The sequence below is a fragment of the Tinamus guttatus genome, unplaced genomic scaffold (genome assembly GCF_059628265.1).
Source record: "Tinamus guttatus ecotype Peru unplaced genomic scaffold, ASM5962826v1 Tinamus_guttatus_pri_ptg001272l, whole genome shotgun sequence".
NCBI lineage: Eukaryota > Metazoa > Chordata > Aves > Tinamiformes > Tinamidae > Tinamus > Tinamus guttatus.
The window spans coordinates 723,122-1,006,496 of NW_028289806.1; the positions used below are offsets into that span (position 1 = coordinate 723,122).

Below are 283,375 nucleotides of genomic sequence, written 5' to 3' on the forward strand. Positions count from 1 at the left end.
TTTACGTACGTTTTCTTTTCTACAGCTTCTTGCCATTAAAAGCCTGTAATTAAGATAATTAGAACAAAGACATTTGCCTTGTAATCAGCATACATTTCAATAAGATACTTCAATTTACAGGCAAAAGTCGTTAACTTATTATTTAAATAATGTTATACACATTGACAGTGTGCTAGCAGTACCAGGGAAGCATTTACACAGCCTGTTCATGTAGGATATTTACGATGTTCATCCCTTTTTTTAGTCCCTTTCCGTTTGATGATCAGGCACGACACCTCGGGGACAGGGTGCGCAGAGCTGGGGCGGCCGGCGCCGGGGGCCGCGCGCGGTGCCGGGCTGCGGAAGATGCACCGGGGAGCTGCAGCGCGCGGAGACGCCCGTGCACAGATCCCAGCGGCCTCAAATCTCTCCAAATCCTGGCCATGGAAACACTGCTCTGGAAGTTTGATTTCCTCTTTCCCCATGTTGGAGGCTGTTTCAAATAGCTGCTTTTGGCAGCTAATTTGTGCCGGCACTTGTGTGACGTGGACAGGGAGGCAAAGGGGCCTGGAGCCGCCGGTGCCCGTCTGCGCTTCCCGTCCTGCTCCGGGGATCCCAGCGGCCTCCGGCTCCGTTTGTCCTGGACAGCATCTTGGTGAGGCTGTTTGCGGCCCCGTTGTCCCGGGAGCTGTCACGCGCTGTCACCTTAGCGGAGGGCTCCTGGCCGGGAGCCCTGGTTGCGGCACGGGCGCGATGGCCGTCACAGCCATCCCTGTGCCGCCAGCGGGCCTGGGGTCCGCTCCTGTTCACCTGGCAGCGGGAGCGCCGGCCCCGAGGGCGCTCTGCAGCCGGCAGCCCTTGGTTTCCCAGGTTTAAAATAGTTGCAGGCATTATAAACAGCCTTGCACAGAACATGCCCTAAAATTGTTTTCCTTCCTCTCCGTGCAGCTCGTGAGCTCAAATGCTCCCTTCTCTCTCCATGTGTGGTTTGCTGTGCGGCCGCGGCAGGAACAGGAACGACAGGGCACATCAGCCATGCGACGAGGTGATTATTTATTTACTTCTACCTCTGCGGTGCTCCCCGTTCTTTGGGACTTCACAATGAGGTAGCTCAGCAGTCACCAGGGAGCAACTCGGAGCCGCTCACCTGCCGGGCAAGAGCCTGCAAAAAATCTGCTTACAGAGGAGAGATCTTGGCTCTTTCTCAAAAGCCCTTTCCAAATGCAAGGTCTTTTTGACAGTCACCACATTAATGAGCACTTGCATATTAGCAGTTGTGAAGTTTTTATCTGCTGCTCAAGCTGCATGAATTATGCAGCAGGGAAGTACGCGAGTCAGTGGCGTGCAAAGTGCTCGGAGCCAAGGGGGCTGGGTCGCGGGCCAGTGCGCGGTGCAGCGCGGCGAGGGGACACCCACGTCCCCTCCGGTGACCCGCTCCCTGCTCACGGTGCTGCCTCTGCGCCCCGCTGCTGCTTGCGGTGACTCCGTGTGGCCGCTGACGGGCTCTTCCCCGGGACAGGTCAGCGTTGGAAAGAGGCCGAGGAAACGGTGCTCCCGCACAGCTGCCCTCGCTGCTGCCTGCGAGCTGGAGCACAGCGTTATAAATGAGCAGCAAGTTTTACATGGCAAGCAGTTTTACACGGTTTTATTTTCCTCTAGTGCTGCCATGATCTATGAGCCGTCACGGACACGTCGTTCCACAGCAGCTCTAATAAATCATAAATATCGATGGTGCCTGGTGAGGAGGCGGCAGCAGCGCAGGACTCGCCCGAGCAGGCGGCCGAGTGGCGATTGCTCCGTGCGGGGCATCCCGGGCATCCTGGTGGGCCCAGCACTCCCATGTCCTTAAGGAGCGTCCCCTGTCCCGGGGCTGACCCTGCACCCATGGCCCAGCAGGAAAACGCCACCCATTTGTCCCCTGCGAGCCGCTCCTCTGAACCTGATTCATGGCGCCAGGCAGCAGTTGACGTGAACCAGCAGTTAATTACATGTTCTTGCTAAAAATAATTGAGTAGCCTGAATTGTGATCACTGTAATTGCATCCTAATGAATTTGCGTCTCAACTCGTTATGTGCGACTCCGGGTCCTACTGTAAACATCAAATTAAGTTCATGGATGAGTCTGCGGGTGCACGAAGCGCAGGGACTTCGTAGCGCTCGGCAGCAAGGAGGCGGATCCGGCAGCAGGCCCGGCTGGACACGCTCTGCGCCTGTCCCCAACGCTGAGAGCCACCGGCCACCGCAGAGCGCAGTGCGACCCAGCCGGCTGCAGAGAAGCAGGAGTGGAGCTGGAGAGCAGGAGGGTCATCCCGTTGCCTTAGGGAACGTGCGAGCAAGGAGCGCTGCTCGTTAAGTGCCCTTATTGGGGGAGGAGACCCCTGCCTGCTCTGCAGAAAGAGAAGCTTCTGCAGAGGTTTCTGAAGCTACTGCCTTCTCTCTCTTTGCAGCACGTTGCTTATTGTCATTGTTTTTCATGTTCTCCACCAAAATACCACCTACAGCTCTCCTACAAAGCCGTGCATGTTAGTTAACCTCATTAAATCCTAAAGGATTAGTCAGCTGTTCCTCAACCACGGAATTGTTAGGAAACATCTAAAGCTCAAAGTTATGTGGCTTGGAAAGTGATTTTCTAATACCCAAACTTCAAAGGATCTCTGAAATCCTGCAGCGTAAGGGAGACAGACTAGCGCTAATCCACCCGAGTGCTGCTTAATGGCCTGCTTAATTTTTGTCTTGATCGCTCTTTAATCAGCAGCTGAGCATGAAGTCTGCCTCCGATAAGCCCTGCTCCCGCGTTGCCTCCGCGCGCGCCTGCGGCAGGGACCGCGTCCCCCCGGCGCGGCCACCTCTGCGCGTGCCGAGCCGCGTCCGCAGCAGGAGGGGCTTCTATCCCGTGGCCTCCGCACGTCCTGCAGCCAAGCGGGTCCTGCAGAGCAGCCCTCCAGCCTTGGCTTTGGTGACAACAGTGCTGAAAAATCTTCTGCAGCCCGTCCACTGACCGGTCACTCTCTTCTCCTTTTTTTTCTTAGCAAAGCTGATGTTAAAAGCCTGAAAAACAGAGAGCCGCCTACTGCACGCACTGTCCTGCACAGCAAGGTCGAGCAGAGGAGCTGAGAACTGACACCTGTAAAACAGAATCTGGAGGGCACCGAGAAAGAAGAGAGTCCCTGCTTTTCCAAAAGGGAGATCAATTTTGATATCTCAGTTATAAGTCAGAGGAAAGGTTGGTGCTGGAGTAGTGATCTTTGAAGATTATTATTATATTGTCATTATTTATTAATGACTACAAAAGCAATGAGCTCTAAATGGAAATGGTAAATCATAATTGCAGACCTGAAGCTGCTATTATATCCCATTTATTCCAAAAGAGTTCTTTACTATTAACTTGATAACAAAAACAGCAGTACCAATAGAGCTTTAGTCTACCACACCAAGTATTGCTATATAAATACTGCCAGGGAAAAAAAAGAATATAGAAAAAATCTGCTTCATTATATTTTAGGCAACAATTGCTTTTAAAACTGCATTAAAATAGCACTTCGTAATTGCAGATGAGCTGAACGCATCTGGCCAGCTGAGCTGCTCCAGGGCCCTGCTCTCTCCCTGCAGCTGCCTCCTTTGCAGCTGAGACCCTTCAATGTCACCAGAAGCCGCCGCGGCTGCTCTGCGAGTCGCGTTGCTTGAGCTGCACGAGGCCTCCTGGGCCTCTCGCAACGCGAAGAGCGTCTGTGCAAGCAGAGCCAGGCCTGATGAGCCCTGCTTTATTCCTCCGCACGAGCTCATCCATCAGCTTCGACTCAAGCCATCACGTTGTATCAGTGAAAGTAATTGAGGAGGAGATGGAGAAGCTCGAGCAGAGAATCGAACGAGGTGCAACACGAAGGTCACAACTTATTTCTTGGTTAATGGATTGTGCCATTACATCTCACAGCAAGATTGCCTTGGTGGTCGTGGAAAATAAGGAGAGATTTCCTTTCTTAAGTGCTGCTGAGGGTCCCTTTCCCATGCTTTCCCACCTCCCACCATGGGAGGTGAAACAGAGATGCTGAAATCTTTTTGCAGGCCTCTTCTGTGTCCTGTGCATGTTCTTGCCAAGCTGCTCATCTGCAGCAGGACCTGGCTGACCCCTCCCCGAGGTGAAGTCTGTTCTGTCAGGCTGCGTATTTGATTGCTTGCGCTGAAATGTAAATTAGCTTAAACTCACCGTAAGAAGCTTATTTCAATATGAGCTGTAATTAATACTAGGGCTGTAAAAAAGCTTTCTTTAAAAGTTTTATCAAAGTTATTTTGTGTTATTATTGCTTTCTGTGATGTGTCTGGCTTTACCAAACAGCAAGTAATTCTGCACTTACCTTGGTTCCTTTGATAATATTATTTTATGGCAGATCTACTGAGACGCTACATTATTAATATTAAAATAAAAGGAAGAACAGCGACAATCTTTTCTAAATAAGTCTGTAAAAAAGCCTTGCATGCTATTGCTGCTGCAATACTAATCATGGAAAGACAAGAGATGTATTAACCACGTGGCTTTGTGCTGGTTAAGGTGGAGAGAGCAGAGATGGAGGTGAGCGGAGCGTCGGAGCCCCATGGGGAAGCGTCCCGGGACCCGGCCTGGGAAGGGCGCTGGAACTACATGGATCAGGCAGGGGCTGGCATTGGCTTTTGGGCCGTGTAGCCCAAATCCCCGTGAATGCAACCGCAAACCTTGACAAGGCTGCTGGAGAGTCTGCAGATCCCATTAAAGATGTAAAGCCGGCGGTGGAGCTGAACCGCTTGCAGAAGCGGGCGCCGGGAGAAGGTTCCAGCAGGGGATTTTCAGTGATGATCCAAACGCCAGCGACGGCAGGTGGGATGGAGGCCCTGTCCCCGCACCGTGAGGGCCCAGGAGGCCGTAGGAGCGGCCGCCGGCGCGACCCCCGTGGAGCCCTCGGCGGCCCCGTTGTCCCCGTGTCCCGCACGTTGTGCCCGTGTTCCCTGCAGTCCTGCGGAGCAGCCCGCGGCTCTTCCGCAGCGCCGGGCACCAAGCTCTGTGCCCGGGCTTAAACGCTCCGCTATGACTTTTGGCTGTAAACCCAAGCAGAATTCAAGCCCCTGCGTAGCCACCAGCTGCCTCGGTTCATCGTTTGCCAGGGCCTTTATCCGCACCCTGTGCTCGTCGGCACCCGCGGCGTTCGCTGCTGAAGACCTTTAATGTGCGTCCCGCAAGGAGCAGCTGAGGGGTATTTGTGCAGGCTGCCGCTTTATTCACTTTAAGAGGTCTTCTGAGTCCATCTCTAACTCGTTGCTCGTCGCCGCCCTGCCAGCCCGCGCACACGGAGCCGTCTCTGCAGCCACCCTCCCTGCTCTGCTTTTGAAGCCCCAGCTCTTTGGGAAAGCCGCCTGGGTCAGCACCACGGCACAAATACTGTTGGACGTGAACTTGGGATGTGGAGAAATGTAGAGGATCTGACTCAAATCAATTTACTGTAAAACCTCGTCCAAAATATAGTAAATTCCCAGATTGCTCTTTGAAAAGTTTACATGATTATTTATGGGAGGCATCTGAATGCCTATGGTATGTAATAACCATTAATTAATATTTGCAGTGCTTAAGGGTATTTTCTTTTTATTTGCGGAGAGGAGGCAGAGAGGCAAGGGACACGGTGCTGTGTGAATCCTCCTCTTGCGGGTGCTGCTGGTTTTCGCAGGCTGTGCTGTGGTGAGTACTAAATATGCATAGACTTATGGAGCAGCTTTGCATCAGTGAAGCATTTTTTGATGCTGATCTACGCCTGTTGGGGCTGATGCACTTTCCGTTCCCAGGTGAGGATCCAGGCAACAAGGTTTAGTCAACCCAAGTTGACATAGATCTCTATTAAGTCTTGGGTTTATTCTCTAAGCTTTTCTGGAGCTTGATGAAATCCCCTGGTAAGACCTGCTTGCTGGCAGCTCCTGCTCCAGTATGAGCTAATTTATGATGTGTTTCGAAGTTTGCTGTCAGATAAGTGTATCCTGGGGTCACGCAGTTCTTGAATAGGCAGTTCTGGATGTGCCAGGCTGGTGGCCGTGCCCTGCGTCCCGCGGTGTGAGTGGCTGCAGGGAAAGGAGGAAACAGAGCCAGCGCTGCATAAATCAGGGTTAAAACTGCGGGTTCCAGAGCCGTTTGTTCATGTTTCAAAGTTCAACTCTACTTGTTTAATGAACAATTCAGGAAGCAAATGTCACACGCGCAATTCATAAAACAGAGGCCATTGTGGAAAGGGGTTTGTTGAGACTGTTCATCTTTGTTAATATTCTTGAAGCTGTCTTTAGTGATACCTGTGAGGAGAATAAAGCTTAATAACAATTTAACTCACTGAATGTTTTCGCCTTTCACAAAGGTGTTAGTTTCTGCTAGGGCCCTGTTTCCTGAACACCCTCCATGGCAGATTTCTGCAGATGGCAAACACCGACCCGAAGCAACATTGCCGATTCCCGAGCAGCCCGTGTGCTCCGCACCCTGGACCGCACGCCAGGCTTTGCGGGCACCAGGGTTGGTTTGACCTCCTGCAGGGGGATGAGGAAGAGGAATCTGCAGGAACTGGAAGATGTAGCAGAGAGCGCTGCTGCCGGCTCCAGGCCGGTTCCTCGGCCACGTCGTGCAGCAAACACACGGGCTGCACAGTGACCTTCCGCACGCTGCTCCGCTGGCGCCGTGCGCGGGCCGAGGTGCAGCACAGCGAGGGGCGCAGGGGCAGCACCGGCCACCCTTGCTTTGTAACAGCAGCTGAAGCCGGTGTCCGGCACGTGTGCGGGCGGCCAGGCCTCGGCCTGCCGGGCTCCGCAGCACCCCAGCGCAACAGGGGATGCTCCTAAGGACACCTGTAGCCGGTGGCACCGGTTCCGAGCTGACAGCCCGCGGCCCGGTTCCTCTCGTTATCGGGGCACTCACTGATCAGCTGCGCTCTGCCCCAAACGCGTGTTTTGGGAACGAGCGCCTGCAACGGGCCCGGGCCGGACCGGGACCGGGCCCCGACAGCCCCCTCCACCCGGGACAGAGCGCGGCCCCGCCCCCGCCTCAGGCCCCGCCCCCGCCCCAGGGGCGTGGCGCATCTGGGGGCGTGTTCGCGTGGGCGGGGCGTGCCGGCGTGGGCGGGGCATGCCGGCGTGGGCGGGGCATGCCGGCGTGGGCGGGGCGTGCCGGCGTGGGCGGGGCGCGCCGCGGCGCCGGGCGGCAGTCGGGCGGCAGCCGCGGCCGGTGCGGGAGCGGCGGCGCGGGCCGCGCCCCGGGCCGGCATGTCCAAGACGCTGCGGAAGAAGCGGCACTGGCTGAGCAAGGTGCAGGAGTGCGTGGTGTCCTGGGGCGGCGCGGGGGGCCCCGACCCCGAGCTGCTGCGCGGCGGCGCCGAGCGCGGCGAGTTCCCCTACCTGGCGGGGCGCCTGGCGCTCGGCGGCGAGGGCGCGCCGGGCCCCGCGCTGCTCTCGGGCAAGGCGCCGGCGCCGGGCGACGTCCTGCTGGAGGTGAACGGCACCCCGGTGAGCGGCCTCACGCACCGCGACGCGCTCGCCGTCATCCGCCACTTCAGGGAGCCCGTGCGCCTCAAGACCGTGCGCCCAGGTGAGCCGCCCCGCCGCGCAGGCCGCTCCGCCGCGCCCGCTCCGCCGCGCCGCGCTAGGCCTGGCCGCGCGGGCCCTGCGGGAGGGCCGCGCCGCGCGGCGGGAAGTTACCTCAGGGCGGGCGCGCGGCGGCTGTTGCGGGCGGCCAGAGCCCCCGCCCCGGTAACGGTCGTCGCCGTGCGGGCAGCGCCGCCGCCCGCGGGGTCCCGGCGCCGGTAGCGGCGCCGCGAGGCGCTCGTGGGGCTGCTGCGGGGCCGGGGACTCGTGAGTGGCCGGGGCGAAGGGAGGGTTTTGTGGGAGCGTGTGGGAAAAATGAGGGAGCTCTCAGGAAGTGGAGCAGGAGCCCGCGACGGCCGCGGCTTCGTGCAGGGCTCTGGGCCGGCGCTGGGGGCCCCTCGTGAACTGGCGGTGTCGGCGGGTGGAGGTGACCGAGGCTCCCCGCGGAGCGCGGCCCGGCCCCTGGCAGAGCCTCCCCGGCCGCGGGGCTCTCCCGCACCAGCTCCGCGCGCCCCAAGGCTGCTCCTCGGCGCCCGCCCTTCCCTGAGTCCTGAGCTGCTATCGCTGCTCTGCCGACCGGCATCTCTGCTGTTTCTTGCACGTCTTCCTTGCTTAACACCTCTCTTCCTTGCACTTTCCTAAGTGCTGGGCTGACCTACCTGACTTTAGTTAGTATGTGTCGAAATTATGGCAGGTTTTCCTCCTTTGGCCACTGATGACAAAACTCTGTGTAGAGGCTGAGCACTCTCAGTCCTGATGGGTCTCACCTGTGGAAATCACCCTCAGTGCAGAGCTGCCACTCACAGTCCTGACTGGCATCACCTGTGAAAACCACTTAACAGCATCTGCAGGAGCCTTTGGGAGATGATTTTACTTCCAATATTGGAAATCTTGTCCAAACGAGGAAAATGAAAAAGAACAAACTGTTTAAAAAAAAAAAAAAAAAAAAGGAGAGAGAAGTTAAGAAAAAAGAAAAGGCACTGTTTAAGATTTAAAACAATAATAGAAACTTTCTGAGAAAGGGAAAACTCAAAGAAAATGAAACTGTATTAAGAAAACCAAATCAACTTTCTGCATTTAGTTGGGAGGGGAATAGAGATATTCCTGTACTGGACTTCCTGTAACAGAGGGAGGGCTCAAAATTTCACATTGAAACTGGCAGAAAAGATTTTAGAACTAACCCATATGATGAGTAGTAGCAGATTGCTGCATGCAGGTGGCTGGTGTTATTGGGAATTGTAGAGACTCAAATATGAGGTGCTAAAGTGTTCTAACTGCAATACATAGTCTGTTCCTTAAATCCGTTGTTCTCGGGGAGGAAAGCCTGGGATGAGTGTTCGCCAGTTGCTTTCATCAACCCCATGTCACTTGGTGCATCTACAAATGGACTTTCCACCGGGTACCAATAGAATTTGAGTAGGGAGTTTCACCAAATGCTCTGGTGACTGTGTAGCTGCCTGAAGGTAAGAGGTGAATTTTCCTGTGGTTTAGTGACTGGCTGAAGGTTATGAACAGTTCCCTCAACAGAAGGAAGCTACTGTTCAAATCTTAGACCTGTGTTGTTTAACATAGTCATGCTGTGTTTATGTAAGGGCTTATAAACCAAACATTGGCGTGTTACTTTCTCTTGGTGATAAAACAAAATATCTAAGGCCTTGGAAACCAAACTAACAGCAAATTATTATGGGATGGTCTCTGAATGCAAAGAGGCGGAGAAGGACAGTCAAATAGAGAACGTTGCTGTTGGCGGAAGAGGTTAATAGTTTGCAGCTCTTAGGTTTGAGAAATAAACAGTGAAGATATGGGCTGGGGGAACGAGATGGAGGGCTAAAGGACTTGAGAAGGGAGTGAATAGACAGTAATTACTGATTCTTTCTGTACCAGGCGGGTGCTGCTTCGTGAAATTATCAGGCTGCACATTTAAAATATACTTTGTAGAGGTTGCTGTGAGAAGTGTAAATGTCCCCATTAATGGGGGGTACATTCACTGGGTTTGCAGCAAACCTACCTTTTCAAAAAACTTTTTTTTTTTTCCTCTCTGAAAGCTGGGAAGCAGAACTGAACAGAGTGGAGGGGGGTGTCTGTCATGATCACAGCACTGCTGAAGCCTTCATTTTTGGAAAGTCAAAATCTTTTGTCCATGCTGAGTTTTCACCAGTTTCTTTATTCTTTTCTAGTATTTCCATTTCAGTGTGTGTGTGTGTGTATGTATATATATATTTCCTCGATCAGTGTCATGAGAAAATGTTGGGCTGTTTTGCTGCTGGGTGGGAAGATTGTTTTTCTCTTGCAGTTAGGATGCTTCTCAGCTCATGCTTAATGCCTTGTTTTGCTAAAGGTGTGAACTGACAATGGCAAAACTTGCCTGTGGCAATGAACATCAGCTAGTTCAATTGTACTCTGAGGTGTAAAAAGAACTAGCATTTTATGCTGATTTCATAACCTTTGGAACATACCAGATTCAAGCTTCAGTTTGGGTTGTGTTCCCATACTAAAAAAAAGTCAGATGACTTTTACAGTAACTGTCTGTGTTAGGTTATAGTGTGCTTAAATACAGTGTTTTAAATCTTTTTTGCATTAGTGGTATAGTTGCTGTCAGTGGAAGTGTTTCAACTTGAATATCCATAATTAGGAAAGCTGTTGACAAGGCATTCTCTGTCAAGAAGCGGGACTTGGACCTTGGCCTCTGTCCCTGGTGATCCGGAATGCTCCAGAGCTGCTGCCTGCTGGAAGCAGCCCTGCAGATCCGTGTGCTGGTGTTCCCCATGGAACGAGTGGGGGCCGCGGAGCTGGGCTGCAGCACCCTTGGATGTGGCTGAATTCTCCAAGCCTCCTCCTGTGTTGGTGGCTGAGCTTTTTAATGTGCAGTTTCGTGTCGCGTTGTTCCCCAGTCATGCAAACACAGGAACAAGGCTGCCGTCCTTCAGGCCAGCCGGTGTGTTAAAAGGAAGAGGGCGGCTTTGTCAGCAGGCCTCTGTTGGCCTCTGCGTTTGGGCGCTCTTAGGACAGAAAGCGAAGGGGCTTTCTGCACTGCAGGGCTCCGCGCCGTGCCCTGCCGCTCTCCAGCGGCAGCGAGGGCTCGCGCCTCGGCTCGGGGTGCAGACAGGGCCTGGGCGCTCGCGGCCGCCCGCGTGACCGAGGCGGCGCAGCGTCGGTGTCCGAGCTGGTGGCCTCTCTGGGGTGAAGTCCCTGCGGGCGCCCCGGTGGCTTCAGCGGCGTGTCGCTGCGCTGGGCTTGCTTCGTGTTGAGTAGTGATGCCCTTCCTTAGGGATGCAGCTTTACTTGACAGCAATCACATGTCTGCGATACTTCTGACAAGCTCGTAGTGAATTTAAAATGGAAATTTCAAGATGCTGTTTAGGCTTGTTTGGTAAGACACTTGAAAGATATGAATGCTAATTTGGATGCCATCTGTTAACTGCACATCACACAAATCATGGGCCATTTGTGCTCTCCTCTCTCTGCTCCCGCTTGCCACAGGCTCGGGGTGGTGCCTGGCAGCGCTGGGTCTCGCTGCCACGGCCGGTCCTGCTGCCAGGAGCAGCCTGGCTCTGACAGGGCCGAGGAAGGGGGATTTCATCCCGGGTTGTCAATGTCTGTGCTCAGCTCTGCCAACCGCCTGCACTGATGTTGGCATCTGAGCTAAGCCACATGTCTCTAGATTACTGTCTCAAAGTTATTAAGGTTATAACCTTCATTTTTGTGTAGTTCATCATCTTGGTTGGGTGAGAAAGAGCAATGCGGAGAAAAAGAGATTTTGTTTACGGTAAGTCAAGCTGCTGGCTTTCTGGGCACTAAGTTTGTGCTGTAAAAGTATCTGCTGGTCACACGTGGCATTCAAATTTTTCACTAAGTCTTTTAATCTTCTTGAGACCTGAGATTTTTGAAAATAGTAGGGCTGTATCTTACCAATTTTCTCTGAAGATAAAAAAAAAAAAAAAAAATCTAATGCCAATTTATCCAAAGAGCATGTGAAAATTTGAAGTTATTGCTGGATACGTTTTCTCTGTCACTATGAAATTGCATAGTAGTAACTAACCTGTAAAGTGCCCGTTACCAAAAGGAGTTAAAGGGTATGTTTAAGAGCCATAGCTTGTGTATGGGGGGTCCTCTGTCTGCAGGAGGGTGAATGAAAGCAGTGGTGACAAGTGCAGTGACTCAGGCCAAGATGAGCATTTGAGCTGCACATCCACGATTCCCTGACGTCTCCTTTTGCGCTTGAGCTAGGTCCAAGGCCTCTGTGTGGGTAAAGACTTGCATGCCTGGAAGTGAAGCCAGAGAGGAGGGCCCACAGCACTCGGGGGTAGGCAAAGTCGTGCTAATTCTAGGTGTGCTGTGTTAAAACAGATCCGACTGCTGCTGCCTGTTAGGTGATGGGCCCCGGGGTGCCCCCGTCAGAAACCGCCTTCCCCTTTGGGAATGCCCTGGCTGCTAAGCCAGCTTGAATCGAAACACGGAGCTCTTGATTTGCTTCATCATGCTAGGAGAACAAGAGGCATTGAAGGTTGTTTCCATTCATAAATCTGTAAGCTATCCCACGTTAATGAAAGTGGACAGAAGGCGGATGAGTACTAAAAAGAATAATGATCAGGAAATGCTTTTTGCTGTTTGCTTTCCTTTCTTCAGAGCACACGTAATGGCAGTCATAGCAGTTATGTCACATAGCAGTTCGTTAGCAAAGTCTGTAAAAGAAGTGGTGAGATTGCATCTCAGATGTGTGCGTACAGAGGACTATCAAGCGCTTGCCAAAGGATGGAGTCTTAGCATGTGTCTGCAATTTGTCATCTTGTCTCTCATATTAATCTCTCCATAAGCATATTATTCTTGGCATGGGACATATTGTCATTCCCTTTCAGATACTCCTTTGTTTAAATTTTACTCAGTGAGTATTGTGTATGTGATTTCACCATAAATGCTCTTTAATTATTCCATTCTTTCATAGCAGCAACTGGTTTCAAAATGATAACAAGTGATCACGCACCTTCTGCTACTGTGCTGCTCAACTCGATGGCTTTAATTTGTAGTTGTTTGTTCACTTTGGGGGAGACGTTCTCTTCCCTGTACCATTCACTGATGACATGTCTCAGGAGAGACCGAGGAGAATAGCAGAGCATGAGACCTGGCAGTTATTTAGCGCTGGCAGCAGACCATGCTGTACAGTGTTCTGCTGGCTGGCCAGCATCCAAACCCGCCTCCTCGGTGTCCCTATCTTCTGTTTTAGGTGGGTGAAATTTCAGTAGTACCGAACAATCAAACGCTTGAGTACAACCGTGAGTGTTACAGGTATTCCCGGAAGGAAAATTCCCCATTCAGGTAGACTTTTAATTGAAAGGCTTACCTATATGCTTATATTGCTTGCAATAAGGCAGTGGTTTACCTGCCATCAAGAAGCTTTAAAATCTGAAAGCTGTGTCAATTTTGCCACTACTCTACAGAGGGAGGAGACTTGCCTTTCCATGTGAATGAAGTCAAGAATGAAATAAAACATGAATCCTTATTAGCAACAGTGACTTCAGCGGCAGATTTCTTCATAAACTTTGCCCAAATAGTGCCCTGGTGTTTTGTTAAAGCCAGCCAAGAACATCACTTGTAGAAAATGACTTTATTATTGTTATATTGTGCTTTTAGAAAAGAGTTTAGTTTTAAAGTAAACTCTTTCTAGAAGAGTCTTGAAATAAACTGTGCTTGTACAATTTGCTTTATACTGTGTTGCTTTATAACTGTAGTACCTGCTCCAATATATTTTTATTATATCAAAATCTTAAAGCAGAACGAGAGTTTTGCACTCAAATTGACAGCTGGCAGCTGTCCTAGTTCTAATTTTTACTTTCTTTAAGGTCTTTAAATTTGTTCTTTTTTAATTAATGATGTCCTTTTTTAAGAAATCTCACAGTCATGGACTGTTACTTAAACACATTCTGTTCCCTGGGTACAAACAATTTTCTTTAAAGCAATCACAGTCTTAAGACTACCAGGTTTGGATTTAAAAAAATGTATGAGCTCTTCATTTGTATTTGAGAGCTGAACAGAAAGCGAGGATAAAATGCAGCAGGAAGATTGCAGACTGGTATTGAACTCTTCTGCCAGTCACAGAAACCAGAATCCTGAGTAAATCATTTTCTCAGTTGCTAATTGGCTTTTGAATCTATATTGAATTTATCTTTTTTTCAGACTCAGAGGCTCACAGTGGGAACAGGAGCTGCTCTCTGGTGATGAACTAGCAGTAGCTGGATAGTCTGGGGTGCCTTCCGGACCCCTATCACTTAAGAGCAAACTCCTCGAGTGGAAGGGGGAGTAACCCAGAGAAGGTGTTTGTCCATGTGATAACAGCAGTTATTATATAGGAGACTGTTTAGGCGTTACTGGAGGAAATTACTACTTTGGGTGCGGCAGGTCCAAGGACACTGTGAGCTTTATGTTGTTGTTTTCCATATTGGGTACTAAAATCCCTGTATGAGCCGTTGCTCCGTGCTGCCGTTTGAGATGCAAATATTGATGATTGCATGCGACCATGTTCTGTGATTCGTCCAGTTTTGGTATGAAATAAAGACATGGTAGTTTTCTGTTCAAACTCACATTTTGTCATATACAAATGCAATGTATGGAAGCAATAATCTTATGTAGAAATGCAGTTTAACTTTCGTCTGCAAAGCGCACTGGGGTTGCCAGATGCAGCTCTGGACTTTTTATGACAGGACTTAAGCTTGTTCTTGTAGCTACCTGCAAAAATGCTCCTAAAAGTACTTTTCAAGATATATTTTGTTTTGCAAAATAATTCTTCATGAACTGGTGGCCGCTTTCTAATGCGTGTAGCTCTTTCAAACTGAAAATCCTCAAGTTTACTGTTAGTTCTGTGTTGCTTTCACTGCTGAAGAGCTGTCTGACTGGTAAGGGTTGCTCCACTGTATTTTAGTGAAGTGTATAAATAGAACAGTTAATTCCTCTAAGAGCTGGATTGTTGTATCTTTTGATCATCTGTAGCAAATTGACATTAATTGTAAAATATGAATTGTGGCTCTTTGGGATCACGATACATTGGAATGCTGATTCTTTCGCATTGTGTTCTAGTTCAGTGCGGTTTCATTACTGACTTGGTAATGAATACAATCAGATTGTAACAGCTGGTGTCTTATGAATATGGATTGTAGATGCTACATAAATATTGAAAGTACTGTATTCTATTTTTTGCTGTACATCTGTCTAGAAATGAATTATTTCCATCTGCATGATAATATTCTTTCATAAAGGTGGTAAAGACAATCAACAAGGTTAATGTGATCTTTATGCAAGTTATCTACTACTGAAGTTCCCTCTTAAATCTGCCCTGTTTGGAAATGGGGAAGATGCTGTATTGCAAATGCAAGGTGCTATTCTAGCATGAAAACCAAAACCTTAATACAATAATTGCATTGCACTTGTGCAAAAATAGATTTATTCAGTAAGACTGGGACCCATTTAATACCCTTTCTCTAGCACCTGCTACCTCTAAATCCTTTAGAAGAAGCCATCAGAAATAACCTTTTCTATGCTGGAAAACTCATATATAAACCTCAGGAGTTAATTATTGTAAGTGTTATCCATGTTGCAGCCTAATTATGCTGCAAGTGCAAAATTAACATTTGCAGGGCAGGCTGCGTCCAGTAGGGAGCAAGGAAGATGCACGTAGCAAGCTAGTATCAGTATCATTTGCTATTCTGCAAATGATATTACACAATAGGGTAAGAGATAACTACTACTCTCAGATAGTAGAGAAGCAAAGGAGCTACAAAGAAAGTGACCTACAGCCTGGAGAAGCTCTTATTTCATGAGATAGAAAGTTGGAGTTGCTTAGATTGCCAAGGAAACAAGTGAAAAGAACAAAATATGCAATAATTGTATAGAAAGTGATGATGAGGAATTCTTATCTTGCATCATGAAAGTATAAGAAATTAGATGACAGTAGATAATGGGAAATGTTTTTTCAGGCATGGGTAATGTGGCAAGAAAAGACACCGAAATTAAGAGTTCAGCAAAATTCAGTAATTGGACTTTGCAACATTCACTGCTTCATTGACATGTGCTTGCTAATTAAATTGTGTAGTGAAAAACAGATTAAAAAGATTTATATGTATCTTGTGACATGTTTACTCTCCCAAGTGGGGACATTGGGACGCTTCCCTCGGGCCGTGTTATTGACCCCAGCAGGCCGGGTGGCCGCCCCGGCGCACACAGATCTGTGGGGTGAAGGGCTGGTGCTGAAGTGCATTTGGTGGAGGTCGGAGCATGGACAGGAGTGAGGGAGCAGTCTGCTATTTCTTCTGCGTAAATGTTTAAAAAATTGATTTCCCCAAATCTCAGGGTCCTCTAGAAATTTCTACTAAAGCACTACATAGAATACTGCAGCCTTGAACGTGTATACGCTACTGCATTTCACTTGCGGTGCGGAGCTGGAAGTCCTTCTCTATTTCCTTCGTGGGACTGTACATCTCTGCCAGGGCTGAGAGCCTGGGCGTCTTGGGCGGCGTGAGGACACACGTGCCTGGGAAGTATTTCAAGTAAATCCCTAGGGTATCGGCAGCCTCTTCCTGCCTCCGTGCCCGGCACGGAGCAGGTGGCCGGGGGAAGCCCAGGCGGGATGTGCTGGCCTCCTGTGAGGCCCAGAACGTTTGCCCCTCAGAGCAAGTCTTCTTTTATTTCTGTTCTGACATGCCTGCTAGCAGCTGTTCAAGGGTGACACTTGACACAGGTGTGACAAATGTATTTCTGAATATGTGCATCCAATTCAGTATTGGAAAAAGCACTGCATCTTCCCACACGAGCTGATAATAGGTGGTAGCTGGGTGCTAGAGCAGGTGAGAACCCTGTTCAAAGACCATCGCAGCTGCTGCTGCGAGGAAGCTAACTGCACAAGAGGAGACGAGATCAGTATGAACTTAAGGAAATAATATTTCTAAAGATGGTTTTTTTCTTTGAAAATTATCACTAAGCAAAATGCATGTCACTTAAAAATGCACTTGGTAAGTGTGCCAGTATGCTTCCAGAAGTCTTCATCTTAAGATGCATCATAGACACTGTGTTATAGACATTTGGAAGAATAATCAACCTGCCACCCCCTCCCTCCAGAAAAACCCAACCACCCTTTTTAAAGCCTGAGCGTTAGACCTATTATTTCTTTCTAGTAAAGGTATGAATAAACATTGTGTTTATTAGAAATAAAAATGAATGGTTGGAGTGTTCTGGTCTTGTTTACATTCTCGTAACCAAAGGCAGTTTGAGGTATCCAAAAATCTGCCAGCTTCTGTGAGCTTTGAAGGGCACTTAGGGCAGTCTTGAATTTTAATGTATAAATCAGGAAGTCTGTGCAGTCATTTTCCAGAACTGGTACTGGAAAGTCGCCACGACTACTTGGGGGTATGGCCTGTAGGTGCCAGCTTTGAGTGTAGAAATGTAAGCCATGCATTGAGTGCCTTTGCCCAAAGATTTTGTCAAAATGTTATGGCAGAAACTCATTTCTTTTGCACTGGAGTTGTTTAATAGTTGGATTTTGCCAGTGTTTTAGCAATTGCTGTTAGGTGTTGGGGTTCAGAGCGAGTCCCTTCTCTGGAGGACCACGTTAGGCTGCAGCAGAGACTCAGCCGATGGTTTCAGGCCGTCCTGCCAGGCCGGGCCCCAAAGACATGTGAGGAGCAGCCCTGTGACCCCAGGGCAGCTCCCCATGCGCCAGGCGAGCGCTGGCACATGCGGGCGCTGGCAAAGCTCCCTCCGCAGGTGCCCTTGTGGAGGTGGGAGTGGCGCCCAGGAAAACATGCAGCAGTTTTGTGCTTAGCTAGAAGAAACATGTTTAAAAAAAGTCTTTCATGTTGATTAAAGAACAGATGAGACAACAAAAATTCCATCTGAAGTAGCTGCCTAATTACTGCTTGATATGGTGATGTAGTTTTTCAAATTAAGCTGTTAGTAGAAATGACGTTGGGTAGAAAGTGCTTTTTGCTCTAAAGCACTTTCAGCTTGTTTGTGTATGCAGGTTCTTAGTTGTTTTCCAGTGTCACGTAAAGCAAAGTTAAGCCATTTTTAAAAACTGCCTGCTTTCCTTAAATGTGTTTTCTGAACACCATCGAGGTCAGTGAGGGGTTCTTGGTTTTCCCTGACCACAGATTGGGTACTTGTCCTCCACGGTGTCTGTAGAGAGGCTGCCCAGCCTATAAGATCTGACCGGTAGGATTTTGGTGAGGAAGGTTAAAATAATGGGCTAAAATATTTAAACCTGCATCAGTACAAATAAATAGGTCTTATAGGTAAGTGCAAGTATCTCTTCCTTATGATACCTTCTGAAATCAAGCTACTGCATTAAACCAAATAGCTAAACCAGTTTTAGTTCCTTGTATCCTAAGGAAAAAAAAAAGTGACTTAGTATAAAGCTCAGCTTTAGAGAAAGGGTTTTACGAAGTGTTTTGCACAAGCATTTTGGATTCAGAAAGAAGAGCATAGCAGCTGAGTAATGTCCAGTGTAAAACTTCAATGAATCTGAATAAGAAAATCTCTTCCTCAAAAAAAACAAATCAAAACCAAAAATCTATGCTTCAGTATCAATTCTTCCTATTTCCTATGAGCCTCTTTAAAAGATCACAGCAAAAACCTGATTGAATCGGGGCCATTTTATTGTTTGGCACGTTTCTTATGTTTGCACAGCTGATAGACTATCAGCTTCATCCTGCTGCTGAATAGGAGCTGTATGTATATATGTTTGTTATTTTTTCTGTTCCTAACATTATTCAAAAATAATAAGAAGAATTTGAAGTTGGTGTAGCTTGATTTAAATGCCAGTCATTTCCCTCCCATGTTAAGTGACTTGTATTTAAAAAAAAAAAAAAAAAAGGACAAGGACATAGGTGAAATGTTAAATCATTTTGACACAATCTTTGCTTAAGCAACAAGCAACAAAAAACATCCAACCCAAAACTTTAAAGCCTTCCCCTTTAAGATTTCTTTGCCAGTATATGGAACTTTGTTTTGGTTATGTGCCAAGTTTACAGTGACCTTCTTCCAAGTTGAAGGTTTGCTAGTAAACAGAAACAGAGCTTGCTGGTACTACTCATTAAATCTGAGAGGATTAACATGCAGTTATTTCCTCTGAAACCATAGAACTATCAGGAAATAACTAAACCCTGAAGTTTTAGGTCTGTAGTGATGATTTCCTCCTAATGCATGTACTTCAGAGGAATTTCAAAATCCTGTTATGTAAGAGACCAACAGAGTTCTCTATTAATCCTGTGGAATGATGCTTAATGGCTTGTTTCATCCTTTATTGATCTAAAGAATTCCTCAGAAATCAGCTGACCAGAAGTGCCAGGGAAGTATTTTTACCTCTGTTGCTGAAACTATTATCGCTCAGTAATTTCACTAATCTTCTTTGCAGTGCGATTAGATTGCAAATGCTTTGGTGCAGGGAGGGCTGTGTTTGTGCAATCTGCTTAGCACCGTGGACGCTATCAAATAGTGATGACGTATCAATAAGTGAGAAGTTGCGGTGCTCCATTGCCAAGTAACGCTTAGAAATATTTTTTGCTTTGTCTTTGCTTCAAATTCTGCAGTGTTTCTTTGGAAGATAACTATTTTAATGCAGACTTTAATGCATTGTCTGGTGAATGATGAAAAATTTTAATGACATAAGTTTGAAAAAAAATGCTGTGAATTTTTTCTTTCATATTGGAAATTGATCCCTTTTTGTATAAAAAAGTTACCTGTGAATAAGTAAGTAATGTCAATTATTCTAATGTCTTGGGATCTTTAGATGTTGCTTAGAGCTATGCTTCTTGCTTGAAAAGGCTTGTGATAGAAGCATTAATGTGCCATATTTATAAATAAAAAATCATTTATTTTAAAAATATATTAGCTGTCAAGTGTGAAATGTTGACAGACATATGTAACTGGTGGTTGAAGTATGCAGAAAATGTCTAACAGCTTACCTGTGCTGTGTGCCTCTCTGAACCTTAGAAAGACGTATACCCTCCACAGACCTAGACACAGGTATATTAATAAAATCTAGTTTGTAGCTTATTTAAGAGCAGCAGGAAAACCTTTTTTTTTTTTTTTTTCCTTTTTTTTTTCTTTTCCCCCCGCCCTCAGTGCAGTGTTTATAGTATTGCTTGCGTAGTGGAATTAAGAACTCTAGTAACTTGCCTCGGAATTGCAGGCTTTCCTCTCTGTCCTACTTACTCAATATAAAAATACCTAATCCCATGGATTTTGTTTCCCTCTCTGTAGGACAGTGGTGAGTAATTACTTTTCTCTAGTGAGGTGGAGCTGCTGGAAAAGTTTAATTAATACCATTAGCAGATGCTGCTAGTAGTTAAAAGAATTAGTTAAAAGGGCAGGGTGCTTAAAATTAACGGTGATCAAAACAGCACATGATTGCAGTGGACTGTATGTTGTTTGGAACTTACTGTGTGTTATGTCTTTTCATTCTGCTCTGTGCAAAATATTTTGAAGTATGGGTGTCTTGCTGAGCTAATGAAATCTCTTCTAACTTGTGTGTAAAGTATGTATATTGAGAATGAGTCTGGAGTTTAGATTATAAATCTCTGTCTACTTTGTCATCATGGTGTATTGAGTGGCATAAGTGGCAGAAGATGGGTTTTTCTATTCAGCCTTAGTGTCCTGTTCCTCAAAATGTTTCCCTAAGCTTTGGTAGCTGAGGAGCCCTTATTAATCTGAATCTTTCATGCTGATCTTTCTACCTCAGTAAGTATGGTGCAAAGGGCAGCAGAACACAATTTGTCTCCTACTTGGTGGCCACTGTGTTCCTTGTGCAAATGCAATTTTAGGTGAAGCTACAGTCCGTTAATATAAATGCAGATAACGTTAATATAAATGTAGATAACTTTGGGGTTGTCCTTTGGTGTGCAGGCATATGGTGATGGGGGTGTTTTCACACTTGCATTTTTTTACGCTTGTGTTTCCCAGCATACAGTACTTCCTACTATCCCATTGCTTAATTTGGACTGAAAATGGTTTGTGTGAGTTTTCAGGTTTTCCCAGTATCTTTTATTTTGAAAAGAATAAATTTCTATCTTCATCTTCTTCATCTAACTTCATTTAACTTCGTTTTTGGGGGAAAAAAAAAGTTTCAGATTTTGCAAGTGACCCCTGTCAGCCATGGTGGAGCAGGACTGATGCGGATGGCAGCTCTTGTCTGCGCGTGTGACGAGGCCTCAGGGAGCCTCTCTGGGCCAGCAGTAGCCCTGAGCTTCTGGGTCGTGGGTTTTTCATTAACCTTTTTGTCTGTCTGTATTCTTACACAAGTGCACTTAATATTTCCACAGGGAAGTTTTAAAGCATTCTGAAATTACCAACAGTTCCCTGCTTTCTTCTCTCAAATTAGAAGTCTACTAAAAATAGACTATTCTTCCATTCAGTTATCAAGCCCTGGTGTGTAATGTGAAGTGTCATCCTGGAGGAAGGGTAAAGAGCTTTCACTTGAGGAAGTTCTTTCTGTTGACCATGTTTTGTTGTTTTTTTTTTTTCTTATATTGAGTGAAATGCAGCAGAGAGAAAAAGGTTTTAAATCAATTTCTGCTTTGTTGAATCACCTTGAGGGGCATGAAATTTATTTTCCAAAATCCTCAGTTATTGAAGCGGCCTCTTGGCAAATGCATCTGGGTTTTTGGTTTGATTTTTTTTTTCTTTAACTGCGTTGTTAAGAGCATTCAAAATCTAGGTCTGAGGTTTTTTTCTTGTTGTTGTTTTTCAATCTTTTTATCTTGAGTTCATTTGTGTTAAATGTATAGAGAAAGTAGGTGTGCAAGTACCTAGCACACACTCTTGAGTGAGGAGGCATTTTGATAAAAAGTAGCCATGCAGGTAACAGGAGATCTGCTCTGTGAAACGCTGCGTTCTAGGAGCACTAAGCCATTTCCAGAAGATTACTCCAGAATCTATTAGGTCAGAAAATGATGACAGAAAAGGGAATGATGCAATAAATAGAGGAAAAAACTATTGTGCGGTCGTATTTGGTTTTCCTGCTGGCTGTGTGTGCATAGCTGCCTTCTGATTGATTGTGAGTTGAGCACAGAAATTCGATTTGGCTTCGCCTTCAAAGCTGTCTCTTTATTTGAAATGCTTTCTTATGAGACTTCCATTTCTGTGTCAGTCTTGAATTTACTGAGCTCTTTAAGCTGGTCTAAATGAGCGCAGCCTTTGGAGGCAGTGGCAGGGTTGATGGTTGGCAAGCTTCCCAGCACCGCAATCCAAGAGTTAAGTGCTCCAAATGGGGAGCTTCCTTATTGGCACCGAACAGCCCTTTCTCTCTATACAAATGTTGTTGTTTTGCTTTACACATCTCCCTACCTTGGGGAGAACTTTAGAAAGCTTGAAGTTGAGAACAATTGGTGACACTCACATAACAATTAAGCACTGAACATAAGGGATTGTCATCCACACAGTCGGGGTGGAGTCTTCTGGAGGGCAGTTGTTTTTTTCCCTTCTTCAGGGATCAGTTCTTGGTGACCACTGATGCATCAGTTTTGTGGTCCTTTATTGTGCTTAGAGAAGAGAGAGTAGGTAGCTTGGAAGGTGACCAGAAGTGATGCAGTTAGCTGCCTTTTGTGTCAGATTTGGTCGTGGATGATGAGGACCTTTCAAAATTAGGTTGGTTAATCTCCGTGTGGTTGTGCGTGACTGACATAGCCTCGTTTTTTGTGACTGTCTGCAGAAAGTGAAAATGTGAAGGACAAGCAGCTGTGAAGACGCACTCTTGCTTTTCCTCTTGGCTTCAACTAGTTCTAGTTTCTAAAGTGTTTTAAAGCTATGAAAGAAATTTAATTCCATCATAACTGAGAACTTGCCCATCCTCTTCCCCATGCAGACAGGCACCTTTGGCCCGTTTTGATCATCTCCCTCTGGGAATGGAGCCCAGGGCCGGTCTGCACGGAAGGAGCCGCATGGAGGAACCTCAGATGAGGCTTCCCTAGCACGTGAACCTGTCACAGGGAGAGTCAGTCTGGGAGAAAGTTACTCCAAATAACATATTATTTCAAGCAAAGGCATTATCTTCCTAAGTTGAAATGATCCTTAGTAAGTGTCTTCTGCTACAGGTAGATCAGAAAAGAAGAAATATTGAGGAGCAGATGTTGTAGGACCAAGTACCCAGCTGTGTACAAAGAAAACAAATCTCATAGTGATTAGTTAACAATTCCTTGGCAGAGGCATGTGTAAAACAGTAAACACAGCATGGAGAAATAAGAATGATAAAAAAGCATTTTCTAAACTTCAAATACTGGCAAAATCAAGTGCACCATCTGTGTTACTGAAGAGCTCACTCTTGTAAGTCACCCCAAGGTCAGCTGAGCTGACACAGAAGTCCTTAACCCTTTTGTAGTAAAAACATACCATTTCTTTCATCTGAGCTGTGAACATTTGAACCATGAACTGTCAGTAAAGAAAAATAATTTAGGACTGTATTTTTTTTACCCGCTACAAAGACGTTTAGTCTAAACTAGTAAAGCAAAGAACTGTAATTGCAGGCAGCCATTTAAAGTTCAAATTATTGCAATGGAGTTGCTGTTTTGTGTCTTTAGGTGTAAAGGAGAAACATTGAGATGGTTATCACCTGCTGGCTCTATAGTTTAGTAAATTTGTGGCTATTGTTATAAAATTTTGTTCTCTGAAATAGGGTTTTTTGTTCTTTCTCAGTGGCTTTATTTTCTCATTAGAGAAATGCATGGGTATGTGCAGGACTGTGAGTATCATCCTCCCTTCCTCCCTCGCTAGATTTTGAACTTAAATGCTGAAATTAACCCATGTTTTGACAGTGCAGCTTTGTGGATTGCACATATTGAGTACCTTGTGCTCTGCATGGTCGACCTGGAAGTTTCCGTAGGTGCAGATTTAAGCTGAATCAGACTTGGTGCTCAAAGGTCTGAGATGGTCCTAAAAAGGAAAAGCTGTTGAGTGGAGGATGTGCTTGGTTGATTTTTTTTGCTTGTATGTTTGTTTAATGGTTCTTTTCTGAAAATAAGTTATTCATCAGATAAAATTGTTTAGCTCTTTTTTATGCAGTTTATTTAAGCTCTGTCAACAGGCTGTGCAATTATTTTTCTACTGCCTGTACTATTTCTTACTGTGTTGTATTTTTGCGTTATTTCTTATATTTCAAGAAAATATGAGATTATCAAATAATGAGGTTACATTATGTTTCAACCTAAAAATGTTTCCATAAGCCTGGCAATAATTTCCTTGAAGAACCTGAATCCAGGACTTTGGCGTTTATGTAGACAGCAAGTTTGTGCCCACGGAAATGGTCTAAATTAATTGTATTCTGAGACGCTTTATCATTTCCTGTGAAATCCTGTTCCTTGTCAGATGGCAGAAACATTTACATGTTGTACAACATCCGGAAAACAACGAAGTGGGATTGTACTGGTTACCAAGCGTACTTCAAAGGAATTACTGTCTGGAAAATGGAGATGCATCTCCTGATTAATTAGCCCATAATTACTTGTTTCCAGGAAGTTCTATGGCACGAAACACATCTGGGGGAATCTGGTTATTCCTATAACAGTAGAATTTTACTCTAGCAACCTTGCAATGACCACCGTTGTTACAGGGCAGGCTTTGCCCTGGTCTTTAAAGGCCTCTCTCCACATATCACAGAATCCCGGGATGGCTGAGGTTGGAAGGGACCTCTAGAGATCATCCGGTCCAACCCCCTGCTCCAGCACACGGCATAGGGTCACGGATATCCTTTAAATTGCTAAGTCTATCGTTCCCTTTGCGTTTCCGTTTTCTGCGTGTGTTTGCTGGCCTTGCAGAAGGCTGATGCTGGTGGAGGCGTCTAGCTGGTGGGAGGAGGAGGGTTTTAGCAGGACGAGCTTCATCCCCGGCTTCCGCACTGCGGCGGCCAGAGCCGGCAGCCAAGGGGCTCTGGTTCGTAATTAAGGCTCAGGATGGCTCTTAACCACCCATGTGTTTGCTTCCTTCTTATTTGTTTGGCTTTTATCGCACTTGCACTTAAACCGTGTTAGTACCGTAAACATCCAAATAACAAGATCCTGTATAATGATAGATTGGGCTCATTCAATTTTATTTCTATTATGATGAATTCAGAGACATAACCTCCTTCCTATATTGTATCAACTCTCTAGATTAGTTTTTGTACTTTAATACTCAGTTCAGATTGGGAATCTTGATTTCCTACTTCATGAAGATTCCTACTTCATGTTACAGATACTCTGCTTGCATCACTGTAGAAATAAATTCTGAGAAATTGCTTATAATAGGAAGTGTAACCATTTGAAGCCTAATGAAGCCTACACATCAGTGCAGACTCATCTGCTAAAATATTAGATTGCCTGAATGTCTGCTGCAAACGGGTAGCTTTGTAATTGCATTTTAAGTTAGGTTGATGATATCTTGTTAAAACCCCCTGTCACTGAACATTTTGCTATATAGACCTGTTGCTGCACAAAGCAGCACAGAAGCCGGGAAGCTCTTTTTGTGAACATTGAATTCTTCTGGGAAAATGTATACATGAACCCTCTGTGAAAACATCCCGTGTCCATACCTGTCAGGCTAATTTGTGGAGCCTTACGCTGTTAGTCTATTCTTGTCAAGTGCTTTTAAATCAAAGATGCATCATCTGTTATAAATTATTGAGCCAGCTGAAATGAGCTCATCCCGTTCTTCCCATCCTTGCTGCTTGGAGTGGCTGCGGTTTCAGGGCCGCTGGCGGGTGCCGAGCTCGGCCGCGGTGCGTTGCTTCACCCCGATGCTTGGGTTTGTCCCTGCGTGGCTTTTGCCGCCATTGAAACTAGCAGAATAGGGGTAGTAATAACGTGTTAGACTCAGTTGGTACTTTTAAAGATTTATGTTCCTTTCTTAAAGGGACTTTTTATGTAATATTGCAAACATAACATTTTTTAAGCACGAGCAAGAGTTTTGTTTCAGGAAAGACTGTTTTAAATACTGCCAAATACCTCCTTATTGCTACCTTCTGTGTCTGTGCAGTGGCTCTCAAGGGCTCCAGCTAGAGGTATAAAAACTCACACTGGACTTGCAGAAGCTGCCTGCGTTCCCTGGAGATTCAGAGGAGCAGCAGATGGGATCTTGCAGCACCAGCTGCAGCAGTTCCTGACGCCCAGGCTCTGTCCCACCTTGCCTCCCCCGTGGCGTAAGGAGCCCTAAGGAGTGTCTGCCTCGGCTGCCTTCCCTTAGCAGGGATGGTTTAACAGGCCCAACGCGGAGGGGCGCGGGCAGCCGCTGCCGCGCGCTCTCGCGACCAGCCACAGCTTCCCGCAGGAAGAGGCAGGCGGCAGCAGTGATTTACTGCTTGCTCCGCTGTGCCGGAAGCAGCACCCTCCGCATGGTGACGCCGGGGCAGCTGCCGTGCCCGCGCCGTGCTCTGCAGTGGGGTTTCCTCAGCCCAGGCTGGCAGCGTGTCCTTCGTTGGTTTGCTCCGTGCTTCGCTACAAGGTGATAGGATCTAAAAAGCCAAGCAGCTGCTTTCTGCTCTGCCTTGCTCTTCATACTTACTCTTCTGGGAAAAAAACAATATTTCCTGTTTAACTGAAAATCCTAGGTGCCATAACAGAAAGTAAATCTTATTAAATGAATAGCGATGGAACAGCAGGGTATGCTGTGCAAGAGAAAACAGTAATTCCTTTGTTTTTTCATGTTACGTGGTGACAAATGTAACACATAAGGAAATTTAACATCATAAATACAGCCTGATACAACTTCAGCAATCCTGAAAGCTGCCGTGCCGTTTATACCAGACCTCCAAAACATCAGCATTTTCACTTTTCTGCAACAAACTTGCCTTTGTTGAATGTGTTGAATGCAGTTGAAAGGATGTTGGAAAAACCTATGAGAAACATAAACTTGGCTCCTTTCACTGATGTCCACATAAAAGGGGAGAGGGGCAACACTGATTATACAAGCTGTGAGAAATACTTTGCAGCGCTCTCGTTACCTGTGCATTTCTCATATACTGTCCTCTGGAGTTTTTCTCAGTGAAGGAGCTTTTTTCAGTAGAAACTCTCCATTTCTTACCTGAAGAATTGCAGTGCTTGCCCACATATTTTTTCACTTTTGTGTGCCCTCGATTCTTAGCTATCGCAGCAGACTAGAGAATGCTTCTCTCAGTTCAGAAATGCCATGTGAAATCTGAGAGTCATGCATTAATATTAGTCATGGCCAATGCACATGTGGAGTTACAGGGATTTTGCTGAGTGTACATATTGCAGAAGGAGCTTTAGAGCTTTTGGTGGGTTTTGTTGTTGCTTTATTTTTTTGTTTCATTTTTTAATTAAATGTTCAGACTTTTGGTCTCTAATCAGTATACCTGGACCCTTGCATGTTTGTTCATTTAGTGCAGAGGAGTGCTGACGTAGAACTCTGATTTTGATACTTGAACTTCCTGGGAATCCTCGAGAACAAGGTGAAACACAGCTATGCTTTCTGAAAGTTGGATTTATTACTGAGCTGCCTCTCTGGGATAGCATGATTTATCTTCAGGGAATGTCACAGCTTGTGGCTTTGCAGTGTTGGGATTTCCTGAATTCCTTGAGGAGCCTGTTTGGAAAGCTTCAATTATTTAATAAAAATTATCGAATGACTCTTCCTTGGGGCAGAAATGGTTTCTTTCTGAATTAGTGATGGGGTCCCTGTCATAACTGGGAGCTCGGGGGTGTACTGCAGAGAAGCCAGGAGTCCAGGACATCTTCACTTAAAGCAGTCTAAAGCAATAATTGAAGTTTGTTGCTCAGTGCTATGGTATTTGGGTAGAAGACTATATGCCGTAAAAATGGGTTAGAGTTTAGAACAAAGGAAAACCCGGAATCAAGTGAATAGAAAATAAAGTGACCGCTCTCTCTGGCCTTTTGAAAGGTATGTAAAAATGGTTCTGCTCCACTATGGTGAGTGAGCACTGGGCAGCGAGTGGAAATGGGAGGCAGAGGAATCTGAGCAAGATGAATGTCTGCGTTTGGCTGCAGTCCCTGATGGCTCCTTCGTTTTTCCTGGTCAATGTAATCCCAGTGTACAAAGCCGAACTGTGCGTGTAGGCTTTTTGTGGTAAAAGAGCAAATCTGTAGCCCAACCGTTTGCCCAAAAAAGCATACAGATTGCATTTCAGCATTAGCTAACATTTGGAACTGAACTTCTTTGAAGAAAATTGCTATATTTTAAAACATTGTGTGATGCTGAGATGTTTGAAATGGATCTGACATTAGAACATTTGCTGTTGTGTCTTTGAAAACCTATATTTAGGGATTTGGTAATGAAAGACCTTGGACTTCCACTCATGAGCTTAGCTAGATGACTTTAAGCTTTTTCTCTTGCCCATGTTGGTTAGTAACTGAAGACGTTCGATTTGTGTTCATGAGAATAGGAATGCAGTTGTCTAACTCAAGGCTGAAATGGGCTAGTGGGCCTAGAAATTATACACGATGTGATTGCAGGTCTTGATTCCTATGAAAAGTAGGCTAAAAATAAGCCTGTATAGTATTTGAATAAGTTCTAGTCTAGGCTAATGCATCTAGGAACATTAAAAGACCCAGTCTTGGCTTGGGAACATGTACCCTTCTGCCTGAAAATAATGTCATGATCCAAGCAGATTAAGATGTTTATCTAACTGGGAGAACAGCTGCAAGGGCATTTCTCTGGGAATATGACTGAAATGTGTCACTTGATCGAGCTTCCTGCGGCTTAAGCAACGGGGAGTGCTGCGTTACGTGCACATCAGCGTGCAAACCTGGTGCTGTGTTCCTGCAACATGAAGATGGACAGCTCTGCCATGCAGGAAAATAGGTGAACGTGTAAATGTGCCCTCTGCAGTCCCTTACTGGGATGGGCTGTTTCACCGGCGCTCGCTGAGCGTGGCGATGCCGCGGGGAAGCAGCAAAGGCCTCAATGTTAGGGCAGAGGTTGGAGCGCTGAGTGTGTTCCGTTCGGTTCTGCCATGCTAACTGTGCCTTGCGGAGCGCTGCGGTTGCCCTGCCGGCTCCGCAGAGCGTTGTCAGGGAGTGAGTGTAGCGGTGCCCGCAAGCTGGAGGGAAGGGAGGGAGGTTTGCTGGAAAACAGGCCGTGGTGGCACTGACGAAAACCAGTGCTGCCTGGTGTGTCTCAGTACCCTCTTCTGGGGTCAAACGGGCAAATGTAAGAAGGAAAACTTTGTTCTAGCTCCTAGAAAAATAGATCAAGAGAAATGCAATGCCTTTAAGTGTATTTTAATATTGAGCTGTGTAAATCTATAGCCTTTGTGTTGTGTGTTTTCTGGTGTGATAAGCTAAATATTTACACTAGCTGAACAGTGAATTACTAGTTTTTGTGTGTGTGCCTGCAGCTCCTGGTTCAGTTTTTCAACTAGCTTTGCAATTGCTGCAGATACTTTTTCACTAAAAAGAGTCATTAAAAATAAAGTTTTCATAGAGACTTTTGAAGTTTTACATTTAGCACAAGTGTTGCTTCTCTTTGACTTGCAGTGTTCTGGTCCGCATTCTGCTCAGTTAAGAGCAGGCTAAATGCATTATAGAATCATAGAATCATAGAATGCTTAGGGTTGGAAGGGACCTCTAGAGATCATCTAGTCCAACCCCCTACACACGCAGGGTCACCTGGAGCACGTGGCACAGGGCTGCATCCAAGCGGGTTTTGAAGATCTCCAGAGAAGGAGACTCCACAACCTCTCTGGGCAGCCTGTTCCAGTGCTCTGGCACCCTCACTGTTAAGAAATTTTTCCTTAAGTTCCTATGGAATTTTTGATGTTTTATTCTAACCTGTAGCAGCTATGGAGAATTCTGATTTCATAGCTCCATGTCTGTATTTGACTTTTCAGCATGAGTGTAATAACCGTAAGGATTGCTCATGTCAGAGAGCCTCTGTAGGTATAGCCAATTACACACTGATTAAAACTCAGCAAGAGACTGAGTGCGTAATTAGGAAGCCTTAATAAAATATTGTCAACAATACTATCGAAAGAGCCTTGTATTATTACATTTTAGAGCATGTTTGCAGGCTGCACACACAGATTTTTATAAGCACACACTTTTAACATCAGCTTGTTTGGAGCGTATCTGTAATGTCACAGGCTTCATAATCTAGGATGATAGTTCTGAGTAATTCATCTTCTATGCTGATAATTATTATGCTTTATGCGTAGGCACTGTTCATCATCATTGTGTTAGGTTTTTTTTTTCTTAAGAAAAAAGGAAAAAAGTCTCCATATGCAATATAAAAGGTCATGCTGTTCTTTTGTGGAAAGCTGTGCTGCACTTTCATTCCCTGTTGTTAAGTTGAAGGAAATTGTTATGTTTGTGTTCTATTTGAATCCCATTCATTATCTTAATAATTCGAGTTCTACTCATATGTCCTTCAGTGTCTGATCTTATATCAGAAACAGCTGTATAGTTCTTTGTGCTTTGCCATTATTCTATTAAATAATGGCTGTTGCCAAATACTTGGCATTGTTAGAAAAAAAAATCCTACTCATTCATAACTTTCCTGACTATGGTTGATGTTCTTTTGTGTGTGTGTAATATGTTATTATATCCGAGGTGAGTGTACTTGAAACTGACAGCTAGAAGAAGCCTGAACTGCTTCATTCAGATGATTTTCATTTTAAAAATCCTTGAGGTTGGAGGCAGCTAAGATATTAGGCCATGCAGGCTCTCTTGCTATCAATGCATTACGTAAAGCAACCTGAAAAAGATGCCTGCTGTCGTTGCACAGAAGCTGCGCGCAGCCTGAGTCTCCCTTGGCTTTAGTGCGGTACAGGAGCGATGGGCATCAGCAAAACGAGTGGGCTGCCCCGTCCGTGCCGTGTGCTCGTAGCGCCCGGCTGCTCCGTGGGGAGCGCGCGGTGCTCCCAGGGCTCTGCTTCCTTTGAGAGCCCGGCCACTTGCATTTCTTAATAGTCCTCATTTAATAATCATTCTGGCTTCTTGTTTAGCGCATCGAGCCTTTGAACAAGCATGGCGCACTCAGCTTTGCAGGTTGAGCCCCTCGCTGCAGTTTGTTGTACGTCCCCAGGATGTTTCTGTAGAATTCGTCCAATTCCTGGCAAGAACAGACAAAGAAGAGGCCAAGAGAGTCACTCGGGCAGCAGCCCCAGGGGAATGTGTCCCAGCACTCCAGTTTACAAAATCTGACAAAAAAGTCTCATTCATGCTTTTTCCTTCCTTTCCAGCTCTGTGCAGCTGCCTAACTCCAAGGCAGCCTGTAACTGCCAGATAGTTTAGCTGCTTATTTGCTTTGGTGAACTGAACATGGTGATTTTCCTAGTTTTGTCTCGTAAAAAGCAGTGCTGTGCTGTGCTGGCAGTGAATTTGGCTGCACCTTTAAGCACTTGTGAATAAAACAGGCCAAATAAAACTTGGATTGGAGATCAGCTTGTACCCAGGCCAGGGTGTGCTTTCCACGCCAGTTCCCAAATCAATCTCCGTACCAAGTTCTGGCTATCAACACGTGCGAAGGTTGCAAATATGCAGCACTGATGCATGCACAGTGTAAAATGCTGCAGTCCCATCTCTGCGCTTCTTTTTGCAGGACGGAATAGATCCTTTCCCGCAGTAACGTGTCTATCGTTCTGCCCCGCAGTCACCTGCTGCCTGGGTCAGGCCGTTCTCGGAATTCTGCCTTCTGCTTCTTGCATAATTGAAGTAATTTTAACCTCCCACATGTTTCTTGTTGTACTGGAAATGTAACTGTATGTTTGCTAGATGTGTGACATTGTTGTATAAATACCAGAGGCTGCTGCTACAGTTTTGCTTTCCATACCAAACAAAAAATGAGTTTTTTTTTTTTTTTTGGGGGGGGGAACAGTGTGATTCTTTTGCCAGTTTTTGTAGGAAAGATTTATTTTACTAAGTGAGTGCATATATTCAATTCTGCAACTCATGTTAAATTATAATCTGGGAGTAATTGCTGATGAATATTGTGAAGTTAATGCCTTGCATGCTAATTATAACTTTGGTCTCTTACTGAAATATATCTGTTTTGTGTAGCTGGATGTTTCTTTAGATGGCTTTGCGTAGTTAAGTCACAGCTAATCTTGCTTCATGTATAATAACCCACTTTTAATTAAATAGGAAATGTTTTCTACTTGATTGACCTAGATAATTCCTATTTTCATTCACTGCTTTTAAGCAAAGTCATTTAGCTGTTGTCCTAGCCCTCAATGTGTGTTCGATGCCCTGGCACAGCTAAACTGGGATTAGAGCTTCGATGTACCTCAACATTTGTCTATAAACCACTGTATTTTTTTACTCGGATTCATTCTGTGTCTGGAGTTGTAACGAATTCGTTGGTGCTCAGTTTTATCACCACTCACTGCTGTAAATAGAGCAAGGGATGTTTCTCTGGATGTGACATTGTGTAATCTGTCTCCTTTGCAGAAATTCACTACCTCCAGCAGCAAATCAAAGCAGAAAGACAGTGCCGCGTGTGTTCTGTCGTTATTATTATTATTGCGCCTGCCTTTGAAGGCAGGGAGGCAGATGGCAGAGCTGGAGGCGGCGGCTGCCCCAGGAGGTGGCAGTAGGACACAGCCGAGCAGGCCCTGCCACGCGGCGCCTCCTCGCGCAGGGCGTGAGGCCTGCGGGGCCGTGCGGGGCCGTGCGGAGCCTTGCGGGGCCGTGCGGGGCCGTGCATGTCCGTGCGTGAGCTTTGCGTTCCAAGGAGGAGAGGCGCCGGCCTGGCAGGCCTTTCCCGCCGTGTGAAGGGCGCTCGAGCCCCGCGGGAGGTCGCAGTACCCGGGTGCGCAGGAGCGGCCGCGGGCAGGGCCCGGCCTCCTGCCCTCCGCGTGGGCAGGGCCGCCCAGGATGGCTCCTTCTGCCAGGCCTCTCCCTGCCCTTCCTCCCGCTCTCCTCCTCCTCCCTCGCCCCACCTCCCCATGGAGCACGCGCTTCCTTCATCCCAGGCCAGGCCTCCGGCGCGAGCAGAGCACTGGGACGGGGACTGCCCACATGGAGAAGGGTGAGGACGGCCGGGTGCTGGTGCTTGGGGACAGCGCTGGGCTCTGGTTCCGCCTGGGTTGGAGCAGGGTGAGCGGAGCCCGGGGTTTTTCCAGCCCCAGGCTGCGGCGCTGCTGCCCGGTGCGAGGCAATGATCCCCTTGGCTTTTCACAAAGCATTTTCCACACATCGTCAGGCTGACGCTCCTCATTTGGTCGTGTCAGTAAAAATGCCTGCTTCAGCCCGACATTCGCAGATCAGCTTTTGTGCCCTCCTAGCACTTGTGGTGTGGTAACACTGCTCCCAGGGAGCAAGCTGCTCCCAAGTTGTGCTGAAACTATGGCGTGCAAAAGTATGCATTAACTTTGAATCAGAACTGAAGATGTTACTAGGGCCCACCTGATAAAATGGAATGAGATGGCAAGTCTTGTAAGAGCTTGGAATAATTTCAGTATCTTTCCCTGGTTGGAGTATTCCTGCTGTTGCTGGAAGAAGTTCCCCTTCTATATTTAGAATAATGGAGGTGTCAGTGAGACAATGTGTTGTGTTTCCAGAGATACCTGATTTTCCACAAACTGAAAACATTTGCAATATCTGATACTCAGCCATAACCTGCAACTAGTATTTTAATGACGTGCCACTGTCTCTAAATCTGAAACGGGCAGTTCTCGGCTCTTCAGCAGACGTGCCTTCAATACGGAAGGCACCATTCTCCTTATCTGTGCCACCACGTGTGTTCAGGGGAGGGAAGACTTGTGTTTTCCCTTTAGTAGGATTAGATTTGCCGGAGAACATGACTTCTGTATGGATCTCTCTGGAAGTACCAGCCTACTGGCCTGCTGCTGTCCGAGCAAACACAGCAGCTGCCATTAGCCTAGAAATGTCATTTCTAGGGGCTGCTGACATGCAAGCTTTGGAGCATCATTCCTTTAGAGGGTTGTCACCTGGGTCTGTCTGTAGGGAAATGTGGGTCAAAATCAGAGGGAGAGTCTAAAGACCATATAAATATGGTCTTCAAAGTGATTTGGGAGGAAATATCTATCAAATGCTTAATGGCTCAGCAGCATTGCCATCAAGGGCTTGTGAAAGTCTTTGCTATGACACTGTTTGGCAGTAAAATAAAATCTTTTACAGGTTGAATAAGTCTCTTAAAATGTATTTGCATGCTTGCATGACACACCTCAAATTGCTGAACTTGCAATTGCCATTTTGCCAACATTGCTGTTTAGAAACAGACTTTTTCATGTTGAAGTATAGTTATAGACTCAGGCAACTGACACACCTAAAATTTAAAAGGAAATAAGTGCTTTGGCACCTGTTTACTCGCATTTTGATCAAACTTGTAGCTGCGCCTCACAGTAATTTATTTTGCTGTAGGCTCAAGTCCCAAAAGACTTGTCTCAAAAGACTCGGGTCTTAGCTCTCCTTACTGAGCTGCAGTGTGTGTGCGTATCCTCATTTAGATAGTGCTTTTGTGGCCAATTTAAAGTAAATCAGGAAACAAGAGACTTGTGCCTATTTGTCTTGGAGAATCTGCATGCTATAAAGTGCATTACTCATCTCAAATGGTTCCTGAGCTTCGTGCATCGTCCTTAAGGGACAGTTCAACAAGAGAACAAACAGGATTCTAAATGTTTTGGGGTGTTTCAGAGCTTGATACATGAGGTCTTCATTAAAACCTATGTAAAAGAGATGCTGTAAAGAAGCATGTTCAGTTTGGAAAGGGAGGAATAAGGGTTTTTTTTTTTTTTGGTGTGTAAGAGTAAGCTCTAGACATTGCCTAAAGCATCTTAACTATTACTTTATTTTTCTGCTTTCTAATTCATGCTGTTCTCTAGGTGGCCTTCCATCTTATTTCTCTTTCTAGCATTTTGTTTTGACTTTCTTCAGCTTTCCCTGGGCAGTCCTTTCAATTTTCAATTTAGTGTCTATGGTCTTAGAAGGCAGATCAATCTTTAAGGTTTTTAGTGGTAAGATTAGTCCTTTAATGTCAGCATATTCTTATCAACAGTTTTGTGTTTACTTTTTTGACTGAATTGGTATTTGTTGAAAGTGTTTTTTTATAATAGCATTGTATTTGTTGCAACAAGATTGTCTTTGTGAACTTTTAAGTTTTATAGCATGAATAGAGGAAAGTCAGTGAATATGTGGATCTCTAACTCTGTTTATTACAGTTTTTTACCTCTTGCCAAAGTTTTCCTACATTTAGCAATACAAACTTAGTTGAACAGTCATTCATCTGCCTAAGTGAAATATGCTTGTGTTGTTAAAGTGAAATGGTATAGATCTGGTTTTGACAGGGAGATGGATGGACCGTTTGAGTGGTAAAACGTTTTTTTAATATTGAGAAACCACCTTGCCTACAAGCAATAAGGTAATTTTTAGTAACAAATGGCAAATATTTTTCTTGCTAGAGATTCCACCATTTGTTTTCGTGCTGCGTGCCGTGTTCTGCTCGTGATGCTGCAGGAAGCAAACGCAGGGCTGTGGAAGAGCCGCTCGCGACGGCCGCAGCGGGAACGCGCAGCGCGGGGAGCCGCGTGGCCGGGGGACGCGCCGCTCACCCACCCGCGTAAGGGCAGTTACTTAATCACTTATAGAACTGCTGAGGGTTAAAATTCAGCACCTTCCTGACCCTGGAGAATCCTTTAATTAAACCATTAATAGATGGCAGCACGAAATGAAGGTGGAGAATGGACTGCGTTCAGAGAAGACTAGTGTTCAGCACTGGACGCGTGATCCTTGTTCCTGGGGCTGGTGGGGCTTGGGGCAGGGGTGGGCGGCTGGTTTTTGCTTTGGGTCAGTGCATACCTATGTAAAGAGATAATCTCGCCTGGTTTCACTCTTGAATATGTTCCAACATTCCAGCATTTCAATTGGCTGAAAGAGAGTGATAATTGGAAGGTGGTTGACCGTTAATGAACAATGCTAAGTAAGACCTTGGTTGAGAGATGCAGTTAAGGTGGCTGTCTACCCTGAAAGGGGTAGTTATTTTAAGACCTACACAGTTGTCAGTGTCTTAGTAGTATTTGTGAGTACATAAAAAAGGGAAATGGAACAGGAAAATGCTGAAGATTTTTAAGACAGAATTGTTCAAATTTGCAAGTTTGGTTTTCAATTCTTTAGGGAAGTTATTTTTTTGAATGGATAGGTGTGTGAATATTGCATTTTTCCCTATACTTTAGATGTATTTTCCAATATGCGTTCATGATTAATGTTGCAAAGCCAGTTATAGCTTTTCTATAATTATCTTTTTCATATTTTTCATCCTTTTCTTTGAAGGTCAGCAACATAAATACACACATAAATATGCACATTATATAAAATAATAAAACACCTGTGCTACCGCCACTGGTTAATAGTGGTGGAAAGGATATTATTTTTTACAGATTCAACATTTCATAATAGTGCAGTTACCTTGGTTTTAAGGTGCAGATGACCTTCGTATTAAGACTGATTTTGTTCCCTAGGGTGCTCTGAGGGTCTTGGTGAGTCCTGTGAGAATCACTCCGGCGACGGTTTCGTTAAATTTCCTTTCTGAACTGATTTCTGAACTGATTTCCTTTCTGAACTGAGAGTCTTTCTCCCTTTCTCCCTGTGTGTTCTGCTCGAGGAGGAAACTCCAGTGCATCGGGGTCGCTGAACGCTGTTTAATGCCCCATCTGGGGGGACGGCAGGGCATCAACGACTGTTTGTACCCTCTGTCAGAAGGATGAAGGACTCGAGCTCAGTTATTTGTGTGCTGACGGGGCAATGGATGTCTAGTGATGTGACAGATTTGCTAATGATACCTGACAGAAGTATCACACAGGAATAATTGTAGAGAGCTCCTCTCTAATGCGGGTTTTTGCAAAGAAAATGTTTTCGTTTTATAAGATCTAGACAGCAGACTGCAGTGTTACAAAAGATTGAGTTCAGGTGCCTATTTGAAGTTCTGTTCCTAGGATGGAATAGAGAGTATTACTGCATGTCATTATAGTTTGAAGCAATGTTATGTCTTTCAAGACATTTAATTTGCTAATAGATTTTGTATTTTAACTCTTCGCTTCAAAACACTTCAGGAATATTTTCACAATTCATCTTAGAAGATATTGAGATTAGTTGTTAGTTATGCATAAAAATCACTTTATTGCTCTGCTCACCCAACTATAGCTATCTATACAAAACAATCTGTGTAAATGATTTTGGGGTTTTAGCACATCTTAGCACTACATATGTTGATATTTATTTTTTCTTTTTTTTCATTAACCACTGAGGACATCTTTATAAAAAAGATCCTATGGAAAAAGGATTGGCTTAATTAAATTCTAAGCATAATTAATGACTTGGCTTGCTTTATTGCAAAAGCATTGCTATGTGGGTGCAAAAACAATCTATTTTCAAAATATCCCTTTATATAAGAGGTTTTACCTTGTTTTCTTGCCTGCAGCTGTTCGAACATATGCATGTTTTCTGCTAGTGGTAACTCTCATATTTAGTTTTCCAGCTGGTGTGTAGCGTTGAGCTACTTGTGTCACATGAGGAAGGCTTTGCAAACAATATTTTATTTTCTACAAGCCTAGGTATAGTTCACGTAAGGAATTTCATCCGTTTCCAGATAGTTTACAACAGATTAACTATTTCCATAAGAAATCCTTTACAGGGCACAGCTTATGGAGTATTGTTATAATATTGCTGTGTTTTTCTTGGTGATCAGTTATGGGCATTTAATGAACAAGACCACAGATAGGAGGAACACAAATGGCTGTGAAATTTCCTAATAGATGCCTAAAAGTCTTGTGAAACATTCACTGAACGCTATCAAAATTGGCTCACTCGCATTTTAGTGGTCTGTGCAATAGTGCTGCACATTTGCTTGGGGTTGCTGTATGTGCTGGGAGTTACATAAGCCCCATCTCGCTCAGGACAGAGCTCTGGGGACAGGCAACGATTTAGCTTCTACTGCAGGAAAAACAATCTATAAACCTGGGGAACAAGGAAAATGCACAGATCCAGATTTGGACCTGCAGTTAAATGTTACGCATCCAGGGTAACATCCAGTGCACCCTGCACGTGCAAACTGAACATTTAGAAATTAGGAGCACAAAAGCTTGCATAGCAAAGCGCTAAATAGGGAAAAAAGATCTAAACAGAATTTGGAACAAGATGTCTGGATTTAATAGTTAAGCGAAAAGTACCAATTTCTTAAATGGTGAACATGTAAGTAAATGAGCATCTCTGTAGTCAGATATCAAAATATTAAGAGATTTTCTTTGCAGCCCACATATGAAACAGTTACAAAGCCGGTAGCATAAATTTATACTCTGTAACACAGTTCAGTTTTGCTGCCTGTGTTTGCTTACTAGACCATGCACTGTATTGTTGTTCAGTCTTGTGCTGTTAACACTGATTTTTGTCCTATATCATCAATTTTCACAAAGAGAGTTGAGAGCTGCTAATACTCTGCAAGTAGCAGCTCTCTGTAATGTACTAACTCCATCTGTTTTTTCATTATTATGGCAGGAAACTTGACGAATGTCAAAATGTTTTCCCTTGCCTTAACTAGATTTTAACATATAAATGTAAGGTGGTTAGAAATCCTTTTGCCTCCATATTGCTATTTTTAAGTATTAAAATTTTACTATTAGAATGAAATAATTTATATATATACACACACACACACACACACATATATATATATATATATATATATATATATACACACATTTAGCACAAGAATTGCATCTGCACAGCATTTCTTTTATTCGTGTGTGTGTGTTTTCTTTTTTTTAGGAAAAGTCATCAACAAAGATTTGCGTCACTACTTGAGCCTGCAGTTCCAGAAAGGCTCAGTAGACCATAAACTGCAGCAAGTGATCAGAGACAATCTCTATTTGAGAACCATTCCATGTAAGTATGTAAAGGTCAGCCTGCTTGTGCTGAACATAATTTAAGAGCTTTAAGTTCTTTCTTTCTTAATCAGGTTTATATTTTTACCTTTTCAGTAGAAATTTCTGTAAACAGCTTTGTCGGAATAATCTTTTATTGTAAGTTGCAGTCAAAAGTTACTACCAACATGGTCTGACAAAACGGCAGAAGTTTCAGAATTCAAAGCTCAGAGTATTTTGGTACTTTCCCAAAATTGGAGTCTGTCTAATTGAAAGTTTGCAATTTATTATGGATGTTGGAGTATCCGTAGCCGCCATGGAAAATAAATCATCCTCAGCATGATTAAGCAGAGTGAGTGCATCGTGATTTTGGTCAATGTATTGTTTTTTGCACAAAGAGGAGATTAAGATCCCCAGGCTGTCACGTAGAGCTAGACAGAGGAGCGCAGCTGGAAGGAGGCGGTGCAGGAGGGATTATATAGAGAAAGGAGCCCCCACTGCTGCAATTCCAGAAGACAGAGGGGAAAGGCTGCTGGTTAATCCTGGAAAAAAGTAGGAGGTGGCAGCAGCAAGAGGGAGACTGAATCTGTGGCCTGGAGGAGGAGGAAGGAACAGGGTATGGACAAATGTAAGTGGCACAACAGGAATTAGCTAGTCAATCTCTGGATGCGCCGGTCTCTGCTGCCAGGCCCTTCTGCTCTGAGCGTGTGTTAGCGTCCCCCAGCCTGGCCCAGACAGGTGCTAACTCACCTTAACTCGGGACCTAAAGGCTGCTGCTTCTGAGAATGGAAAATCATTTTGTCTTTTTTTTCCAGTCACTGATCGGCCTCAAAGGTGCTTAGGCCCTCTCGCCCTGGGTGCCTGTCAGGCTCAGACTCTAGTGGATTTTAGACTTTGTTCTCTGAACTGCTCATTGGAGCAGGTTGCTTAAGATCACTCTTCTATTTAATTATCAGATACCCTTAAAGATTTCTCTGTACTTCCCATGTGAAAAAATTTACTGTCAACTTCAGAGACAGAGTAAATGGAATATTCCAGGGAAGGAATAACCTTCAGGTGATGGGGAATCTTGTGGGTGGATTGTAGATGGTGCTTCCTGAGTGACTGAGACACAATGTTTAAAATACTCCCACAGTTTTTCTTAATTAAATATGAAATTAGATGGCAGTTTCCATTGCTATGTGTGTACAGTAAAAGGGGATTTGCTTACTCTGCAGAGGGGTTGGGCTGTTCTGGGAGGGTAATTGTAGCTTCTAAAAACACTTCTAACTGTTTCGTTTGATAAAAACATTTGTAGAAAGCCCCTTTCAGTGTAACAGATGCTGACAACTACCAAACTGTCTTTGCTTTTTGCCCTTCCGTGCAGTTTCTTTTCTAAATTATCCTAAAATCATCCTTTACTTGTCTCAGAGGTTTACTGTTTAAAAAAGGCTTATTACCTGCTGTGCTTAAATATTCATTGCACAAGAAATTTAGAACAGCTTGTCAGCTAACGTTTTTGTAACTACAGGAATTTCATCCTCAATTTAACATCATTATAATATTGATCATGCTCAGGAGCTTTTGGTTTTCTTAAAAGATGATAATATTGAAATGCAGTTTACTTACAGCTTAATAAACTAGTAAAGTCCTTTCTAGGAGAGTGTTAATTAAGCTATTTTAAGTACAGGAAATCCTATTGCTAGATTGAACACTCAAGAACTTCTGCACTGACACAGCCGTTTACTGGTTACTTTGAAGTTTTGCTTTATGACAGCTGATGTTTTTCCTTCCTTCAGGGAAAAAAAAAAAAAAAAAAACCCTGTCTATAGGCAGGGTTTGGATTATAGGTGAATTGAACTCAGACCTGTGAGGTTAAGGAAAAGTCTCTGTGCTCGTTATGGATTTGGTGACCCAAAACTCAAGAGAGTGCTGTCATGCTGACTTCAATGCAAACTGAACTGGTAGGGGCACTCGAAAAATAGGAGAAAGATAAAGTATCCACACAAGTGTGTTAAAATACTATAGCTGTTAAGCAGTTCTTCAAAATCATGAACTAATATTGCCTTCTCCACCACCAACTACCATTCAATATGTTTTTGGTTGACAAAATATATAAAAAAAGCTCTCTTCTTGCCACCTCATCCTGCTTTTGCCCTCTCCCCTTGATATCATAACTGTCATTCTTACATAATTTATTGCCCTAGTTTTTATAAGTTACAGTTTGCTTGCTTGCGAGTGTCTCTTATCTTCCCGAAATGACCATCATCATATAAAGCTTCAAACAACTACTGTTTTGACTGAAGTTTACAGGCAACATTTTATAAACAAGCAGCATTTAGGCATCTTACAAGTGTGTTTTCTCTGTCTTTTCAGGCACTACAAGGGCTCCCAGGGATGGGGAGGTCCCTGGGGTGGACTATAATTTTATTCCTGTTGAACAATTCAAAGCACTGGAAGAAAGTGGAGCCTTGCTGGAAAGTGGAACATATGATGGTATGGTGATCCCATTTATCAGACCAGGAATATATCCAGGACTCATGACCACTATCTTTATCTCCCTAATAAAAATCATGTGAACAGTCAGAGGGGTAGTCATTTGCCCAAATTATTTTCCAGAAAGCAACAGATGCTTCCCAATCTTTGTGATTTAGATGAAAATATTGGTTTACAAATGTGTTCTTTTTCTCAGGTAGAAATCATTTTGAGATGAAATGATATCAAGAGCTTTCCTGCTGATAAGGCAGGGCTGTAGTTTTTAAATCAATTATTTTTAGTTGTGTTTGTGTAAATAGATGGTATATGTTTCTGCACAAAATCAATTTGCTTTTTGGCTTTAGTGTGTTTCTATTGCTGCATGTTATTCCAGATAATCAGTACATGTTTTACAAGAGAATAGGAGCAATTGATTTTCACTGTTTGCTTCTCTCAGACTGTTCTCTTAAGTCTCTTTCTGGAGCATTAGTAAATACAAGTCAAAATAACAAATCGGACATTTTCTTTGGAAGCCTGTAGCAGGTTGTAAGTTTTGAATCTAGACTTTTGTTTCTGATGTACAATGGCAACATTAGAAAAAAAAAACCATATTGTTATGTGTTTTTAATCAATAATTCATGAGTGTTGATTGTTTTTGATGGTGCTGATGCTTTCGAAAAGTTAAATTACATTTCTGGTATTTCACCAACACCTTGTATAGACAATAAAATGTTCACTACAACTACCAGTGCTTTCCACGGGTATGCATGCTTTTAATTATGCTGATTTTTATCTCCTGGTCAGGTAATTTCTATGGTACTCCAAAGCCTCCAGCAGAGCCCAGTCCCTTTCAGCCTGATCCAGTGGATCAAGTTCTTTTTGACAATGATTTTGACACTGAATCACAGAGGAAAAGAACCACATCAGTCAGCAAAATGCAAAGGATTGACAGTTCTCTTCCTGAAGAAGAGGAAGAGGAGGAAAAGGAAGCCGTAAATGGCAGTGGAGGGATAGGTTAGTTGACAAGGGGAGAAATTCTGTGAAGTATTTTATGAATGAATAACTAGCATTCGTGCTTGTTTGAACTGCTCCATTTATTATGATGAAGTTTGAAGATGATTTTCTATTCAGATAAGATTTTGAATGTGTTCAAAACTCCATTTTGAAATCATGTTTAAAAGAAACAGCTGTTTTCCCAGCCAGATGTTCAATTGCATCATAAAATGTACTGGTCATTTGAGAACATGTAGTGCCAATTACATGAAGACGAAGGAAAAAATTATCCACTCTGCAAGAGGAATCCCTTTGCAGAGTATAATTCATGTATATTTTATTTAATACAAACAATACAAAGCTAATTCTATTTGGAAAGGGAAAAGCAGAATTCAATGTTCATGTTAGCTTTTAAAAGTTTGTAGTTTAAAAAAAAAGGTGGAAAAATATACTTCAGATAAATGGGTATGTTTAATTTTCACTCATAGCCACAGTAAGAGAGAGGTTCTTAATGAGAAACAACACAAACATCTGATAAATAGTAACACTTTCCCTAAACAACTGCAGAAAACAAAGAAAAACATTCCGATCCTTCTGACTGGATGAAACCTGTGCCCAGTTACAACCAGACAAGCAGCTCCATGGATTTCAGAAACTATTTGTCAAGGGATGAGACCCTGGAACCTCTACCCAAGAACTGGGAAATGGCCTACACAGACACGGGCATGATCTACTTCATAGAGTGAGTAGCCTGACGTGTCCTGGGGCATTACTAGATGATCTCAAGGTCCCTTCCAACCTCAACCATTTGGTGATTCTGTGATTTTATCTGTTCTTCGGTATTTGTAGGAAATTTCATGTATTCCTGCTGCTTTGTTTCTCGTTTCATCTATGACCTAATTTCTGCATAGCAATTATTTTGCTAATATGTCTCCCAGAAGATGGTTAATTTCAGATTTCAAACCTCTTCACTGTATTCTCATCTAAGCAACTGTTACTACTCTTTATTCATGGTTGTCATGTACTGTACAGAGGACTTCAATATTATGTTTTCTTGTGTGCTGTTGTCATCTGTATAATCCATACAATATATTTTTGATGTTTTTTTTCGAAACCATGACACAGGAAAACATGATTCTATGTGCAAAGTCAGTTTGTTTAGAGAGTGTTACAAAATGCAAAGCTGGGTGGATGTTGCTTGGTAAGGTATAGCATCATATAAACTTTAACTGTATGAAATTTCTCAGAAATATGAGAATTTGCTAATTTCTTCTTTTCATGTGCTCTTTGGCTTGGAGTATATGTTTAAAAATATCAACATCACAGTTGAAAGCCCGAGATAGGAAAGCAGTTCATATGTGCAAATGTGAGATAGCCTCTTTTATGAATGCTAAGGCAAAAAACCCCAAATCCTATCGAAGGGCAAGTAGAAGGTGTTTTGCTGTTGGCGTTGGAGTTTCCTTTGAGGTAGAAACAGCTGATATTCCCACAAATGGTTTTGCGTGCAGCAGAGAGCGTTTCTCCTCACGCGTGTGCTGCGGAGTCTCCAGCGTGCTCGTATTTTGAGCACCATGATTGCCTTTTTAGCATTTTGTGACGTAGCTGAGGTGCAAGGAAAGGTTACATTGTCTAAAGGCTACAGTTTGCCTGTGGTAAGAAATACTTAGAAGTTTAGAAGTGCAATAAAGTTTCCTCAGTTGAAGGGAATTCTCTTTTTTCAACGCTCTGTGTTTTGTTCCACAGCCATAACACCAAGACAACTACGTGGCTTGATCCTCGGCTCTGCAAGAAAGCCAAAGCTCCTGAAGACTGTGAAGATGGAGGTGAGATATTCAGAAATCAGTTGTTTCCCTTTAAGTCTCATAAGTGTCTGATTTCATTGCAGTTGGATTAATGCTGAGATGGGAGCTTCTTCCTGAAACACGTGACTCTCTGGAGTGAACAGTGTAGTGCTGAGTGTCCATCATTTAGTGATAATACGAAGTTAGACTGGAAAATACCATAGCATCATTCTCCTGGGGTGGAGGAATTTGATTGAATTGTGGATATATCTACATTGCCGAGAAGAGAATGACTATTTTGTTCTACATTAACACTGCTGAGGAGAAATCTGGATGTATTAGTGAAGATCTCACTGGAAATTGTTGTGAGGATGGGATACAACAGCAGGGAAAAGTCCATAAGTACTGAAATATACAAATAATGAAAGAAAATATGGCATAATACATCTAATAATACATAGTGCATGTGATACAATACATGAATATGTAAGTAAAGAGAGCAATCTGACTCCCTTCAATCTTCATCCCATTACTTACAGGTCAGATTCATAGTCAGTGGGTTTGTGATTGGCTTACAGGCAATTCCAGCAACCATTTTCTACATAGTCATGCAATTTAGTCAGCTAAAAAAAAAAAAAAAGTAAGAAATAACTCCGTCTCCTGCAAACATCTGATATGTTGCAAAAGCTGAGGCTCACTCAAAATAGTCTATCATCTTTCTAAATTGCACAGCCTAACAATCGTGTATTCATAATGAAGCCAGCTGGAGCAACTGCCTCATTCTGCTGCTTATTAAACAGATGTACAGCTCGCCACAGGATAAAAAGGGCACTTTTAGTAGACGAATGCAGGATATCCAAATGAACAACGTTTAAATGAATAGTCTCGCTGGGTCTCTTGTCAAATTATGTGGAATGGTGCTAATATTAATAATTGGTAACATGCTTTTATGTGCTAGGAAATTTGCTCTTGCCTTCAAACTTAGAGCAGCCTCAAACAAGATTATGTAGAAATTTTTGCCTTCCCAATGTCTAGATAGCTAACTTATCTGTTCTAGTATTTAAATTTCCATGGCAAGGTAATAAGAATAGTTATGCTATTGGACCTCTATATAAACCACTTATCACCTTCAGTCAATAATGTGCTCCTGGGCACCATCATACTCGAATGTGAATTCATCACAGAAAGCAGCTCTCTGAACTTTGCAGTCGGTTGAAATGTCTGCAAGTTTTTGTAGCACTGGTTTTATTTTACATAAATCTGTTCTACCTTAGACCCCTAATTTAGGGATGTCTAAAAGAATGAGTACTACTCACTGTAAGCTAGCTTGCTCAGGGCTGCGAGGGCAGTCAAACAGTGACTGCACAGAACTGCATTTAGTCTTCTCAGCAGGACATGCTAGTGCTGAATTTAATGCTGTCAGACCTAAAGAAGTACTAGCTAGTTTGGCTATGTCTGAACTGTATTGTGAATATCAGAACAATCACACAGTAAAAGAGCCTCCCGTGATGGGGACCATCTTCTTATTCATCACTTCTGCCTGTTATACGTCTGACTAACAGCTTTTAGAGTTGACTGAATGCTGGAATGTTGTCAGAATGCAGTGAAATATGCTGGTGTTATTGGGAGAATGAATAAAGGTGGCATTAATCCTGCTGGGTGGTCTTAAATTCAAGCTGAAAAATGAAATGGAGACATATGATGTTTCAAGTTTGGGATGGATGTAGTAAGGTGTTTATAGTCCTTTTTTTGTGCTGTATTTGGGAACACAGGCGTTTTTCCTTCTCCCTTTGTATGTTTTTCATGTCTAAGCAGGTTAGTTTGCACCTTATTTATTATATGTTTAAAGCGGCATAATTTCATTAAATGTAAATTTTCCCCATCCACTAAAACAAGAACAATGAGCTAAAGGTATAGGACTTCAGATTCCCTGCAGCAGGCTAAAAGCTTTTTATTTAGAAAGACCAGCCTCAAACAAATGAAGGAAAGAAAAAAGGCATATGTATTCTCTATTTTTTCCCTTAAGTCTGTAATTTGTGATTCCTTCATAAGAACTCTGATATTTGCAGATGTCTTACCACTATAATGGAGACCTTTTTTTTTCCTGACTGTAGAACTTCCTTATGGATGGGAAAAAATAGAAGACCCTCAATATGGAACATACTATGTTGAGTAAGTAGTAACTGTTGACTTCAGCAGAAAATAAGGAAGCAGTTCATATGCAGTATGTATAGATTGTAATGCAGTATAAGTGCTAAACGTACTCAGTAGAAATAAGCTTTCCTTGTTCACATTAATTACTGTGATTGCTACTTGCTTTTCATCCCCATAAGAGAAATACACTCAAATAACTCAGGTCACAGTAGGGGTATATGAGATAATAAGAAGCAGTATTGGAGGTGTGTTTTTTGTGGTTGTCTTTCCTGTGAAGTAGACTTTCTTACGATGTTGTTCTTTCTTGTATGTTTACAGCCATATTAACCAGAAAACTCAGTTTGAAAACCCAGTGTTGGAAGCCAAAAGAAAAAAACAGCTAGGACAAACTGATGTTGGCCCTTCAAAATCAGGTATCACTTAATATTATGTTCTTTGTTATTGATATCTATAGGTAAACAATGAAAAATAGCCCAGAAATTTAAGATTTTGATGAGTATCAATTTGAGTATCAGTTCAAGTAAGTCTTGCTTTTTTCCCAGTAGTTGTAAATATTCTAGTTAGTGTTTGTTAGTTAGCGATGCTCTGAGGTTTGGTCCTTAGCCTTTCTGGTCCTCCTCTCTCTGATTATCTGTATTCGTGTCTGCAGTCACCACCAGCTGGGGAGTTAATGGCCACCTCCTAGCAGCGTTGTTGATGGTGGGTTGTTTTGAATCTTGCCATGCACAGGAGCAGAGAAGTCTCTCTTCACTAGAGATCCAGCCCAGCTTACTGGAGCCCTCATACGGACATCCCTGAAGAAAAGTACAATGGGATTTGGCTTTACGATCATCGGAGGGGACCGACCTGATGAGTTTCTGCAGGTGAAGAATGTGTTAAAAGATGGTCCTGCTGCACAGGATGGGAAAATTGCCCCAGGTAAAGTGGTATTTCTCTGAACTTTGAGTTGCCTTCTAATTAACAAATGCTGTATGTGCAAAGTGCATAATGAACATTATAATTATGAAATAAGGTTTCAGGATCTGAAACTACTTCCTCTTCATACTGGAAATACATCTTTAACCATGTAGAGTGTCAGTATAGGGACACAGAATATGCGTGGGCATGTCCCAAGTTATAGCCAGTCCCAAAATAATTATAAGAAAAACAAAAAAAATCCGATTTATTCTGGATTGAGTTTAGAAGACAGTGCAATATGAATTAAAGCATAAGACATCTGCTTGCAGTAATGCGCATGCACTGTTTTATCTTTTGTGGCTGCATAGTATCATTTATTAAATCTGCTGCAGATTAAACTTTATATATTTAGCACACTGTGTTCTGGATTGAAATATAATAAACACAAAGAGGAAATCCGTTAGGCTTTTTTTTGGCAAAAGACTGCTAAGAGGTAATAGTACAACCCCCATTCATTATTTTTAAGGATGTACAACAATTTTCTCCAGTTAGGAATTTATTCTAAGCCTCAGAATGTTTCAGAGGTTTGGGTAGCTTTATTTGTGAGTTTGATGCTTTGAATTTCCTTTTGTAACAGGTGATGTAATTGTCGACATAAATGGAAATTGTGTCCTTGGCCATACCCATGCAGATGTTGTCCAGATGTTTCAACTAGTTCCTGTGAACCAATATGCGACCATGACTTTGTGTCGTGGTTACCCTCTTCCTGAGGACAATGAAGACTCTGTTGTAGATATAGTGACAGCTACACCTCTTATCAATGGACCGCCTGTGGCCAAAGGAGATGTTTGCATGCCCAGTCAAGAGTTAATACCAGGCACAGTTGTACTGGACCAGAACGGAAAGCCAGGCCCTATGTTAGTCAACGGTCGTCTGAACGGCCCTTCCGTGGACACAAACGAGCAGAGAGTCTCTGTGGCATCTTCAGGAGGATCTCAAGCAGAGCTGGTCACCATTCCTCTCGTCAAAGGTCCTAAAGGCTTTGGGTTTGCCATTGCAGACAGTCCTACAGGACAGAAGGTGAAAATGATTTTAGACAGCCAGTGGTGCCAAGGCCTTCAGAAAGGAGATGTAATCAAAGAGATTTGTCATCAGAACGTACAGAACTTGACACATCTGCAGGTGGTAGAGGTGCTGAAGCAATTTCCAGTAGGAACAGAGGTGCCACTGCTTATCTTAAGAGGAGGTATGTATGTAACATTTGCATTTCTCGTATGCAGTTCTAAGCTCTTTAAAACACCTCTTGCAGTGTGATGGGTGAATTATGTGCAGCTTCTAAAATTAAATAGCAGCTTATTATGTCTCTAAGCTATCATACTCTAAGTTTAATTTACACCCTTGGGTATTTGGGGTTGAGAACATGAAGCTAGTTTTGTTTTTGCAAAAATGTTTTGAGATGCTTATGCACAGTCTCTTCCAAATCTCTGGGATGAGTTAAAGAAAAAATGCAGTCTCTACTGTAAAGCAAGCAGCCTGGTGGCTGGGGGGTTTGAGGCTTTGCAAATGTATTCCAGGAACCTTGGCTGCAATGGGCAGGTGATCACAAGCAGCAGGACGAAGCATCAGCCTCAGGGTGGAACTGATGACTAGCTTGAGACATTCTCTGAATGATGGTTTTGGTCAACTGGATGTTTGCTTTGCATTTTAGAAGAACAGTGAATGAGCAGTCATCAGTTTCAACCCAAGGGGAGCTGATTATACTGGTTTAACGCTGTTATGGTAGTGATGATCTGGTATTTCAAATTTCATTCTGTTTAACATTTTCTTCTTTTTCCTTTAGGTCCTCCTTCACCTACTAAAACTGCCAAAGTGGTGAGTATTAATGATGCATTTATCTTCCTTTCTGATGGAGGAATTACAAGTTTTTTTGGTTGTAAAACAGACTCAAAAGTATGCTTTGATTAATGTAGAAGTTCTTCTATAGTCATGTGAGGTTTTTTGAATTGTTCAATGGTGATGATGAATTACTCTTTTCTTACTGCTGAGATATGAAAAATGCAGCAAAGGTCTTGATTATACGTGTAGTATTGTTAATTTGCTGTGGTTGTAAGTATGACATTGCTGTGACAATTTTCTCATGATTCCCTTTCTGTCACTGTGCTTGAAATTGCTACTAGTAGAAATATGTGGCTTGATATTTCTCTGTGTGCATACTTTGAATTGCTTTTGTCACCTCATCTCTGGATTTTAGTTCCTGTGATAATCTGCAAGAATAATTTGGCAGAACCATCTCTGTTTAGCTGGCACGAATTAATTGTCTAAGTAATTGCTGTCAGAATACTCATTGAAGAGGAAACAAAATACAGCATCTCATTTTTTGCTTTGCTAATTACCTGTATCCTGTATTAAAGTAAAAATGGAATTTCTAAAGGATGCTTAAGATACTTTGATGTTTCTCAATCCTGACATAAAATTAATGAACTGGTTAGTAGCTCCCTTCTTAAAATGCTTCCTTATTTCTGAATGCATATGTTGAAAAAAATCTCTACATAGTTATATATCTCTTGTTTGATGTTCATTATTCTTGAAAGTCTGATCCATTGGGATATCTTTGATATATATTAGCTCTGTAAAGAGTATTTGGGATTAATAAAACACACAGAGATTTAATAATATTCACAGTAACATATATTTTTGTCATGAACTCTTCTCTTATTAAGTCACTGCCCACCTCAAGAACAGATATGTTTCTTTAAGAATATTTCTTGTACACCAGAAATTATTTAGTTTTAGGAAAGCCCCGTTACCTGCTGCGCAAGTACTAAAGTCCTATCCTGGCAGTCTGAGCACACAAGTTCACTATGCTTAAAACAGACTGCACTCTATAAAATGGGTAGGTTTGGTTCCTTGTGAGAATACAGCGGTCTAAACCAAATAAATCACGGCATAAATCTGTTTAGTTTGAGAACACGAGTGTTGTCAGCAGAGCTCCTACTTCAGTGCACTCTGTGCAGGCATGCTAAAAATACTTATGACTTAGGGTCTCGCATTCTAGCAGACACGTGAGAGCAACTTTCCCACAGAGCACTCAATGTTCAGTGGCATTAAACAGCCTGGCAAACTAACTCAGTCAAAAAGGGCAAGGTCTTATGTTTATAAACATACAAGAAGTGTCAAACTACTAAATGCCTTGGGGGAATTTTCTTCCAGCCTTCTTAAAAGGGCATCTAAGTCTCTTCTAATTGTGTTTTTGTTTAGCATGCACAGACGCATGCAGACTGCCATGCTCCAGTTTTCCAGTTTGGGTTTCAACCCAGAATCAATATTTAAAATTACTTCAGTGCATAAACCATTGGGAATTAGGATGGGAGGCTACAAGGATACTTAGTGTCCTTCTTGAAATAGTATTAGAATGCTGCGGAAACATCATAACAGAAAAATACAAATACCGTTTTTTTTTTTTTTTCCTGATTGCATGTATGCCTAGTAATACTCCATTGTATTCCTCCTGTTCACTACTTTATAATGTTGACCTGATATCGAAGATACCTCATGTTTCTTCTGTTGTTTTGATATAATTCAGCAGCTTGAAATTGGGAGGAGGCAGTTGCATGCTGAGCTGCTAGCACCCTGTAATAAACAGAAATTAATTGCAAGCAAGAGCATGATTCAGCTTGCAATCATGAGGAATCACAGAGGTTTGTCTGTGAGCATCAGTCCCTGGACTAACTTTCTAAGCCCAGACTTCAGTAGAGTTTCAGGACACATCTGGAAGCCTTTATCAGTCTGGTCAGACACCTACTGTGAACACAGCTTATGTATTGGAAAAACTAGGGGAAACGGTGCCCTTATTCTCTTGGTTTGCTGTGCATTTTGACTGATGTTTGTTGCCTTTGCAGGCATGTGTAAACAAGCGCAGTTACTGCTTTTCGTTTAATATGGATCTTGTGGGAATGGGGGGTCTGTTTCAGAAAGATAAACAAGACAATTCAGGGAGTCTAGAAGCTCTCAGCGATCCCATCCCACAGCCTATGCCTTTTCCACCCACTGCTGTAAGATCAGGCTCTCCTAAGCTAGACCCTTCAGAAGTCTACTTGAAGTCTAAGACTATATATGAGGACAAGCGTGAGTATATCAACTTCAACTTAGAATTGTTAAATTATGAAATAATGCTTCCTGTATGTCATAAATGTGGTAAAACTACTGTGCCTTTCATCTTAGCCATTTATTTTGTGTATATACAGCATTTTGAGGAATGTCTAATTCATACAGAAATTTAAAAAAACTGGAACCTCCTAAAGAAAGTTTTGCTTTCCCCTTTAGCCTTGCTAAAATACCTATTTGTTCTTTTCCGGTTACTGCTGCAGGTCTTTAACCTTGTGAATGTTCAAGGCACGCTTGGGAAGAACACTGTATGATGTGGCATATACAGCTGCATTGGAAATTATAGCTCAGCACCTCATTTATAACATTATCTGGTTTTACTAACAAAGATACCCAACCAGTCAGTGAAAACAAGTACCTATTGTGTAAAGCTACTGACTCATTGTATCGGATGTACCGTGGGATAAACAAAAACCTTTTGTTGCGCCAAGGGTGTCAGCCAAACCTGTTCCATAAATATCCTGGAAATGCTGCTGGGAAAGCTACTCCCTGATATGAGTAATCAATAATAGGGGCTACCTCGCTAAAACAGCGGGCTGATGTTACAGCAAGGGAGGTAAAAAGGGACATTGTAATGACTGCTTTGCAAGTTCACTTACACGAGACCCCATCAGCAAATGAGATGTTCCTTCTAAATGTGTGATCATCAGCCAGCGTATCCTCCTGTGCATATTCCAACATATTCCCCAAACATATTTGTGATTAAATGGTTAATTACAGAAATGGGGTAATGTTCTAAGATTGTTTCCTGACCAGAAAGTTCTGAACAGGTTCACTTTGTGGACCTGATAAAAGCAACTTCCTCTTCCAAAACAGATTGTTTGAGAGACATGGACTATTTTAGCATCATCTGTACTTAGGTGAAATTTAAATGATGTCAGTATATCTGAACAGAGCCAGATATTCTCCTGAGTAACATTTATTAGCCAGGAATAAATGTTATAAGAAGTAGAAAATAAAGTCTGTTTTGCTGACATTGACATAGCTGTATTAAAGAATTCCAGTGCTTATATAAGTCCTTTCATAGTGTTGCAAGCACAGGTTTTAGTGATAGGCTAGAAGAGGCTGATGGTGTTTTCTGAAGAACTCTTTGTTAATATTTTAATTGAGTTTTGCTGCAGATAGACTTATGTAAATGGCTCCATAGCAAGACTGTACAGACAGTTTAAAAAATACTGTTTGCAACAAAGTCATTAAGGACTAACATTGGAGATCAGAGAAAAAGAAAACTAAGCAAACTTGACATGTCAAATAATTTGGTATGCCAAAAATCAGTTACTCTAGCTACACTGGAATACAGTAGGGAATTTGTGTGTTGTATTTAGTAAGAGGTCATGAAAAAAGGAAGTTGCACCAATTTGCCACAATATGACAATTCTAATTCTTCAAGCTCTAAGGTGCTCTGATTATCAAATTTCTGAAATAAGCCTCATAATTTCAGTGTTTCTAGAATATAGTTCTGAACCATATTACAGTCTGGATTTTATTCCAAGGCTGCATATGAAAGCAGCTCTGTTTTATCCTGTGGCCTTCGTTAAACTATCCTTTATTTTTTCAGCTTTTTCTTGAAAAAGCTTTTTTCATACTTGTTTTGTTTTAGCTCCAAACACAAGAGATTTGGATGTTTTCCTGCGGAAACAAGAGTCAGGCTTTGGTTTCCGGGTGCTTGGAGGCGATGGCCCAGATCAACCAGTAAGTGAAGTTGTTTACAGTTGCCCACGTATTATCTTACAGTACTCCTCTTAGAATGACCCTGCTCTATCATTCTCATTTCTCTCCCATTCTAACTGATTCAGGAATGTTACTGTCAGAATAATTAATTGTAGTACTTAGTACTTGCTTTTGGTGTTCTTTGCATGCTGTTTTGCTTTAGGCAGCAAAGACCGTTAGCTTCATGTCCAGCATCAAACCTTCTTGGGGGCCAGAAATGGCCCTGCTCATAACCCAAGCACTGCAAAAGGTGATTTTAGTCTCTGTAATCATTTTGAGTGTCTGTGAGAAACCAAGAGTTAAAGAGCTGAAGCGTGGGTTTAGGTTTTGTTATAAGCTGTATGACAGCAGACAAAGGAAATACCTTTAACTAAGCACAGATTTTAAGCTCCTGTCCCATTCAAATGAAAGGAAGAAAATGGCGATGTGGAGAGGGCTGCGCTGCCATTCAGAGGGACCTAGACAAGTTGGAGAGTTGGGCAGAGAGGAACCTCATGAGGTTCAACAAGGACAAGTGCAGGGTCCTGCACCTGAGAGGAATAACCCCAGGCACCAGCACAGATTAGGGGCTGACCTGCTGGAAAGCAGTTGCGTGGAGAGGGATTGGAGAGTCCTAGTTGAAAACAAGTTAGCCATGAGGCAGCAATGTGCCCTCATGGCTAAGAAGGCCAACAGGATCCTGGCTGCAGCAGGAGGAGCATTGCCAGCGGGCCAGGAAGGGGATCCTGCCCCTCTGCTCAGCCCTGGGGAGGCACCTGGAGCATCGGGGGCAGCTCTGGGCTCCCCAGGACAAGAGGGACCTGGAGCTGCTAGAGAGGGGCCAGCGCAGGGCCACGAAGATGATGAAGGGCCTGGAGCAGCCGTCGTGTGAGGAAAGACTGAGCGAGCTGGGCCTGGTTAGCCTGGAGAAGAGAAGATTGAGAGGAGATCTGATCAATATGTATAAATACCTGAGGCGAGAATGCAGGGAGGATGAGGCCAAACTCTTCCTGGTGGTGGCTTGTGAAAGGACAAGGGGTCGTGGGTACAAGTTGAAACCCAGGCAGTTCCACCTCCATATGAGGAAGAACTTCTTTCCTGTGCGGGTGCCAGAGCCCTGGGACAGGCTGCCCAGAGAGGCTGTGGAGGCTCCTGCTCTGGAGATCTTCAAACCCGCCTGGTGCCACCCTGTGCCCCTGCTCTGGGTGTCCCTGCTGGAGCAGAGGTTGGACTGGATGATCTCTAGAGGTCCCTTCCAACCTCAACCATTCTGTGATTCTGTGAAAATGGCTAGTTACCTTTCTTTCCTTTCCTTTTTGTGGTTGACTTCAGTCCAAAACAAAAATGTTCGCTTTCTATTTGTCTAGATTCTATTTTTTTGGCAATAATAATATTCCATGAAGCATGTAATACTGATCTATGTTTCTGTAATTGTTGCTATATCTTGAGAATGATGTGAAGGATAGTGTTGGCACTAAGCCTTTGCATGTTGTACTGCCAGTCCTGTTAGAGTCTTGGCTCAGATGATGTCTCTGCTTGAGATCCTTGTGAAAGAATGTCAAAGATGAGGCAGAATGGTAAATGTTTTGTGGAAAGTCCTGGATAGTCCATTCTTGTTATGGTGGGCTTTAAGAGGAATCCGCTATATTTCATAAAAGGCCAAAAAATTTCCTTGGAAGGAAGTTAAAGATATACTATATCATCAGGGGATATTTCATTAACTATCAAGTTAAGAGGAAAAGCTTTTGGACTAGATATGCTGGTAGATTGTTTTCTGATTACAATTGTAGGAAAATTTATCTTTTCCCATTAGCAGCTGTGATTCAATGCCTGAGTTTTTCAAATATGCAGTTGAATAAAAGGAAGAGCAGCATTTCTCTTGGGGAAGAAAAAGCAGTTTTCCTTACGTTGCACTTTATAGCATTTATTGTCTTTTTGTTTCTATAACAATAGCTGTTACTAGGTGTCAAGCTAATGTCATGAAATTGCTGTGTACAGATGACCTGCTGTCTAATGCTTAACCTCAGACAGCTATTGACAGTAATTGTTTTTAATCTTTCATTTAACCTGAATGTGATCGTAGCATATAAACTAGAGTATGTTATTCTCCTCTGTGTCCCATTTACCTGGCACTTTATGGGATGTGGTAGGCCAAATTGATATAGGGAATGTAACTCTTTGAATTCTTTGCATAGCTCTTGATAGTTAGACACTAAAAAACATAAAGCATGGAGCTGTCTCGGTATCTTTTCACAGGTGAAGCTGGTTTCTATCCAAAGCTTTTGCTTTTGCCCCAGACACTCTGGACTTGTCATGTCTCATAAGATAAGGATGCTTCCAGAATTCATTGAAAAGCTCTGAGTTATTTATTGGATGCTTTGAGCCCCAAATTGTATCCATTCAGCTGGCACAGACTATGCTCACTGGCTATGTTTTTGCTAGAATATGATAAACAGATTCTTTAAAAATATCCTTCCGAAAGCGCTTTTCTATCTGGATTTGTATAGATTGGCAGCATTAAGTATTTTGATATGCTCTTATTTTACAGTTCAAACCCCCCACTGACTGTGCTTTATTGATAGATTTATATTGGAGCCATAATCCCATTGGGAGCAGCAGAAAAAGACGGCAGGCTTCGAGCTGCTGATGAACTGATGTGCATTGATGGAGTGCCTGTTAAAGGGAAATCACACAAACAAGTTTTGGACTTAATGACCAGCGCTGCACGAAATGGTCAAGTGCTGCTCACAGTCCGGAGGAAGATCTTCTTTGGTGGTACGTGTCTGTCAGGAGGGTGCACTGTGAGAAATGGAGCCTGGCTAAAGGAATACCTCCATTTTCGTAATCATTTCAACTAAAACTGCACTGAAACATATCAATTATTGCAGTAGAACAGAATGACTTCTGAGATTAAAGACTGTCATCTGTAATTTTGAGTAAGTGGAGAAAAGCAGAATTTAATAAGCTGATCTTTTTGATGCTTGCTAGCTTGCACTGCTTGCACAAGTAGGACTCTGAAAGTTAGGACGAGGCTGATGTTTTCCTTTTTGCAGATGTTTTAGAACAGCTGCTTGTGCTGTGTAAATGGAGTAATAACACTCATTGTTATTGCCCACTGCTTTCCCAAGCAGGCACTATTTCTTCATCCTGGTGCTAATACTGCTGTGTACAGTTTTGTTGTAGTTGCCTATTAAAACAGCAATATATTTTTTTCTCATTTGTTGTCCTGTAAGGAGAAAAGCAACCAGAGGAGGAAGAGTCACAGTCTATCTCAGGCCAAAATGGGTCTCCCCGACTGAATAGGTTGGAGTTTGCAAGCCAGCAGTCCTCAGAGGTCTATGATGTCCGTCTACAGCGAAAGGAAAATGAAGGATTTGGCTTCGTCATTCTCACCTCAAAAAATAAACCTCCACCTGGCGGTAAGTGCTATATTCAGCCCAGTGTTGTCAGTACCTGGCTTCACTGGTGGCTGGTATTTTTAGCGTGACGCTTCTACCAAAGCTGCTGTTGTCTTTAGCAGGTGGGCTTAGGCATGCTTGTGGGTTCTTCAGTGATCTTCCCTTCCCCAGGCTGTGGTTAGGTTACATATACAGCAGTCTGTGCATGTATGGTCTTGTTTCATTGACAATACTCTCATAATTCAAACAACTGAAGTTTAGTCTGTTTTGTTTCATGTTTATGACCTTTTTTTTTTACCCAACTGTGGCATAAGTGAAGAGCAGGGAGAAAATAAATCATACTCAACCAGTCCATACATGGGAGTGTGAAGCATTTGTGCCAGATTATTCTTCAGGACATGGACAGTTTTCAGGCTGTGCTAATGTGGTAGATTTTGTACACTTCATTAATTCATAGGCATTTTAATGCAAATATAGCTTCAATTTTATTATTGTCAGGAAGACAGGGTGTTTGCCTCAAAATATCCTCAAAGTGAGAGGTATCACAACCTTGTATTACAATTCTTATATATGGATTTGTCTTCAGGCATAGTTGAAAAGATAAACAGCAAAATAACTGAGGTTAAAAGCAAAAATGAAAAGATACGATGTGAGCAGAAACAAATAAGAGAAGCTGCGTGCAGGAAGCCCTGGAATCCAACACAATTAATGGACAGATTCGTGACCCTCTACACGAGCAGTTTTGTTCTGTGTAATCAAATGCATTTTGTATTCTATGTGCTGATAGCTGCTAGTTATATAGCAGTGCCAAGTATAAACTGAACATTTTCTGCATGAGTTGATGAGTAGGATCATCCTGTTGAGATTTGTTCCCTTTGTCCATTGAGTTAGTTATCTGTGTCAGCCCTTAAAATCCAAACCAGCTCAGTGAATTCACCCACAAACTCACTCAGTTCATTGCCATTAAAACATGGGTAGTTCATTTACCCCATTCATATAGTTCGTATAGTTGCTTGGTGTAAATCACCTTTCCGAACCTCCTCAAGTGGTCCATGGTACAATGATGGTTTGTGTGTCTTTTTTTGAACTCGGCCACTTTCTTCTGCTCCTCCATTTCACGCGGAGCTGCTGAGCTTTTCATAAGAGCAGTTCCCATGGTAACAGCTGGGCCTGGCCCTGTCACCCTCTGATGCTGTGAAAATTGTGTCCTGTGTTAGAATCACTGTAGGCTGCTGTTGTGTTGTCTAGGCAGTTGGATATTAATAAAAATAATACAAGCAGAACTGATGTAGACAACATTTTTGTCAGGGAATCTGCGCAAATCTATGTTAGATTGATACTATTATTGGAAATAGTAGAAGTTAATTGAAACCCATTTCAGGACTGAAATATAAGCACTGTGATCCTGGGCTGTTTCTAACACACAGGAATAGCAGACAGGTAAGCTGATGTGCTGGGTGCTGAACTTTTTGTCTCAGTTTAAAATGAAGCGGCTGCGTTCCTGTAAAGCTGGGCTGTTTTAAAGCAAATAATCAGCAGTTGTGAGTCTGCAACCCTGTTTTTCTCTTCACAGTTGGTTCTTAGGTTTAGATTATACTAAAAAAACACTCTTTTAAGGGAAGTGTAATTAAAAATTAAACTCATGGTAAATGCTAGAAGACTTTAATGGCTGTTCTTGTCCAGTAAATGCTCTGTGTGTTGCCTCATTAAAATAAACCTTGATGTTTTTTTCATCTTGGGTGATGATCTCAGCTGATGTCTCTTTCTGAAAGTGCTTCAGATTTGCTGTCATGGTTTTGAAATACCTGCTGATAATCTTGAAAAATGCATAACATTCCTTGTCAATTTGGTCTCTCAAAAGGAGGAAGCATGTTTGGGAGAGCAGGGACTAAAAAAACTTAATAAGCCAGGTACGTGTCAAAACCACTCCAGGCTCAGGCTTTGTTGGATATCCAAACAGGTTTTTACAGGCAGGAACAGGAAGAGCACTCATGAAGAGCACAGAGGGGTGAGTCAAGTGACAGTGCTGCTTGGAAATGGAGTTGCTAAGAAGCCTGCACGGTGGGCAGAAGAGCCCTGGTGAGGTTCTGTAAGGACTGGAACATTTTGCTGTGCTTTAGGGACTCAGATGAGTGAAAGGTTGCTGTAGATGTATAGGAACACAGACTGATGTGCTTTGATTTAGTTCAATGCCTTTAGTATCAGGTGCAAACAGCACAGTGAGCTGCTCTTGCTTTTGCCCTAGGTTGTAGTGTGCTTGTCCCATGGTAACAGCTCCTCTCTGACTGGGGACAGCTCTTGGATCTTCAGACCCAAGCACTGGACAGCTCTTAGCTAGCAGAATGTGGACTCTTCCCTTGGCATCAGGGTTCAGCACCTTTGAACTGGAGCAACATATATAGGAGGGACACTGAGGTGGTTCCACCTTATTATTATCTTCAAGTCACTAATCCTAGGATAAGGTTAACACTACTAACATGTTTAAGAGTCTTCAAAATGCCTAGAGCCATAGGATGGATCAAGTGTCAGGAAGAGGGGGGCACTCCTGGAAGAGCTGACACTGTGTCTCTTCCCTGCAGAGGCCAGGTGAAGTGTATCTTGAGTGTTGAGGGACCTCAGCAGCCTTCTTTGGTTTGTTCCCTTTCTCAGAGATCACCACACAGCCTTTCTGCCAAACTGACACAGAATGACATGGTCCCGTGGGTTCAGCATGCAGACCAAAAAATTACAGGTTAACCATGTATGCTTTACCTTCTTAACCTCTCTGTAGCACTGTGTAGCCCTGCAGATGGGTGACACTGCAGCAGACTGTTCCTGCAGCACCTTTAGGCCCAGCACATCCGCTGCTGAGAAGGTGGAGAGAGGGAGAGAGGCTTCTCTGGGGCAGGGTCAGAAGCTCAGCTTAGGTACCTGCCAGGAGAGCCACTCTATTGATCATACGCATCAGCTTCTGGACTGTTGGTGAACAACCTCTCAATATTTATTTTAAAACGCTACCTTTTGGAGTAGGAACGGTCTGCATGGTGATTATGGTAATTCTGAGTCTGTACAGTGCCTAACTTAAATGAGTATTAACTGTGATTTGAAAAAGCTGACCTGCCTGTTCTTGGTTTCCTAGTGATTCCTCACAAGATTGGCCGTGTTATAGAGGGCAGCCCAGCTGAGCAGTGTGGGAAGCTGAAGGTGGGCGACCGCATCTCGGCAGTGAACGGTCAATCCATCGTCGAGCTCTCACATGACAACATAGTGCAGCTGATCAAAGACGCAGGCAACGTGGTCACTCTGACTGTCGTTGCTGAGGAAGGTGAGGAAGATGCATAACAGTCGGGTGAATGTGTCCTACCAGAAGTGAAGCATTTCAAAAGTGGTGTTTAATACCTTCTGAGGTTAATGCAGAGAGAGGTGTTCGGAATTTAAAGAAAATCTCACATTGAATGTGAAGCTCATTCATTTGCTGTGTAGGACTCTGCACAAAGAGGACAGAATTAGACTGCTGCTGAAGTAGTTATGTTGAAATATAAGATGTATGGAGAACTTGATGCAGAGTAAGAGAAATACTCATGGTTTCTCAAATGAGAGAGAGACTGCTGCTCACGAGAAAGCCTGTGAACACTTGCCTTTTAGATACTTTCCACTCAGGCACTTTGCATCTTTTCTTCCTGCTATGTGAAAATACACAAATTGCCTAGTACTGCATCTGAATACAACAGAAATGTTCCGAAGTTCTTGTGTCTTCTAAAAACACATTTTGAAAAATGGTCGCATCCCATCATAAAAATCCTGTTTAGATCGTTTCCTGGAGAGCCTTCCAGGCTGCTCAGCACGTTCTTCGCACAGAGCAGTCATGTCCCCTAAACAGCAGAATGGATATTTGTGGCTGCAAAGTCACATCTTCAGAGCTCATATTTTTTAATTAAATCTCTCATGCAACATTGCATTTAGCATTGTATTGTTCCTATACAAACATTTCACTATAAATATGTAAAATCCAACCATTTAATGAGAAAAAAATCTATTTTCCAACCCTGCTTACTAATGGCTTTTTCTGGGTTGCTGCTTATGCGTTTAATTAAATCAACTATTGTTATTGTGCCAGAAATTTGGCTTTTCCCACCTTTAAAATAATAAATACCTAAAGCCAGACTGTGAAGAAAGCCCACAGATTGTTCTCTAATTTCATATTCATTGCAAATATTTAACATGCTATCTCAGCCTACAGTATGGAATGCCAAAGACTTACTTTCTCTTTTTGTTAATTCTTGAAGCAGACTGACTTGTATAAATTCAGTTATTTTTCCATGAAGATTTTCTTTTTTTCTTTTTTTCTTTTTTTTTTTTCCAATCTAATTCATTTCAGACTAAATAGATGCACCTCAGAGCAGTTGCCCAGGGCAATGTTCATAATGCAATTGAAGTCTGAGTTGGTTGTGTTAGATCTCTTTCTCTAGGGATCTTAATCAACTTTGTCTTTAGAGGAAACTTTCCTAATATAACCATTTTGTCCTTGATTTATTATGATCCTTCCTAGGCTCCGTATAGGAATTGATCTTCTTCCGTTTCCTCAATCACAGATTTGTAGCCAGAATGTAGAGGTAAATTAACAATTTGAGCTAGAATCAACAATGAGAGAAAAAACTGTCAGTAGCAAAATAGATGAAAAGAGCAGTCAGAAAAACTGTGTGACTTAGAGGAGCCAAAACTGGCAAGCTTCAATATTGAGAACTTGGGGACAGTGGAGGAAAAGCAAGCAGAGCCTCGTGCACAGAAAGGAGAGTGTGTTACTGTTTTAAAATTCTCGTTTGTTTACCTGGAGAAATCCAGTTCAGCTCAATGCAACCTACCATACAAGCCAGATCCCCGAGGGAAGGAAGCTGGAGTGGATGTAAATTAGTCAGGACTTCAATCATTTTCCCCCACTGGGGAGCTGGGGAGAGTTGGGCTTTGCTGAGATTGTTCACAAGATAACACTTAGGAAGAATATAATATGTGTAGCTCGGATGAGAAGAATGCCTGTTTAGCCAGCAGCTCTTCAGCATCACAAAGTGTGACCCTAATGGAGCTCAGTGTCCCCCAGTGCCCCCTCTTTAGTGCTATCCTCAGACTGGCGATGAAAATACTGCCCTGTATCCTTCTGCTTGCGCCTTCCTCCCTCCCAGCTTTCACAGATGTATGATCTTTGCTTTTCATAGGAATAAACGAGTTTCGCTTCATGCTCCAGAAGACATTCTTTAACGTTTTTCACAAAAGCAGGAGCCTGTCAGCTTCTGTCACGTATTAGCTAGAAATATAAGCGAGCAGGCTGAATAGAGGACTGCAGAATTCATACAAACAGATGGCCTTTTCCTTGCTGTGCTTATAAATTAAAATTCTGAGTATAAAGCAGGAGAAAAAGTTGGCATTTTGTCTCTAGAGGCAAAACCTCTCCAAGGCATGTCACAGTAATAGCACCAGGCTGTCCTCTGAAGGACTTCTGAGGTCTGGCACACCTGCAAAATTCAGTCTCATAATGTGCAGCAGACAAAGCAGCGTTATGTTTTCCTTACCTTAAGGTGTATGTGTACTTTGTATGTTTTCCTGGGGTTTGCTTACTTGTCTGTTTATTGAGACTCAAAAGTGGATTATTGTGACACACTTACCAGAAGACTGGAACATACCTAGTTCGTCTCCTCAGGATGTTTAAAAAAAAAAAAAACTAATAAAGGAGGAGTTCGTTAGTTTATAATTGGGTACATAGGTCCATCTTAGGCTACAACTTGCCATTTAAGGTTCTATCTAAGAGGCTGTGTAAAATGTGCTCTTTTAAGTGACTGAGACTCTTTGTACCTGGAAACAAGATTTTCCACAAATGCAGTGGATTTACTGCAAGTGTTCAGTCATTGTATTTTGTGTGGAAGGGAAAAATCACCCTAAGAATTTCTTGACGAGATTTTCTTGAAATGCCATACACTTCAGTTTACACATTGCACATTTTTATTCAGTCTGTGGGAGAAGGCAAAATGCCTAAAATTCCTGTTGATAACATACCAGAAAACAAGTTGCATCAGTTGTCAGAATAGTTCATCATCTTTCCAGTAGCTTTCCTGTGGCAAACTCTGTTGAGGCTTAAATGAACCGACAGTTTCCTCCCCACCGTTAGCACCTTAACCCGTGAATCCTAAGGGCCCCTGCAGATCCTCAGACTTCTCTTACTTTCAGAAAGGGATATGTTCTCAAATAAGTGTTATTTTTCATTTCTTATAAATTTTTATTATGTTAAATATATGTGAACCAATTTTGTGGATCTGACTAGCTCTAATACCTTCCAATCTTTATCTATGTGCAGGCAGTCTAAAATACTTCTGTTCATGTCTGTTTCAGTTAAGACTTTGTTTGACAAAAAAAAAAAAAAGAAATTCAGATAAGAATAAAATTCATAGGAATTACGTTCAGTGGAATCAATGCTCTGCTGCAATTCCTGGCTTATGGCACCAGACCTCGGAAAATCCTCTTCCCCTTTTTAACTACTGGGAGACCTAATCTGACTGAGGTCTTACGATAAATGTCCCCCATACCTCTGTATTTGGGAAGGTCTGACTGTTGATTTTGTTTGAATTCACTAGAACATTGTGGTCCTCCATCAGGAACAAACTCTGCCAAGCAGAGTCCAGCTCCGCAGCACAGACCTCTGGGATCAGCACAGAGCAACCCTCCCGGTGCAGACAGGTACAGAGCTCTTGACAGGGGCAAAAGAGGCTGAGAACAACCAGAAAAGCTTGACCAGTGGGGTGGTTGCAACTTACAAGAATAATCCCATGACATCCATTTTAATTTTTAAAATGGAAGGCTGCCTTTGAGCAGTGTCAGAATGGAGCGGTCATTGACATGAGTCCATGTTTCTGGAAAATCAGTCGTGAGGCTCATTCAGCATTGTGGTGATGACAATGCGTGGGATAAAATTATAAAGGTGAGGTGACTTCCTAGAAATGGAACATTTGAGGCATTATTCAGCAATACTTCATGTTCTGTGGGTGAAGTGGGGATGCACTAAGTCAAGAGGAAGCAGGTCTGTGTGAAAGGATTGTGGAGGAGCTTTCCCAGGAAATGATTGAGGAGCAGCTACAGAGAATAAGCCTGCATTCTCAGCCACTGTGCCAAGAGTTTGGCATTAGGTGACACTAGTGTGCTCCTAGTGATTTTATTTGTAAGCCATAGATGATCAAGAAGCAGCCTTACATGCAGTTATTATGTGTTCAACATGCAAGATGCCTGAACTGTCAGCTGAATTACTGTGTATTGCTTTCCACTGTAAATATGTTATAAAGCTTATGATGAAAATTCTCTAAATGCAAAGTAACATCCATTTTCTTTTACCTCTGAAGGGCCACCACAGAAGGTGAAGCTGGAAAAGAAGTATCAAATACTTACAGGCTTTCATGGCCCGAGCATAAGCACTTGTCACAGTCTGAGGGGGCTGTTGCTTCAACAGCTGGAAGCCGTCACCCCCAGGCACAGGTAACAACCCAAGTTTCAGGGCATGCAAAATACTGCTTCATCATGGCTGAGGACTGAGGCAGTGAAAGGTTTTCCTGCCAGATGTGGACAGAAAGGTTGCTTATAAAAATGAACTTGAAGCATTCCAGAGAATGTTTTGTTAATGTTATAAATTTGATTCTCTCCTTAGTATAAATACTTACTATAAAAGGAACAGCAAATCTTTGGAGCTAGGCCAGTCTGGGCTCTTGGGCAAGATTTCTTAAAGAAATTTCACGTGTGTCTAAAATTTAGACAGAAAAATATTCTGTACATTTTGACTTAGCATAAAACTATTACACCTAATCATACATGAGTTGTGATGAATTCAGGTTAAATAGTGTATTGCACCTTCTTCAAAAAGTTCAAGAATTTTTCTAGAAAAACGAAAGTTTAAATATGCCTACAACTCTTCATCTTTTTTCGTGTCGCTTCCTCCACAGAATCCTGGCTGCTATCCAGTAGAATTGGAAAGAGGTCCTCGAGGGTTTGGGTTCAGCCTTCGTGGAGGAAAGGAGTACAACATGGGCTTATTCATCCTTCGACTTGCTGAAGAGGGGCCAGCAATCAAGGATGGGAGAATACATGTGAGTTTGACTTCTCTGATCAGTTCATTTGCAAACAAGTTGGCCTTTTGAGGTATTTAATTACCTGTAATGGGAACAAACTTATACCTTACACCGACCTTGTAACACTTCATGAGTTCAGGGCCATAGAATCACGGAATGCTGAAGGTTGGCAGGGACCGCTAGAGATCATCCACTCCAACCCCCTGCACATGCAGTGTCACCTGGAGCACATGGCACAGGGCTGTGTCCAAGCAGGTTTGGAAGATCTCCAGAGAAGGAGACTCCACAACCTCTCTGGGCAGCCTGTGCCAGGGCTCTGGCACCCTCACTCTTAAAAAATTTTTCCTTAAGTTCCTGTGGAACTTTTGGTGCTTCGGTTTGTGGCCGTTTCCTCTAGTTCTGTCGGTGGCCACCAGTGAAAAGAGGCCGTCACCATCCTCCTCACTCCCTCCCTTGAGGTATTTATATACACTGATTAGATCCCCTCTCAGCCTTCTCTTCTCCAGCTGAACAGGCCCAGCTCCCTCAGCCTCTCCTCATAGGGCAGATGTTCCAGGCCCCTGATCATCCTTGTGGCCCTGCGCTGGACTCTCTCCAGCAGCTCCACATCCCTCTTGTCCTGTGGAGCCCAGAACTGGACACAATACTCCAGATGTGGCCTCACCAGGGCTGAGCAGAGGGGCAGGATCCCCTCCCTCGACCTGCTGGAGACGCTGTTCCTAACGCACCCCAGGATCCCATTGGCCTCCCAGCGGGCAGAGCAGTATCCGGACAGCTGCCAGTCTCTCAGTTCTTACTGTGCGGTCATAGCAAGTTCTGGCGGGGTAGACCTGGCTTTAAAAGAAGAAATGATCCTGTGGCTGGGGAAGGGGCCAGAAGGGGCTGATGTCCTTCTGGCTGTAGACTATGGGTGACTTGAAATTGTAGGTGGCAGAGATGCAGAGCAAGATTCAACCCCATATGAGCAACAGGCTTGTTTCTTCACTTACTGTTTCCCGGGACCCTACTTTTGAAAAGTGGGTACCCACACTGTAGGATAGAGCAGGATCTAGCTGCAAAACCACGCTGTTCAGATCCAGTAGTGCAGTTGCAGCTGAAAAGTGGAAGAGCAGACACAGCTGCTTGTCCTACCAGCGTTTGAAAGGTCCCACTTGTTTTTCATCCTCATGCACTTTCTAGCGGTGCATCTGTGTGAGTAAAATACTGCCTAATGTAGCTCCGTGAGTGGCAATAGCAGAAGTGTTAGTGTAATGTGAGAGAGCGGGTGAATTGTGCAGCTGTCTGGGTGACTTCACCCGTGGCTGCTGTGGGACACAGAGCAGCAGCCTCTGCTGCCCTGGGCTTTGTGCAGGTCCTTGCTGCAGTGATGGGGGTGGATGTGGCTGCTGCAAGAGCTGCAGAGCAGGTGCCAGGGGCCGTGGTGGTGCAGGAGGGGTCGGGTGCCACATGCCCAGGAGCTCCCGCTGGGGACGCAAGGTCTGTACCTGCCAAACAGGAGGTTACTCACTCTTTCACATTCAGCTTGTCCTTATTCAGCTGTAAAATGCTGTCATTTCATGGCTGTACTTTCAAATAACCAGGAGGAATTTCTCACCCAGCTAATAGCAGCTGAGCACAATGTGGTGCACACAGTGCAGTGTGGGGCTTCCTGTCCCATCAGATGAGTAACCAACTAGTGACTTTCTTTGGCAAAGACATTTTATTTAACAGAACACAGACGGGACTCTTTAAGCAGGTATTTTTATGCACTAGTGACATCCATCGGCTGATCTAAGCATTGCAAAATAGATTCATGAGGCTTTTCACAAGAATTCTATTTCAGACACTTTATGCTAGTCTGCAAAGTTGGCGTGAACTGTAATTAGATGCCAGTTACCTCTTCAAGTTGCTAATTGGCCTCAAACACCTCAGTGCTATTAACTGCATAATGTTGGTGAACTCTTACCTATGAATAATTCTTTTCTTTACATGAAGCCTGTTCTGCCATAACAGTATTGAGCTTTTATGAAATACAGAGCAGTTATTGTGTTACTTCATAAAGGTTAAGCTGGTTGCTATTTTCTTGTCAGGTTGGTGACCAAATTGTTGAAATAAACGGAGAACCCACCCAAGGAATCACTCACACACGAGCCATTGAGCTGATTCAGGCTGGTGGGAATAAAGTTTTGCTGCTGCTGAGACCAGGGACTGGCTTGATTCCAGATCACAGTACGTCATCTAAAATATTAATTCATTTTCAGGTCCAAGGCAATGGCATAGAGTCTAATAAAGATATGCTGTTTCACTGAAGGAGTTGGCAGTTCCTTTTTGATAGCTGTACAAGTTGCTCATACTATTTGCAAATATAAGGAATACTTTTAGTAAAAATTATTGCATGATAAGTGCCTAAGAAGATTAAATCATGTGTGAAATTATTGCATATTTACTTTAGTAATCTCTTTCTCTGCTCCATCGAAACTCATCTTTCTTCTATTCAAATATGACAGTTATCACCGTTTGGCTTTTAATTTTGATTTTATTTAAGATTCTGTGTGATACAGATACGGTTTTTTCCTTACTGGCAGCTACTTAGGGTGGGTGTAGTTTCAGCTGTGGCCGTGTTGAACGTGCCCCAAGGGGACGTGCAAGAGGCGTCTGGAATCGTTGCTGGTCCCTCTTGCCCACTGACAGCAAAGCAGAATTGCAAAGGGTCAGATGGGGTCTCTGGACATCGTTGTCTTCAGCTTTGTCAGAAGCCATGGCTCACATTAGGTTTAGCAGCTTAGAGGAGATCAGCAACTGGGGAGAAGGGGAAGGGCTGCGTTGCCTCCTGTCTTGCTAATTGTACAGTTCTGGTTGAAATCTGGCTTGCTGTACCCTTGTGATTTTGGTATGTAGCTCTGGGCTTTTTCTCTTCCTCCTTCAGGTTTGGCTGCTTCCAGTCTGTGTCCCTACGTGAAACCTGAGCAACACTAAGGGCTTTCAGTGCTTTTCTTGGTTTTTCCTTAAAGACTTGGTAAATCTGCATGTCTTGTGATTCATCTCTTCCTATTATTAAAGTGCAAAGCTACGAATAACCTCAGCTTCTTACTGTTTTCAGTTTTCTTTAGTATAAATCTTAACACTGTAGGTCTAGGAATATTTTATTTTGCAATTCTGCTATGTAGACTCTAACACTATGCTGATACAAGACCCTGTCAGTCCTGCAGAGATCATGCACACCCTGCAGAGCATTTCAAGCATAAGTTTATTTCCAAAATCACATCCTTATGATTGTAGCTTGTAGAACAGTGAAGTAGAGAAAACTGTTAAGTAGACTTTGAGAATACATCACTACATAATCTTATCTAAGTTGAAGATTTCGCATAACATCCTGGAATCTCAGTAGTAAACACACTTCTAAAATATTTAGTATATTGTTTCTGTAAGGTCTTAGTCAAATCTCTCGCTTCTTTCTTTCAGGTGATTGGGATAATTATAATCCATCTTCATCAAATGTAATATATGAAGAACCATCACCAATATCTTCATCTTCACAGTCTGCTTCCCCATCTGAAGTGTGTTATTTACCAACATCAGAAGAAGCTTTAATGAAAGTTCAGCTGTCTGAGAAACTGGAACAAGCCAAGAACACTGTGCTTGAAAAGATAAGCACTTTATCTGAAATCCCGTCTGAGATTAAGCCTATGTCTTCTCCGCAGAGAACAAAGAGCAGATGGGGTCATCCCTCCAGTCCTGGGTTGGAAATGACAAAAAGAGAGACATGTGCAAGTCCAGAAAGGTTCGGGACATCTGAGGGACGACATCAGACTGGATTTCACAGCCCTGGACAGGGTGACCTTGGAAGGCTCCCTGGCAATCCCGCATGGAAATCTGACAGTTCCAGAAGAGGTGAGGGCAAACCCACATGTGCAGGGCTGAACAGCAGCAGCGAGACAGAATATTCCAGAGCAAACCAAGGCAGGGGTGCCAGTCCCCAGAAGTATCTTGGTAAACAAGGAACCACAGAAACGTCAGCAAAGTTGCAAGAGAATCAGGATAGAACAACTGAGGGTGACATTAAGACTGCTGAGCAGTTGAAAAGTGGAAGTGGTAAAATAGGAGTCACAAGGAAAGATGCAAACCAGGAAAGTTCTGGAATGAAGGAAGGATGGCTGCTGGAGAGAAAATACCCAGCATTTGAAAATACTCTTCCATTCAGTAAGGCCAGTGATGCTAGGACAAAATCCTCTGAAGATGAAAAAATAAAGAAGTCAAACTCTGGAGAGCCAAGTTTCAGCAAATTCAAAACTTCAAGTCTTTCCAATATTCCACTGCTTTCCATGGAGAAGCAAAGGTGGCTGGAACCCCCAGAGACTGTTACTTTAAACAGGCAACACAGACACACACACATGGAGCCACTTGATGAAACCAAAGATGATGGAGTCTCGAAATCAGAGAACAGTTCACCAGTTAAGAGAGCACCAATAACACCTGGACCTTGGAAGGTACCAAGTGCATGTAAAGTCACCAAAACAGCAAGCGTGGCTGAAAAACGGGTTTGACTGACACTTTTTTTAAAACATATTTTCATCAACTTCCTAATGACGGTCACTTAAAAGTACTATTTCTTTACATAAAGTCATCATTTTTCAGAAACTGTTTAGAGGCTGGAAAATAATCTGATTTATTCTTAAATTATCTAAGCTGCATGAAGGAACTTTGGATTGCTTAAATGAAACTCCTCCATAAGCTGCTTCCCCCTTGTCCCTTCGGAGGCGGTGTCTGCTGCTCCCAACGTTGCACTGCTACAACATTCCCAGATAGTATTGTGAGGGTCTGAACAAAATTATTTAATGCCTATTTTGCCAGTGTGATCATGACTCACTTGTTCTTGTGCCAAGTTACCTACTGTATCCAGTCAATCTAATCCTTCTCATATGTAATCCAGTCACAGAAAAGACAAGGTTTTATTTAAAATGGATATTTTCTCAAGAGCATGTTGCATGTTTACATAAGGAAATACCCATGTTTTTACTGCTTCTGTAAGAAGATGGGTGGGTTGGTTTTATCAATTCTAGGGCAGCAATGAGCCACTAATGCTGTTCCAAAAGATATGTTTGGTTTTTTTTATTTTATTTTTATACCTAATATAAAATCATGTAGATAAGAATTATGTTTGACATGATGTAATTCTGCTTTTTATGAACACAGCAAAATTGTTTTATTTTCTTGATTCATGAGGATGCTCATATTAACTGTTGGCAAACATCTGTCTAAAAAGAGAGATTTCTGGATTCTGTGAAATAGTACAATTCCTTTGGCTTCCCTTGTGGCAGGATGTCATCCCTAGCATTCTTTGTAAATATATGCAAGTGCATATATTGTAGTGTCATTCTGGTGCTATATATTGAAATTTCCTTCGTTCATTATTTAGCGCTAGTTAAGAATTGGGGTTGTTTTCCTCTGTAAAGATAACAGTTGATCTTTAGGACAGAGCCAAACTCTGTAGCTTCTTGAATGAAGTTAATTCTGCCTGTGCACACTGGAAGTGTCCCCTATCTTATCTGAAATGTGTGATCTAAGAGCGTTAAATAGAATAATAGTAGAGGCAACATGAGATGTAATATCTATTGTTTGGGCTCTAATGTATATTTTAAAATAGTAGGAAGAATGCTACCAACAGGATAATTAGCTGTGAAACAGTGAGCTGAAAAAAATGAAGAGATTTAATTTCTTTGAAGTTTTAGTGATGGCTTCCTTAATGTCTGCAAAAAAGTGGTACAAGAAGCAATTTGGTCCAGTTTGTAGAAGCAGAAGGTAGTACAGAAGGTCAAGCTTTACTTATTCATGTTAAAAATCATACTAATACAACTATCTAATTGAAAGTGATTGAGCAGCATCTTTGGCTTTAAACACTGAATGGTTTTCAAGTTTAATGAAGCACAGTGGATCAGTTCTGAGTACTTCAGAAGTACAGATGACTTAAAACCTAAGGAAGTTTTTAAACACTTTTGGAAAAATAAGTAGACTTTAGGGCAGATCTGAACTGCACATTGCTGTTTCACATTGGACGAATCATTGATTGCTGTAGCATATGTACAAATACTCCCTGTTGTGGAGTATGACTGTGAAAATATTTAATACCTTGAAGTAGCCTACGTAGATATTAACCATGTATTCTTGACAGGAGACTGTTTATGTCGAGTTGTACACACCTGCCCCAAGTTCAGAAGTTTAATATGAAGATGTATTAGCACCACTGAAATGATTTCCCTGTCATAAACTACCCGTTTTTTTCTGTTAATGTGATCTAATTTAGTGTCTGATCTGTCTGTGATTTCTCCTTCCACAGAACTTGTATCTGTATTGACTGTATGAGGTGACTTAGCAATGTGGCCTTGGAATGCTAAGCAATGTATGGATGTACTGGGTGTAAATGTTTATATATTGTACAGCACCTTTATATATACTTCTGAGGTTCTGACTAGAGAAAGACCTGTAAATCGCTCATTATTTTTTATATAGATATTAAAAAGAAACTCCAGTTCATGGTCTGTTGGTTCTGCACTGTATAAAACACATTCATGTTGACTTTGTGGTGTGATACCTGTATTTAACAGTTCAGTATAAGACCCAGGTTTTACCCATAAGCATAAAACTCTTCTGGAAAACAAATGCAATTTATTATTGGAAGTTTAATTGCCTCCTTGTTCAGGTAACATTTGTTCAACAAAGGTACTATAAAAAACATCAAATCAAGTCATATAAATTGTGTATGATGAAATACTGGTACTGTAGGTTTATTTGTACATTTTGATATATAAAACCGTCACTTCCTTTTACATCTTAAAACCTTTCCTTGTACAGAAAATAACTGTAAACAATGTCTACCAAAACCTCCTTTTTCATCTTACCTCCTATGTGAAAGACTGAAGCTTTGAAATGGTCCTCTGTTTTTTCTTTTTTTCAATACTAATATACTAGAAGATAACAGAGTTACCAAACCTGAAGGAAAACATAAGTTTAACATATGTCATTAAAACATTTTGTTTCGCTCCTGTGCCACTTCTACAACAATAATCGGCTTTTGCAGGGAAAAAGTCTTTGTCGTGTCTCTACCCCTGCCCCGATTCTCACACCAGCTGTTTCTCTGGCATTCCAGGGTCAGGCGCTTTGCAGTTAGGCTGGTTGGCAGAAGAGGTTCCAACAGGATGATGCCCTTTGTACCTGCCCCCAAGGGAAAGACCTAGGAAGCACCATCAGCATGAACACAGCAGAGCAGGAGCAGGGAGTGAACACGGCAGGATTCTCTACTTGATAGATGCCTTACTTGTAATCTGTGTTGTAGGCTTGTTTTCATTTAGCTAATGTTTTCCAAAGTGATATCATTTATTTTCAGGAGACCTACCATCAACTGCTGCTGTGCAGCTGCAAACTTAATTGTCAGCATGAAGGAAATGTTTATCCTGTGCAGATTGAATTCCACTGCATCCTTTAGTGGCTCAGGATAAAGATGCAAAGCCTAAAACACACTGAGCTTATTTTAAGTTTAAAAAAAAATCTTCAGCACATTCAAATAAATAGATCAAGTCATACATAGATGTATCTGAAAAGAGCTCTGAAGAAGCCTGCAGAAATTTGAAAAATGTAACAACAATTCCAGAACTCCCTGAAAAAGGATGCTACTAACTGAAACAGCAGTGCTGACTGTTCACTAGCACCTGTAGCAGTTGTCTGTATCCTTCCAGTAACAGCTGTCACGGGGCTTTTAGTGTTCAGTGCCCTGAAGTATGTGCACACAGTTCCTGCAGTTTTCAAATGCAAACTACTGCTATTTGGCCCCATTTATTTTGTTTTAATATAAGTGCACATCATAGGGTGACTTCTCTAGTTATTCTGTATACAGAATATTCTGTATTCTGTGAACAGTAAAACAGAAGTAAAACTATTGATACATACATTGAGAATCTGCTGAAGAAGTCGTAATTACAGATTTCCATAATTTGAGCATATCTGCCTTTTGCCCAAGCAATTGGTTATCCTCTGGTCTTGTCTTTCTGATGCTGATGTTGATCAGTTCATGGTTTAATTTTCCATAACTGAAAAGACAAATTGAGAGGGAGTACTGGGCTGACAGATGCTGATCTTTGGTTATTTTTACCGTTGTAGAAGAAATGTCTAAATCGCCACTTTTCAAACTGGTTTGTCAGTTTAAGCAGTTCTGATATGCCCAGGCATTTGTTTTTTAAAGGACAAACCTGTTTTGGTTTTGAATTATTTTCAATATTGTTCATAATGCTGTACCAAATCCATAACAGTTAAATTCACACTGATGTGGAAGGAGACAAGCGTGTTTGTTGTTTTTTTTTTTTTTTTTTTTTCTCCTGTATTTCAGAAGGCAACCTGAGAATAACAGTAGCAGTCGGTGAAGAGGGTTTTTTCCTGACTCCGTTCTGTGGTTAGAGAGAGAGGGACTAGAAGTGACACTCATGTTCTGAGCACGGGAAAATGTGTGCAGAAGGGAAAAGGTTCTGTATAAGGAAGCGGGGTTGGGACAGTGTGCAGGGAACTTTACAGCTACAGACAAGTTGCTTCTGCACTTAGTGCTCAGTGAGCACCGGTCTAAAAGTGAGACAGCAGGATTGTCTATCCTAAAGGAAGAGAGCTCAGGGATTCCAACCTCTGGCTTTGAGTGGGCACTAAAGACTCTAACAAGGCTGCAGTTTAAGACAGGCCTGTCCCTCCCCAACCACCTGGCTCCTGGAGATGGGGCTTCATCTAGCAGGGCCTGTTCTGCCCTGCAGGGATGGGGGCTAATGCGAGGCTGCTGGCCCTGCCACAAAAGTACAACGTGTTTCTTGTTAGATGAGGTGGCTGTACTTACCCTGATATTGAATCCTAGAAGATCACTTATAACACCTGAGACAGCAGAAAGTATCACAACACGTGTTATGTTGTAGATCAACGGATTCATGGTTAGTCCATACAGCCTGAATGGTGTATCTAATTCCTGAAGTCCATGAGAAGGGGGAATTAAAAAAAAAAAAAAAAAAACAGTTAAAATTAGTCCCTACCAGAAGTGGCTGATGTTCTTCTGGCTTTTAACTTAATACTGTTTATTCTGCCAGATTTTGCTAATCACGGCCTGCAGCTATATCCTGCTTTAAACCTGGGGGGCAGGGAGGGCTGAATCTCCCACTATAATTACCTTGTGTGTTCCAGCTCAAGGATTTCTTTTTTTTTTTTTAACAGCCATCCCAAATTTGAAGTCTATGTTGTAGAAATGGAAGCAGCAAAATATAGGCTTGATATAAAATGCTTGATATAACAAGCTGTATAATTTCCCTATTCTGTTGACCTAGACTATGCTCTTTCTTTTCCAAATACCTACTTGCTACTGTCAATAATGGGTTTCCCCATGGAAAAGTAAATTACTTTCCTCATGGAAAAGTAGTAAGTTCTTACTTCAAGAAATAAGACGTGCGTTGTGCTCTTAATGACCAGTTTCCCAGCTGACCTGAATTCCAGTAGGCTGCTATGAATCAAATGTGCACAGCACCAATTAGCTCACAGGTCATGTGGTGCTAGATGTTAGGCCATGGTTATAGAAACAGTTAAAAATAATAGTAATAATAATAATAAAATAATTTCCTTTGTGAAAACTTACCTACCTAAACAGGAGAGACCAGAACGAGGAAGAGCAAAGCCATATAATAGTAACATTAGTCATTGTTCCCATTAAATTGAGCAACTGTGTGTTTTAAGGAGAGGAACTTACCTTCAGTAGTTTCGTAGATAGTTTTAAGACATTGTTTACTAGTGACAGCTGTTCTTTCTTGTTCGGCTTCTTCTCCATCTTTAGATATAAATTTATCTGCAACAGACAGACGTTACAGTCAATGCTAACAGTCTAGTTTTAGCCCTCTTCTCACCACCCCCAACTCATTTCTAACTGAAGGAAATTACAGCCATTTTTGTACTCAGCTGCCACTCAAGAGATGCATTTACAGACAGAATTGAATAGTGGTCACACATGCTTTTTCCAAATTACACAGATATTCTTAACCTAAAGTCAAAAACATTCTAGAATTTTGGAATTTGAATCTACTCAAGTGTTTAATAACTTCTCTGCTGCTGTAGAGTGTTCCCCTTTAGTACTGCACAGCACAAGTTTATAAATTTTACAATTTGATTCCAGTGTCTTTTAATATGAGTTGAGCAATAATTATATCCAAACAAGCCAAAAAGACAAAGGGGAATGAGCTAAACAGAAATACCTGCTCAGTGAGCAGGATTGAAATATTACTGTATTTCTTGTTGGTTTCAGAGCCCAAGGATGCCAGGCGCAATAGAAAGAGAAGAAGTGCTGCCTCCCAGATCAGGAACTCCCAGTTGTAAGCTGCATTCAGAAATGTCTTGTGACCCTTAAGAACCTGTGTTAAAAAAAGAGCCAATGTCAATAAAGAGTAACATGCTGGTTCTCTGGTGTGAGGCAAAAGCCTCACCCTTATTCTTCTTGCGCACAGATAGCTCTGCTCTACAACTACTGCCTGAGATTCCACCCCCCCCCGCCCCACCCCAGGAGTTGTAATTCATTCTTGGACCTAGGTTAAAATAAAAGGACCTGTTTCTAATCTGCTTTTACCTTGAACTTTGCTTTGCTTTCCCCAGTTGTAGGAAATTTCCTACTTATTTAAAAGAAAAAGAACATGAAAAAGCTTACCTGTGCACAGCATATAAAAGCAATTGAAAGTGCCAGTAAAAAGACTGAGGATACGACAACATCCACAGATCGCTGGGGGCCTCGCCGCTGCAGAAACAGTGATGCTGATTAGATCTAAACTCCATCCTATTACAGCTGCAATGACAATGCTCTCCACAAATCATAGAATCACAGAATCCTTAGGGTTGGAAGGGACCTCTAGAGATCATCTAGTCCAACCCCTGCACATGCAGGGTCACCTAGAGCACGTGGCACAGGACTGCATCCAAGCGGGTTTTGAAGATCTCCAGAGAAGGAGACTCCACAACCTCTCTGGGCAGCCAGTGCTCTGTCACCCTCACTGTTAAGAAATTTTTCCTTAAGTTCCTATGGAATTTTTGGTGTTTCAGTTTCCGGCCATTTCCTCTAGTCCTATCAGTAGCCACCACTGAAAAGAGACCATCCCCGTCCTCTGCACTCCCTCCCTTGAGGTATTTATATACACTGATTAGATCCCCTCTCAGCCTTCTCTTCTCCAGGCTGAATAGGCATGGTCATAATTGTTTAAATATTCAACCACTGATGTCCAAAATGCCAGAAAAATAGTGACTAAAGTGCTAGGGACCTAATTTATATCCACTATAATAAATATACCCGTCTTAGATCAGAACTCACCTTTAGATAAGAACGAAGGGATAACCAGATCTTAATGTTTTCTACCTTCTTGAGTCTGAAATGAGGAATTTCATATTTCCTGGCTTTCCGAGCAGATGTAATATGACTAAAAAGTTTGGCAAACAAAAACCTCTGCAAATTAAAAAAAAATAAATAAATTAGTTTAAAATGTAAAAAAAAAAAAAAAAAAAAAAGGAAAGAAAAAGAAATTTGGGGATAACTGGTAACAATGGCAGAAAATGACACACTGGAAAAACCTATTTGGACCCTTTAGGCACCCCCCCCCCCCCCCCCCCCCCGCCCAGGTGACTAATGGTGCTCAGGTTGTGTGTGGCAGAGATAGACCTGCTGTTGTGGCAGCTGAACCATAACGCTCTCACTAACCCAATAAATGACACCCCCTTCCTAACATGCAATATCCACAGCCACTTCGACAAAGTTATTGCCCACTGAGGGAGATGCGATGTAAACAGCACATTCTCCATCTTTAAATAGGAAACTGTAGGTGTTGTCATCTTCTTGCACCCTGTCACTTCCATGCAGACTGCCACTTCAAGATGTTGTTAATGACAAGGAATCTTAGCAGCCTCACCTACCTAAACTTCTAGCACATTTGCCAGCTGGGGCTTTGGCCTACCAAAGCCTCTACTGAAAGGCAGAAGGATCTCAGCAGGGTTCGGGAAAGGCAACGGTGCAGACATACCTGTTTGTATGTTCTCTCAGCAACACACATCATGAAGAAAAACATCCAGGTTAAGCAAAGTCGCTCAAGGAAGTTGATAGCAGACAAAACAATGACAGGAATGCTAGCAGGTGCACCACAAAAGATGTGCAAAAGCTCCTTTACAGAAATGGAGCACAGCTGCTCCAGGTTATCTGTGCGAAACAGTCTGTAGAGGAATGGTAGGAATGCTAATCCAATGGTGATGATGTTGCCCAGCATTTGGTACCCTGCTCCCTGCTGGTAGGCATTAACCTGATGAGCAGGAACAAATCAACAAAAAAAAAAAAAAAAAAAAAAAAACTGTGTATCAAGGGAAAGGCAGGCTGCTGTGGCAGCATTAAATCACTGCAGCATCAGCCCCTCTAGCACCACCGCCCATGGACACAGCATAAAAAAAAAATCTCTCCTATTGCAGACAACAAACGACCTCACCACCCCGCCAAAAAAAATCAGCACATTGCAGACATACAGCCAACAACACCTGTGCTCTTTAGACTCAGAGCACCTTTGAGAACTTCCCTGTGTTTTGCACATGTAATTACTACGTAAGACTTTCCAAGCCAGGTGCAGTTTTGAGGGACAGGTTGCAACTTTATACTGCACTTCATATTTGCAGGTATAGCTAGTTTCAGTTTGGGGGGAGGAGGGAGGATTGTGCTTTGTTTTGTTTCTAAGTGCGAGAAGGAGAGGTTTGCAGTCCTTACCCTGCTCATGATAATCCCACTGATCTCCAGCACGGACATGTCCACCTTCTTACACTCATTTCCTTCCCAGATCAGTGCACTCACTTTTGCAGATGCTGGACTTGTATTCTGCAGCCAAAACAAATGGTTCTATAAAAGAGAAAAAAAATGCAACAGACATAATGATGTATTGCTGCCCATTTGCCTAGGTCAGGTTGCAAAAGCGATTCCAGATTGAGTGAACTACTTCATTTCAGGATTATCAGTTGTCCAAATACCTGGGTAGTGAGGGTTCATTACTGTTGCTCAGCTCATTCTCCCTCAGCTGACAGAAGGGGGGGTCATCAAGTGCTTGGTAGTTCGCATTACAGCCACATTAGACCAATTTTTCATATTATGTGGGCAGGTACAATACTACACTGGGCGGGGGGGAGGGCAGGGAAAATTAGAGAAGAAAATCTCGGACAGTTTCCTGTGCTACTGTGGATGAGCCAACCTGCTGGAAAACATCTTCCTTCGCGTCCCGCCTCGCCCCTCTCACGGTCACTTCCTCGCTGTCGCTGGTGCAGGAGGAGCGGCACTCGGGCCCGTGCAGCAGGTCGTCCCACAGCATGTCCTCGGTCTCAGAGTCGTGGCGGGTGCTCTCAGAGTCTCTCCGGGTCAGGCTGCAGCTCCGAGATCCTGTACTGATGCAGGACCTTGAGTCCTTGAAGACAGGAAAACATTCCCACAGCCACATCCCATGCCTCCAACCAGCAGCTAAGTTGGCTCACAGCTACCTGATCTAAGCCGATGTGGGCTTTGTTGACAGCAATACCACACAGTGACACTTTTGTAACTAGTAGTTCCATGTAGGAAGTTACACAGAAACAGCAGTTACCCCCATCCCTATTTCCAACTTTGAAAACTAAAAATTGACTTAGTCATTCAGATGCTTTTTACATAAACTTAAAGACTTTACTTACATAAGCTTTTTATGAGTGCATTTTATTGCTATTGGTGTATATTTTATTTTTCAGTGATGGGAGTAGCAGGGGAGGGAGAATAAGGAAAAGGATAAAGTGAAAGCATTTAGGTATCAATAAAAGATTTAGATTCATTTCTTCATTGCAAAACAAAAGGTTAGTATAAAAGCTGCTGTACAGTGCTGCTTCACAAACTATAAACCTTCAACATAAGCAATTACAGGCAACTGGGATCACATTGCTGCTGCTGGTGGAACAATTTTTTGGGGTTAAACAAAATAGATTCACAAAGCTGCAAACAGGCAGGGAGGCAAAGATGCTGAAACGCTGTCATTTAATGGTGTTTATCTTAGCTGGGGGGCTTTTCTGGCACTGCACAGGCTCAGTGACCCCACACCTCTTGCATCAAGCCCATACCTGACTGTATAGGGTGGACTCTAGTTCAGATTCCACGACACTGTCAGAGTCTCTGGCGCCTTTAAGAGCTTGTTTGACCTGCCAAAAAATAAATAAAAATATCAGCTCACTATCCATAGCATGATAGTGGGTGGGAAACTATATTAATTCATCACGAGTACCTGTGAAACAGCCTGGTTCAGCGAAACAACGGGTCTCTTCTTATTATCTTCATAGCTATTGTCACTGGAGGCCCCATCCACACTCTGGTGTAACACACTCCTTTGTGCCATGGCCTCAGCATCCTCCTCACTTGAAAGCTCATCAGAAATACCACCTGCATTGGTGCACTCATTCTGGAAAAACAGCAGCCAAAATACGAGCACGCTGAGCTGCCTGACCGCAGAGGTCCCAGGCCAGCACTGCTGGTACCCTGCTAGGATCCCTGCATCGACAACAGCCTCCAGCTCCCTGTCGGAGCCAGGCGAAGGGGACACTCCACGAGGCACAGAAACGAAGCCAGGTTGGCAGCATGGCAGTGGCACAAAATACAGCGCTCTGTCCCTGCCCCTGCCTTGCTGCAGCAGGAATGGGAGCGGATCTTGGGTTGGGCTTAGGGGACAATGGGCACGAAAGGGTGAGATTGAGGTGGAGGGGACCGCTCTTGGGGCTGTGTCTTACCAGCAGCTCCAAGTCCAAAAGGACTGCCACATCTACAAGTTGTTGCCCAGCAGGCCCTGAATTATGGCACATGTCCCCCTGCACCTCTCTTCTTCCCAAATGCCTAGAAACAGATGAGTTGCAGGGTAGGGCACCCTGCTGCTCAGCACACATCCTCCTCTCAGCTCTTCAGATGGGAGGTGACACCCTCTAACTCCAGAGGAGCCTCAGAAATAACAGCTCCACAAAGCTTAACATTTTCAAGTTTTTGCAGAAGTCACAGTGCTTGAGCTCAGTCCCTCCCTCTCCCTGAGGGGATGCTTCAGTCTTTATCTTCATGCCTGCCCCAGGAACATAAGGGGACTGCTTGCATAAATGCTTTTGAGTATCTGCTTATTTATTTTTTATCATTACCAGCAGTTTTCCTTAACTGAACAGCTTCAGACCTGATGTCTCTACAGCTAAACAAGCTATTCAATATAACAGATATTTAGGATTGCCTATGTTTAATATACTTGACAGTTGTAACACACACACGAAAATGTGTTGAGAGTTCAGCATTAGCACCATGTCAGCTTGAGGAGTAGAAAGGGTTTTTAGGTTTTCTATTTGTAAGCAAAAATATGTAGAGAAAGAAAGTGTCTTGGATGAGATCAATCCAGTAGCAACAAACTTTTCAACACAGAGAGACTATACTGAAATTAGCCATTTGAAGTGGATTTTCCTGCTAGTACCTGATGACTCTCTTCCCCATCTGAAAGTTTATTTTTCTCTTTGAAGGGCAGCAGCCTGTGTTCCGATCTGGCGTGTCTGTGTTTAATGCCATTACTCACAGCACTTGCATCATTTTCTGTCTCAGTCCCCTTTTCAGCTACCAGCTTTACTCTTCTGATTCTGTGAGAGAAAATACAATTACATACTTTAATGGCAGATACAAGATCTTTGGCAATGACACCAGGGTCTCTTTCAGTTGTGATGCAGGTCCTACACTAAGCAATAACTGAGGGACTACTGAATTGTACTTCGCTGTCAGACACTTCGATGTCCCTTTAATAAAAAGGGCCACGATCTGCTTCTCACAAGCTGGTTCCTGTTATTACCCTGCAAGTGCCCTAAAACTGCTAAACGCAGAAGAAAATATTTTCTTATTGTAATTTTGAAAAACTAACAAAAAGCAACTTAAGACGACAGAATGTTTGCATCAAAAGAAAGGTCCTGTCAGTTTAGAATTCGTCAAGAAACTCAACTGAGAAACCAGTGGAATACATTTAAATAATATCACAACTATTTACCCTACTTCTTCCTGAATTACTTTCAGAAAAAAAAAAAAAACATGAGATTTGTTCCAATCTCATATTAACGACAGACTTAAGATTCAGGAGGAAATAGTCTCCTCCCACAGTAACAATACTTTTAGTTTGAAAGAAACTAACTGACAGACTTTAGTGACATTAGTGACAATACACATTTTGTCTGCAGTTTTGAGATATTGTTTGAGATGTTGTTTGCCCACTGACATTACAAACAGACCAAACCCAGTAAAGATCCCAGACCTCCTTCGGAAAAGCATGCCAAATAAATTGTCAAAAGTGGATGCAGATTCTGATTGCTCTTCTTTACTGGCTTTGTCAGGAGAAGACCAACTGTTCCCATCAACACCCACAGATTTGCGCAATTTCCTGATTTAAAAAAAACAAAACAAAACAAACTTTTAGGTCTTTCTTAAAAAATCTGATTCAGATTTAAACAGTCTGTAGATGCTATTTTAAATGAGTCATGCACATAGAAGGCTCATTTCCATACATAATAAAGTAAATTTTACTAGCATTAACCTAAATTATGCATAAACCTACAGGACATCAACATCACTAGTAAATGAATTGAAAAAGGACACAACAGACAAAATCTGAACACTTTCTTTAGCAGAAATCTAACAGAGTCAAGGTCATACCCACACTCGCCATCCTGGGTTCAACACATTATCAGCATCTGCACCGAGTCAGACAACTAAAAGTTAAATATCTAACAGATGAACTGTAACATCTTCCACACGCACAAAAAGAGATGTTCCCAGCAATGAGTCTACCAGCAATGAAGTCATTTCTGTCATCATTTGCCTCTTATCAAAACACGTCAGCAATTTCCAATTCCAATTTGGCAGTCATGCCAAAGCAGAATTCCAATTTGCTTTGCAAAGCAAACTCCTGGAGGATGCCTGACAATGCACAATGCCTTCCTCTGGCCACAAAAGGACCTGGATTGCAAATCTACTTTAGAAGCTACTTTGTCCAAGTGCAAACTAAAGCAGAGCTATAATGGTCTGTAATCAGCAAATTTGCAGCACCTGTCCAGGTTGTGAGCAAGTCAGATCAAAAATGCTCATTTTCACATTTATAGTTAAATAATGTATTTATATAAAAATAGAATACATTCATGCACCATCTTCTATCTGCTACATGCTTTGATGCCAACAAAGGAGCTGGGCAGCACTCCTACCTCCGCCGCCTGCTGAGCCCGTTGGTCCCCACGGGTCTGTTCATCTGTGTGGACACTATCTGGCAGTGAACAGTCCCCATGAGCAGCATAAGGCACATTGGTCCCATGACTTCACTCGCACTCACAACAGGCATCGTGAAATACAGCGCAACTGCTATCACTGAAAAAGAGAAAATTGTATCAAGCACAAAGGTTACATTGGCAGCTCACCTACTTCTTTCTTCTGTCTTCACTGTTTATTTTTACTCTGTTTTATTCTTTCTCCAAATTCTGATACTAAACATCTTGTGAGGCATTTTTGCACAGGAATTGCTTATTCTGTGGAGCGGGCTATAAATTTACCAAAGCACAGGATGCAAAGGCACAAAGAAGAAAATAACATTAAAAAAAAAAAAGCTGCTTTAAATGGTGTTCTGTGATAAAGCAACTCATAACCTTCAGCAGACCAAAATTCCAAATCAGAGAACAATAATGACAGAACCAAGCTGACACACAAGAATCCTGAGCTATAAATTGTCACAATACAGCACATTTGTTCCTGTACACAGCAACAGAAAGCACCTTTGCTAAACAGCCTCCCTTATGCATTAGGGAGGTAGAAAATGTGTCCACAGAATAAACACAGGACTGTGAGACAAAGAAAGCTGAGAGAACACCTCAGAGAAAAGGGGTTTAGTCACGGCATAAAGAATCAGGCATATAATTCTACCAGAACTACAGGGACACATTCTGCAGAGATTTAATTGATAAAAACGTTAAGGTTGAAAAAGAGGCTGCCTAAATCCACATATTTTTAAGACCAGGAAGAAATAAAATTGAATTTTCCAGTCAGTTCTGGAACCACGCCAATCAAAGACTATTCACTTAACTGTTCTACATAAAATCCACCTCAGGAACTCAAGCAAGGCACCTACAGTATGGATGCAGCTGTAGGTACAAACAAGCTGTCTGAAGCAGTCCCAGACCCAGTCCAACAAATGAAAATTGGAAACTTGTTTTATCCAGGTGATTACTCTCTCTTTTCCAGTGCCTTACACACATCAATGAAATATCATCGTAACTTCACAGCGAGACCAACCCTTAGAGCACTCCTGATTACATAGCTGGTTCAAGGTCACACACACAGACAGCATTTGTGAATTAAATGAGATCAAGCCCCATGGACAAGACACCACAGAGCAAACACAGCACAGGAGGCAATGTAATCACCTTAGAAAAGGTGACCGCGGAGCCCACACAAGCACACACAAGCACACAAGGCAAAGCCTTGCCAGCAGCCCATGCTCAGACACGAGCATTTCAGATCAATCCTTATCACACTGCTTAAGGATTTACGTTCCTCACAAAAGAAAGCCTATGGCACAGATGCTCCCTCTCCTTACCTTGCATAAGGTAGAGCACCAGAAGCCACATAAAAATACGCTGGGAGGTAACCTGTATCCACCATTGGCTGAACAATGGAAAAAACACAACTCTCACAATTCCTTTCCTGGTTAGGGATGTCCACGGAATTTCAGGCTTGGCTTTGGCAAACGTGGAGCCTTTGAATTAAAAGCAAACATACGGGTCGTTACTGATGAAGAGCACGAATGTCCTCACCCCTGCCCCCTTCTCTCGTGCCCCCCCAAGCAGGACACGTTTAAGCTCCGCAGAGGAGGAGAGCTCGCGGGCCCGGGCTCCTCGCGCAGCACAGCCCGCGCCCCGCGCCCAGCCTGGGCCGCCCCTCCCCGGCCCGCGGCGCTCCTGCCGAATCGCTTCCCATCCGCCAGGCGCCAGGGCCGCCCCGAGATCCCCGCTCTGCACGGGCGGACCCTGCTCCCGCCCCGGCCCCCTCAGCAGCCGGGCTCGCTCACCTCGAATGAGGTCGACGTCGATGAGGTCGGGCTGGATGTGGCCCTTCTTTTTCGGCTTGCTCTTGAGGCCCTGCGAGGCGGACAAGAAGCGGTAAGGAGCAGGGGGGCGCGGGCCGCGCGCCGCGCACCGCCGTTACCTTCATCTCGGTCTGTTCGAGGGACTTCTCCCATATCTGCTGGTCGTAGGCGCCCACCTGCGGGGAGAGTGGGCAGTGAGCGCGGGGCCGCTGCGGCCGCCGCCACCCCCGGGGCCGCCGCCACTCACCTTCTTCTGGTACCAGGAGATGGCGTCGCTGTCGTGGGAGGCCATGGGGCGCGACAGGCGAGCGCGGCCCCGGCCCCGGCCCCGGCCCCGGCCCCCTCCAGCGCGGCGCGGCGCGGCGCGGCCCGGCGCCCGCTGTTACCCTGGAGACGCCGGGGCGCGGCGCTCGACTGCTCCACCTGACTGGGCCCGTCCCCCTCCCGCCAAGGCAGCGCCAGACGAATGCCGAGCGCGCAGCATCAGAGCAGCGCCGCGCGCGGCGGAACCCAGCGCTGCCCCGGGAGCCCGGCACGCGCAGCGGGACCAGGAGCGGCACCGGGACCCCGGCCTCTTCCCGACAGCAACATCCAGGGCTCAGGTAAAGGACAAAAATCAGACTTTGTTTATTAAAAAAATACTTTACAGGAAAAAATTCTATGCATTCCGTTTGACTATTTTACAAAGAAATAGCTTAACATTTGACACTCTTGTACAGTCAGCTACTGAGAAATGCACTGCGTTAGAGGAGTATTCACAGAGGGGTTGTGGAGCTCCACCTGCTTACACAACTTGTTATAAAACCTCTTAAAACACTTGCTAAATGTCAATAAATATACTAAGGCCGCACAAAGCAAACAGTCTTCCAGGCAATTGTACATGTCCTCTGAGGCAAAGACCTTAGATAAATTAAAACCACAGAAAAATCTTAGCTGCCAATCAAAATCAAATTAAATCACAAAAAACAGCAATACAGAAATCTCTTTACATGTTGTACAAAAATTAGAAGCATATGTATTTCTTTAAACACCATTCAAGAGTGCCAATAAGAGACACCTTCTCAACTACATGTGCTATTGCATTCTAAAAACTACTACGTATATTGGTGGAAGGCCAAAATATTGTTGGGGTTTCTAACTGGACCAACATAAGAATATACAGTACAAGCTTTCGGCTGAGAGAGGTCACTTTGGGGATTAAGGACAAATATTCTTCTTTTTTGCACTCCTCAAGCAAACATATGGCTACAAATGCTTGGCATTTCTAAGGAATTATTATTTGGGGGGGGGGGGGGGGGTTATTACTCAGTTCAGGCCTGTAAACTGGGAGGAGGTGCCCGATGAAGGACTTGAATTCATGTTCACCATAAAAGCTCTGCTGATCGGCATCAGCTCTTCGAGCCAAACTGTAACATGGAGGAAAACTGACAGTACAGTACAGAGCCCTTAGCTGTATGGCAAGGCCTATACCTATGAAGAACAGGAACTATATATCCCCTGAGAACAGTCACTTCACCTTCCTGAAAGAGAATATTGTAATGAGATAGGTGTCCTATTTCAAAAATTACTCTAAGGTTGTCAAATCACTGCAGAAATGAGCAGTAGCTTGTCTAAAGGAGAGAGGAACATGAAGCTCATCTTCCATCTTCAGGCTGCGTTTTGCTAGCATGTCCCTAACACCGCTGATCCTTATCCCAAGTGAAACCTGTTCTCAATACCACCACTATTTCCAAGAGAAGCCAAAGCCTGAGTTCCAGCTCAAAGCTGACCGCTCTTCACAGAAAGAGCGCTACATTCTTGATCAACTAGCAGTTGTCTTCCCTGGGTATCAACTGTAGACGGCAGCTTTTCTTTTCTTTCTAAGACACATCACAGGGCAGATCCTCAAAAGGAGAAAGGACAATTTACAGTAACTGACCAATGCATTGATATTTATAAACTCTTTTGTGACTATCCAGATTAAAAGTGAGCACTGTTAAAACAGCTTAAGGAGTTTGCCAACATTTGATTATCCCTACATGTAAGTTGTTTTAAGAAATATGAGAAATTTATTTAACAACCATCAATTTAATATTTCATAAGTATTTACTTGGACTTACCAAGAGATTTGTTTTGGCTCAGCAAACACTACATGGTTTGAACTTATTTTATTTTAAAATAGCTGTAACTTATGGAATCAGTATGCCACATGTTACTCACAAAAACAATTGAATCTTTCATATCAAGGTGTTCTAATTCTGCTCTGCAAGTTTCAGTGCAGTTACAGGAATTTTTAAGCTCTGGCTAGAGAGTGTGGTTATGAACTTCACAAGCAGTCCCTCCTGTGTTTCATATCCAAATCCCAGGTGGAGTTTAAAAGCAGTATGTCACTTTGCATTATGCATACCTAAGTTGATAAGGTATTTAAGGTCATAGCTTTTTATAAAGTCTGTTCCTCTCTGCCTCAATCTTACAGAAATAGTCTAGAATAGTATGTGTATCATCCTCCAAGTAATTTGAAGATACAAGGTTTCTACATTCAAATCTGACATTAGATATTAAGTTAGTAACTGAAGTGACTATAAGGAGAGCATGATACAAGTGGTCATCTGCTGCCATCCAAAGAGAAGTCAGCATTTTCTGAGTACTTCAGACACTGTAGTCACAGATTTCACTAAAAGATGCTATAGTTTTAAAAGCAGCATGAGCCACTCAAGTCATCTTCCTTTATTCATTTAAAAACATGCTATTATAATATAGTGTACAGCAGTTTCAAATTGATTCTTTTTTCATTCTATTTCAGGTTCTAAAATTCAATTCAGAGAAGTTGGGTGTGTGGTGGCTCTTAATCTCTCTATTCTGCCTTTAAAGAGATGTGGGCAGAACAATTGTAGGATCTGCAGACTTGTCAATTCCTTAGTGATTGTACACAGTGCTGCTATTAAAGAACAGTCACCTTACTGATGTCCCTCTAGTGATACAACCAAAGAATAGCACATGTGAGAAGGGAAACTGGCACTTGGAAGACTAGCAGACTTGTCAAAAGGAAAGAACATATTTGTGTAATATGATCTTTGAATATGAACAATGAACTGAAACCCCTATTGCCTGTGAGGAATTTTACTTTGCACAATCCTTAAAGCTATGAAATTCCTCTCAACATAAAAAGTGGAGGGGCAGGAGGGGAAGAGGGGGAGCGGGGAAACGCCAGAGAACAGATGGCTCATTTCTGAACCAAATCTTGAACATCTAGAATTTCTGCTAAGATTAAATTACACCCCTGCATGAATCACATTACTTTTCATCGTAAAAGCTTTCCATTCTAACACCTTATTTACACAGATTACTAAACAAGTCACTACCACTTCAATCTGTAAATTAGTTTTAAATTGAAATATTTCCTAGTCCTCATTTTTGTACCGAAGACAATACATACATACACATAAGGAGTAATACAGGTTCTAACTAATCATTGCAGTATCTTCTGATGATTATTCTTCTATCAGTTTAAAATAGTGACCTCTACACTGAGGTGCTAATATGTATATAAAAGCCTACACAAACAATATTGCACAAAGTAAGATTTATAATAGAGTAACATATTTTAGAGACCCTTATAAAGAGAAGAGTAATAATTGATATTAAAAAGATGCATCCAGAACTAACACAGCATCTTTGCTTTTGTCTATTCTAACGTAGTGTTTCAAATCTTTCCTACCCCAGTGAGGATTAGAACAAATAAAGTTATCATCTGGAGACAACTTCAGTTGCACCAAAACCCAACTTGTACTCTAAATGTGCAGAGGGTGTTAGAGGTGAAGGGACAGGATAGGATTTTTCCTTTTGATGACTGGAAAGGACAGTTATAAATGGGGTGAGTGAAAGTCAAATACAGATTACACATCAACATTCAGAAATATTGCAAGTTTGTTTTTTTTTGTTTTTTGTTTGTTTGTTTTTTTTTTAAACTGTTGATAGTTGACACTACATATTTAACATGTGCCATTGATTTTCCACAGTACCTGGGCACTCAAAAGCTACACATGGAAACAGCAGTCCAATGCCATAATACTTTATTGTGAAATAGTAACACAGAACTTCCTAAAATAAGGACAATCTTATTGTATAAGTCAGTCACCAACTCAATGCTATTATATTAAGTGCATCAGTACCAGGGAAAGTGTGGTTCCATTGGACATTTACTATGACCTGGTCAAAACAAGCTGTCAAGTTGGTTAGTATTTTAAAGCCTTAAAGTGCTCAAAGATAGTTTCCTCCACAAGACTACCAATAGCTTTTCTAATTTTGCCACTAGAATGAAACATGTTCTGGGAAGATGTGTTTTGGAAGCAAAATCCTCACACCAAACAGTATAAACAGTTCTACAGAAAGTGTTAGGTCACTAAATCACCACCTCAGACACTTTCTTCAGTTAATTTTACAACTCACCTTTATAGGACTGTAAGAAATTGAGATCAACTTCTATAACTAATAACTTTTGTATAAACTAGGTTGTCAAGAACAGACATACCAAAAATATTACAAAGCATTGAAAGTGCTGTGCTTCCTGTTTTTCTTAGCAATTAAGATGAGATGGGAAAGTCACTTTGGAAGTCTTCTGCAAAAACATCACTTTATGGTGAAGATTAGAGATAAAGTAAAAGTAGGGAAATAACACTGACCAATGCAGTTCAATCATTTTATGTTCCTGGAGGAATTTCATTTTGACTTTGGGGTGATATTGAATATCTCTTTACTGAAACAGAAAGAAGTGGTAGACCACTGTTACAGGTTGTACTAAGGGGTTAAAATACAACTTGAATTTTGCATAATCTGTGTAAAAAAGATATGCTTGACATTTTGGAATGTCACCTTTCTTTATAGAATTATAGGCAAGATTTCTCCAATAAAACATAAGCCAGTTATAAAACTATAACTTCACATCAAAATTTTAAAAAGTTGTTAAAAAATGTTTTATTATATACATATCACACAGAAGAGCCTGTATGATCCTGTGGATTGTGTTGCTGATCAGACTCTACTTTAAAACCTGGAAGGGGCCGGGCCACCTGTTCTGGCTGCACAAGTCCCGATATTGAAGAAACAGAGGAGGAGGAGAGCATCCCTGTTGCAAACTGCATTTCTATACCTGGTTCTTCAGATTCTATTTTTATACTCACACATTGGGGTTCATCTTCTGATTCTGTCTTTCCACTATTGTTCAAGCTTGAATTGCCCTCTGTGTTTTCAGAAGTCTCCTCCACAGGGTGATATTGTTTAAGTCTTATGTGCCATGCTAAACTGCAGACTGCTGACACAGTTTTAAATTGATGAATGACATTTCTAGGGATGAAGTAGATGTCATTGTCACACAACTGAATTCTAGCATAGCGAATGCCTTCCCGTCTCATTTGGTTTAGTTTGGCTTCATCCACCCATTGAACACACTGAGAGGAGGAAAGATGATAAAGTTAGTAGTAGAATCTTATATGCAAAATGTATATTTTTGCTAGAAAACATGTTAGTGGTGTATGTATTTCTACAGAACACTTTCTTTGTAATGCCTTTATCGTGAACTCTTTTTTTTCCCCTCTGTCAGGGCCTACTAGTCACAAATTAGTTACGTAGTTATAACTAAATTAACAAAGCTGCAGGCATTGCATTGAACTTAGACTTTGAGAGGAGAATGAAAGTAAGAAAAAACAACTCCCAGCATAAATCCCAGTTTGGTACAAAGAAACATGAGAAAGGCAATTGCTTTACAGAGCTGAGAACTATGGGTTGCTGATGATACAGGGTGGGGTGGGATACACAGTGAACCTGAAAATTATCAGAAATTACTTTCAAAATATTAAGGAAGAGATGTCACCAGGGAAGATTCGATACCTGTGACACTGGAGGTTCATGCAGGTCCAACTGAAGTCTCTGCACAACATCAGTGAAATCTTCAGCATGAAAACAAACCACATCTTTGGTTATACGAGGCTGGTCACTCCTAGAAAGAGATAAGCCCGGGAATTTTTAAAACATTTGAGTTATAGAGTATTACAGCTGTTCCAGAGAAGTATTTCACTGAACAAAGTAGCTAGTTTGATTTGCAATTGGACATGAAGTCTCATCTCTTCTCAATACGCACACATAATTTAGAGAAGGAGGTATAATAGATTTCTGTTTTATTTTGCTTTTTTCCTTAATGCCTATGCACCAGAATTGATTGCTTTGTGCACAAATACAGTAGTATCAGAAAACTGTGTTCAAACTGTTACTCTGCTGAAATTTACCGTTATGACCACAATTTGTCTTAGTTCTTCCATCCTGTAATTGGACCAACGTTCCTACATTAAAGGAAAAAAGTAAAATAAGCACGTGGCACACTGAACCCGAAATGATGAAGAAAATGTTTATCAGGTCTTTGTCCAATGACTGTGAAACATGGCAGAGGAAGTTTTGGCACCTTTTACTCATATTCAAATCTAATGAGATTGCTGATGATATAATCCAATTTTTACTCTAATAGTTAGAAATAACAATGTTGCGAGTCTGTAATTTAGAATTCTTTCTGTGCAAGGTCAAGAGCAATATCATGGGTTATGAAATACAACTGCATCATAGTTTTGAAATTAATCCAGTTAGATGGTCAGTTTACAGTAGTTAGCATTAACATAACTACTCAGGAAAAGAACAATCACAGATGATGCCTAGGTAGGATGTTTTGAGTACCACTTATTTTGTATGCCACTAAAATGCACTGAAAAGTGCTGTTACAACTTCTACAGTGCCTCAAAATAGGAGGGGAAAAAAAAAAAGAATACATAGTTTACATTTTTCAATTTACAGACAACATTTACCAAGGTTTGAATGCTTTCTGTAGTTAGACTTATTTTCCAGTGAGTTTTCCTTTGAGAGAGAAAAGTTTAGAATTTTCCCTTCCTACTAGGATAGTTATTTCGGTTGCACTTACCACTCCCCAAATTGTACAGCCTTCAGAACACCTACAGCAGCTGTACTCTGCCAGTCAAATCCTTGACCCACATGATCAGCGTGAGCTCTTGTTCTGTCTTCAAAGAGAACCTCACGGGGCTCACTGGTCCGAGGTAGGTACTGGAGATTCTTTATTTCGTTCATTGATCTACAGCAGAATCAAAAGGTGTACTGAAATATGTTTCGGAGTACTCAAAAATATGTATTGTTTAAAATAATCTTTTAAAATGTTGTTTCCTGCAGGTTTCAAAATCTATTTCCCTTGATTTATTCCAGGCACCCGGCAATAAAAGACTTAGCAAACTATGTATTATGTACAGCTACAATATGGTATGTACAGCTAGGTTATGCTGTCATAACTGATTCCAGGTTATGACGGCAAACTTTACAGGACAGACAGTCACCAAAAACCAAATTTTGTCCCTTTGAGCTGAAAGAACTTTTATAAATGTAATGACATGTTGAATAGATGTATTTTAACATTTATTGGAGTTATTTGGGAGTACCTTTAGATATTCTGCACAAGTAGCAATTGAAATTTCCAATTCTTTATCTCCTAAAAATTAGCCCTACAGAGCACTCATCTGAGAAATATCAAGTGTTCGTGTGCATAAATATATGTGTATATATGCACATACATGGATGCATGCGCACACATCCCACAGTATTTCCCAGGAAAGCATATAGTATCACAACTATTTATGCACTAACATTAAGATGCAACTTTAATCGTCTTCTCTTCTGTTTTAGATCACGTCACCCACCTCTACCACCTAATTAGTTTCTCACAGAAACTGGATGAATTTAAAAAAATACCGAAAGGTTACAGGAGGTTACAGTGTTAAGAAAGTATTGATCTAGGATGCAGTGCTATAAGAAGCAGTTAAATAATATAACCATCACAAATAACATTTGACTTTAATCACGAATGAAAATGATAAGCTAAATTGTGAAATAGCCTTCTGAAGAACTAATTACATATAAGTGTTTAGTTTTTATTCTCAAATCTGTTGTTTTTCCTTTAATAAGCAAAGGAAACCAAAATGTTACCGTCGCCGTTTGAATGGTGATTTTGGCATATCAGCTGTTGGAATCATCTGTTCTCCTGGTCTCACCCACATTATGGGACCATCATCACTCTGTGACCTGCACTGAAGGCTGAGACTAGAAAGAGTACCCCAGGGCAAAGTCATCTACAATAAATAAATAAATAATGTTAAGCAAAAAATATTGAGTGATATAGGTAAATAATGCCTTTAGGAAAACTGGTTCAAACTCGTTGTCAAAGAATTGCACAGAAATTGATGCAAGTTCCAGGAGGTAAAATATATTATAAGCTAAGCTTTTCAAACTTAGTTTTTAGGAAAGCAGACGGTGCCTAAGTATGTATGTTATGATGAATCAAATTTTAGTTTTGAATAATTTACATAACTATTCCATTAGTTCAGTTTCTTTCATTTGAACAGAGGAAAGGATGCACCACCATCCTTAGTATAGCTTAAATAATGAGTATATCAATGAAGTGGCCTTAAGGTTTCTAATTACCTGGAAATATCTGAAAGTTAGCAACTGACAAAAAATACCAATAGCACTTCAAAGAGAATATCATGAGTTACTGCTTACTCTCAGAAATGGAGATTCTTCTAACATATCTAGAAATTCTGGGAAGTAGTCCCCAACTTCTTCATCTACTGCTCCAACAAGACTAATCTGCCGCATGGGTCCTGCTCTGTAGGTTCCACAGCAGTAGGTTCGATTGACCTGAGGAGCCAGGAGGAAAAAAAATATATATATATATCACCATAGCTTTAGTTCTGTTACAGGAAATTAAAAACTATTATTCACCTGGCCACATCTGAATCTCTGTCCAAGTCCAAGACCCATCTACATAGTTTAAAGAGATTTCTTTGGGAGCATGGGAACTTACCAAAGACCATTCCACAGTTAGCTTTATTTCTCAGTCCCAAGTTGCCTGCTGTATGACATCTCTACCTGCACATGCAGAAGGTTCCACTTACAAGAGCTTGTAGATCTGTAGATCTACACTACTGTAGATCAAGCACCCTACTTTCAAGCCCATCAAAGCTATCATTTGCAGCTCAAGGAACATACACTCCCCTTCTGGTTTTGACAGTACTGATTTTTATGAACTAGGCACTATCCTCACAGACCAAGAGAATTAGCAATCCAAGTAAAAGTCTCCAGATACTAGTAGCACCTTTCAGGCTAAGGTTCTTGTTCTACCTTACTGATATTAACAACTTTACCAGCTACCCTCAGATGAATTTCAGAACAGTAGCATTAAAAGACTGTAGTTTTAGGCTATTGTTTTGCCCTAACAGGAGAACTCAGACTTAGCATAGTAGTTAGAAAGAATTGGATAAAGGTACTATCACCAACTACAAGTTAAATTATAGTTTAAGGCTTCAATTTTCATTGAGGCAATTTATGGCATTTGAATGATGTGCCTTAGGTGTTAATATACTTGAATAACAGCAGAACTAGACAGAATCAGTTTTTCCCTGAAGAAGTGACAGCTTAGGCAGTTGTAGATCACGGAGGTAATTGAGAGCCTACCTCATGAAAGGTCAAGAAAGCCCTGTACCGCTGTGGTAGGAAGAGTGCCCTCAGATGAGGCATAAGCTTGAAACAAATTAAATCTGAGAAATTTCTCTAAACAAAAGCATGAATCAAGGAGTCATAAACATCATAGCAATTATTAGTACATCAGATCAACTATAAGGAAGAAAGAATACATAAAGACTTGCTATTTACAACGTAAGTGAAAGAAATGAGGACAGTGTGACAGACAATTGCAGCAAGGTTCGCATGTTTGTCTACAACAGCTACTTCCGTAAGACCAGATATTGCTTATGTTGCTTTAAGCAATACACCAAAGTAAGTCTGCAGCACAAATACACACATTCTTCATTTTATACTTTGATAGCTTCTGCAAATAAAATTGCCCATCCAGCATAAGAAAGCTTTTGTTCAGAGTTAATGAGGACAGACCACCAAGCTGTGATATGGTTCATTAACCAAAGCTCTCAAGAATATTGATTGTAACTTTATCTGACAACATGCACCAAGAATGGGGGAGCCTATCCTACTATCCTGTTTGCTGCTTCTCCCACTTCCTTCCCAATAGCAGGATCAGTTTACACAAACCTACTTCCCTCAACTCTTTCTTGGCTTGTTCCCAGAACCTATTTAACTGTGACAGTTTAACTGTTTTTTGGGACCATACAGCAAAACAGAATAGGCAGCTGATCAGATTCTTTTTGAGAAGGGGAAAAAAGAGAAGAAAAAAGTAGACTTATTTTTCAACTCTTGATGTATTCCAGTTCACCGGGTAACCCTAGAAGGGACTATATTGAGACAGCTGATAGGGAAACATTTTGTTCAAGACACATGATCAAGAATTTCAAATTAAAGTATACTTATTGTGAAATAAGCTTCAAACAGCTTACAAATTGCTGTTCTCAGTGTTTTGAGTCTTGAAAACTCTCAGTAAAAGTGAATAGCTCCAAACTGAAGCTTATCTTTAGCACTTAAATATAGAACAAACAAGCCAGAACAAGCAAAAAAAAAAAAAAAAAAAAAAAAACCCAGAGAACACTCAAGCTTAGTAAGTATTTTAATGTAGAGCCATACAGAGTAAGATACCTTTATACTATAAAGATACAAGTTGCAGTTACTACTGTATGTAGTATATGTATACCTGTATATACTATATGTACTACTACATGTATATCTGTTACTACTATATGTAGTAACAGATACCCAAGTACTAGTTCATATTAATGTACAGATAGGAAAGACATGTTAAAGGAGTTTACACTGGTCTCATTGCCCTGAGAATGCAAGAATTCACCCTGCAAGTAAGATCATTATTACTAGATTTTGTGAAGTCTTCCAGAATAACATCCTTAATTTAACTGGCAGACACTTACTACTGACACTCAGTTTAATGTGTGTGATCAGGATTCCAAATTTGGCAGCTATGCAAGAAACAACTGAACTTCTGGCTTGTACAACATTCAGTTAACATTCAGACCTGCAGTTTACAAACCAAACTACTCTGATCTTTCAGCACAAACTCTCCAGGACTCAAGAATACACAGCACTTAAATCCTCTTTGGGGGGATTTTGTCATATGAGGAAAGACTAAGCAAGTTGGGCCTGTTTAGTCTGAAGAAAAGAAGGCTGAGAGGAGATTTGATTAACATGTTCAAGTATCTGAGGGGTGATTGTAGGGAGGATGGGGCCAGGCTCTTCTCCATGGTGGCTGGTGACAGGATGAGGGGTAACAGGTACAAGTTGAAACCCAGGCAGTTCCACCTCCATGTGAGGAAGAACTTCTTTCCTGTGAGGGTGTCAGAGCCCCGGCACAGGCTGCCCAGAGAGGCTGTGGAGTCTCCTTCCCTGGAGATCTTCAAACCTGCCTGGATGCCACCCTGTGCCCGTCCTCTGGGTGTCCCTGCTGGAGCAGGAAGATTGGACTAGATGCTCTCTAGAGTTCCCTTCCAACCCTAAGTATTATGCAATTCTGTGATTTTTTTCAGTTTGGTTCAGTAAAGCAAGCATGCAGGTTTGACAAACAGAAACACTTAGCTGAGCACCTGCAATTAAGAAAAAAAAAGTGTTACTGCATACAACATTCCCATAGCATGATTCATCTGCAAAGCTATGGTGTTCTATAGCGTATTTTTTGTTTTCTGCAGTTTCTCATACAGCCAGGTTCAGAAGTTCTGCTAAGCTTAGCCTAGTTGTTCATTCTTCAACAATGCTGCAAAGGAATGACTGTTCTGCAGACCAGTTCCAAGATGAAGAAAGACTTTTTTTTTTTTTTTTTTGAAGTACGAAAGCATAAGCAGGACAGGCCTAGATCTTTATTAGAGCATTTTAGCCTCCTGCTTCAAGATGAGATAGCTTTCAAGACTCCGCTTGAGTTTTAACAAGATACAGGTACTATAGTTGAATTTGCCATCAATTTAAATGAATCTTTAAGCGAGATATTTTAGTGTCATCCATACACTAACATACACTCACATTCCAGCTGTCTTTAACAGCAGAGTTGTCACAGCTGTACGTCCGCACATTTGTTTACTGTGTGAATCACACTGACATACTTCAGCCTTAGGGGAATAATCAGGTCATGCTACAGCGGGATCGAGGGGTGTTCTGGCATAAATGAAACTAGTGTCATGATTCACTCTTGATCAAGTTTAAACAGAACTTAAAAATAATTGAAATACCACAGCAGAATACAACCCAGTGGATCCTATTCATGACCATATATTCTACACATACAAGCTTCCAGCATAAGCTATTCACATTTACAAGACCATTAGCCAGGAAAAACAATTGTTACATAGCTGGATGGTGCTGCTTAGCCATTTCAGACACTGTTACATGTACTCCAAATAAGTTAGAATGTAACCAATATGCCAAAGAGAACATAATATAAATGACTAACAGAAGACTTAAGCCCAACCTCTTGACAAGTTGCATGACTGCAGAGCACAGGCTCAGATGCAAGTTGTGTAAAAGTGTCCTGCTGATAAGGAACTATTTGTATACTCAGACTGTTACTGGATTACTATGCATTCTGATGCATCTCTTCCAGTTCAGAATATTTAACCTATTAAGTAGAAGTTGTTAAAGAGTGCTGTGGCAGCAACCCATTATGGAAGACAAGCTCCCAAACAAAGGTTTACATAATTACTGTTTAAGTGCTGCCTGAAAGAAACTCTGGGAAGCTTTAAAAGCCTCTGCAAGTTATCATACAGTACCTTTCTGTGAAAGAATATCCATTTTCCAGTGCAGATCTTGCTTGTAAGAGAGCTTCACAAACTTTGAGGAGATCCAGACAGCCCATCAGAACTAAAATTTCCAGGATCTGTTGCTAAAGGGCTGCTCCAACAGTATTATGGTAGAGAGGTTTAGATCTTTCTCACAGGTGAATTAATCTTCAAGACCTTAAAAACTTCTTTTAAAAGGCTTAAAGCAAGTAAGCAATGGTTTGGATCTGTTCTTAGACTAGACTGAGCAGGAAGAAGTTTTGTTCCATCTGTAACAAATTTATCTAAACATTTTAAGAACTGGAATGTTGCTGCATGCTCATAGATACTTCCAAGCTTCATGACAAAACATGAAGGAAATTAAAGTTGTTTTTTTTTCCCCCCTCCATATGAGAATCTTGAAATTAACTTGCCTATTAGTGTTGCATCAATTTAAGTCACACAAGTACAGTTTCGAGAACTTGGGAATTTGAATATTGAGAGAATAGTTTTCAACTGAGTTCTTAAACTGAGGATGAAACTGTTTTCCTATGAAGTTTTCAGACTATGTTAAGCCTACCGTGAAAAGTAAAGCAGTTTATAATTGGTTTTGGGAAAGCTTTCGCATAAGAATTCCAACTCTTTCTAAAATTTTAGCTTCAGGTAAACAGCACAGTAGACTAGTGTTTCTAAGTCCCAACATAATTTTTCATCTTAGAGAAAAAGAGAAAACAAAAACAACTTATATCTCAGAAATGCTTCTATACCTCTTTTACACCCCTCTTATGCCCTCACCACTCTGGATTAATGAGATTAATCACATCTAAATACTGCCTACCTTGCATGACTTTAAACATTTCTTACCTGAGAGTGAAAGTTTGAAATTGTTGTTGTTTCAATGTCTTTCTTGCCCAAGATTTCCATTTTCACCGGAGTATTAGGAAAGTTAAAAGCAAAGTAATCCAAGAAGTCTGGTAAATAAGCAGCTGCCCCATGTACTATAGCTAGAGCATAGTAAGCTGCATTTTTATCATTTTCACTGAATGACAAAGCAAGAAACTCTTCTGCAAATCTCTCCATCTCCACTGGAGACAAAAATGAGAGTTCATCCATGTAAGCATGAAGAACCAGAGCGCCACCATTAGACTGATGTTCTTCATGAATGAAGTTGCTAAATTTAGTGCCAGTTTTCAAGAAGCTGCTGCGAACAGAATGCTCCTGGTGAGTCACAAATGGTGTTTGCACTCCCTGGGGTACTCGATACTCCTGCATACCCAAATTCAGTCTGCAGAGCTGCTCATCCTTCAGATACCTGAAGGATTCCTTGTTCACTTCCAAGTTATCACACTGTCCTTGGGTCAGAATTTCTTTGTCAATGCGAGTGAGTCCAGCACACACCGTCTGCACTTCTTTGTTGTACATCTTCAGGCGTTTTCCCCTCACATCTTCCCGGTGTTTCTTTTTCTTTTTTTTCTTTATCTTCTTCATAATAAGACTGTCAGCTCGCTGGGTTTTGCCATTTTCATCTGGAGTTTCTGGCAGCAACAGTAAAGAGAAAATTAGAGTTCCGCAATTACAACACATTCACCCAACAAGAACTGAGACAACCCACTTCCTAAAATTATGTATTCCCACAATATCCTGCTGTCCTTGGAGATTTTACTTATACAACAAGTAGCATATTAGTTATTATGAAAAAAAAAAATCAAATTAAGAAAGTTTCCCAAAACTCAATCTTAATATTCCAATTTAGAAATATTTCCATTTTTTGAGATTAGTATATGTTTAAGAGGCATACTAACAGTTCAAACACTACTAACTTCTGACATTTAAGTCAATGTCGTCCAGGGAAAGAGGATAAACAAGCAAGTACATACAACATTTAAACATTGCTTTCATTTCAGGATACCTGACTAATTTAGGATACAAACCAGAAACAAAGTAGAGCTTGACTGAAGAGGTATAACTGCTATCGACACTTAGAGGAAAGAAGCAAAAAACAAACAAACGAAAAAACACACTGAAGCAATTAAATTTTTGGTAAAAGAAAACAAAACAGGCAAAGAAAACAAAAACCTGCAAGTCTTTAGAAGAAACATAAATGGTCCAACTGGCATTTCCAAAACACTGAGAATACGGTTAAACAAAACTAAGCACATACTTTTTGCAAGTGAAATGTATAAGAAAATCACATTTATAATATGAACAGTCAGCACCAAGTTCACTCACAAAAATCTTATTTTTTGGACATTAAAGATTAGATAGAGTTCAGGTTCTAGAGTAGCCTCAAGACCCTCTTCCTGGCTCCTCTGCCAGTTCCCAGATGGGAGAGAGCACAGTAGAAAGCAACTGGTGAGAGAGCTCATGCTGATCACATGCCTTATAGGTACGAAACTATCAGGTAACAACGTTTTTACTTCTCACTATAAATCAGCTCTGTTAAAATAGTGACAGACCTTGTTGGTCTTTAGAACTACCTCAAGGGACCCAGTCTTCAGGTAGTGGCTTGCTCAAAAACTCAGTATATTCAGAGTGCCAAATAAGTGCTATTTAATACAGACAGAACCCAATACGCTGTTGAACTACATACCGACCTGTGCAAGAAGAAAAAGATCTGAAGCATCGCCTCCTCATTTTTAGCCATCTTTCTAGTTTAATATTGTTTTCTGGTTAGTTATCTAATTCAGACCTAGGCAATAAGATTTTAGTTGATTGGGGTGGCATGAGGGGGGCAGGCAGGCAGTGGATTTTTATTCTTTTTCACAGGTTAATCTTCGAATGGTCTGAAGACTGAAAGGTTTTTAGAGATAAAACAGAAGAACAGTTCGATCAGGCTAAATGCAATATAGTAGCTTATCTTCTAGGATTAAGATGCTGTTCAAATAAAATGTAGCTATTAACAACAGCAGTTCAAAATTTGATTGCCCAGATGTTTAAAAGAGTGCCAAGATACAATTTTAGTCTTCCTGAATTAAAAGACTATTTCATGCCAGTGGTGCATATAAAACACTAAGTGCCATATCATCAGGACGACTAAAGAGAGTTAGCATCTGACTAAAAGTTGCCACAGCTAGAGTGGATTACCCACAACACAGGGCTATGCACTGAATTTACTTTTTTTTTTTTTTTTTTTTTTTTTTTTACTGCCAAGTTATCAGGTTTGTATCCCTTTCTTGTTCTCTTGAGGCACTTGCAGAAAAATATATGTTACTATTGTGATCTACAAGAAAAAATAGTAAATTGACAAAGCTTCAAGTTGTGCAGTTAGAGCACAGTATCTAGCTAAATCTTTAGTAGTTTGTTCCCAGAGCTCTTCAGCAAAAGCAGTGGACCCTCTCGACAGCCTAGCGTAATGAACAGAATTACTCACAAAGCAAAGAAATAGTTGATTGCTTAATACCAACTTTATACAATTGTCTTTCAGGACCTGAAATACGAGTTTTCATGGTATTGTTGTCATGCATAATCTCTACAAATAGCAACTGTCCTTATTATATTACAGACGGGGAAATCAGGAAAGAAAGCATTGTAGCAGTTGTTTTTGATAACACAGCTTATTCACAGAGCTGTTTCAGTTACTAGTGAATCTTAAAAGTCACGCTTGCATAAGCTTACCAGCCACTAAGCTCCGAGTTATAGCTACTGCCTTATTAGTTTCATCAAGCATGCAATTTGCGCAGAAAAGATCTTTATGTTGGTGAGAGAGAGATTCAAATCCAAGCTGGAAATACAAGAGAGTTTTAGACCACCACACAGGTATTACAAATACCTCCTTGTTAGTTCTAAGTTGATTTTTCAATATTATACATGTCTTATTTTAACCATTTCTAATTTTAGATATGATTTAAAAGCCACAGGTATGTACTATGTACAATGCAGAAAACCTTCCTGTTTGGAGATATTCCCTAATACTCCTTATCAGACCTAAGACTTGTACTCTTTATACTGTGGAACCTCAACTCATGGTCTATTTTCATGAGAGAAGCCATCCCAGCTCCCCACCACTGCTGTGCCTAACAGAACAGAGACCCCCCTGCTGCATTCAGAGCAGACTTGGCAGCAAGTGAAGCTACAGAGCAATAGACCTTGACCACCTGGAAGAGACTCTGTAGTAAGTTATTCCTTTAAGTGAATGGATAAGCTTCAGTACTTCAGGGACCATAGTCAGGTCAATCAGCAGACACATTGGTTCTCACAGCAAAACAGAATGAGAGCAGTGCCAGTAACTTCAGCTAGTTTATTAGACACCATGCAGACAAACTTCCTAACATCACTATCACATCAACCAAAGCATCACAAGTGTTCACTGGCACCCGTGGCCTAAACGGGAACATAGCAGACAGAAACGGGCAAATTAGACTACATATGGAAACAGAAACTGATAGTGAGAAGTGGTGGTGGGGGGGGAAAGAAAAAAAGAAAAATAAAGTAGCTTTAAGTAGCTTTCTTTGGCAAATTTGGAATTCTGATGGCAGTTTTAATTGTATTTAAGGCTTAATAAAAAACAAACACACACACACACGCACACAGACAACCTCATTTAGTTACTATTTTAGAGCTGCTACACAGTGGCATTCCCAGTTTAATAATCTCTCCACAACTTCCGTTTCCCCAGAAGCACTGGCTAGCACTTACCCTGCCAACTTAACTTTCACAAGCACACACACAACACCTTCACGCGCACTCTTAAAACATGATCACGATACAGTTTGTCTACTACAGCAGCTTTATGATCGCCTACAATGATTTTCAAAAGCATTTTCACTACCACAAGTGTGTGAGTACTATCAAAAGAGTGATTTAGAACTGTAAGAAATAAAAATAAACAAGCAAACCAGCAAGCTTCGCCACAGAAATTCTGCCCTTCCCTACTGGAAAAGCTTCAAGCGTTTACTGACGCCCGGCCTGCGGTTCCCAGCTCCAGCCGCCACCGACACGAGCGCGACAGGAACAAAGTTTCGCCACTAGCATCTGCGCCGGTGACGGGGGCTGCCCGAGCGCAGCCGGCCCGGCGGGCTCCGCGGCCTCGCGCTCCGCTCCCGCAACGAACGGGGAGCGGCGCCGCTCCGCCGGCCCGCCCGGGAGGCCGAGACGGAGCCGCAGCCTGAGCGCGGCCCAGCCGCAGCATCAGGCCGCCCCGCTCCTCACCTCGCTTGCTGGGCCGCCCGGCCGCGCCGTCGGCGGGGCTGCCCCGCCGCGCCTTCTGCGGCGGCCCGGCGGCGGGGAGGTCGGGCTCGGGGCCGGCGGCGGAGCGGTGCCGGTGGTGGTGGTGTCGGCGCTCGTCCAGCGCGGCGGGCGGCGGCAGGCTAAGCGGCGAGAACGTGAAGAGCCCGGCGGCGGGCAGGCCGGGCAGGGCGGCCGCGGGCAGCGGCTCCGCCGGGCCGGGCCCCGCCAGCAACGGCTGACTTAGCCGGGCCCGCTTGGCGCCCGCCGCCGCCTCGCCCGCCGCACTGCGCCGCCGCCGCCCGCCGCCGCCGCGGGGCCGGCCGGGCCGCTCGCCCGAGGGGAGCGGGGGCGGCTCCTCGGGGGCCCGCGCCACGGCGCGCACCGCAGCGACCTGCGCAGCCATTTCACGGGCTCCCTCACACACATTTAAATGGCCCGAGCGCCAGGCGGCCGCGCGCAGGCGCCGCGCGACGCCTCCTGGGAACTGTAGTCCGCCGCAGCGCGCTGGGAAGCGTAGTCCCGCAACGGGCGCATGCGCGGACGCGCTAACGGCCCGCACGCGGGTCACGTGCCGCCACCGCCCCCCGCGCTAACGGCCGCGGCCGCTCGCGAGGGGGAGCGCGGGAGCCGCCGCCGCGGCCTGCAGCAGCGCCGAGACCCCAGCAGTCCTGCGCCGGCCTATTTCGTTCGCCAGGCCTTTAATATCACGCGTGCCACTAGTGCTAGGAATTCCCTAATCCACTGTCTCGCGCCTGCCACATCAGTAAACCCAAGCACGTGAGCCAGATAAACTTAAAAAAAATTTTTTTTTACAGCTTTTCTCACAGCGGTCATCAAATGCTTCATCGATTAAACATGCACTCATTGAGTTTGGGTACAATGTTTCAAGTCAGTAAAGTAAAATACATTAAATAAAAAACATCTGTCAGTTTTACTCCTTCGCTGCTAATTATGGCTATCCTGAGGGTGGCTCTGGCCCTGCAAGACAGAGCCCAAACGGGCCTCAATAGATTCTCGGGACCACGCTACAGGAAAACAAGCATAGGAAGTGGCTTTCAACATCTTTGCTTCTCCTCACCTCAGATATAAATAGCAGGAAAACAGATTTCAGAGTGGGGCAAGGGGTGTCAGTCTTGAAATCTGTCTACCAAGTTATCTGCCTGGAACAGTGTGTGGCTTTTTTGAAGGATCAAAAATCCTTCAAAAAGTGTATTGCCTTTAAAATACATTTAAATTTTGCTCATTGTACTTTTTTTCAGATGGTGAGGGCAATTAGGCCAGCTAATTATGCAGTCATTACATTTAGTCTTACTGACTATAAATCTAGAAAAAAAATCTGACTCAGATGAGAAAATTTAATTAACTTAGACTTTTTTTCTCTAAGATCTGAGGTGTAAATTCTCTTTTAGTGACAGTACTGTAAACATATAAGCAAATATAAATTTTTGATTAATGTAACTATACATATAAGTGAGGTTATACAGATGTCAAATTTGTAGCACCCAGATTTGTGTTTTGCTTTGGTTTTGTTTTCCTTTGCCGTCATATCATTTCACCTTTTTCACTGGAACCAACTCCCAGTTAACACTGTGTGTTTTGAAGACTCAAGTCCATCATTTTGAAGTCAATTCATCCCATCAGATAAAAAATGTCACTTAGTACAATGAAATATCTATTTTCTTCAGCTTCCATCCCATTGAAAATTAACTAAAAGTGCCAAGCTGCTGATATTTGTATATTATTCTTTAAGACTTCAGTTGATAAAGAATGTGCAAGTAGTGCCTCAGCTGAAAATTTTGTGCAACACTCTGATTTGCTTATTCTGGTGAAGATTCTTATTTGGAAGAGCACTCAAGGCATGCCAGAAGGACACTTCTCAAATCTGTAACAGAATCTATACAGTTTATCTAAAGATTCCATGTTGTTGGTGGATTTCTTGGTCCTTTAGGTTTTGAAAATCGAGTTGCAAAGCCTAGAAACAAAACATTTATTAATGAAACAAATTCAGTAAGTAATTATAGATATTGATCATGTCATTACTTCAGATATTTTCAAAAAAAATTCAATTGCAATTCTTTCCTGAACTTTAAGATATCCTTAACTTAAAACAACATCCTATATTTGAAGGTCAATGGCTATGTTCACTTTATCTAGCCTATAAATGTATCTGTCAACAAGTACTGTCATTATAACATTAATAACAAGAACATAACTAGATTTTATGCCCAGTCTAATAAAGGACTGATCATTTTAATGGAAGACTCTTAAGGAAAACATAGTGATTCTCCTCTCCTGTATAATACAGTATGAGGCAGCAGTCTAATGGCAATGTAACAGCTTTATATTCATCTTCTGCTCTCTCTGTTACCACATAAAGGCTAAGTCTTTCAGATACAGGAAAACCAAATATACACTTTTCGCACTCTTTACACACTGAGAAATATTTGTCAGAAGAGGTTTCAGGGCTTGTATTTGTTTACCTTCCCCATTCTTGAAACAGTTCATGTATAATGTTGCAAATGTGTAAAAATAGTAAATATTACTTATAATTTTGAAATAAAAGCAATTTTACACATATTCAAAGGCCTAATTCTTGTGCATGTATAGGGACCATAAAATCAGATAGAACACCAGATAACTGCCACAATACCAGATTAAAAGTGTTCAGAAAATACAGACAGAATTCCATTACATTATGTACACAAGGAATTGTCTGGTCCTATTTTCAAGCATTACTTCATTTGAAAGAATTAGAATTCAACCTGATGCCTGCATTTAGACTTTTCAATAAAACTTCTTATATCAGAAAGCAAAGATAGTAAGAACGTACCAAAATTAAGAAAAGAACTTGAATGGTTTGATGGGGCAGATTCTGGTGGTTTTGTCTTTGAAGATGGACTACAGATACCTAGAAATATTAAACTCAGAGAGTTAGTGACCATCTCGATTTGCTGAAAAGCTGGATTCATGCATACCTATGGGATATACTATACTGTCTATACTGCCATGTGCACAGTAAGGTTAGGCACAGATCTGTTTCAGCACAAGATGAAATTGAAAATTTTCCATACTATCTGAGCTTCAACGCCACACAGTTTTAAATGCATTATTTGCTCATAACAGCAAGTGAATGCACTACTGCAGCACATTCTACCAGGAAGATGTTTGCTCAGAAATGCTTCAAAATCTTATTTTCAAGATATGCATTTTAGTTTTATATCAAAGTAATTTAACAAGAATTTTCATATTTATGAAATATGGACTCCAAATGGACTGATAAGAATCCAGGACGGGACTCTAGTTAATCATGTGTCCAATAGCCTTCCCATCCATCATTTTTAGAGCATTTGTCCCACCACAAAGGTTTGAATGACCTGAATAATTCTGGAATTTGGATACACTGGAGCTGTCTGCCAAGTGCCAAATGAAGTCAGAAGGCTCTGCAGTCTCCTCAGGGCATTTTGGAAATTGCTACTCCCAAGACAACATGGTTCTCAGGCAGCCAGCAGAGTGACTACTCTGCCTATTCTGAAGTAAACAGGTAGGGAAGGAGTTTCACACTAGAAACTCCTAGAAACACACTAGAAACTAGAAAAATAAAAGTTCTTAAAAAAAAAAAAAAAAAGAAATTTCAGGTATTTCTTTATACACTTGGTTAAAGCTAGCAGGAAGATGCACATCAGCTTGAGAGACTTACTTTTTCTCACATTTTTCAATATTTTCAAGCTCTGTAAAAATGTGGAGAAAAAGAGGGCTTATTGAAAAAATAGGTAAGCATTAAATCAGCAAGTATGATAAAAGGAATTCACTCATCAACATACATGTATTACTGTTCATAAAAGCTACTGTATAGTGTGAGACATGAATGCAGATTTCTGCCATTTGCATAATCTCTGGCTTATTTTTAGCCAACACTGAAGCATCCCCATGACTAGCAATTGTATTATTCTTCCTGTTTTCCTCAAAAACAGTATCATAACATTCCAAAGTACCATAGCCTATGAGGGTAGTTAACTAGGACAACAAAGAGAGAAAACTGATAATGAGTAGAGCCGTCCTAGTTAGTCGGGAATCAAGACTCCCCTTGGGCAACTTTTTAAAGAGTTCAGTTGCAAAACATAGGGCTGAGGGATAACCAATCACACAGGTACAACTATGTTACTCTGTTTCTGTTGCAGACTGAGGTTTTGTTCACACTTTTAGAAAGAAATATAAAAGCATCTCAAAAGCAGGCCACTATTGTGCTATCATTTTCAGACATTTTGCAATAAGAAAGTAACAGTATCCATAGCTAGAAAGATTGGTCCTTCTCACCCTCTCCTTTTTCAATAGCTTTTGTTTTGTATTCCTTTGTACCTTGCTTCTCCTGAAACATGCCATAGGCTCTTTGCATGGTGTTTCAGAAGCTTTATTGCCCAACTCCCAAGGGCTACTCGTGGAATTCCTTGCAGCAGGCTGCAGACCTGAGAACATACACCAAAATGTTTTTAGTGGTCATTCATGAATCTTTCTGTTTTGCTTTTAAGTGCTTTGCTACTGTTTTTTATTTCCTCTAATGCCTCAGTTCCAAAAGGGAGAAGTGATTGTAATCTTTCCAGCAAGTCGCCTGGTTTCATTTACTTCCTTTTATATTTGCTAAACTCTGAAGCACTACCATCAGTAATTTTTTGAACAAGTGGGCCATAAACTTCTCAGCTAAGTACAGATTCAGGTTAAGTATAAAATCTTTTACATACAGAGAAAATAAATTGTCACTTACTTCCTGCGTCAGCAAGAACAAATGACTCCGGGGTTCTTTCAGGAAGCGGAGGAGGGGAGTTAGAGCGATCCCTGTTTATCTCTAAGACAGCAAAGATAAAATATTTAGTTACCTGGCTTTTCAAAAAAATAAATTAAAAAAATACACTGGCAGTTCAGTGAGAGAGACACAACAATGTAACATACATTTATGTCAATCCTTTTGAAGGAAACACACAACATGCAGTCAGAGATGCAACTCCTTTTAGCCTGAGGGGACAGGAAGGAATATCCCAATAAAGGAGTATGGGACGATATAGTGGCTGATTAGGAGATATAAAACTACCAGGTCATTTGGTTGCTAACTATTTAGACAGTGAACAGAACATTTGTCGCACTGCGTGCTTGTTGCAAAAATGTTTACTAAGTCTGTTACCATTTAAAGCAGGCTTAGGAGCAAGTAGACCAAAAAAAAGTTATACCTGATGGGCAGCTCCGGACCTTCACACTCTAGAAATGAAAAACAAGGGAGGTGTTTGAAATTCCTATAGTTAAATGTGATTCTTTTACATTCACGCAAGCCAGGGAAGAAGAAATGATGTTATATGCAAACACCCTCCCACACACCCCTCCATGCTCCTGTAATGGAAGACAGGATTACGCCCTATTGTTTCACTTTATGAAGCCATAATTAATCTAAAAGATGATGAAAAAATGCTTTTTTGGATGTTTCACTAATCTAACATTTGTTTAGCTCCTTCCTGTTCTACAGGATGAAGTGAACTCAACAGGCCTCCAACAGATCTTAGTTATCCTTCTCTAAAATAGGGACAGTATTGATCCTATTTAGCATGGACGTCTGGACAATAAATTAATGTTTGGAATGAACTAAATATTGATAAGGGGGAGCTTGACAGAGACTGGGTCTTTATTCCTATCCTGAATTCTGAAATATTATGGAAAGTACACACTGCCCAAACTAGTTTTTTTCTCACAGAAACAGGAAACATGATATATAAATTGGCATAGCAGTAGTGATGGAGAAAAGATAAAAAAGCTGCTTGCTTACCTTACACGGTCTCAGTCTCACTGAGTCATTAGAAACCTCTGAGCAAGACACACCACTCCACTCCAGTGAAGTTCCAATATTTTTATTTCTGGTTGGGGGCTGAAAATCAGAAGCTGCCAGAGCAAATTCACCTGGATATCATGAAACACAAGAGACAATTTCTCACCCCAGGTAGCCAGAGTAAGGCACTGCTGGATGCTAGAGTATTATACAAGCCTCAAGAGAGCAAGGCATTGCTGCATTAAACACACTTACCTGCTTCACTGGCCACAATAAAGGACTCCGGGGTTCGTTCAGGCAGGGGTGGAGGATCATCATCATCCTCCGGCTGTGCCAAGAGGGCTGGTTGAAGAGACACAGACAGGTTACTCGCATGGCACCACACGGCCAGAGAGCCACAAGACCTTTGCAGAGGCCCTGGTAACTGTCATACCCAACTGTTGATACCCTAGGTATCAGAGATTGTGATTAAACGCATCTAAAACTCTACTTAAAAATTCAAACAGCCCTCAGCATCAACTCACTTGCTGTTAGATTATTGCCCCCAAGGACATGATTCCAGCAGTGTTGCCAACAGAATTCCTACTGCACACAAGAAAATTACGAGCCTTTCCTTGCACACATAATCTTATATCTAGTAGTGCTGTAATTCCAAAAAGTATCTTGCATTTGGAAAACAAGAGAATACTTGCTACACTGAATCCAGAAGGGTCTGAATAGGACAAAGCCCAGCAATGTCAAAGCTGCAGACAAAAGTTCTGGTCACGGCTTCTTAGAAAATGAATTCTACTATCTTTATAGGGCAGGAGATAGTTGCATGTTTCTCAGAGCACCCTGCTTTAAGAACTTATCAGCACCAACCTTTTCTTCCTATGACAGCTATAACTTATAACTTAGTAGCTGAGGTAACATGATAATCCAGAGCTACAGCCCTTCATGGATATTAAAACCCAACACTCTGCACTCCCTCTAGCCTAGTGAAATCCAGAGAGAACAAGCCCAGCTTGCAAAAGGGCTGCACCACTTACCAAGTGAGGACATCCTGTCCTGGTTCCACGGGAGAGCGTGCTGGGACACAGGCCTGGCTGGTGGAGAACTGGTCAAGGCAGACTCTGCTGGGGCAGTCACAGCACAAGAGGGGAAAATTGCATCACGTGCCTCTGCAAAGCGCTCAGGAAACCCTGGGGATGTGAGATCATCTGAAGAAAGGGATGAGAAGTAAGGGTCTTCTGCTGAACAAGGGTAAGGGTGGGAGCATTGCCTGCTGTTCTCATGCCTTGGGGGGCAGTCTGCTGTTTTGCTTGAGTGATTCATCTCAACAAAGGAAAACCTATCCTGTTTCTTTACCTGAGAGCTTGAATAATAGGCATTTGGCAACTGTGAACTCAAAATAGGCTTTACAGACCCTTCATCCCATTTCCGGGTTTCTCTCTGCTGTGCAAGCACAAAAGGGGTAGATGTAGTCCGTGTCAGAGGTGCTCTGTCATGAGGCCATCTCCTGCCTATTCCCTTGGGTTTCAGGTTGAGAAGCAGCTGCTCAGAAGACATGCTGTTGAACTCCACACTATGGTGTTTCTGGAGAGCTTCCCCTGGATCCCACTTTTCAGTAGCAACTGCCTTCCCACTGTCACCGAAGCTCAAAGTCCCAAAGGAAATGGCTGGTCTAATGTGAGGGACTCCATGCCCAAAGCTGTCACATGAACTTGTGGCAGACAACGATATCAGGGATGCTTCACTTTGCAGTATAGGAGAATAATGTTGATGTACATCCTGCTCCTCTTGCCCTGAGCTGCAATAAAGCACAATAGCATAAAGTCAAAGTCATCGAGTACTTAGAAATCCACTTTTGTCACATCATTAAAAGATGTCACAAAATTTAAAAAAGAATTATGTTAAGAGTAAAGCTGATCAAATCCAAGTGGAACTTAAAGGAGTTTGTAGATCCTGCTCTCAACTGGACTGCAACTTAACTGAACTGCAAGATTCAAACTGAATTGTCTCACAGAAAACACACACACCTACAGCAGAGTACATAAGGGCATCTTTGTGGACGCATATGCATAACTGGAAATACTAACCCACATGATACTTGTGTAATGGCCTTACCAGTTTGGCAATCCTTGAGAATAAATTTCTTCCAGTGGGGTCAGAAGTGGTTTTGCTACAAGATGCTTGGTTTGAATCTAGTGAAGCAAAAAGATTTGAATACTAGACAGTGAAGAAAAAGAATGCAAAGAACACAAACATGCTATTTCAGAAGATAAAATTTGTACCCACTGTTTTTCATTATTAATGCAGCTTGGAAATGATAAACACCAACTTAGAGCCGAAAATGGAGGACAGATCCTCCTGAACAGCTTCTCCTGTCAGTACCTTTTTGAAATGACAGTACAAAGGGCCATACAAAAAATCAGTCATTTCAAACACCTTTCAAAAATCCTGAGCAGACAATTCTGCCATTACACCTTCACAGGGCCATTTGGTCTGGCTATGTAAGGTTTCGCTTACGACATTTCTGCACACGACCATCCCCCATGCTCTACAAAATGCTTTCAGAGGGCAGTGAGGTTTCCACAGGCGAGAGATTTGGCCAGGAGCTATAGAACCACATCCGGACTTGAATAGTTTTCTGTATTTTATATCAAGCCAATCCCCCATCTTCTTTGCTTACAGACTATCCACAGCACATGAGTAAAAGGCTCTTGCCAGCCATTTTCTCTCTCAGCTCTGTCTTGGAACAAATACCATGTGATTACTGTAGCAAGACTGCGGTGCAGATAGCATTGCAGGATCCTGTTCCTAACTCTTCAGACAAGACTCCTCCAGTTATGAATAAATAGGACAAAGAGAGTAGTAAACAAGGTCCTTCCTTCCAGGTCTGCAGAGAAAAGCTTTGCGGGAGGAATCTAGGTCAAAGCTGTCTTGCCTGAGACTGCAAAAGGCAGTGTGTTTGACTTGGGGACTTTTACCTGCGAAGCAGCAGAATATTCTTGCTCATCAAATGTTTTAATCTGCCTTTTCAGGAGTTCAATCACAGCATCATAAACCAGCTCATACTGCTCCTGCATTCCAGACAAATAAAACAAGCCAATACAAGCAGTACTTGTAAATAGTCATCAGTTACCCAAATTAAACAACATCAGCTCCTAAGAAAAGCTGTTACTTTCCAGTCCGTAGGTAGGACAAATTCTTGGAAGAGATGGAGGCTACAACTTTCAAAGCGTTGAGGTTGAAGCGTTTGTTTTGGTGTTGGCAGCATAAACAACACTGTTTTTTACTGCATTTCCTCTTCAGTCTGTCTCAACTGAGAGCAGTTCCCACTTTATTTTTTGTACAGTCACTTTTTTCACAATGTAAGTTTTCAATATATGCAACTGAAAACACCAAGCTATTCCAGCTAGTGTAGTGTTCTACAAGGAAATGGTCAGCTACAAAATTCATTTCTGCTAAATCATTCTTCTGTTCAGAAAAGGAACTTGTAAAAATATTAATAAATCTAAGTTCTCAACAGTGCAACAATTCTATGTTTCATTCTAGCAAACCCTTCTGGAAAGAAGTTGCAGTTTCTGTATTGAGAGTATACCAGTTGACAAAATTTCATGTGCGTACCTTGGTTTGCACAATTGAAGGCCTTTGCGTGCGCATTTCCTGAATCAGACTGAAAATACTGAAGTTCACTGGAACAATCTTGCGAGAAAAGATAATAATAATAATACAGACGCAATTCCAAGCAGCTTCCAAGTCATAATGCAGTTTAGATCAGAGTCAGAAAGACTGACACTTACTCCATCCTTCAGCAGCTTTTGAGTGTAGTCAATAGCACAGATGACCCCTGTTCTCCCACAACCAGCACTACAATGGAAGTCACAGACAAATTGCCAGCAACAGTCATTTTGAAAATATCCACAGTCCCCTGAGAACTCTCCATCCCATGAGGTCAATGCAGACCAACAATTGTACTCCTGGTGGCAGCTTTACCAGATCTCACATAAGACTTTACCCTTCTCCACCAGAGAACAGCTCTACTGCAGGGAAGAATGCCCATCGTATACCCCTCTGAACAACTCTTTAGCCTTCCTGTGGGGACCAACCTACACATTCTTGGTCTCTTAACTATACTATCCCTGGTCTGTCATTACCTACCTTTTTTTTTTCCTCCCTACTATCTAGCCATGCTAGGTCGCTCAAAGGACACTTTTGTGTCTCAAATCTTGTGAAGAAACAGATGTATGACAAAAGACCTTCCACCTGTAAGGCCGTCTACCTGTATGGACTTTCATAAAGCAAGTAAGAGAGAAACTAGGGTGGAACCAGCAGCTCTTCCATGTCAGTGCATGAAATACCCACCTGCAATGGATGCAGACAGGAACGTTGTCATCTGGCTGGTAGCAACGAATCTCACAAATGAGCTCCAAAATGGGATCAATGGAAGAGGGAACATCATGGTCTGGCCAGTTTTTATAGTGGAAATGATAGATGGTGCGTATTTCCTATAAAAGAAGAGGAAGATTGTCCCTTATTTTAATATATTATTTATATAATAAAGCTAGCCAAGTCGCATTTCCTGCTTTGACCTTTCCTACTTACTTCATTCAGGGCCACCTTTAAAGTCCTAATCACATATTCATTTTTCTTGTCTTCAGCTTCCTGCAGAACAGTAAGTTAGAGTCACATTTGCTTCAGATGACATTAGTTTCCAATGCACGTGATGTGATATGGCATTAAGAGGCAGATATACTCACACAGGCAATGGAGAAAGGACCACACTGCAGGGAACAGTCACCCACCTCTGCCCAGTACCGCTCACATTTTTTCTGTTGCAAGAAGCAGGAAGTCTGTGGTTATTCATCTGTTATTATCTCCTGTTTTACCCTGCCTGACAAAACTCATGCTAAAAACCTACTTTTTGCTGCTGACCAGTCTCTAGTCTCCCCCATCCACAGAGTCATCAGGACAGGATTTAGACCTGTGACAATTTCATGTGCAGATTTTCTGTGCTCATTCTTGACTGCCAGAACCACAGCTCTGTGTACAATGACACAAAGGGGCTTTGTGGCAAGAGAGGAAGAAGGATGTAGGGGTGTTTGGATCTTGCTTGTTTTTGATTTTTCCCCCCCTTCAAAGAGACTAGTTACACTCCTGGAAGTGGTTTAAGAATCTGCAGCATGGTGACTCCAGCAGTCAAGGATTAGTGCATATCAAAGAGAAATTTCGTGCCCTTAGTGAGATTTTATAGAAATCCATATCCCTCCTCACTGTCCTGATGGCAGAGGTCATCTCTGATACCTTACTCACCTTTCCCATTTCAAACTCCATACAAGCCATGACCACAATCTGGAGAAAGAAAGTCTGTCAGAAAAACCTGAACAAAAAGTTTCCTATTCAGGCAGAAAAACTACACTCATCACCTAGGAGTATTTATCAGCTATAAGGAAGTTACCTGGACTCTCTTACTCACGGGCCCACACTATTGGGTAAATTACACCAGGACAGGACATCATCCCCTGCAAGGGCACCCTGGCCCCCCATGCAAGGCCAGCCAGGAGCAGTGCCCAGGCCTCAGCATAGGTATTACAAAAGCTCACAGGAAAGATGCAGGACACAAGGGATATCTGGGCACTCCCACCATGACACTGCCACTATCCAGTGCATCACAGAGGAAATGAGGTGTCTTTATATATGACCTTAAACATATATGTACGTATATGTAAATATATACATATATAAATTTGCACCTTACCAGGACTTCATACTCCCAAATCATCCTCCAGAAGTCAACAACAGTAGTGGAGAGAGGACCCTGGGTTGCAATATATGCTCTTGGCCCATAGACACCCTAAAAATGCATTCAGATTAGATACAGAGAAATATTTGCAAAATTCACTACAAGCAACTAATATCATCCCTCCTGCTGAATCCTACTTCTATTCAATTACAAAAGTCCATTAAAAACTTAGAAAGGCTTTTATACAAATAAATTTTAGGCACCCAAACGAAATTAATCAACTTGTGAAATGTTCCCAAAGGCAGAATCCAAGCCAGGGAGATGGGCTTGAGGTGAGAACTACTCCCAAAGACCACTGTTTCCTTTGGTCTATTTGTAGGAAGTTGGAGAGCGAACATCCCAACAGTGGGTCCAACCCTGGCACACCTGTGACTGCTGCCTGAAGAGGGAACCCTGATCTGTTCGTGAAGGTCTGTGGTTCTACCAACAGGTCAACGGAGCTCTCAGGCATGATGGCATAAATGGAAGGACTATCTGTACTTGCTACAGAAGGGTCCTGAGCCCAGGATAGACCGCCGCACATGGAGCTCCTCTGAGGAACCTGGCTGGTGCCGGCCTGCCCCGTTGCCTGATGGCAGCACCGCTGTTTGCTGTTGTGCAAAACTTCCCCCCTGAGCCCTGGTTCTGGGCAAGGCAATTCTGTCTGTGGGCTATTTTGCACTCTCATTCACCAAAGGCAGTAATGCTGATAAGGATGTCAGGGCTGTGAGCCACAAAGTGCTTCACCAAACAGCACACATCCCTTCCCTATAGGTTGGTGTCTCTGTACTGCAAGGAGCATTTCTGACACGCTCACTGATTATACACATATTCTCCAGAACAAGGCACAATTCTTGACATACTACTTATTCTGAATTATCTGGGTACACAGCACAGAAACTGCGTTCTGGTTCTCTCTACTTAGCACTGCTACAGGACACAACTCCACTAGGCAACAGATAGCTACTACGAACACCTTTCAGCTGCAAAACACCATGAAACAAGGCAATACCTTGATGAAGTTGGCATTGATGTAATGAGAATCTGCATCTGATGTGATCAGAGACAGCTCCACTCTGCTGTGGTCAACTGCAGGCACAAGGAGAAAAAAAGAAACAGCAACAACATTATTGCTTGTTTACCACAGTAGCACTGTGGGGCTCCTCAGGCTGCAGCTTGAGGTACTTTGGAGGAGCCCATAATCCAAAAGCTCTTCCTCGGAGCAGACAAGAAATCTCCAGGTTCTCTTTCAATCTCTAGAAAATCTGTGCCAAAATGTTTCGGAGCGTATTGTAATAGAGACAAAGGTGGAGTCTTAAATTTGAGCAACAGAATTCAAGGCCAGTTGACAGGCAGTGACACTTTCCTATGCAAGTAATCATGCAGGCAGATACTCGAGGAAAAGCAGAATTGGGCTAGCAAAAAAAGAAAGATCGAATAGGAAAATTTGCTATTTCCAACCTACAGGGTAATATGTCCTTGTATCTGTTTTTCTTCATGTTTTCTGGTTGCTCAGATGCTGCTGTAGGGTAGATTTTATCCAATCTGTACTTTGTTGACTGCTTTTTCAGCTTCTGTGATGAAAAAATGCAATAAATTAGAACAAATGTGCTACATACAACATGCTACTAGAGAGCTTGTGGGCAGTTCTCCGGGGGTCAGGCTCATCACCGCAAAGCGAGCTCTGCACGTGTAACTCCTTCCTGAACAACTCTTCTGAAGGCACTCAGAGCAAGAAGAGAGACAGAAGTCACGCAAGAGACCCAGCAAAGCTGAGGAGTGGAAAGTGTGTGCTGAGGCAGGCCACAAGAGGCTCAGGCACGTAGGCATCCCAAGCAAAACGATGCCTTTACATAGGACACAGGGCAACTCCCTCACAAACAGTGAGATGTGGGAGACTCAGTCTAGGTATAAAGTAATGATATTGAAACACCTCTAACAAAGGCCATCAGAAAAGACAGATAAAGCAACTGATTTTTCTCACTTTGGCAAAGATGCTCGCATTCCTAATGGCAAAAGCAATGGCCAAACAATAACTGGAGAACATGAAATCAGAGCAAAGTTGTCACTGATGAAACAGAGAGAAAAAGAAGCCCTAGAATACACAGTTAAGAGGCATGGATCTCTAGTCTTGCAGTCTCTCTCGCTTCCAGGCTAAAGCTCTTGCAGTCCTGGAGAATTCACATGCATTTTTCCTGAAAAAAAAGAAGCTTAGAGTTTTATTTCATTGACATCAGTCTGCTTAAACACACACTGCTTGTTCATTGCTGTCACCTTTGAAAGTACCTTTTTTTTCTTTTTCTTTTTTTCTATTGTAACATTATTGTCTGCCCAACAATTTTTCTTGCCTCTAAACAATGGTAGGATTTCAAACAAAAAGCCATTTCTCTAATAGGTGTCCCTGCGGTCTGACAGTCTGAAGAACAAGTCTCCCTTTTCCATCGCCCTTAAGCCAGGCTTTCACAGTGCGCCCATTGGGCATTACTGCTGGCGTTCAGGAACCAGGTTGAAAAGGGAAAAAAAAGAAATGTGTGCAGGTACAAAAAGCAAAGAGGAGGAAGCACAGGCACACCTGAGGCACCCGAGGTGACAGGGTTCTCTTGCCCTGCCTGTGCTCCCGTTAGCAGCTGAGGTGCTAACAGGAAGTGGAAATAATGGCTCAGTCGCTCATACAGCACAGGAAAAACAGAGTTTACAGGTCCCGGGGTCGCTGGACCAAAATAGCACAGTGGCCAAAAGGTGTTTAGAGCAGAAAAGGTGGCATATCCTTCCTGCTGGTATGGACAAACTCCAGCACATTTGATGGTGTGGAGCTGTGAGCTCTGACCTGATGACGTGTGAACTAGCGCTCTGCAAGCGCCTCATCATTTCAAGGCCCTGGTTTCTGAACACTCAACATGAATTGCTTCAAGAGTCAGTTTGCAGACAACATCACTGACCTTCCCACTGGATCTCACAAGCATCCATGTTTCAGCTCAGATTTCCTGCCAGGTTAGAGAATCACGGTCTCTGTCCTTAGGTGCTTAAGGCCTGACATTCCAGCAGCTGCAGGACAGCAGCAAAATGCCCTGGACTCCAGCCTGCTTTGGACCAGCACCTTTTGGAACAAGACACTGTTCAGGGCTCATATGCATAAAATTACAGAATGATAATAAGTGGCAAGAGGCCACAGCAATCAGCAGATGGAGGACATGGCAACTTGTATATATTTGATTAGGCCAAGCAATCCCTTGGCAGTACTGCAGATGAAAGGCATATACAGGAAAATACATCTAATCTACAGCATTTCTGTGCATGGAAATTCAGATCCAAGTGAGAGCTGCTGTTTTAACACTAACCCGCATCTTTTTAAATCCTAAATTCTGATGCTTCCCAGATAGAATACTGCAAGAGCGGCATTTGACTGACCTGGAGGGAATGAGTCATGGAGAGGGTGCAGGAGGCACAGGGCGGTCCATGTGTCCAGTCTCCATTAATCAAGAACATGGGGACACTACACTGAGACAGAACTTGTGGAAACAGGTGAGCAGCAGGATGTTCTCATGGACAGCACATCCATGTCACCTCTCGAGTTCTGCTGTTTGGCTGCATCCCACTTCCCTGCCTCCTTCCAATGCAAAATCAACCCAAAGGGTGAGCGTTCAGGGAAGGGGGTTTGACTCAGCACTGAGACCAGCCTTCTCAAAGCAAAGGATCTGGATCACCTTACTTCTCTGTCCCTGCAGAATCTGACATAGAGCATGTTTTGGGAAATGGCTACGTGTGAAAAAGTAGGTGAAAGCAGTAAGAATCAGACTCTGTCTGAGATACACAGAAAGTAAATAGGGACTTAACCAAAAATAAACCCTGCCATTTCAAGCAGCAGCAGAGTCTAAATGTACAAATGCTTGTTCACATAAAAAGAGGTAGGATGGAGAATAAGGTTCTTCATTTCTGTCAAATGTGGAAATGTGGGTTGTCACAGTTGTCTGCTAATGTTTTGGCACTTGCAAAAATAGCAGAAAACTCTGGCAGCCTTTGGGAAATCTCTTCCCAGTACAAGAGGAAATACAGCCCTGACCACTTCTACCCGCTGTCTTTGCTAGAACATTATTTGTGCACTTGGCTGCTGGAACTTGCATATGCACCTAGACTCAACACCCCTGCAGCCTCCCACTGTGCAGCACAACCCCAGCATGGCAGCGAGATGGGGAAATTCAGCAGCCCATGACAGTGCTTTGTTCCATGGAACAACAGGACTGTTAGTGCAGGCTCAGATTAATCACTTCCCTCTGACCCAGACATCTCAAAATCGAGCATTAAACTTTTCCCAGGCTTTTGAAATGCAAATTGTCACTGCTAGGACAAAGCAAGGTCTGGATTGCATGGAGACTCCTAAATAACCCTGAACTGCCTGCCTCCAGCTTCAGAGATGCAAAATAGATTTCCTACAAGTTTCTAGAGCTACTGGCTCTAACTGTAAACTGTGGGTTGCAGCTCAACTCTCATCCTTGTCACCTAAACAAATACAGAGATGGCAAAGAGCTTTCAGATGGGAGCACTGCACAGGTCTCCGGCAGACAGGCAGCGCAGAGCACAGGTGAAGACAACTAGGACACAGAACTGCCCAGACCACAAGGCATTTATCTGAATATCTGCTCCTTACTCCAAGGGGTATGTGTGTGTGTTGTGGGGGGTTCTAGCGAAACAAAAAATTCCACCTATCTCAACCCTGTAGATTCCTGAAAGAAACAGATATACCAACAGGTACACCACAAATACAACAGGCTTCAGTGGGAAGATGAGGCAGGGGCACTATGCTCCTCATACACCCTCGGTTGTGTTACTCGCGCAAAGTGAAACCAGATCTTGACAAGAGTATTCACAAAGGAGGAAACAGGAAGCATTCCGAAAATTATTTTAAAAGCCTTTTTACTTTGAATATTAAGCTGCTCTTCTGTATTTACATTCTTTTTGTTCTAGTTAACTCCTGTATCTCTTTCTGCTCTAGAATTTATAAAGAAATCTTACCGTCACATGCAAATCTCATCCCCATTTGGGGAGAAGTGACTGAGAGGTTCCCTTTAAAACGAACTGAGACACAGAAATGTGCCTTAAGCAAACTTACCAAAAATTCACCTACAAATGCTTCTTGGTTGAGCTTCTTGCTTTGGGCCCTTTCCAGGTTTTGTAGGAGAATTTCCCTTTGGTCCATGTTGCAAGACACAGAGCGAGACTGCTCTGCCAAACCTGGGAACGGACATGTCAAATGTGTGTCACAGCGGAAAGCACCAGCCTGGAGAGCACTTGCTTCAGGCTGTGGTTTACTGACTTCATCGCGAGTCTAAAGGAAATTAGTGCGTAACAGATACCATGGTCCAAAAAAAAAAAAAAAAAAAATTCAACAACAACAAAACCCCCACAAAACACTACCCGGGGCCCTAGAGCCTCCTTTTTAAACCACATGCAATTCACTTGTACCCCCACAGAGAGTAAGCAGCACTAAGCTTGGCTCTTCAGCCTCTTCTGCCACTCAGCTTTCATCCTACTCCTTTCGCTAGCAAACCTCACTCATGGTTCAGAGCTGTACGCCACAGATATGACAGGTCTGCCAAACATCTGACTCCAGACTCCCTGTTAACAAAAAAAGAAAAAGATACAGAAACAGGCAAAAGAGTTAAGAGCATGGTGCCCTTTTAAAAGGGTAAAATGGACTAGACTAGAGAAGCAAGAATACTGAGTTCTGTGCACATGATCACACCTACAGTGAGGGTCTTTCAGTGCTGGCTGTACAAGTCTGAAAGGCAATAGCTGGACAGAAATGTGATGCTACTTCAGCAACAGAAAATACGGGCTTACATCAGCAGAAGCTTTTAAATTATGAAATTGTCGAAGATTCTCCTGGAAAGCATGACCAAACAAAAATAGAAAGTTTGCTCTAATAGTTTTTAGTACTACCTCCAGTCATCACCAGCAACATGGCACTGCCTTTGCACAGCGAAGAAGGCTGAATACATCTGGCAGCTGCTGCCAGGGGAATATCTGAACACACCCAGCTCCCTGGGTCACAGGAGGCTGCACTGCAAAGTGGCCAGAACGGAGGCTTTCAAATTCAGAGTATCTTGTGACTAGAAGAGTCCCTAAAACAGCAGGCAAAATCCACAGTTCCCCTTCACATTTGTAACTTTGTCTATTTTCCACATTAACTGTAACATATTATTAAAGAACTGTTAAGACAGATGTTGAGCACATGAATCCACTCCACACATTTTATTTCTCTGAGTAGCACAACAGTTCCCAAACAAAGAAGTAATTCCCATTAGCATACTTCAGGTCAATTCTTCAGCAATTGTTCTAATTAAATAAGTGAAAAACCCAACTTCATCTTTCGGAAAGTAGGATAGCCCTCTCCCTTTCAATTGTCCAAGTTCTCCTGAAAAAAATAAAATAAAAATAAAAAATAAAGCATATGTATTTATTTCAGAGAAAGAATGCAAGGAAAGAAGACACAGCATAGAGAGAAAAGCTTTCCACATTCCTCTTCCCAGACTTATATCAGCTTTCCCCTCATTAAACGTACTAAGTGGTACACTAAGTAAAAATTTACAGTCACACAACTGTAAAGCTATGCATGCAGAAAAGTGCTTTTTGTATGACTGATCCTTAATTATTTTGATTCTCATCTAACATAGTGAGCTTAACTTGATACTGTGGTAAGGAATTAAATCCTAACACCATGAAGTAGATGAGAAATTTGATGTTGACTTAATTAACACTTATGAAGACATTAAGATCAATGCATTTATCAAAGCTGTGTTTCTGCAACTATAAGCAGAGTTAGCTGGTATACAGGGGGAGAGGATAGGATGCCCTGTGCAGTTGGGCATCAGTGGCTAGCAAAGCAAGGTAGAATGCCATTTGGAAGACCAAGAGAAGCAAAAAAACAGAGCCAAAAATTCTAAGGCAAATTTTGTATGCTCACCCATCCTCCAGAGGACTCAATGTAGCTTCTCACTTGGGAATTTCCATTAATCAGCTCTATGAGTTGAATGCGATGGAGCATAGCTGGGACTTTCTTTGCAACACACATTGCCAATTTCACACAAACAGCAAGAAAAGCTCTCTCATAGCAAAACTCAGGATTCTGGTTACTCCAGCTCCTGCTAAGAGAATCCACTGCAGCCCCAAACTTCTCTACCTGCAAATACCAAAAGGATGCTTTGAGCTTTCTCTTTTGAAATGACCACATGGTATGAAAGTCTTAGCTCAAAATACTACAAACACCTGGGTTTTCTTGTCCTACCCATTAATAAAGCAAGTGACACCCTGAAGGTTCATGGTGACACCCCTACAGTGTAGGGCATTCTAGGCAGGGCTCTCCTGTACTGCTGTCTATAATATTGTGGCTTGTACAAACTACAGCAACAGGCAAGCATAGTTGAGGGACCAGGAAGGAGAGCTGATAGTCTAAGCAGAGCTGCAAAGAACCTTAACTTAGAACTACATGCAGCACCTGTACCAAAACTGCACTTGCACTGGCACAGACTGGAGCATCTGGTCTCCTCACCTCTTCCTTCATATCTCTTATGCACACAAGCTCTCCCTAACTCCAAACTATAGATTATCTCCCTCAATGACAGGTCAGCTCTGGAAGTTCCAGGACTTCTTAGATGATAAAAAGCAACTCCTCTGGAAGGGACAAGCAGAAAAGTTATGAGGAATCGCCTACTTGTGTAAGTAGGTCCTACAGGGCTTTGTTTAGATTCTGTTCTGGTGGCTCATACACTGCCCCTTACACAAGAAGAAAAGGAGGAAGGCTTCTAGCTATCACGTCCCCTTTCCTCAAACATCTCTGACTCCTACTGCATAAGTTGTGCTCTTCCCCAGGCTTTTGCTGTTCTGCAACAAAATGAGATCAAAGATGGGTCTACAAAGAGCAGGTCCAGGGCTAGTCAGAAAAAGATGTGCGTTACCTTTCCCTTGAGTACTTCAGCAACAACATGTGAGGAATTTTCAAAATCTATGTTGCACTGGTCCCCTATGCTTCGCAAACGACTGGCAATAACAACTGGGTCAAAATTACCTGGAGTTTCGTCTGCATTCTGCTCAGATTCTAAAACAATGAACAGAGGTAACAGAATAAGGGATTATGACTTAATACATTACAAGGCAGAAGAAGAGAGAGAACGTAAACTTGCAACTAAAAAAGCTGGAAACTTTAGATATCACTTGCTGATCCAGCCGCTCCTTTGCACGTCTGGTCAGCACTAGCAGGCCTTTGCAAAAGCCTCTCTCTGCACCAGGGATTCCAGAAAGATTCACTTGAGCTGCAGGCACTTCACAAAGTGGAGCTTTCACAGGCAAACAGGCAGTTTCCACTGCGGTCGAGACAGTGAAAGCAGATGTACGCACATCTAATCCATACTTCAGAAACAACAAATGAGCTGACTTTTTTAGGGAAAACTACATACATGCTTCCATAAACCTTTTGAGAAATCAAAACCTGTAATAGGCTTGTGTTTGCATATCTCTAAACCATTCTTCCACTATTGGAAGGCATCCTTCCAGCACCCCAGCTGTCAGAAAGACAGAACTATATAGCACCTTACACAGTAGTACATGTAGACATATGTGAGGTACAGCAGCAGGGAGCGCCTTCCCTATTAGCCTTGCTGGGTAACCACAGATCCAGCCACAAGATGTGGAGAACACAATATACAATCCTCTCTCCATAGCCTCCCTGTTTCCTCACTCCCCTCCTACCAAAGCAGACTGCGGCCGTGGTCTTTCCAGGATTCAAACAACTAAGTCATTCTCTTTTCCCCAGAAACAGGGATAACTCATAAGTCATCACAATCTGCATTAGAAGAAACACAACCCCAAGCTGCAATTCTCCTTTAAATTTTCAGAACTCCTCTCTATAATCTTCAGCAAACACAAAAACTTTTCTCTCATTTCCTACCAAACTGCAGTCCTTACCTCCTGAATCTTTCTCCAAACATCGGTAAGCACTTTCCTCTTCATTTAAGAGATCAGAGAATAAGGCTCTTACAACGTGTTCTGTCTGTTTCTCAAAAGTGCTCATTGCAGTAGATGTCTTAAACTAGCTGATGTTCAAAGGAGTCAAAAATACACCTGCAGCTGCTTTTCTTTCCAGGTGAGTCGCACCTCAGAACTTCAGTTTCCTTTTCACACCAGAGCTCCTTCCTTCTGGGAAAGGCAGACCAGCAAGACTCCTCCCCAGAAGAGGACAATTTCAGATACCCTCTCCTACTGTCATCATCAAGCGACGGGTGTGGTTTAGTTTCATAACAAGCTGCACAGCTCAAATGAAATACAGGGTCAGAAGAAGTTAAAGACTGCTGGCATGATCATTCACCTAGAAACAGATCCCTGGATAGGAGGCTAAGAAATAAGTCACATCCTAGACAAGGCTTAGAATCAGTCTAGCTACAATTGAGTAAATGTAGAATTGCGCACAAGCTAACAAGTATTTTCTTTTCCTGCATAATACAAATGTTCTAGTATATCTCTCCATTAGCACAAGAATCCAGCATAGGCTTAACAGTACTAGAAACTGTTCACAGAAACCCTGTCACAGTGAAATACACTTGAATTCACCTGCAGTTAGCATGCTTATCATTGCAATTTAACATATGAAGCTGAAATAAATTACTGCACACAACTGCCCTTCAAAAGTATGCTTTAAAGTGAGCTGAGAGGGAAACCCTCTGCAAAACAAAGGAAGGAGTTGGATCCTCAGCAATTTCCAGGATCCAGAACAGAGATCAGATAAAAATTCCATCCTAGCAGACATCAGTCAAGAATTAATGAAAAAATCCTTCATAAAGCAGCTGAGACAGATTCATATTTGTAAGGAAAACCAGAAATAAAATGTAAAATTTGATGCAGCTGTAGCATTCCAGTGAAGAGTCTGGAAAGTATACAGTAGTTTAAGGATGCAATATAGAGTCATGCAAAAAAATAATAAATTTTACAGAATGGGGTTAACAAAGCCATTTCCTTATACTGTATTGTAAAGTCATTACAGTAGCCGGTACACTTGGATCTTAAGCCAGGGAGCATTCTTTAGGGTTTTGTCATTCGATAAACATGGACTTTGAATTTGAATTTGTACTTTGTATCTATAATGGATTTGTATCTGCAGAGGGGGATTAGGAGTGACCTTTCCTGCCCTGACCAAAAGCTACTGGAGTGACAAAAGCAAAGGTTTCACCATCAGAGAGGGTTCTCGTGGCTGTAGCAAGGAGGTTTTCCCAACAGTGTGAAGTCCAAATCTCTGTAACTTTAATGCAGAAGGGCTGTCCTTGAGATACAAGTCCTGAGGTTTGCAAGAGTATTTTTTCAATTCCTTCCTACATGAGGTTTCTGAATAGATTAAGGAATCCTTAAATAAAAAACATCCGTTCCCCTCCTCCCAGATAGTATTTCCCAATTATTCTTTTATTTGAATAAAGGAAACATGAATCTAAGTAATGGTATTTTTGGTACAATCACAGTAGCTAATTAAAGTAGTCAAACTATAATATTTTGTTCTCAAGGAACACCCCCAGAAACTTGCCAAACAGAAAATAAATGGAAGAAAATAAGAAGGGATTCTGGGACAAATGAAGTGAATCCCTTCTCCAGACATGGGTAAACCATCAGACAGCTTCATGGCTCACACTAGTGCCTTGTGACAAGCACTGGAGATGCCACCACTTTTATGTCATGCTAAAAGTAGTAGGATAACAAATGCATTGTCTTGTCCCTTTACAAGCCCAGAGGAATATCATTTAATCACTGACAACTTAGAGTAATGCAATATCTACCAGCTTACCTCACACATATGATTGCTAGGTATAACTGTCCCCACTGGCTAGAAGGGCTCTTGCAGTTTGTAAGTACCAAACCAGCAACAGTTTTTGGCAAAGGAAGCCACGGTGAAAAAAAAAAAAAAAAAAGAAGTTTCCTGTGACCTGAGTAAGCATTCTACTGGGAGCAGGGGTCAATCAGGATTTCAGCCCAGCAACTGTCCCCATTACAGTCCCTAAAAGGGAAATAAAGGTATTTAGTGCCTCAGGCTTTGCCTCACTCTGCTTCACTGAAACCTGCATCTCTGAATCCTCTGTCTCAAGCAATAGCTCTGTTAGGAAGAGGCAACCTGTGTCATCCTGAGCACTGAGATAAGCTTTCCATGGCTGGACACCAGCTTTGCTCATAGCAATAGTTTGGATGTGGACAACATGAAGAGCAGTCTGTATGGTATCCGAGTGAGCCGGTCCACACCAGGGCAGAGAGTGGTGGCAGCTAATGTCCAGATTCAGCCAGGTCTTCTCAAATTGTTCTGCAGTCAGATATGGGTCAGGAACTAAGGCCAGGCTGCTTGCATCAGGATGAACCTGGAGGACTTCTTTATGCTCGTCAGAAATTAGTGACTCTGAAATGAAATCAGAAACATGAGATACAGCATCATCTGATGCTGCTCCCAGTTTCACCAAGAACATCTAATAGGATCATCAAATGAGTAAGTCTAGGATCACGACTCCTTCAGCAGCATCTCCCTAAAGAGATGGTGATCAGACAGGCACTGCACAAGAAAAAACACTAAAGCAACACTCTCAAACCACTGTGACCTTTCTCCAAGATGAGGACAAGGCTGCTTACCTGTCCTGTCCTTGGGGTCAGTAAAAGGAGAACAAACATAGGAGGATTCCACTGGCTGCTGAGCAGTGACAAGTGCCCAGGATGCTCTGTCATAAACAGATGTGAGGGTATTAAATTCTGAAGCCCACGTATTGACAGGTCGTTCAGCTGGATCTTCCAGGAGTCCTAGAGAGGGATCAGACTTCGGGCTGCAGAGGATCCTTTTCACTTCCTCCACACCAGATTGCAAGAGGCGATAGTAGAACAACCCACGGTCACGTACTGCCATGTCTACCTCTTCCTCTGGAAATCAGAGGGATACATTTTTGCAGAATTCCATCATCCAGATTCCCTCTAAGTAATACACTTTAATCATTAAAAATAGATAGATTCCCAGGGGTACAATTTAAGCCTGTTACACTCACCAATCAGGCAGCTTGGGAGCAAGTTGCAGGCTAAGGCATACAGCCATCCTACTTTGCTGCCCTGGATGGTCTCCTCTTAGACACAGGCAGTGCCCAACACATAGCATCAGTGCACAGGGTACACAGACAAACCAGGTCCCCAAAAGTCAGTACTATCACTGCAGAGAAAAAGATCACTTGGCAAAGTGAACTCACCTATACAATAGTAGAGTAGTCTCCCTAGCATGTCCTGACACTCAGCAGGACGAGTCAGGAAAAGTTGCACTAATGCTGTCAGAAGCTCCATCTTCACTGCTGGAGACATCTCTGATTTCACATTCTCCACGAAGTCCTCTAAAACATAGGGGGCATTTTGTACTTTCTCACCATGTGTCCCCAAGAGCCAGATCAATGCTTGTTTGCCCTGAAGGAATAAAGAAAACCAAATAGTAAGTTGTCTCTGCTTACCAGAAAGGGTTAACACGAAATAAACTGATACAAGAGAACAAGTCTTCTGAGGATTTCTTCCTCAGGCCAATTATGAGCCAAAGGAAAGCAAATCAGACTCCACTCATCCTCGAAGCTGTTACCTTAAGGGCACAAAGCCACCTTACCTCGCTGTCCTGGATGGTCTCCTCGCAGCTTGGCAGTGCCTGACACACAGCATCTGTGCACTGGGGACGCAGCCAAACCAGGTCCCGAAAAGTCTGCACTACAGCTGCAAAGAAACACAGCATTCAGCATCCTCCAAGAACTCTAAAAGCCCAGTGCCTTTTAGAACCTCAATTTCTGGGACCACAATCCCCAACAAGGCAATTTCCTGAAAGCACAAATCAAGCCAAGAACCTGCAGATGATCACCTGAAGTTATATGCTCCTGTTGAAGTCCCAAAAGCTCTGTCAAAATCCCCACACACTGTTCTGTGTATGTCCTCGCAATACTGCCTGCAGGAATACCAAAGGACATAACAAGCAACCTTTTATCACAGTAAAATAAAACCTGCCAACATAACTGTTCACCACAAGCTCATTTTAAAGAAACTGTCATTCTACCCTAAAAAGTCAGGCAAATGACCTAGCTACCCACAGCAGGGACATGGTGCTTTTTCTGCAGCCATATACCATTCATGTATACCATTATACCATTTACAGCCATCTACTTCAACAGAAGAAGGCACACCTTATAGACTGAAGGTTGCAGCTGCTTCTGAAGGAAGGCAGAGCTCTTACCTATGGCAAAGATGGCCCTTTGGGCAAGCTCTATGGATACATCGGTGCAATAGTCCTTCAGCTCCTCCAGCACTTGTTGCACATTTTCATCATTCACCAGCTCACACAATATTTCCATCTTCTGGCATTTGATGTAGTGAGGCTCTGAATATGAGCAGAAGAACTTCTTGTAATGGCTGCTAAAGTGGCCAGGAAAGCTACCAAGGATCTGGCGCACATGGCACAGAGCGGTGAAGCAGAGTTCCCTGCTCTCAGAAGTGCAGGCAGACAGCAGTGGTCCTTTCGCTCTCACCAGAACATCTGCCTGCACATGTGGGTACTCCTTGGCCATCACTAGGAAAAGCTTGGTGGCTGCCATCACAACACTGATGCTGCTGCTTTTGAGGTATCCATCTAGCAAATTAAGTATGTCAAAAAGTTCCTCCTCACTGCGGGGCCTGTAGCGCAGAAGGAAGGCAAGTACCTCACTCTGTCCCCATTGATCTAGGTCAGGCATTCTGCCAAGAAAAAAAAACACAAAACAGTTCTCAGGAGTCAAGTAGTGCACAAAGGTCTATGCTGTACAGAGTAGTCTTTGAGTTTGTCATCATCTCAGTTGCAAACCAATGTGTTTTAGATGTAGATGCTACAACTTTATTTCAAGAAAATGGATCAATTCACAAATACAGGCACATCAGTCACATGCACCTCCCTCTGTACTCTAAGCCAGACAGAAACCCTGACAAAATTCCTGAGCAGAGCAATAAAAAGTAATGTTGCTTTTTTTGCCATGTTATGTAGCATCTTCTACAGAAGAGTTAATTTCTTTAAGCAATGGATAGGTTATAAATCTTACAGTTGATTGAAAAAGACATGCTAGAACATAGTTATCCCACAAATATATCACTTGCACTGTTTGGGGAAAAAAAAATAGATAACCACATTAATATAACTCATAATTCCAAACACACTAGCAGCTGAGCCAGTCTCCCCAGAAAAGCAGGATATCTGAGATTTCTCTTAAGACCTTAGCATAAAAGTAGTCTCGTGTCTCTTAGGATGAGCATCTCCATCTTGAACACCTGCCTCTTCAACCTCTGAAAGGTTCAACTACTGAGCAGTCCAAAAAGAGCTGCTCTGCTAGTACATGAAATACAAGGATTAGAATTATGCTTCCGGCACCAAACTAATCTTGAAGGAAACAAACCTGTTGAGGAGATGATGGGCGATAGGCTTGTTGATGACAACTCCTCCCTCCTTCTTCAAAATCTCTTCTAAAGCCCTCAGACAATTCACTACTACAATCGGATCCTGGTCACGAAGCAAACTATATAACTCATTCACCAACGCACCATCTGCAAAGAAACAGAGGACCATATATCAAATTCTGTTGATATGTTGCAATTTAATCATTATCCATAAGCACATACTACAACTGGAACATAAGGCTTGACTAAGGGGAACTGGACAAAAGACCTTGCAGTTTTATAATATCTTCCTTTCATGGAACTTTTCACTAAAAATCTGTTCATGCTAGAATGAACAGAATGGTAACCAGCTAATCAAACACTAGAAGAGAGGGCCAGATACTAGAGATGGCAGCATCAAAGCTCACGTGAAATGTACAAACTTGCAGTGCCTAACATCTCACTAATGATTTGACATACATCAGCAGCTTACTCTCTTTCCCTCTGTTTCACTCCCACAACAACCAAGAGACAGCTCAGTGAACCCAGGACAGACTACAGATCTGAGCATGTTTTTGTGAGCAATACCTAACTCTCGAGTGTTAGCATCTTCTCCCTAGGGTGCACTCTGTGACAAAACACAAGTCTGAGCACTCTAATGTAAAGCCCGCTTACCCACTTCAGAGTCCCCTTGGAGTTTCTGCATCTTCGCGCAGCCCAGAACTGCTGCTCTCCTCACATAGGAGGCTTTGTCTCGCAAGCCATTTAGGATAGGCTGTTGGATGTACTCCTGTATGCCAGGCAACCTGCAGAGAGGTACACGGGCATCACCACAAAGGCCTCAGGCATTCCCAGGAGCCAACCCCTCCACCCGACGATCATGTCCCTGCAGGCCCTGCTGGCCGCGGTGCCGCCGGGCCCACCTGAGGTTGCACATGCTGCGCAGGGCGAGCCCGCGCACCATGGGGTTGGGGTCTGCGCAGTCCTTGCAGAGCGTGTTGATGGCAAGTAGAGCGAGGTGGGGCTGCCGCGGCGCATAGCTGCACATGTACAGGTACACGAGCTTCTTCTGCACCACGTCGGCCACCGCGCTTGCCTTCACCATCTCCGTGAAGAGCCCCGACACGTCCATGCCCTGCGTCATGAGCCTGCAGGAGAGAGAGTGTGCGGCCACGGGGCCCTCGTGTCGCGACACGGCACGGGCAGCCACGCCAGCGTGCAACTCGGCAACAGGCGGCCATGTCACGACAGGGCAGGGCCCGCCGTGTCACGACGCGCCCCGCACCGTACCGGATGACGCGCAGCACGACGCCGCGGTAGCGCAGCCGGTCCGCCTGCACGTGCGGGTTGCCCAGAGCCCGGCGCAGGTCGCGCAGCGCCTCCTCACCACCCAGATACGGCATGACCGCGGCGCGAGGAGGGCGAGCGGCCTCACGGCGCCCCGGAGCGGCGGGGCCCCGGAACCGCGGCCGGTACCAGCACCGCACCCGCTCCGCACCCGCCGCCGGTGTCGCGCGCAGGCGCCGCCTCGCCCCCTGCGCCGCCTGCGCCTGCGCGGCACCGCCCGCCACATTGGGCGGGAAGCGGCGGCGCGGGCGCCGCTGGTGCCGCGCGCGGGCCCCCTGCCGGCGGGCGCGGCCGCCGCCGCCGCCATGAACGGCACCGTGATCCCCGGCACGCCGATCGCCGTGGACTTCTGGAGCGTGCGGCGCGCGGGTGGCGCGCGCCTCTTCTTCCTCTCGCACATGCACGCGGACCACACGGTGGGGCTGTCGAGCACCTGGAGCCGGCCCGTGTTCTGCTCGCCGCTCACCGCGCGCCTCCTGCGCCGCCGTCTCCAGGTAGGTGTCGCGCCCGCCGCCGGTCCTGCCGCGCCCGGCGCTGCTGACCCCTGGCCCGCAGGTGCCCGCGCGCTGGATCCGGCCGCTGGAGGTGGGACAGAGCCACGTGCTGGGTGACAGGGACGTCGTGACCGTGACGCTGCTCGACTCCAACCACTGCCCCGGCTCCGTCATGTTCCTCTTTGAGGGAGCCTTTGGCACCATCCTCTACACAGGTACTGGGCAGGCGCCACGGGCGGCGTCGCCACGGCCGCCGCCGGCTCGCCCTGACGGCCACTCCTCGCAGGTGACTTCCGCTACAGCAGCACCATGCGGTGGGAGCCGGTGCTGAGCGGCCGCCGCCTCGACCGCCTCTACCTGGACAACACGCACTGCCAGCCAGGCCGCCGCCTGCCCTCACGCCGCTGCGCCGCCCGCCTCGCCGCGCGCCTCATCCGTGAGCACCCGCAGCACCGCGTCGTCGTGGGTGAGCCCCTGTGCGCGCCCCCGCGCCGGCCCGCCCGCCCCCCACGCCCCGCTCACGGCTTCCCCCACAGGTGTCTACAGCCTGGGGAAGGAGGCGCTGCTCGTGGACCTGGCGCTGGAGTTCAGCACCTGGGTCGTGGTGAGTCCCTGGCGTCTGGAGCAGATGCAGCTGCTGGAACTGCCCGACGTCTTCACTGCTGAGGAGGGGGCCGGTTGGATCCGTGCCGTGGACATCGCTGAGATCCGCTGGGAGACCCTCGTCCGCTGGAACTTGCAGCACCCCACCATCGCCATCCTCCCCACCGGCAGGCCCGTGAAGGTCACCCACCCCAAAATCTACCCTATTCCCTACTCTGACCATTCGTCCTTTGAGGAGCTGTGTGAGTTTGTGGAGTGGCTGAAACCCTGCTCAGTCATCCCAATCGTGCGAGACAGCAGGTGCCAGTTTTACTTTGAAAAATATCTGTGTACTGACCAACAGACTCCTCCTGACCTCAAAATCCCTGAGCCTGTGCAAGAGTTTGCCCAGCAGAGAAGGCAAGAGAAAGGACAGCAACCTGTGCATCCACTGAAAAGAGCTGTCCGGCATTCTGTGTCTCGAGGAGTTGTTTTTGAGTCCCCAGACAAATACACTGACAAGTGTGAAGAGTTTGGGGATATTAAGGTTCCTCAGCAGAACTGTGAGTCGGATTTTTGCTCCAAAGAAGGCTGTACTTGTCCTCAGTCGTGCCAGGAGAAAGAGGAGGAAACCAACAGCCACAGTCCCCAGAGCCAGTGTAGATCAGCCCAGCTCAGTGGAGGGCAGGTAGCAGCAGCAGTATCAACTAGCCCTGCTAGCAATTCACTGGCTTCTGAGGAGGACGTGCCGAGTGGATTGGCAGAGCAGTATTTACTCACGCCTTTAAACACCCTAAAGCAGAATTCCTTAGAGAAATTTGACAAGCTAGTAGAAGAATTCTTGAAGAGGGAGGAAGTATCCTGAAATTTGTGACACTTGCAAAGGCAGTTGATAACAGTGATTCTAACAGTCTTACTACTGCATTCCATTCTTGGCATTTCTCATAACAAGAATGCTTAACTATGAGGCTGTATTTTCTTTTATTAGCAGAGAAGGCAGCAACTTGAACTCATTTGTATATGTTAGGGTTTTTATTTATTTTGTCATTATTTAAATCTTTCATAGCTTCAGACTACACTCAGGCAGTGCAGTCCTACTACCAGCATGCCCTATATCTACTTTTTAGTCTTTTATTGCAAATCTGTAACTGGATTGATTCAAATTGAGCAGTAGAGGGTGTGAGCTGTCTGCAGCTGAACTAATGGCTTTGAATGTCAGGAGAGAAGCAAAAGGGAATCTGAGAGCCTAATGTTCCTCTTTATTTATGTAATCTCATTGACAATGAGCAGTGCATTCCAAGATGCAGATCATACCAAGATGCATTGCCAATATTATGCATAGAACCATGTTTCAAAAACATGCTTAAAGAAATCTATAAAAGGAAGTGCCTTTAAATCTATTAATGAATTACTCACTACCTCCAAACACAGTACTGCTTTCGCTTCTTGCCAAATGCAGCTGGCTGCAGCCCTGCTCTTCTGCAAGCATCACCTTAATGTTAACTATAAATGCTCTTTCAGGTCACAAGCCAGGAAAGTAGGAATTATTGATTCCACCTTTCCTTCCTGTTTTCCACCTTTCAGAATGGCTTTCTATATCCTCTGCAGTCTCTGTGCTCAAGTCGGCATGTTTAAATCTTTCTGCTGGACTGCAAAATGCTTCTGGTAACTGTAAGCATTCTGACAGGTTTTGCTTTCCCGTGGAGTGCCTGTACTTTCCAGCCAATAGCAAATGGGATAGGAGCTAATGAAACATCTACTTACTGTTGCAAAGTGTGAAGTTTTGTAGCATTGTTTCGAAGTGTTGGAATATTGGCAGAACTGGCAAAACTGACTCTTTTTAGTTGGAAGGTCAGGCACTTCCCCACTGCAGGTCAGCTGCAGAGAGCCACAGCCTGCCTGTCATAAACGGAAAGTGCCTGTATGTGACTAGGAAGTGAAAACACTGTAGTTATTCTTGCCAAACTGCACTGGAAACATCACAAACTGGTTCTCCACAGGGTCACAATGGCAGCACTAGAGTGGAAACATCCCCGGGCTCTTTCCTGGAGCACCAAGCCAGCTTGTTACTCAACTTTTCTAACCTTCGTGCCACTACTTTTTTCTTACCAAATGTTTCACGTGCTCCTGATCAAGATTCAAATCTCTCCTGCATGTAGCGCCATGCAAGGTCTCTGAGGGCCAGTCAGCTAGACTGAATTCCCTGAACCAAGCCAAGCGAGGAAGTGTTTGCTCTTTAAGTGAAGCTAGGGCTCATGAAAAACAGAGGTGCCTGTAGATGCAGTAGCCACACCTGTTAAAAACAAGGCTGTACTGAACTGTAATCATGACAGCCCGTGTGAGTATGTTTGGAAAGCTGCCTGGTAAACATGAGTCCTAGGTCCCAGCCCTGTGCCTTCCTGGGTACTGGAGAATTAATGCCCTAATATCAGCAAAGCCTCTTAATAAGAATGCTGATTGCTGCCTACCAATGAGACATTGGAAAGGTTGGAGCAGTGGTCTGCATTTCTCCTTAGAAATACACTTCTTCAAAAGTCATAGAATGGGCAGCTTCAGCCTTTTGCCGTGGTCTTTACATCCTATTTTACGGAGATTTGTGTGGACTGTTTGCCAGTCAAAATTAAACTGCAGAGCTCCATCATCTCAATATGAGGAGAGGCACCTGCATCTTTGGTGACACCTGAGACTGCCAGTAGGATCATTGCCCCGCACTGGCAGTATCTTCTCTGCTGCTGGCTGCCTTGGAGACACTGGCTGTATTTTAACATTGTTGAAATTTAAGTGACTCATTTGACAGGTGAGTGAAACAGAGTCTGAACTCCCAGATTCCAAGACCTGCTCTTGGCTTGCAGGCCCAGAGTGAATGCTTGCGTTCTGAGTCACTGCTACATTTAGGTATGTTGCTAATGATGTTCTGTGGCATTCAGTCTTTTCTATTCTCATCTTCTCTAAATGAAGTAGACAATTTGCAGGTGAACCTTTGAGCAAAATGGCATAGTAAGAGTGTTAATGCTTTCCAGAGGCCTGAAAACAGAGCTTTTTCCGGTCACACAAACAAAACTGGAAATTGTGAAGACTTCAAAGGCTGTGAATCTGCTCCATATATCTGAATACCAAGTCAAAACTGCAGAAGGAATGCTGGATTCTGGCACTGGAGCATAAAAAGTAATTCCTGCCCTTTCAGAAGGAAATCATCAAATTATTTAGAATCAGGGAGTAGTGAAACTTCTCCATAGATTTAAGAGAAAATAAAAGCAGGGGAGTCTTGGCTAACAGTCAGCCTGGAGACCCTTGTTTCAGCTCAGCTGGTGTGTGAGGCATTTGAGTGCCAAACATGTTTCTTTGTGTTAAGACATAAATACTTCAATAATTGATTATTCTAAAATACTGGCAAACAAAGTGACCCGTGGCAGAGCTCTGGGATTTGTGGGGCTCTGGAGGCTCCTGGCAATAAAGAGCTGGCCACTCACAGGCCTTGTTCTGCCTCATGTTTGCCTCCACAACTTCCCTCTGCGCCTGCCACCAGTCTGGCTTACAGGAAACTGTTACTGCAGTCAAAGAGCCCCTACACCAGGTCTGAACATGCTGCTGTTTGCCCTACTGCATGAAGCTCTGTCAACATTGCTGCCACGGGCAGGTTTTGTTCACAGCAGTGACAACGCGAAGCTGTAGCCAGGTGTTGCTTGGCTATGGAATATCTAGCACTGTGTGCATAGAAACTGTTATAATCATCCCTGTAAGAAGGCCTGGGAACAACAACAACAACAACAAAAAAGGGTGCTCTGACCAAAGCCCTTCCAAAATATGCAACTTGAGCTGCTTATCTGTGTTCCCCAGCTGGACAAGTCCCAGTGGGACAAAGCAACTCGCCCAAGGTCTCATAGAGCCTACAGAGGAGCTAGGATAGAGCTGAGTTCCCTTTGGCAAGTGCTTTAATCACAAGGTTGTCTATTCAGCTTTTCAGCACTTTTAACGCACTGTGATCAGATACTAGCCTGTCATCAGGGTGGGGCAGGCTCATGGTGCTGGAATTGGGAGCTGTCTGCTGAGCTCCGTCCATGTACTTGCCAGGCCAGTCAGTACCCTGTACAACAGCTCGGATGCTCTAGCTTCTCTATGACTGTGTGGAAAACCATGAAGGAATGCCCTAGCTCTCCCGTGGAGAGAAAGAAACACACTCTTAATGAATTTAGGTCCCCAGCAGGGACAGAGGTAGCACTTACATAGCTTGCGTGCTCCGCATTAAGTAGTCACAATGTAGCTTTGTAGGTAACGCCCTAGAGCTCTCTTCTCAGCAGTGTTTAGAGCTCTGCTTCCCACAGCACAAGGCCAAGGTGCTCATTACCTCCCTTTTGTTCTTTCTGCTGCAGACTCATCACCCATTTCTGTACCAGAAATTTTCTTGTTACTATTTTCTAGATATAAAGATTGTGTAATGGGGAAAATGTCCTTTTCTTGTTCACCAATAAAATTTATTCAGGGAGTTTACATAATTTTCAGTGCCACATGTCAGTGCTTTACACTCGTGCAAAATTAATTTCAAACCTCAGTTGTCTGGCTTTGTGCTCTTTTGGATTATTCCAGAGAAAGCAATTGAATGTAGAGAAAAAGCAGAGCCACGCCAATGTCACTTGAGGTGCAGCCTTCACAGGAGCTGCAGTCTGGCTGTTGCTTTTTTCTGCACATTTGCTCTTCCTTCTGCCAGATTTGGGATGTCGTTGCTTAGGTTGCTACACCCATGGCCACACACCGGCTCCAGCGAAGCAGCCATGAGTTTGCAGTAACTTGAGACCAATCTTGCTCAACAGCAGCCCTGTTGGCCCAGAGAGTCTGGGGCTCTGTGAGCAGCTGCCCAAGAAGATAAGAGTATTTTCACCGCGTGCACATGCTCCACTCACATCAGCGACACAGCAGGCGGGACCATGCCCCTTCTCTGGGCACTACTGCCAGGAAAGGCGGGAAGCAGAGGGCCGAGGCCATCTGCAAGCCGTGTTCATCCCCCTCACCAGGGAGGAACTGCAAAGTCACGCGGGAGCGGAGCGGGGAGAACCTGGCAACGTCGGTGCTCGCCCCGCTCAGGGGGCCCGTGCCGGAACCGCGGGGCCTCCCCCGGCTGCAGGAATCCGCGCCGCTCCCGCCGCCGGCCGCCTCCGTGTCATGGCGGCGGCGCGCGTCACGTGGGCAGGTTCGGCGCTCGGCTGCTTCGGCCTGTCACGGGCCGCGCGGGGCTCGGCGCTCGGCTGCCTCGGCCTGTCGTGGCGCGGCCCGGAGCGGCGCGGCGGGAGCGCGGCGGGGCCGCGGGGCACTTTGGCCCGGGCGGCGGCGGCGGCAGCAGCAGCGGCAGCAGCAGCGGCAGCAGCAGCAGCAGCGGGGGGAGCCCGGCCGGGCCGTGAGGGCGCGGCGGAGCCTGGCGACGGAGCGGCCTGGGGGCTCCCCCCGGCGAGCGCGGGCCGAGCGGGCCGGGCCGGCGGCCGCGGCGGGGCTATGATGCGCCCGCGGCGGGGCCCCGCACCGCGCTGTGTCCCCCAGGCAGGTCCAGTCCGCGGCTGAGACCCCCCTACCGGCGGTGAGTGCGGGGCGGGCCTGGGAGGGCCGCGTCCGTGGCCGCCGCGCCGGGGCCCGCCCGGGCCTGGCCCGCGCTGCGCACCGGGGACGCCGGCTCTGCCGGGGTGGCCGGGCCCTCCCGCGGGCCCTGCCCGGCACCTTCGGCCCGTCGGGGCGCGGAGCGGCCGACGCTTGTGCTGTGGCAGGTGCCATGCTCCGTGGCTGCTCCTCGTGGCGGCTGCCCCAGAGATTAACCCGGCTGCCGGGCGTGGGCTGAGGGCCTAGGAAGCACCGGCTGCTCTGGGCCTCGTGCAGACAGAGAATCCTTCTCTGCCGCGGACACTGACAAGCCGTGCTCTCCCGCTGCAGGTATGGCCTCACAGCTGCAGGTGTTCTCCCCTCCGTCAGTATCCTCGAGTGCCTTCTGCAGTGCCAAGAAACTGAAAGTGGAGCCCTCTGCCTGGGATGTGTCGGGACAGAGCAGCAGTGACAAGTATTATACCCACAGCAAAAACCTCCCGTCCGCTCAAGGGCAGGCGAGCTCCTCTCATCAGGTAGCCAATTTCAGCATTGCCCCTTACGAGCAGAACCTCCTTCTCCCCACTTCTTCGGTCGAGCACATTGTGGTCACAGCAGCAGACAGCACTGGCAGCAGTGCGACGGTGTCCTACCAGAACAGCCAAACCCTAGCCCATAGGAGCAACGTTTCTTTACTGGAACCCTACCAAAAATGTGGATTAAAAAGGAAAAGTGAAGAGGTTGACAGCAACGGTAGTGTGCAAATAATTGAGGAACATCCACCTCTCATGCTGCAAAACAGACCTGCGGTGGGTGCTGCGGCCACGACCACCACGGTAACCACTAAGAGCAGCAGTTCCAGTGGTGAAGGGGATTATCAGCTGGTTCAGCATGAGATCCTGTGCTCTATGACAAACAGCTATGAAGTCTTGGAATTCCTGGGCCGAGGGACGTTTGGGCAGGTGGCAAAATGCTGGAAGCGTAGCACAAAGGAGATTGTAGCCATCAAAATCTTGAAAAACCATCCTTCCTATGCTAGACAGGGCCAGATAGAAGTGAGCATTCTCTCTCGCTTGAGCAGTGAGAATGCTGATGAATATAACTTTGTTCGCTCCTATGAATGCTTTCAACACAAGAATCATACATGTCTTGTCTTTGAGATGCTAGAACAGAACTTATATGATTTCTTAAAGCAAAATAAATTCAGCCCATTGCCTCTGAAATACATTCGGCCAATTCTGCAGCAAGTGGCTACTGCCTTGATGAAGCTAAAGAGCTTAGGTCTGATACATGCTGACTTGAAACCAGAAAACATCATGTTGGTGGATCCTGCCCGTCAGCCCTATAGAGTGAAGGTGATAGACTTTGGTTCGGCCAGCCATGTGTCCAAAGCGGTGTGCTCCACTTACTTGCAGTCCCGCTATTACAGGTAAGTACTGTCTTTTATGTGCTGCACTGTCAGAGTTGAGCTGATCCTAGTGGGATGCTGGGGATTGCACTGACAAATACTGCTCAACTCTTTTGCCTTAAAATCTGATTCCAGGCGGGGGAGTGGAGGGGAAGAAGTGATCAGCCTACCCTGTGTCCCACATGGTTCCTCTCCAGAGGGAGCTTTCTTTTGAAAATTATATGTAAATAAACAGAACTGCTGCTTTGCAGCTGTGGCATATCCAGCTCAATACCTTCCTCTCGCTCTAGGTCAGTGCAGTAAATTAATTTACCTGCCCTGAATTCATGTTGAAGTGATCCAGGGAAGTAGTACATTACTAGTGTGTAGTAAATATTGTCTTGTTTGTCAAAGTCTGAAGCTACACCTTTAGCCAGAGTCATTTAGAAAGAATAGAAGTTAAAGGGAGGCCAATTTCCTTTTGTCCTTTTTTATTCTCATCTAGTAAAGAATAACTGAGTCTGAGCTTCCTTGACAAACACTGAGCTTCCTGTATCAATACTTGATAGGTCATATTTTCATGAGACCAGTAGTTCTAAGATGATTATGAGTTGGATCTGTGCTGCTTTTAGCAAAAGGTAGAAGTGACTTCAGCCCCACTCTAGTCTTCCCAGAATTCAAAATAATAAAAAAAATCCCTTATTTTGGGCAAGCTGTTGTTAATACTCGGAGGCTGTATAGGGAAAGCAAGTTGTGGTTTTTCTTTCAATTATTCCTGCAACATGGTTCTGTTAATAGTGTGTAGCAGAGGCACTTGAACAAGCCTGTGCTGTGTTTTGGGGGTTGCTTTCACTGGAATGCGAGTTCGCTCGACACAAAACTTAGCCGGTATCTAGCCCTTCCAGCTGGGATGAGGGAGAGGGCTCAAGATGCTCCACCCTGCGTCTGTGCCCTGTTTGATGTCTTTCCTTTCCTCCTAGCTTTCTTTTAAAGGCCTGGCTTGTTGCAGGCTTGTTCTGTTTGTTCTTCATGCTCCTTATATCCTTACTCTTTGTTTTGTTTTTTTTATGCTCCCTCTTAACACTTAGTACCAGCTTACTGTGTGGCTTCTTTCATGTGCTATACCCTGTTCTTAATGCTTTCCTAATGATCCTCTCCCAGCTGGTGAGGACTGATCACTTCCAGTCTAAACTTTTTTTTTTTCTATTGCAATTGTCTTTTATTGTCTGTTCAAATGTTTGTTGTCTAAATGTATTAGCAATGTTGTTGTTATTTTTGTATTGAAAGAGATGACCTGTGATGAAGAATGTGTTTCTGGGATGTGCAGCATATGTGTGGGCAAAGCAGTCTGGGGAGGCCTATAGTGCCTCCCAGTTTCTGGTATCACAGGAAAAAAACAGATTGGGCTGATGTGAAGTAGCAAGGGATGATAAATATCTTACAAGGCTGCTGGAAGGAAGCTGCCTTCTTTGCTGTGCACCCTGAGCTGAGCGCAAAGCCACTTCCACCTCCCTGGCAAGGGGTGGCCAACGCTGCTAGAAAGACAGATACCCTAGGATTAGATGATGTTTAAGGCTGCCTGCTCTGCTGAAGTTGAAGAATGCTGTGATGTGGAAATACACTATTTAAAGTGTTATATAATTAGTTTTAATGATGGTGATTACTAAAATTCATATTCAGTGGAGAAACCAACAAGTTGTGGAAGACCTGGATTGCTTTAAGCATATTCACGCTAAGTTAGTTTTCAGATGTGATCTGATGTTGAAATTGTTTCCAAGCTGTGTTTAATAAAACAGTATAGACCAATCCTGGATTTGGTTCACTGTCGCCTATTAAAAATAAACTTCCCTTGTTCTGTTCTGACTTTTTTGGTTTGAAAACCTTGTTAGTGACACTTGTGTAACCTCTATCTCCAGCTGTGTCCCATGTAGTGAAGTCTAAAACAGCCAAACTCAAATTTCTGATATTTGTACCCTGGACGAATACACAGTCCTTTACTAGTTATGCTCAGTGCTGTAGATCACTAGAACACTCTTGGCTTGAAAGACTGAAGGCTAGAGGTAGAATAACTTTGGCAGTCGCCCTTCTATGGGGTGACTAGTTTGTCTTGCAGCACTGCAATCCACTAGCAGCAATTCTTGACTTTAAGTGTAGAGTACATTCCCACTACATACATACGTACCCAAGTGCGGCAGGGTATGGATGCTTTAGCTTTCCTTGGGGAGAACAAAAAATAAAAGGAAGTGAACATATTGCAGAAGTGAAATTCCCCGGGAAGACTGTGAGCTTTGTTTGTGCCCTCTGCTACATGTAAGTGCGTCTATCCCACGAGCCTTACTCAGATCCCCATCTCCTGGTGTTTCCTGTGGCTCAGCCTAGAGGTGCCAGCGACTGAGGGTGCTGAGCTCAAGGACCGAACAATTCAGGCCACGAGGAGCTGGCCCTGGGTACTCGTAGTGTGCAGTAGGATCTCTTCCTTGCTTCTGCTTTCAGCCATGTGCCCTATTTCTGTCGCAGTTATGTTGGCCTGGGAAGTAGCTTTGCCTGCTGCCAAATCTAACTTTCTCTACTTCCTAATCCAGCTTCGAGCAGGGATTGCAAATTATTCACTGCGTTGCTAGCTGCCACTGTACAAGCCTCATATTGCTATCATGCCTCAAAGGGAGGAGGACTAGATCCATACATAAATGTAGTATATTTTGAAGGTTGAAAATAAGTTTCAGATTTTTTCTGCCGCTGCTGTGAACCCACTCTCCCTTGAGAGGACTGGGCATGCTTGCTAACCTGGAAGTCAGAATTTGGCAGGCTCATATGCAAAGGAAGAATGTTGTTGATTTCTATTTCAAAGAGCTTGAGATAGTGAAGATCACTTTAATCTTTGACAGCCCACCTATCAAAGTAACCTCAGTGTCTTCTCCCATTTCAACTACCACCTCCTAAGGCCACTAATGACAGCAGGGTGAAACAGGAGATGAGAGAGGTTCTAATTTACCAGCCCTGTCTTGGAATCCCCATGAAGTCAGGTGGCTTCCAAGAAGTTCATTTATTTAGTTTAAGCTCTAGGGAATACAATGCACAGAATTCAAATTACTATCATTTTGATATTGAGGTTTCAGAGTACATGTGTCTGTTCGAGTATGTAGTTAAAGACTAATGAGCTATCACCTCCAGCTTCTGTTGACACTAACCCCTTTCCATTAGAATCAGTGGGACTTTTTCCAGGCAGTTGTGAAGGATTGGTATATTCTGCTCATTCCACGAACCACTTGCATTTAAACTTATGTCTGTCAGTCCAAAAGGAGAAAATTTATGCACGTGGCATTGATTATATCATGGGTTCGGGTACTCTCCAATCTGGACAGTCTACAATGTATGGGATAAGGAAGAGGATCAGTGTAGTTCATTGATGATGCATCTTTGCATGGTCGTGGGGGAAATCTTGCATGTTCTCAGACCGTGGACAACTGGGACAAATATCTTTGTTCTGGAGACTGGCTAGTTGTGCTGGTACACACCTAAACAAAAGCTCTGTCTGTGTTACCACAGCACAAAGGGGAATTGATTGGAGTCATTTATTGCTATGTCCAAGCACTTGGGAGATATGTTCAGGTTGAATAGTAGATGAAAGTGCATGTGGTCTGTTGATACCTGTATATTATGCAAGTCTTGTTTTCAGTATTCTGCAGAAAAATGAGAACTGGTTTCATGGAGGTGCATACAGTGTGACATGACAAATGACATGTAGGCCCTGGGACATGCTATCCGAGTCATGTCCAGAAATAAGATAGGCCAGAGTTAGGACATTTTGTGGTCTTTTGCATAGATATTACTTAAGCATAAAGAAAACCAAAGTTTTAACGTTTCCTGTACTTTCCAGAGTAAACTCCCATATCAGCTCGCATCACTTTTGCTGTGCTTGAGTTTTGTGCCATATGCAAATGCATGGGTAGAAATTACCCAACCAAACAGCATCAGTTCATGTTGGGGCTGTGCTGTGTGAGGTGAAGAGTTGCACTAACACATCCTTTTTGTGTTATGAGTCAATACCAGACAGAAATTCCCCTACGATTTCAGACTTTTGCAGAAGTAAATCCATGCTGAAGGCTGAGGGTTTTTCTTTTCCTGTCAGGCTTGGCCAGGCAGGCAGGTTTTGCATTAGATGTGGTTGAGTGCCCAGAAACCTGTAACACAACCTTGCAAAACAGTTACAATCTCGAGCTGTGCTCTCTTCATCTGTTTTAAGCACAAAACTCTCCAAACAAACCCCATGCAAAAAACAGTTGGTAGAAACTGAGCAGCTTTCTAAAGAGCTGCTTTTTCTGGCTTTGCAGATGCAGTTCCTTTCCACATGACAGCAGGCAGCCTCTATAGCTGGTACCTGGGGTAATGGGGCCTTCTTCAGAGAGAGGTCTGAGTGTTTTCGGCAGAGCTTTTCTTCCAGATTCTGCTCAGGAAGGTTGTATGCTGTCTCAGGGAAGCCTAGAGCCATAAATACTCTGTCCTGTGTAATTAAACCAGCTAGTAATCTCATATCACAGTTACATAAAGGCCAGCTTGGACTCGTTCCCACCTGGGTGTTGGAGGCCACCATGGCAATAAAGCAAAAACAGCCCATGCTGCTAAGTGGAAAAAAGGTAGATCTGTCAGGACCCCTGAGGAAATGGCTTTTGCTTTAAAGTCGTTTAGTTTCACACAAATTTACTTGTGCTTGGAGGAAAGAAGAGCATTATCTAGAGTAATTTATAATAACAAGCTACATGATTTCTGATCCAAGGATTTCACTTTTTTTTTTTTTTTTTTTTTTTTAAACAGAGCTCCTGAAATCATCTTGGGTTTACCTTTCTGTGAAGCTATCGACATGTGGTCACTAGGCTGTGTGATAGCTGAGCTGTTTCTAGGCTGGCCTCTGTACCCAGGAGCATCCGAGTATGATCAGGTGCGTGGTGGGTGCAGGGATGTCCTGACGGAACCCTGGTGATCTGTGTCCAGAGCCTCTGAACCGAACTGTCCTGCTTCAAATTTTATCAGATATTGATCTCTATTGTCTTTTAACTTAAACTCATTTTCAATCCGTAATTTTCCTGTTGCTTTTTCTTTTTGTCGTTGTGCAGCAGAGCACAGAATTCTTCATGGTTTTTACTTGAATTTAATGTACTCATATAATACATAGGCAATTCACAGTTAATTCTCCTGCCTCCCAAACCCAAAACGCTGTTGAAATACCTTCCTGTCAAAACAAAAGTGAGGTGTGTGTCCTGATTTGAAATGCCCTCTGTGATTTCACCACAGGTCAGCTTTTCCACATAGAGACAAAGCAGGCCTATCATTCCTGTGTTGTTAATAACTGCCGTTGCCCTCATTTTTATGCAAAGTGTGGGCCCCAAGCTCTCTCTAATATACAGGAACAAGCTTCTGAAAAGTCATGTTTAATTGTTTTTTACCTACGTTCTTAGCTTTGTTACCTGGACTAGTCAACTGCCTATAAAAGGACAAAAGTCTTTTTGAGAGTAACTTTTCCATTGTGATTTTTATGGTGATGCCTTGTGACAATGCTTGGTATACTTTTTTGTATGTGATAAAGCGACCTTTCTCAAATTTTTTTTTGAAAGCCTCAGTTGTAGTCTTCCCAGCACTGTAAATTTCCAAACGAAAAACACACTGGTACCTCAATGAGCAAAATGAGTTAGAAAAAAACTGAGGCTCAGCCTGGTGGTTTCCTTGCACAATAAGTTTTGTGTAATTCTGAGAACTTTATCTGGGCATGTAGGTGGTTGGGGAGGATTTTTTTTTCCATTGCTTAATATACAGGATTTTGCAGTCCTTTGAGGCCGCAGGAGGTATGACTTCATGTGGCTGATTTCGATATCTGAATTGCCCCTGAAAAGCAAGGGTGACTTGCTTATTTTCCGAGATTCTGCCACAGCAAATGAAAGCTAGGCAGAACTTCTGAAGACATCTCCCTAGCAAAGCAATTCATGTGCCAGGATGGGATTATGTCTGAGTTACAAGTTAGGTTTCTGAGTTATGTCTCAGAAAAGCGACAGAAGTCCTAGTTTAACTGATTATAACTATGAAAAATACTAATCTAAAACACTTATGGCTTTGTGGCATAAATGAAAACAGAACATGCATAAATGGATCACAAGCTATACCAAACAACTTAGTGCCCTGCGGTGTTCAGCTGCTGGAGAACAACGCAAGAGGAAGAAATGAGATACATTAAAGGAACTATATATGGTAATTTCAACCCAACCCAGCTACCTTCACCCTGTTTCCAATCCTCATTTTTGTAAGAGGATTATTACCTTTTATTTTTTTAAACTCCTAAATAAACTTCTGAAGAGGGATGGTCATAACAAAAGCAATGTCACCTTTCTCACTGTACATCTTAAGAAGAAAGAGCATTAGCAATACAGGCAACATCTGGAATATTTGGGAAAGCTTAGTTTTGATTTTTTGTCTTATCTTGCAATTTTCTTTCCCTTTAAGGACTTATTTTTACCTCTGCTTTGTTTTTAGCTGTTGGCTCTTTACCAGTGTCTTATTGATACCATTTTTGCTACTTGGGTGCATTTTCAATAATCCTTTTGTTGTAGTTGCTGATACTTGTAATTGTACTTGTATATTAATGCTTTTGAGGATGGATTGTGCCAGAGATTTGGTCTTACTTTCTTAGTCAGTGAGAGTCTGCCATAACATTTTTCTTAAACCATATTCCCAGAGTCTATGTAGCCAGTCACAATAGTGTTCTGAGATAATTTTGCCTTTAAGTATACACACATGTGGTAACTTATGCAGTATTTTCTCTAAAACTGTATACTCTTTGAGTTGCTGATATGATACACCACTGGTTTTACCCAGTACTTTACCCATATCTCAGAAGCTTCAGTCTAGTTGCATACATTTAGGCAAAAAAAGTATACATAAGGCAGATTGATTAAATGCCTAAAATTTCTGCAGATAACAGGACAAAAGAGGGTAAGTGTCCTTAAAAATACTTGGAATAGTCCCCTTAAATTTTTTAGTTTCAGTTATTTGGGCATTCTGTATTTACAGGCAATTTCCTGTTTATTGTGAGCAAATCTGGCTGATAACTACTTCATTAACTACCAGCCCAATATCCTGGAAGCCTTTATACTTTTCTTTTTCTTTCCTAGATTCGTTATATTTCACAAACTCAAGGCCTTCCAGCAGAGTATCTTCTCAGTGCAGGAACGAAAACAAGCAGGTTTTTTAACAGAGACCCAAATTTGGGATATCCACTGTGGAGGCTAAAGGTTTGTATGTCTTTTTCACTCTTAACTGTTTAATTCACTGAGAACTTGATGTAAAGTCACATGTAATTTTAGTGTACTCTGAAAAAAATTCCAATTAAAGATTGGCTTCTAATGCTGTTCAAACATAGCTGATTTGTGTATTTCCCCTCCAAAACTGTACAGACCTCCTAGCGCTTCTCTAACAATAGCAGTTGTGAGTGATAGCACCAGCAGAGAGTGGGTGTTAAAGTGATTGAGATAATGGTTGCTTATTGTGGCCTACTCTTTCTTGGTGAAGTATGTCATCTTGTTGTCATCTCCTGATAACAAGAAGACTAAAACAGAAAATATTTCATGGTGGTGTTTGTTAATTTAACAGAAATCTATTTATATACTAGCAGAAGACAGGAAAGAGTCAGTCAGATGTGCTTTTTTGTTTTTTTTTTCCCTCTCTCTTTAAAGCAGACCTACAAAATGAAGGTAATTTTGCCTTTGTAAAAAGAGACTTCTAAACATATTTAAAACCTTTCCTCTCCCAAAATCAAAATCAAAAAAAAAAATGTCTGCTCAGATGCTCCCTAATGCCACTATAGTTCTTTTGGTACTGCACAAGGAATCCTCAAAGTGCCCCACTGATGTTAATTCATCTTGGATAGTGTCTCAGCTTGCAGTGAATAATCTTTCCAGATTAGGAAATGAGAACCCATGGCTGTTTTGTTCTGTCTTGCTAGCAAATTATTTTTTTAAGGCAACCAAAGAAAATATATAGTTCACCTATTCCTTTTCCTTTTTCTTTGTCCTTATTCCAATACAAGATGTTTTATTAACAAATGCTTTGTTTTGTAGACTCCAGAGGAGCATGAGTTGGAGACGGGAATAAAATCAAAAGAAGCTCGGAAATATATATTCAATTGTTTGGATGATATGGCGCAGGTGTGTGGAAAGATCTTAACATACAAATAACTATCATTTTGAGTACACACAAAAATACTGGAGTCTCTAAAAAGGGGGCCCATGTGAATTCCATGTATAAGCTTCGCTTCCTTGTATTAACATGGGCAAGGAAGAAGCCGTGTGAGATATTGTAGTACTTAAATTGGCTAAGGGAGAAAATAAAGATTTCTTTGTAATGTGAAGTTATGCAATTGTTACTTGTAGCAGTAATGTAGTAAAGTAGTAATGGATTTGATATTCACATTAATGATTCCTTTTTTGTTTTCAAGGTGAATATGTCTACAGACTTGGAAGGGACAGACATGTTGGCAGAGAAGGCTGACCGAAGGGAATATATTGATTTGTTGAAGAAAATGTTGACAATTGATGCAGATAAGAGAATTACTCCGCTGAAGACTTTGAACCATCCTTTTGTTACAATGACACATCTACTGGATTTCCCACACAGCAATCAGTAAGCTTCCTCAAGTTTCATTTTTTGTTTCTTGAAGATTTATTAGAAACACAGAATAGCACATTTCTGCTTTCTCCCCGTGCTGTTTTCTGCAGTTTCTGGCTAATATGAAACTGGCAAAGGCATATACAAGGAAACAACTGTTTCATGTTTTCCCAATTTGTGAGAGTCAGTAGGGTATTTAACCAGGACTTACCTCAGAAAAATGTACACTTTTATTGCTAGTTATGGGATATTGTTTTGGGGTTGCTGTTGGGGAAGCCCTAAGGGAGCTGTAGTTAGAAACCTCACAAGTCTCTGTTGAGGTACACTGTATTAAATGTTCTGATATTCCCCTTCTGTCATTTTGTTTCAGTGTGAAATCCTGCTTTCAAAATATGGAGATCTGCAAACGAAGAGTTAATATGTATGATACAGTGAATCAGATTAAGAGCCCATTTACAACACATGTTGCTCCTAATACAAGCACAAATCTAACAATGAGCTTTAACAACCAGCTCAATACAGTACATAATCAGGTAGGTATATCCTTTAGCTGTGCTATAGCAATATAGGATATGTAGCAGTCTGATTTTTTTAGACGTCAGGCCACATTTTGTTCAGCAAAATAACTGGGGCAAAATTAGTTATTTTACATTGAGGCTTACACAGCTGAACAAAACTTGGCCCTATGCTAGCTGTATATACTATACTATATACTGATATATAGCATGTTCTATATACTGATAGAATCATGTCGATACAACCTGACTGGCCATGTATTGTCGCTACATGAAAGATTTTTTTGTTCAACTCTACAAACGTTGTGATGGCTTTTAAACTTTGTGTTTAACAGCTGTATTTAATGTAGTTGGTGTTGTCCGCGTGTTTTCTCTCAAATTGTCTTTTGCTTTTTATGTTCAATCTTTTCTTGGTGCTTACTTCACAGTATAATCCTGATAGTTTCTGTTATTTGTTTTGTAACAAGTATGAGGGTCACCTCTGAATCTAAATCTGTATATTTTTGTTGTCTAGGCCAGTGTATTGGCCTCCAATTCTACTGCTGCTGCTGCTACTCTTTCCCTGGCAAACTCGGATGTCTCGCTGCTAAACTATCAGTCTGCTCTGTATCCATCATCTGCCGCACCAGTTGCAGGAGTGGCACAACAGAGTGTTTCCTTGCAGCCTGGAACCACCCAGATCTGCACACAGACTGACCCGTTCCAGCAAACATTCATTGTCTGTCCCCCTGCTTTTCAAAGTAAGTAGAAAAAACCTTTTGGAACTGTAGTTTCAATCTGATAAAAGGGGGATGTTGTGGTCTGGACTAAATTGAGAACTACAACAGAACACCCTCTGTGTGTCGTGCTGTAGTCTTGCATCAGGTGTGAGTGCAAAATCAGGTCAGATGTGCGTAGACAATTTGGTTCTCTTTCACGTTGTGCTTGAACAGGTGACAATATCTTGCCCGCCTAGGTTGCAGTTTTCATCCAGTTGCTCAACCAGTTTTTCCCCCCAAACTGAACACAACAACATTCCTCAGAAAGCAATGAAGAGAAGAGTGAGACCTACCTAAAAATGAGAAAATACGTGCTATATTTTGAATGTCAAGAGCGAATATCTACTCTTTGAGTCTCAGTTCACAAGCAGAGCTGTAATTGTGTAGTTTTCTAAGAAGCAGTAAACAATCCCAGATTGCACCTAATAAAGGTAGCATGAGCATATCTGTGTTAATCCAAGAAAGTTCTGTTATTTACTTATTTATCTGGATTGTGTTAGTGTGGACTGTTTTATGTGAAACAGGAACTGATGGCCTAAGGTTTGTGCTTAGCCTCAAGCAACACAGTGTTGGATGTCTAAGTGTAAAGGACTTCTATCTGGAAACAAGACTGCAGACCTGACCACGGCCAAGTGTTGGAAAACTGATTATCCATCATTGTGCTTTGGCATTTTGGGACTGGAGATATATTTACTCCAGCTGGTGTTTTATTAAGGGCTTTTGTCAAAGGGAACAGCTTTTCTTTTTATCTGACCTTGTCTTTCATCCTTCCTGATTACCTGGTAGGAATTGGATTTTGGGGTGGGGAATAATAAAGCGTCTTAACTATATTTTGTTCTTGCTCCTAACAGCTGGACTTCAGGCAACTACAAAGCACTCTGGGTTCCCAGTAAGGGTGGAGAATGCTGTCCCGATTGTACCCCAAGCACCTGCAGCACAGCCACTGCAGATCCAGTCTGGAGTTCTTACACAGGTAAAAAAAAAAAAAAAAAAGGCAACAACAATCAAACAAACAAAAAACCCTTGTTAACCGCAGTCCCTACCACCGTCCAGGAGAATTTGGCTCGCAGTGTGGTGCTGGGGGTGAGTGCAGATCAGTTCTCGGAATACTCTCAAAGGTCTGCTGGTCTATATTGCCTTAGAGGTGACAGTGTACATTTTTGCCTACCTCTTAAGATTTTTTTTTAAAAAAGAGATTACATCAGTTCTTTAAGAAGTGATCTCAGTAAGAAGTGGCAATACAGATGATTCATGTTATAATCTCATCTGTGCAGACTGTACACTAAGAATCCAGTTTTTAATTAGACATTTGATGGATTAATACATGTCTTGGTAATTTCATCACATATAACCATGCTCTTCAATGTTGCAAAAGACCTGTGGTGCCTTGTGTTAAATTCCTTGTTTTATCTCTTTCCAAGAGTACTGTACCTGATTTTGAGGTACAGTATTGAATGCTGTGTCCTGCTAAGGGTGAAGGTTGTGTTACAGCTTTGTGCAGCATATGTAAGAGACAGTGTAACTTTCTCTCTGGAACTTGTTGTGAGCAGAGTACGGTAATACTTGAACACTAGCTTGTTTTCTTTTTTTTTTTTTTTTTTAACTGAGCCATTGGGAAGACCATGTTCCCAAATCCCCTGGTTCCTGGGTTCCCCTCAAGGATATGTGATTGCTTAGAGGAACGTGGCCAGAGTATCAGTTTCATTGCATCCATTACAATACCGGAATCTGCTCAAGCACCATAAAATGCCAGGGTGGTGAAGCCCTTTCTGTCCCTATTGCTGAACCCACTTACCTGCCTCGGTACATTTGTTTCACTCACTGCCTGATCTACGTTTCAGGGAAGCTGTACACCACTAATGGTAGCAACTCTTCATCCTCAAGTAGCCACCATCACGCCGCAGTATGCGGTCCCCTTTACTCTGAACTGCGCAGCCGGCCGGCCAGCGCTAGTAGAACAGACGGCTGCAGTACTGGTAATTGCCTCCTTGATTGTGTTCACTAACTGAGTTTTTGTTTTAACTTAGACTTGCAGAAGGCATGGAAGCATGTGCCATCTTGTGGCTGTGTTCTTGCTACATCTTAATGTCTTGTTGTTTTCCTCCCCAACATTGCTGAAGCACTGTCTGACTCTGATGTTTAGTGTGGCTCTGTAAAGAATCCAGATCCATTGACTATTATTTTTTACTAGCCTAGTATTATAAAGCTCTTCTAAGCTAGACTATAGAAGAGTTATAATAGTTCTTGTTCTTCACTTACTATCTTATCTTTGCCTTTGATTATTGAATATAAAGGAATCAACCTCTAGCTTGACTCTGCTACAGGTACCTGGATGACCAGAATTTGAACTACTTGGCAAGTTAGCTGCATATTTTGTTTTAAAGACTTATAAATCTTCTTTGAGTGTAGAAATATTTCAGGTCATTAAGCACAGACTAAATCTCTATAATAGCAATTTTTTTAGTTTATTGTTTTTAGCAGTCAATTTCTCTTAGCCTCTGTTGACATTGACAGTGTTTTTTTGGCCTTCATTTATAGTCAATCACAGGTAGCTTGCGTCATCCAGATAAAAATACTGTTCTTCACAGATACTTTCAGTTCTTACTGTATTTCTTGGCTGAAATTAAAGGTGGACTTTAGTTTCTAGAATAACTAGTTATCATTCAAACAATTAAAAGGATGGGGGATGGGAATAAACACGTCTTTTAAAGTGTATGTTTTCGAAATTGTCCTTTCCTGTATTCATCTGGCACTTGCCTCAGAACAGCTTTGCAAGTGCCACAAGGAAGTTGTTGTAAAACTCCAGAATCAGATCAGTGAAGCTTATGAAAACATTGCAGTGCGCTTAAGTACTGTATCCTCACGTGTCTTCCAAAGCACATTCCATTTCTTATATGAACCATTTTGTTTCTTGTGGCTTTAAAGTGGTAGCATGAGTGTCATTTTCTTCCAAGATGGAAACCTCTCCTGAAGCGGAATTTGCTCGAGCCATACTGGATGAGGATGGGATTAAAACCCTCTCATATGAGTTCTTCTGAGTTAACCTCTCCCTGTTTCTGAGGGCAGGAGAATGGGTTCTCCTGGGTCACAACTCCAAGCTAAAAAGACCCAGGGATGTATCTCCTTTCCTCCTCGTGAATTTTGATTGCTGAAAGGCTGGAGTTTAGGTTCTGAAAATGGCAAGGGTGACTGTAGCAGAGCTTGGGACACAAATGAGTTATCAGTGATGTTTTGAAAAGTCTATTTGGGCTTTTGATTCAACAGTCAAATTAGATCTGTTCTCCTGTGCATGTGCAGCGGGTCTGGCATTCAGCTCCCCTGTGCAGCAACAGGAGATCAGAGCCAGCTGTCCCTAAACAATGTGCCTGGATTCTGAGTTTATATAACAGCATTGTGTTCTATGGAGAACTCACTATTTCTGTTTGGATTCTGGGAGCCTTTGGCGTGAATTTGCTCACCTTTAGTGCTTCCAACACTTCTCCCCTGCTGCTTTCCCTGAGTTTGCATTAGCCATTTGCTAAGCTTTGCGTATTTTTGTCCTTCCTCTGTCAAAACAGTTCGTCGCTTGGAAGGCCCGGTTTCTGCCTCTCGTTGGGAATTTAGGTCTTGCTGTATTAAACTCTCTGCTTTGTCTTGTGCAGGTGTTAGCTTTTGGAAAGACGCATGGTGTGACTTTTAACATATTTCTCTCTTTTTATTTGTTCATTATTATTATTCTGCTTATGTTGGCAGAGGTTTTAGCAGTTCTGTGCTTTGAAGGCCTCTTGTTTTGGAACCAGTTTTGTAATAAGTAGGTCTGTTACTTGCAGAAATATTTTGTTTAAGACAGTGGGTGTTAATGGTTTCGCAATTTAAACTGCAAGAAAGAGAGTCTTATGTGTTCAAAATCAAAGAAATATTGTACTGCAGAGCTTTTTTTTTTTTCCAGAAAATGTTGCATTTCATCAATTTGTAGAGGAAAGTTAGTGACCTTAATTAACCGAAACTAGTTTTATACATCTGTTGGGTAACCAAACAGGTCTCTCGATGCACCTTTCCTTAATGTACTGATTACATTTTCTGCTTCAGTGATTTAATTGAGCTTGAGTGAATTTCTGTAATAATAACACTGTCTCAGCTATCTTGAACTGAATCCTGTAATCCAGAAAAGCAGAAATAACTAAATCGGCATCATATTCCGGAATTTTTCAGCAAGGCAGTGTGCATAAAGTTACATAAAAAACATTCCTGAACACCCTAGTGTGCCTGGCATGCAGGCTAATCTTGCCTCCTCTTTTTCAGGCACTCTTTCTGCAGTACAATATTAACACCACCCTCTTCCCTGGGTGACATCTATGACACAAAAAGTTAGGGACAACCCCACAATCAGGGAATCTTCTTTCTCTGGTTTTCCTGTTCTCTTGCTGGGCTGAGACTGTTTGAGGAAGTGATGCATCTTTATCTCTGCAAGTTAACAATCTACACAAGTCAATTTATTGCCTGGAACAAGTCTCTTTTTCTCCCCTGTCTGTAGGAACCAAAATCTAGTGAATCTGTTTCTCTGTTTGCTGTTTTGCAGCAAGCCTGGCCTGGGGGAACCCAGCAGATACTGCTTCCTTCCACTTGGCAGCAGCTCCCGGGGGTTGCTCTGCACAACTCCGTTCAGCCAACAGCTGTGATTCCAGAGGCGATCGGCGGCAGCCAGCAGTTAGCCGACTGGAGGTGGGTGCTGTGTCCCATAGAAATGTGAGAAGTGCAGTGTGCCGTGCACAGAACTTTACCCTTCAGAACTGTAAGGCAGCTTTATGCTGTTGGGGGCAGCTTGCAGTGCCTGCAGTGTTGTCACAGGGTCGGGGTGTCTCTTTTTTCCCTTCCTGCCCCAGGAACGCACATTCCCATGGAAATCAGTACAGCGCGCTCATGCAACAGCCATCACTGCTGACCAACCATGTGACTTTAGCTACAACACAGCCCCTGAATGTTGGAGTTGCTCATGTTGTGAGACAGCAGCAAAGCAGCAATGTTGCAGCAAAGAAGAACAAACAGCCAGCACCAAGCTCAGCCAAGTAAGCAAGCTGAATCAGGAGTGTGACTGACCAAGTGTTTTATTGGTTGTAGGGAGGTTTTGCACATTCAGGGCCTGTTGGTGTTATAGCAATGCAAGTTATAGAACTGAAACCTGACTAACGGGGTGGCAGGTTTCCCACAGTGCAGATGAATCAGTTCTGCTCAGAGCATCACTGGCTGCACGGATCCTGTCTTGGATGTGTAGGAATTTAATTCCATGAAGGAGTCTGCACAGATGTTCTCCGTGTGTGTTTCAAGACGTTTCTTTTTGTCTGTGTGCTCTGGAGCCTGTCTGTTCTTAATGCTGCTGATTTGTGTGTCCCGTGCTGCTGAGCTCCAGCTGAATACTGCCTTGGTTTTCTCCAGGTCCAGCTCAACTCTAGAGACTGTGCCCTCCCAAGTTTACTCGCTCATTGGAAGCAGTCCTCTGCGCTCCACCTCCTCTTCCTCCAACGTCCTTGTCCCAGTGCAGGAGCAGCACCAGCCCATTGTTATCCCAGACACTCCAAGCCCTCCTGTCAGTGTCATCACCATTCGCAGCGACACTGATGAAGAGGAGGACAGCAAATACAAACCTGCCAGGTAGGAAGTTCATTTAGGAAGCCTGTATTGATTTGTCTTAAGCTCAGACTGGGCACCCAGAAGTTTGGAGAGCACTATATACAGAGCCCTGGCTATGCTAAGAAACACTGCGTAAGACAGAGAATTCTGTATCCTGTCCACTGTGGTGTTTGTTTTTCTATTAACCAGAATCTCATTCATAAAGTAGGAGGGTGTGAGATACCACAGGGAGATCTCCATATGTCTTGTGAGAAAAGCTAAAATGCTTCTGTGTTTTTATTGATGTTGTTTTTCCTGCAGTTTGGGCATGAAGCAGAGGTCCAATGTCATCAGCTATGTTACTCTTAATGACTCCCCCGATTCCGACTCCTCTCTGAACAGCCCCTATGCTGCAGACCCACTTTCCTCTCTCAGGAGTACGAGTGGTGTCCTGGAGCTGCCTAGCAGGGGAGCAGCTGATAGCTCCAGCTCTCGGACTATCATTGTGCCGCCGTTGAAAACACAGCTTAATGACTGCATTGTAGCTACCCAGGCTTCAGGTAGGTTATATTCTCACAGGTTGCTTTGTGACATTTGCCACAGATGCTGTCTTATCCCTGATAGTTTTGGACAATTTGCATTAGGCTTCCAGCAACTTCAGGTTTCACAGCTGGTGTTTTGAGATCATGAACTTTGGTGCTTTCAGATTCACTGGTGCATTACCTTTCATATATGTGTTAGGCTGTATTTACAAATAAATTCCCACTGTAAAAATTCCCATTGATTTCTTCTTCAATCAGATTTTAAATTGTAGTCCAAGAAACAGCCCTGTCATAGAAATAACTCCTGTGTATTCTTGAGTTACCTAAGCTGGTTATCACTGCACAGAGGGTGCGAGATGGAAGAATGGGCTAATCTGTTGAAATCTTTCAGGTGTCCTGAGCAGTACCAGTAAGACCAAGCCAGTGGCCTCTGTGAGTGGGCAATCATCAGGTTGCTGTATAACACCTACTGGGTACCGATCGCATCGTGTGGTGACGAATGGCATGCAGCCCCTCAATCTCAGTCAGGTAAGTGTTGTGTTCAGGAACTGCCTGTGCACTCTGGAATCCCAGGTGTAGCCCATCAGGAGGGAGAGTAATCTGATTCTGTAACTACATTTAACCGTTCTTGAATTCACTTGAGGGTATCAGAGAGCTGCAGGTGTCTTGACTTCATGGAAGGGAAGATCTGACAGAAGTACCAGTCAATCCTGCAACTAGAATACAGGTGTTGATTGGGAGGCTCTGTTTGAACCCTTCCTCACTACTCCTCTCCACTGGGCTTTGTCCTGAGAACACCTACTAACCTCATTTACTTCTTTGCAGAACCAGCAAACAACAGTGCTGGCCTCGCAGGAGAGAAACGGAAATGCAGTCTCACGTAGGCAGCAGGCTTATGTGGCTCCCCTCACATCAACTATTTCTCAGGCTCCCTACACGTTTCAGCACAGCAGCCCGGTGCATCCCCATTTGGCGGCAGCAACAGCAAACGCGCATCTGTCCAGCCAGCCACATATGTACACTTACGCTCCAACCACTGCGGCCACGCTGGGCTCCACCACGTCCATTGCGCATCTCTTCTCCCCTCAGGGCTCTTCACGGCACACCACGTATGCCCACCCCAGCACGCTCGTCCATCAGGTCCCCGTGAGTGTTGGTCCAAGTCTGTTGACCTCTGCAAACGTCCCGCCCGCCCAGTACCAACACCAGTTTGCTCCCCAGTCCTATATTGGTGCTTCCAGAGGATCTGCAATTTACACTGGATATCCGCTGAGCCCTACAAAGATCAACCAGTACTCGTACTTGTAGATCACAGTAGAGCACTGTCCTGCAACAGGCCAGAGAGTTTGGAAAAGGATTTCAGGTGAACCTTTACCTGGTGATGACTGCCTGGGGTTTGTTTCTCGCTGATCTGGTTGTGTGTTGTTCAGAAATGTCTCATGAGTTCAGTCACTAACTGTGCACCATGCTTTGTTACCAGTATGGAGGTTGCTAATTAAGTTTTTAAGATTTTACTTACTTTTTATAGATGCTTTTTTAAAAAATCATATTCCCATTTATTTAAAATTCTTCAGTTATGCTAATCAAAAGGAAAAAGAAAAATCAGTGTCTTGAAGTATTCTGATGATTTTTTTCATTAGCTTAATTTAAACAAAAACCTAGTAGGTTATATTTTAGCAGCTTGCACAAATCCATATTGCCACAAAAATACAATGCATATTTTTCTCAGAACATTGCTAGGGCAGTTTAAAATCAAATTTAATATTTTAACATTTGTTCTCTGTTTTCACTTTCTCTCTAACAAATTGCTGGTTCTGCAAAAGGCATTACATCTCTTTATACGTTATTGTCAAAATTTTTGTTTACTTCTCTGCTTTGTTTAAGGACTGATAGAAGCAGCTGCCTTGTGCTAGTAACAAATATTCAGGAGTCTATGTAAACCCTGAAATCTGTTTTGTTTTCTTGAAAATTCTGTGTTTCTACACCACAGCTGAATTCTAATTATTACATGTTTTAAGCTTTTCAAACTATAATCAAGATGTCACTGTGTAACAGAAATCAGCAGCTTTGCGAAAATGCTGTGCTCCTCATTGAGAATGAAAGGCTGCATTGCATTGAAATTCTGTTTCTGCAGCATATTAGATGCTGGTCCTATAATGGAGCTGGATTCCTTCGTGAAAGCACAGGGCTTTTCTTTGTTCCTTTTTTTTTTTTTTTTCCTTAGTATTTTTTCCACATATGATTAATTTAGGAGGAAGTTGAACAATTGAAATGCAATGAAACATCACTGTATTGATGTGTACAGCTTTTTATACTCCTGTGAACGTATCCTCCTGGATATGTCAACAGCTTCTTTAAAGCGCTCTTATTAAGACTTGTATACAGTACGTGCATGTAGGAATTGAAAAAAAAAAAGAAAAAAAATCCAGATTTTAAAGTTTATTACTGAATTTAAAACTATTTTAGAAGTTTTGTATTGGTGGTGTTTTAATATTTTACATAAAATGAAATATGTACATATTGATTAGAAAATATAACAAGCAAAACTTCCTGCTAACCCCAAATGTTTGTCTTTGTAATCAGAATGTGTAGTGATTATACTTGAACTCTGTACTTAGTGTTTGTCTAATTCTTAAACGTTCCTGGGGATGGAATTGATGTATTCTTTGTGTTTAAACCAAAATGAATTGATACATGTTGGAATGTATGTGATATAATGCAATGGTTAGAGCTCATCACTGTAGCACTGAGAGAGGAGTAGAGCTTCATGAGAGAAAAGGATACCTTCGGATTTGTTTTGCACAGGTATGTGTGATGAAGAGTTGTTTGGTGTGTCCCCTTATTGTAGTGCCTTAAATGATTATGTAGTGTGAATAGAGTTTACAGTGAGCTTGCCTTATGAGGGACCAGCAAGCCCCCATCGAATTGAAGCAATTCACTAAGCTTATCACAACAAGAAGAGCAGTATGTTGCATAGGTGCATTGTTCTCGGTTTTAATGCTGTCATAAAAAGCTACATTTTTGTTTGGAGTGAAGCGATATTCCCTTAAAGCTTTTCCTTGAACTGGCACATGTACTGTTAGATGTCTGTCAGTGCATTTCGAATAGGGTAGTGCTGGGAATGCATTGGAATGTTTAGTCTAATATTGCAGAAGTGATTAAATATGTGCAATCACTTTTTACTAGATTAGTATGGTGTTATCTTCCCCCATGTTAATAGCAGACATTTCTTGTAAAATATTGCTAGCTCGGTGATAGAATATTTATACCAAAGAGAGCCTGCTGTAAAGCACATGATACCATTTGAAAAGTTCTGTAATGCAACTGCTAATGTGGAGTTGCTGGGAAGGTTTGTCAGCTGTAGCACTAGTTAGTGTTCAGAGGAGATAATCAGTTTCGATAATCAGTGCAGTTTTTAAACTAAACTTTGTTTTCTTGGTCCCCTGTACTATGTCGGTATGTAGGTGCGTATCTTGTCCGAAAGGGTAATGAACTGTCTTGAGCCGTAAAGTACTGCAGCAATAAGAGGTTTTGGTAACCTTGAAACCCAGTTTATGCTCTGTCCAGTTGGGAACAGGCCAGTTCTCTGACTGATGTCTGGCAAGAGGTGCAAAGTCCTGTTCTGAAATTCCACATTATCGATAGGGGAAAGTTTGGATGGAATCTGGAACTGAGGAACTGCTCAAGGTTTGCATCTCTTTCATTAGAGGAAACAAGGACTTTGGAGCTGGACGGTAGCGTTAGTGACGTGTTGTTCAGTGTATTTTTAGTCAGAGCACTTCTGTAAATGTGAGGGTATCTAGCTAATCTCGGTGTTTCACATCACTGATGTAAGCGATGCTGTTGGTTGCTGTAAGCACTTTCCTACTTTTTTCCATACTACATTGCTTGTGTTCAGTACTTTACCTTGAGATACCTCTTGGGTACAGAGTTGTGCCTTTCTATCAAAAGGCAAAAAAGTTCCAATTCCTGGGTTTCAGAAAAATAAAGATTTCTAGCAAGACATGCTAATAGGTTGGAGAAAAACTCCCTTCCACTCCACTCTTTCAAAGCAGAGGAAGACTAAAATGCCTCTCTATCTTTAGATTCCCTGTTACCTGCAAACCAGCCAAGCGTTATTTGCAAAACCTGGCATCATGCCCTCTACTGTCTACGTTTCCAAAACTATTGGAACAAGGTGGAAGTGATGTGGATAAGATGAAACACTCCATTTGAAAAGTCTTTGGTTGCCCTGAAATTCCTCTGGGATACACAGCATAAAATAAGCCAACAAAATCCCACCCATTGGGGCCAAATTTCTGTCTCTAGTTTGATGGATCTGAGCCTGGCCCCATGCGTGTTGTGTGATTTAGGTTCTTCTGGCCTGCTCTAAGGAGATACAACCTTTCTCCTCATACATACCCAGGTTCTTTCAAAAGAGGTTAAAGATCAAGTGGCCTCATCGTCAGAGCCATTGCACGGATTTTGTTAAGCAACTTGCTATCTTCAGATAGAAATTTAAGTCCTCTAACTCTTCTCGTTTTTCCTAAGTTGTCAACCACAGATGCAGTTTGGGGCTCGCTTTTTGAATTTCCATAACCATGGTCCCATCCAGACTTGTCCGTGAGTTATGGGCTGTTGAACTGGAGCCGTTCCGGCTTCCTGAGCTGCAGCAGCCCCTGCACGTCCCCAGACTCCCTGTGCGCCCGGGTCATAGGATGCAGCAATCTTCTTTGGGACATGAAACTAAATTGCTTCTAAATGACAGGATTGGCACAGCCCTGCTTTTTTATTTAAACTTCTGAATGGTGCCGCATGTCCACATGGTTGTTTGTTGCTAAACTTTATATAATGTGTGATTTCAGATTGGCTTGAAATATATCTATCTCACTACATGTAGCAGTACATTATATGTAATGTTAGTATTTCTGCTTGAATCCTTGATATTGCAATGGAATTCCTACTTTATTAAATGTATTTGATATGCTAGTTACTGTGTAAAATTTAACTTTCTTTTATGGTTGTGCTCTTCCTTTTTACAGGCCGCTAGATACAGGTAGTTTCTGACAATTACTGATCTATGTTTGTATTGCTGATGTACTTAGGGGGTATGTAAAAATCATTTTAACAAAAGAAATAGATATTTAAAATTTAATACTAACTATATGGGAAAAGGGTCCATCGTGGAAACATAGTTTATCTTTGGATTCAATGTTTGTCTTTGGTTTTACAAAGTAGCTTGTATTTTAAGTATTTTCTACATAATATGGTAAAAATGTAGAACAATTGCAATGCATCAATAAAAAGGGTTAATTTTCTGTACTCTATTCATTTGGTCACTTGGTCTGTTAAAGGGGATGGGAAAAGGGTTTTTGACTTATCTGGGGTGAAACATGAGCAGCAGCTGCCAGTTTGTGCTGCTCAGAGTCAGCATAGGCTCCAGACAAACTGCTTCCAGCGAGATGGCGCTGGCGGCTCAGGAGGCAAACGGGCGTCAGGGCTATCCTGCGTTCACAAAAATAAGAATTTCTTTGCCAGTTTTGCTATGTCCATAAGCCTGTCTGCCTCCGCACGTCGACGTGGGTGCTTCAGGCCCCATTGGAGCTGCTCCCAAGGCATGATCCAGAGCGCTGCCCTCCTGGACACCCCGCGGGCAGCAGCCTCGTGCGTAGTGTGGCCCAGGGGCAGCAGGCACCGTAGGTGCCACGTGTTCGGCCAGCACCGCTGCCGGCGTGGCCCAGACCGGGGAAAGCAGGGCCTGGCTCTGTCCTGGGACTGGCGGACACCCTGCAGCGCTGGCCCGGGCCCTGGCCCTGCCCGTGCCCCTGGGGTGCTGCCCTCGCCATGCCATGCGCTACCCTTGCCCAGCTGTGCCACCCACCCCTCACGGTGCCCCACACCACCCACGGTTCTGCCGCGCTCCGAGGCCGAAGGAGTTAAGGGGCCCGAGGCCAGGCGCCTGGGGAGGGAGCAGCCTGCCCTCCCCTCTCTTCCCATCTGGATCCAATAAGGGCTGGAGAGGCCGGAGCATTCCTGAGCGCTGAGCTGGAAGTGCTGCGCCCGCCTGCCCACTCCCACCCGACGGCCATGGGGCCCTGGTGCTGCTGCCTGCTGCTCCTGGCGCTGCTGCCCGCCGTCCCCCATGCCCAGCAGCAGCAGTTCATGGAGTATATGGAGCGTCGCCTCGCACTCCTCGAGGTAGGTGCCCATGTCAGGTGCTGCCCTGGGCCAAGGTGGGTCAGGAGGTCGCCGAGCACGATGGGAGCAGAGCAGGGACCGGGCCGCCTGGTCCCAACTCACTGGGGAGCATAGCGGGTGCAGGAGCACCACGGGCACAGGAACATTGCAAGTACGGGCTTATCGTGGGTGCAGGAGTGTTGCAAGCGCAGGGGCTTTGTGGGCATGGGAACATGGCAAGTGCGGGTTCATAGCAAGTGTGGAAACATGGCAGGAGCATCATGGGCATGGGAAAAATCACAAGTATGGGAGCATCATAGGTGCAGGAGCACAACAGGATGGTGCTCAGGCACCACCGTGGATGATGATGAGACACAGGTGCTTGTGGGCAGCTGCGGTCCACAGGACACTGTGCGGAGCAGGAGCACCGTGTGGCCCCATCCCAGGGACCTATATGTCCCCTGGGTGCACAGGAGCGGATCTCGCAGTGGCATGACCAGAGCAGCCGCTACTCCACGGAGCTGCGGGACTTCAAGAACCAGATGTTGGGGATGCTGGAGGCAGCAGAGAAGGAGCGGGAGGCGCTGCGGGCAGAGGCGGAGAGCGCAGCTGTGCGTGTGGACCGCCTGGAGCGTGAGGTGGACTACCTGGAGACCCAGAACCCCGCACCGCCCTGCGTGGAGGTGGACGAGACCCTCCTGGAGAAGCAGGTGGCCACAGCCAAGCAGCGGAAGAATGAGAAGTATGCCAAGGTGACAGGTAAGCGGCCACGAAGCACTAGCGCAGGGTGGGATGTGGGACTCTCTGGCACGCATGCGGTACTGACTGCTGGGCAGAGGCGTTTTGGGGTGTCTCCAGCCCAAACCCCACGGTCTCGTGAACTTCAGAGCCCTGGGCAGCTTCTCCTATTCCTTGCCCGCACACAGTTTGCATGAGCTTGCACGACTGGGGCACGCAGGGCGGCAGGGGTGGCAGGGCCACATTCCCCCACACTCACAGCTGCCGGTGCACACAGACTGCAGTGACACCATCGCTAGCGTGCGGTCCATGAAGATCCTGAAGCGCTTTGGCAGCGCCATGGGGCTCTGGAGCAAGGACATGGCAGGTACCTCCGAGAAGATCTATGTCTTTGACGGCACTGCAAACGACACCGTGTACGTCTTCCCTCGCATGCGGGAGTTCACCCTCTTCTCGGCCACACGCAAGGCCGCCCGCATCAAGCTACCCTACCCCTGGGTGGGCACCGGGCACCTGGTCTACAGCGGGCACCTCTACTACATCCGCCAGCAAGGCCCCTTCCAGGTGATCAAGTTCAACCTGGCGAACAAGACGGTGGTGGACAGCTCGGTGTTTCCGGCCGAGGAGCAGGTGCCCGTGTTCGGACTCTCCCCTTCCACCTACATCGAGGTGGCAGCAGATGAGGAGGGGCTCTGGGCCATCTATGCCACCAAGGAGAATGAGAAGAACATCTGCCTGGCCAAGCTGGACCCCGACTCACTGGACATCGAACAGATGTGGGACACACCATGCCCACGGGAGAACGCCGAGGGTGCCTTTGTGGTGTGTGGGACACTGCATGTGGTTTACAACACGCGGCTGCCCAGCCGCTCCCGTGTCCAGTGTGTCTTCGACGTCAGTGGCACTTTGGCTGCCGAGGATGCCGCCCTGGTCTATTTCCCCAAGCGCTATGGCTCCCACTCGGGCATGAAGTACCACCCACGCGAGCGGCAGCTCTACGCCTGGGATGATGGCTACCAGATCATCTACCGCATGGAGATGAAGAAAAAGACGGAGGTCTGAGCAGCACCGCGGGAGCAGTGCAGACTGAGAGAGGAGTGGAAGCCTCCGGGGCTGGCACAATAAAGGATTTCTGCCTGCCGTGGCCTGGTCCCGTCTCCTGCCCATGTCCTGGTGGGTCCGCGATAGGGCTGGGCTGGGTCAGCATCGGAGATTTGGGTTTGGGGACAGTCTGGGGTGGGTCAGGATCTGGGCTTGGGACCATGGGCTCCTGCTTGGTGCTGGCATACTTTGCATTTTGCATGTGCAAAACTGAAAGCAGAAACCAAAACCACTTCATCAAGGTGATGGCACCGTGCAAGGCTGCCCATTATTCTGGGGTTCAGGGTCCTCCCCACACCCCAGCCAGAGCAAGAAGCCCTGGGAAGAGGGACTCCCACATCTGGAGCTCGGACCAGGCACAGCAGCTTCCTGCTGCAGATATCCCACAACCTGGGGATACACAACTGTGGGAATGGTGATTATTGCAGAAAATTGATGCCGTTTCCACAGAGGCAGGGTCAAAACAAACAGAAATCATCATTTTTTTCAGCTCTGCTGAAATGGGTGAGTGTGGTGCTGGCTCACTGGTTGCCCCACTAAACCCGGTTCATTACTGCTCTTCCTCTGTCCCTTGCAGTAGCAAAACCCCTCTTCTTCATTTTGCTGTGGGGAGCAATGTGTGATAGCCAGTGGGAGATGAGCAGCAAGCCGCTCACTTTGTGCCGTGAACAAACCAAAAATTGTCTGCATATCTGATGCCTGGGCCATGGTTCTGCATTTTATTCCAATGCAGGTCACTTTTGGCTCCAGCTGTTCCCAAGGCAACAGAACCTGTGCTGGGATGCACTGACCCAGCCCGAGGGCTTCCTCACCCCTTATGATCCATATTTTTCATTGTCATCTCTGCCAGTCTCTTGAAATAGGCATGCTGTAAATGCCACATTTTAACTCCAGATGACACGGAGCACAAGGTTTATAACTATATTTGCGTGACTAACACACTGTTTTAAACTATAGCTGTAGAATTGTAAAAGGTAATTACAAAACACCACTGGGGAAAATGCAGGGGAAAAAACAGTTTCTGGGGCTCTCGTGGTCCTGGGCATGTTCTCGGGCAGCATCGGCTCCCCAAGGCCTCTCCACTTATCCCAGAGCCTGGAGCACATTGACCTTGTCCAAAAAGCAGCTGACATTTTCTTTTCTTTGCAAAACGAAGCCTGAATGAGTCCAGGGAAGTTGCAGTATGAGGAGACCTGGAACTGCTGGAGTAAAGCAGGAGAAAGAGGAATAGAGAGCAAGGTTGCCTCCGGGGGAGAGGTTGGTGCGCTGTTCCCTGTGCTGCTTGTCTCCTATGGAGCAGGGGCAGCCAAGGTGAACGGACCGAGCATCGAGGTGTGCACAGGGTGGGTGTTTGGTCACTGGTCTCACAAGAAATACATGTTAATGGGAGGTTTTGGAAGGAATATGCACACACACGCACCAGAAGTCTGGCGCTGGCAACACCCTTCTCCCAGGTTTCCCTGGGATTGTTGCAGCCACCTCCATGGACTTACCACATGCCTGGAGGGCCACCATGCCCATCGTGTTCCTCCCATCTTAACCCTTCTCTTGGGATGTTGCTGGCTGTGTTGAGATGGACCTGGTGCCAGGCATCCTCCCTTCTCCCAGCAACTGGGCCTGAGAAACGTGGTCATGTGGAGCCACTTGCAGCTCCAGAAGAAATGCGGAAGCTTTTCTCTTCTGGCATTGGCTGTGTTCATCTCTCCCCCAGCCCCTGCAGCCCCATCAACATAGCAGGTTGCAGGATGGAGATCTGCTGCTCATTCAGGGAGACAGTGGCATTGTCCCTGATGCTCCTGGGCAGAGGAGCACACAGGACTCAGGGGACACACTGCTCCTCTGTGCAGCTCGGCTTCAGCTGCCTGGCAGCCAGGGACATCTGCATCTTCCCAGCTGTCCTGGCCATAGAAAACAATTTTACAAACTATTTTACAGCCTGAGCTCCCTGCTCCAGCTCACCCGCCATGCCAGGGAGTGGAGCCACAAATGGTGCAGGGCACAAAGGCAACTGGGCAGCGGCACTGGAGGCAGTGCAACATCCAGCAGTACTGCTATGACCAGTAGCAATCCCGGCAGCAATGCAGATCCCGGCAGCAATCCTGGCTGTGATGCGACGTGCACAGAGTGCAGCGGGAGCTCAGGCAGCCCCAGTCCCGGCTCCCAATGGCAGTTGCTCACGGGGTTAGCGGTGGCTTGGGAGAGGGGCAGGAGCCCTGGCTGTCTGTGCTCGCGGCCCGGCCACGCCACTGCAGGAGAGAAACACAAGTTGCAGAAAGGGACTTGTCTGAATATCTCTGTGCAGGTTTTGCCAGCAGCAGTCACCCCAGCTGTCCTCTCCTGCATCCCCCTTGCTGTTTCACTTGCTTTGCAACGCTGAATCGTTGCAGAGTTACCCAGTTCCTGCTGATTTGGTAACACTGCCTCATAGGAACCACCTCTGTGGACTGGAAAACCACACTGGGGGAGTGGACACACAGAAACCACTTCTTGCCATACTCAGGGGATGATAAATCCTTCGTGATCTGCATTAAGCCTGTTACCATAATCCCAGGTTTCCACTGAGAGCTTGAGCTCTCACCATCTCAACCTCATGTTTTCTAAAATTCCCAAAACAAATGATGGACATTTCACACAGCAATGATAGACGCAGCACTCCCACTGCTTCTTCCCTCACTCTGGGGCATTGCAGTCCCGGGAACTGGCACAGACATGCCAGAACAGGCCATTTTCTTTCTTTTTTTTTTTTTCCCTTTTTTTATTATTATTATTTTTGTTTTGCAGAGCTCCCGACCTGTGCACTATGTGGGGGAGGTGGAAATGATTCATATGACTTTTCCCGAAGGCCTGGCGGCTCAGCTGAGGTTTCGGTGCTTGGTTTGGAGCGTGAGCCATCCATACACCTTCCTCCAGTGTCCCTGTGCACGGGAAGAGCACAGGGGCCGGTCCTGGGTCAGGACTCACAGACCTCGGAGGCCCCATGTAGGTGGGTTGCAGGTTCTAGATTTCCATTACTTGAGGATGTTGTGTCTTGCCCTGACTTGTGTCTCCCCCAGGGGTATTCTCTGTATCATATCACCCCTCCAAGGCACAAGTGATGTTTTATCACTATACAGAAGCATCAATAATGCTCTTTCCTCCAGAACTGATGGCTTACACCCATCAAAAAGCAAATAACTGCATAGAAGTGTGAGGAAATTGGGAAAGAAAATGCTAGAGATGGTCGAAATGTCACCCAGGCCTGCCAGGCCTGTTTCATCACCCGTGGCTGCCTCGGATGAGGCTCTTTTCCGGGAGACACTTGGAGCAATTATATCCATCCTATTTATGTACTCTCAAAGGCTCAGGGATGAGTCAACAGAAAAAATCTTCTAGGACAAGAAAATTAAATCTTCAAATACATGATAACCCTGGATGATCTTTTCTGCAATCAGAAAAGCATCCTCCCCTTTGCTACTCTCATTTTTTAATTGGGAAAAAAAAATAGGAGGGAAAAGAAGATAAAAAGAAGATAGAGCAGAAGCAGATGTGCAAGAAAAGGATCCCTCCCCTCCTGCAGACCCTTCAGGCTGCCTGGAGCAGCTCGATCCTCAAGCTCAACCCTGCTCGGGACATAAGTCCTTCTGGGCGTGTGTGGATGCTCCAGCCCAGCCAGACACGTGCCAGGTCGGCAGTATCCCCACTCACCTCCTTGAGGGATTTCTTCACCTCGGCCAGTGGGTGCCAGTGGGCAATAGGCTTGCGTGGATATGCCAGCATCTCGTTCCAGTGGTCACGGCCCAGCCCCTCGGCAGCCGTCCCAGCGCAGCAAATCCCGATGACCTCATTGTGGCCCACACTGCAGGTGAGAGCGAATGTGCCGTGAGCTCCAGTGCCGCGAGCTCCAGTGCCGCGAGCAGTGCCTAGGCAGGGACGTTTTGTGCTCCTGCCACCTTGCACTGTGGAATGGGGCAGTGAGATGGGGCAAATGGTTCCAGGCAGGAGCCCTCCCACCTACCGGTCATAGTCCATGACAGATATGAGCAGGCTGACTTGATCCATGTTTTCCGGAGGGATGTCAAAGATGATGGCCTCATTGTAGATGGGGTTCAGTGTGTTCTTCTTTATGGTGGTCTTCTTCTTCTTCAGCCTTCGCCCGTCACACAGCAGAGACACCTTGACGTATGGATCTGGAGGGCAGACAGGCCAAGCCCTGTGGGGCTTGCTCTGCACCCCTGTGGGGCTCACCCATGGGTTCTTGCCAGGGGGGATGCAGGCAGAGGGAGCCGGCACTGGCCTGGTAGACCCTCATGACCTGCCAGTCCACGGCAGCTTCCACCCAGTGCAATGCTGCTCCTGCCTGCCTCTGTCTGCAGGTGTCTGTGATTGTGTCACACATGCTGCTAGTGCAGAGCCCGTACCATGATGCTCATGCACTGGCAAAGATATTGCTTTTCCTGCCAGGATGGGCAGCCCTGTCTCGGAGCAACCCTTGAGCCCCCATCACACTCGCTGCATGCCACATCCCCTGTCCCAGGCTGTGGCACCGTCCTGCGCCTGGGAAGGGGCTCTGTGCAGCACCTACCTGAGTAGCCGGTGATGTCCATGGCCTTGAGGTTCCTGCACTTGATGACGGTCAAGGTGAGCCGGCCTGCAGTTGGCAGGTAGCAAAGGGAGAACATGATCTCACCCAGGTCCACGCTCTCCTGCAGCAGAGCAAAGGGCGTGTTATGCTGGCCAAGCACCACGTCCACCTCCCCTCTGCGGTTTTGGTGCAGAGGAGCATGAAGACCAAACATGTGAAGGAGCAGCCCAGCCTGGTGCACCTCCAGCAGGAGGTCTGAGCCAACCAGTCCTCGCAAGCCCCACGCTCTGCGTGAACGCAACGTACCCATGCAACCCAGGAGCAGCTGGCAGGCCGCACTGGGAGTTATGCAGCAGTTTCTGCTTGCGGAGATGCTGGTACAATTTATTATTTTAATGCCCCTCAAATTAGTTTTCATGAGCAGTTTTTCACTCAGAGCAATATGCAGCACTGGTGCCAGCAGTCGGGCCTGTCGCACGCACACGAGTCATCCCAGTGTCACTGCCTTGCTCTGGGAGAAACAAACTCAGATTGAGATGCCATCAGGACTGGTGTTACTAAACAGTTAGCAAACATCATGCTCTAGAGGCAGCGGGACGTTTCCCAGATACACTCCAGATAAGGACAGAAATGCTTATTTTGTGTACAGAAATCCATCACCTGCAGTGGCACAACCCTGTATTTGCAGAGGGAGCTTTTGGGTCTCTTCACCACAATATAATGATCTGCTGGAGGGAAACTGTAGCTGTTAGTAGTAGAGCAGTGGGAGACAGACACGTAGAGCATGTGGCACTTAGTGCTTTGCTAAAGTGTTGGGAGAACAGCTCTTGTTGGCAGAGGAGATTTTTCACCAAGTGATTACTTTCAACCTCTGTAAGGTGAAGATTAGGTATTTAGTCCACTTAGACATGCAGAATACTAATAAGCAGTGTATAAAAGTCCTGATTCTTGACAGCAACTTTCCTTGACTCAGAAATAAGTCAGTAATCTCCCCAAACATGGACAGTGCTGCAGAAACAGTGGCGACTGAATGTTTCTCGTGCAGAGGACGCACAGCCATGCCGCGAGGAGCTGCAGAAACACTGTCCTGGTAGGCGAGTTTCATGCCCTGAGTCACAGCAGTAGTGGAGAGTTTAGATTAAATATTGAAGCAGCATGACTAGAAGTGTTGTTGCCATCCCCCAGGAAGTCTTTTGTGCCAGAAGAACAACTGCTATGTGCAGTGCAGAGTCCCTGCACACCAGTGCAGAGCAGCCTGGACGCGCACAAGGCAGAATCCTGTTGGAGCGTCCTCTACCCCCACTGCTGGCGCCTCTTCTGCTTCTGCTGCTCTGGGAATGAAGTGCCACCACATCCTTCCCTGGGCCTGTATTCACTCCAGGGATTTCCCTTTGCACCCATAAATACAGGTTGCTATTTGCTCACAGACTATAAGTACTGGAGTACTGCCAAAGCTCCTGCAGCTGTTCTAGGAACAGCGGACACTCGAATCAATAACCTTTGTGATGTGAAACCCCCAACATTTTACTGATTCACCGTCCACAGCTGTAATTAAATGGGGCAGCACTGGTGATGTGAACAGTGCAAACCATGCCAATAGTGTGTCCCTATCTCCTGGTCCACATGACTGAGCTGATATGCTGTTAGTCACCCAAACCTTTCTTCTGAATTTGTGCAACCTGTATTTGCACCTCTCAGTTTCAGTAAAACAGCAAAATTCTGGGTGTGCTACAGCTGGCTGGGAGTACCAGCAGGACATTCATCCCTCAGCTCCCCGCTTTTGGCTTCTCCTGACTTGCTTGGGGTTTTTCCCCATGACTTTAGCTTTCTTGGTGAGCTAGAAAAATACCTAGTACTTCACACAGGCAGGTTAAAAAAATGCGTAACAGTTGAGTTTCTGAAAGGTAAATCAGCAGCCTAGGCACTTCCTGCACTCCTGCAGGGACAGAGTGCTATTATACGGAGGTTAACATCAGTGTTATTGTGTGGAGGTTAATGTCAGTGCTCTGCGCTCAGGCCTGTGTGAGAAGGTGGCTTCTCCTGCTGCTTTAACCAGAGCTGTCAGGAACACCTCATTCTCCAAGGTTTGCTTCCTTTGCAGAGGGAATTCCAGAGGGTGGCTGACAGGAGCACACAAATCTTAACAGCTGAAGTAACGCACCGGGAGCAATGCTCTGAGTGTGGCGAAGCTCCCGCTGCCAGGCCGGTGCTGCCTGTCTCTTGCTGCTGCCGCGAGCGCCCAGACCCGCCACCCTGCGCAAGCTGCCGCGGCGGGTACTCACGGTCGTGGCGTACTCAATATCCTTCCAGACAGACGTCTCCCGGGACAGGTCAGAAGCCTCAAAGAGGTTCTCCAAGATCACCTCTCCAATCATGTCGTGCCTGGAGAAGCGATCAAAGTCAAAGACGCTCAGGTGGAGCTTCCTGCCGGGCAGTTCCTCGTGGGGCACGGGGAAGTGGAAAGCCTCATCAAAGGTGGGATTCAGTGTCTTCCTGTGCACCCGTGTCTGGAACTTGCGTTTCCTGTCGGGCAACAGATAGATCTTCACGTAGGGGTCTGAGCTGCCGCACAAGTCTTTGGCTGGCAGATCAAATGCCTTTAGGATCCGCACGGTCAGCGTCTCATTCTCATAGTCATACTTCAGGGTGAAGTTAATTTTCCCACAGGTTTTTGCTGCCTCTTTTTTGGGGTCTTCAGAGTCCACATATTTTTGCTTATAGAGTTCAGGTTTTATGCGGCCAATGCTGGTGGGCTGCTCGGCCACAGTAGGATTGTCTGTGCCGTAATCCATGCTGGCCATGTTCATTTGTCGAGGAAGGTGCCTCTTGAAGGAGATGTGCCTGCACAAGGGGACAGGACAGCTGTGAGCCTTGCAGGGATGTTTCCCTCCTCTCCCCTGGCACCAGGAAAACAGGAGAGTGCAAGAATAAATAGGACTGGTGCTCCTGAGCATTGCACAAACGCTATGTGCACTATAGAATATGAGCATTAATGGGAACAGCTTCCTAATTTTCAGGGTATTTGCAGCAAGCTGCATTTTCACTTGTTAGATCAGTAACAGCCTGTAGCTAAATAACGGAGACCATTTCCATCCCCCAACCAAGCCACAAGCAACACTGTGTGGAGACTCTCTTCTGATTGCAAGATGCTGGCATTGCATTTCCCTATGGCAAAAGACGTGCAGGGCTTTTCAAGTGAGAGGCATTGTGATCACTAACAGAGGGTTTGCTCCAGGCACTGCTGCTTCCAGTCCTCTCTAGCAAGTTCTCATCAAAAAGTGACACAGATTTCTAGACAGGCAGAAACATGATGCCTTGTCCGGAAGCCATCCTCTGCCTTCAGCACAGAGGGATGTGGAGTTATGTAAACACACGAAGAGCTTGTCTGCTTCAGCCACACCGAGCTGTTGCTCCCACTCTGTGGAGAAGGAGCAATGAGAGGATGTGCGTGTCCCTGGCCCAAGCCGGCAGCTGTCCCACTGCAGGGGCTGCGTGGGGGAAATGGAGCAGTTGGCTCCAGCCCCCTGGGCAGAGCCTCCAAACACATCCACCCCTTGGGCTGCATGAAACAATGCTGATCCCTCTCGTGCAGAGCACACACCTCCCTCACCTGGTGGAAGAAGCGGGCTCCGTCGTCTGCCGCTGCATCCGCGTGCGCCGCATGATGTGGTCCTTCATGGAGAGCTGGACCTCGGCAGGGATGTCTGGTGATGTGTGGCTGATCTTTACAGCGGCCTCCAAGAAGCCCATGGTGCCTGTATCCTTGAGCTTGTCTTCCATGGTCTCCTTGCTCCCTGCAACAGCCAGACTGGAGCAAACGGCCTTGTTCCTCCAGGGAACCCAGCACAGCTTCCAAAAGAGAAAGAGAAAAGCTGCCACCAAGGCGAGCCCACATGCAACCACCACCAGCAAAAGGAGGCTGATGGAGAGGTCTATGGAGGTGGCAGAGCCGGAGAGTGGAAGGAAAAGAGAGAAGAAAAAGTGTGAGAAAGACACACATGAGAGATCATGAAAACCGACTTTTTCACCTCTCCCAGGCTGCAAGTGAGGGTCCAGCCCCTGCAGACGTCCCAGCATATCCTTGCCCCAAACGCATCTGGGAGTAGAGGGTACCTCCAGTGGCCGGGCTGTGAGGTCTGCTGCTGTGACACCTGGACAGGCTGGAAAGCGTCATCCTTGACTTGCTCTGAGCAGAACAGTGGAGGATCTTGAAGATGGAGATGAGCTGTGCTGCAGCTCTGGCAGAAACTGCTGTTCTGCTGCCTGACAAAGGTGTTCGGACACCACACTAGCATACATCCCACAATAATCCTGAAAAGAAGACTGCTGTTGGACTATTAAAGTTCACCTCTTGTCCAGTTGTGGAGAACTAGAAAATCAACCCACAAGCTTCTGATGCAGTGAACCCAAATATAGGAGGAGACTGTGCTACAGATATTGCACCTTGTCACCTATTCCAAAGAGCACAGAGAAATCCAGAGAAAAAAATGTGCAAGGCCTCTGACTTTCTGAGTCACTTTTGCCTTGTGTGCTATACACTTCAGCACTTCAAGCTTGGCGGGGAGGAAGAGCTTCCCTACGAATGGCTGAGGAACCAGGAAAAAAGGGACAGTGTATCTACATGATCTGGGCTGTGAAAGCATGCCCAGATCTTCAAAAAGAGAAAACAGTGGTTTCTTTTACCTCCTTTCTTACAGTAAATGCTCAAATTCACACCCAAGCTGGCATTCTAAAGCCTGGATTGCACAGAAAGATAGATTCCTGTACAGAATAACAGCCTCCTCCTGCTGACTCCTGCTCTATTGCTTGGATCACAGGCATTCTGCTTTAATGTGTGAAAGAGCAACTGTCTCACTCGAATTCACAGACCAGGGACATGAGGCCATTGACTAAATCCAGAGCTGAAACTGCTCTTAGTAAATGAATCACACACTTGCAAAGTTAATTGAAGAAAAAGACATATTACATGCAGCTGCTAAAAAAATGAGAGCGCTGTGCATGGAGGTGGATCAGATGGATGGTTAGATGGACAAATGAATATTTTATTTTTTCCTATATGAGTTCACTGCACCTCTTCAGGATAGGTTGAACCACACTTCAGGCAAACAAATCCTCCAAGAGCCCTAACAACTGACTCCTTCAGAAGCTGTATTTCAAACAATCTCTCAAAAGACATCCTTGCCAGGCAGCTTCACTTTTAGCAGATCATCTGGGAGACTCACATCTGTACTTCACCATAGCTACTGTCAAAGCGATCCCTGAAATAGGCTTTTCCTGAAATAGAAACCACGGCAGCAAGCCCTCCTTGTCTTCCCTAGCCTAGCACATGGGTCAGGCTGCTGGAGCTCCGCGCAGCACAGCTGGGTGTGTGAGCTGTCCCAACCCCATCCGCAACATCTGGGTTCTTCCAGGGCAGCAGGGCGCCCTCCTTGGAGACTTCACTAATGGTTCTCGGCAGCGTGGAGTGCACAAAGGTGCCACTTCCCCATGTTTTGAGTTTAGGCTTGGAATTATGCCCAGGTTATTGAGGCGCCTTCATAAAAACACTCAAGATGTTCTTTTTGCAAATATTTTTTCTGCTCCTGTTCTGATTCTTTCCCCTGCAAATGGTTTTAGAAATTCAGTAATCTTTTCCAGCACCATTCCTTCAAACCATTATGAGACATCTGCCACCAGAGCCCGTCTCAAGCACACAGAGACATCCATGACACACACAGACCGACTTAGGCTTTGAAGAGATAATTAATCACGGCACTTTTTGCTGACAGTGACATCACCTGCGTGCACTGAGTCACTGATACCTTTATCATCCTGTGAGAATGCAGATGAAGCTAAAGACCAAGTCTGCCCACAGCTCCACTTCAAAGACTTGCGTGGCGAACACCCTACAGGCCAGTAAAAATAGTTTAAAAAATCCAACATCTCAACAGCAATGCTTTCAGGATAAATCCACTTTGCAGATTTAGGTTTTACCAGCTCCTTTCATCAGCAAACAGCAGCTCCCGCACTTGACCTCCATTCCTCCCAGTCATTTAAATGCACAGGATAAGGTCTTGAGCAGAAGAGGCGTGATGCAGAATCCATCCCTGATGTAAAGTGTTTATGTGGCAGAAAAGTTCCTGCTAAGACACTTCACTCCAAGAAATTCTACAGCTGGCACAGATCTTCTTGCGCACTGGACTCGTTAACGAGAAGCATCAGAAATAATCTGCTGTCCCTTCTGAAGAATTGTTGCCCTCCTGAGAAAGGTCCCAACCATGTCCCTTCTTGCTGAACTGGCCGTCACAGCGCATTTGACAGGACTCACAGACACTTTTATGTATGACCTCCTCCTCTTTCCTCTGGCACTCACATAAAGCACAAGAAGAAATGACCAGGATTTTAGAGACATTTTTAAATATCTGCCTTAGAAGAACATTGGCTTAACTGACGTTGACTTTGAATTACCCAAGACTTTTTCTTGGCTTATTAAACTTAAATATCAGTTGGACAGAGCTGACCTTAATAGATTTAGTGAGTTTTCTCTTGTGACTGTGAAAATACCAGTTACTTTAGGAAATATCTAGATTCAAAATATTATTAAAGGACATTTGAAGCATGAACTGCAAAAACAAGACAATCTCTTAGTCAAGAGCATTAGCAAAAATGCTAATCTTAGCCATGCGGCCAGACACTTCTTGGATGTTCCTGGCACCAAAGTAGGTCATGCGTATCTGCCCAAAAGACTTCTCCAGAGGCAGACAGAGACCAGAAGGACACTCTGGCCTGGGAAAACCACAGTTTTATCTGTTTGTATCACTCCACCACTTACCTATGTGAGTGCCAAGACCTCAGGAGGGGAGGTGGAGAGGGAGCAGGCCATGGGGCTTGCTTGATTTCTTAGCTTGTGCTTTTTAATGCTTTTGCAGGGTCTAATCACCTTGCTACTGATGCTTGCAGCAGAGACCACAGGAGGGCTCAACACTGTAAAATATCCTGGTAGGTCACTACGTTCTGCTGCCTTCCCCTGCCCTTCCAAGAGAGGCCAAGGTGGCTCAGCATGGCAGAAAAGACCAGCGCAGCAATTCAAAGCTTTAAAGCAAAAAGCAAAGGGGGATCCACTCCTCGCGAGTCCAGCTCCAGGTCTTGCCTCCAGGATCCAGCCTTCTGCAAGCGACTCACTAGAAAAACTATCCATGTTGTTGCTTCGTAGAGGGGAACTAATCAAGAGGATATGGTGGGACCAAACTCCAGCTTCATTTTCCTTAGGATTTCAAACTACTCAGGCCAAGATACCAAAGGGGATAATTAGCAAAGTCCAAACAGAAAACAATTAATAATATGACAAAGATGTGATTACAGCAGTCTATTAACTGCAAGGCAATATTGGTCTAATTATGGCAACATTGACTTTTATAACTCAGGGCTTTTATAACTCAGTGGCTCTGGGACGCACCCTGGGTGCTGAGGTGGCTTCTCAGGGCAAAGCGACGGCCGGGAGCCTCGCACGTGGGGTGTCTGTTCCCGCTCTCTTTCCCTGGTTGCACAGCAGCGCTCGGCTCTTCCAGGCTGTCCAGAGGAGTGAGAGCGGCCTCCTGGACCTGGTTTTCTGGTGTGGTGCATGGACACCGTTTGTGCTGAGCAGGAGGTGTCTCCAGGCTCCTCTGTCCATCCATCTGCTCAGCAGTGGTGCTCATGGGGGTGCAGTGCAGGATAGGGAAGAGGGAGAAGTTTCTGTTTAATCCTGGCTAAAGATGTTTATTCAGCAATACTGCTCAGCTTTGAGGTTTGGCAGTGCTTCAAACATACAGGGGACGAGGGACCCCCCACAGAATGTTAACGCGATGCAGCAACAACCAACAGTGATGGAAAGAGCAGGAGGAGAAGTGCAGAGAGCCGGGAACATCCCTGGGGAGATAATAGCGTTAGACTGAGCCAACGCTGTGGGCAAGGCACCCGGATTAGGGCTTTCTGCAAGGAAATCGGCTATCCTACAGTCCAGGTGCTGGGAAAGCTGCTCTCTTGGACCTCCAGAGCCCTCTCTCTGTCGACAACTTGCACTGCCACCGCACGGCTATGCCTGCACTAGCACCATGCCCAAACCCATGGAGCTCAGCGACTCCACAGTTTGCGCCAGCCAAGGGAAGCCTCGAGTCCTTGGAGGACATGAGCGGGAATGTGAAGGCACAGAAGTGCCAATTAGAAATAAGCAAATAACCAATTAGTTTTGTTTCAGCTGTGCTCTGCCGCAGACTATGGTCAAGTCGTGCGTTTTGTTGACCATGCATAATTCCCCAGAATGCAGTGAAAGTGGGACGGATCGTTTCAGATAGTTTTACATGAGGAACACTCAGTAAATCCTTGGCACGGGGTCAGTGTCAGGCCTGTGTCACAAGCTGCACTACCCCAAGGTCCCTAGAGGCAGCTCCGGGACCCAAACGTGTCCCTGCGGGAGCTGCACACACTCATTCTCCTTTCGTAGAAAGCAGCTGCTTTGGCCTGGCTGCAGGATGCCGGACACGGAGTTTGGCACCGCCAGCTCCCACCAACCTCCCCCACGACGGCAGCTGCGCGGGCGCACGACGGAGCTGCAGTGTCCCTGAGCACCCCCCAGCGCGGAGCGGGTGAGGGGGACGGAGGCAGGAAGGCCGAGTTGGCTGCTCTCAGTAAGGAGAAATAACTTCTCCAAAATTAATTCGCGGCTGCCACCGGGTTCCCACAAAATCAGAGCTTACTGGAATGCAAGCTACCAGCTTCAAAGGCAAGGATGAATCAGAAGCTATTTTGAGAGTAATTATATAAGATAATAAAGTTAAAAACATCTCATTATGGCACGCTAAGTGTGAAGACAGCCTGCTGCACAAGGAGAACCTGGAAGGAACCAGCATCTCAGCCAGCTGTGACCTGCGGTCCAGGCACAAAAGCTCCTCCTGATGCCACCCAGCAAAGCCACTGTCCCTGCAGCGGCAGGTCTGTGCACCCTTTCCTCGCCTCTGCAGGGGGTGTGACAGGGAGAAAAAAAACAAAGCAGTGAAGTATGGGCAACGTTTTGCTCTCCATTTGTTACTTGAGCTTATGTAACAACCCAGTTGTCCTGGAATGCAGCTGTCCCCTGGCCAGCACGTCCGGAGTGCCCGGAGCACTGAGGAGGTCAGCGAGGTCATGCTGAACCCGCTTGCAGAGGATGGTCTCTCTACCCCAAACCAAGAGGGCAGTGACAGGAGCCGCCCGCCCTCCGGTGCCCGTCCCTGCTTTGGGGACAGCTCCAAGTCCTCCATATGCACACAGCATATTGTGCCCCTTGGTTTGCAGTCCCTGCGCGGGAGGGATGTGGGCGCCAGGCCAGTGCCACTTTTATAGCATGGACCTGCTCCCAGCAGCCACTGTTTGTTTTGCACCGTGTTCTCAGATGCACAGGCTCCGCTCTAAGGCTGCAGTGGGGAATGAAATGTCTGTGCTTGGGCTCCTGCATGCCCAGTCCCCAGTGTCTGCAGTGGAGTCTCCACCTGCGCTGGGAGGATCCCATCTGGGATTCAGAAAATCACTGCTCAAACCAAGCATTTTGGTATTCTGGGGCAGCTTGGACTCTTGACTGTGACTTTCTTGGCAGAAAGGCACATATGTTTATCAGACTTTTGCTGGTGTGTGTGGTTAGAAAAGTTGCATTTCCATGGCAAGAGTGGGGGGAAAATTATCCTGAACCAATGAAACATTCCCCAAGGGTTTAGGCTGCTTTGTGTCTCAATCAGCTGTTCTCTAGAGCATCATAAATGAGATAGATAGTAACAGTTGTCACTGCTCTATTTCTAGCAAATGACAATCTAATGCACTGCTATAAGCCATGTGGACGATAATCACAGTCAATCGCTGTGCACTCACCCTGTGCCATTTTCTCAGCATCTGCAAGACTGGGTGAGATTGAACACACAGGGCATTGTGGGTGAGGGGATAAGTGTTCAAAATCTCATCTTCTGTCCGTGCAGCGACCACACGCTTCCAGGGGCAGCAGTGCCCAGGAAGCCTTGCTGAGCCTCGTCAGACTGGGAGATGTCTCAGTCCTCGTCTCCTGATCCCAGCAGAAGCAGGCAAAGGGCACAGCACTGAGTTTTGGGCACTCCTGGGATGCACCAGCACTTCCAGGTGCAACATGAACAAAATGAGCAGCAAAATCTCTTCACTGTCTCCACAAGCAGGCACAGACCTCAAACCTAACAGTTTCCTTCTAAACCTTGGCCAAAGCTACGAGTCATGCGGGATGGGGTGGGGAAGCGAAAAAAGGGGGACTGGGGAGAGCAGAGCCCTGATGTCCAGGCAGCTCTGACATCTCCCTACCCTGCTTTTGCAAACATGTTTCTGGAGGAGGATTCTTCCCCACAAATCCTCGACCCTGCTGAAGCTCAGTAGCATTGCAGCCGTTAAGGGCAGCCCTGGCCACAGCACGAGGCAGCAGTGAGGGACTGTGCAGAAAGCATGTGGGAGAGCAGCACTTCTCCATGCGCAGCATGGAGCAGACCTGCCCTGGGTGCCATGGCAGCCTGGATGGGCTGGGCAGGAACTGCTGGAACTGGTGAGAGCAAAGAATCCAAAGAGCCGCTTGCAGTGCTGCTCACAGAGCCCCAGCAGTGCATGCACTGCTCTGCAGTAGCCACCAGCATGCACGGAAAAATCAAAGCAATATTTACTTTGGAAGGGACCCAGCTGTGCTAGAATATGTGGGCAATTATTAATCAGTGGAACCAAATAGCCATGATTTTGTGTCCCAGTGGTTTTTGAAAAGAAGTGTTTCTGAAAAGACTTGCATGAAGTGTGCGTCTAGAATCCTACCCTAGTCCCTGATGTTCAGTTTCCTGCAATATTGTCAAACACTAAGGTTCTACCATGTAACAAACCAAAGTAAATATAAACGTGGCCCCAATTAGCATCTGCAATTGCCCTATCCACAAAACACCTGCAGGCTAACTTCCTCTTCTCCATAGTTTAATCTACAGTCACTCCAGACATCCTCTCCATCCCTCCAGGATGCCATTTTGCCATGTTCGCGGATAATTAGAGACTGTGCATGGCACAGAGACGAATCCACTGCCTGAACAACGGCCAGTGTGACTGCTACATTAGCAAGTGCTCTGAAGTCAGGCGATAAGGCTGTTGCAGATAAGCCTCCCATTCTTGTGATTTACAAAGAGAAAGATATACACACACTATTGCCTCTGAAGAAGAAACAACAAATACTAAAGCTAGATAAAGATGCCTGATCAACATGAGATGGGGGTCCTAAGGAAAAATAAGATTTACGTAGAAACATGACCAGTAAGAGATTTAAAAGGTTACGAAAAAGCCACAATAGCTGAATCTACAAAGTTAAATGAAGAATTATATCAGCGCTGACACACACATCAGGTCCGGGCTTTCTCTCTGAAAGCAAGCGCACAGGTAAGCCCGGGTGTTGTGAATACAGGGTGGATGCCTGGCAGGAGCTCCTGCACCAGCCTGGGCTTGGGCAGCACTGTCAGAGACAAGCAGCTGCAGACGCAATGTGCTGGTGCCTCCAAATCTCCCTGCAAAACAGCGGTGAAGATGGAGCAAGGCTCTGCCCCAATGTGAACCAGCTCAAGGCACATGCCTGGTCTAGTGAAACCCAGGGGAAATGCTGAAAGCAAGAGAAAATGTTTCAACAGCAGAGACAAACTGCTGATGCAAAATGTTTGCTATGGCAAGGAGGATATGCGCGCTAATGAAAAGATTGATGAAGCAACTTGGGGAAGGGGCACTCACCACAGAGGTGTCTGCTGTGCTCAGCCCTCCCCGGCCGGCGTCCGCTGCTCCGCGCTCCGGCTGCCGTTTCTATGGAGTTGGCAATGCTGCTGCCTGCGTGCACGGGCGGCTGCTGCAGCTGCACTGGGAAGGCGCCAGGGGCCAGGCAGCCTCCCGCACTGCTGCCCTGCGCGCTCAGCGGTGGGCCAGAGCCTGCCTCCGCACGCGTGCTTCCCGAGGCGTTTTTGCTACGGGGACCAGCACATGAAGACAGCACTGGCACTTATATGTGTGAGCACAGCTGCCTGCTTGCAGACGGGCTGTGTAACCCAGTTGTCTTGGACTTATGCCTCTAGTTTTGTGCATTTAGTCTCATTTCAATAATAGTTTTAGTAAGTCTCCCTGCCTGCAGCCAGATTTGAACCCTACACCTTGGGAATGGAAGTAGAGACCTGTTCCCCTTGAGCCAGGGCGAACCCTGCACATTACCTCGGCTGGCACCTCTCCTGCCCACGCATTCAAGCAGCGTGGTCCTTCCAGGGCTGCATTATCTGGTCCAGAGAGCCCTGCCCCAAGAGTGTTGCTGCTCTGCGCTTGCTTGGCCACTGGAAGTGCATGCTCCATTGGTCAGCATTAGTTTTACCTGGATAGCTTCAAACGCGTTTACTGTTACAGACCTATATTTGCTTAAAATGCACTTCAGTAGCGATACAGAGTGGAGTGTTGTTGAAGATACTGAGTTAACTCAGGGTTCATCTAAGTTTCGTAACTGGGGGTTGGAGGTATCCCGTATCGGTAAAAAGGCATTCCATCAATTCCCTTTCTCTCAAAAAATCATATGGAATATGAATCTCTCTCTCTATATATATACACAGAACGTATGGAATATATACAGAATAATTCTTTTCAAGGGAAATATTTCATAATCAATTTCTCCATTGAGAAACACCCCTTCCCCTTCAGAAAGAGCCCATATTGTACAAAAATGCACCTGTACCTTTGCCTGCAGCAGAAGCAGTGATGAACATGAAGCTTTAGTTTTGATGCATCTTTGGGAAGAATCAAGAGCTGCACTGCTGGCAGCATGAGGTTTGGGAGTGATGGCTTTCTCCCTGGGCAAAATATGGAAGGGCTGGGGTGCACGGGATGGCAGTGGCATGGTGACAGCACGGGGACAGTGGTGCACATCATCTCCACTGGTCAACCCATTTGGCTGAACACATTGGAGACACTAAACTGCAGCTGGCCACCGAGTTGTGAGCACCAGCCATGGGAGGGGGGGTCCATCTGGGCCCTGGTCACCAGCCCCAGCATCGTGCATGTCCGAGGAGTGACAGGGCAGCTGCAGCAATTTATGCTGCAGATGTTGACCTGCGAGCTTTTGCAAGGTTTCTGCCACCTGTGTGACAGTTCTGGTCTCCCATGACCCACACGAGACATCTCCATCCTGCTGCTTGAGACCTGTGTCTTGAGCCCCCACAGCCCCATGGCAGCTCCAACTGCTTGGGGTGACTCTGCCCTCCATGACCACTGCCACTTGTCACCACAGGGAACAGAGTGAATGCGAGAAGTTATTTGCCATGCAGAGAGTGGATGTACCAGGCACAACCTGCCAAGCACCAGCGGTACAGGGCTTCAGGAACAGCAGGTACAAAGCAAAGAACTTGTACCGTGACAAGCAGCCTATAAGCAGCTCATGACACGTTCAGTGGGCTTTTTGCTGCCGTTTTGCACAGTCTGGTTTTAGTAAAACCAGGAGCTTCCACTGAACTTCTGTGTTACCAGCTGAAGCCCCTCATCCCCCTGCCCCAGGCTGCAGGGCACCAGACCCAACAGGGCAGCATGTCCGCACACGGCAAGAGTGCGTCACGACACAGCACAGCCAGGCTGTGCCCTGGGCAGACGGCAAGCGCTTCCCTCCCCTTGCAAGCAGCAGAGCACCCTCCCGGTCCTTGTGCCCACATGGTGCTGCAGCCCATGCGCGCGCTCAGGGCAGCTGCACTACCTGGCTCGGAGATGCTCAGGCTCTGGTCCGAGGGCAGCAGAAGGAATTCCCAGCAGGAGCCCAGGTCCAGGCCAGGCAGGCTTTTCCTGTGGCACAGCTCGGTGATCATGCGCACTGCCCTCCGGCAGCGGCCCTCATCCTTGATGCCACTCATCTCCCACACTGTAGCCCCTGCCGTCTCACCACAGATCCACAAAGTTCAATGAGGAAGAAGCATCTATTCCCTGGAATCTGGCCAGTCCCACGCCATCTCGGTGGCAGTGCCAAGGCCAACAGAGCTCCGGCTCCACAAACCCTCCACAGTGCGCTGCTCAGTCCTGCTGCCTGCAGCCCTGGTGGTGCGGTGAGGCTCTCGCTGAGATCAGATATGCGCTTACTGCCAAGGCGTGCACCAAGCACAGAACCTCCTCCCAAAGCCACTTTGATACCCGCCAGGTTACATCTTTAAAGCTGCAGCCCAAATAATGCTGCTTAACCCCTTTGTGCCTCCCTCACCACCCCAGTCCTCCATGCACAAGGACTCAAATGCAGCCCGTCTGAGTTGCCCAAGAGGTGACGGCCAAATCATGCTGTTCGAGCACATTGCATGGGCAGCTGGCTGCGGGGAGCGCTGTGCATGCTGAACTGCCAAGGGCAGCGTGAGAAAAGCAGCATAGCTTATTGATTCCAGCACCAGCACACCAGGCTGCTAGTGGCAACAGAGACTGAGAATCCTGTTGCGTTTTGCAGCTCCAAGCTTTTAAGTCTTCTGCAACATTTTTCGATCCCTGACATAGTTTAGCAGACTGGTCATACTGGAGGCAGAGCTCCTGCTGAGCAGAGCATGCATCTGACAGGCAGGGAGAAAGAAGCAGATCTCATAACTGGCAATTACAGTTATATTCAGCAGAATGACTTGTTGCAGCTTCCGGAGAGAAGATGCCAGGTCCTGCAGCGCCTGACCCTGCACCTTAGCTTTGTGCCTTGCACTCACAGTGTCTGCTAATCACTGCTCGGTGTGCACTGAAGTCAGGAGGTTGCAGAGGCCCTGTCCCTGCCACACTCCAGCACCCAGAGCCAGCTGCCCAAGGCCGCGGTGCTCTGCATGCTACCTGCTTACACAGCACTTCTTCCTCCCAAACTTCTGCTGCCATGACAACGAGATAGGAATCTTCTTTTATGGCAGTGGGGTCCAGCGACGAGTCATGCAGAGATGTTCCACATCAGCAGCCACCACCGCCAGTCCAGTCAGTGCTGCAGAGCTCCCATCTGCAGGCAGCTCACGGAGCAGGGCGGGAGGCTGGAGCCTCCTCACCCACAAGGGTGAATCCTAGTGGCTGCACATTGAATGGGGAGAGACATATGTGCACACACAGAGCTGTGGGGCATGCACAAATAGAGCTTTGAGGACATGCACACAGAGGTAGTAGCCAGATCTGGCTTTACCTTAAGGAGATTTCTACATGAAGAAAAAAAAATCACACACACACAAAAAGGTTAATACCCAATTGAGAGCTTGTAACACAGAGATCAATAACAAAACTGAATTATTTGGAAAGAGAGAAGCTAATTTTATTTCAAAGATAATACCAAGAACATATTAGTTAAATTTAAAGTCACCTTGGGCTAATTATTCTCTTACATTGCAGAGAAGCCCAAGCTGCTGGGCTGAAAGAGGGACCCTGATGGGAGCACGCAGACGCTCAGGTTTATTTCTTACGAAGGCAGAAGCAGATGCCTCTGCTCCCTTTATATTTGCACCACATCGCAGACACTGCTTGCTGCCAAAGGCACAAGGCAGGAGAATGGCCAGGAGCCCCCACTGGACTCCTGACCTGCTGGGTGCCTGCATTCAGTCTCAGCCTTCAGGAGGAAACATGCTAAACTGATATCCACAATGGAAAATGAGTTGTAAGCTAGTGTCCACTCACAGCGTGTTTATGAAGCTTTTCCCATACTCTAACTATTTTTTCCACTCCCGGTGGTATATAGGGAATAAAGACAGCGATATTCCAGTAACAGGAGTGCAGACACAATGGTACACAGCCCAGCCCCAGAGAGCACTGCACTGAATCTTCTGTTACAACATGGAGAAGGGAATCTCTGATGACCCTCTTTGCTCAAGCTCGAATCAACGTTCCCCCAGTTGTGCCAACCAGGCCATTGCCTTTCCAGGTGGGTGTTGTTGCAGCCAAGGGTTCAGTGCCATCAGCAGGAGGGGTCAGCATGGCTCCTTCCCAGGCCAACAGACCTCTGTGGCCCTCCTCCACAGCCTCCATGCTGGGCTCAGCACAAACCTGGCTGTTGGGACCGAGTCCCATGGACCTCCAGGGGCAGATCCTGCCCGGCCTGCGGAAAGCAGCAGAACTGCATTCCAGCTCTGTTAGCACTTTCCTGAAGGACTGGGAGCAGTGCTGCTGCTAGCAAAAAAAGAACGAACTCTCAGCGGTCATTGTATGGCTTAACAGGCTCCTTTTAAAGATCACAGCTGACTGAAACCCTGGGAATCATTTTCATTTGCAGAGATCTTGGTAGAGAAACAGCCAGCCCTGTCTATCAGCAGTGCAGCAGACAAGACTTTCCTACGCCAGCGGTTCCTCATAGATCTATTTCCCCACAGCTTCCCAGTCCCATGTCCTGCCCCACATCTCGGATGCATGTGCATGTCTCATGCTTCAGCCACGTGCATGCAGACTTGCTTCTGTGAGAGGGAGGGAGGCTCCTTGCCCATGTAGAGGTTGATAAAGTCTCCAGGCCCATCAGTAACATTATTGACTTTCTACTGGATTCAGTCTGCAGCAGCCAGCTGCAGCAAGTAGCAGAGCCTGAGACGCTTGGTTCTGCTCTGACATGAGGCAGCAGAATCTGGGTGGATCTGGAAGACGAGATTGATTAAAATTGGGCAGCAGATGAGCTTGGTCTGACACAGGCACACTTAACCCAGGAGCAGCCGCACAGTGCGTTGCGTCCAGCCACGTGAGAGGGAGCTGGGAAGGCGGTGGCCAGGAAGGTGGGTGCTGCCCAGCAGCTCGGAGTGCCCCATACTGAGCTGGGAGCCACCCAGGGCCCAGCCTGAAGCCCGCAACGAGCGTAGGGGCTGTTTTGCCAATGGACAGGGGCAGCAGAAAGAATCAGACACCAAGGGTCGTGTTTACTATTAATATCAAATAATATAGACCTGAAATAATACATCTAACAAAACAAGAAGCTTACTATGTGCTGGGTTTTAACAACAGATCAAACAAAATTACTATACGAGAAAGAGAATAGTGATTAAGAAAAAGATACATCACCAATTGCCTAAATATGTTACCATCACCCAGATCCGTAGTCGCTGGGGAGCCCCTGTTGCAGCAAGGATTTTGAGAGCCTTCCCAGCAAATGGGAGGTCTTACGCGGTGCGTCCACCTGTAAGTGAGGTCTCCAAAGTCACGGCAAGAGGGCCCAGCTTTTATAGAACCGAATCGGCAAAACTTGCATTTTCTTCGTGAGAGGTAAGATCTGGTATGTCCTACTTTCCCCATCATCCAGGACCAGGACTTGGCCAGAACCTTGGCTTCGGATGGGAAGGTTCCCTTCAAGGTCAAAAACACTTGCATGAGAACCTACAAAAGTTGCAGTTCTATGAGCCTGCAAGCAGGTTAGGATAAGCAGCCCGGCAGGGCTATGCACAAGTTAGCACGAGCAGTTCTACAGCAAGTTCTGCGCACTGCTACAAAGGCAGAGCTGTGTTCATCTGTAAGCCAGCCCTGACTTGGGCCTGTTGTTCAGGCCCTGGCACTTCAGGGATCTGTCCGGTTGCTGCTCCCTGCTCTTGTTCTGTCCAGGTCATGACCCAGGCATGAGGACAGGTGTTGGGAAAGGGAAGAGGCCCAGATCCCCACTGTGGCAGCAGGTGCAGGCCCTGCTCAATGTCCCTCGCGCTTGGTGGAAGCGAAGGCGCTGGAGCCTGTGCTTGAGCCTGTGCTGATGTGCGGCACCACAGTCCCGCATCCCTGACAAGAGCCCCACCAGGAGTCTTGGCTTTGAATGCCCCATTCGGCACTGACACTGCAGGGAAGGGATTCCTGCTGTCAGGAATCACTGTTACTGTATGGATTAGTGGGCACATGAAGGCTGGCGATGTGATGGCGCAGGGGGTGGCCGTGTGCCAAATGGGCCTGGGACTTTTCCCTTGCCAGGTACCTCCATGCCACAATCCCTAACTCAAATCCAAACTCTAGATCAGGTCCAGAGCTTGGTGCTTTCCCTCTCTAAACTGCTCCTTGCACAGATCACAGAGCCACAGCTGGTCACATCTTAACTGCTGCAGTTAAATCTCACCATAGGGTTTAGCCAGATTTCCTTCTTTCAAGTATCAGGAACCTCTGCCACTGGTGAGGTGTGAGGGTTAGGATGACCTAACCCATATTTGCAAAAAAAGAAACTCAAATGGAAAGATTTTTCATTTATCTAATTTAATAGAAATAACCAAGACAAAATGATTTTCAAACAAGGCTTTAAACCGATCTAATACAACTTCTATACCACATTCTAGAGCATTTAACAGGAAATATTTACAGGCAGTTAATGTATTAAATAACCATGGAAAGAAACCCTTTTTTTTTTTTTTTTAATTATACACCAGCAAAAACACAGTAACAGAACAATCAGAAACTGTAACCTTGTTAAAAAATAAAAGTTAATTATAATTATTCAGATAATACAATACCACAGAAACAGCACTTTTTTGAAGAATCATATTAAAAGATGAGCAGAGTTTACTATGTGCAAAAAGGTACCAGTTTAACTACTGGAAGCAAAAAATCATCAAAGAATGCCATGAATTTAACCCTTCCATGAGTATGCTTACATATAAAAGAGGCTTTCAATGCACAAATCTTCATAGGTTTATATATATATGTTTCATAGTGTTACAAACGTAACAACTCCTCCATTTGCAGGCCACTGGCAGACACACATTCTTGTATTCTGGAAACGTTGCTCACACTCTACATGAATGCTGCAATGAGTTGAACTTAGAAAATTATTTTAGTACCGTTCCTTGTACAAATTCAATGAATTCTAAAGAAAGCAGCCTTGAGCCGTATGATCACTCAATAGAAAAGGCCAAAACTGCATAACATACATTTAATAATTCATTTATAATAAAGATACCCATATTAACTACCATTTTGGAAAACTAATTCAATTTAAATACATTAGAAAGCATATAAAGTAGAATCCCCATAGGCGAACACAGGAACTAGATGGAAGAGTTACTCCACAAGCATTTTGAGAAATCACCATATGTGAAGATAAAATGTATATGTTCAGTCTGAAATATGTCTATGTAAACTGTGGCATATAAATTTTTTTTTAAAAAAAGTACCTCCATTATTTGCTCAAACACCTACTTTTTAAAAAAATATGTAACTTTCCCCAATTTTTAAAATAAAATGCCACACTATATTGTTAATAACTCCTGCACAATTTATTTTTAAAAGCTAGACGTGGTGATATGCATACAAACTTTCCTATAAAATCACTATCCAAAGGAAAAGATTCCTGTCATGCAAAGAGGCAACAGACAAAGCAGTTTTATTGCTTTTTCCAAGGAAGAGAGTAAGAATAAGAAGAAAAAGCCTCCTTCCAGTACAATGGTCCGCACAGCTTCAGGACACTGCTGCCATCACCTAAGTGCACAGAGGTCAGCTATAAATGGGGTTGCACAACAGACTGCTGAATTTGAGCTAATTTTAGAGACTCCTGTTTGAGTGGCTTGCAGAAATGTTTATAAAACATTTCATTGCTCCAATACCACCCATACTGACACGGTCAGATGTCACCAGTAACAGCAATGGTGACATCTCATAAAAACAATCGATCTACATTTAATAGAGCATTTCTACTTTCAAAAGTTTGGGGAACACTATTTTTCTTTGGACAGTCACTCAATCATATTATACTGTTGGCCACTTAATTCCAGGGCATAATTGAGCAAAAGGTCTGAACCTATTCAGATGGTTAAATTAGCACTAATCATTAGTAATTATATGGCAGAATACCTGCTGAGGTAATTGAGAAGTCCACAGGTAGCATGCTGTACACTTTTCACTCCTATTTCAAAGTATGTTGCCTTTTACTTCTTTGGGTTAATTTAAGACTTCAGGGTCATATACAACAAAAACTGTGACTCAAATGATCGTTTACAAAAGCATCTTAAATTAGAGTATACAGCTGCATCAAGTGCCAGACTGTCCTAGCCATTGTGCTACGGGGCTGCTCCTTGCATTCGCCATGGCAGGTTTGCTCCAGGTCTAGCCCCAGGGTCTGCATCCCACCACGGCACGGAGAGGAGCAAGACCAGCACAGGCGCCTGTCCACACATAACCAGCATGTGATTTTTTCTTGGCTATGCACGGTGAGACCTCCCAGCACTGTTTTGGTTGAGCAAGCCCCTGAGCAGTTCTGGGGTGAGTGCTGACAGGCTAAGGGATTGGGAAATTACAAACAGAGTCCTACCCTTCTGCATCTTTATGTGTAGCCATAGCCCTTTCCAAACCATCACTGAATTACTCTACTTGCAGTGCCAAAATGGAGAACAAAATCAAGATTGTTCTTTCATTTCTTCTATATATAAAAGAAACACTTCTTCTATAAATAAAAGACTTCAGGCACGCAGGTCAAAACTCCACATCCACAACACTACTGAGGCTGAACAGAATGACCAGCTTTGGAACTCATTGGGTTATGAGCAAGAGTAAAGCTTGAACTATCATCAAGACCACGTATAGCACTCCTTGTGGTTTGCAGGCAACAGGCAGCAGCACTAGAGGCTAACTGAACTGTATCAGATGCTGCTTGCCTGGTGCTGGGGTAGAGGAGGACCTGCAGCAGTTCCAGGCAGGTGCCCCAAGCTGTAGGAGCCTGTGGGGATGCCCCATGCTCTCCTGCAGAGCAACCAGCACTGCCCTCAGCAACAACCGGAGCCTCTCCAAGGGCTAAACGCTGAGGCCTGTAGCTACAGAACCCAGAGTGCTTATGTGCCATAAAAATCATAGAATGCTTAAGGTTGGAAGGGACCTCTATAGATCATCTAGCCCAACCCCCCTGCACACGCAGGGTCACCTGGATCACGTGGCACAGGGCTGCGTCCAAGCAGGTTTGGAAGATCTCCAGAGACTCCACAACCTCTCTGGGCAGCCTGTTCCAGTGCTCTGGCACCCTCACTGTTAAGAAATTTTTCCTTAAGTTCCTGTGGAACTTTTGGTGCTTCAGTTTGTGGCCATTACCTCTAGATCTGTCAGTGGCCACCACTGAAAATAGTAACCCCGATTGAAGAGAATCCACAGAATCTTATTTTTATTGTAATTTTAATAATATTCCTTTGTAAAATGAAGCTGAGAAACTAGAACTGCATAAACAGGCAATACACAGGGCCATTAACGGATCTCTTGATTAGTGTCCTATGCACACATTTCATCCTTTTGTACTGGCAAAGCTTTTTCTATGTGTCAATTTAAACATATGTATGTTTAAGTAGAACTTTTCCGTTCACAAACTGGTAAAACTTAAACCTCTGTTAATATCTGAACAACAACAAAAAATCAGTTTGAGTCAAGTGTAGCATCTGTTTAATCTAAAGTGAGCTTGAAGTTACGAATACCTTCAGTCTCCTTGTATATTGTGAGAGGTATAGTCACAATGTATATACACTTTGTTCTATATAAAAAGAAATCAAAACGTGATTTGCATAAAAATGTCTTAGAGCATTTCTAAGATTTGATACATTGTGCTAAAATATTTAACTTTAACATTATGATAAAGTACATACCAATGAACAGCCACAGCAATTGCTCATGCTGAATATATTAAACCCCCAGTGATTCACCACAGAACTGCTGTAGTCACACAAAATTTTATGGCAGATTTACAGTCTGTCAACTTGACGTCAGCTGATTACAGGATTTCTTCATCTTACTTTAACAAGATCTAGATGAAGGTTAGAAATTACATTTCTTGGTTCTCGCATTGAGTTCAGTTAAGGAAAAAACAACTGTCCGAAGCACAGTTACTTTGTCATGACCTCATTTCTAACCAGAAATGCTGCAACAAAGGCAATGTGCAGGGGAAAGCACTGCAGAGATGCCTGCTGCAGGGTTTAGAGGAACAGGAAAATCGTTCTGTTTTCCCTATCTTACCAGACACTACTCAACTCCAAATCCTGGTCTGTGCAAGAGCTTCGTTTTATGTAAGGGCAAGAAACCTAATCTTAACAGGTTTATTGCAATTTTTCTGGACATTACACTCATGAGCTGCTTCTGAAGAAAGTTCTGAGTAGTACTCTAATAAAAATAAGACAGAACCTCAATATGAATGCAATGTTAGAAATAGACAGCATATATTACAAATCTTTTCTCGATAGGAACAATTAATAAGAATACATATTAGCTTAAAAACAGTTCAGCAAATGTTGCTGATCTGCAAGAAATCTCAATTCACTATTTACAAATAAGACAAAATGAATACAGGAAATTTTACACATTTGGTAGTCAATACGTTATTGTTTGCCAAGTAGTCTATTAGAAACTGACATTCAGGAAGACTGGGAAAACAAACAAACAAAAAAAAACAGTTATTACCTACTCAGTCTATATTTTGAACGCAGAAAATCAGACAATGAATACTGGAAATAACATTCTGCCTCATTAGGGGGGTCAGGGACAGATGAGACAATGCTAAGTATTCTGTCATGAACTCCATTAAAATGTTCTGTGTACAAGATTCTTGATAAATATGATTAGACCTACTATAAAACAACAGTTGCAACCAGTTTAGTCCTGCATCTGTTAAGAACTCACACTCCTGGCACTTGCCAATTCAGAACAGTTTAATGACTTTTTTTTTTTTTGCTATACATAAAACATTGTAAAGAAAGACCAACTTAGGTACTTGGATCAACACAGATCAGTTACTCACAATATTACTTAAAAGAGATGATAAAACCAATGAGCCAACACACACTTAAACTCACACAAAAAGAGAGGATTTTAGGAACATTTTTTACAGTTTACACTGCAGTCCAGCATAAATGCAAGATACAGCAACTGTATTGGTCCAGTTCTGCAGAACATTCTACTAAGTAGTATGACAGTCTTATCTGTACAAAGAGCATCTCTTCAAATCTGCTTCTCCTCCACGTCATCCACCTCTGTCTGTAAGACTAGGATGAGTGTGCCCCCCCATCAACAAAAGTAAAGGAAACACCAAATAATCAAGAAAAAAAAGTACAATACATTTTCTCCTCTTTTGATGAAAATGCTTTTCTGCACTTTTTTTTTTATTTGTAATCTAATACTGTTTAAAAAGGTATCAGCTTCAAGATGGCCACTGTAGGCATGGTAATATTCCAGGAACACTTAAATAACAGTTTTTACAGTAAATCAAGGTCCATATTATTAGATTACTTTATATGTACTGGTCTCTCATCTGATTTTAGACGTTTTCTACGTGGTTGTATAAAATCTTCATCGGAGTCCTCAGTTACTTCACCATCATCCTCTTCCTGCTCAAATTCAGGCAAAGGCTGGAAGGTCCTGTCTGGGTAGATCTCTGGAAGTTTATCTTCAAAGTATAATGCAACTGCCTTCCCTGCCTGTGCTACTTCTGAATCAGCCTGCAAACAAAAGAAGACAGGAATATTCACCTGTTGGAAATGCACATCCCTTCACCAAGTGTGCATGGTCTGAAACGCTTACCTTCAAATTAATCTCTTGTGTTTCTGCATAAACTTGAACAACTTTCATCATCTAAAAAGGATACCAGAGTCAAAAAAAATGAAATTATAATCCTTTCCAAAGTTATGAGATTGCATAGGGTTGGATGACTAAAGTCAGCCATAACAAGAAAACAATTTGTTATGGACTACATCTCTTTAGTTCTCAAACTCAGTGGAAGCAGAGTTTAAACAGTCTTATTAAGAGGATGACACAGGGTAAATGAACCTTTGACAAAACATACAACTTTTGTACAAATAATTTGCTCCCCATCATTTTCAAAATTGCACTCTACTCATGATTCCTTTATTCCTTTTAAAGACATTACTGTGGAAAAGCCTCATTTGAATTTCAACAGAGAAGAGCTCTGTAGGTCTTCTCTATAGAACACTACTCTCTTGTGGTGTTTATCCCACTTGAATTCCTATTTTTTAAGAGCATGTAGCTCAGAGGCACTAGACCTAACTCTGCTATGAGTGGCCTGGTTGCCTCATCTTTTGCCATTATCCAGCACTTTGAACAGTGACATAAGTCTAAGACACCTTTTTAAACACATCCATCAGTCCTTGCTTCCTTGTTTTACTCTTGTCCCTAAAAGATGCAGCAAGTTTTCTTGTACAGTAGATGCTTCATTATTTCCCTTGATTGAGAAGGTCACATAATGCAACTTTTTCCACAGTGCTCATTAACCTCCACCTAATACAGAGACATAAGAATTTGGTGGTGTCCAGTTCCCAAATGCTTGCAATCACAGCATACAGCATCACATTCTGAGATGTATTTAACCTTGATTTTTACCAGCATACTTGTGAGGCAGTTGAGATTTTAAAGGTTGGTTTGTGTGCTTCCTAAAAATTTACCTCTTCTGAGAGCCAAAAATGTTGCCCGAAAATTGCAAAATGCCAGTTATATTTTACAGAGAAATGCTGGCCATTGTATGTATTTCTACGATCATCACAAGAAAGCCACTCCATGCAATGCCTTCTCCTGGTCTTTTTCTGTTCTTGCCTTAAGGAATCTCAGAAGCCAGGACAATGAAGTTTACTTCAGAGACTACTCTGTTTCAGCAGAATGCAATATTTTTCTGATATTCAGAGTATTTTTTTAAATGTTGCTTCACCTAATAACAACACTAAGGTAGCATATTTCCTCGTGTCACATTTCACGTATTAGTAGGATAAAATATGTGAGTATCAGATGAGTTCAGTGCAAAACGGGGCAGCTTCCACAATAATCAAAAATACGAATCCATATACAAGCTACCTGTTGAAAACTAGCTTTTGTGAAAGCCTAACTATCCACGAACTAAAGCACTAAGCTTAATATTGGGAATATCGAACAAAAAGTCTGCCTGCAGCGAGTAGCTGTAACAACAGGATATCCTTCAGAAAAGCCCTTGTCCCCAGTTCAGAGTTTCCTCAATGGGTATCTGCCATATTTCATCGGTATAAGCACAGTTACCCATCTAAGTTGAGACAGTTTTAAGAACTATCTGACTATCTTTTTCATCTAAGCACTGCCACCATCTGTTTGATGGACATCAACATCACTCTGGTATTATCAACATCATACTTGTTCCTCGGTCACATATCAAAACCAATAAATACAACCTACTGTTGCTTAGGTGGTTTCCCAACATGACTAAATGTTAACAGTCTCCTCATTAAAGACTGATCTCCTCATCTAGCTAAAACTGAGCTAGTTCAGTAAATACGCTGCACTTTTTTAAGCCTCTGTCTCGGCATCTGCTCTACAACATAGAAGTTAAAGATTTGAAGCAGAATCTCTACATGGAGAAGCTGCAGACTCAGGTGGAAATAAGTCTTTTTTTTTTTTTTTTTAAGAAATAGTGTACAGATTGGAAGTTAACATACTTCATTAAACCTTTCACAGTTCTTGAAGATCAACCGGACATCTGCCACAAAATCCTCAGGAGTTTGATAATGTTGAGAATGTTTCTTTTGCAGTTTCTTTTTCACTGTAGATAAATCCATTGGTTTCTTTATAATTTTATAGTAGTTTGGTATCTGTGAAGACAAACAGTGATTTACTACAATGACTACACAGTTCACAGAAGTAGCTGAATTTCTATACTTCTTATCAAAATAGCTATCAGCTGATCTTATCATGCACTGCATGCATGTTCAGTAAGTGGGAATAAAGCATTTTCCTCAAACTGTTTAAAGATTTTCTTTCCTGCCTTCATTGTCTATGATAGCAGAGCAAAGCTTTTCATTACAGTTACTTTTCTTACAGGTGAAAATAGAAGCCAAAAGCAGTTCCTTTCTTGCTTTCACTTCAAAGATTGACAAAGAAAATTCTCCTAAAGCCTCTTGTAACATTTAGAATTTCTTGAGTATCCTGAGTCATCCCCTTCCTATTCAACAACTGCTAATTTGAAATATTTTTATAAAAGTGGGTTTAAGATTGGAAGTACAGGCTTTGCACAGGGAAGCTAGAGAATCAGATACTTTGAAGTATCATGGAATACTGAATGACCACCAGAACTTTTGGACTGGACAAGCAGGACATGCTTCAAGCAAAAGCAGTTGGCTCCCTCTCAAAACAAAGTCCCTCATGACTCCAGCCTTTTAGATGATGTGTCAAAAACAAATCACAAACTAGTCTGCAAAAGGAGACTCACCGAGGCTGGGACTGGCTCTTGAAATTCAATGCTCAGCTCGTGACAATACAAGTAAAGCAGGAGACGTTCACATTTCTTGCATATAAATAAATAAATAGCTTCAAGTTAATATCTTTATTTTCACCCCAGAAATACATATTTCACCGCTTTAAACAGTAGAAGCTTATAACCAGAAAATTCAATCTTCACAAGTTTTTTATAAAGCATCAAAGTTCTTAAGAGGATGTTATTGATGGGAAATACAACTAAACAAAGTTCTGTTCAGACAGCAGATATACTCCCTTTGTGCTTTCTTCCAAATCAAAAACCTATGGCTAAAAATTCAGAAGACTACCAATAGACCATCCAATTAAAAAGACGACAAAACAAAACAAAAACACTGTAACCATCTTTGTCCAAGCGAAACAGGCAGTTACAGGAAAAGACTGGATTAAGGATGTTTTTTCCCCCAGGAGACAAAATTACACAACACAAAAATAAATCTGAAATACTTCTATGAATTCCCTTTTAAAATATTTTTATTTCATTTGCTTGAAATTCCTTTGGAGGAATTTGATAATGCTCCAACACTTTGTTCACAGTCTGAATAAAAAAGCTAAAAATAATTCTGTCAGTCAAGGTCATTATACCTTCTGCAAGAAGGCATCTAAATATTTGTAGCACCTTTCACAGCATGAACTTAGTCCAACAAACTTACATGACTACTTTTATGAAGGCTGTATCACTGTTAAATGAACAGAATTTCTAAGAAAGAACACTGAGGAGATTAATGCATATTAAAGCACGTATTTAAATACAAAATATATGTTTATATGTGAGTTTTAATCAGTAGATGATTACAGTTAATAAGGGAGCACTCACACAATCACTAAGACTTAGTTATGTGGTCATAGCAAGGCGACCTTATTACTCGTTCCGTGTTTTTGCTAAAGCCACAGTCATATTCAATTTGCTGCAGCCACGGTAAAACCACCTTCAGGAAGCAGTGGAGGACAGTTAATTACAGGAAGTTCTTAAGAAACTGATTCCCACAGTTTTGAGACATACCCTTTGGTCCACTGGACTGAGGCCTTGTGCCGTTTTCCCCTTCTTACTGTGTTGCAAATTGTCACAATCATATTCTACCTCTGGCTTACTGAGGTCTCGGCAGAACGTACATATCCATTCCCCGCTAGAAAGAAACAAGCACAATTACTCAAGGAATCCAGGGAGGAAGCCACACCAGTGATGAATACAAACATTTTTTTTCATTAGTTCTCACCACTTCACACTCTACGGTATTAAAGATATGGATTTATAACACCAAATGGTAAGCAATAAGGCTCAAGGAAATTCTGCCAATCAAGGCCTTTTTTTCCTCCCCTCACATTCCTCTCCCAAATATGCTTAAATACTTTACAACATCTTTTTCATCGTGACTTTATAATGAACTTTATGTAACAGAAGCACACTTGAAGATTCATTTGTTTATCAAATAAATTTTAACCAATTAAGCACAAAACAATCCAGGCATACCTTTAAAATGTCCACTTTTTTACTGATAAAAATCAATGCAGAACTAGACAGTCTTGAGAATGAAGCATCAATTATAGTATTATGCTGAAACCTACCATGTGAATGAGGCCACAAAGCTGTTTAAGGAAATTATTACACTTCAGGGTTTTTGGTACCTTGGAAAGCTGAGGAGTGTTGGTACATGACAAGTCAGGTGAAACACTTTGGGGCACTTTTCACAACATAATAGGTCCCCTCCATTTTGGCATACAGCACACCAGTCTTCATTTGGATCATCCTCTTTGTTACTGCCTTCTCCTCCAGTTCTAGCTGACCGATGCATTAGACTTCGCACTGGAGATTTTCCATTCACAAGATTATGTCCAGACTGTTTGCAACTTTCATTTAATTCTGCTGGTTCGGTTTTTACATGATTTTCAAGACTTCCTAAAGCTTCCAGTTCACTTTCCAGATGCAAGTTAGTGGACAGTGGTGGTGTCATGCTGCTCTCAGGACTGCTAAGCTGAAAAAAAAGGAGCACATGAAAATATCAGAAGAGATCAGTTTTACAAGAGCATCTTTCCTTACTTGCTGGAAGTCAAAAGCTATCCACTGTTTATGGGCGCTATAGGCACTTCCCAAAATAACTGGCAGACCATTCTGAACAGTGGAGTTGCACACAATATTAAAATGTAAAAAATGAAAAATGTATTTTTTCATTTTGAAGAACAGACTCATTTCTAGTATGTAAGATGATGAGCAAGCCTTTAATCCCAACGTACCAATAAAATGTCAGTACACATTTCCACTAGGAAAAATCCTTCAGTTCTTCACCCTGCTCACAGTACACAAACCCATTAAATCAGAGAGCTGGGAAGCACCAAAATACTCACTTGCACAAATATTTTAAAGAACTGTGAAAGTACCAATGACAGGCCTGCTCTGGAATGAGAAATCCTGATTGACCAGAAGATTTCTGGGTGTAATTACATAGATAGAGTGTTGAGTAATTCTTGCTAACAATGGATTATTTATAGGTTTCAAAAACAGCAACAAACTACACTGTTGAGGGTATGCTATTTGAATAAAGACAAAATTTACATGGCACTATCTTGTATCTAGTAGAGCATAATGAATGAATATGATCACATCCTAAACATGAGACAAACTGAGACTAAGTTCTAACTTTTTTTTTATCTACTGGACTACTTTTAACACGCAATTATACATCAGGGTACATAATATTTTCAAGGATTGGGTGCCTTTTGCATTTGTGTCGCTGGTTCAAATCCTGTCCAAATTAAAAAGAGACATCATTTAATCCTCATTTTTTTGACATAAGTTAGCCAGCAATTGTCCAAGTCCTGTTTTCCAGCTTATTGCTACCTATGTCACATAACCGTAAATAGCTGTCAGCCTTAGTAGTGCTACAAAAATAAAGCTCACTACTGAAGCTGACCTATGCTTAAAGTTCAGATACACTGCCCAAGAACCAAAATACCTCTCAATTTTCAGAGCTGTTAACAGAATATGAGGTTTAAGAGCAGAACTGCTTTATGATTTCCAAACACCTGTATGCGCTAGTAGGAACACCATCACATGCTGTTTCACAAACTAACTTTACCATGCAAGCACTCCTTCTGCCATCCTCTGTTTTTTCCTGTTTTACTGTTCCTGAGAAGCTGCATATTTCTTCCTCTGTCCCTGGCTCCTGCTTGACTTTCACTTGGTCGGACTTGAAGTTCATGCTAGTTTTGTCAGCATTTCTTCCTGAGGAGCCACAGCTAGAAAGATACCAGCACATAAATAAGATGAAAACTCATTAGAATAAAAAAGTTAAACATTGCAAAGGTAAACAATGTCCAAATATTTAGAGAAGAGCTTTATTTTGCAAGGAAGTGGGGATTTGTATTTTTTAAAAAAAAATCTATGTGTAAGGCTTCTTCAATTACTGGGTTACAGTTGCAAAGACCTATTGACCTGTTGCCAATTTATTTATGAATTCTCCATCTTTGATTTTTCAGCTTGACAATATTGACTGTAACATACTCACCTTCCTCTGCTACCTGTGCTGGAAGTGCTAGGTGGTCTCACAGGAGTGTGGGAGTTGGATAAACCTGAAAAGAACAGAAATTTACACAGTATAAACTATTAAAAAGCTAAAATAAAATAAATATGATGACTGCTGCTGGAATATCCTAGTAGTTAACACAATCAGCTGTCCTCTCAGATCAGAGCAAAGATCTAGCACACTGCATTAAATAAAAACACAGATGGCAAGCTATTGTTAAACAAGTCCCCCAAACTATGTCATGTTATCCAAATAGTGCCATAGCCTTCCACCCATAAGTCATCAGATTTTATCCATTGATATCCACTAATAAAGTGGATATTTTTTGCATGCAAATTAAGTTTTGCTGCAATAATAAGGCGATCGCTACAAGCATTCACTCACATTATCTTGCAGACAGCAGACTATGGGAAACATGCATACCAAATGCCTGAAATCAGCTTCCTATTGATAGGAACATTTGAATATTTATATAACTGAACATCAGGTATATTGGTGATTTAATTTGTTCAGATGTATGTTGAAATTGGCTGTCATAGTCATCATTCGAGGCAACAGAAACGGATTCTGGTAACATCAGTCAAACAATCATAGCACAGGCTTATCCATCTATATACATATCTGAAACACTGCATTGATGTGCAGGCAATTTGTTACTATGAATATGTTTCTGAACAAAGGTGAAATACAAATTTCTGCAAAAAATTACTTTTGAAAAAAAAGAAAAAAGCGTTTAACAAAATATCATTATTCTTATTGCAGGAAGCAGTAGGCATCATATTAAACTTAAAGACTAGCGGTACCCATCATACTCTTACCTGATGACCCTGGCGATAGCACTGAAGGTCCTGGGGAGGGGTTCATGGTACTTGAAGGTTGCGGGGGTAGGTGGCTCCCTGAAATATATCTACTTAGGAGGTTATCTAAATTACTCGAACCAGCATCTTCAAGCTAAAAAAAAAAATTCTGAATCAGCAAGGTCTGATTGAAGTTTGCTAATAGCTTCACATTAGTAGTTTCACATAGCTATGCAGCATTCTACATAACGGAAGCACCAGGCAACTTAAACTCCAAATAAATGATGACTGAGAGTCTTTGAAAGACAATGATTTAACTAACATAGCAATACGTTCCCACAGAACAGACTTGTGAAAAAAAGCAAGTGAACACAATAATTAGGGTTGATTAATTTAAGTATCAGTTTTATTGATATAACAGTCATTAAATGCTGTTTAATCTAAAGGTTAGCACAGGCTGAGCAGGTCAGACCTATAAAGCCAGAGAAGCCGCATGCCCAAGGTAAGGGCTATAGATTTTAATTCTTCTTTGACTATAAACAATAAAGAACTACCCTACTCTACAGAAAAATACTGATATCCAAATTAAAAAAAAAAAAAAAGGTTATAGAAAGAAGGCAGATCACCTACAGCAAAAGTACCCATTCTTCTCTACTGACCTGGATGGGTGGGATATCTGGCAGTGATGGTAAATTCTCTGGATTTGTTACAGAGGGAATGAGTTCAATTGCTGTAACAGACGGACTTGTTGGACCCCGGTTTGCATTCGCCATTGTTGCTGTAGTAGGACTAGTTGGATTAATAGTGTTGTTGTGCACAGAAACAACTGGAAAAGGCCCCGCATGCCCAGGGTTAGAATGCTGTAAGAAAAGAGACCACGATTGCATTAGAGACAGAGCAGAAAGCCAGTCCTCACACAAAACCGCAAAACTCGCAGATATTAGTCCTCAACAAAAACATTTTTTGAAAATATAAGTTCACGTTTGCATAAACGTAACTTGACAGCTATCTAGATTTATTTGAGAAGAAAGGAATTTATATAGCTAGATATTTAGATATATGGTATAGATTTTCTCCCATTCTTCTGTTGAATTATATTCCTATATAGCTATATTTTCTTGACAAATGATTCCCTCCAAAGATAACTTTACACTTCATATAACTATGTGTAACCTTTTTTAGAACAGAGTTACAGCAAAAAACATTTAAAAAAAATATTTCCTATTTTTCAACAATCATATTAATTGTTGGGAAATTTTATTTTTAATGGTAAGCAATGGTAAGGGACATCATGCTTCAGGTTTGAATTTAAAACATGTAGAATTAGGTTTGGTTAAAATCCTTAAATTATATGACTTAGAATTTTACTATTCCTTATTACTCCTTAAGAAACCCAAAAGCTGAATGCCACTGAAAAAGGAAAAATAAAAATGTCTTGTTTCCTAGGACTAAAATACAATACAAATACTAAGCCCATTCTTCATTTTTAAAGTTTGATTTTTTTTTTTACATTGAGGAAAAATCTCACATTCCAGTATGCAATAGGAAAACTCAGAGAGATGTATGTAGCTGTGAAATGCAAGTGTTACAGATAAGCACATTTAAAGCACATCATGTGTTTTAATGAAAGTCTGGCACACTGGCACAAATGAAGCATGTACGCAGGATATACTTGTCTTTGGAGGTGCGGTTGCATCATGGAGTATTGAGGTCCATTGTGGCGTGGTATTCCTGGTATACGAGCAGCATTCTGAGCCATTCTCATCTGATGTGCTTGGAAAGCCCCACAGTTCATGTTACCTCTCTGCATGGTCTGCATGCTGATCAACCTGGGAGGCTGCAAGGGTTTTTATTTTTTAAAAATTCTTACTTTTAACATGGAAAAAAGAAGCCAATCTCTCTCCACAGTAGTAGGTTTACTAATTGCATAACATCAAGAAAAGCCAATAGTTGTCACATTTAAAGCACGTTACATTTCTTAGTATTTTCAAGTTTATAAACTGCTTTGTAAGTTTATATTTGACAGGGCAATTTTAAGTCGCAGCGTTACGGTGAAATATGAAGAAAGAGCACACAAGAAACTTGCCTGCTGCTGTAAGATTTGTGGGCCCGTTTGCCTGGGAACTGGCCCAGCTGGCTGTCCCATCCTCATCTGCTGCAGTTGCTGATGTTTTTGTGCATACACCTGCTGCTGCATATGCTGAAGTCGCAGCTGTGCTAGATTTATTTGTCCTGGAGTTTTGTTGACATGGTTTGTTCCTGGGGGAGCTTGTCCAACTACTACATTAGGAGTGTAACTAGGAGTTGGTTTGTTTTCGATAACAAGGTTACCTGAAGAATAAAACAAGACAGAATTAGCTAGCGAACACTTACATCTCCACCTTCATTCCAAGTTTGACAAATTAAGAATATTCAAATGCTTCTAATGCAGTTTCCTCAGATGCATTAACAAAACAAATTAAGATTGTCTTCCAATGTCTCTATAACCATACATGAGAGAAATTGAAAAATTAAAAAAATTAAAAAGGAAAAACAAGAATCAAAGAACTAAAAACAGAACCTATAAGGAAGACTTAAAGAACTGATACCGTATGACCTGAAAGACAGCTTCATGCTTTTAACAAGGAAGTCATAAAAAGGAAATAAAATCCATGTCGAACAAAAATTTTCTATAGGTAAGGATAGCAGAGCTTGGGATAAGATATTTGGGGACAGTCCAGAAGGTCCCATCACTGAAAGATTCCAAAAACGGGTTGCAAAAGCAGAAATAACACTGCTACAGGAAGCCCTTCCTTGATAAAACAGGATGGACCATGTTGCCTAAATATCTCCAGTTCTATTTTTAAAAGGCTCCTCCTTGTTTTTGATCAGTCTGATGCTCTGCTCTCAAAAAACTTTTTTTTTCTTATTGAAAAAAAAAACCCTGAGAACAATGGCACTCACAAAAATTGTTTGAGGGACCATCCACGAAGGAAGTGTCAATTTTAACCCTCATTTGCACAGCAAAAAGTTTATTGCACACATGAACCTCCCTGACTAAGGACAAGAACATCAAAACTTGGCTGGTGGACTTGGAGCAGGCGAGTACACACAAAACCATCAGGAACACCTCATCTTCCTAATGCTGGCTTTCTACTAGATTTTTATTCAACAGAGAAGATTGCAAGCAGCTGCCAACAGACACCTCTATCCCACTCCACTCTCCTCACTCTAACTCTGGAGAAAGCAGACTGAAGATGGAAGAAGTTACAGATACAGCACTATAATCTACTGTGTGGCAGTTGCAGGCGACACCAACAAACACAGGAAAAAACTGCTTAATTACTATTAGAGGCTTTATTTTTATTTGCTGTTATGAAAGTGTTAGGCATCACAGATATCAAGCTATTTAAAAGTTGTTTGCTAATTCACTTACCTTGCCAGTAATGGAACAGACTGGCTTGGAGCCGTGAACTTAATTAAAAGGACTCTTGATTTGAGCCATGTTTCCTCATGCCTTTTCAAATATATTAAGACACCTAGTACTATTCCATTTGTAGCTAAATAGGCATCCATAGGCAAAACTGGTTTTAGCGAGCCATTTACTTGCCAAGAAAGCTCATTCCAGAAGTACTCATGCAGTACGGTTCACCTATTTCAACCAGGTTAAAATATGGAAAAAAACAGACTACTCCTTTAGGGACCGAAACTTCTCTGGAGGAAGCTTTCCTAATAGAAAGAACACTGGATGGGTTATGTCAACAAGAGAGTTTAACTTTTCTACATTAATAAGCTTTTCTGCATATAAACACACAATTTCCTTACCTAAATTGACGACGTTTTTTGCCCAGAAAGTAGGATCACAATGGAAGCGTATTGCTCCATTGGCAGCTGGTACAGGATCACAACGTGCCTTTAAAATATGACGCAACTGGAATGTTATCTAATGGAAAGCAAAAAACAAGACTGTTGATGAGAACGAAACAAAGAATGAGAATGTTAGCAAGTACGCATTTTGTCCAGCGACTTTAGACTGCTGGACCACCAACAATGACTTTCAAAACCCAGTTTGGCAAGTGCCCTGGAAAACACCCAATTCACCAAAAAAAAAAAAAAATCATCCACCATACAACTAAGGTTTTAAATGATCGCTGAAGATTAAGAAAGTACCGCTACATAGTAATATTATCTCTGCACTGACTCAGGTTCAACAGTGAGGTGTCCATAAAGAGCTGAACTACAGTCCTTTTATGATACAGCTCTAGGTCCTTAATTTGCAAATAAGAATGTAGTACATGTTGGCAAATTTATTTCATTATAACAGTGCTTTTTAAATGAAGTATAAACAAGTCATTGTCTTTTCCTTAGATATAATGTAGTGAGGTTACAGATACCAAAGATCTTGACCATGCACTTTTCTACTGCACAGACAAGTTAGAAGATCTTTCCTTACCAGCCGTTTACTATATAGCAAGGCAGTACTGCTGCCACTTGCAATGGCCCAATTAGTAAAGTTCATCACATGCTTCACTTGCCGCGAAAGACCAGTGATGTCATTTTGTTGTTGTATTAACTTCATCTGTCTCTCCTTTGTTACATTCTACAAAGAAATTAAAAATTACAATGGGAGCTTCAGATTTAAAAAGAAAATGCAAACTACTATCACAGTTGTTACAAAGGAAAAGGATAAATGTCTCCAGCAAAGCCGCCTATAGCAATGCTTGTATTCACAATGGCAAGAGTTAATAAGCTATGCCCTCTCCATAACTCTTCTCAGAGGTGCCAGAGCACCTTTGCTTTGTATCAAGAAATTCTCAACTACTAAAAAGACACCAGCTCACTCTTTGTCATGTTGCCAGACATGGCATCAGGACGAAGAGCAGAGAGGGCACCACAGACTCAGGCCAATCTGGAGCTGCATGGGGCTCTGGCACTCTTGCAGCTGCTGCAAAAGCTGCAGAGCAGCAGCTGGGAGAGAGACAGCAACAAAGGTGGCCGGACACCTCGAGCAACCCCAGCCGCTCCCCTGGCAGAAACCGCCACTGAGCCTGGCAGACAGATCCCCCAGCCTGTCCCTGAGAAGCCTTCAGCCTTTGATAACTTGCCAGCTCTAAATCTTGCAGTAGCAAATTGGGCTGCAGTACTGAAACCTCAGCATTTAAATAACAATACCTGACTCGGCAGCTGTAATGATTACACACACACAACCCCCCACAAAAATCCAGAACATTTTTTCTGGGTTGCACCAAATGCCAGGAAATCAAGCAAAGCCAAAATTCGGTTGCTTGTGTAATTTCAAGTTCTTTACTTTTGTAGTCGTAAGTTTAATTTTACATAGATTTGAAAAAAAAAAAAAAAAGTCAGAGACTACATCATTTATTCAGAATATGCTAGTGGGGAAGTGTATTTAAAGTCATTGACTCCTTTAAGATGTTAACATACTATACACCTTAAAATAGCATAACTACACCTGTGTGTACAGATAAGGAAGACAACATCATGCCTTGGAATCTACTACCTAGTTGTACTTCAAAAGGCAGTACTTGTTAGAAGTTAGCATCAGTTCTGAAAGTCACTGAAGACACAAATCCCCCAAACCTCCAGGAGGATCACCACAGTCTTATCAGCAAGGCACCAACCTGACATACGATTGTATTAGGAATGAAAACTAATACTAACCTAATACTACCCTGACAGTTTTCTTGCCCTTTCCCTGCTTTCCCTCTTTGAACGCATCAGAGCGGGCAAAAACATTATTTCAGCAGAACCTACATTTAACATTTCAGATAGATATTCACTGGTGCCTTTCAAAGTAACTACAACTAAAAAAAAAAGCTCTGTTTATCTCCTCATGCAAAAACAATCTATTCTGACCAACCTCAACCATTCCTTACATTTGACTACTATTTTTTCTTTTTCCAAAGGTGAGTAGGAACCCATTATAAAACAGTACAGCAAGTAACATATTTAAGATGGCCAACACAGCATGTCATCATATGAACTGAAAAAAAGAAACCTTTCCCAGCAAACAGAGCTTATGATCATGAAGATCTGTGTTATAGCCATTTGAGCATTACTTTATATCACAGGCCATTTCGGGTTTCTGATGAAGGCCACACATGCAATAATAGAGTGAGCCTGTAGCTCACTCATTTAATATCTCGAAGGTCTGTGCTGCTGTCCTGTCCTTTCCTGAGGCAATAGCTTCTTGATGGCACAGAGCCCCAGATGAATAAACCTGCTCACCTGAAAATTATTTAAGCAAAGTTTTCATCAAGATCAATTTCCAGTTTGATTCTCTAAGCAGCTGCAAAAATACTGGTATCTGCACAATGGGGGAGGAAGGAATCAGTACATATCTCCCCCTTCAAAACCAAAACCGGCAGTTACTAGATTAAAATCATAATGTAAATATAACTTGGAACTCAAACTGGATTAAGAGAAAACATAGAAAAGAATAGCTTTAGAAAGTCTTCAGAGCTGGCAAACATCCCTTTTGCTGCCCCCATGCTGCATAAGCAAAAGAGGGGAAATTATTTTAACTGGCTAACAAAATCTATAGAACAAAGAATGATGTAAAGTTGCATCAAACTGTCTGCATCGATTTGCTGTTGCGCAAGACTAAGCATATGGACCTGCCTCTAAGAGTTTACACTGAAGAAAAGCTTCTAGTTAGGGTTATGAGGAAAAAGCACAAAAGCAAGCAGCTCAAACGTTACAAGGCTAATATAGTTGTATGAACTTAAAAATAAATATTTGAGGAAAGGATTAGATTTTACAGACCTCTGAAAGGTACATTATAACACTGAAATCTGGCAAACAGAATGAGGGAATGAGATTTTCATACACTCCTGATGAGCCTGATTTTGTATGAATCAGGCATGGACATAAAAACTAGGGCAGCCCTAGGCCTTATATTAAGGATTAAATGGGAGACTTAACTCAAAGGATACACCACTCCTGGACAATATCAGTATTGCAACACCTACAGCCACAGAAAGCAAATTGTTCTCAAATACGGAATACGATTTCTTAATAGGGGATTTGAAACAGTGAAAAACACTATTTTTTTAATCTTAACTGTACCTCAAGCTGCTGTAAGAGAGATTTTCCCTTTTTATTGATTTCATTGATGAGGGTGAATATAGCCACTTTGATTTCCTGTTCTACTCGTTTGTTAGTTTCATTTACTTCTTTTATCCTAAAAAAAGAGAAATGTATTATCAGGCAGTCATTTTATACTATGCCGCCAAATACTAAACACCGCAGGCATCTTCCCACCCTTGAAGAGTGAAGGAGCAATTTCTGTATTGATGAAGGTTTGATAAATGCAAAATTGATAGCCTGTTTTATTTCTAATATAGAAACAGTTATTAATCAACTGTTTTGGAGGAAACCATCCAAAATTTCAGCTTTGGGGAAAAAAAAAATGTATAGTCTGAGATCAAGATGAAACCTCAATTACGACTTACATTTTACTTGAAATAGTATGAATCAATCCTTGAGATTTATGCATTTACATATACACATATACACATACACAGAGCAAAGACCACCTATGTGTGTGCATACATGTGTATATGTGCATATGTATAGATAGGTATATTTGTCTCCATATTATATCTCTTTCACTATGAAGAATTTACTTACAGTGTCTTAAATTTTTATGCTACTATATATTAACTAGAAATGAAGACAACCCTGAATATAAGATCAACTTCTGCACTGCCCCTGAAAATATTTAAATAAACTAAGTTTATTACATACCTATAATAAATACACCACACGGGTATTAACTTTTTGCTAATGGTCTGCCTAATGTTAGCTTACACTACTGTCATGCTTTATCACAATTGCCTTTCAGTTTTAACATCTCACACTTTTTCATTGTCACTTTCTTCACTTTTAGTATTTTCACTATTCTCAATCTCTTCAGACTCAAATAAATCATCTTTATTTCCATCCACAGAATCTGAAATACAGTATGTCTTAAACTCTACTGCAAATTCTGGATTTATCTGATCCAATGCTATCTCTAATCCAAAGACAATTAGCATTGCACCAGAATTCTTTGCTTTGTTTGTAGGAGTCAGAGCACAATCTCCCACCAAGATTCAATCTGAGTATAAAGCTTTAAAATGTTCTTGTGAGCTTGTTACTACATTAAGCATCTGACCTTGTGATGTACCACCACAAGACCAATGCTCATTTCTCTCTGACAATCTTCAATGCTGGTGCCAGATGCCCTTTAAATGCAGCCAGGACAAATGCCCTTGTAAAAGCACACCTGGTCTACTACTCCAAAACAAACATTCAACACGTGCTTCATTAAGTCAGTAGATATCCATCCTTGGTTTTGATACTTAATAATTATTCCAGTAGGCAGTTCTTCCTTCAACATTGTTTTACACTTCCAGATCACATACGGTGGCAATTTCATACCATCTGCTAACATCACCAACATTATTGTATTACAAATCTTTTCATTCCCCAAGGTTTTTATGATGATTGATATTCTGCTCCTCTCTTCAATGGTGTAATTGAATAATATGCCAAAGTAAACTGGTATAACACTTGCACTATCTGTTTGGTTCAGCTGATAATCATGATCCTTAAGCAATTCAACCCTATACTCAATGAATTCACTGAGTTTTTGGTGAGTCTAGAACTCAGATCTTCACAGAGTGAAGTACTTTGCCACAGGCAGAAACCATTACCATGCTTTATTCGTAAACACCAACCATTACTGGCCTTGATTTCTTGACTGAGAGTTTTCTGATATTTCTTGAGCTTTCAGAGTTTAATTATTTCCCATAAAACTGCATTTCTGTCTCTTCTTCAAATATGTGTGAAACCCACAGCTTGTTCTCCTAAATTATGAACTGCTGCTTTTGGGTTCACTGAATGAGATCCATGTGAAATCAACACAGAAAGGCTTCTGTTTCGATTACTTTCATTTTCACATGTTTGCCTCTGTTACATCATTTGTCTTCCTAGCCTCACAACTATTACTTTTTTAATGCATATGCTACCATTAGGAGTTAAAAATTTGCATGAAAACTTCTCTTATACCATTCGTACATTTCCTGCTACCTCGAGGTGATCTGTCATTTGCAAATTACTGAAGATGGCAGAAGGTTCATAAAACTGTCAAGAATCACAGCAGAATTTCCTGATCTCCAGATACCACAACTTCATTAACAGCTGAAAAAACATCTGTGATCACATGCTTTCACTATGTCCATATTCAAACTTCAGGCTGCGTAGAGCATATTTGTGCTCCTTCATCCATAATAGGCTCCCACACCAGTGTCACATTGCCATATTAGTTCTCAAAGATGTCCCTGAATGTAAGCTAACTATTGAATTTTTAACTAAAAGTAGCTAGAGGAAAAAAAAAAAGAAAAAAAGAAAAAAAGTCTTGTTGTCTTTTCTGGTAACTACATAAATTTTACTCGCCTTATTAAACATACTCAAATTCACTATTAAATTTCAAAATCAGTTTTACACAGGTAACAAATAACAGAGAGCCCTTCAAATAAAATGTAGGAATGTCTCAAAAAGTGTGTGTTACATGGCCAAAACTTCTATCATCCAGAGTTGAATTTAGCAGAAACCATAGTAGAGGTTTGGTAGTTTGCCTTCTTTTTTATAAACTGCAATAAATATGTCACATCTTTGATTTTATCCAAGTTGCCTTGACAGACATCTTTGATTTCTTATAACAATGTCCTACAGAAGAACAGTGTTAGGGAAAGGAAAAAAAAAAGTCTAAATATATATTTTAAAGTCCTGCATAACTAAAGCTATAGGTATTTTAGTAGCTCCCTCATTTGCCTTAAGAAGATTCACTAAGTGGATAACACAACAGTAACATTAAGTAATTTGGTGTACTTACCTATTCTGAACTTGGGTAGCTGCAAAATTTACATAATTCTTCTTTTCAAGAAGTTTGGCCAACAGGTTCTCAATTGCACCCTTCTGGTTCTGAAAAGCTTCTTCCAGAAATTGGTACCTTTTCAATACACAAGGGAAGATATAAATTACTGAAAAGCCATGTGCTGAAGTTCCCAGTTTACACGTGAAACTGTATTTCCTGCCAGAAGGTTGACAAAACTGAGAGAAATATAGAAAATTGAAATAACACATATCCAGATCAATGTGCAAAGTTTTCATAACTAATAAAATACTTTGTGCATGTCTAGAAGACCGAACCTTTGGGTGTCACTTATGAATATCAAGGACACAAGAAGACTACGCACTGACTGCATCACTTTACCGGATAGCAAGCTAAGGAACACCAGAGAAGAGATGCACCAGAAACCTCAGGGTTGACAAATGATTGCGTTGACATCACATTCATTTGTCAAACTGATTGACAATCAGTTTGTCAAATGGATTGATCGACAATCACTGCATTTATCTACCACTTTAGAAATTTTGCCATAACTCTTACTACTGCAAAAATACTTTTCATCATATTTTATTTCTAGCTTGCAAAGTAAGTGGACTGGAAACTACCTAAACTAGCACAATCTCACAGACTCAGGCTGCAAAAACACAATAGCTTTCTACAGAATCACCATCAGTTCTCTCATCTGAAGTTCAGAATTGAACAGTGTGCCATGCGGCTACTAAAGTGGTGATTCAACATCCTCCTTGTTTGCAGAGGATTAGGATTACAGGTGACAAATAAACAGGAGATTAAAATCAATTCTTGTTACCACCTGACACGACTTTCCCTCATTGTTTTACCAAGTTTCACAAAAATCTCAATTTTACTTCGTGACAGAAGAAGCAATCACCCTAATCATTAATAATTTACAACAGCACGTAGGAAAAAATTTAAGGAATATTCATCTGAAACAAAACATCCTAACAGCAAAGTATACATGTTCTCTTCACTGTGAGAAGAGTAAATAGAACAAGATACATCCTTTTGGACTGTTAATCAGCTAGCATAAAGCAAACAACAGATAGATGCAAAGAAAGTGGCTAGAAAAAAGTAGCTAACATATAGTAGCAGGCCAAGCTTTCTAGAAAAATGTGTTTTTAGGATATTTATCATCAGGCCTGTGAAGGAAGACAGCAGAAATATTCCGAGTTTTTACCAATTTAACAGTTTAAATTTAGAAGCTAAAGGTTCTTCATTAGGCTGCCCTAGGAATCTGAGTGTACACAAAATTCTGGAAAAAAATGCTAAACTCAGCATTAAAATAAATTGTCAAGCACATTTACAGAAAAGTGTTATTTAGAAACTGACCAAAAGAACCAGCACTGAAGCAGCTGACAAACAGAGAACCTATATATAAATATGTAACACTGCAAAACTACCTATTATGCTTTCCAAAAATTCAAACAGCCACGTGACAGAGCTGATCAAGGGCAGGAAGTTAAGACGTTTGTTTTTTCTTCTAGGTACCAGGAAAAAAAAAGCAGGCTCCTCACCTATAGCTTCTTTTCACTGGGAATGATGCAAAACTTCATCTTTTCAGTTACATCACTTCAACTTTTCAGTTAACTTCCCAAGTAGATAACTTTAATTCATTTTTCTAACATGGTGGAATAATCTACAGTGCAAAACTGCTAGCTTAGTCTTGCACAACTTACCCTAAACTGAAGGAGTGCCACATAATAAAATACAATCTCTAAGAAATTACCTCAACTTTGACTCACTGCATCCCCTTTACTTCTTTACAGCACCTGGTGTTCAGGGCTGTAGTAATTTCCATTTAAATGTTTTATTTGCATCCGCAGTATGCAAATTTAGACAGCACTATAAAGTGCCAGGCAACATAACATGTTAATCATGACAAATCGTATCAGACCACGTTGCTCTGAATCATATCTAAGCTGACTGACACTGCTCAGCCAGTTACTACTCTAGCTGCTTTCAGCACCCAACTCAGGCTCTCCTTCCCAAGGGAGCATTTCAGTTTGAGGAGTAAATACAACTGTACTTAACAAAACAACTGCGTAAAATCAAGGTCATTTATTTGCTGAGGAAGTGCATCCCAAGTGCAAAGACCAGGTCATATACGTACCTGTGTTCTTTGTGTTCCAGTAACTGGCAGTCTCTGCAGGTCAGCCTGTCACACGTTTCACAAAAAAGTTTTAATTGTTCTTGTTTGTGGACAGGACAGAAGACAGGACGTTGACCAGATGCTCCCACAGCCTCTGTTTTAAAAACAAGTCATTTTTGCTTTTTAAAATAAAGGTCAAGATAATTTAAAGAACAACATTGCTAATCACAAAACTAAGTAACAACCAAGAATTCAGATAAAGCTGACTATAAGTTACTGTAAATATGTTCTTAGTAAAATATTTTCCGTGCCAGTGGGCTGTAGCTGTTTACATTTTTATATTCCGGGGGAACAAGGAATTCTTCTCCCTATCAGAAATGTTGAAGACACTGGCATCTTGTAAGAATGCAAGAACTGTTTCTACTCAACCACTGGAATTGTGTATATCTGCTAAAAGATTACATCACATTCAATTTCACCTCTGACACACTTTGCAATATCAATACAACAATAACATTACATTGAGTAAGAATATAATCTTATCTGCATACACTTTTCCACTGTGAGAAACATACATATACATATATACATACACACATATATATATATATGTATATAAGTGATTATTAACAAATGTTCTAATTCTTATCCACAGTAGATCATGGTATTGCGGTCTCATCTTCTCTTTTCTGAACTTGGACATTTCAAATTGCATGAAGTATTAGAGAACAAGCCATTTTAGCTTAAAGTTTAGAGTCTTCCTCTATTTTGAGATCTGCCAGTTTTGCCCTGGTAACTCTCTACGAAGCTTTTCCCAGCTCCTTGTGGAAGCCAAGCAACTGGTTGGTACCTAAGTGATCCTCTGTATTTTTCTACACATATGAAAAAGATTTTACTACAGGTAGGAATAAGTAATCTCCAAACACTCACCTGAAGATACATCCTCTTTTTTTCTGATCATATGATCTTTAGTAAATTTTACTCGCTGATGAGCCTCTATGCAGGTTTTGCACAGCCATTCCCCACATTCCACACAAAACCCAACAGCACTAGCGTTATCTTCACAACTTGTACACACCTAGAAAAGGAAAGAGCAAATTTCCTTCATTCTCCCGAAAAGCATTACTATGTATAGAAACAAAAACAGCACATAAATTCAGAAAAGGGGAAAAGTGACATACCTGTTCTGATTTCTCATCAGAGCTACTTGGCGTTTCTGATGTGTCTTTCACGAAGTAGTTATCCACCAGGTCTATCTGTCTGCATTCCTGGCGACACACTGGACATCTGATTACACCAACTGGAAAAAAAAATAGTGGTGGAGGGGAAAGTTTTATATTCTCCAGTTTTAAGAAAATGAATGGAAAAGCCAACACACCAGGATCAATGATAACAAACAAAAATGTACACCTCAGCTTATTAATTTCATGTAGGTATACGAAGAGATGCCACAATGACAACACTGTCCTTAAAAAAATGGCATTATCCAACTGTAACAGGTTATGCAAAAAAACCCACAAAATTTTAAAAAGAATTGCATACTTGTAGTTGTGAGAATTTTTACAGCACACTCTGATGTTCTATGCATTTTATGAACCAATACATGTTTCCATCCTTTGTTCACCTCAAGCAAACACCTTCTCACCCCTCCTTCCCCTTACTCTCAAGACATCCTTTAATGAATGTTTTTATGACCAGATTGTTTTATGGTCAACACTAGGGGAAATGTACCCAGATAGCCTGGCGTGATGCTTGTGAAAGCACCAAAGCAGAGTGCCCCTGTGTACTTTCGGCCCACATGGATGAGGTCAAGGGAAGCAGATGCAGCAATATGCACTATTTCCAGCTTCTGAGAACTTTTTAAACAGTGTTCTGAAGGGAAAGTGTTCTATCCACAGAAGTAAAAAGAGTTTCTAACAAGAAAAGCTCTTACATCTGCCTTTCTACAGAACCCAGGCCAGACAGTTTGCATATACAAACAGTTTTAAGCACTGGATATCAATTAGACTGGTTGTTTCCTGCATGCTTCAGGAGATATGCTTTGTTATCCTCTGCATTTGCTAAAACACATTTCTAAATCCTCACCTCGGCTGCAAAGAAGTCACTAAATGAACGAAAATGACAATAAAAAGATTTTTAGGAACAACCTACACTGAAGATTCTTAAAAATCTATTCACCACGAACAAGATGATTAACATATTCTTCCTAGAAATGTTATCCAGTCTTATTCAAGCTCCTATATATTTTTACCACAGAACTTTACCACTTTTTTAAAGCGAAGCTTTCGAAGCCATCAGGCAGGGACTTACATTTACTCAGACATTTGGAACACTTTGAAATGTAAAGGTAATTAAGGATGCTTAACTCCGTTGTGCATATTCTGTTAGAATGCTAGGTCTTACTTGATAAAAATTAATTACATCAGTAGTTAACTAGCATTAATTTTTCCAAGTGCTAAGATTAATGATAATCTCTTCAGAACACAAACAACTCATTTCAGAGCAACAGCAACAATGCAAGTAAAAAAATCCCTCTCATCAAACCACGCGTGCTTCGAGAGTAGGATGTGAGAAATAACTCGTGTTTCACTACCAAATATACAAGACTTTTCATTTCTGCAATAAAGACTTCCTCATATGGAAAATATTGAGATTTTCTTCCAAAATTATTCTAGAGAATATTATACAGAAGCCATTTATCAGTTAATGTGTATATACCCTTGCACAACAAAAAGTTCAATCTTTTGCCTTCAAAACCCTTCCATCTCAAACAGACCACAGCTGAAGTGGAAAGTGGATTTTTAATGCTCTCTCCAGTTAATCACATGAAACACAACAGAAGAAATAAAGCCTGAGATCTATAATTTCTACTATACAAAAGTCAAGGTTCACAGATTCAAACCACTTCCTACAAAAAAAAAAAAAAAAAAAAAGGTTCTATTTTTGGTTTTCAGGTTTTTGTTTTGTTTTGTTTGGGGGGGAAGAGGGACAAGGGGAAGAAACATCTCCTTTTCTCCTTTTTTTTTTTAAACTAGACAAATCACTGAAGGCTTGAAGAAAATGAGATGTCAAAACAGAGCTCTCTAATGTGCAGGTTCTGGGCTGCATTCTAACCACAGATAATTCCCTCTAGGCCACAACTCTTGCCCCAAAGAATACAAAGTGGGGTGCAAGCAGCAAATGCTGTTCTCCAAGAGCACTTTCCACCCAAGATGTTCCACCCAAGTGTCGGCACTCTGGCTGTATCCCGACCAGTAGCTGCGTTTATGGTAATGATTAGAATACTGTATTTCAAGAAGTTGTTTCCTTTCCCACAAGAGCATTTATTTTCGCATTAATTGTAATAACTGCTATGAAGATAGAAGTCTTAATTTGCTCATAAAAGAAACAGACACAAGTGACTTTCAGAAAACAAAAAGAATACTTAAAGGCATCTTTGCACATGGAGAACTCAGATTTGTGGTAGTAAAGACCATTGGGATTCCCACATTACACTTATCCATTGTGTTTGTTTGTTAGCATTAAACTTCTCTCAATGGATCAAAGACCTAAGAAAAAGCCTTTCAATTCTCATCCAGCGTATTAGATTTCTTTTTTCACCTCTCAAAGCTGGTTATTTTTAATGATAGCTTTTAGAGATGCATTTATAGAATTTATGAAGGCAAGACTAGTTTATGCTCTCTTCCCAATCCTAATAATTTTCATAAAGACTTCTTGTGTTCTCAAGGATAGCTTCCTGTTATTCCAAAGCCATAAATTAATCTTCCAGAAGTTAAGAGCAGCAAAGAAGTTAACAGTGACACAAAGAGTTGACAATTGGGGTGTATGTTTCAGGTATGGCAGTATTGAATTCAAATCCCATGCAGCTCAGTTTCACCTAACAATAAAGACAAAATGCTTCTTCCCTGACAGAAGCACTAGGAGAGCTAAAAAACACTAAGCATATCTGTTGCAGATTACTACACTGTTGCAGATAGTTAGGGTCCGGCGGCCGGAAGATATCGCGCTGTACGGAAAGGTAGAGCCCCTAATAGCCAATAGTGTTAGTTTATGACGTAAGCAGACGGATGTGACGTTGTAAACCTTAGCTATATAACACCTTGCTACCCATCAATAAACACCATTTGCCGTCTACCACACTGGTGTCAGCGAGCTGATGGCCCGAGTGGCCTGGGGGTGGTCGCCGTGGCATTCCTGAACCAGGTCGCCGCGCCACTTGAACGGCAACACATATCAGTCGCAAACGCAGGCCTAGGGTTCACAGGCCCTATAGTTTTTCTCTGGCTTATCCATAATATGGAAAAAAAGTTACAACTTATTCTAAATTAAGTGCTCAGCTATCATCAAATTTGCTTTTACCTGTCATGTACTACTCCAGGCATCAGCAAGGACACCACAACTGCCCCATCACACAAGTGTCCTGTCCCCCGCACTGCTGCACACAACACCTGGCCTGGACAAGGGCTGCCAGCGAGCGCCACGTGCCCAACCACGCGGAGCGGAACCGTCGGGCAGAGAATCAAACCTTTGCTTGCACTGGAGCCAGGAGAGTGGCGGAGACTAAACGTGTAACGAGTGGCACTATTTGAAACTGATAGAAGCCACATCTTCTGTGGCTAGACAATCCCACTTCTTGGCACAGAAAGATTTTTTAAGAATACAGATATGAGAGGAGCATTTATTCAATCCTTTTAACTATTTATGATTTAGATAAGCACACTAAGCTTGGTTATCTAAATCATAAAGTCAGTGAGTGAAAAAAACAAATACACTGCCAAAAGCAACATTTTTTTTTTTGGAAAACAGAAAGATTGATAACAACAACAAAAAAATCTACAAGATAATCCAGCACAACATATCAACAGAACACTTCAGAGAACTGGAGCTGGAAGAATCACACATTCTCTCTACCGATATAATAATCTTATTATAAGGCAGATTGTAAATAACTCCATGAGGCAGTAAAATCTCAAAACAATCTATCTCCTCAGGAATAAAGCAATGAGTGCATAAAAAAAAAGTTGCTTTGCAATATTTTTAATTTCCTAAAATTTCCCAACTTAAAAAATACACATTTTTCAGAATAGCATAACACTTAACAGAAGAAGGCATTTTCTTTTAGGCTTCCATTCAATCTAAAAGAAATAGTCCAGCTGGAAAGCTGAGACAGCAGACAGTAAGAGTTATCTATCCACTCAAATAAAAGGCATACTCCAGTGACCTATAAAGTCACTTATATTTTATACAACTGCAACAAGTAGGAAATCACCAGTTACTTCTGATACTATAGCAAACCATAACATTAGAGGAGTATTTTGAACTTCAGCCAGCGCTTTTCAGACTTAGGAATCAAGATCATATTTTTGTCCTCAACAGTAGCATCTCTCAAAGGAGGGATGATGTGGCAGAAGAGAGTCCAGCACGGACCAGCTGTACGTGCGGCCTCCAAGCCTCTCTCCCCACTCTTCTTCATAAGCAGCATCAGGGAAGGGTACTGCCATCCAGAGAGGTGCTATTTGTGTACTGACCTTGCACTCAGCTCCCAGTAGGCAGCTTCCATAGTTATTGTCCAACAAATTTAGTATTTTAAGTACTGACAACTCATAAGGAGCAAAACCTGAAACTAAAATAAGAAAGCAACTAGAAAATTCAAAGAAAAAAAAACATTTTCAAGGCATCTGTAATTCTTTAGGTGTATAGTAGCAGAAAAATAGCAGAGAAATTTAAACGCATATAAAGTAGTACATAGTATGTGATCCAGCAGAGAGAGCCTGCAGGTGAAGGTAACCTGCTTCAGATATAGCTACAGGTAACATTTCCCATTAATTCTTTCAAGAAAAGAGAATCTGTTCACGGCAGGATAACAAAAGCCTTTAAGAAGTAAAGAACTACATTAAAAAAATAGGAAAAGTACAGAAACAGTAGAAGTGAAAGTAAAACAAGGATTCCCAACTGTCATAATCTACGCCAGGTGGGAAGGGATCCAAACAACTAAGCAATGTGGTACCTCTCTGTATGCTCAGAATCTTCACTTTCATCTCCTTTTCTTGTAGAGCGTTTCATTTGCCATCCAACTGATTGCATTTGTAATATGCAAAAAAGGCTGTCCACAAAACTGCAGTTCCAGTTGGTCAAAGCTTCGTTCCTACATGACTCACTGGAATAATAAATACCATAACAACTGGACCGTACATATCATTACCTGCATGCACATCTTGCACAGGCCAGCTAAAAGTTTTTGATGCACCAATCAAACGCCGAATGCTTATTTCAGTGAAGCACACGATCAAGTGCTTTTAAAATGTGTAGGACAGGAACTGATATTCCAGTTTATATTTATTTCAAGAGTTGCAATTTACTTTTCTTCAACACCTGTACCTTGGCACATTCACTTAATCCTGCTAAATCCTAGAATATAAATCTAGCTTTGAGGTCCTGTATTTTTAATGCTATACCTCATGCACAACACAGAACCTAGAACTTAACAAAAAGGATTTTAAGACCAATCAAACGCTTTAGTCTATTTAAAGTATATTCAATACATCATCTAAAAATTGATGGACCTTCTACAACCATATCCCAGAGGAATAGGTTTTAAACATTCTGTATGAAAGAACCACTACTAACCCAAGTTAATTCCTCATCACCACACTACTGCGCAACACAGGAAAGAGTCGAGTTGTTGCTAAAACCAGGAAGCTGTCACTGAACAAGGTTCCTTCAACCATCAGACCCAGTTAAGAGCTATAAAGCCACTATCCCTAGTTAGGGCCGTAGTTTGGTCTGCAGATCACCATTTTGCTAAAATCTCGAGGCTTTACAATCCCATCCTTGAGCACACAAATAAATAAAAAAACAGAATTCAAGCTGTGATTTCAGCAAAAGTACATGGAAGAAGTGTGCGCCTGTCCCACAGCACAAAAGCTGTTTGTGCAGCATACACAGGCAAAGCAAGTGGTGAGCAAGACCGCAATGTTTCAACTGCAGGCAGAGGAACCTGGAAACAAATTTGGAAGCAGGCGTATTGCACACACCACCTTCCACTGAGCACATATCCCTGTACCAGACGTCCAGATGTTGCTTGGACACACGACTCTTGCATGCAGAAATGAGCAGACAGAGGAGATCTCATGGATACTACCCCTCATACAGTGCCCCTGGAGTCGGGACAAAACAAAACGCAGCCGTCTTCACGCTGCCCTTCCACGCAGGGAGAGCAGCTTCCAAAGCTCACGAGCCGAGGGCTGGCAGGGCAGCATCGCACACAGCCCAGCTCCGAGGGGAGGCCGGCCTCGCGGCACAGTGCCCCGCGGCCGGGCCAGGCCCGGGCGGCGCTCACCTTGCTGGATGTCGCCGTTGGCGCCACCGGGCACGGGCACACTGAGCTGCCGCTCCGGCTCGGGTAGGCAGCGGCGGCAGAAGGAGTGCAGGCAGGGCAGCAGCTTGGGCTCGGCCTCACGCCGGCTCTGCAGGCTCTGCGCGCACACGGCACAAGTATCCAGTAGCGAGAAAGGCCCCAATGCTGCCGGCGTCAGTGGCGGCACCGGGCTGGGGCCCGGCCGCGCCGCGGCTCCGGGCCCCACCGCCGCCGCCTCGGCCTCCGCCTCCCCGGGACCGCGCTCCACCGCGGCCGCGCCCGGGCTCTCCTGCTCCTCGGGCGGCGCGGGGATGGGCGCGGGAGGCGCGGCGACCGACGGGGATGCGACGGCGGGCTCCAGGCCCCCGCCTCCCCCCGGCCCGGCCTCCGCGGCCCCCTCCCCGCCGCCGCCGCCTCCTTTGTTTTCCGCCATGTTTCCTCCTTTGAACCCAACTCCCCGCTCCGCGCACGCACCGCTCCGCGCCTGCGCGCAAGCACGGCGTCAGCGCGCGCGCGGCGGAGGCGGGCGCGAGCCGGGAGCCGCGCAGGCGCCATGGCGGCGCCGCCGGCGGCGCGCGCTCGGGGAATGCCCCGAGAGGCGTGACGCGGCGCAGGGCGGGACGGCGCATGCGCCAGGCGGCCGCCAGGGCACTGGCGGCGCGCTGGGGCGAAAGTGGCCCAGCGAGGTAGGGCGGATGGCGCTGACAGAAGGCGGCGGGCGCAGGGGTAGCAAAACACGGTTTATTCGAGTCAAAAACGTCAAACATTATTTCTCCACGCCCCTGTTTTACCTCTGTAAAGAGGAAGTAACTACAGCACACTTACCTGTGCCAATAAGGCACTTGATCGTGTACTTGTTTTAAATCCTAGGGGGAGGAAGGGTCACACCGACACTTCCTCTCACCTTACACAACTGTAATTACATGTTTAAAAACCACTAGCATCTTCAAATGCTTATTTTAAAAATATGCAGCAGTGAAACAGTAATGATGAGACCCTCAGAAGTCTTGCTGGATGTTCTCCTTGTTAGCTTCCCCGTGCTGTTGTTTGATTTGTGAAATCTCATTTTCTAGCTGCACAATAGTTCGTTCGATCTCATAATTTTTACTGACAAGAGACACCCATCTGTAAGGAAACAAAACAAAAAAGATTTTAAGTGTTATTCAGGTTTTAACACTCCTCCTTTTTAAAAAATCTAAGACAATATAGTTACCAATTCAAAAAAAGTGCTGATACTAAATAAAGCATAAAGCAGTAAATAATTCACTATTTTTCTCATTAGATTTATAATCTCAATTGATACCAATGCTCATTTGGATAACTAAAATAACAAGAAGTATTTTTAGCTCTGTTTTACTTTAGTACATGAAGTTATGAGGAAAACAAAACGCTCAAAACATTGACTTCCAGTATTTAGATAAAGAAGAGTTTAAGAAATAAGTTACACAATCTCAAGTACTGAATACACCCTCCTTCTCACCTCTGTTGCTATTTCACTCAACTGTAATAATTTAAGTAGTACTTTAAAACACTCTGTATAGAGCAACAGTATTCCTGCATAAACACCTTAAGGGTGTTAAGGTTAACCTTAAGGGTTAACCTACTGACTTTCTCCAACAAAGAATTTCATGCACAAGATATACTTACAGAAGATATAAAAGAATAATTTTAGATACTCACGTAGATTCCATTTCTCGCAGCTTAGCCCCAGCTGTGAGCTGCATATTCTTTCGTTGCCAGTTCAGATCTTGAATGCTTTTTCTGGGGAAAAAAAGGTTATATGTTCTGTTTGCCTTTTTTTTTTTTTTTTCTAATGTAGCTGTTTAGCTACAGAAAGAATTCACATTCCTACCAACTTCAGTAGAAGGCTATAAAGAACAATGACTGACCTCAACTTCTGAAGTTCTTTCTGGGCTTGTTCTATCATGTGAACTAGATGCCTAAGAGCAAAAGAGTAAGTGCAGTATTAGGAATTAGCTCAGGGATAGTACTTAAGTTAACAAAGCAGCAGAACGCCTTACTCGTTGTAAACTTTCCAGGCATTGCAGCCATGCTGGGACATGAGCTCCAGATTCTCGATGCGGACAGCTTGGTGCTCCAGCTGAGCCATCGAGTTGTTGACACACTCCTGCCAGGCTGTGATGTCATTTTTCTGTCCGGAGGAGGGGGCTGGCAGCTCGTACCTGCAACGACCTAGCTCAGCCTGGACCGCAGCAGCCGGGGGCCAGGCCCACGCCTGCCAAAGGGGTGGGACACGGCCTGAGCCCAGGCTCACCTCTTCATGCTAAGCAGCTCCAGCGGCTGCCGGGCAGCCAGACGCTCGAACTCGTTCCGCATAATATCAGTCTGGGGGCACAGGCCAGTGAGGCAGCTGTGGGGCACGAGGGCAACCGGCGCCGCCACTCCTCGCTCCCTCGCTCCCTCGCTCCCTCACCTCAAATGCGCTGTAGTCGTGCGCCGGCAGGTAGCTGAGGTAATTCTTTGTCGGCCGGTAGCGCCGCGTCTCCTCCTCCACCAGTGCCGCGGCCTAACACACACACACACACACGGCGTCAGGGCGCCGCGCGGCGCTGCCCCGTGCCCCGGCCCGGCCCCCGCTCACCGCCTCGCGAACGCCCGGCGCCTCGTAGCCCTGGTCGAAGTAGGGCAACGCGTCCACCACCGCGTCGCCGGCCACCAGCCCCGGGCCCGACATGACGGGCTCCGCGCTGCGCCGCTCTGCGCTTGCGCGCCCGCCGAGGCGCTCACAGAGCGCCTGCGCCCCGCCGCGGGGGGAGGAGGAGCCGAAGCGGGTTCTGGGCCCGCCGGGGGGCGCAGCGCGCGGGCTCCGGCAGGGCGCGGAACGGGCCGGGCCGGCTGGGAGCGCGCGGACGGTAACGAGGAGGCAGAGAGCGGTGGTAGGTGGGGAAGTTGTTACTGAGGAAACGCAGGGCCAGGAGTAGTCCCGCCGCTCCGGTCGCTTCTGAGGAAACCGCATTTGGCTTCCTGAAGAGAAGACACACGGTCCATTAGCACGGGAGGCTGGGGGACAGATTTAAAAATATGTTATTAATATTTTTAATATGCAATATACATGTTATTCATATTATTATAATTATGTAAAATTATAAAAAGGTTTTAAAAAAAAATTGCAAAGTGCTCGGTATAGGTAAAATAGGTCAAAGAGCATGGGGCAAAGTGTGCACTCTTTTGCCTAGGATTATTTGTTCAATAGCTATAGTTATAATGAAAAACAAAGCTGCCTGTTTTACTGAGACTGCAAAGGATTTTGCTCATTCCCCTTGGCTCAGGCTCTGAAATACTTCCCAAATACTCGAAGGCATGGATCTCAAAAAGGCCTGAAGAAGAAAAATAGCACTCAGCCATTCTCTTAGTATGTGGCACCCCAAAACATTAACAAGGTTATGAAAGGAAAATCGTGCCTGTAGCAGCTGCAGGACTGAGCCTAGGGGAGACAGATATACAAAAATTCCTTGCTTAACAAGATGCATTCTGAGGAGTCATTAGCAGGCATTGTGTGGAAGCTATTGCCATTGTGTTATGCCATGTCAAATTACATTTGTTGGCGCCTTGGCAAAGTAACCTGTCAGGACAGAAGGCTCCTTAACAGTCAAAACGATTAGATGTTTTATTTGGAAAAGCACTCACTTTATAAAACTAGAAATGAATATTAAATCTCACCTTTGACCATGCTCTTTCTCAGCTCTCGATCTTGTATGAACCCTGCAAACATCTCTGTTTCCATGAATAAGTGCAGGAAATGATGCACAGTGTGTGACATACGAGATTTTTGGAACAACTCCCACTGAAACACACACTCTTCCTTTTTCTGTGACATTTATGTGTAGGGAGTAGTGCAGTCTCCACAAAGAACTGCACAGAAGCTTCAGAGACCAGGGAGTTAAGAGGCATGTCACCTGTGAAAGGTATAGCAGAATAGTCATTTCCCTATACATTCATCATTTTGGACAGTCCTCTTCTGAGGAAGTCACTTCTTGTCAGTCAGGAAGACTGACAAAGCAAGATATGTGCACCACACAAACTACAAGCCATTCTCTTCCTGGTCACCGCAGAAATGCCTGCTGTGGGTAGCTGAGTTCTTCACCCTCCAGTCTGTGGAAGTACAACCGTGCCCGTGCCGCGGGCCCCGGGCCACTCGGCTTGCTTGGGGCGCACTGGGACAGATGGGGCAGCTCCGCCGGGCCAAGGCGGCCTCGCCGGGTGAGAGCAGCAGCCTGGGCCGTGGAGCAGGGAGCCTGCTGGGGCTGGGCTGCTCCTTGTGCTGGGCGGGACCTGGTTGTTGCTCTCGGGCTTCTTTTAGTTGCTGTCCGCTCTCCAGAAGGTGCATTTAATCTGCTCTAGATTTCCCTGAAGAGGCTTGTGCTGTCGAGTCCTCTTGCTCCTGCAGAGCCCTAGGTACACCTTTCTTTGATTCAGGAGCATTCTTCGAGTGCTTCCTTTTGTGCTCCAGCTCCGTTTGGGCCCTCTAGTCTCTCTAGAAGCCCTTCCTGTGCCTTAGCTCTGCTCTGGAGCGCTGTGTTGCTTCTCCAGCCCTGGCAGCACCTCTCTCATCCTCTCCTGCACATCCATCGCTGCGAAATAGAGTTAATACTCCCCTGGGGAGCTGCCAATTCTGTTCTACCCACTAAATGTCTCCCCCCCCCCCCCCCCACACACACACACTTCTGTCTGCCTCCCGCCGCTCCAACTTGTTCTAGGCGCTGTGCAGCTCACTGCGTTCCCTTCTGGGAAGAGCTCATGTTACAGAAGCAGCCCCATTCTGGGAGTTGAGGTTGATATCCTGGTATGTCCTGGAGGGACTCCCATCCCGCTCGAGCGGCTGAAGCACGCGTGGGCTCAAACCCATTATGGCGCCTTGGGATAACGTTCCCTTCCTAGCGATGTCTCCGGACCCTGAATGTTGCTGACCCCAAATGCCAGGGTGGCAGGAGGAATGTAAATAGACCACTCAAGTAGCCAGCAGCCTTGAAATGGGAGTTGTCTGTTACAAACTGGAGCTACAAAAGAAGGGACCATCTGCTCTTCAGCAAAACCTGGAAGAACCACCCCATAACCAGGTGTTCTTGGGAAGAGTGCGCTGTAGGGGTAAGGGGTATTGTGATTGGGGAGGCAGCATGACCATCGACTCGGGCACTAGTGACTCGGGAGTCCCTCCACCTCAAAAGAAAGAGCAGCAGCGCCCGTGTAGGAGGTACGTGGGAAAAGCTAAGTGATGCTGTAGCAGTTACGTTGCAAAACACCCCAGAGAGGCGGAACGTGGCCACGATCACTATGTTGTGAGTCGACTGAGCTGTCTGGGGTGCTAGCTTTGCGGAATCGTCTTTAACTTAAAAGTTACTTTTGCAAGTTTCTCTGATGGGGGAGGACTGGCAAGTAGGAAGATTCGTTTTTCCATGGTTGCGCTGTGGTCGTAGATTACGTCAAGTCCACGACTGCTGAAGTAAGATCTGATCTGAACTGTGACATAGTTTTAGAGAGTTGAATGCTTTACCGTGCTCATTTGGTCTGTTTTTAAAACCCAGTGCATAGTAAGGTTATTGTTTTATGTATCACTTTATTTCTGTCTTATTTGATGTTAATAGCAAGCGTGACCCTTCTTCCTCTTGGTGTCCAGTTCTTTCCGTCACCCCTGTCAATTGGCAAAACAGGTGGGTGTGTTAGAAAGTGAGGGTATGTGAAAGCAGACAGGTCCAGCCTGTCCGTGGTTTGTATTGCGGCTTTGCTCTGTCTTGCTTGAGTCCTGCTGTTGACCTCGCTGCTTGTGCTACTGGAGCAAGTCCCATACTGTGCGGTGCTAGCGTTGGGAGGCATCCATTATCTTTTGCTGGCTTTGCTTGCCAGCATCGTGCCCACAGATGGCAGCTTGTTCTGTGCGGCTGGACAAAAGGGGCAGGCTGTTGTCTGTGGCCAGACATCTTTCTGCCAGACTGCATCCAGCCCCCCATATCAGAGGCCAGGAGCCTCAGAGGCCCCCGTAAAGGAGGCTGGGATGCTCCCAGACCACCATAGCGAAGGGTGGGAGGCTCAGAGGCCCCCATAGAGGAGTCCGGGACACTCAGAGACCCCCACAGAGGAGGCTGGGAGGCTCCCTACTCCTGTAGGAGAGGCTCCCAGTCCCCCCATAGCAGGGGCCAGGAGGCCCCCATATGAGAAGCCAGGAGGCTCCAGGTCCCCCATAGAGGAGGCCGGGAGGCTCCCAGTCCCCCATATCAGAGTCTGAGAGGCTCAGAGGCCCCCGTATGAGAAGCCAGGAGGCTCAGAGGCCCCCATAATGTTGCCTGGAAGGCTCCCAGCTCCCCATATCTGAGCCCAGGCTGCTCCAGGGCCCCCTGTATCGGAGGCCTTGAGGCTCCAGGGCCCCCCATATCGAAGGCCGGGAGGCTCAGAGGCCCCCATAGAGGAGGCCAGGAGGCTCCCAGTCCCCCATATCAGAGTCTGAGAGGCTCAGAGGCCCCCATAATGTTGTCCGGAAGGCTCCCAGCTCCCCATATCTGAGTCCACGCTGCTCAGAGGCCCCCATATCGGAGGCCGGGAGGCTCCAGGGCCCCCCATATCGGAGGCCGGGAGGCTCCCAGTCTGCCATATCGGAGTCCAAGAGGCTCAGAGACTGCCGTAGAGGAGGCCAGGAGGCTCCCAGACCCCCACAGGAGAGGCTCAGAGACTCCCATATCGGAGACCGGGAGCTGCCAGGGCCCCCCATATTGAAGGCCAAGAGGCTCAGAGGCCCCCATAGAGGAGGCTGGGAGGCTCTAGGGCCCCCATAGCAGAGGCCAGGAGGCTCCAGGGCTCCCCATATGCGAGTCCAGGAGGCCCAGACATCCCCATAGAGAAAAATGGGACACTCAAAGGCCCCTATTTGAGAGGCCAGGAGGCTGAGAGACCGCCATAGTGCAGTCTAGGAGGCTCAGAGATCCCTGTATCAGAGGCTCAGAGGCAGCCTCCTTGCCTCCTGGACTCCACTATTGGGGTCTGGGAGCCTCCTGGCCTCCTCTATGGGGGCCTCTGAGCCTCCTGGCCTTCGATATGGGGGGTCCTGGCGCCTCCCAGTCTCCTCTGTGGGGGTCTCTGAGCTTCTCCTATGGGGATCTGGGACCCTCCCAGCCTCCTCTGTGGAGGTCTCTGAGCCTCCTGGACTACACTATGGGGGTGTCTCAGCTTCCTGGCCTCTCATATCAGGGCCTCTGACTGCTCCAGCCTTCTCTATGGGGGCCTCTGAGCCTCTCCTATGGGGTTAGGGAGCCTTCCAGCCTCCTCTGTGGGGGTGTTCCGGATCGGCTCGGGATTCGGCAATAATCAGCTAGAACGAGGTGACTGCATCAAGCAGTTATTCAGGTGAAAGCAGATTAAAGGAGCCAAGTTTGGATAACTACTCACGAGGTGATACCTGCCGATCTCGACCCGAAGATCCTCTCGAGCTGGCAGACTGGAGAGAGTTGCTGCCCGATTCCCGCGGAGACAGCGCAGGCCTCAGAGTCAGGAGTTTCTTCTCTCCTCGCCCCCATGCTCTCTCTGCAATCTCCTCCCTATGCCCGGTGCATCCTGGCACGTAGGGTCAGTCCGACCCAGGAGGCAGCCCGGGGGGCAGACATCTCCGCCTCTAGTTGCCCAACTCTCCCCCCTAAGTGCGCAGGCACGCACACCAGTCGGGGGTCCCAGCCCTCAATGCGAGGCTGCTGCCTTCCTCCTCCTCTTCCTCATTTCTGGGTGTTTGACCTCCAAAGCTGGTTTGGAGGACATCTGCGGTTAAGTTGGCTACAAGCCCAGCTGAGCGTCTGCTTCAACACGTTTCCGGGGGGGCTGCCTGTGAACCGGGCCGAGCAGCTGCATCCCTGCTCCTTATCGCTCAGCCTGGGCAGCCAAACATCTTCTTTCCCAAGGTCTGGTCTCTGCTTCTCACGGGAGATTTTTATGACTCTACAGATCACAGAAATTTCCATCTCCAATACAGCAGGTGACACACGGAGGAACATGGGGACACACAGGGGACACACGGAGACATGCAGGTGACACAGGGGACACACAGGGACAAAGGGGGACACATGGGGGGACACAGGAAACACATGGGGACATGCAGGTGATACGCAGGTGACAGAGGGGACACAGGTGACACACAGGGGGACACACGAGGGGACACGGAATGACACACGGAGGGAACACTGGGGGACACGGGATACAGAGGAACATGGAAGGACAAATGGGGACACATGGAAGGACCCCCAGGGACACATGAGGACACATGGGGGGCACACGGGACACACGGAGGGACACGCAGGGACATGAGGACACATGGTGACACACAAGGACACGCAGGTGACACAGGGGGACACACAGAGACCCACAAGGGACACACAGGGGGACACACAGGGACACAGGGGGACACACAGGGACACAGGGGGACACACAGGGGGACACAGATGACACTCCTGGTGTACCCGGGCGCTGGCGGCTCCCACGCCACCTCATGCAGCAGCCGCCAGAGGCTCTTGCAGCGCAGCCAGGATGCCCAGTGTCAGTGCAGCCCCGCGGCGGCCCCAGGGACCCAACGGCCCCGTGTCCCTGCGCGTCCCCCCAAAGCCCCCACGTTCCCCCTATTTCCCCCTGTATCCCCATCCCCCCATGTCCCTGTGTCCTCCCGTGTCCCCCCATTTACTCCGTGTCCCTTCATGTTCCCATTCCCCCATGTCCCCAAGTCCCCCCATTCCCCCCTGTGTCCCTATCTCCCCGCTGTGTCCCATCATGGTAGCATTCCTCCATGTCCCATTTCCCCCATGTCCCCCCGTGTCCCCCACGTCCCCCTGTCCCCTCCCCATGTCCCCCACATCCCCCCTGTGTCCGCATGTCCCCACCGTGTCCCCATGTCCCTCCAATGTCCCTGTGTCCTCCGTGTCTCTGCCGTGTCCCCATGTCCCCGTGTCCCCCGCCTTGTCCCCACGTGCTCCAGGTGGCTCCACAGGCCCCGGCTGATCCCGTCGCTGCCCAGGGCCCCGCTGAGGCCCCCGAGGAGCCGCTGCAGCCCCGGCTGCTCCCGCAGGGGCTCCAGGGCGCCACCTGACGGGGGGCGTTATCGGGGGGGGGGCTTTACGAGCCCCTTAATTAACTCCCCCATTAACGAGCCCCTTCGTTAACCCCCCATTAACCCCCCTCCATAACGAGCCCCTTTGTTAATCCCCCCATTAACCCTCCCTCGTTAAGGAGCCCCTTCCTTAACCCCCTCCTCGTTAACGGGCCCCCTCATTAATCCCCCATTAACCCCTCCCCATAACGGGCCCCCTCATTAACCGCCCCCCCCCCCCCCCCATTAATGCCCCCTCTCACTAATCCCCCCCGGATCCCGGTTTCCTACCCGGCAGCTCCAGCCCCAGCTCCATGGTCTGCGCTGGGGCACGGAGGGGTCCAGATGTCCCCCTGTCGGTGACACCAACCCCCGTTACCCCAATGTCCCCCTGTGGGTGACACGACCGGAAGCGGGAGCAGCCGCCGCCGCCATCGCTGCCGCCGCCGGCACCCCAGCGCTTCCGCCGCGCCTGCGCCCAGCGGCGCCCGATAGCCGGGCGTTGCCCCCGGCGACGGCTCCGTCAATGGCGGAGCGTTGCCCCTAGAGACGGCTCCGCCAATGGCGGCGCGTTGCCCCCAGCGACGGCTCCGCCAATGGCGGCGCGTTGCCCCGAGTGACGCCTCCGCCAATGGCGGCGCGTTACCCCGAGCGACGGCTCCGCCAATGGCAGCGCGTTGCCCCGAGTGACGGCTCCGCCAATGGCGGCGCGTTGCCCCCAGCGACGGCTCCGCCAATGGCGGCGCGTTGCCCCCAGCGACACATTCACACTGGAAACGGCAGGATCCCAATGTCCCCCTGTGGGTGACACAAGCCCCCCGTTACCCTCTGAAGCTCCCAGCCTCCTCTATGGGGGCCTCTGAGCCTCCCAGCCTTCACTATAGGGTTAGCCCCTTGTATTTACATCCCTGGTTACTAGAACTATCGTCCGAACGGTGTCCGAACATCGGTACTGCAACGACCAAGGAAAGGCCGCGCATGCGCAGAGTGTCGGGAGCGCTCACTGCTGCCATCCCGTGTCCGAAAATCGGTACTGCAAAGGGGAGGGGGAGGCTGCGCATGCGCAGAGCGTCGGGAGCGCTCACTGCTGCCATCCCGTGTCCGAAAATCGGTACTGCAACGGGGAGCGGAAGGCTGCGCATGCGCAGAACGTCGGGAGGGCTCACTGCTGCCATCCCGTGTCCGAAAATCGGTACTGCAATAGGGAGGGGGAGGCTGCGCATGCGCAGAGCGTCGGGAGGGCTCACTGCTGCCATCCCGTGTCCGAAAATCGGTACTGCAATAGGGAGGGGGAGGCTGGGCATGCGCAGAACGTCGGGAGCGCTCACTGCTGCCATCCCGTGTCCGAAAATCGGTACTGCAATAGCCGGGGAAAGGCTGCGCATGCGCAGAGCGTCGGGAGGGCTCACTGCTGCCATCGCGTGTCCGATTACCGGTACTGCAACGGGGAGGGGGAGCCGGCGCATGCGCAGAGCGTCGGGAGCGCTCACTGCTGCCGTCGCGTGTCCGAAAATCGGTACTGGAACGGCAGGGGAGGGTCTTAGTCAGATCATTGTCTGCCAATTGGGAGCCTTTGTATTTACATCACTGGTTACTACAATTATCGTCCGAACGGTGTCCGAATATCGGTACTGCAACGGCCCGGGGAGGGGCGCGCATGCGCAGAGCGTCGGGAGCGCTCACTGCTGCCATCGCGTGTCCGATTACCGGTACTGCAATGGGGAGGGGGAGGCGGCGCATGCGCAGACGGGAGGAGGGCAACGCGCCACCATTGGCGGAGCCGTCGCTGGGGGCAACGCGCCGCCATTGGCGGAGCCGTCGCTAGGGGCAACGCGCCCCCATTGGCGGAGCCGTCGCTGGGGGCAACGCGCCACCATTGGACACCTCCGCGCGCAGATGCGGCGGAAGGGGCGGGTCTCCGGAGACGGAAGGGGAAGGGCGCAGTCGGCGCCGCCGGCTCCCTCTCCCCCTCCCGCTCCCGGGTTAGTCGTGTTACCCACAGGGGGTCATTGGGGTAACGGGGGGCTGGTGTCGCCCACAGGCGGACATTGGGATCCGGCCTCTTCCAGTGTGAATGTGTCGCTGGAGGGAACGCGCCGCCATTCGCGGAGCCGTCACTCAGGGCAACGCGCCGCCATTGGCGGAGCCGTCGCTGGGGGCAACGCGCCGCCATTCGCGGAGCCGTCACTCCGGGCAACGCGCCGCCATTGGTGGAGCCGTCGCTAGGGGCAACGCGCCGCCATTGGCGGAGCCGTCGCTGGGGGCAACCCGCCGCCATTGGCAGAGCCGTCGCCGGGGGCAACGCGCCGTCATTGGCGAAGCCGTCACTCCGGGCAACGCGCGGCCATTGGCGGAGCCGTCGCTCGGGGCAACGCGCCGCCACTGGTGGAGGCGTCGCTAGGGGCAACGCGCCGCCATTGGCGGAGCCGTCACTCCGGGCAACGTGCCGCCATTGGCGGAGCCGTCACTCGGGGCAACGCGCCGCCATTGGCGGAGCCGTCGCTAGGGGCAACGCGCCGCCATTGGCGGAGCCGTCGCTAGGGGCAACGCGCCCCCATTGGCGCAGCCGTCGCTAGGGGCAACGCGCCGCCATTGGCGGAGCCGTCGCTCGGGGCAACGCGCCCCCATTGGCGGAGCCGTCGCTAGGGGCAACGCGCCGCCATTGGAGGAGCCGTCGCTGGGGGCAACGCGCGGCGGAAGGGGCGGGTCGCCGGAAGCGGAAGCTGAGGGCGCAGGCGGCGGCAGCGATGGCGGCGCCTCCCGGTCGCGGGGACGGGGTTGGTGTCACTCGCAGGGGGACATTGGGGTAAGGAAGGGGGTTGGTGTCACCCGCAGGGGGACATTGGGACCCCCCCTTGACCCAGCGCAGACCATGGAGCTGGGGCTGGAACTGCCGGGTAGGAAACCGGGATCCGGGGGGGGGGGGGGGGGTTAGTGGGGGGGGAGGGATAATGCGGGGGCTTAATGAGGGGGGCCCGCTAATGAGGGAGGGTTAATGGGGGGGTTAATGAAGGGGCTCGTTAGCCGAGGGGACGGGGACACAGGGGGGTGGTGGGGACATGGGGGGGGCACGGGGATCCAGGGGGAATAGGGGGAACGTGGGGGCTTTGGGGGGCCGCGCATGTCCCTGTGTCACCTGCGTGTCCCTCCGTGTGTCCCCCGTGTCACCTGCGTGTCCCTCCGTGTGTCCCTGTGTCACCTGCGTGTCCCTCCGTGTGTCTCTGTTTCCCTCTGTGTCCTTCCATGTGTCCCCATGTGTCCCCTGTGTGTCCCCTGTATGTCTCTCCGTGTGTCCCCCGCGTGTCCCCATGTGTCACCTGTGAGTCCCTGTGTGTCCCCTGCATGTCCCTCAGTGTGTCCATGTGTGTCCTTCCATGTCCCCTGTGTCCCCCTGTGTCCCTCCGTATCCCCTTTGTCCCTCAGTGTCCCCTCCATGTGTCCCCCCATGTCCCCAGTGTCCCCCCATGTCCCCAGTGTCCCCCCCATGTCCCCAGTGTCCCTCATGTCCCTCCATGTCCCCCTGTAGGAGGTCGGCCGGAGTCAGGACGCCCCCTCGATGGCAGTTAAAGGATCCTGCTCGTTTATTAGCTCGCATGCAGCACGTTTATATGATTGTGGCAGTTAGTGACGTCACTGCGCAGGCTCCTGATTGGCTGACAATGATGTAACCGAGACCCTTCCAGCCCCCCTGGCTTGTTCAGCTCCTCCTTTCAGTTCAACAGCTCTTTTATTCGCTCTGGCCTTGGCCTGCTTCCTTATCCCCTAGCCAGCGTTCCCGTTGTGCTTCCACTGCGACCTGAAAGCCGGGATTGAGCAGCCCTGCTGGGCAGCCCTGGCCGCAGCTCTCTGCCCATTCCTCTCTAACTGCCCCTTTTTCCTTTTGCAGCAGCCAGGCCTGATTGGGAGCAGAGAATCCCTCGCAGCGGACGCCGCTTCCCGGCTCCTGGATCCTCCGTCCGGCCGCGGCGACCCAGGATCTCCCACCCGTCGCAGCAACTTTCCTGCCGTTTGGTCCCCTGCCGTCGGGTCCCAACGTTCCTGCCGTCGGGTCCCTGTTCGGGCGCCGGCTGTTGGCCCAGCGCAGGATAACTGCACGGCCTTTCCGGGAGCCGAGCCGGATCGCAGGACACGGACTCAACATGAGGTCAGGTCTCGCTCCGGTTGTTACCGCCGTGCGCGGATATTGATCCCTACAAGCAGCTGAGGGGTTTCCGGGCTCGTTCTGATTGGTTGCCAGGAGCTTTGCTAGGTCCCGACCGCACAGGCTCTTCTCAGCTCTGCAGATCCTCAGCACAGCATTTCCCTACAGCCCCCCATATCGGAGGCCGGGAGCCTCAGAGACCCCCATAGCAGAGGCTGGGAGGCTCCCAGCCCCCCATAGGAGAGGCTCTAGGTCCCCATAGCGGAGTCCAGGAGGCTCAGAGGCCCCAATATGAGAGGCCAGGAGGCTCCCAGCTCCCCATATTGGAGGCCAGAAGGCTCCGGGGCTCCCCGTATCGGAGGCCAGGAGGCTCATAGGCCCACATATCGGAGGCCAGGAGGCTCCTAGCTCCCCATATCCGATTCCAGGAGGCTCAGTTTCCCATAAAGAAGGCTGGGACAGTCATAGGCCCCTATATGAGAGGCCAGGAGGCTGAAAGACGTCCATAGTGGAGTCCAGGAGGCTCAGAGGCCCCCACAGAGGAGGCCGGGCGGCTCCCTACCCCCATAGGAGAGGCTCAGAGTCCACCATGTCAGAGGCCGGGAGGCTCAGAGGCCGCCGTAGAGGAGGCCAGGAGGCTCCCAGCTCCCCATAGGGCCCCCTAGAACTCCCCTAGGACCCCCTATAACCCCCATAGGACCCCCTAGAGCCCCCATAGGAACCCCTAGAGATCCTATAGGAACCCTAAACCTCCTATATGACCCTCGATAGTCCCCATAGGATGCCCTAGAGCTCCCATAGGGTCCCCTATAACCTCCATAGGACCCACTATAGCCCCCCTAGAGCCCCCACAGGACCCCCAGAGCTCCCCTAGGACCCCCTATAGCCCCCATAGGACCCCCTAGAACTCCCATAGGACCCCCTAGAGCCCCCATAGCACCCCCTAGAGCTCACCTAGGACCCGCTATAACCCTCCTAGGGCCCCCTAGAACTCCCATAGGACCCCCTAGAGTCCCATAGGAACCCCTAGAGCTCCTATAGCCCCCCTAGAGCTTCTATAGGATCCCCTATAGTCCCCATAGGATGCCCGTGAGCTCCCATAGGGCCACCTATAACCACCATAGGACCCCTAAGAGCCCCCATAGGGCCCCCTAGAGGCCCAACAGGACCCCCAGAGCTCCCCTAGGACCCCCTATAACCACCATCGGAACCCGTATAAGCCCCATAGGACCTCCTAGAGCTCCTATAGGACTCCCTATAGTCCCCATAGGATGCCCTATAGCCCCCATAGGATGCCCTATAGCCCCCATAGGATCCCCTAGAGCTCCCCTAGGACCCCCAATAGCCCCCATAGGACCCCCTAGAACTGCCATAGGACCCCCTAGAGCCCCCATAGGACTCCCAAGAACTCCTATAGGACCCCGTATAACCCTCATAGGGCCTCCTAGAGCTCCCATAGGGCCCCCTATAGCCCCCACTGGACCCCCAAAGCTCCCATAGAACCCCGTAAAGCCCCCATAGGACCCCCTAGAGCTCCACGGGACGCCCTAGAGCTCCCCTAGGACACCCTATAACCCCCTTAGGACCCCGTAGAGCCCCCGTGGGACCCCCTAGAGCCCCCTTATGACCTCCTAGAGCTTCTATAGCCCCCCTAGACCTCCTATAGGACCCTCTACAGTGCCTATAGGATGCCCTAGAGCTCCCACAGGGTCCCCTATAACCACCATAGGACCCACTATAGCCCCCATAGGACCCCCTAGAGCTCCTATAGACCCCCTAGAGCTCCTATAGGACCCCCTGTAGTCCCCATAGGATGCCCTAGAGCTCCCATAGGGCACACTATAACCACCATAGGACCCTCTATAGCCCCCATAGGACCCCCTAGAGCTCCCCCAGGGCCCCCTATAACCACCATAGGCCCCCCTATAGCCCCCCTAGGACCCCTAGAGCTCCCATAAGACCTCCTATAGCCCCCATAGGGCCCCCTAGAGCTCCCTTCGGGTCCCTGAAAACCAACATAGGACACTCTAGAGCCCCCATAGGACCCCCGAGACCTCGCATAGTACCCATTATAGCTCCCATAGGAACTCCTAGCGCTCCTATTGCCCCCCTAGAGCTCCTACAGGATCCCCTATAGCCCCCATATGACCACCTAGAGCTCCCCTAGGGCCCCCTATAACCACCATAGGATGCCCTATAGCCCCCATAGTACCCCCTAGAGCTCCTATAGACACCCTAGGGCTCCTATAGGACCCCCTATAGTCCCCATAGGTTGCCCTATAGCGCCCATATGGCCCCCTAGAGCTCCCCTAGGACCCCCAGAGCTCCCATAGGACCCCCTATAGCCCCCATCGGGCCCCCTAGAGCTCCCTTAGGGCCCCCTATAGCCACCATAGGACCCACTATAGCCCCCATAGGGCCCCCTAGAGACCCCACGGGATCCCCAGAGCTCCCCTACGAGCCCCTATAGCCCCCAGAGAGCCTCCTAGAGCTCCCCTAGGGCCCCCTAAAACCACCATAGGATGCCCTATAGCCCCCATAGGGCCCCCTAGAGTTCCCCTAGGACCCCCTATAGCCCGCATAGGACACCCTATAACCCCTATAGGGCCCCCTACAGCTCCCATAGGACCCCCTAGAGCTTCTATAGCCCCCCTAGACCTCCTATAGGACCCTCTATAGTGCCCATAGGATGCCCTAGAGCGCCCATAGGGTCCCCTATAACTTCCATAGGACTCCCTATAGCCCCGATAGAACCCCCTAGAGCTTCTATAGGATTCTCTATAGTCCCCATAGGATGTCCTAGAGCTCCCATAGGGCCCCATAGAGCCCCCACAGGACCCCCAGAGCTCCCTTAGGACCCAATATAGTCCCCATAGGGCCCCCTAGAGCTCCCAAAGCATGCCCTAGAGCTCCCCTAGGACCCCCTAGAGCTCCCCTAGGACCCCCAAGAGCTCCCATAGGACCCCCTAGAGCTCCCATAGGACCCCCAAGAGCTCCCCTAGGACCCCCTATAACCCCCATAGGGCCCCCTAGAACTCCCATAGGACCGCCTAGAGTCCCCATAGGAACCCCTAGAGCTCCTCTAAGCCCCCTAGAGCTTCTATAGGATCCCCTATAGTCCCCATAGGATGCCCTAGAGCTCCCAAAGGGCACACTATAACCACCATAGGACCCTCAATAGCCCCCATAGGACCCCCTAGAGCTCCCCCAACGCGCCCTATAACCACCATAGAACCCCCTATAGCCCCCCTAGGACACCCAGTTCTGCCCTAGGACCCCCTATAGCCCCATCGGGCCCCCTATAGCAACCATAGGACCCACTATAGCCCCCATAGGGCCCCCTAGAGACCCCACGGGTACCCCGGAGCTCCCCTACGACCCCCTATAGCCCCCACCGGGCCTCCTAGAGCTCGCATAGGACGCTTAGAGCTCCCCTAGGGCCCCCTATAACCACCATAGGATGCCCTATAGCCCCCATAGGGCCCCCTAGAGTTCCCCTAGGACCCCCTAGAGCTCCCCTAGGACCCCCAAAAGCCCCCATAGGACCCCCTAGAACTCCCATAGGACCCCCTATAACCCTCATAGGGCCGCCTAGAGCTCCCATAGGGCCCCCTATAGCCCCCACTGGACCCCCAGAGCTCCCATAGAACCCCCTAATGTCCCCATAGGACCCCCTAGAGCTCTACGGGATGCCGTAGAGCTCCCCTAGGACCCCCTATAACCCCCATAGGGCCCCCTAGAACTCCCATAGGACCCCCTAGAGCCCCCATAGGAACCCCTAGAGCTCCTATAGCCCCCCTAGAGCTCCTACAGGATCCCCTATAGTCCCCATAGGATGCCCTAGAGCTCCCATAGGGCCACCTATAACTACCATAGGACCCCTAAAAGCCCCCATAGGGCCCCCTAGAGGTCCCACAGGACCCCCAGAGCTCCCCTAGGACCCCCTATAACCACCATAGGATGCCCTATAGCCCCCATAGGGCCCCCTGGAGCTCCCCTAGGACCGCCAGAGCTCCGATAGGACCCCCTATAGCCCCCATAGGACCCCCTAGAGTTCCCCTAGGACCCCCAGAGCTCCCATAGGACCCCCTATAGACCCCATAGGGCCCCCTAGAGTTCCCCTAGGGCCCCCTATAACCATCATAGGACCCCATATAGGCCCCATAGGATCCCCTAGAGCTCTTATAGCACTTCTAGAGCTCCTATAGGACCCCCTATAGTCCCCATAGGATGCCCTATAGCCCCCATAGGGCCCCCTAGCGCCCCCACAGGACCCCCAGAGCTCCCCTAGGACCCCCTATAGCCACCATAGGACCCCCTAGAGCTCCCCTAGGACCCCCTAGAGCTCCCCTAGGGCCCCCTAGAGGTCCCCTAGGGCCTCCTATAACCACCATGGGACCCCATATAGGCCCCATAGGACCCTCTAGAGCTCCCATAGCCCCCCTAGAGCTCCTATAGGACCCCCTATAGTCCCCATAGGATGCCCTAGAGCTCCCATAGGGCCAACTATAACCACCATAGGACCCCCTAAGAGCCCCCATAGGGCCCCCTAGAGGCCCCACAGGACCCCCAGAGCTCCCCTAGGACCCCCTATAACCAACATAGGACCCCGTATAGGCCCCATAGGACCTCCTGGACCTCCTATAGGACTCCCCATAGTCCCCATAGGATTCCCTATAGCCTCCATTGGTCCCCCTAGAGCTCCCCTAGGACGCCCAGAGCTCACCTGGGACCCCCTATAGCCCACATAGGACCACCTAGAGCTTCCCTAGGGCTCCCTATAACCAACATAGGATGCCCTATAGCCCCCATAGGGCCCCCTAGAGCTCCCCTAGGACCCCCTATAACCACCATAGGACCCTAGAGCTCCTATAGAACCCCCTATAGTCCCCCTAGGATGCCCTTTAGCCCCCGTAGGGCCCCCCAGAGCTCCCCTAGGACCCCCAGAGCTCCCATAGGGCTCCCTAGAGCCCCCATAGGACCCCCTAGAGCCCCCATAGGACCCCCTAGAGCCCCCATAGGACCCCCTAGAGCCCCCATAGGACCCCCTAGAGCCCCCATAGGACCCCCTAGAGCTCCTATAGACCCCCTAAACCTCCTATATGACCCTCTATAGTCCCCATAGGATGCCCTAGAGCTCCCATAGGGTCCCCTATAACCAACATAGGACCCCCTATAGCCCCCATAGGAACCCCTAGAGCTCCCCTAGGACCCCCTAGAGCTCCCATAGGGCCACCTATAACCACCATAGGACCCACTATAGCCCCCATAGGGCCCCTAGCGCCCCCACAGGACCCCCAGAGCTCCCCTAGGACCCCCTATAGCCACCATAGGACCCCCTAGAGCTCCCCTAGGACCCCCTAGAGCTCCCATAGGGCCCCCTAGAGGTCCCCTAGGGCCTCCTATAACCATCATGGGACCCCATATAGGCCCCATAGGACCCCCTAGAGCTCCTATAGGACCCCCTATAGTCCCCATAGGATGCCCTATAGCCCCCATAGGGCCCCCTAGAGCTCCCCTAGGACCCCCAGAGCTCCCCTAGGACCCCCTATAGCTCCCATAGGGCTCCCTAGAGCTCCCCTAGGACCATCTAGAGCCCCCATAGGATCCCCTAGAGCTCCCCTAGGACCCCCCAGAGCTCCCCTAGGGCCCCCTATAACCACCATAGGATGCCCTATAGCCCCCATTGGGCCCCCTAGAGCTCCCCTAGGGACCCCTATAACCACCATAGGATCCCATATAGGCTCCATAGGACCCCCTAGAACTCCCATAGCACCCCCTACAGCTCCCATAGGACCCCCTAGAGCTCCCCTAGTACCCGCTATAACCCTCATAGGGCCCCCTAGAGCTCCCATACGACCCCCTAGAGCCCCCAAGGACCCCCTAGAGGTCCTATAGCCCCCCTAGACCCCTAGAGCTCCCATAGGGTCCCCTATAACCACCATAGGACTCTCTATAGCTCCCATAGGACCCCCTAGAGCTCCCATAGGATGCCCTAGAGCTCCCCTAGTACCCACCAGAGCTCCCCTAGGACCCCCTATAGCCCCCATAGGACCCCCTAGAGCTCCCCTAGGACCCCTCAGAGTTCCCCTAGGACCCTCTATAACCCTCCTAGGGCCCCCTAGAGCTCCCATAGGACCCCCTATAGCCCCGATAGAACCCCCTAGAGCTTCTTTAGGATTCTCTATAGTCCCCATAGGATGCCCTAGAGCTCCCATAGGGCCCCCTAGAGCTCCCCTAGGACCCACTGTAGTCCCCATAGGGCCCCCTAGAGCCCCCACAGGACCCCCAGAGCTCCCCTAGGACCCCCTATAACTCCGATAGGGCCCCCTAGAGCTCCCATAGGACCCCCTATAGCCCCCATAGGACCCCCTAGAGCTCCTATAGACCCCCTAGAGCTCCTATAGACCCCCTAGAGCTCCTATAGGACCCCCAATAGACCCCATAGGATGCCCTAGAGCTCCCAAAGGGCACACTATAACCACCATAGGACCCTCAATAGCCCCCATAGGGCCCCCTAGAGGCCCCACAGGACCCCCAGAGCTCCCCTAGGACACCCTATAACCACCATAGGACCCCGTATAGGCCCCATAGGACCTCCTAGAACTCCTATAGGACTCCCTATAGTCCCCATAGGATGTCCTGTAGCCCCCAGAGGGCTCCCTAGAGTTCCTCTAGGACCCCCAGAGCTCCCATAGAACCCCCTATAGCCCCCATAGGGCCCCCTAGATCTCCCCTAGGGGCCCCTATAACCATCATAGGACCCCATATAGGCCCCATAGGATTCCCTAGAGCTCCTATACCCCCCTAGAGCTCCTATAGGACCCCCTATAGTCCCCATAGGATGCCCTATAGCCCCCATAGGGCCCCCTAGAGCTCCCCTAGGACCCCCAGAGCTCCCCTAGGACCCCCTATAGCTCCCATAGGGCTCCCTAGAGCTCCCCTAGGACCATCTAGAGCCCCCATAGGATCCCCTAGAGCTCCCCTAGGACCCCCCAGAGCTCCCCTAGGGCCCCCTATAACCACCATAGGATGCCCTATAGCCCCCATTGGGCCCCCTAGAGCTCCCCTAGGGACCCCTATAACCACCATAGGACCCCATATAGGCTCCATAGGACCCCCTAGAGCTCCTATAGAGCCACTAGATCTCCTATAGGACCCCCTATAGCCCCCATAGGACCCCCTAGAACTCCCATAGCACCCCCTACAGCTCCCATAGGACCCCCTAGAGCTCCCCTAGTACCCGCTATAACCCTCATAGGGCCCCCTAGAGCTCCCATAAGGCCCCCTATAGCCCCCACAGGACCCCCAGAGCTCCCACAGAACCCCCTAGACCCCCATAGGACCCCCTAGAGCTCCATGGGACGCCCTAGAGCTCCCCTAGGACACCCTATAACCCCCATAGGGCCCCCGAGAGCTCCCATACGACCCCCTAGAGCCCCCAAGGACCCCCTAGAGGTCCTATAGCCCCCCTAGACCTGCTATAGGACCCTCTGTAGTGCCCATAGGACCCCCTAGAGCTCCCATAGGGTCCCCTATAACCACCATAGGACTCTCTATAGCGCCCGTAGGACCCCCTAGAGCTCCCATAGGACGCCCTAGAGCTCCCCTAGTACCCACCAGAGCTCCCCAAGGACCCCCTATACCCCCTACGACCCCCTAGAGCTCCCCTAGGACCGCCAGAGCTCCGATAGGACCCCCTATAGCCCCCATAGGACCCCCTAGAGCTCCCCTAGGACCCCTCAGAGTTCCCCTAGGACCCTCTATAACCCTCCTAGGGCCCCCTAGAGCTCCCATAGGACCCCCTATAGCCCCGATAGAACCCCCTAGAGCTTCTTTAGGATTCTCTATAGTCCCCATAGGATGCCCTAGAGCTCCCATAGGGCCCCCTAGAGCTCCCCTAGGACCCACTGTAGTCCCCATAGGGCCCCCTAGAGCCCCCACAGGACCCCCAGAGCTCCCCTAGGACCCCCTATAACTCCGATAGGGCCCCCTAGAGCTCCCATAGGACCCCCTATAGCCCCCATAGGACCCCCTAGAGCTCCTATAGACCCCCTAGAGCTCCTATAGGACCCCCAATAGACCCCATAGGATGCCCTAGAGCTCCCAAAGGGCACACTATAACCACCTTAGGACCCTCAATAGCCCCCATAGGGCCCCCTAGAGGCCCCACAGGACCCCCAGAGCTCCCCTAGGACCCCCTATAACCAACATAGGACCCCGTATAGGCCCCATAGGACCTCCTGGACCTCCTATAGGACTCCCCATAGTCCCCATAGGATTCCCTATAGCCTTCATTGGTCCCCCTAGATCTCCCCTAGGATGCCCAGAGCTCACCTAGGACCCCCTATAGCCCACATAGGACCACCTAGAGCTCCCCTAGGGCTCCCTATAACCAACATAGGATGCCCTATAGCCCCCATAGGGCCCCCTAGAGCTCCCCTAGGACTCCCTATAACCACCATAGGACCCTAGAGCTCCTATAGAACCCCCTATAGTCCCCCTAGGATGCCCTTTAGCCCCCGTAGGGCCCCCCAGAGCTCCCCTAGGACCCCCAGAGCTCCCCTAGAACCCCCTATAGCTCCCATAGGGCTCCCTAGAGCCCCCATAGGACCCCCTAGAGCTCCTATAGACCCCCTAAACCTCCTATATGACCCTCTATAGTCCCCATAGGATGCCCTAGAGCTCCCATAGGGTCCCCTGTAACCACTATAGGACGCACTATAGCCCCCATAGGGCCCCCTAGAGCTCCCAAAGGACCCCCCATGGCCCCCATAGGACCCCCTAAAGCTCTATGGGATGCCCTAGAGCTCCCATAGGGTTCCCTATAACCTCCATAGGACACCCTATAGCCCACATAGGGCCCACTAGAGCCCGACAGGACCCCCAGAGCTCCCCTAGGACCCCCTATAGCCCCCAGAGTGCCTCCTAGAGCTCCCATAGGACGCCCTAGAGCTCCCCTATGTCACCCTATAACCACCGTAGGACCCTCTATAGCCCCCATAGGACCCCCTAGAGCTCCCATAGGACCGCCTAGAGCCCTCACAGGACCCCCTAGAGCTCCTATAGCCCCCCTAAACCTCCTATATGACCCTCTATAATCCCATTAGGATGCACTAGAGCTCCCATAGGGCCACCTATAACTACCATAGGACCCCTAAGAGCCCCCATAGGGCCCCCTAGAGGTCCCACAGGACCACCAGAGCTCCCCTAGGACCCCCTATAACCACCATAGGATGCCCTATAGCCCCCATAGGGCCCCCTGGAGCTCCCCTAGGACCGCCAGAGCTCCCCTATAGCCCCCCTAGGGCCCCCTAGAAGTCCCCTAGGGCCCCCTAGAAGTCCCCTAGGACCCCCCAAACCCCCCCCCGGACCCCCTAGAACTCCCATAGGACCCCCTAGAAGTCCCATAGGACCCCCTAGACCTCCTATAGCCCCCCTAGACCTCCTATAGGACTCTCTATAGTGCACATAGGATGCCCTAGAGCGCCCATAGGGTCCCCTATAACCACCATAGGACCCCCTAGAGCTCCCATAGGACCCCCTAGAGCCCCCACAGGACCCCCAGAGATCCCCTAGGGCCCCCTATAAGCACGATAGGACCCTCTATAGCCCCCATAGGACCCACTAGAGCTCCTATAGACCACCTAGAGCTCCTATAGGACCCCCTATAGACCCCATAGGATGCCCTAGAGCTCCCATAGGGCACACTATAACCACCATAATACCCTCTATAGCCCCCATAGGATCCCCTAGAACTCCCCCAGCGCGCCCTATAACCACCATAGGACCCCCAATAGCCCCCCTAGGACCCCCAGAGCTCCTATAGGACCCCCTAGAGCCCCCTATGGCCCCCTAGACCTCCCTTAGGGCCCCCTAGAGCTCCCCTAGGACCCCCTATAGCCCCCAGAGAGCCTCCTAGAGCTCCCATAGGACCCCCTATGGCCCCCATAGGAACCCCTAGAGCTCTTATGGACCCCTAGAGCTCCTATAGGATCCCCTATAGTCCCCATAGGATGCCCTAGAGCTCCCATAGGGCCACCTATAACCACCATAGGACCCCCTAGAGCTCCCCTAGGACCCCCAGAGCTCCCAATTGGACCCCCTATAGCCCCCATAGGACCCCCTAGAGCTCCCCTAGGACCTCCAGAGCTCCCAATTGGGCCCCCTAGAGCTCCCTTAGGGCCCCCGATAACCACCATAGGACACTTTATAGCCCCCATAGGACCCCCTAGACCTCCCATAGTACCGCCTATAGCTCCCAGAGGAACTCCTAGAGCTCCTATTGCCCCCCTAGAGCTCCTATATAATCCCCTATATTCCCCATAGAATGCCCTAAAGCTCCCATAGGGCCCCATATAACCATCATAGGACCCCTTATTGCCCCCATAGGGCACCCTAGAGATCCCTTAAGACACCCTACAGCCTGCATAGGACCCACTAGGGCTCCCATAGGACCCCCTAGAGCCCCCATAGGACCCCCTAGAGCTCCTATAGCCCCCTATAACCTCCTATATGATCCTCTATAGTCCCCATAGGATGCCCTAGAGCTCCCCTAGGACCGCCCAGAGCTCGCCTAGGACCCCCTTTAACCCCCATAGGACTCCCTAGAGCTCCCATAGGACCCCCTATGGCCCCCATAGGAACCCCTAGAGCTCTTATGGCCCCCTAGAGCTCCTATAGGATCTCCTATAGTCCCCATAGGATGCCCTAGAGCCCCCACAGGGCCCCCAGAGTTCCCCTAGGACACCCTATAACCACCATAGGACCCCGTATAGGCCCCATAGGACCTCCTAGAACTCCTATAGGACTCCCTATAGTCCCCATAGGATGTCCTGTAGCCCCCAGAGGGCTCCCTAGAGTTCCTCTAGGACCCCCAGAGCTCCCATAGAACCCCCTATAGCCCCCATAGGGCCCCCTAGATCTCCCCTGGGGGCCCCTATAACCATCATAGGACCCCATATAGGCCCCATAGGATTCCCTAGAGCTCCTATAGCCCCCCTAGAGCTCCTATAGGACCCCCTATAGTCCCCATAGGACCCCCTAGAGCCCCCATAGGGCCCCCTATAGCTCCCCTAGGACACCCAAGAGCTCGCCTAGGACCCCCAAGAGCTCCCCTAGGACCCCCTATAACCCACATAGGGCCCCCTAGAACTCCCATAGGACCCCCTAGAGCCCCCATAGGAACCCCTAGAGCTCCTATAGCCCCCCTAGAGCTTCTATAGGATCCCCTATAGTCCCCATAGGATGCCCTAGAGCTCCCATAGGACCACCTATAACCACCATAGGACCCCTAAGAGCCTCCATAGGGCCCCCTAGAGGCCCCACAGGACCCCCAGAGCTCCCCTAGGACACCCTATAACCACCATAGGACCCTGTATAGGCCCCATAGGACCTCCTAGACCTCCTATGGGACTCCCTATTGTCCCCATAGGATGCCCTATAACCCCCATAGGGCCCCCTGGAGCTCCCCTAGGACCCCCTATAGCCCCCATAGGACCACCTAGAGCTCCCCTAGGGCCCCCTATAACCACCATAGGATGCCCTATAGTCCCCATAGGGCCCCCTAGATTTCCCCTAGGACCCCCAGAGCTCCCCTAGGACCCACTGTAGTCCCCATAGGGCCCCCTAGAGCCCCCACAGGACCCCCAGAGCTCCCCTAGGACCCCCAAGAGCTCCCCTAGGAACCCCTATAACCCCCATAGGGCCCCCTCGAACTCCTGTAGGACCCCATAGAGCCCCCATAGGAACCCCTAGAGCTCCTATAGCCCCCCTAAAGCTTCTATAGGATCCCCTATAGTACCCATAGGATGCCCTAGAGCTCCCATAGGGCCCTCTAGAGGCCCCACAGGACACCGAGAGCTCCCCTAGGAGCTCCTATAACCACCATAGGACCCCGTATAGGCCCCATAGAACCTCCTAGAGGTCCTATAGGACTCCCTATTGTCCCCATAGGATGCCCTATAACCCCCATAGGGCCCCCTGGAGTTCCCCTAGGACCCCCTATAGCTCTCCTAGGACACCCTATAGCCCCCATAGGGCCCCCTAGAGGTCCCCTAGGACCCCCTATAGCCCCCATGGGACCCCCTATAGCCCCCATGGGACCCCCTATAGCCCCCATAGGACCACCTAGAGCTCCCGTAGGACCCTCTATAGCCCCCATAGGACCACCTAGAGCTCCCTTAGGCCCCCATATAGGCCCCATAGGACCCCCTAGAGCTCCTATAGACCCCCTAAACCTCCTATATGACCCTCTATAGTCCCCATAGGGCGCCCTAGAGCTCCCATAGGACCCCCTATAGTCCCCATAGGTCCCCCTAGAGCTCCCATAGGACCCCCTATAACCACATAGGACCCCCTAGAGCTCCCCTAGGACTCCCTATAACCCTCATAGGGCCCCCTAGAGCTCCCATAAGGCCTCCTATAGCACCCACAGGACCCCCAGAGCTCCCATAGGACCCCCTAGAGCTCCATGGGATGCCCTAGAGCTCCCCTAGGACACGCTATAACCCTCATAGGACCGCCTAGAGCTCCCATACGACCCCCTAGAGCCCCCACTGGACCCCCTAGAGCTCCTATAGCCCCCCTAGACCTCCTATAGGACCCTCTATAGTGCCCATAGAATGCCCTAGAGCTCCCATAGGGCACCCTATAACCATCATAGGACCCCCTATTGCCCCCATAGGGCCCCCTAGAGCTCCCATAGGACCCCCTAGAGCCCCCATAGGACCCCCTAGAGCTCCTATAGGACCCCCTAGAGCTTCATGGGACGTCCTAGAGCTCCCCTAGGGCCCCCTATAACCACCATAGGACCCCCTATAGCCCCCATAGAACTCCCTAGAGCTTCCATAGGACCCCCTTGAGCCCCCCTAGGATCCCCTAGAGCTCCCCTAGGACCCCCCAGAGTTCCCCTTGGACCCTCCATAACCCTCATAGGGCCCCCTAGAGCTCCCATAGGACCCCCTATAACCCAGATAGAACCCCCTAGAGCTTCTATAGGATTCTCTATAGTCCCCATAGGGCCCCCTAGAGCTCCCATAGGGCCCCCAAGAGCTCCCCTAGGGCCCCCTATAACCCCCAATAGGACCCCTTAGAGCTCCCCTAGGACCCCCTAGAGCCTCCATAGGACCCCCTTGAGCTCCTATAGCCCCCTATAACCTCCTATATGACCCTCTATAGTGCCCATAGAATGCCCTGGAGCTCCCATAGGGTCCCCTATAACCACCATAGGACCCCCTTGAGCCCCCATAGGACACCCTAGAGCTCCCCTAGGACCCCCTATAGCCCCGATAGAGCCCCCTAGAGCTTCTATAGGATTCTCTATAGTCCCCATAGGATGACCTAGAGCTCCCATAGGGCCCCCTAGAGCTCCATGGGACGCCCTAGAGCCCCCAAGGACCCCCTAGAGGTCCTATAGCCCCCCTAGACCTCCTATAGGACCCTCTGTAGTGCCCATAGGATGCCCTAGAGCTCCCATAGGGTCCCCTATAACCTCCATAGGACCCCCTATAGCCCGCATAGGGCCCCCTAAAGCCCCCACAGGACCCCCAGAGCTCCCCTAGGACCCCCTATAGCCCCCAGAGAGCCTCTTAGAGCTCCCATAGGATGCCCTAGAGCTTCCCTATGGCCCCCTAATAACCACCATAGGACCCTCTATAGCCCCCATAGGACCCCCTAGAGCTCCCATAGGAGGCCCTATAGCCCCCATAGGAACCCCAGATCTCCCCTAGGACCCCCTGGGGCTCACCTAAGACCCCCTATAGCCCCCATAGGACCACCTATAGCCCCCTTAGGGCCCCCGAAAACCACCATAGGACCCCCTAGAGCTCCTATGGCCCCCCTAGAGCTCCTATAGGACCCCCTATAGTCCCCATAGGATGCCCTGTAGCCCCAATAGGACCCCCTAGAGCTCCCCTAGGACCCCCATTGCTCCCCTAGGACCCCCTATAGCCCCCATTGGGCCCCCTAGAGCTCCCTTAGGGCCCCCTATAGCCACCATAGGACCCACTATAGCCCCCATAGGGCGCCCTAGAGACCCCACGGGATCCCCAGAGCTCCCCTACGACCCCCTATAGCCCCCACCGGGCCACCTAGAGCTCCCATAGGACGCCCTAGAGCTCCCCTAGGGCCCCCTATAACCACCAATGGACCCTCTATAGCCCCATAGAACCCCTGAGAGCTCCTATAGACCCCCTAGAGCTCGTATAGGACCCCCTGTTGTCCCCATAGGGTGCCCTAGAGCTCCCATAGGGAACTCTATAACCCCCATAGGACCCTCTATAGCCCCCATAGGACCCCCTAGAACTCCACCAGGTCCCCCTATAACCACCATAGGACCCCCTATAGTCCCCCTTGGACCTCCAGAGCTCTCATAGGACCCCGTAGAGCCCCCATAGGGCCCCCTAGAGCTCCCTTAGGGCCCCCGATAACCACCATAGGACTTTCTATAGCCCCCATAGGACCCCCTAGACCTCCCATAGTACCCCCTATAGCTCCCACAGGAACTCCTAGTGCTCCTATTGCCCCCCTAGAGCTCCTATAGGATCCCCTGTATTCCCCATAGTATGCCCTAGAACTCCCATAGGGCCCCCTATAAGCATCATAAGACCCCTTATTGCCCCCATAGGGCCCCCTAGAGCTCCCCTAGGACCCCCTAGAGTTCCCCTAGGACCCTCTATAACCCTCATAGGGCCCCCAGAGCTCCCATAGGACCCACTATAGCCCCGTTAGAACCCCCTAGAGCTTCTTTAGGGTTCTCTATAGTCCCCATAGGATGTCCTAGAGCTCCCATAGCGTCCCCTAGAGCTCCCCTAGGACCCCCTAGAGCTCCCATAGGACCCCCTATAGCCCCCATAGGAACCCCTAGGGCTCCTACAGCCCCCCTAGAGCTTCTATAGGATCCGTTATAGTCCCCATAGGATGCCCTAGAGCTCCCATAGGGCCACCTATAACCACCAAAGGACCCCTAAGAGCCCCCATAGGGCCCACTAGAAGCCCCACAGTACCACCAGAGCTCCCGTAGGACCCACTATAACCACCATAGGACCCATTATAGGCCCCATAGGACCTCCTAGAGCTCCTATAGCACTCCCTATAGTCCCCATAGGATGCCCTAAAGCCCCCATAGGGCCCCCTAGAGCTCCCCTAGGACCCCCACAGCTCCCCAAGGACCCCCTATAGCTCCCATAGGGCTCTCTAGAGCTCCCCTATGACCCCCTATAGCCCCCATAGGACCACTTGAGCTCCCATAGGGCCCCCTATAACCACCATAGGAAGCCCTATAGACCCCATAGGGCCCCCTAGAGCTCCTATAGCCCCCCCAAAAGCTCCTATAGGACTCCCTATACTCCCCCTAGGATGCCCTATAGCCCCCATAGGGCCCCCTAGAGCTCCCCTAGGACCCTCAGAGCTCCCCTAGGACCCCCTATAGCTCCCATAGGGCTCCCTAGAGCTCTGCTAGGACCATCTAGAGCCCCCATAGGATCCCCTAGAGCTCCCCTAGGGCCCCCTATAACCACCATAGGATGCCCTATAGCCCCCATTGGGCCCCCTAGAGCTCCCCTAGGGACCCCTATAACCACCATAGGACCCCATATAGGCTCCATAGGACCCCCTAGAGCTCCTATAGACCCCCTAGATCTCCTATAGGACCCCCTATAGCCCCCATAGGACCCCCTAGAACTCCCATGGCACCCCCTACAGCTCCCATAGGACCCCCTAGAGCTCCCCTAGTACCCGCTATAACCCTCATAGGGCCCCCTAGAGCTCCCATAAGGCCCCCTATAGCCCCCACAGGACCCCCAGAGCTCCCACAGAACCCCCTATAGCCCCCATAGGACCCCCTAGAGCTCCATGGGATGCCCTAGAGCTCCCCTAGGACACCCTATAACCCCCATAGGGCCCCCTAGAGCTCCCATACGACCCCCTAGAGCCCCCAAGGACCCCCTAGAGGTCCTATAGCCCCCCTAGACCTGCTATAGGACCCTCTGCAGTGCCCATAGGACGCCCTAGAGCTCCCATAGGGTCCCCTATAACCACCATAGGACTCTCTATAGCTCCCATAGGACCCCCAGATCTCCCCTAGGACCCCCTATACCCCCATACGACCCCCTAGAGCTCCCCTAGGACCGCCAGAGCTCCGATAGGACCCACTATAGCCCCCATAGGACCCACTATAGCCCCCACAGGACCCCCAGAGCTCCCCTAGGACCCCATATATAGCCCCCATAGGACCCCCTAGAGCTCCTATAGGACCCCCGATAGACCCCATAGGATGCCCTAGAGCTCCCATAGGGCACGCTATAACCACCATAGGACCCTCTATAGCCCCTATAGGATCCCCTAGAACTCCCCCAGCGCGCCCTATAACCACCATAGAACCCCCTATAGCCCCCACAGGACCCCCAGATCTGCCCTAGGACCCCCTATAGTCCCCATCGGGCCCCCTAGAGCTCCCCTAGGGCCCCCTATAACCACCATAGGACCCCATAGAGTCCCCATAAGACCCCGTAGAGCTCCTATAGGATCCCCTATATTCCCCATAGAATTCCCCTAGAGCTCCCCTAGGGCCCCCTATAACCATCATGGGACCCCTTATTGCCCCCATAGGGCCCCCTAGAGTTCCCCTAGGACCCCCTAGAGCCCTCTTAGGACCCCGTAGAGCTCCTATAGACACCCTAGAGCTTCATGGGACGCCTTAGAGCTCCCCTTGGGCCCACTATATCCACCATAGGACCCTCTATAGCCCCCATAGGACCCCCTAGAGCTTCCATAGAATGCCCTAGAGTTCCCCTTGGACCCTCTATAACGCTCATAGGGCGCCCTAGAGCTCCCATAGGACCCCCTATAGCCCCGATAGAACCCGCTAGAGCTTCTATAGGACTCCCAAGAGCCCCCATAGGACCCCCAAGAGCTCCCCTAGGACCCCCTAGAATTCCCATAGGACCCCCTAGAGCCCCCATAGGAACCCCTAGAGCTCCTATAGCCCCCCTAGAGCTTCTATAGGATCCCCTATAGTCCCCATATGATGCCCTATAGCCCCCATAAGGCCCCCTAGAGCTCCATGGGACGCCCTAGAGCTCCCCTAGGGCCCCCTATAACCACCATAGGACCCTCTGTAGCCCCGATAGGACCCCCTAGAGCTCCCCTAGCACCCCCTAAAACCCCCATAAGACCACCTAGAACTCCCATAGGACCCCCTACAGCACCCATAGGACCCCCTAGAGCTCCCCTAGTACCCGCAATAACCCTCATAGGGCCCCCTAGAGCTCCCATAAGGCCCCCTATAGCCCCCAGAGGACCCCCAGAGCTCCCACAGAACCCCCTATAGCCCCCATAGGACCCCCTAGAGCTCCATGGGAAGCTCTAGAGCTCCCCTAGGACACCCTATAACCGCCATAGGGCCCCCTAGAACTCCCATAGGACCCCCTAGAGCCCCCATAGGACCCCCTAGAGCTCCTATAGCCCCCCTAGACCTGCTATAGGACCCTCTGTAGTGCCCATAGGATGCCCTAGAGCTCCCATAGGGTCCCCTATAACCTCCATAGGACCCCCTATAGCCCGCATAGGGCCCCCTAAAGCCCCCACAGGACCCACAGAGCTCCCCTAGGACCCCCTATAGCCCCCAGAGAGCCTCTTAGAGCTCCCATAGGATGCCCTAGAGCTTCCCTATGGCCCCCTATAACCACCATAGGACCCTCTATAGCCCCCATAGGACCCCCTAGAGCTCCCATAGGAGGCCCTATAGCCCCCATAGGAACCCTAGATCTCCCCTAGGACCCCCTGGGGCTCACCTAAGACCCCCTCTAGCCCCCATAGGACCCCCTCTAGCCCCCATAGGACCCCCTAGAACTCCCCCAGGGCCCCCTATAACCACCATAGGCCCCCCTATAGCCCCCCTAGGACCCCTAGAGCTCCCATAAGACCTCCTAGCGCCCCCATAGGGCCCCCTAGAGCTCCCTTCGGGTCCCTGAAAACCAACATAGGACACTCTATAGCCCCCATAGCACCCCCGAGACCTCGCATAGTACCCATTATAGCTCCCATAGGAACTCCTAGCGCTCCTATTGCCCCCCTAGAGCTCCTATAGGATCCCCTATAGCCCCCATAGGACCACCTAGAGCTCCCCTAGGGCCCCCTATAACCACCATAGGTACTGCAATAGGGAGGGGGATGCTGCGCATGCGCAGAGCGTCTGGAGGGCTCACTGCTGCCATCCCGTGTCCGAAAATCGGTACTGCAACGGAGGGGGGGTGGCAGCGCATGCGCAGAACGTCGGGAGCGCTCACTGCTGCCATCCCGTGTCCGAAAATCGGTACTGCAATAGGGAGGGGGAGGCTGCGCATGCGCAGAGCGTCGGGAGGGCTCACTGCTGCCATCCCGTGTCTGAAAATCGGTACTGCAACGGGGAGGGGGAGGCTGCGCATGCGCAGAGCGTCGGGAGGGCTCACTGCTGCCATCCCGTGTCCGAAAGTCGGTACTGCAACGGGGAGGGGAGGCTGCGCATGCGCAGAGCGTCGGGAGCGCTCAGTGCTGCCGTCGCGTGTCCGAAAATCGGTACTGGAACGGGCAGGGGAGGGTCTTAGTCAGATCATTGTCTGCCAATTGGGAGCCTTTGTATTTACATCACTGGTTACTAGAATTATCGTCCGAACGGTGTCCGGGGAAGGGCGCGCATGCGCAGAGCGTCGGGAGCGCTCACTGCTGCCATCGCGTGTCCGATTACTGGTACTGCAATGGGGAGGGGGAGGCGGCGCATGCGCAGACGGGAGGAGGGGCAACGCGCCACCATTGGCGGAGCCGTCGCTGGGGGCAACGCGCCGCCATTGGCGGAGCCGTCGCTGGGGGCAACGCGCCACCATTGGACACCTCCGCGCGCAGACGCGGCGGAAGGGGCGGGTCTCCGGAGGCGGAAGGGGAAGGGCGCAGTCGGCGCCGCCGGCTCCCTCTCCCCCTCCCGCTCCCGGGTTAGTCGTGTTACCCACAGGGGGCCATTGGGGTAACGGGGGGCTGGTGTCGCCCACAGGGGGACATTGGGATCCTGCCTCTTCCAGTGTGAATGTGTCGCTGGAGGGAACGCGCCGCCATTCGCGGAGCCGTCACTCCGGGCAACGCGCCGCCATTGGCGGAGCCGTCGCTAGGGGCAACGCGCCGCCATTGGCGGAGCCGTCACTCCGGGCAACGCGCCGCCATTGGCGGAGCCGTCGCTGGGGGCAACGCGCCGCCATTGGCGGAGGCGTCGCTAGGGGCAACGCGCCGCCATTGGCGGAGCCGTCGCTAGGGGCAACGCGCCCCCATTGGCGGAGGCGTCGCTAGGGGCAACGCGCCGCCATTGGCGGAGCCGTCACTCCGGGCAACGCGCCGCCATTGGCGGAGCCGTCGCTGGGGGCAACGCGCCCCCATTGGCGGAGGCGTCGCTAGGGGCAACGCGCCGCCATTGGCGGAGCCGTCGCTAGGGGCAACGCGCCGCCATTGGCGGAGCCGTCGCTGGGGGCAACGCGCCGCCATTGGCGGAGCCGTCGCTAGGGGCAACGCGCCGCCATTGGCGGAGCCGTCGCCGGGGGCAACGCGCCCCCATTGGCGGAGCCGTCACTCGGGGCAACGCGCCGCCATTGGCGGAGCCGTCGCTAGGGGCAACGCGCCCCCATTGGCGGAGCCGTCACTCGGGGCAACGCGCCGCCATTGGCGGAGCCGTCGCTCGGGGCAACGCGCCACCATTGGCGGAGCCGTCGCCGGGGGCAACGCGCCGCCATTGGCGGAGCCGTCGCCGGGGGCAACGCGCGGCGGAAGGGGCGGGTCGCCGGAAGCGGAAGCTGATGGCGCAGGCGGCGGCAGCGATGGCGGGGGCTCCCGGTCACGGGGACGGGGTTGGTGTCACCCACAGGGGGACATTGGGGTAACGAGGGGGCTGGTGACACCCACAGAGGGACATTGGGACCCCCCCGTGCCTCAGCGCAGACCATGGAGCTGGGACTGGAACTGCCGGGTAGGAAACCGGGATCCGGGGGGGATTAGTGGGGGGGGGGGAGATAATGCGGGGGCTAATGAGGGGGTTAATGAAAGGGCCCGCTAATGAGGGGGGGTTAATGAAGGGGCTCGTTAGCTGAGGGGACGGGGACACGGGGGGGGGTGGGGACATGGGGGGAACACGGGGATCCAGGGGGGAATAGGGGGAACGTGGGGGCTATGGGGGGCCGCGCATGTCCCTGTGTCACCTGCGTGTCCCTCCGTGTGTCCCCCGTGTCACCTGCGTGTCCCTCCGTGTGTCCCCCGTGTCACCTGCGTGTCCCTCCGTGTGTCCCCTGTGTCACCTGCGTGTCCCTCCGTGTGTCTCTGTTTCCCTCTGTGTCCTTCCATGTGTCCCCCAGTATCCCCCGTGTGTCCCCATGTGTCCCCTGTGTGTCCCTTGCATGTCCGTCCATGTGTCCATGTGTGTCCTTCCATGTCCTCTGTGTCCCCTCGTGTTGCTGCACGTCCTGCCGTGTCCCTCCGTATCCCCTTTGTCCGTCAGTGTTCCCTCCGTGTGTCCCCAGTGTCCCCCCATGTCCCCAGTGTCCCCCCATGTCCCCAGTGTTCCCCCATGTCCCCTCATGTTCCCAGTGTCCCCCCATGTCTCCCGTGTCCCTCATGTCCCTCCACGTCCCCCTGTAGGAGGTCGGCCGGAGTCAGGACGCCCCCTCGATGGCAGTTAAAGGATCCTGCTCGTTTATTCGCTCGCATGCAGCACGTTTATATGATTGTGGCAGTTAGTGACGTCACTGCGCAGGCTCCTGATTGGCTGACAATGATGTAACCGAGACCCTTCCAGCCCCCCTGGCTTGTTCAGCTCCTCCTTTTAGTTCAACAGCTCTTTTATTCGCTCTGGCCTTGGCCTGCTTCCTTATCCCCTGGCCAGCGTTCCCGTTGTGCTTCCACTGCGACCTGAAAGCCGGGATTGAGCAGCCCTGCTGGGCAGCCCTGGCCGCAGCTCTCTGCCCATTCCTCTCTAACTGCCCCTTTTTCCTTTTGCAGCAGCCAGGCCTGATTGGGAGCAGAGAATCCCTCGCAGCGGACGCCGCTTCCCGGCTCCTGGATCCTCCGTCCGGCCGCGGCGACCCAGGATCTCCCACCCGTCGCAGCAACTTTCCTGCCGTTTGGTCCCCTGCCGTCGGGTCCCAACGTTCCTGCCGTCGGGTCCCTGTTCGGGCGCCGGCTGTTGGCCCAGCGCAGGATAACTGCACGGCCTTTCCGGGAGCCGAGCCGGATCGCAGGACACGGACTCAACATGAGGTCAGGTCTCGCTCCGGTTGTTACCGCCGTGCGCGGATATTGATCCCTACAAGCAGCTGAGGGGTTTCCGGGCTCGTTCTGATTGGTTGCCAGGAGCTTTGCTAGGTCCCGACCGCACAGGCTCTTCTCAGCTCTGCAGATCCTCAGCACAGCATTTCCCTACAGCCCCCCATATCGGAGGCCGGGAGCCTCAGAGACCCCCATAGCAGAGGCTGGGAGGCTCCCAGCCCCCCATAGGAGAGGCTCTAGGTCCCCATAGCGGAGTCCAGGAGGCTCAGAGGCCCCAATATGAGAGGCCAGGAGGCTCCCAGCTCCCCATATTGGAGGCCAGAAGGCTCCGGGGCTCCCCGTATCGGAGGCCAGGAGGCTCATAGGCCCACATATCGGAGGCCAGGAGGCTCCTAGCTCCCCATATCCGATTCCAGCAGGCTCAGTTTCCCATAAAGAAGGCTGGGACAGTCATAGGCCCCTATATGAGAGGCCAGGAGGCTGAAAGACGTCCATAGTGGAGTCCAGGAGGCTCAGAGGCCCCCACAGAGGAGGCCGGGCGGCTCCCTACCCCCATAGGAGAGGCTCAGAGTCCACCATGTCAGAGGCCGGGAGGCTCAGAGGCCGCCGTAGAGGAGGCCAGGAGGCTCCCAGCTCCCCATAGGGCCCCCTAGAACTCCCCTAGGACCCCCTATAACCCCCATAGGACCCCCTAGAGCCCCCATAGGAACCCCTAGAGATCCTATAGGAACCCTAAACCTCCTATATGACCCTCGATAGTCCCCATAGGATGCCCTAGAGCTCCCATAGGGTCCCCTATAACCTCCATAGGACCCACTATAGCCCCCCTAGAGCCCCCACAGGACCCCCAGAGCTCCCCTAGGACCCCCTATAGCCCCCATAGGACCCCCTAGAACTCCCATAGGACCCCCTAGAGCCCGCATAGCACCCCCTAGAGCTCACCTAGGACCCGCTATAACCCTCATAGGGCCCCCTAGAACTCCCATAGGACGCCCTAGAGTCCCATAGGAACCCCTAGAGCTCCTATAGCCCCCCTAGAGCTTCTATAGGATCCCCTATAGTCCCCATAGGATGCCCGTGAGCTCCCATAGGGCCACCTATAACCACCATAGGACCCCTAAGAGCCCCCATAGGGCCCCCTAGAGGCCCAACAGGACCCCCAGAGCTCTCCTAGGACCCCCTATAACCACCATCGGAACCCGTATAAGCCCCATAGGACCTCCTAGAGCTCCTATAGGACTCCCTATAGTCCCCATAGGATGCCCTATAGCCCCCATAGGGCCCCCTGGAGCTCCCCTAGGACCCCCTATAGCCCCCATAGGGCCCCCTAGAGCTCCCCTAGTGCCCCCTATAACCACCATAGAACCCCATATAGGCCCCATAGGACCCCCTAGAGCTCCTATAGCCCCCCTAGAGCTCCTATAGGATGCCCTATAGCCCCCATAGGATGCCCTATAGCCCCCATAGGATCCCCTAGAGCTCCCCTAGGACCCCCAATAGCCCCCATAGGACCCCCTAGAACTGCCATAGGACCCCCTAGAGCCCCCATAGGACTCCCAAGAACTCCTATAGGACCCCGTATAACCCTCATAGGGCCTCCTAGAGCTCCCATAGGGCCCCCTATAGCCCCCACTGGACCCCCAAAGCTCCCATAGAACCCCGTAAAGCCCCCATAGGACCCCCTAGAGCTCCACGGGACGCCCTAGAGCTCCCCTAGGACACCCTATAACCCCCTTAGGACCCCGTAGAGCCCCCGTGGGACCCCCTAGAGCCCCCTTATGACCTCCTAGAGCTTCTATAGCCCCCCTAGACCTCCTATAGGACCCTCTACAGTGCCTATAGGATGCCCTAGAGCTCCCACAGGGTCCCCTATAACCACCATAGGACCCACTATAGCCCCCATAGGACCCCCTAGAGCTCCTATAGACCCCCTAGAGCTCCTATAGGACCCCCTGTAGTCCCCATAGGATGCCCTAGAGCTCCCATAGGGCACACTATAACCACCATAGGACCCTCTATAGCCCCCATAGGACCCCCTAGAACTCCCCCAGGGCCCCCTATAACCACCATAGGCCCCCCTATAGCCCCCCTAGGACCCCTAGAGCTCCCATAAGACCTCCTATAGCCCCCATAGGGCCCCCTAGAGCTCCCTTCGGGTCCCTGAAAACCAACATAGGACACTCTAGAGCCCCCATAGGACCCCCGAGACCTCGCATAGTACCCATTATAGCTCCCATAGGAACTCCTAGCGCTCCTATTGCCCCCCTAGAGCTCCTATAGGATCCCCTATAGCCCCCATAGGACCACCTAGAGCTCCCCTAGGGCCCCCTATAACCACCATAGGATGCCCTATAGCCCCCATAGTACCCCCTAGAGCTCCTATAGACACCCTAGGGCTCCTATAGGACCCCCTATAGTCCCCATAGGATGCCCTATAGCGCCCATATGGCCCCCTAGAGCTCCCCTAGGACCCCCAGAGCTCCCATAGGACCCCCTATAGCCCCCATCGGGCCCCCTAGAGCTCCCTTAGGGCCCCCTATAGCCACCATAGGACCCACTATAGCCCCCATAGGGCCCCCTAGAGACCTCACGGGATCCCCAGAGCTCCCCTACGAGCCCCTATAGCCGCCAGAGAGCCTCCTAGAGCTCCCCTAGGGCACCCTAAAACCACCATAGGATGCCCTATAGCCCCCATAGGGCCCCCTAGAGTTCCCCTAGGACCCCCTATAGCCCGCATAGGACACCCTATAACCCCCATAGGGCCCCCTACAGCTCCCATAGGACCCCCTAGAGCTTCTATAGCACCCCTAGACCTCCTATAGGACCCTCTATAGTGCCCATAGAATGCCCTAGAGCGCCCATAGGGTCCCCTATAACTTCCATAGGACTCCCTATAGCCCCGATAGAACCCCCTAGAGCTTCTATAGGATTCTCTATAGTCCCCATAGGATGTCCTAGAGCTCCCATAGGGCCCCATAGAGCCCCCACAGGACCCCCAGAGCTCCCTTAGGACCCTATATAGTCCCCATAGGGCCCCCTAGAGCTCCCCTAGGACCCCCAAGAGCTCCCCTAGGACCCCCAAGAGCTCCCCTAGGACCCCCAAGAGCTCCCCTAGGACCCCCAAGAGCTCCCATAGGACCCCCTAGAGCTCCCATAGGACCCCCAAGAGCTCCCCTAGGACCCCCTATAACCCCCATAGGGCCCCCTAGAACTCCCATAGGACCGCCTAGAGTCCCCATAGGAACCCCTAGAGCTCCTCTAAGCCCCCTAGAGCTTCTATAGGATCCCCTATAGTCCCCATAGGATGCCCTAGTGCTCCCATAGGGCCAACTATAACCACCATAGGACCCCTAAGAGCCCCCATAGGGCCCCCTAGAGGCCCCACAGGACCCCCAGAGCTCCCCTAGAACCCCCTATAACCACCATAGGCCCCATAGGACCTCCTGGACCTCCTATAGGACTCCCCATAGTCCCCATAGGATTCCCTATAGCCTCCATAGGTTCCCCTAGAGCTCCCCTAGGACGCCCAGAGCTCACCTAGGACTCCCTATAGCCCACATAGGACCACCTAGAGCTCCAGTAGGGCTCCCTATAACCAACATAGGATGCCCTATAGCCCCCATAGGGGCCCCTAGAGCTCCCCTAGGACCCCCTATAACCACCATAGGACCCTAGAGCTCCTATAGAACCCCTTATAGTCCCCCTAGGATGCCCTTTAGCCCCCGTAGGGCCCCCCAGAGCTCCCCTAGAACCCCCTATAGCTCCCATAGGGCTCCCTAGAGCTCCCATAGGACCCCTTAGAGCCCCCATAGGACCCCCTAGAGCTCCTATAGACCCCCTAAACCTTCTATATGACCCTCTATAGTCCCCATAGGATGCCCTAGAGCTCCCATAGGGTCCCCTGTAACCACTATAGGACGCACTATAGCCCCCATAGGGCCCCCTAGAGCTCCCAAAGGACCCCCTATGGCCCCCATAGGACCCCCTAGAACTCCCATAGGACCCCCTATAACCCCGATAGGGCCCCCTAGAGATCCCATAAGGCCCCCTATAACCCCTACAGGACCCCAGGAGCTCCCACAGAACCCCCTATAGCCCCCATAGTACCCCCTAAAGCTCCATGGGATGCCCTAGAGCTCCCATAGGGTCCCCTATAACCTCCATAGGACACCCTATAGCCCACATAGGGCCCACTAGAGCCCGACAGGACCCCCAGAGCTCCCCTAGGACCCCCTATAGCCCCCAGAGAGCCTCCTAGAGCTCCCATAGGACGCCCTAGAGCTCCCCTATGTCCCCCTATAACCACCGTAGGACCCTCTATAGCCCCCATAGGACCCCCTAGAGCTCCCATAGGACCACCTAGAGCCCCCACAGGACCCCCTAGAGCTCCTATAGCCCCCTAAACCTCCTATATGACCCTCTATAATCCCATTAGGATGCACTAGAGCTCCCATAGGGTCCCCTATAACCAACATAGGACCCCCTATAGCCCCCATAGGAACCCCTAGAGCTCTTATAACTCCCCTAGAGCTCCTATAGGATCCCCTATAGTCCCCATAGGATGCCCTAGAGCTGCCATAGGGCCACCTATAACCACCATAGGACCCACTATAGCCCCCATAGGGCCCCTAGCGCCCCCACAGGACCCCCAGAGCTCCCCTAGGACCCCCTATAGCCACCATAGGACCCCCTAGAGCTCCCCTAGGACCCCCTAGAGCTCCCATAGGGCCCCCTAGAGGTCCCCTAGGGCCTCCTATAACCACCATGGGACCCCATATAGGCCCCATAGGACCCTCTAGAGCTCCTATAGCCCCCCTAGAGCTCCTGTAGGACCCCCTATAGTCCCCATAGGATGCCCTATAGCCCCCATAGGGCCCCCTAGAGCTCCCCTAGGACCCCCTATAGCTCCCATAGGGCTCCCTAGAGCTCCCCTAGGACCATCTAGAGCCCCCATAGGATCCCCTAGAGCTCCCCTAGGACCCCCCAGAGCTCCCCTAGGGCCCCCTATAACCACCATAGGATGCCCTATAGCCCCCATTGGGCCCCCTAGAGCTCCCCTAGGGACCCCTATAACCACCATAGGACCCCATATAGGCTCCATAGGACCCCCTAGAGCTCCTATAGAGCCCCTAGATCTCCTATAGGACCCCCTATAGCCCCCATAGGACCCCCTAGAACTCCCATAGCACCCCCTACAGCTCCCATAGGACCCCCTAGAGCTCCCCTAGTACCCGCTATAACCCTCATAGGGCCCCCTAGAGCTCCCATAAGGCCCCCTATAGCCCCCACAGGACCCCCTAGAGGTCCTATAGTCCCCCTAGACCTGCTATAGGACCCTCTGTAGTGCCCATAGGATGCCCTAGAGCTCCCATAGGGTCCCCTATAACCACCATAGGACTATCTATAGCTCCCATAGGACCCCCTAGAGCTCCCATAGGGCCCCCTAGAGGTCCCCTAGGGCCTCCTATAACCACCATGGGACCCCATATAGGTCCCATAGGACCCTCAAGAGCTCCTATAGCCCCCCTAGAGCTCCTATAGGACCCCCTATAGTCCCCATAGGATGCCCTATAGCCCCCATAGGGCCCCCTAGAGCTCCCCTAGGACCCCCAGAGCTCCCCTAGGACCCCCTATAGCTCCCATAGGGCTCCCTAGAGCTCCCCTAAGACCATCTAGAGCCCCCATAGGATCCCCTAGAGCTCCCCTAGGACCCCCCAGAGCTCCCCTAGGGCCCCCTATAACCACCATAGGATGCCCTATAGCCCCCATTGGGCCCCCTAGAGCTCCCCTAGGGACCCCTATAACCCCCATAGGGCCCCCTAGAGCTCCCATACGACCCCCTAGAGCCCCAAGGACCCCCTAGAGGTCCTATAGCCCCCCTAGACCCCTAGAGCTCCCATAGGGTCCCCTATAACCACCATAGGACTCTCTATAGCTCCCATAGGACCCCCTAGAGCTCCCATAGGATGCCCTAGAGCTCCCCTAGTACCCACCAGAGCTCCCCTAGGACCCCCTATAGCCCCCATAGGACCCCCTAGAGCTCCCCTAGGACCCCTCAGAGTTCCCCTAGGACCCTCTATAACCCTCCTAGGGCCCCCTAGAGCTCCTATAGGACCCCCTATAGCCCCGATAGAACCCCCTAGAGCTTCTTTAGGATTCTCTATAGTCCCCATAGGATGCCCTAGAGCTCCCCTAGGACCCCCTATAGCTCCCATAGGGCTCCCTAGAGCTCCCCTAGGACCATCTAGAGCCCCCATAGGATCCCCTAGAGCTCCCCTAGGACCCCCCAGAGCTCCCCTTGGGAGCTCTATAACCACCATAGGATGCCCTATAGCCCCCATTGGGCCCCCTAGAGCTCCCCTAGGGACCCCTATAACCACCATAGGACCCCATATAGGCTCCATAGGACCCCCTAGAGCTCCTATAGAGCCCCTAGATCTCCTATAGGACCCCCTATAGCCCCCATAGGACCCCCTAGAACTCTCATAACACCCCCCTACAGCTCCCATAGGACCCCCTAGAGCTCCCCTAGTACCCGCTATAACCCTCATAGGGCCCCCTAGAGCTCCCATAAGGCCCCCTATAGCCCCCACAGGACCCCCAGAGCTCCCACAGAACCCCCTATAGCCCCCATAGGACCCCCTAGAGCTTCTTTAGGATTTCCTATAGTCCCCATAGGATGCCCTAGAGCTCCCATAGGGTCCCCTGTAACCACTATAGGACGCACTATAGCCCCCATAGGGCGCCCTAGAGCTCCCAAAGGACCCCCTATGGCCCCCATAGGACCCCCTAAAGCTCCATGGGATGCCCTAGAGCTCCCATAGGGTCCCCTATAACCTCCATAGGACACCCTATAGCCCACATAGGGCCCACTAGAGCCCGACAGGACCCCCAGAGCTCCCCTAGGACCCCCTATAGCCCCCAGAGTGCCTCCTAGAGCTCCCATAGGACGCCCTAGAGCTCCCCTATGTCACCCTATAACCACCGTAGGACCCTCTATAGCCCCCATAGGACCCCCTAGAGCTCCCATAGGACCACCTAGAGCCCCCACAGGACCCCCTAGAGCTCCTATAGACCCCTAAACCTCCTATATGACCCTCTATAATCCCATTAGGATGCACTAGAGCTCCCATAGGGTCCCCTATAACCAACATAGGACCCCCTATAGCCCCCATAGGAACCCCTAGAGCTCTTATAACTCCCCTAGAGCTCCTATAGGATCCCCTATAGTCCCCATAGGATGCCCTAGAGCTGCCATAGGGCCACCTATAACCACCATAGGACCCACTATAGCCCCCATGGGGCCCCTAGCGCCCCCACAGGACCCCCAGAGCTCCCCTAGGACCCCCTATAGCCACCATACGACCCCCTAGAGCTCCCCTAGGACCCCCTAGAGCTCCCATAGGGCCCCCTAGAGGTCCCCTAGGGCCTCCTATAACCACCATGGGACCCCATATAGGCCCCATAGGACCCTCTAGAGCTCCTATAGCCCCCCTAGAGCTCCTATAGGACCCCCTATAGTCCCCATAGGATGCCCTATAGCCCCCATAGGGCCCCCTAGAGCTCCCCTAGGACCCCCAGAGCTCCCCTAGGACCCCCTATAGCTCCCATAGGGCTCCCTAGAGCTCCCCTAGGACCATCTAGAGCCCCCATAGGATCCCCTAGAGCTCCCCTAGGACCCCCCAGAGCTCCCCTAGGGCCCCCTATAACCACCATAGGATGCCGTATAGCCCCCATTGGGCCCCCTAGAGCTCCCCTAGGGACCCCTATAACCACCATAGGACCCCATATAGGCTCCATAGGACCCCCTAGAGCTCCTATAGAGCCCCTAGATCTCCTATAGGACACCCTATAGCCCCCATAGGACCCCCTAGAACTCCCATAGCACCCCCTACAGCTCCCATAGGACCCCCTAGAGCTCCCCTAGTACCCGCTATAACCCTCATAGGGCCCCCTAGAGCTCCCATAAGGCCCCCTATAGCCCCCACAGGACCCCCAGAGCTCCCACAGAACCCCCTATAGCCCCCATAGGACCCCCTAGAGCTCCATGGGACGCCCTAGAGCTCCCCTAGGACACCCTATAACCCCCATAGGGCCCCCTAGAGCTCCCATACGACCCCCTAGAGCCCCCAAGGACCCCCTAGAGGTCCTATAGCCCCCCTAGACCCCTAGAGCTCCCATAGGGTCCCCTATAACCACCATAGGACTCTCTATAGCTCCCATAGGACCCCCTATAGCCCCCATAGGACCCCCTAGAGCTCCCCTAGGACCCCTTAGAGTTCCCCTAGGACCCTCTATAACCCTCCTAGGGCCCCCTAGAGCTCCCATAGGACCCCCTATAGCCCCGATAGAACCCCCTAGAGCTTCTTTAGGATTCTCTATAGTCCCCATAGGATGCCCTAGAGCTCCCCTAGGACCCCCTATAGCTCCCATAGGGCTCCCTAGAGCTCCCCTAGGACCATCTAGAGCCCCCATAGGATCCCCTAGAGCTCCCCTAGGACCCCCCAGAGCTCCCCTAGGGACCCCTATAACCACCATAGGATGCCGTATAGCCCCCATTGGGCCCCCTAGAGCTCCCCTAGGGACCCCTATAACCACCATAGGACCCCATATAGGCTCCATAGGACCCCCTAGAGCTCCTATAGAGCCCCTAGATCTCCTATAGGACACCCTATAGCCCCCATAGGACCCCCTAGAACTCCCATAGCACCCCCTACAGCTCCCATAGGACCCCCTAGAGCTCCCCTAGTACCCGCTATAACCCTCATAGGGCCCCCTAGAGCTCCCATAAGGCCCCCTATAGCCCCCACAGGACCCCCAGAGCTCCCACAGAACCCCCTATAGCCCCCATAGGACCCCCTAGAGCTCCATGGGACGCCCTAGAGCTCCCCTAGGACACCCTATAACCCCCATAGGGCCCCCTAGAGCTCCCATACGACCCCCTAGAGCCCCCAAGGACCCCCTAGAGGTCCTATAGCCCCCCTAGACCCCTAGAGCTCCCATAGGGTCCCCTATAACCACCATAGGACTCTCTATAGCTCCCATAGGACCCCCTATAGCCCCCATAGGACCCCCTAGAGCTCCCCTAGGACCCCTTAGAGTTCCCCTAGGACCCTCTATAACCCTCCTAGGGCCCCCTAGAGCTCCCATAGGACCCCCTATAGCCCCGATAGAACCCCCTAGAGCTTCTTTAGGATTCTCTATAGTCCCCATAGGATGCCCTAGAGCTCCCCTAGGACCCCCTATAGCTCCCATAGGGCTCCCTAGAGCTCCCCTAGGACCATCTAGAGCCCCCATAGGATCCCCTAGAGCTCCCCTAGGACCCCCCAGAGCTCCCCTAGGGACCCCTATAACCACCATAGGATGCCCTATAGCCCCCATTGGGCCCCCTAGAGCTCCCCTAGGGACCCCTATAACCACCATAGGACCCCATATAGGCTCCATAGGACCCCCTAGAGCTCCTATAGAGCCCCTAGATCTCCTATAGGACCCCCTATAGCCCCCATAGGACCCCCTAGAACTCCCATAGCACCCCCTAGAGCTCCCATAGGACCCCCTAGAACTCCCCTAGTACCCGCTCTAACCCTCATAGGGCCCCCTAGAGCTCCCATAAGGCCCCCTATAGCCCCCACAGGACCCCCAGAGCTCCCACAGAACCCCCTATAGCCCCCATAGGACCCCCTAGAGCTCCATGGGACGCCCTAGAGCTCCCCTAGGACACCCTATAACCCCCATAGGGCCCCCTAGAGCTCCCATACGACCCCCTAGAGCCCCCAAGGACCCCCTAGAGGTCCTATAGTCCCCCTAGACCTGCTATAGGACCCTCTGTAGTGCCCATAGGACGCCCTAGAGCTCCCATAGGGTCCCCTATAACCACCATAGGACTCTCTATAGCTCCCATAGGACCCCCTAGAGCTCCCCTAGGACCCCCTAGAGCTCCCATAGGGCCCCCTAGAGGTCCCCTAGGGCCTCTTATAACCACCATGGGACCCCATGTAGGCCCCATAGGACCCTCTAGAGCTCCTATAGCCCCCCTAGAGCTCCTATAGGACCCCCTATAGTCCCCATAGGATGCCCTATAGCCCCCATAGGGCCCCCTAGAGCTCCCCTAGGACCCCCAGAGCTCCCCTAGGACCCCCTATAGCTCCCATAGGGCTCCCTAGAGCTCCCCTAGGACCATCTAGAGCCCCCATAGGATCCCCTAGAGCTCCCCTAGGACCCCCCAGAGCTCCCCTAGGGCCCCCTATAACCACCATAGGATGCCCTATAGCCCCCATTGGGCCTCCTAGAGCTCCCCTAGGGACCCCTATAACCCCCATAGGGCCCCCTAGAGCTCCCATAAGGCCCCCTATAGCCCCCACAGGACCCCCAGAGCTCCCACAGAACCCCCTATAGCCCCCATAGGACCCCCTAGAGCTCCATGGGACGCCCTACAGCTCCCCTAGGACACCCTGTAACCCCCATAGGGCCCCCTAGAGCTCCCATACGACCCCCTAGAGCCCCCAAGGACCCCCTAGAGGTCCTATAGTCCCCCTAGACCTGCTATAGGACCCTCTGTAGTGCCCATAGGACGCCCTAGAGCTCCCATAGGGTCCCCTATAACCACCATAGGACCCCCTAGAGCTCCCATAGGACCCCCTAGAGCTCCCATAGGACGCCCTAGAGCTCCCCTAGTACCCACCAGAGCTCCCCAAGGACCCCCTATAGCCCCCATAGGACCCCCAGATCTCCCCTAGGACCCCCTATACCCCCTACGACCCCCTAGAGCTCCCCTAGGACCGCCAGAGCTCTGATAGGACCCCCTATAGCCCCCATAGGACCCCCTAGAGCTCCCCTAGGACCCCTCAGAGTTCCCCTAGGACCCTCTATAACCCTCCTAGGGCCCCCTAGAGCTCCCATAGGACCCCCTATAGCCCCGATAGAACCCCCTAGAGCTTCTTTAGGATTCTCTATAGTCCCCATAGGATGCCCTAGAGTTCCCATAGGGCCCCCTAGAGCTCCCCTAGGACCCACTGTAGTCCCCATAGGGCCCCCTAGAGCCCCCACAGGACCCCCAGAGCTCCCCTAGGACCCCCTATAACTCCGATAGGGCCCCCTAGAGCTCCCATAGGACCCCCTATAGCCCCCATAGGACCCCCTAGAGCTCCTATAGACCCCCTAGAGCTCCTATAGACCCCCTAGAGCTCCTATAGGACCCCCAATAGACCCCATAGGATGCCCTAGAGCTCCCAAAGGGCACACTATAACCACCATAGGACCCTCAATAGCCCCCATAGGGCCCCCTAGAGGCCCCACAGGACCCCCAGAGCTCCCCTAGGACCCCCTATAACCAACATAGGACCCCGTATAGGCCCCATAGGACCTCCTGGACCTCCTGTAGGACTCCCCATAGTCCCCATAGGATTCCCTATAGCCTCCATTGGTCCCCCTAGATCTCCCCTAGGACGCCCAGAGCTCACCTAGGACCCCCTATAGCCCACATAGGACCACCTAGAGCTCCCCTAGGGCTCCCTATAACCAACATAGGATGCCCTATAGCCCCCATAGGGCCCCCTAGAGCTCCCCTAGGACTCCCTATAACCACCATAGGACCCTAGAGCTCCTATAGAACCCCCTATAGTCCCCCTAGGATGCCCTTTAGCCCCCGTAGGGCCCCCCAGAGCTCCCCTAGGACCCCCAGAGCTCCCCTAGAACCCCCTATAGCTCCCATAGGGCTCCCTAGAGCCCCCATAGGACCCCCTAGAGCCCCCATAGGACCCCCTAGAGCTCCTATAGACCCCCTAAACCTCCTATATGACCCTCTATAGTCCCCATAGGATGCCCTAGAGCTCCCATAGGGTCCCCTGTAACCACTATAGGACGCACTATAGCCCCCAAAGGACCCCCTATGGCCCCCATAGGACCCCCTAAAGCTCCATGGGATGCCCTAGAGCTCCCATAGGGTTCCCTATAACCTCCATAGGACACCCTATAGCCCACATAGGGCCCACTAGAGCCCGACAGGACCCCCAGAGCTCCCCTAGGACCCCCTATAGCCCCCAGAGTGCCTCCTAGAGCTCCCATAGGACGCCCTAGAGCTCCCCTATGTCACCCTATAACCACCGTAGGACCCTCTATAGCCCCCATAGGACCCCCTAGAGCTCCCATAGGACCGCCTAGAGCCCTCACAGGACCCCCTAGAGCTCCTATAGCCCCCCTAAACCTCCTATATGACCCTCTATAATCCCATTAGGATGCACTAGAGCTCCCATAGGGCCACCTATAACTACCATAGGACCCCTAAGAGCCCCCATAGGGCCCCCTAGAGGTCCCCTAGGACTGCCAGAGCTCCCCTATAGCCCCCATAGGGCCCCCTAGAAGTCCCCTAGGACCCCCTAGAGCTCCCATAGGACCCCCTAGAGCTCCCATAGGACCCCCTAGAGCTCCCATAGGACCCCCTAGAACTCCCATAGGACCCCCTAGAAGTCCCATAGGACCCCCTAGACCTCCTATAGGACTCTCTATAGTGCACATAGGATGCCCTAGAGCGCCCATAGGGTCCCCTATAACCACCATAGGACCCCCTGTAGCCCGCATAGGACCCCCTAGAGCCCCCACAGGACCCCCAGAGATCCCCTAGGGCCCCCTATAGCCCCCATAGGACCCTCTATAGCCCCCATAGGACCCACTAGAGCTCCTATAGACCACCTAGAGCTCCTATAGGACCCCCTATAGACCCCATAGGATGCCCTAGAGCTCCCATAGGGCACACTATAACCACCATAATACCCTCTATAGCCCCCATAGGATCCCCTAGAACTCCCCCAGCGCGCCCTATAACCACCATAGGACCCCCAATAGCCCCCCTAGGACCCCCAGAGCTCCTATAGGACCCCCTAGAGCCCCCTATGGCCCCCTAGACCTCCCTTAGGGCCCCCTAGAGCTCCCCTAGGACCCCCTATAGCCCCCAGAGAGCCTCCTAGAGCTCCCATAGGACCCCCTATGGCCCCCATAGGAACCCCTAGAGCTCTTATGGACCCCTAGAGCTCCTATAGGATCCCCTATAGTCCCCATAGGATGCCCTAGAGCTCCCATAGGGCCACCTATAACCACCATAGGACCCCCTAGAGCTCCCCTAGGACCCCCAGAGCTCCCAATTGGACCCCCTATAGCCCCCATAGGACCCCCTAGAGCTCCCCTAGGACCCCCAGAGCTCCCAATTGGACCCCCTATAGCCCCCATAGGGCCCCCTAGAGCTCCCTTAGGGCCCCCGATAACCACCATAGGACACTTTATAGCCCCCATAGGACCCCCTAGACCTCCCATAGTACCGCCTATAGCTCCCAGAGGAACTCCTAGAGCTCCTATTGCCCCCCTAGAGCTCCTATATAATCCCCTATATTCCCCATAGAATGCCCTAAAGCTCCCATAGGGCCCCATATAACCATCATAGGACCCCTTATTGCCCCCATAGGGCACCCTAGAGATCCCCTAAGACACCCTACAGCCTGCATAGGACCCCCTAGGGCTCCCATAGGACCCCCTAGAGCCCCCATAGGACCCCCTAGAGCTCCTATAGCCCCCTATAACCTCCTATATGACCCTCTATAGTCCCCATAGGATGCCCTAGAGCTCCCCTAGGACCGCCCAGAGCTCGCCTAGGACCCCCTTTAACCCCCATAGGACTCCCTAGAGCTCCCATAGGACCCCCTATGGCCCCCATAGGAACCCCTAGAGCTCTTATGGCCCCCTAGAGGTCCTATAGGATCTCCTATAGTCCCCATAGGATGCCCTAGAGCCCCCACAGGGCCCCCAGAGCTCCCCTAGGACACCCTATAACCACCATAGGACCCCGTATAGGCCCCATAGGACCTCCTAGAACTCCTATAGGACTCCCTATAGTCCCCATAGGATGTCCTGTAGCCCCCAGAGGGCTCCCTAGAGTTCCTCTAGGACCCCCAGAGCTCCCATAGAACCCCCTATAGTCCCCATAGGGCCCCCTAGATCTCCCCTAGGGGCCCCTATAACCATCATAGGACCCCATATAGGCCCCATAGGATTCCCTAGAGCTCCTATAGCCCCCCTAGAGCTCCTATAGGACCCCCTATAGTCCCCATAGGATGCCCTATAGCCCCCATAGGGCCCCCTAGAGCTCCCCTAGGACCCCCAGAGCTCCCCTAGGACCCCCTATAGCTCCCATAGGGCTCCCTAGAGCTCCCCTAGGACCATCTAGAGCCCCCATAGGATCCCCTAGAGCTCCCCTAGGACCCCCCAGAGCTCCCCTAGGGCCCCCTATAACCACCATAGGATGCCCTATAGCCCCCATTGGGCCCCCTAGAGCTCCCCTAGGGACCCCTATAACCACCATAGGACCCCATATAGGCTCCATAGGACCCCCTAGAGCTCCTATAGAGCCCCTAGATCTCCTATAGGACCCCCTATAGCCCCCATAGGACCCCCTAGAACTCCCATAGCACCCCCTACAGCTCCCATAGGACCCCCTAGAGCTCCCCTAGTACCCGCTATAACCCTCATAGGGCCCCCTAGAGCTCCCATAAGGCCCCCTATAGCCCCCACAGGACCCCCAGAGCTCCCACAGAACCCCCTATAGCCCCCATAGGACCCCCTAGAGCTCCATGGGACGCCCTAGAGCTCCCCTAGGACACCCTATAACCCCCATAGGGCCCCCTAGAGCTCCCATACGACCCCCTAGAGCCCCCAAGGACCCCCTAGAGGTCCTATAGCCCCCCTAGACCTGCTATAGGACCCTCTGTAGTGCCCATAGGACCCCCTAGAGCTCCCATAGGGTCCCCTATAACCACCATAGGACTCTCTATAGCGCCCGTAGGACCCCCTAGAGCTCCCATAGGACGCCCTAGAGCTCCCCTAGTACCCACCAGAGCTCCCCAAGGACCCCCTATAGCCCCCATAGGACCCCCAGATCTCCCCTAGGACCCCCTATACCCCCTACGATCCCCTAGAGCTCCCCTAGGACCGCCAGAGCTCCGATAGGACCCCCTATAGCCCCCATAGGACCCCCTAGAGCTCCCCTAGGACCCCTCAGAGTTCCCCTAGGACCCTCTATAACCCTCCTAGGGCCCCCTAGAGCTCCCATAGGACCCCCTATAGCCCCGATAGAACCCCCTAGAGCTTCTTTAGGATTCTCTATAGTCCCCATAGGATGCCCTAGAGTTCCCATAGGGCCCCCTAGAGCTCCCCTAGGACCCACTGTAGTCCCCATAGGGCCCCCTAGAGCCCCCACAGGACCCCCAGAGCTCCCCTAGGACCCCCTATAACTCCGATAGGGCCCCCTAGAGCTCCCGTAGGACCCCCTATAGCCCCCATAGGACCCCCTAGAGCTCCTATAGACCCCCTAGAGCTCCCATAGGGCCCCCTATAGCTCCCCTAGGACCCCCAAGAGCTCGCCTAGGACCCCCTATAACTCCCATAGAGCCCCCTAGAGCCCCCATAGGACCCCCTAGAGCCCCCATAGGGCCCCCTATAGCCCCCATAGGGCCCCCTATAGCTCCCCTAGGACACCCAAGAGCTCGCCTAGGACCCCCAAGAGCTCCCCTAGGACCCCCTATAACCCACATAGGGCCCCCTAGAACTCCCATAGGACCCCCTAGAGCCCCCATAGGAACCCCTAGAGCTCCTATAGCCCCCCTAGAGCTTCTATAGGATCCCCTATAGTCCCCATAGGATGCCCTAGAGCTCCCATAGGACCACCTATAACCACCATAGGACCCCTAAGAGCCTCCATAGGGCCCCCTAGAGGCCCCACAGGACCCCCAGAGCTGCCCTAGGACACCCTATAACCACCATAGGACCCTGTATAGGCCCCATAGGACCTCCTAGAGCTCCTATGGGACTCCCTATTGTCCCCATAGGATGCCCTATAACCCCCATAGGGCCCCCTGGAGCTCCCCTAGGACCCCCTATAGCTCCCCTAGGACCCCCTATAGCTCCCCTAGGACCCCCTATAGCTCTCCTAGGACCCCCTATAGCCCCCATAGGGCCCCCTAGAGGTCCCCTAGGACCCCCTATAGCCCCCATGGGACCCCCTATAGCCCCCATAGAACCACCTAGAGCTCCCCTAGGACCCTCTATAGCCCCCATAGGACCACCTAGAGCTCCCTTAGGCCCCCATATAGGCCCCATAGGACCCCCTAGAACTTGCCCAGCATTCCCTTTAACCACCATAGGACCCTCTATAGCTCCCCTAGGACCCCCAGAGCTCCCCTAGGACCCCTTATAACCACCATAGGATGCCCTATAGCCCCCATAGGGCTCCCTAGAGCTCCCCTAGGACCCCTTACAGCGCCCATAGGACTCCCTATAGTCCCCATAGGACCCCCCAGAGCTCCCCTAGGACCCCCTATAGCTCCCATAGGGAACCCTAGAGCTCCCATAGGACCCTCTAGAGCCCCCATAAGGCCCCCTAGGGCTCCATGGGACGCCCTAGAGCTCCCCTAGGGCCCCCTATAACCACCATAGGAGCTTCTATAGCCCCCATAGGACCCCCTAAAGCTCCTATAACTCCCCCAGAGCCCCCATAGGATCCCCTAGAGCTCCCGTAAGAACCCCCAGAGCTCCCCTAGGACCCCCTATAACCCCCATAGGACCCCCTATAACCCCCATAGGACCCCCTAGGGCTCCCATAGGACCCCCTACAGCGCCCATAGGACCCCCTAGAGCTCCCCCAGGACCCGCTATAACCACCATAGGACCCCCTATCGTCCCCATAGGACCCCCTAGAGCTCCCATAGGACCCCCAGAGCTCCCCTAGGACCCCCTACAGCCCCTATAGGGCCTCCTAGAGCTTCCATAGGACGCCCTAGAGCTCCTATAGGGCCCCCTATAACCTCCATAGGACCCCCTAGAGCTCCCCTAGGACCCCCTAGAGCTCCCCTAGGACCCGCTATAACCCCCATAGGGCCCCCTAGAGCTCCCATAGGACCCCCTAGAGCTCCCATAGGACCCCCTAGACTTCTATAGACTATAGGACCCTCTATAGTGCCCATAGGATGCCCTAGAGCTCCCATAGGGTCCCCTATAACCTCCATAGGACCCTCTATAGCCCCCATTGGACCCCCTAGAGCTCCCCTAGGACCCACCAGAGCTCCCCTAGGACACCCTATAACCCCGGCAGGACCCCCAGAGCTCCCCTAGGACCCCCTATGGCCCCTATAGGAACCCCTAGAACTCCTATAAGATCCCCTATAGTCACCACAGGATGCCCTAGAGCTCCCCTAGGACGCCCTATAACCACCATAGGATGCCCTATAGACCCCATAGTGCCCCCTGGAGCTCCCCTAGGACCCCCAGAGCTCACCGGGATCCCCTATAGCCCCCATAGGGCCCCCTACAAATCCCCTAGGACCCCATAGAGCTCCCCTAGAACCCCCTATAGCCCACATAGGACACCCTAGAACTCCCATAGGACCCCCTACAGCGCCTATAGGACCCCGTAGAGCTCCCCTAGGACCCGTTATAACCACCAGAGGACCCCCTAGAACTCCCCCAGGGACCCCTATAACCACGATAGGACCCCCTATAGCTCCCCTAGGACCCCCAAGAGCTCCCATAGGGCCCCCTAGAACTCCCATAGGACCCCCTAGAGCTCCCCTAGGGCCCCCTAGAGCTCCCCTAGGGCCCCCTATAACAACCATAGGACCCGCTATAGCCCCCATAGGACCCCCTAGAGCTTCTATAGGACCCCCTAGAGCCCCCATAGGACCCCCTAGGGCCCCCATAGGGCCCCCTAGAGCCCCCATAGGGCCCCCTATAGCTCCCCTAGGACCCCCAAGAGCTTGCCTAGGACCCCCAAGAGCTCCCCTAGGACCCCCTATAACCCCCATAGGGCCCCCTAGAACTCCCATAGGACCCCCTAGAGCCCCCATAGGGCCCCCTATAGCTCCCCTAGGACCCCCAAGAGCTCGCCTAGAACCCCCTATAACTCCCATAGGGCCCCCTAGAGCCCCCATAGGACCCCCTAGAGCCCCCATAGGACCCCCTAGAGCCCCCATAGGGCCCCCTATAGCCCCCATAGGGCCCCCTATAGCTCCCCTAGGACCCCCAAGAGCTCGCCTAGGACCCCCAAGAGTTCCCCTAGGACCCCCTATAACCCCCATAGGGCCCCCTAGAACTCCCATAGGACCCCCTAGAGCCCCCATAGGGCCCCCTATAGCCCCCATAGGGCCCCGTATAGCTCCCCTAGGACCCCCAAGAGCTCGCCTAGAACCCCCTATAACTCCCATAGGGCCCCCTAGAGCCCCCATAGGACCCCCTAGAGCCCCCATAGGGCCCCCTATAGCCCCCATAGGGCCCCCTATAGCTCCCCTAGGACCCCCAAGAGCTCGCCTAGGACCCCCAAGAGTTCCCCTAGGACCCCCTATAACCCACATAGGGCCCCCTAGAACTCCCATAGGACCCCCTAGAGCCCCCATAGGAACCCCTAGAGCTCCTATAGCCCCCCTAGAGCTTCTATAGGATCCCCTATAGTCCCCATAGGATGCCCTAGAGCTCCCATAGGACCACCTATAACCACCATAGGACCCCTAAGAGCCTCCATAGGGCCCCCTAGAGGCCCCACAGGACCCCCAGAGCTCCCCTAGGACACCCTATAACCACCATAGGACCCTGTATAGGCCCCATAGGACCTCCTAGAGCTCCTATGGGACTCCCTATTGTCCCCATAGGATGCCCTATAACCCCCATAGGGCCCCCTGGAGCTCCCCTAGGACCCCCTATAGCCCCCATAGGACCACCTAGAGCTCCCCTAGGGCCCCCTATAACCACCATAGGATGCCCTATAGTCCCCATAGGGCCCCCTAGATTTCCCCTAGGACCCCCAGAGCTCCCCTAGGACCCACTGTAGTCCCCATAGGGCCCCCTAGAGCCCCCACAGGACCCCCAGAGCTCCCCTAGGACCCCCAAGAGCTCCCCTAGGAACCCCTATAACCCCCATAGGGCCCCCTCGAACTCCCGTAGGACCCCATAGAGCCCCCATAGGAACCCCTAGAGCTCCTATAGCCCCCCTAAAGCTTCTATAGGATCCCCTATAGTACCCATAGGATGCCCTAGAGCTCCCATAGGGCCCTCTAGAGGCCCCACAGGACACCGAGAGCTCCCCTAGGAGCTCCTATAACCACCATAGGACCCTGTATAGGCCCCATAGAACCTCCTAGAGCTCCTATAGGACTCCCTATTGTCCCCATAGGATGCCCTATAACCCCCATAGGGCCCCCTGGAGCTCCCCTAGGACCCCCTATAGCTCCCCTAGGACCCCCTATAGCTCTCCTAGGACCCCCTATAGCCCCCATAGGGCCCCCTAGAGGTCCCCTAGGACCCCCTATAGCCCCCATGGGACCCCCTATAGCCCCCATAGGACCACCTAGAGCTCCCCTAGGACCCTCTATAGCCCCCATAGGACCACCTAGAGCTCCCTTAGGCCCCCATATAGGCCCCATAGGACCCCCTAGAGCTCCTATAGACCCCCTAAACCTCCTATATGACCCTCTATAGTCCCCATAGGGCGCCCTAGAGCTCCCATAGGACCCCCTATAGTCCCCATAGGACCCCCTATAGTCCCCATAGGACCCCCTATAGTCCCCATAGGTCCCCCTAGAGCTCCCATAGGACCCCCTATAACCCCATAGGACCCCCTAGAGCTCCCCTAGGACTCCCTATAACCCTCATAGGGCCCCCTAGAGCTCCCATAAGGCCTCCTATAGCACCCACAGGACCCCCAGAGCTCCCATAGGACCCCCTAGAGCTATAGCCTCCCTAGGGCCCCCTAGAGCTCCATGGGATGCCCTAGAGCTCCCCTAGGACACGCTATAACCCTCATAGGACCGCCTAGAGCTCCCATACGACCCCCTAGAGCCCCCACTGGACCCCCTAGAGCTCCTATAGCCCCCCTAGACCTCCTATAGGACCCTCTATAGTGCCCATAGAATGCCCTAGAGCTCCCATAGGGCGCCCTATAACCATCATAGGACCCCCTATTGCCCCCACAGGGCCCCCTAGAGCTCCCATAGGACCCCCTAGAGCCCCCATAGGACCCCCTAGAGCTCCTATAGGACCCCCTAGAGCTTCATGGGACGCCCTAGAGCTCCCCTAGGGCCCCCTATAACCACCATAGGACCCCCTATAGCCCCCATAGAACTCCGTAGAGCTTCCATAGGACCCCCTTGAGCCCCCCTAGGATCCCCTAGAGCTCCCCTAGGACCCCCCAGAGTTCCCCTTGGACCCTCCATAACCCTCATAGGGCCCCCTAGAGCTCCCATAGGACCCCCTATAGCCCAGATAGAACCCCCTAGAGCTTCTATAGGATTCTCTATAGTCCCCATAGGGCCCCCTAGAGCTCCCATAGGGCCCCCAAGAGCTCCCCTAGGGCCCCCTATAACTCCCAATAGGACCCCTTAGAGCTCCCCTAGGACCCCCTAGAGCCTCCATAGGACCCCCTTGAGCTCCTATAGCCCCCTATAACCTCCTATATGACCCTCTATAGTGCCCATAGAATGCCCTAGAGCTCCCATAGGGTCCCCTATAACCACCATAGGACCCCCTTGAGCCCCCATAGGACACCCTAGAGCTCCCCTAGGACCCCCTATAGCCCCGATAGAGCCCCCTAGAGCTTCTATAGGATTCTCTATAGTCCCCATAGGATGACCTAGAGCTCCCATAGGGCCCCCTAGAGCTCCACGGGATGCCCTAGAGCCCCCAAGGACCCCCTAGAGGTCCTATAGCCCCCCTAGACCTCCTATAGGACCCTCTGTAGTGCCCATAGGATGCCCTAGAGCTCCCATAGGGTCGCCTATAACCTCCATAGGACCCCCTATAGCCCGCATAGGGCCCCCTAAAGCCCCCACAGGACCCACAGAGCTCCCCTAGGACCCCCTATAGCCCCCAGAGAGCCTCTTAGAGCTCCCATAGGATGCCCTAGAGCTTCCCTATGGCCCCCTAATAACCACCATAGGACCCTCTATAGCCCCCATAGGACCCCCTAGAGCTCCCATAGGAGGCCCTATAGCCCCCATAGGAACCCCAGATCTCCCCTAGGACCCCCTGGGGCTCACCTAAGACCCCCTATAGCCCCCATAGGACCCCCTATAACCCCCTTAGGGCCCCCGAAAACCACCATAGGACCCCCTAGAGCTCCTATGGCCCCCCTAGAGCTCCTATAGGACCCCCTATAGTCCCCATAGGATGCCCTGTAGCCCCAATAGGACCCCCTAGAGCTCCCCTAGGACCCCCATTGCTCCCCTAGGACCCCCTATAGCCCCCATTGGGCCCCCTAGAGCTCCCTTAGGGCCCCCTATAGCCACCATAGGACCCACTATAGCCCCCATAGGGCGCCCTAGAGACCCCACGGGATCCCCAGAGCTCCCCTACGACCCCCTATAGCCCCCACCGGGCCACCTAGAGCTTCCATAGGACGCCCTAGAGCTCCCCTAGGGCCCCCTATAACCGCCATAGGACCCTCTATAGCCCCATAGAACCCCCGAGAGCTCCTATAGACCCCCTAGAGCTCCTATAGGACCCCCTGTTGTCCCCATAGGGTGCCCTAGAGCTCCCATAGGGAACTCTATAACCCCCATAGGACCCTCTCTAGCCCCCATAGGACCCCCTAGAACTCCACCAGGTCCCCCTATAACCACCATAGGACCCCCTATAGTCCCCCTTGGACCTCCAGAGCTCTCATAGGACCCCGTAGAGCCCCCATAGGGCCCCCTAGAGCTCCCTTAGGGCCCCCGATAACCACCATAGGACTTTCTATAGCCCCCATAGGACCCCCTAGACCTCCCATAGTACCCCCTATAGCTCCCATAGGAACTCCTAGAGCTCCTATTGCCCCCCTAGAGCTCCTATAGGATCCCCTATATTCCCCATAGTATGCCCTAGAACTCCCATAGAGCCACCTATAAGGATCATAAGACCCCTTATTGCCCCCATAGGGCCCCCTAGAGCTCCCCTAGGACCCCCTAGAGTTCCCCTAGGACCCTCTATAACCCTCATAGGGCCCCCAGAGCTCCCATAGGACCCACTATAGCCCCGTTAGAACCCCCTAGAGCTTCTTTAGGGTTCTCTATAGTCCCCATAGGATGTCCTAGAGCTCCCATAGCGTCCCCTAGAGCTCCCCTAGGACCCCCTAGAGCTCCCATAGGACCCCCTAGAGCCCCCATACGAACCCCTAGGGCTCCTACAGCCCCCCTAGAGCTTCTATAGGATCCGTTATAGTCCCCATAGGATCCCCTAGAGCTCCCATAGGGCCACCTATAACCACCAAAGGACCCCTAAGAGCCCCCATAGGGCCCACTAGAAGCCCCACAGTACCACCAGAGCTCCCGTAGGACCCACTATAACCACCATAGGACCCATTATAGGCCCCATAGGACCTCCTAGAGCTCCTATAGCACTCCCTATAGTCCCCATAGGATGCCCTAAAGCCCCCATAGGGCCCCCTAGAGCTCCCCTAGGACCCCCACAGCTCCCCAAGGACCCCCTATAGCTCCCATAGGGCTCTCTAGAGCTCCCCTATGACCCCCTATAGCCCCCATAGGACCACTTGTGCTCCCATAGGGCCCCCTATAACCACCATAGGAAGCCCTATAGACCCCATAGGGCCCCCTAGAGCTCCTATAGCCCCCCCAAAAGCTCCTATAGGACTCCCTATACTCCCCCTAGGATGCCCTATAGCCCACATAGGGCCCCCTAGAGCTCCCCTAGGACCCTCAGAGCTCCCCTAGGACCCCCTATAGCTCCCATAGGGCTCCCTAGAGCTCTGCTAGGACCATCTAGAGCCCCCATAGGATCCCCTAGAGCTCCCCTAGGGCCCCCTATAACCACCATAGGATGCCCTATAGCCCCCATTGGGCCCCCTAGAGCTCCCCTAGGGACCCCTATAACCACCATAGGACCCCATATAGGCTCCATAGGACCCCCTAGAGCTCCTATAGACCCCCTAGATCTCCTATAGGACCCCCTATAGCCCCCATAGGACCACCTAGAACTCCCATGGCACCCCCTATAGCTCCCATAGGACCCCCTAGAGCTCCCCTAGTACCCGCTATAACCCTCATAGGGCCCCCTAGAGCTCCCATAAGGCCCCCTATAGCCCCCACAGGACCCCCAGAGCTCCCAGAGAACCCCCTATAGCCCCCATAGGACCCCCTAGAGCTCCATGGGATGCCCTAGAGCTCCCCTAGGACACCCTATAACCCCCATAGGGCCCCCTAGAGCTCCCATACGACCCCCTAGAGCCCCCAAGGACCCCCTAGAGGTCCTATAGCCCCCCTAGACCTGCTATAGGACCCTCTGCAGTGCCCATAGGACGCCCTAGAGCTCCCATAGGGTCCCCTATAACCACCATAGGACTCTCTATAGCTCCCATAGGACCCCCAGATCTCCCCTAGGACCCCCTATACTCCCATACGATCCCCTAGAGCTCCCCTAGGACCCCTCAGAGTTCCCCTAGGACCCTCTATAACCCTCCTAGGGCCCCCTAGAGCCCCCACAGGACCCCCAGAGCTCCCCTAGGCCCCCATATATAGCCCCCATAGGACCCCCTAGAGCTCCTATAGGACCCCCGATAGCCCCGATAGAACCCCCTAGAGCTTCTTTAGGATTCTCTATAGTCCCCATAGGATGCCCTAGAGCTCCCATAGGGCCCCCTAGAGCTCCCCTAGGACCCACTGTAGTCCCCATAGGGCCCCCTAGAGCCCCCACAGGACCCCCAGAGCTCCCCTAGGACCCCCTATAACTCCGATAGGGCCCCCTAGAGCCCCCATAGGACCCCCTAGAGCCCCCATAGGGCCCCCTATAGCCCCCATAGGGCCCCCTATAGCTCCCCTAGGACCCCCAAGAGCTCGCCTAGGACCCCCAAGAGCTCCCCTAGGACCCCCTATAACCCACATAGGGCCCCCTAGAACTCCCATAGGACCCCCTAGAGCCCCATAGGAACCCCTAGAGCTCCTATAGCCCCCCTAGAGCTTCTATAGGATCCCCTATAGTCCCCATAGGATGCCCTAGAGCTCCCATAGGACCACCTATAACCACCATAGGACCCCTAAGAGCCCCCATAGGGCCCCCTAGAGGCCCCACAGGACCCCCAGAGCTGCCCTAGGACACCCTATAACCACCATAGGACCCTGTATAGGCCCCATAGGACCTCCTAGAGCTCCTATGGGACTCCCTATTGTCCCCATAGGATGCCCTATAACCCCCATAGGGCCCCCTGAAGCTCCCCTAGGACCCCCTATAGCCCCCATAGGACCACCTAGAGCTCCCCTAGGGCCCCCTATAACCACCATAGGATGCCCTATAGTCCCCATAGGGCCCCCTAGATTTCCCCTAGGACCCCCAGAGCTCCCCTAGGACCCCCAAGAGCTCCCCTAGGAACCCCTATAACCCCCATAGGGCCCCCTCGAACTCCCGTAGGACCCCATAGAGCCCCCATAGGAACCCCTAGAGCTCCTATAGCCCCCCTAAAGCTTCTATAGGATCCCCTATAGTACCCATAGGATGCCCTAGAGCTCCCATAGGGCCCTCTAGAGGCCCCACAGGACACCGAGAGCTCCCCTAGGAGCTCCTATAACCACCATAGGACCCCGTATAGGCCCCATAGAACCTCCTAGAGGTCCTATAGGACTCCCTATTGTCCCCATAGGATGCCCTATAACCCCCATAGGGCCCCCTGGAGCTCCCCTAGGACCCCCTATAGCTCCCCTAGGACCCCCTATAGCTCTCCTAGGACCCCCTATAGCCCCCATAGGGCCCCCTAGAGGTCCCCTAGGACCCCCTATAGCCCCCATGGACCCCCTATAGCCCCCATAGAACCACCTAGAGCTCCCCTAGGACCCTCTATAGCCCCCATAGGACCACCTAGAGCTCCCTTAGGCCCCCATATAGGCCCCATAGGACCCCCTAGAACTTGCCCAGCATTCCCTTTAACCACCATAGGACCCTCTATAGCTCCCCTAGGACCCCCAGAGCTCCCCTAGGACCCCTTATAACCACCATAGTATGCCCTATAGCCCCCATAGGGCACCGTGAAGCTCCCCTAGGACCCCCAGAGCTCTTCTAGAACCCCTATAGCCCCCATAGGGCTCCCTAGAGCTCCCCTAGGACCCCCTACAGCGCCCATAGGACTCCCTATAGTCCCCATAGGACCCCCCAGAGCTCCCCTAGGACCCCCTATAGCTCCCATAGGGAACCCTAGAGCTCCCATAGGACCCTCTAGAGCCCCCATAAGGCCCCCTAGGGCTCCATGGGACGCCCTAGAGCTCCCCTAGGGCCCCCTATAACCACCATAGGAGCTTCTATAGCCCCCATAGGACCCCCTAAAGCTCCTATAACTCCCCCAGAGCCCCCATAGGATCCCCTAGAGCTCCCGTAAGAACCCCCAGAGCTCCCCTAGGACCCCCTATAACCCCCATAGGACCCCATATAACCCCCATAGGACCCCCTAGGGCTCCCATAGGACCCCCTACAGCGCCCATAGGACCCCCTAGAGCTCCCCCAGGACCCACTATTACCACCATAGGACCCCCTATCGTCCCCATAGGACCCCCTATCGTCCCCATAGGACCCCCTATTGTCCCCATAGGACCCCCAGAGCTCCCCTAGGACCCCATATAGCCCCCATAGGGCTCCCTAGAGCTCCCATAGGACCCCCAGAGCTCCCCTAGGACCCCCTACAGCCCCTATAGGGCCTCCTAGAGCTTCCATAGGACGCCCTAGAGCTCCTATAGGGCCCCCTATAACCTCCATAGGACCCCCTAGAGCTCCCCTAGGACCCCTAGAGCTCCCCTAGGACCCGCTATAACCCCCATAGGGCCCCCTAGAGCCCCCATAGGGCCCCCTAGAGCTCCCATAGGACCCCCTAGAGCTCCCATAGGACCCCCTAGACTTCTATAGACTATAGGACCCTCTATAGTGCCCATAGGATGCCCTAGAGCTCCCATAGGGTCCCCTATAACCTCCATAGGACCCTCTATAGCCCCCATTGGACCCCCTAGAGCTCCCCTAGGACCCACCAGAGCTCCCCTAGGACACCCTATAACCCCGGCAGGACCCCCAGAGCTCCCCTAGGACCCCCTATGGCCCCTATAGGAACCCCTAGAACTCCTATAAGATCCCCTATAGTCACCACAGGATGCCCTAGAGCTCCCCTAGGACGCCCTATAACCACCATAGGATGCCCTATAGACCCCATAGTGCCCCCTGGAGCTCCCCTAGGACCCCCAGAGCTCACCGGGATCCCCTATAGCCCCCATAGGGCCCCCTACAAATCCCCTAGGACCCCATAGAGCTCCCCTAGAACCCCCTATAGCCCACATAGGACACCCTAGAACTCCCATAGGACCCCCTACAGCGCCTATAGGACCCCGTAGAGCTCCCCTAGGACCCGCTATAACCACCATAGGACACCCTAGAACTCCCCCAGGGACCCCTATAACCACGATAGGACCCCCTATAGCTCCCCTAGGACCCCCAAGAGCTCCCATAGGGCCCCCTAGAACTCCCATAGGACCCCCTAGAGCTCCCCTAGGGCCCCCTAGAGCTCCCCTAGGGCCCCCTATAACAACCATAGGACCCGCTATAGCCCCCATAGGACCCCCTAGAGCTTCTATAGGACCCCCTAGAGCCCCCATAGGGCCCCCTAGGGCCCCCATAGGGCCCCCTAGAGCCCCCATAGGGCCCCGTATAGCTCCCCTAGGACCCCCAAGAGCTCGCCTAGAACCCCCTATAACTCCCATAGGGCCCCCTAGAGCCCCCATAGGACCCCCTAGAGCCCCCATAGGGCCCCCTATAGCCCCCATAGGGCCCCCTATAGCTCCCCTAGGACCCCCAAGAGCTCGCCTAGGACCCCCAAGAGTTCCCCTAGGACCCCCTATAACCCCCATAGGGCCCCCTAGAACTCCCATAGGACCCCCTAGAGCCCCCATAGGGCCCCCTATAGCCCCCATAGGGCCCCGTATAGCTCCCCTAGGACCCCCAAGAGCTCGCCTAGAACCCCCTATAACTCCCATAGGGCCCCCTAGAGCCCCCATAGGACCCCCTAGAGCCCCCATAGGGCCCCCTATAGCCCCCATAGGGCCCCCTATAGCTCCCCTAGGACCCCCAAGAGCTCGCCTAGGACCCCCAAGAGTTCCCCTAGGACCCCCTATAACCCACATAGGGCCCCCTAGAACTCCCATAGGACCCCCTAGAGCCCCCATAGGAACCCCTAGAGCTCCTATAGCCCCCCTAGAGCTTCTATAGGATCCCCTATAGTCCCCATAGGATGCCCTAGAGCTCCCATAGGACCACCTATAACCACCATAGGACCCCTAAGAGCCTCCATAGGGCCCCCTAGAGGCCCCACAGGACCCCCAGAGCTCCCCTAGGACACCCTATAACCACCATAGGACCCTGTATAGGCCCCATAGGACCTCCTAGAGCTCCTATGGGACTCCCTATTGTCCCCATAGGATGCCCTATAACCCCCATAGGGCCCCCTGGAGCTCCCCTAGGACCCCCTATAGCCCCCATAGGACCACCTAGAGCTCCCCTAGGGCCCCCTATAACCACCATAGGATGCCCTATAGTCCCCATAGGGCCCCCTAGATTTCCCCTAGGACCCCCAGAGCTCCCCTAGGACCCACTGTAGTCCCCATAGGGCCCCCTAGAGCCCCACAGGACCCCCAGAGCTCCCCTAGGACCCCCAAGAGCTCCCCTAGGAACCCCTATAACCCCCATAGGGCCCCCTCGAACTCCCGTAGGACCCCATAGAGCCCCCATAGGAACCCCTAGAGCTCCTATAGCCCCCCTAAAGCTTCTATAGGATCCCCTATAGTACCCATAGGATGCCCTAGAGCTCCCATAGGGCCCTCTAGAGGCCCCACAGGACACCGAGAGCTCCCCTAGGAGCTCCTATAACCACCATTGGACCCCGTATAGGCCCCATAGAACCTCCTAGAGCTCCTATAGGACTCCCTATTGTCCCCATAGGATGCCCTATAACCCCCATAGGGCCCCCTGGAGCTCCCCTAGGACCCCCTATAGCTCCCCTAGGACCCCCTATAGCTCTCCTAGGACCCCCTATAGCCCCCATAGGGCCCCCTAGAGGTCCCCTAGGACCCCCTATAGCCCCCATGGGACCCCCTATAGCCCCCATAGGACCACCTAGAGCTCCCCTAGGACCCTCTATAGCCCCCATAGGACCACCTAGAGCTCCCTTAGCCCCCCATATAGGCCCCATAGGACCCCCTAGAGCTCCTATAGACCCCCTAAACCTCCTATATGACCCTCTATAGTCCCCATAGGGTGCCCTAGAGCTCCCATAGGACCCCCTATAGTCCCCATAGGACCCCCTATAGTCCCCATAGGTCCCCCTAGAGCTCCCATAGGACCCCCTATAACCCCATAGGACCCCCTAGAGCTCCCCTAGGACTCCCTATAACCCTCATAGGGCCCCCTAGAGCTCCCATAAGGCCTCCTATAGCACCCACAGGACCCCCAGAGCTCCCATACGGCCCCCTGGAGCTCCCCTAGGACCCCCTATAGCTCCCCTAGGACCCCCTATAGCTCTCCTAGGACCCCCTATAGCCCCCATAGGGCCCCCTAGAGGTCCCCTAGGACCCCCTATAGCCCCCATGGGACCCCCTATAGCCCCCATAGAACCACCTAGAGCTCCCCTAGGACCCTCTATAGCCCCCATAGGACCACCTAGAGCTCCCTTAGGCCCCCATATAGGCCCCATAGGACCCCCTAGAACTTGCCCAGCATTCCCTTTAACCACCATAGGACCCTCTATAGCTCCCCTAGGACCCCCAGAGCTCCCCTAGGACCCCTTATAACCACCATAGTATGCCCTATAGCCCCCATAGGGCACCGTGAAGCTCCCCTAGGACCCCCAGAGCTCTTCTAGAACCCCTATAGCCCCCATAGGGCTCCCTAGAGCTCCCCTAGGACCCCCTACAGCGCCCATAGGACTCCCTATAGTCCCCATAGGACCCCCCAGAGCTCCCCTAGGACCCCCTATAGCTCCCATAGGGAACCCTAGAGCTCCCATAGGACCCTCTAGAGCCCCCATAAGGCCCCCTAGGGCTCCATGGGACGCCCTAGAGCTCCCCTAGGGCCCCCTATAACCACCATAGGAGCTTCTATAGCCCCCATAGGACCCCCTAAAGCTCCTATAACTCCCCCAGAGCCCCCATAGGATCCCCTAGAGCTCCCGTAAGAACCCCCAGAGCTCCCCTAGGACCCCCTATAACCCCCATAGGACCCCATATAACCCCCATAGGACCCCCTAGGGCTCCCATAGGACCCCCTACAGCGCCCATAGGACCCCCTAGAGCTCCCCCAGGACCCACTATTACCACCATAGGACCCCCTATCGTCCCCATAGGACCCCCTATCGTCCCCATAGGACCCCCTATTGTCCCCATAGGACCCCCAGAGCTCCCCTAGGACCCCATATAGCCCCCATAGGGCTCCCTAGAGCTCCCATAGGACCCCCAGAGCTCCCCTAGGACCCCCTACAGCCCCTATAGGGCCTCCTAGAGCTTCCATAGGACGCCCTAGAGCTCCTATAGGGCCCCCTATAACCTCCATAGGACCCCCTAGAGCTCCCTAGGACCCCCTAGAGCTCCCCTAGGACCCGCTATAACCCCCATAGGGCCCCCTAGAGCCCCCATAGGGCCCCCTAGAGCTCCCATAGGACCCCCTAGAGCTCCCATAGGACCCCCTAGACTTCTATAGACTATAGGACCCTCTATAGTGCCCATAGGATGCCCTAGAGCTCCCATAGGGTCCCCTATAACCTCCATAGGACCCTCTATAGCCCCCATTGGACCCCCTAGAGCTCCCCTAGGACCCACCAGAGCTCCCCTAGGACACCCTATAACCCCGGCAGGACCCCCAGAGCTCCCCTAGGACCCCCTATGGCCCCTATAGGAACCCCTAGAACTCCTATAAGATCCCCTATAGTCACCACAGGATGCCCTAGAGCTCCCCTAGGACGCCCTATAACCACCATAGGATGCCCTATAGACCCCATAGTGCCCCCTGGAGCTCCCCTAGGACCCCCAGAGCTCACCGGGATCCCCTATAGCCCCCATAGGGCCCCCTACAAATCCCCTAGGACCCCATAGAGCTCCCCTAGAACCCCCTATAGCCCACATAGGACACCCTAGAACTCCCATAGGACCCCCTACAGCGCCTATAGGACCCCGTAGAGCTCCCCTAGGACCCGCTATAACCACCATAGGACACCCTAGAACTCCCCCAGGGACCCCTATAACCACGATAGGACCCCCTATAGCTCCCCTAGGACCCCCAAGAGCTCCCATAGGGCCCCCTAGAACTCCCATAGGACCCCCTAGAGCTCCCCTAGGGCCCCCTAGAGCTCCCCTAGGGCCCCCTATAACAACCATAGGACCCGCTATAGCCCCCATAGGACCCCCTAGAGCTTCTATAGGACCCCCTAGAGCCCCCATAGGGCCCCCTAGGGCCCCCATAGGGCCCCCTAGAGCCCCCATAGGGCCCCGTATAGCTCCCCTAGGACCCCCAAGAGCTCGCCTAGAACCCCCTATAACTCCCATAGGGCCCCCTAGAGCCCCCATAGGACCCCCTAGAGCCCCCATAGGACCCCCTAGAGCCCCCATAGGGCCCCCTATAGCCCCCATAGGGCCCCCTATAGCTCCCCTAGGACCCCCAAGAGCTCGCCTAGGACCCCCAAGAGTTCCCCTAGGACCCCCTATAACCCCCATAGGGCCCCCTAGAACTCCCATAGGACCCCCTAGAGCCCCCATAGGGCCCCCTATAGCCCCCATAGGGCCCCGTATAGCTCCCCTAGGACCCCCAAGAGCTCGCCTAGAACCCCCTATAACTCCCATAGGGCCCCCTAGAGCCCCCATAGGACCCCCTAGAGCCCCCATAGGGCCCCCTATAGCCCCCATAGGGCCCCCTATAGCTCCCCTAGGACCCCCAAGAGCTCGCCTAGGACCCCCAAGAGTTCCCCTAGGACCCCCTATAACCCACATAGGGCCCCCTAGAACTCCCATAGGACCCCCTAGAGCCCCCATAGGAACCCCTAGAGCTCCTATAGCCCCCCTAGAGCTTCTATAGGATCCCCTATAGTCCCCATAGGATGCCCTAGAGCTCCCATAGGACCACCTATAACCACCATAGGACCCCTAAGAGCCTCCATAGGGCCCCCTAGAGGCCCCACAGGACCCCCAGAGCTCCCCTAGGACACCCTATAACCACCATAGGACCCTGTATAGGCCCCATAGGACCTCCTAGAGCTCCTATGGGACTCCCTATTGTCCCCATAGGATGCCCTATAACCCCCATAGGGCCCCCTGGAGCTCCCCTAGGACCCCCTATAGCCCCCATAGGACCACCTAGAGCTCCCCTAGGGCCCCCTATAACCACCATAGGATGCCCTATAGTCCCCATAGGGCCCCCTAGATTTCCCCTAGGACCCCCAGAGCTCCCCTAGGACCCACTGTAGTCCCCATAGGGCCCCCTAGAGCCCCCACAGGACCCCCAGAGCTCCCCTAGGACCCCCAAGAGCTCCCCTAGGAACCCCTATAACCCCCATAGGGCCCCCTCGAACTCCCGTAGGACCCCATAGAGCCCCCATAGGAACCCCTAGAGCTCCTATAGCCCCCCTAAAGCTTCTATAGGATCCCCTATAGTACCCATAGGATGCCCTAGAGCTCCCATAGGGCCCTCTAGAGGCCCCACAGGACACCGAGAGCTCCCCTAGGAGCTCCTATAACCACCATTGGACCCCGTATAGGCCCCATAGAACCTCCTAGAGCTCCTATAGGACTCCCTATTGTCCCCATAGGATGCCCTATAACCCCCATAGGGCCCCCTGGAGCTCCCCTAGGACCCCCTATAGCTCCCCTAGGACCCCCTATAGCTCCCCTAGGACCCCCTATAGCTCTCCTAGGACCCCCTATAGCCCCCATAGGGCCACCTAGAGGTCCCCTAGGACCCCCTATAGCCCCCATGGGACCCCCTATAGCCCCCATAGGACCACCTAGAGCTCCCCTAGGACCCTCTATAGCCCCCATAGGACCACCTAGAGCTCCCTTAGGCCCCCATATAGGCCCCATAGGACCCCCTAGAGCTCCTATAGACCCCCTAAACCTCCTATATGACCCTCTATAGTCCCCATAGGGCGCCCTAGAGCTCCCATAGGACCCCCTATAGTCCCCATAGGACCCCCTATAGTCCCCATAGGTCCCCCTAGAGCTCCCATAGGACCCCCTATAACCCCATAGGACCCCCTAGAGCTCCCCTAGGACTCCCTATAACCCTCATAGGGCCCCCTAGAGCTCCCATAAGGCCTCCTATAGCACCCACAGGACCCCCAGAGCTCCCATAGGACCCCCTAGAGCTATAGCCTCCCTAGGGCCCCCTAGAGCTCCATGGGATGCCCTAGAGCTCCCCTAGGACACGCTATAACCCTCATAGGACCGCCTAGAGCTCCCATACGACCCCCTAGAGCCCCCACTGGACCCCCTAGAGCTCCTATAGCCCCCCTAGACCTCCTATAGGACCCTCTATAGTGCCCATAGAATGCCCTAGAGCTCCCATAGGGCGCCCTATAACCATCATAGGACCCCCTATTGCCCCCACAGGGCCCCCTAGAGCTCCCATAGGACCCCCTAGAGCCCCCATAGGACCCCCTAGAGCTCCTATAGGACCCCCTAGAGCTTCATGGGACGCCCTAGAGCTCCCCTAGGGCCCCCTATAACCACCATAGGACCCCCTATAGCCCCCATAGAACTCCGTAGAGCTTCCATAGGACCCCCTTGAGCCCCCCTAGGATCCCCTAGAGCTCCCCTAGGACCCCCCAGAGTTCCCCTTGGACCCTCCATAACCCTCATAGGGCCCCCTAGAGCTCCCATAGGACCCCCTATAGCCCAGATAGAACCCCCTAGAGCTTCTATAGGATTCTCTATAGTCCCCATAGGGCCCCCTAGAGCTCCCATAGGGCCCCCAAGAGCTCCCCTAGGGCCCCCTATAACTCCCAATAGGACCCCTTAGAGCTCCCCTAGGACCCCCTAGAGCCTCCATAGGACCCCCTTGAGCTCCTATAGCCCCCTATAACCTCCTATATGACCCTCTATAGTGCCCATAGAATGCCCTAGAGCTCCCATAGGGTCCCCTATAACCACCATAGGACCCCCTTGAGCCCCCATAGGACACCCTAGAGCTCCCCTAGGACCCCCTATAGCCCCGATAGAGCCCCCTAGAGCTTCTATAGGATTCTCTATAGTCCCCATAGGATGACCTAGAGCTCCCATAGGGCCCCCTAGAGCTCCATGGGACGCCCTAGAGCCCCCAAGGACCCCCTAGAGGTCCTATAGCCCCCCTAGACCTCCTATAGGACCCTCTGTAGTGCCCATAGGATGCCCTAGAGCTCCCATAGGGTCCCCTATTACCTCCATAGGACCCCCTATAGCCCGCATAGGGCCCCCTAAAGCCCCCACAGGACCCCCAGAGCTCCCCTAGGACCCCCTATAGCCCCCAGAGAGCCTCTTAGAGCTCCCATAGGATGCCCTAGAGCTTCCCTATGGCCCCCTAATAACCACCATAGGACCCTCTATAGCCCCCATAGGACCCCCTAGAGCTCCCATAGGAGGCCCTATAGCCCCCATAGGAACCCCAGATCTCCCCTAGGACCCCCTGGGGCTCACCTAAGACCCCCTATAGCCCCCATAGGACCCCCTATAGCCCCCTTAGGGCCCCCGAAAACCACCATAGGACCCCCTAGAGCTCCTATGGCCCCCCTAGAGCTCCTATAGGACCCCCTATAGTCCCCATAGGATGCCCTGTAGCCCCAATAGGACCCCCTAGAGCTCCCCTAGGACCCCCATTGCTCCCCTAGGACCCCCTATAGCCCCCATTGGGCCCCCTAGAGCTCCCTTAGGGCCCCCTATAGCCACCATAGGACCCACTATAGCCCCCATAGGGCGCCCTAGAGACCCCACGGGATTCCCAGAGCTCCCCTACGACCCCCTATAGCCCCCACCGGGCCACCTAGAGCTTCCATAGGACGCCCTAGAGCTCCCCTAGGGCCCCCTATAA

At 47.4% G+C, this 283,375-nt stretch overlaps 12 protein-coding genes across 17 annotated transcripts; 4 read left to right on the forward strand and 8 right to left on the reverse strand.

Annotated features, from left to right (window-relative positions):
• The first annotated feature begins 7,235 nt into the window (after positions 1 to 7,235).
• MAGI3 (membrane associated guanylate kinase, WW and PDZ domain containing 3) lies at positions 7,236 to 69,106 on the forward strand. Of its 4 annotated transcripts, none has more exons than XM_088538918.1 (22): positions 7,236 to 7,557; positions 38,252 to 38,368; positions 40,702 to 40,821; positions 41,605 to 41,814; positions 42,361 to 42,535; positions 43,537 to 43,616; positions 45,689 to 45,746; positions 46,047 to 46,141; positions 46,458 to 46,646; positions 47,263 to 47,871; positions 48,466 to 48,497; positions 50,597 to 50,750; positions 52,390 to 52,481; positions 55,061 to 55,253; positions 55,712 to 55,897; positions 58,995 to 59,180; positions 62,476 to 62,578; positions 63,235 to 63,367; positions 63,829 to 63,972; positions 66,024 to 66,162; positions 66,860 to 66,949; positions 67,396 to 67,541. In XM_088538918.1, the coding sequence occupies exons 1-21, from the start codon at positions 7,236 to 7,238 to the stop codon at positions 66,907 to 66,909; spliced, it is 3,387 nt and encodes a 1,128-aa protein (XP_088395044.1). In that variant the 3' UTR covers positions 66,910 to 66,949; positions 67,396 to 67,541. The 4 variants fall into 4 exon arrangements, with proteins under 4 accessions (XP_088395044.1, XP_088395045.1, XP_088395042.1 ...); XM_088538919.1 differs by having other exon boundaries at positions 63,235 to 63,361; XM_088538916.1 differs by lacking the exon at positions 66,860 to 66,949 and having other exon boundaries at positions 67,396 to 69,106.
• A 2,779-nt stretch (positions 69,107 to 71,885) lies between these two features.
• Positions 71,886 to 83,423, reverse strand: PHTF1 (putative homeodomain transcription factor 1). The gene is made up of 18 exons (XM_088538923.1): positions 83,335 to 83,423; positions 83,207 to 83,263; positions 83,070 to 83,139; positions 82,599 to 82,757; positions 81,217 to 81,376; positions 80,274 to 80,399; positions 79,455 to 79,614; positions 78,243 to 78,416; positions 78,082 to 78,159; positions 77,196 to 77,405; positions 76,721 to 76,849; positions 75,996 to 76,268; positions 75,293 to 75,424; positions 74,639 to 74,725; positions 74,193 to 74,348; positions 73,694 to 73,789; positions 72,800 to 72,925; positions 71,886 to 72,014 (listed from the first exon to the last, which is right to left on the reverse strand). The coding sequence occupies exons 1-18, from the start codon at positions 83,377 to 83,379 to the stop codon at positions 71,994 to 71,996; spliced, it is 2,259 nt and encodes a 752-aa protein (XP_088395049.1). The 5' UTR covers positions 83,380 to 83,423; the 3' UTR covers positions 71,886 to 71,993.
• A 3,699-nt stretch (positions 83,424 to 87,122) lies between these two features.
• On the reverse strand, positions 87,123 to 101,406 carry RSBN1 (round spermatid basic protein 1). The gene is made up of 7 exons (XM_088538908.1): positions 100,979 to 101,406; positions 96,695 to 97,365; positions 91,671 to 91,808; positions 91,098 to 91,240; positions 90,028 to 90,195; positions 88,953 to 89,061; positions 87,123 to 88,513 (listed from the first exon to the last, which is right to left on the reverse strand). The coding sequence occupies exons 1-7, from the start codon at positions 101,397 to 101,399 to the stop codon at positions 88,055 to 88,057; spliced, it is 2,109 nt and encodes a 702-aa protein (XP_088395034.1). The 5' UTR covers positions 101,400 to 101,406; the 3' UTR covers positions 87,123 to 88,054.
• A 1,265-nt stretch (positions 101,407 to 102,671) lies between these two features.
• Positions 102,672 to 117,930, reverse strand: PTPN22 (protein tyrosine phosphatase non-receptor type 22). Its single transcript, XM_010216837.2, has 21 exons — positions 117,674 to 117,930; positions 114,032 to 114,140; positions 113,579 to 113,655; positions 112,543 to 112,638; positions 112,098 to 112,136; positions 111,545 to 111,616; positions 111,390 to 111,449; positions 111,150 to 111,292; positions 110,588 to 110,654; positions 110,412 to 110,489; positions 109,772 to 109,864; positions 108,909 to 108,985; positions 107,831 to 108,591; positions 107,058 to 107,144; positions 106,803 to 106,933; positions 106,216 to 106,243; positions 105,756 to 105,836; positions 105,353 to 105,459; positions 104,694 to 104,724; positions 103,827 to 103,904; positions 102,672 to 102,968 (listed from the first exon to the last, which is right to left on the reverse strand). Exons 1-21 carry the CDS (start codon positions 117,758 to 117,760, stop codon positions 102,904 to 102,906), a joined length of 2,367 nt encoding a protein of 788 aa, XP_010215139.2. The 5' UTR covers positions 117,761 to 117,930; the 3' UTR covers positions 102,672 to 102,903.
• An 857-nt stretch (positions 117,931 to 118,787) lies between these two features.
• BCL2L15 (BCL2 like 15) lies at positions 118,788 to 122,211 on the reverse strand. Its single transcript, XM_010216836.2, has 4 exons — positions 121,525 to 122,211; positions 120,519 to 120,658; positions 119,528 to 119,743; positions 118,788 to 118,978 (listed from the first exon to the last, which is right to left on the reverse strand). The coding sequence occupies exons 1-4, from the start codon at positions 121,628 to 121,630 to the stop codon at positions 118,961 to 118,963; spliced, it is 480 nt and encodes a 159-aa protein (XP_010215138.2). The 5' UTR covers positions 121,631 to 122,211; the 3' UTR covers positions 118,788 to 118,960.
• Positions 122,212 to 122,988: 777 nt separating this feature from the next.
• On the reverse strand, positions 122,989 to 128,393 carry AP4B1 (adaptor related protein complex 4 subunit beta 1). Its single transcript, XM_088538924.1, has 10 exons — positions 128,281 to 128,393; positions 127,914 to 128,138; positions 127,666 to 127,796; positions 127,011 to 127,158; positions 125,825 to 126,321; positions 125,456 to 125,539; positions 125,210 to 125,313; positions 124,812 to 125,019; positions 124,213 to 124,494; positions 122,989 to 123,985 (listed from the first exon to the last, which is right to left on the reverse strand). Exons 1-10 carry the CDS (start codon positions 128,391 to 128,393, stop codon positions 123,558 to 123,560), a joined length of 2,220 nt encoding a protein of 739 aa, XP_088395050.1. The 3' UTR covers positions 122,989 to 123,557.
• Positions 128,394 to 128,865: 472 nt separating this feature from the next.
• On the forward strand, positions 128,866 to 130,449 carry DCLRE1B (DNA cross-link repair 1B). The gene is made up of 3 exons (XM_088538925.1): positions 128,866 to 129,046; positions 129,118 to 129,297; positions 129,368 to 130,449. Exons 1-3 carry the CDS (start codon positions 129,004 to 129,006, stop codon positions 130,276 to 130,278), a joined length of 1,134 nt encoding a protein of 377 aa, XP_088395051.1. The 5' UTR covers positions 128,866 to 129,003; the 3' UTR covers positions 130,279 to 130,449.
• A 4,417-nt stretch (positions 130,450 to 134,866) lies between these two features.
• HIPK1 (homeodomain interacting protein kinase 1) lies at positions 134,867 to 154,046 on the forward strand. Of its 2 annotated transcripts, none has more exons than XM_088538913.1 (16): positions 134,867 to 134,979; positions 135,327 to 136,404; positions 141,175 to 141,298; positions 143,520 to 143,639; positions 144,465 to 144,551; positions 144,842 to 145,026; positions 145,382 to 145,544; positions 146,041 to 146,266; positions 147,136 to 147,257; positions 148,126 to 148,260; positions 150,843 to 150,985; positions 151,147 to 151,329; positions 151,697 to 151,912; positions 152,192 to 152,430; positions 152,804 to 152,940; positions 153,238 to 154,046. In XM_088538913.1, the coding sequence occupies exons 2-16, from the start codon at positions 135,329 to 135,331 to the stop codon at positions 153,718 to 153,720; spliced, it is 3,639 nt and encodes a 1,212-aa protein (XP_088395039.1). In that variant the 5' UTR covers positions 134,867 to 134,979; positions 135,327 to 135,328; the 3' UTR covers positions 153,721 to 154,046. The 2 variants fall into 2 exon arrangements, with proteins under 2 accessions (XP_088395039.1, XP_088395040.1); XM_088538914.1 differs by having other exon boundaries at positions 153,502 to 154,046.
• Positions 154,047 to 158,470: 4,424 nt separating this feature from the next.
• On the forward strand, positions 158,471 to 160,447 carry OLFML3 (olfactomedin like 3). The gene is made up of 3 exons (XM_010216816.2): positions 158,471 to 158,589; positions 159,042 to 159,327; positions 159,584 to 160,447. The coding sequence occupies exons 1-3, from the start codon at positions 158,479 to 158,481 to the stop codon at positions 160,366 to 160,368; spliced, it is 1,182 nt and encodes a 393-aa protein (XP_010215118.2). The 5' UTR covers positions 158,471 to 158,478; the 3' UTR covers positions 160,369 to 160,447.
• A 2,112-nt stretch (positions 160,448 to 162,559) lies between these two features.
• On the reverse strand, positions 162,560 to 178,857 carry SYT6 (synaptotagmin 6). Its single transcript, XM_010216815.2, has 7 exons — positions 178,704 to 178,857; positions 168,579 to 168,900; positions 167,251 to 167,809; positions 164,969 to 165,089; positions 164,402 to 164,573; positions 164,092 to 164,242; positions 162,560 to 162,653 (listed from the first exon to the last, which is right to left on the reverse strand). Exons 1-7 carry the CDS (start codon positions 178,855 to 178,857, stop codon positions 162,582 to 162,584), a joined length of 1,551 nt encoding a protein of 516 aa, XP_010215117.2. The 3' UTR covers positions 162,560 to 162,581.
• Positions 178,858 to 187,996: 9,139 nt separating this feature from the next.
• TRIM33 (tripartite motif containing 33) lies at positions 187,997 to 215,238 on the reverse strand. Of its 2 annotated transcripts, XM_010216833.2 has the most exons (20): positions 214,788 to 215,238; positions 208,630 to 208,748; positions 208,379 to 208,526; positions 207,470 to 207,602; positions 205,324 to 205,440; positions 202,512 to 202,626; positions 199,879 to 200,025; positions 199,251 to 199,368; positions 197,533 to 197,777; positions 197,119 to 197,283; positions 196,106 to 196,306; positions 195,468 to 195,600; positions 194,632 to 194,695; positions 194,203 to 194,362; positions 192,755 to 193,101; positions 192,132 to 192,255; positions 191,085 to 191,159; positions 190,315 to 190,467; positions 188,423 to 188,473; positions 187,997 to 188,340 (listed from the first exon to the last, which is right to left on the reverse strand). In XM_010216833.2, the coding sequence occupies exons 1-20, from the start codon at positions 215,236 to 215,238 to the stop codon at positions 188,128 to 188,130; spliced, it is 3,279 nt and encodes a 1,092-aa protein (XP_010215135.2). In that variant the 3' UTR covers positions 187,997 to 188,127. The 2 variants fall into 2 exon arrangements, with proteins under 2 accessions (XP_010215135.2, XP_088395048.1); XM_088538922.1 differs by lacking the exon at positions 188,423 to 188,473.
• Positions 215,239 to 215,775: 537 nt separating this feature from the next.
• On the reverse strand, positions 215,776 to 217,505 carry BCAS2 (BCAS2 pre-mRNA processing factor). Its single transcript, XM_010216814.2, has 7 exons — positions 217,408 to 217,505; positions 217,240 to 217,332; positions 217,081 to 217,151; positions 216,827 to 216,988; positions 216,695 to 216,745; positions 216,486 to 216,566; positions 215,776 to 215,930 (listed from the first exon to the last, which is right to left on the reverse strand). Exons 1-7 carry the CDS (start codon positions 217,498 to 217,500, stop codon positions 215,804 to 215,806), a joined length of 678 nt encoding a protein of 225 aa, XP_010215116.1. The 5' UTR covers positions 217,501 to 217,505; the 3' UTR covers positions 215,776 to 215,803.
• Between the last annotated feature and the right edge of the window lie 65,870 nt (positions 217,506 to 283,375).

Coding starts and splice junctions, on each gene's coding strand:
- TRIM33 (XM_010216833.2), bottom strand. CDS start 215,238: ATGGCGGAAAACAAAGGAGGCGGCGGCGGCGGGGAGGGGGCCGCGGAG. Junction 207,603..208,378: donor AAAAGAGGATGTATCTTCAG/GTGAGTGTTTGG, acceptor TTTTTAAAACAG/AGGCTGTGGGAGCATCTGGT. Junction 200,026..202,511: donor CTCTCTTACAGCAGCTTGAG/GTACAGTTAAGA, acceptor ATTTCTTTGTAG/AATGTAACAAAGGAGAGACA.
- PTPN22 (XM_010216837.2), bottom strand. CDS start 117,760: ATGGACCAAAGGGAAATTCTCCTACAAAACCTGGAAAGGGCCCAAAGC. Junction 112,639..113,578: donor TCAATGCCAACTTCATCAAG/GTATTGCCTTGT, acceptor ATGCATTTTTAG/GGTGTCTATGGGCCAAGAGC. Junction 107,145..107,830: donor GGACAGGATGTCCTCACTTG/GTAAGTGGTGCA, acceptor CTCTTCAACCAG/CCCTCTTGGCACAGCCGGAG.
- OLFML3 (XM_010216816.2), top strand. CDS start 158,479: ATGGGGCCCTGGTGCTGCTGCCTGCTGCTCCTGGCGCTGCTGCCCGCC. Junction 158,590..159,041: donor GTCGCCTCGCACTCCTCGAG/GTAGGTGCCCAT, acceptor CTGGGTGCACAG/GAGCGGATCTCGCAGTGGCA. Junction 159,328..159,583: donor GAAGTATGCCAAGGTGACAG/GTAAGCGGCCAC, acceptor CGGTGCACACAG/ACTGCAGTGACACCATCGCT.
- AP4B1 (XM_088538924.1), bottom strand. CDS start 128,393: ATGCCGTATCTGGGTGGTGAGGAGGCGCTGCGCGACCTGCGCCGGGCT. Junction 128,139..128,280: donor GTCGTGCTGCGCGTCATCCG/GTACGGTGCGGG, acceptor TCTCTCCTGCAG/GCTCATGACGCAGGGCATGG. Junction 124,495..124,811: donor ACTACTCTACTATTGTATAG/GTGAGTTCACTT, acceptor TCTGATTTCCAG/AGGAAGAGGTAGACATGGCA.
- SYT6 (XM_010216815.2), bottom strand. CDS start 178,857: ATGAGTGGCATCAAGGATGAGGGCCGCTGCCGGAGGGCAGTGCGCATG. Junction 164,574..164,968: donor GGACATCACCGGCTACTCAG/GTAGGTGCTGCA, acceptor TCTGCCCTCCAG/ATCCATACGTCAAGGTGTCT. Junction 162,654..164,091: donor TGAAGAAATCCCTCAAGGAG/GTGAGTGGGGAT, acceptor TCTCTCCTGCAG/TGGCGTGGCCGGGCCGCGAG.
- DCLRE1B (XM_088538925.1), top strand. CDS start 129,004: ATGTTCCTCTTTGAGGGAGCCTTTGGCACCATCCTCTACACAG. Junction 129,047..129,117: donor TGGCACCATCCTCTACACAG/GTACTGGGCAGG, acceptor CACTCCTCGCAG/GTGACTTCCGCTACAGCAGC. Junction 129,298..129,367: donor GCAGCACCGCGTCGTCGTGG/GTGAGCCCCTGT, acceptor CTTCCCCCACAG/GTGTCTACAGCCTGGGGAAG.
- BCAS2 (XM_010216814.2), bottom strand. CDS start 217,500: ATGTCGGGCCCGGGGCTGGTGGCCGGCGACGCGGTGGTGGACGCGTTG. Junction 216,746..216,826: donor GCCTGGAAAGTTTACAACGA/GTAAGGCGTTCT, acceptor TTTTGCTCTTAG/GCATCTAGTTCACATGATAG. Junction 215,931..216,485: donor CTGCGAGAAATGGAATCTAC/GTGAGTATCTAA, acceptor GTTTCCTTACAG/ATGGGTGTCTCTTGTCAGTA.
- PHTF1 (XM_088538923.1), bottom strand. CDS start 83,379: ATGGCCTCCCACGACAGCGACGCCATCTCCTGGTACCAGAAGAAG. Junction 82,758..83,069: donor CGACGTCGACCTCATTCGAG/GTGAGCGAGCCC, acceptor TTTAATTCAAAG/GCTCCACGTTTGCCAAAGCC. Junction 76,269..76,720: donor GTGGGATTATCATGAGCAGG/GTAAGGACTGCA, acceptor CCTGCTCATCAG/GTTAATGCCTACCAGCAGGG.
- RSBN1 (XM_088538908.1), bottom strand. CDS start 101,399: ATGGCTGCGCAGGTCGCTGCGGTGCGCGCCGTGGCGCGGGCCCCCGAG. Junction 97,366..100,978: donor CGGGCGGCCCAGCAAGCGAG/GTGAGGAGCGGG, acceptor TGTTGCTGCCAG/AAACTCCAGATGAAAATGGC. Junction 88,514..88,952: donor ATGAACCTCCAGTGTCACAG/GTATCGAATCTT, acceptor TCCTCCTCTCAG/TGTGTTCAATGGGTGGATGA.
- HIPK1 (XM_088538913.1), top strand. CDS start 135,329: ATGGCCTCACAGCTGCAGGTGTTCTCCCCTCCGTCAGTATCCTCGAGT. Junction 146,267..147,135: donor CTGTCCCCCTGCTTTTCAAA/GTAAGTAGAAAA, acceptor TGCTCCTAACAG/CTGGACTTCAGGCAACTACA. Junction 147,258..148,125: donor AGTCTGGAGTTCTTACACAG/GTAAAAAAAAAA, acceptor TCTACGTTTCAG/GGAAGCTGTACACCACTAAT.
- BCL2L15 (XM_010216836.2), bottom strand. CDS start 121,630: ATGAGCACTTTTGAGAAACAGACAGAACACGTTGTAAGAGCCTTATTC. Junction 120,659..121,524: donor TTTGGAGAAAGATTCAGGAG/GTAAGGACTGCA, acceptor TCATTGTTTTAG/AATCTGAGCAGAATGCAGAC. Junction 119,744..120,518: donor CTGAAGTACTCAAGGGAAAG/GTAACGCACATC, acceptor TGGTATTTGCAG/GTAGAGAAGTTTGGGGCTGC.
- MAGI3 (XM_088538916.1), top strand. CDS start 7,236: ATGTCCAAGACGCTGCGGAAGAAGCGGCACTGGCTGAGCAAGGTGCAG. Junction 38,369..40,701: donor CTATTTGAGAACCATTCCAT/GTAAGTATGTAA, acceptor CTGTCTTTTCAG/GCACTACAAGGGCTCCCAGG. Junction 43,617..45,688: donor TGAAGACTGTGAAGATGGAG/GTGAGATATTCA, acceptor TCCTGACTGTAG/AACTTCCTTATGGATGGGAA.